At 33.6% G+C, this 279178-nt stretch overlaps 38 protein-coding genes, 3 long non-coding RNA genes and 2 pseudogenes across 96 annotated transcripts in view; 24 read left to right on the forward strand and 19 right to left on the reverse strand.

The window, feature by feature from the left end:
* Positions 1-988: 988 nt before the first annotated feature.
* LOC107906846 (two-component response regulator ARR12) lies at positions 989-5181 on the forward strand. Its single transcript, XM_041093233.1, has 6 exons — positions 989-1363; positions 1803-1955; positions 2203-2595; positions 2909-2985; positions 3061-4215; positions 4822-5181. The coding sequence occupies exons 1-6, from the start codon at positions 1234-1236 to the stop codon at positions 4891-4893; spliced, it is 1980 nt and encodes a 659-aa protein (XP_040949167.1). The 5' UTR covers positions 989-1233; the 3' UTR covers positions 4894-5181.
* A 167-nt stretch (positions 5182-5348) lies between these two features.
* Positions 5349-7489, reverse strand: LOC107903266 (brassinosteroid-related acyltransferase 1). Its single transcript, XM_016829297.2, has 3 exons — positions 6937-7489; positions 6269-6736; positions 5349-5967 (listed from the first exon to the last, which is right to left on the reverse strand). The coding sequence occupies exons 1-3, from the start codon at positions 7384-7386 to the stop codon at positions 5470-5472; spliced, it is 1416 nt and encodes a 471-aa protein (XP_016684786.1). The 5' UTR covers positions 7387-7489; the 3' UTR covers positions 5349-5469.
* Positions 7490-10531: 3042 nt separating this feature from the next.
* On the reverse strand, positions 10532-15399 carry LOC107906843 (probable CCR4-associated factor 1 homolog 7). The gene is made up of 5 exons (XM_016833970.2): positions 14353-15399; positions 13950-14279; positions 13673-13838; positions 11804-12086; positions 10532-11699 (listed from the first exon to the last, which is right to left on the reverse strand). The coding sequence occupies exon 5, from the start codon at positions 11590-11592 to the stop codon at positions 10768-10770; it is 825 nt and encodes a 274-aa protein (XP_016689459.1). The 5' UTR covers positions 11593-11699; positions 11804-12086; positions 13673-13838; positions 13950-14279; positions 14353-15399; the 3' UTR covers positions 10532-10767.
* Positions 13679-14571, reverse strand: LOC107902806 (uncharacterized protein At2g39795, mitochondrial). The gene is made up of 3 exons (XM_041092129.1): positions 14536-14571; positions 13950-14143; positions 13679-13838 (listed from the first exon to the last, which is right to left on the reverse strand). The coding sequence occupies exons 1-3, from the start codon at positions 14569-14571 to the stop codon at positions 13679-13681; spliced, it is 390 nt and encodes a 129-aa protein (XP_040948063.1).
* Positions 15400-17444: 2045 nt separating the features above from the next.
* LOC107906842 (U-box domain-containing protein 45) lies at positions 17445-19897 on the forward strand. The gene is made up of 2 exons (XM_016833969.2): positions 17445-18273; positions 18638-19897. The coding sequence occupies exons 1-2, from the start codon at positions 17654-17656 to the stop codon at positions 19563-19565; spliced, it is 1548 nt and encodes a 515-aa protein (XP_016689458.1). The 5' UTR covers positions 17445-17653; the 3' UTR covers positions 19566-19897.
* A 5385-nt stretch (positions 19898-25282) lies between these two features.
* Positions 25283-27680, reverse strand: LOC107906839 (stromal cell-derived factor 2-like protein). Its single transcript, XM_016833967.2, has 6 exons — positions 26984-27680; positions 26759-26899; positions 26179-26319; positions 26030-26079; positions 25811-25940; positions 25283-25576 (listed from the first exon to the last, which is right to left on the reverse strand). Exons 1-6 carry the CDS (start codon positions 27107-27109, stop codon positions 25493-25495), a joined length of 672 nt encoding a protein of 223 aa, XP_016689456.1. The 5' UTR covers positions 27110-27680; the 3' UTR covers positions 25283-25492.
* Positions 27681-27781: 101 nt separating this feature from the next.
* Positions 27782-30851, forward strand: LOC107906840 (NADP-dependent glyceraldehyde-3-phosphate dehydrogenase). Of its 2 annotated transcripts, none has more exons than XM_041093234.1 (9): positions 27782-28168; positions 28303-28496; positions 28578-28706; positions 28873-28992; positions 29135-29271; positions 29578-29733; positions 29840-30218; positions 30320-30436; positions 30560-30851. In XM_041093234.1, the coding sequence occupies exons 1-9, from the start codon at positions 28021-28023 to the stop codon at positions 30671-30673; spliced, it is 1494 nt and encodes a 497-aa protein (XP_040949168.1). In that variant the 5' UTR covers positions 27782-28020; the 3' UTR covers positions 30674-30851. The 2 variants fall into 2 exon arrangements, with proteins under 2 accessions (XP_040949168.1, XP_040949169.1); XM_041093235.1 differs by having other exon boundaries at positions 27892-28168; positions 28314-28496.
* LOC107902805 (uncharacterized) lies at positions 30774-32013 on the forward strand (annotated as a pseudogene).
* Positions 32014-41326: 9313 nt separating this feature from the next.
* Positions 41327-49921, forward strand: LOC107906838 (triadin). 2 transcript variants are annotated; one of them, XM_016833965.2, is made up of 14 exons: positions 41327-41866; positions 43654-43857; positions 43946-44127; positions 44739-44865; positions 44948-45142; positions 45493-45540; positions 45653-46552; positions 46688-46795; positions 47747-47820; positions 48167-48218; positions 48349-48435; positions 48506-48549; positions 48821-48898; positions 48976-49921. In XM_016833965.2, exons 1-14 carry the CDS (start codon positions 41765-41767, stop codon positions 49544-49546), a joined length of 2772 nt encoding a protein of 923 aa, XP_016689454.2. In that variant the 5' UTR covers positions 41327-41764; the 3' UTR covers positions 49547-49921. The 2 variants fall into 2 exon arrangements, with proteins under 2 accessions (XP_016689454.2, XP_016689455.2); XM_016833966.2 differs by having other exon boundaries at positions 46688-46780.
* Positions 49922-59064: 9143 nt separating this feature from the next.
* LOC107906837 (triadin) lies at positions 59065-67728 on the forward strand. 2 transcript variants are annotated; one of them, XM_016833963.2, is made up of 14 exons: positions 59065-59600; positions 61377-61580; positions 61671-61852; positions 62458-62584; positions 62667-62861; positions 63228-63275; positions 63436-64335; positions 64471-64578; positions 65555-65628; positions 65974-66067; positions 66149-66235; positions 66306-66349; positions 66627-66704; positions 66782-67728. In XM_016833963.2, the coding sequence occupies exons 1-14, from the start codon at positions 59499-59501 to the stop codon at positions 67350-67352; spliced, it is 2814 nt and encodes a 937-aa protein (XP_016689452.2). In that variant the 5' UTR covers positions 59065-59498; the 3' UTR covers positions 67353-67728. The 2 variants fall into 2 exon arrangements, with proteins under 2 accessions (XP_016689452.2, XP_016689453.2); XM_016833964.2 differs by having other exon boundaries at positions 65974-66025.
* A 13373-nt stretch (positions 67729-81101) lies between these two features.
* Positions 81102-86382, forward strand: LOC107906835 (uncharacterized). Of its 37 annotated transcripts, none has more exons than XR_005913716.1 (8): positions 81308-82694; positions 82788-82822; positions 83056-83143; positions 83295-83330; positions 83595-83700; positions 84453-84646; positions 85504-85625; positions 85974-86382. XR_005913716.1 is itself a non-coding variant. In XM_016833958.2 (5 exons), the coding sequence occupies exons 1-5, from the start codon at positions 82455-82457 to the stop codon at positions 86038-86040; spliced, it is 297 nt and encodes a 98-aa protein (XP_016689447.1). In that variant the 5' UTR covers positions 81308-82454; the 3' UTR covers positions 86041-86382. The 37 variants fall into 37 exon arrangements, 4 of the variants coding, with proteins under 4 accessions (XP_016689447.1, XP_016689450.1, XP_016689446.1 ...); XR_005913718.1 differs by having other exon boundaries at positions 81308-82507; XR_005913715.1 differs by having other exon boundaries at positions 81308-82822.
* A 1145-nt stretch (positions 86383-87527) lies between these two features.
* LOC107906834 (transcription initiation factor TFIID subunit 5-like) lies at positions 87528-92698 on the reverse strand (annotated as a pseudogene).
* A 1550-nt stretch (positions 92699-94248) lies between these two features.
* LOC107906832 (uncharacterized) lies at positions 94249-96867 on the forward strand. Its single transcript, XR_005913720.1, has 7 exons — positions 94249-94386; positions 94594-94670; positions 95335-95421; positions 95610-95699; positions 95842-96105; positions 96422-96478; positions 96639-96867. It is a non-coding gene; the product is annotated as an uncharacterized lncRNA (long non-coding RNA).
* A 10752-nt stretch (positions 96868-107619) lies between these two features.
* LOC107906831 (CBL-interacting serine/threonine-protein kinase 5) lies at positions 107620-109757 on the forward strand. Its single transcript, XM_016833953.2, has one exon. It carries the CDS (start codon positions 108232-108234, stop codon positions 109582-109584), a length of 1353 nt encoding a protein of 450 aa, XP_016689442.1. The 5' UTR covers positions 107620-108231; the 3' UTR covers positions 109585-109757.
* Positions 109758-112532: 2775 nt separating this feature from the next.
* LOC121216729 (uncharacterized) lies at positions 112533-116727 on the reverse strand. Its single transcript, XM_041092130.1, has 5 exons — positions 114526-116727; positions 114073-114289; positions 112828-113997; positions 112675-112762; positions 112533-112620 (listed from the first exon to the last, which is right to left on the reverse strand). The coding sequence occupies exons 1-5, from the start codon at positions 116725-116727 to the stop codon at positions 112533-112535; spliced, it is 3765 nt and encodes a 1254-aa protein (XP_040948064.1).
* Positions 116728-123023: 6296 nt separating this feature from the next.
* Positions 123024-124899, forward strand: LOC107906829 (probable WRKY transcription factor 40). 2 transcript variants are annotated; one of them, NM_001326983.1, is given in 5 exon segments: positions 123364-123480; positions 123568-123627; positions 123733-124056; positions 124154-124270; positions 124379-124833. In NM_001326983.1, coding segments are annotated over 5 exon segments (942 nt in total). In that variant the 5' UTR covers positions 123364-123408; the 3' UTR covers positions 124748-124833.
* A 1485-nt stretch (positions 124900-126384) lies between these two features.
* Positions 126385-128059, forward strand: LOC107906828 (WRKY transcription factor WRKY76). The gene is made up of 4 exons (XM_016833949.2): positions 126385-126602; positions 126692-126904; positions 127057-127173; positions 127445-128059. Exons 1-4 carry the CDS (start codon positions 126576-126578, stop codon positions 127844-127846), a joined length of 759 nt encoding a protein of 252 aa, XP_016689438.2. The 5' UTR covers positions 126385-126575; the 3' UTR covers positions 127847-128059.
* Positions 128060-128281: 222 nt separating this feature from the next.
* LOC107906827 (formin-like protein 6) lies at positions 128282-137279 on the reverse strand. Its single transcript, XM_016833947.2, is given in 18 exon segments — positions 128282-128940; positions 129540-129606; positions 129697-129765; positions 129989-130105; positions 130195-130266; positions 130676-130770; positions 131559-131640; positions 131740-131790; positions 131875-131955; positions 132064-132105; positions 132227-132325; positions 132589-132660; positions 132819-132948; positions 133035-133768; positions 133771-134877; positions 135012-135233; positions 135448-136148; positions 136704-137279. Coding segments are annotated over 18 exon segments (3972 nt in total). The 5' UTR covers positions 136777-137279; the 3' UTR covers positions 128282-128782.
* Positions 137280-139606: 2327 nt separating this feature from the next.
* On the forward strand, positions 139607-143814 carry LOC107906824 (protein POLAR LOCALIZATION DURING ASYMMETRIC DIVISION AND REDISTRIBUTION). Of its 2 annotated transcripts, XM_041093238.1 has the most exons (4): positions 139607-139877; positions 142275-142568; positions 142649-143058; positions 143254-143814. In XM_041093238.1, the coding sequence occupies exons 2-4, from the start codon at positions 142298-142300 to the stop codon at positions 143590-143592; spliced, it is 1020 nt and encodes a 339-aa protein (XP_040949172.1). In that variant the 5' UTR covers positions 139607-139877; positions 142275-142297; the 3' UTR covers positions 143593-143814. The 2 variants fall into 2 exon arrangements, with proteins under 2 accessions (XP_040949172.1, XP_016689434.1); XM_016833945.2 differs by lacking the exon at positions 139607-139877 and having other exon boundaries at positions 142164-142568; positions 142652-143058.
* Positions 143815-144286: 472 nt separating this feature from the next.
* LOC107906825 (chorismate mutase 2) lies at positions 144287-145955 on the forward strand. The gene is made up of 5 exons (XM_016833946.2): positions 144287-144627; positions 144955-145041; positions 145148-145291; positions 145375-145467; positions 145578-145955. The coding sequence occupies exons 1-5, from the start codon at positions 144343-144345 to the stop codon at positions 145812-145814; spliced, it is 846 nt and encodes a 281-aa protein (XP_016689435.2). The 5' UTR covers positions 144287-144342; the 3' UTR covers positions 145815-145955.
* Positions 145956-146003: 48 nt separating this feature from the next.
* Positions 146004-149583, reverse strand: LOC107906823 (3-hydroxyisobutyryl-CoA hydrolase-like protein 2, mitochondrial). 2 transcript variants are annotated; one of them, XM_041093237.1, is made up of 14 exons: positions 149252-149583; positions 149003-149083; positions 148799-148867; positions 148579-148642; positions 148195-148274; positions 148006-148089; positions 147646-147730; positions 147373-147458; positions 147171-147292; positions 146978-147038; positions 146779-146877; positions 146603-146704; positions 146483-146524; positions 146004-146330 (listed from the first exon to the last, which is right to left on the reverse strand). In XM_041093237.1, the coding sequence occupies exons 1-14, from the start codon at positions 149324-149326 to the stop codon at positions 146211-146213; spliced, it is 1170 nt and encodes a 389-aa protein (XP_040949171.1). In that variant the 5' UTR covers positions 149327-149583; the 3' UTR covers positions 146004-146210. The 2 variants fall into 2 exon arrangements, with proteins under 2 accessions (XP_040949171.1, XP_016689432.2); XM_016833943.2 differs by having other exon boundaries at positions 149298-149582.
* Positions 149584-149927: 344 nt separating this feature from the next.
* On the reverse strand, positions 149928-155003 carry LOC107906826 (BTB/POZ domain-containing protein NPY1). The gene is made up of 5 exons (XM_041093236.1): positions 154104-155003; positions 153673-153905; positions 152363-152432; positions 150918-152093; positions 149928-150687 (listed from the first exon to the last, which is right to left on the reverse strand). The coding sequence occupies exons 2-5, from the start codon at positions 153732-153734 to the stop codon at positions 150148-150150; spliced, it is 1848 nt and encodes a 615-aa protein (XP_040949170.1). The 5' UTR covers positions 153735-153905; positions 154104-155003; the 3' UTR covers positions 149928-150147.
* Positions 155004-168380: 13377 nt separating this feature from the next.
* Positions 168381-172127, forward strand: LOC107906820 (transmembrane 9 superfamily member 8). Its single transcript, XM_016833940.2, has 7 exons — positions 168381-168738; positions 169492-169656; positions 169739-169848; positions 169932-170040; positions 170130-170242; positions 170353-170503; positions 170681-172127. The coding sequence occupies exons 1-7, from the start codon at positions 168610-168612 to the stop codon at positions 171836-171838; spliced, it is 1935 nt and encodes a 644-aa protein (XP_016689429.1). The 5' UTR covers positions 168381-168609; the 3' UTR covers positions 171839-172127.
* Positions 172128-172169: 42 nt separating this feature from the next.
* Positions 172170-173922, reverse strand: LOC107906822 (uncharacterized). 2 transcript variants are annotated; one of them, XR_005913722.1, is made up of 3 exons: positions 172850-173922; positions 172536-172638; positions 172170-172450 (listed from the first exon to the last, which is right to left on the reverse strand). XR_005913722.1 is itself a non-coding variant. In XM_016833942.2 (2 exons), exon 1 carries the CDS (start codon positions 173159-173161, stop codon positions 172859-172861), a length of 303 nt encoding a protein of 100 aa, XP_016689431.1. In that variant the 5' UTR covers positions 173162-173922; the 3' UTR covers positions 172170-172638; positions 172850-172858. The 2 variants fall into 2 exon arrangements, 1 of the variants encoding a protein (XP_016689431.1); XM_016833942.2 differs by having other exon boundaries at positions 172170-172638.
* On the forward strand, positions 173742-174527 carry LOC107902804 (early nodulin-like protein 3; the record flags this gene model as incomplete). The annotated part of the gene is made up of 2 exons (XM_016828922.2): positions 173742-173928; positions 174049-174527. Coding segments are annotated over 2 exons (534 nt in total), but the record flags the coding sequence as incomplete, so codon positions are not given.
* Positions 174528-174721: 194 nt separating this feature from the next.
* On the reverse strand, positions 174722-176662 carry LOC107906821 (nuclear nucleic acid-binding protein C1D). Of its 2 annotated transcripts, none has more exons than XR_001686773.2 (6): positions 176291-176662; positions 176138-176193; positions 175786-175840; positions 175558-175638; positions 175097-175458; positions 174722-174883 (listed from the first exon to the last, which is right to left on the reverse strand). XR_001686773.2 is itself a non-coding variant. In XM_016833941.2 (6 exons), the coding sequence occupies exons 1-5, from the start codon at positions 176496-176498 to the stop codon at positions 175223-175225; spliced, it is 636 nt and encodes a 211-aa protein (XP_016689430.1). In that variant the 5' UTR covers positions 176499-176662; the 3' UTR covers positions 174722-174883; positions 175215-175222. The 2 variants fall into 2 exon arrangements, 1 of the variants encoding a protein (XP_016689430.1); XM_016833941.2 differs by having other exon boundaries at positions 175215-175458.
* Positions 176663-177855: 1193 nt separating this feature from the next.
* Positions 177856-180454, reverse strand: LOC107906819 (uncharacterized). 5 transcript variants are annotated; one of them, XR_001686770.2, is made up of 5 exons: positions 180147-180454; positions 179716-179869; positions 178600-178742; positions 178187-178381; positions 177856-178107 (listed from the first exon to the last, which is right to left on the reverse strand). It is a non-coding gene; the product is annotated as an uncharacterized lncRNA (long non-coding RNA). The 5 variants fall into 5 exon arrangements; XR_005913723.1 differs by having other exon boundaries at positions 178195-178381; positions 179716-179859; positions 180147-180446; XR_005913724.1 differs by having other exon boundaries at positions 178294-178377; positions 180147-180446.
* LOC121217593 (uncharacterized) lies at positions 178028-178824 on the forward strand. Its single transcript, XR_005913726.1, has 2 exons — positions 178028-178163; positions 178560-178824. It is a non-coding gene; the product is annotated as an uncharacterized lncRNA (long non-coding RNA).
* A 471-nt stretch (positions 180455-180925) lies between the features above and the next one.
* LOC107906817 (pentatricopeptide repeat-containing protein At4g31850, chloroplastic) lies at positions 180926-187442 on the forward strand. Of its 3 annotated transcripts, none has more exons than XM_041093239.1 (6): positions 180926-184647; positions 184750-186285; positions 186639-186709; positions 186824-187000; positions 187091-187284; positions 187394-187442. In XM_041093239.1, the coding sequence occupies exon 1, from the start codon at positions 181232-181234 to the stop codon at positions 184568-184570; it is 3339 nt and encodes a 1112-aa protein (XP_040949173.1). In that variant the 5' UTR covers positions 180926-181231; the 3' UTR covers positions 184571-184647; positions 184750-186285; positions 186639-186709; positions 186824-187000; positions 187091-187284; positions 187394-187442. The 3 variants fall into 3 exon arrangements, with proteins under 3 accessions (XP_040949173.1, XP_040949175.1, XP_040949174.1); XM_041093241.1 differs by having other exon boundaries at positions 184750-185659; positions 186144-186285; positions 187091-187442; XM_041093240.1 differs by having other exon boundaries at positions 180926-181114; positions 181222-184647; positions 187091-187442.
* Positions 187443-187700: 258 nt separating this feature from the next.
* On the reverse strand, positions 187701-192742 carry LOC107906816 (probable protein phosphatase 2C 60). 3 transcript variants are annotated; one of them, XM_016833936.2, is made up of 11 exons: positions 192411-192742; positions 191459-191581; positions 190858-190921; positions 190425-190533; positions 189691-189844; positions 189289-189414; positions 188952-189075; positions 188599-188675; positions 188450-188502; positions 188293-188347; positions 187701-188183 (listed from the first exon to the last, which is right to left on the reverse strand). In XM_016833936.2, the coding sequence occupies exons 2-11, from the start codon at positions 191573-191575 to the stop codon at positions 187938-187940; spliced, it is 1125 nt and encodes a 374-aa protein (XP_016689425.1). In that variant the 5' UTR covers positions 191576-191581; positions 192411-192742; the 3' UTR covers positions 187701-187937. The 3 variants fall into 3 exon arrangements, with proteins under 3 accessions (XP_016689425.1, XP_040949176.1, XP_016689426.1); XM_041093242.1 differs by having other exon boundaries at positions 191459-191661; XM_016833937.2 differs by lacking the exon at positions 192411-192742 and adding an exon at positions 192169-192387.
* A 3880-nt stretch (positions 192743-196622) lies between these two features.
* Positions 196623-199018, forward strand: LOC107906814 (probable folate-biopterin transporter 6). The gene is made up of 4 exons (XM_016833933.2): positions 196623-197523; positions 197612-197713; positions 198144-198314; positions 198392-199018. Exons 1-4 carry the CDS (start codon positions 196846-196848, stop codon positions 198998-199000), a joined length of 1560 nt encoding a protein of 519 aa, XP_016689422.1. The 5' UTR covers positions 196623-196845; the 3' UTR covers positions 199001-199018.
* Positions 199019-199039: 21 nt separating this feature from the next.
* On the reverse strand, positions 199040-204064 carry LOC107906813 (uncharacterized). Of its 3 annotated transcripts, none has more exons than XM_016833931.2 (9): positions 203887-204064; positions 203149-203493; positions 202917-203067; positions 202002-202342; positions 201773-201911; positions 201021-201352; positions 200792-200948; positions 200232-200572; positions 199040-200021 (listed from the first exon to the last, which is right to left on the reverse strand). In XM_016833931.2, the coding sequence occupies exons 2-9, from the start codon at positions 203479-203481 to the stop codon at positions 199506-199508; spliced, it is 2310 nt and encodes a 769-aa protein (XP_016689420.2). In that variant the 5' UTR covers positions 203482-203493; positions 203887-204064; the 3' UTR covers positions 199040-199505. The 3 variants fall into 3 exon arrangements, with proteins under 3 accessions (XP_016689420.2, XP_040949177.1, XP_016689421.2); XM_041093243.1 differs by lacking the exon at positions 203887-204064 and adding an exon at positions 203693-203839; XM_016833932.2 differs by lacking the exon at positions 203887-204064 and having other exon boundaries at positions 202917-203081; positions 203149-203287.
* A 238-nt stretch (positions 204065-204302) lies between these two features.
* LOC107906815 (probable folate-biopterin transporter 2) lies at positions 204303-207082 on the reverse strand. The gene is made up of 5 exons (XM_016833934.2): positions 206225-207082; positions 205739-205998; positions 205538-205633; positions 205295-205465; positions 204303-205109 (listed from the first exon to the last, which is right to left on the reverse strand). The coding sequence occupies exons 1-5, from the start codon at positions 206586-206588 to the stop codon at positions 204510-204512; spliced, it is 1491 nt and encodes a 496-aa protein (XP_016689423.2). The 5' UTR covers positions 206589-207082; the 3' UTR covers positions 204303-204509.
* A 305-nt stretch (positions 207083-207387) lies between these two features.
* Positions 207388-210131, reverse strand: LOC107903264 (probable folate-biopterin transporter 2). Its single transcript, XM_041093244.1, has 5 exons — positions 209500-210131; positions 208889-209148; positions 208672-208767; positions 208428-208598; positions 207388-208332 (listed from the first exon to the last, which is right to left on the reverse strand). Exons 1-5 carry the CDS (start codon positions 209864-209866, stop codon positions 207745-207747), a joined length of 1482 nt encoding a protein of 493 aa, XP_040949178.1. The 5' UTR covers positions 209867-210131; the 3' UTR covers positions 207388-207744.
* A 2725-nt stretch (positions 210132-212856) lies between these two features.
* Positions 212857-215114, forward strand: LOC107906810 (protein TIC 55, chloroplastic). 2 transcript variants are annotated; one of them, XM_016833928.2, is made up of 3 exons: positions 212857-213490; positions 213618-213720; positions 213804-215114. In XM_016833928.2, exons 1-3 carry the CDS (start codon positions 213084-213086, stop codon positions 214920-214922), a joined length of 1629 nt encoding a protein of 542 aa, XP_016689417.1. In that variant the 5' UTR covers positions 212857-213083; the 3' UTR covers positions 214923-215114. The 2 variants fall into 2 exon arrangements, with proteins under 2 accessions (XP_016689417.1, XP_040949180.1); XM_041093246.1 differs by having other exon boundaries at positions 212887-213490; positions 213623-213720.
* Positions 215115-215199: 85 nt separating this feature from the next.
* LOC107906809 (dynamin-related protein 3A) lies at positions 215200-223230 on the reverse strand. Its single transcript, XM_041093245.1, has 20 exons — positions 222746-223230; positions 222283-222565; positions 222180-222208; positions 221967-222068; positions 221548-221616; positions 221392-221451; positions 221008-221121; positions 220534-220582; positions 220241-220350; positions 220041-220133; positions 219865-219957; positions 219629-219766; positions 218832-218918; positions 218337-218432; positions 217658-217700; positions 216886-217028; positions 216613-216756; positions 216468-216520; positions 215942-216041; positions 215200-215782 (listed from the first exon to the last, which is right to left on the reverse strand). Exons 1-20 carry the CDS (start codon positions 223124-223126, stop codon positions 215567-215569), a joined length of 2403 nt encoding a protein of 800 aa, XP_040949179.1. The 5' UTR covers positions 223127-223230; the 3' UTR covers positions 215200-215566.
* Positions 223231-224236: 1006 nt separating this feature from the next.
* Positions 224237-227277, reverse strand: LOC107906808 (zinc finger CCCH domain-containing protein 22). The gene is made up of 4 exons (XM_016833926.2): positions 226951-227277; positions 226514-226831; positions 225894-225954; positions 224237-225324 (listed from the first exon to the last, which is right to left on the reverse strand). The coding sequence occupies exons 1-4, from the start codon at positions 227074-227076 to the stop codon at positions 224333-224335; spliced, it is 1497 nt and encodes a 498-aa protein (XP_016689415.2). The 5' UTR covers positions 227077-227277; the 3' UTR covers positions 224237-224332.
* Positions 227278-245722: 18445 nt separating this feature from the next.
* On the reverse strand, positions 245723-247524 carry LOC107906807 (uncharacterized). Its single transcript, XM_016833925.2, has 3 exons — positions 246973-247524; positions 246083-246232; positions 245723-245977 (listed from the first exon to the last, which is right to left on the reverse strand). Exons 1-3 carry the CDS (start codon positions 247210-247212, stop codon positions 245900-245902), a joined length of 468 nt encoding a protein of 155 aa, XP_016689414.2. The 5' UTR covers positions 247213-247524; the 3' UTR covers positions 245723-245899.
* A 1633-nt stretch (positions 247525-249157) lies between these two features.
* Positions 249158-250212, forward strand: LOC107906806 (VQ motif-containing protein 33). The gene has a single exon (XM_016833924.2). The coding sequence runs from the start codon at positions 249340-249342 to the stop codon at positions 249937-249939; it is 600 nt and encodes a 199-aa protein (XP_016689413.1). The 5' UTR covers positions 249158-249339; the 3' UTR covers positions 249940-250212.
* A 10666-nt stretch (positions 250213-260878) lies between these two features.
* On the forward strand, positions 260879-263946 carry LOC107906805 (thiamine-repressible mitochondrial transport protein THI74). The gene is made up of 8 exons (XM_016833922.2): positions 260879-261313; positions 261714-262091; positions 262244-262458; positions 262698-262768; positions 262880-262981; positions 263069-263186; positions 263383-263518; positions 263654-263946. The coding sequence occupies exons 1-8, from the start codon at positions 261233-261235 to the stop codon at positions 263714-263716; spliced, it is 1164 nt and encodes a 387-aa protein (XP_016689411.1). The 5' UTR covers positions 260879-261232; the 3' UTR covers positions 263717-263946.
* Positions 263947-265087: 1141 nt separating this feature from the next.
* Positions 265088-267755, forward strand: LOC107906804 (ER membrane protein complex subunit 4). The gene is made up of 6 exons (XM_016833921.2): positions 265088-265313; positions 265420-265476; positions 266117-266270; positions 266717-266814; positions 266946-267011; positions 267405-267755. The coding sequence occupies exons 1-6, from the start codon at positions 265185-265187 to the stop codon at positions 267438-267440; spliced, it is 540 nt and encodes a 179-aa protein (XP_016689410.1). The 5' UTR covers positions 265088-265184; the 3' UTR covers positions 267441-267755.
* A 585-nt stretch (positions 267756-268340) lies between these two features.
* On the forward strand, positions 268341-270287 carry LOC107906803 (peroxidase 46). The gene is made up of 4 exons (XM_016833920.2): positions 268341-269056; positions 269136-269315; positions 269434-269599; positions 269745-270287. The coding sequence occupies exons 1-4, from the start codon at positions 268820-268822 to the stop codon at positions 270158-270160; spliced, it is 999 nt and encodes a 332-aa protein (XP_016689409.1). The 5' UTR covers positions 268341-268819; the 3' UTR covers positions 270161-270287.
* Positions 270288-277238: 6951 nt separating this feature from the next.
* LOC121217597 (aspartyl protease family protein At5g10770) overlaps positions 277239-279178 on the forward strand; it is a 4007-nt gene continuing 2067 nt past the window's right edge. Inside the window, exon 1 of the mRNA XM_041093247.1 lies at positions 277239-277437. Within this exon, the coding sequence (XP_040949181.1) occupies positions 277251-277437 (187 nt within the window). The 5' untranslated portion in view covers positions 277239-277250. The remainder of the gene's footprint in view (positions 277438-279178) is intronic.

Here is a 279178-nt window from a genome sequence, read left to right on the forward strand (position 1 = left end):
ATTTCTTGTATTCTAATGTTCTTTTAGGAATTTTCTCTCTTATATTTACTGATGGTAGATTTAGAATAAGTAAACAACGCAAGAAAGCAAAATTCATTATTTAATGACTTATTAATGAAATATATATATATATATGAGAACTAAACGTTAAATTTTATAATCACTTATTATTTACAATTACTCTTATTTGCAATGGTGGAGTCGTGGGTTATTTTTTTAAAAAAATATTGGTATTAGATTCTGTACTTTACGTAAGTTGTGGGTTTAGTGTATGTATTTTTATTTGATCATTTTCAGTTTTTTTACTTTTAAAATTTGAAAATTTTAGTCCTAACTAAATGATAACTATTAAAATCATTAAGTTAAGTTCTGTTCTTAAAATTTGATGTGCCAAATATATTATCACATGTGTAATGTTATGCCTGTTTGTTAAGGACTATTGTTTGCATTAAGACTTAAATTTTGAAATTAAAAAAATATAGTCACTAAGAATGAATGATCCAATTGGTGAACGTAGACTAAACCTATAACTTTATGCATAATACAAGACTAATGATATAATTTAACCAAATGTATTTAATTGTTACCATTGGGTCAAGACAAAAAATTTAATATTCGAAAAGTGCAAGGCTTAAAATTGATCAAATTGAAGTACATATACTAAATCCACAAATTACATAAATACAGGGTTTAATAGCAGAATTTGACCATTGTTTTTTTTGTAAAGGAGAAGTTAGGTCGAATAGATTTTCATGTACTCAACACAAATTTTAAATGAATGTGGAGGGTTTCTTTATAAAAAAATCAATAATAATATTCTTATTCTAATTAAAAATTAGGAAGAGGATATGAAATTAAAACAAAATCAACAAAATTTCAAAAAAATAATTCATAGTAATTGAATTAATTTCAGAGAAAATTCAGCTTTCACAGTTAATTACCATAATTTAGTTTCCATATTATATTCTTTACTCTCACTTTCACAAATTTAGAAAGAACAGAGTTTGCCATTTGTTTTTCTAATATTAAAGGCATTTTCCACATCCTGAGCTTACTAATCACTTCCTATCCTTATCTCTCCTTCTAAATTAACCCGTTAATGACAATCTAAACTTGTTCCCTCACTTTCTCTGTGTCTCGAATTTCCGTGGCTGTTAGTTTCTGGGTTTTGTTCCAAAACCTCGAAACATTGTGTTAATTTTGTCAAATAGAAAGAAATACAAGCAGTAGAAAATGAGAGTAGAGCGAGTAATCAGTGACGAAAATGATTCGTTTCCAGTTGGTATGCGTGTTTTGGCAGTAGACGATGATCCAACTTGCCTTTTACTGCTCGAAACCTTGCTTACTAAGTGCAAGTATAATGGTTCGTTTTTGCTTCATTTAACACAAACCTCACTTTTGTTTGGGTTATTGGTTTTGTGTTTTTTTTTTTTTTCTGTTGAGTATTTACAGTTATTCTGTTTGTTGGCTTGGTTTCCGTTAAAGTGAAATCTTTGTGATTTAATTCATTGTAAAAATCAAAACAAAGATATCATTTTTCCGGTTCTCTTCGATTCTGTAGATAGGCATTAGACTCGGGGTTTTTTTTTTTTAAATGAGGTTCTATTCTTGATTTGGTGACTTCGTGTTATTTAATCTCCCATAACTCGTACATTTGGATAATGTTTCAATTTTGGATTCTGTTTCCACGAATCCTAATTCAATCTTTTTATTTTGCTATTTTTCATTTATTGATTCGGTTGACTGTATGTATGGGTTTTAAATCTTTGAAAATGTTAGTGTGAAAATTCTGTAATTTGCAGTTACCACCACAAGTCAGGCTATCACAGCATTAAAGATGTTGAGAGAAAACAAGAACAAGTTTGATTTGGTTATCAGCGATGTCCATATGCCCGACATGGATGGTTTTAAGTTGCTTGAGCTTGTGGGACTTGAGATGGACCTGCCTGTCATAAGTAAGCTAGTAATTATACTCTTTGGGCTTCTTTTACATTCTTTATGCATTTTTTTATCAAGTGTTTACTATTTGAAACTAAATGCTTATTCATAATTCCAAAATTTGAAGGTTTTGCATAACATATGATCAATTACCTTTTTTTAACCTTAGCTAATTAAAAGTCCATTATAGTGCTGACAATTCATGAAGTTGCTAATTAAAATTGGATCTTTGTTTTAACTAATAGTATGATAAAATGCCTTCAGTGTTGTCTGCAAATGGTGATACCAAGCTTGTGATGAAAGGGATTACTCATGGGGCTTGTGATTATTTGTTGAAACCTGTTCGAATTGAGGAGCTACAAAATATATGGCAACATGTAATCAGGAGAAAGAAATTTGATAGGAAAGACCAGGATGGTTCTGGCAGCCAAGACAAGCCTTATATTGACAGCAGTGAGGCTGCAGGGTTAGGAAATGTTGATCAGAATGGGAAGTTCAACAAGAAGAGGAAGGACCAGAATGAAGATGAAGATGAGGAGCGTGATGAGAATGGACATGATAATGAGGATTTGTCAACCCAAAAGAAACCTCGTGTTGTTTGGTCAGTGGAGTTGCATCGCAAATTTGTTGCAGCAGTTAATCAACTGGGCGTTGAGAGTATGTTCTTAACTATTACTATTGTTGTTTGTTGACTCCCATGTTGATCCATCATTTTAAATTTCTAGCAACCATTATTATTATTATTATTATTATGATTTGAGATGATATTCTTCATCTGCTTGAATCCCTGAATTCTCACATTCTACTCCTAACATTTATTATTCATGTTTCACCAATCAATGCCAATGCTTGGGTTAAAGATTCCTTTTGGGGAAGATTCAGTTCTAGGTCCTCTGGTTTATTGTTTCATCTCACCGGAATTTACTTATGCATGGAGCTTTTATCAACTTCTTATGTGATTGTAATGCAGAGGCTGTACCTAAAAAGATCCTAGAATTGATGAATGTTGAAAATCTTACCAGAGAAAATGTTGCCAGTCATCTCCAGGCACTATTTCTTAACTTAGTTACTGTGATCCAAAACATACCAGGAACCTAACTAGTTCCTTTTTTGGGGTTGCAGAAATTTAGGCTTTACCTGAAAAGAATCAGCTGTGTGGCAAACCAGCAAGCCAATATGGCGGCAGCCTTAGGCAGTGTAGATTCTACCCATTTGCGGATGGGGACTATGAATGGACTTGGGAATTTCCATACATTGGCTGGACCTGATCAGATTCACAATGCAGCCTTTAGATCTTTCCAACATAGTGGTGTGCTCAGAAGATTGAACACACCTGCTGGGGTAGGTATCAGTGGACTTCCTTCTTCAGGATTGGTTCAATTAAGTCCGGTTCAAAACTTGGGAAATACCAGTACCTATCAGAGAAAGTTGCAATCTTTTGTAATTCCTGGTAACCATAATGCTAACATTCTACAAGGGATGCCAATGTCATTAGAATTTGATCAACTGCAAAATAACAGGGCAGCTAGCCATGTTGGACAGTTTCCATCTGTCGATAATACAACTGTTTTGCCCGTTTCCTCCATTTCTGGCAGTTTAATAGATGCAGGCTGCTCCAATAGTCCTCTTCTTGGTGTTACTAGCAACTCCTTATTGTTAGAGGGAAGCTCTCAGCTGCCTACTTTGCATGCTAGTAATTTGAGAGACAGTGTTTCTGGCTTCCCCAACAGGAGCACCTTGTCCGACTTTACTTCCATAGCTCCTGCTTCCAATCAATTACATGGTTCAAAAGCAGATATACAAGACCAAGCATTCCCAATCAGCTGTAATGCGGGGAAAATAATCAGTAGTGCTCCTCAAGACTGGAATGCCCCAAAGAAAGATGCCCCTTACCAATCAAATGTTCCAAGTTGTTCAATAAACTCTTTACGGGCTGTTAATGGTGATATGGCTCAGTTGGGCCAATGCTTGGATCAAAATAACCCAATTTTCAACAGAAACGTGGGTTTTGATTTTGTTGATCCCTTATCCATCAAGTGTAGTGAAGGTGAAAACTTAGCTATGGAACCATCAGTTATTGAAAAGGAAGGGTATCTTATGGTCCAACCTAGCCGACAGGGAATTTACATTCCTGATAATGAAGGTGAAAACTTTGCTATGGAACCATCGGTCATTGAAAAGGAAGGGTATCTTATAGTCCAACCTAGGCGACAGGGAAGTTATATTCCTGGTAATCTTGGCTCATTGGAAGATCTGGCTAGTGCAATGACGAAACAGGTAAGCATAATCACATCTATTTCTTGTGGTAGTTTCTTCTTTAGCTGAAGCTTGAATTATATTTTCATAGTTTTGGCCATCAAAATTAGCCAGTACTAAAGATACTCAAGGCTATGAACCTTATGAACCTCTCCAATTTTACTGAGATGGTATTAGGACTTACTAGCATTCATGTATCGATGGACATTCATTTTACACTAACATTATACATTGGTGAATGAGTAGAAAAGATCTCTTCTAATGTAATGTTTCTTAAATCGAGAGTTGATCTTTTCCTTAAACTCATCATCAATCCTTCCTGTAATATCAGGATGTTTATTAACGTCTATACTATTAGCTTTATAGTTACTCCAAATGTCTGTCATGGTTTTAACAGTTTCATTTATTCCACCCTATCATTTTATTACATGGTTTCCTGATAAATTCTCTCATTTTTTAAATTTAGAAAGGAAGTTCTTGGTCTTCATCTTTTAGCAGTTTTAAGTAAATCTCTTGTTATTTTCTGTTGAATATTGGTCATCAATAACAATATCTGCGTCAAAGATGCATATACGATTTTGACCATTTAAGTATAAAATTGGGGTATTATCTTTGTTTATGATGCAGGACCATGATAAAGGGAAACCAACAGATGGTGATTTTGGATACAATGATTATTCTCTCAGAACGTGCATTTGAGATTAGAATGTAGACGCACTAACAGCGAAAGAAGTATCTGCATTGCATTGCCTTTCTCTTGATAGTTTTGCTTCATGTAACTGATGACTAATCTATCTGTTATCTTATTTCCTCCTTTTATCAGCCTTGTCGTTGTTCTTTTCTTCATTATTCCTTTCAACTTTTTGCAGTTTTTTTTTTTGTGTAATGTTATAGCCCAGTTTTTCTAGCTCAGACAAGTTCCAACTTCTGCAGCAAAGGTCTGTCCAATGTTGTTCAATGAATAAATATTAATTGCTTATTTCCCTATATATGCATATTATGGAAGATTTATAAGGTTTGCTTTGTATTAGTACAAGCTTTACTTCATCTTTTGCACTTGCAATGTTCATAATTAAAGATTAAAATCGGATTCTTCAATTAGGACCAAATTTGCTAGTTGAAGAAATGAGTGAAGTTTATTTCTTAGAAACAACAATAGCATTCGAAATATCATTCTCAGGACATAGTGAAGTAAGTAAATTATCACCCGTTATGCGCTTCCCCTTTTAAACAAAGAAAGATGGTATAAAATTATTGTGGGATAAAAGTCGGAAATTATTGCATATTGGTGAGGAAGTAGTGAGAGAAAGCATTGAGGGATTGAGGAAGTAACCCAATCCTCATATCGACGCCTCTGGAATCGATGGGATCCTGCATAAAATAAGCAACTTGTGGAATTGGAGAAAGCAATGGAGACACATAGGCTGCTTCTCCGTGAAAAAAATCAATCTTGTGGAATGGCATCCTAGTCCAATCAGAGACAAGGGTGAGCTCATTCAGTGGAAGGAGAGTGCCCTGAGGCCCATCTAACGCCTGGTTATATGCAATCACATAGTCGTTGCTGATCGAACGCTTGGCTTCTTTTATCTTGTCTACGATATCTTCATGGCTTCCTGCCTCCAGTTCTTCAGCTGTTAAGGCAGCAGAGGCTAATACATAAGCGTTGCCACTGAAGCCTTCTGGCAGTGGGGGCACCGTCTTCTTCCTTATGTCCACAGCAAATTGCAAGCATACCATTGATCCTTTCATCACTCCTAATGCCTTGGTTCTTGCCTGGAGTCCCAAAAACCAAAAAACACTAGTTCATTATGGTATAAGTGCACATTACCTGTGTAAATAGCATATGATCATCTGCATAAAATTGAACCATCAAATTATTGTGCGTACATGATTTAGTTTTTGTTATCAAAACATAAAATTCTTCCTGTGGGTGCGCTCATTCTAGTTTTGTCTCTATAGCCTCATGGAGGATTGAAAATTTTACACTCAATATTATGATGATTTATATAGCATTAAAAACTAGGAAAGACCGATCCTCTGAAAACTGAAATAGGTAGTTAAGAAATTAATTTACCTTCCATAAGTGAGCAGCAAGCAGCTCAAAGGATGAACATGAAAAGCTGCCACTCCTCTCACCAAAGACCTTGCTTTTTAAGCTTTCTATCATTGCACCACTGAGATGGAATGTCTTGAGAACAAGATTAGAGTTTCCCACATCAGGGAGTTTTCCGGATCCAAACTTCGTATCTGGACCACAAGTTTGACCACTCATAGCCTGTTTTATCAACTGGTATAGGTGATCTATGGCTACAGCCCTTGTGGCCGAGCTCCCACTTTCAGGCAACTTTGTAATCCCCGGATTTTTCACTAACAATGCCCCCCTCTCATGCACAGGTTTGTAAAGCTCGGTGCCTCTCTTTTGTTTCAAAATAGCAGAATTAGAAGCCCATGCATGGAGAAAATCATAGGTGGCTGGTCCATCAAACAAAGAGTGGCTCGAACCAATAGCGATTGAATAGCCTCCACACCCGAACCCGGTAACCTACATCATGTAACAAGTTGTCCAGTCTGCTAAGTCCTTCAATATAATGCTATATAGCTTGATGAATGGAACCTAACTTATCAATAGGGGGAGGAAATAATTAAAATCCGTCGAGGCAGGACATCAGGGAATTTCATCTCAAGATTTTTGTTATCAGTTAAAAAATGGGTCGAAACATGTATATATATATATAAACTCACCTGAGCAACAACTAATGGCATCTCCGAGAAGTTGCCATGAAAATCAGGCTTGTAAGCCAGATGCTCGAAGAATTCATTGTATTGAGAAAGATCTCCAAGTTCAATGATCTTAGCACTGGTAACTGCCTCCACTAGAACTGCACCATCATTGCTGCACCAAAGGTTAAGTTTACCATCACTCGGGTTCAAGCTCAACCTACCTGCAGCTGGATACCAAATCGAAAGAGTCTCTTCCAACCCAGATTTTAAGCAACTAAAAATTGAATCCAGAGGCAGGTTCTGGTATGCAGCAGAAGATTTGTAAAAGAAAACCACGTACATTAGCAGTGGACACTGCCTGTCCAAATTAGACAGATGGATCTTTTGTGTTGGATTCAAGGACTTTGGGAGTACGGAAACTGTCTTAGTAACCCGAACAGTTGGATAATTCTCATCATGTTGGGTGGCCATGGATATTTCTTTTGTTGTTGTGAGAAACAGAAGAGAATGACAATGTACATTTATAAAGAGAAGAGCTTAGATTCCTAGGAGCCAACCTATATCTCTTTATGGATTTATTTTATGTTGTTTTTTATGAGATGGGGAATGGTTTGTAGTGCTTGCCTTATATTAAACTAATGCTTTGCATGGTACTGTGTTTGTTCTTTTGTACATATAAACGCCGACTGTATTATCTGGCTCGCACTCCCAAGGGATTGATGCTGACCTACTATACCTATTATATATATATATATATACACTCCGAACTCTTGTAAAAACATCAAATGATGGGCCCTGAATGTCTATAAGATGAACCCTTCGGTACCTAGCTAGAATGTAATGAGTAAATTAGGGTTTCTTGGGTTATCATTTTCATTAAACACAAGTATTTAAAAAGACGAAGAAAAGAACAGGTAAGTTAATACATATATGTATGTTGTGTTTTGGAATTGTTAACTGTTATCACCATTAATGTGTAATGATAAGTGAATGATTGAGAGCAAATAACCGATTAACCATTTTACGCATGAAGAAGAGCGTGGAAAGCAAAATGCAGCAGGAAATCCCTACATTTCAATGAGCTTTTGTTCGGTAGCATAGTTAAATAATAACGAGATTCTATGCACACTTGGACAATAATATATATACTAGTAAAATCAAAGTTAAAAAGAAAAGTAGAGCAGTTGATTGGAGAGAAAGAAAGGTAGTAGATGGAAAAACAGGTTGGCATGTCATGAGAGGTGTGGGGGTGTTGCTGTTGTAAGAAATAAGAATAGCAAATATATATCAAATTAAGCATGCGTATATATGAACCCCTGACTTGTGTCTATTTGTCTCCACTTTCCCAGCACTTTGCCTCATTTCCAGCTTTCTTTATTTTCTCCCCCCATCCACCCTTTTCATGATTTCTTTCCGCTATAATCTCTGTCACTGTGGATTCAGTCTTAAAATGGAATTAAATATTTCTTGCTTCCAGCTTAAATAGATATGTTGTCTACAAATGACCAGTGCTTTACTGAAACTAGAATAAGAGTGAAAAATCGTGCTTGCTACTGTATTGGTTATGATGGACTTCCAATTTAAGTTAATACTGTACTCTTCTACTCTTATATGTATTAATTAATGTATCATTTGAACTCAACTTTAGGCCGCATACTATATATATTATGTTCATTAGTTTGCTTCAAAGATTAATTGGTGAACTAAAGATTTGTTGAAAGGCCAAACATGTAAAAAGGCAAAAATATTATTAACTTATTAGCACTGCTTTAAGCAACAGAAGCCTCACTTTTGTTTCCTTGGCACCTAATTTTTATTAGGTTAAACTAATCACTAAATTCTCATTTTTAGGATTTTAAAATTTCCCCGTTCGGATATCTTTGCAATATATATAATTAATCTTTAAAAAATAAATGAGTGACCAAAATAAAAAGCTTATTAAATTTGAGTGACTAAAATGAGCGTACAATAACATTGAATTAACATGTGACCAAAATGAAAGCTTAATAAAGTTGGGTAGCTAAAATGAAAACGGCTGTTAACTGTAATACCCAATTTACAATTTTTTTATGTTCGTACTGAAAGTTGAATGATCAAGTATGTTGTTTACCCTTTTTAGTAAAGTTAATTTGCTTCTTCTTCGAAGATATGCAGAAGTGGCCAACATGCGATCTTCTCAAGTATAGGATTTAGATTGATTGAAGTTAGACTTTTCAATCTTTAGAGGCAAAAATTAAAAAAGTACATACCAGAAAACGTGGGATTGTGTTTGATTGTGTTTTATTATATGAATCTTGTATTATAATCCTAACAGATTAATTAAGTGACAGATGAACAAACGAGGATGCTTCTGTTGTGTCTTGTTTGTATTTCAATTGTCGGATTCGTTTTAAATTTTTATTTTTATCCCCAAAAAAAATGAACATTTAGATTTGATTTAGAACTGATTAATGCCTGCAAAAAAAGTCCTTTGAATAGTACGCCATCTAACAGTTACTTCCGGTTTCACTGTGCTTTGCCGCAGTCTGTGGATTGCATGGCGATTTACTTCTCTGTTCTTTTTGTATCCAGGCCCGAATCTTAATCCACGATTTAGATGCTATCTTAAAGGAGGATCAGACCCTGTTAAATCCATGTCAATTTCTTATACAGTAGCAGCTTTCTGCGGCTCAGAAATACGAGGATAGGGCTCTGCGGGTGGATGAATCCAAGATGTGTCCCCACAAACTTACTTCCGTAAGTTCTTGGGAAAACCAAGAAATCTGTTAATTAAATACCCGACTCCTGATCTCTCTTGCTATAATTCTCCATTTCCACTTGATCTTATATGTCCAAGACCCTTCAAAGAGAATGATGTTACCTTATTGTAATGCAGAGACAACTATAATCGATCTGCATCATCGCTGCAAAATTTTCTTCTAATGCTGCATAATGATAATTTTAGTCATCCCTCATCAGCAAAAGCAAAATAGGGAAAGAGAAGTGACCACACAACCATTCACCACTACTCTTTAACCAACACCAATAAAGCACGTAAATTCGATTATGACGTGTGATAAATAATGAACAAGAAATAACCACCCTAAAATTTTATGCTGGAAGGAACTGCAGCTTACCGGTTATATCTAGTAGAAGGGATCCCTATAGACATTTCATTTAAACATATCTGCAACCTTGTCTCCCTTCTCTTGTTCTCATCCTAAGACCAAAATCAAGGATGAGAGCAAGTAGTTAAGTAGGGAACCATTTGCAAGCAGCATCTAATTTGAATGTTCATACAACAGCTAACAACCAGACATAGCATTGGACAATATGCTTGTTTTTCATAGATTTAATTTCGAAACAGGGAATTAATGCCACAAGAATACGATAGCATAGGAGTATGCAACTTTTATGTATTCTAGTTCTTAAAAATCAAGAGGTAAAATCCTTTTCAAGATTGCTCAAAGAACCCCGTCACTCATAGCTATAGAGAGATGATAAACAGGTTTGTTATGCCCACACTAAAACAGATAATATAGTTTTTCGAAAGGATCCCCAAAACAGAATTTCTCTTTTCCAAAGACTAAGCACAAATTAACACAAACGAGGAAATAGATGAAGAGGATATCTCAAGTGAGATGCCAATGGTTCAAATTATTATTGAAACACTAACTGCATAATTTATACATGACTTTCAACTAGAACTAGAATAGAAAACCAGTTAAGGTTTCAGTTATAATGCAAGCAAAGGAGATAAGCTCACAACTAAATTAACAATCATTTTTGCCAATGTATACAATGAAAATTATAAAGTCTCACACTCAAGTAGTCTACATTCATCAACCTTTTCCCAATTATTATTTCTTCTTTCTAATTAGTAGTCTGTCCACTTTCGACCCCTAGGCCATACAGTACACCTGCATATTTCTCAGTGGAGCCATTGAAAAAGTTATCTCTCAACTTCCTAAACGTGCACGATGTGAGCAAACTATCCGAGCCAGCTTGATGACACACACCAACTCTTTCCACTTCCAACAACTCAGCAAGCTTGTTCAAACCACCATGCAGGCTATTGCAAAACTTCATCATATGCTTGATATCGTACAACATGGGAAAATACATATTGATCAAATCAAAGAATCCCGCTTGATTATCGGGCAAACTCCTGCAAGTCAATAGCTTTAGCAAATACCCAAAGTCATATCCACTATGAAAAGTTACCCAATGCACAGCATCATTCAGCACAATCCCGGAAGACATCAGAAGCTCGCCGAACCGCTTCACGTCGATACCCTTCTCATTGTTCTTCTTAAAATCAATCCCGCACTGGCGCAACAACTCAATGGAATCACTAGCAAAGATATCTTCGCTTATATTGAACTCGCAGAAATTGAATTGCCAAATGCAAGAGCTGTCAGTTCCACAAGTGGGAAGGTTGCCATTCTCATCCGAGAAAGTGAGCCCTAATTGGATCAACTTCAACATATCCACGTTATCTTTCAAAGTTTGGTAGTTATAATCACTGATATTCTTGAAAGAACCAACAGGACGTAGAACTACACCCGGGAACTCAGTATCCATAGCTACATAATTATAGGTATCAACAATTTCACGGATCAAAGCAAACTCTTCTTCTAGATTATCGTTCCAAACTTCTCGAATATGAACTGAATCACCTTTGGGCAAAACCGACATTTCCAGTAGACCAAATAAAAGACAAGCACATCCAAATTCCAAACCTTAAAAATTGAAGCTCCGAGTTGAGTTCCGAAAACGGTCGCGTTTAGATGCTGGAAGCAGATCTGAATACAAGGAAAAAAGAAACAGATTTAGAACTTTAACCTATGGGTGTTGGTAACAAACCCTAGAACCCAAAAAGAAAGCGAGGAAGGAAACGAGATCTAACCTTGAAATTATGAAATCGGGCCTTGTAAGTAACAGATCTAGAGGTTGTGAACACGGTGAGTCGAGAAATTTCGGTCAACGAGTAAAGGGAAAAGAGGAAAACGCGGACGAGGCTTAGAGCCCTTTTACGACTGGGGTGTCATCTTAAAGGCAAGGAAGGAAGGAAGGAAGGACAGGGATGTACAAAGGGAAAGGGATGGACAATGTCAGAAACGACGGCGTTGTAACTTGAAACTCATTGATACGACATCGTTCTGAGGTTGCCTTTTCCAGTCTTAAAAAACCTGCTAAAATAGGAAATATTTTATTCCCGCATGATTGATGATGAGAGAGAACATTGTATTTGTAGTGATATTTAGATATTGGAGTTAGGACTGTACTAGAAAATAGCATATATCCTACCACGTCAGTGTCTAAACAATAACAAACCTGATGTTTTATTATTATTATTATTTTGTAGCAGATTGCTTTTATAATGAATTGACTCCCTAAATATTCCTTTTTATTTACAGTTCGTCTCTGTCAGTACTGTTAAAAAGAATATTTTTGTAAACAAATAAGTTTACATTTTTTTTATCTTAAAACCAATCAATATTGGTATTGTGAATAACGTGTGGTTTTAGAGATTGACAAGTAAAAAATGTGTTCCAAGTCCCTTTACAAGAGCTCACAATGTTAGTAAGCTGAGTGGACTGGACCAGATGTTTAGGTGATTGGTTAATGGTGGAATTAAGGTGACCTGTATGGGGCTCAATTATTTTATCAAATACTGGCTGAAATTCATTGCATGTTCACTCGCGTCTCTTTCTATTAAAGAGTTAAAAGGAGTTATGTATTATTGATGTGCATTATTAAAGCCATACAATACATGCAATTATTTATTCCATTTCTATTTCTATTTTTCTATTTCCTGGCCAATTAGCAAATCGTAAATTAGTTGGACAAAAAAATAACTATAGAAATCAAAAATTTGGTAGGAGTGAACATTCAATTGAGTCGAATCGAGTAAAAGAAATTCAAGTTAATCGAGATGATAAATTCTATTTTTTAACTAAACTCAATTTAATCGAATTGAGTCAAATTGAATATATTTATTCAAGAAGTTAAGACCGCATGCATTGTTGTTCAAAACAAAGGGGTCCAATAATCCGTATTTCAGACACGGTTTATTTGTAAAGGTAAGACGGATTGCTTTGTAACAGACAAAACAGAACCGTGTGAAACTTCGACTAATTCTCTTGTATGTTTCTATATATAGATTTAGGAACTAAAGACGCCATTTTAACTTAAGTTTAATTGCTGTCTTATTTGGTTGATAACAAATGCAAGGGCTCAAGAAATAATGTAGCTTCCTGCTAGCAGAAATTGATACATTTTGTTCTTTTTTTTCCTTCCCAAGGTGAAGGTTTGCGATAATTCAGTTAGTTTTATTTTGAAGTTACTGTATTTTCAGCAATTACCAACCCTTTCATATGCATACATTAGAATTGAGTCTTGCAGATATCATGCATTACTTGAGGAACACAATGAAGCAATGCAATTACAATTACTGGGCAAGGATTGCTAGAACACCAAAATAAAGGTTGTTCACTACTCTGAGACCCTAAAATATAGTTAACAACAAATCCAAGCTCTAAAAGAGAGAGTTGGCGGATGTATAGAATCCTCATAAACTTATTTTTACCTGCACCAGTAAGATTTCTTACCTTTACAACTCTGAATAACAGTCCAATGCCGAAATATGGTCAACCAATTTATATTTCATGTTTCATAGAGACTGCTACAAATCATAGAGGAACCTAAACAGAAATCTTATGAACCTCGTGCAGAAAAAAACTAGAAAGCAGAGATCAGATTTTTATAAGCAAACCTCATTCTATTTCTGCACAATGGATTTGACATTTCCCAACCACTGGATCAATTCAATCCTATCCTTATTCATCATATACTCGTGCAGGAAAACACAGAGTTCATTATTTACTCCCCTTTCTTCCAAGTAATCATCAAGTGTCCTCTGAAGCTTCCTATTCTTTTTCCTGAAACAACGACAAAACACCAAAACAAAATATCACTGTAGAGTTTGCCAATTAACATTAGGAAGTAGAAACTGTACTAAACAAGCTTGCAAGCTGTGCTTCATAACATACCTCCTCAAATCACGTCCCATGTAAGGGTTAATAATAGTCTTATCGCGATTTAGCAGGTAAACTTTCTGGATTTCTAATTGATCAGGCCAAGCTGAGCACAAAAATTCCATATCAGGATAACCTTGACCTTTGGAAATATCAACAAGCAAGCTAATGCGAAGAACCACATTCTCCCCAGTGCTATCTTCTCCAGGCTTAGGAACAAAAACAACCGTCAAACATGGTTACTTCAATTTTAATTTCTTCATATTCTCCGTATTTTCCCCTCATTGTCATCCACATCTCTCCCGGTCGGTCTCGGGCCGTAAAGGAATTGAAACTCGTAGCAGGCTACATAAATTGTGTAGAAAATAATTGAAATGAAATTTGGGAATAAATCGTTTTGATAGAAATAAATAGTTACCTGATGGGGAGGAGCGTAGTCCAGCTGGTTCTCGATCTCATTGCTTAGGATTCTGATGAATTTGGCTGTGAAAGGCGATTTGTGGGTTTGGGAGGTTGCGTAGGGATTAAATTGGAGTAGAGAAGATGCAGATGCGATTCGTTATTGGCTGCCATTAGTTAGGGTTTTCGAAGCAGCAGAGACAAATGCTCTTTGAGCTGTTCGAATGAAGCGAGCCATTTTTATTTTGACTGTTGGCGACTTCAGTTTCCCGAATCAATGTAATGGGGTTTTAGCTTTTAAGATTAGGGTTTAAAAGATTAAACGAATCAGGAAAAGCAAAGTTAAATTTTGGGGGAAAATAGTAGTAATAAAAGGAGAACAAAATTATAATATGTTGAATTTCTTTTTCGTTTTCTTTTTAATCTTTACCAAATTCCAAACCCTTAAAATTTTAAGCTCCGAGTTGAGCTCAGGGAACGGTCGCGTTTAGATGCTGGAAGCAGATCTGAAAACAAAGGAAAAAAAATCAGATTTTGAACTTTCAGCTATGGGTGTTGGTAACAAACCCTAGAACCCAAAAAGAAAGCGAGGAAGGAAACGAGAACTTTGAAATTATGAAATCGGGCATTGTAAGTAGCAGGTCTAGAGGTTGGGAACACAGTGAGTCAACAGATTTCTGTCAACGAGTTTAGGGAAAAGAGGGAGTGAAGGAAAACGCGGACGGGGTTTAACAGACCTAGCCTTGTAAGCATAAATTTTTAAGTTTCCTTTTGAGTGGCATATACGGCTGCTTGCTTGCTTATATGGGTGGGCGTCAACGTTGTGGTAATGAAAATTTTAAGTTATATTGACAATTGTCTCAAAAGATTGGAGGGGGAAATATTGCTCCATCCAGAAGCAATGGTAGAGAGTGGCGAGCTTGAGGATAGACATTGAACTAGTGTATTGTAGAGGTAACCCATGTGGTGAAGGTACAGTATGGATATATATATATTGAGGTATGCGTGAGCTACATGATGTGATGGTGTTGGGTTGTTGATGAAGCGGCAGCAAAGCTACAGATTTGAATGATAGGAGAAGAAGTAAGCAACTTAAGGGATACATTTTGGGCCCGGACGAACAACCTTTTATTTTCCATTGCAGATGCCCAAGAAAGGAATTCCTTCTTATAAATCTTGGGCCTTGAATATGGCAAGAAATAATTGGACTGTCGTACACACTAGTGGGCTTTTATTTCAAAAATAACAGGGAGTATTATAATTCTTGGGAAGTAGGAAAAGAGAATCAGGGTTGGCTGGGGGTTGCCTATGCCAACGCCACATGGGCTTTTTTGGGTCGATCCAATGTCAGAGAATAAATGCGGCTACTTTCCCAAAGTCCAATCCCCTGTTATATATATTTGTATACGTTTACAGCAGGGGGTGGAGTGAGAACTGAGCCCACAGTAAGCCTCTTTTGATGATATCAAAGGAACGGCACCAGATGAGATGACAGCAGCTCTCCCATTGCATCCTTTTACACACTATCAATACCCCTTTGCACGTTTTCCCATTTCTCTTTTATTATAAATCCGTAACAAAATTGCACTAAACAAAACATAGAAAAACAGATTAAATATAAACGCACGATGGCTTCCCTTATAAGCCTTCCCTTACCCACTTCACTTTTATCGTTTTCCTAATTTATTTTTTATTTAAAATAAATTACAATGCGTCGATTGAGTAATTTTTTTCAAAAATCCCCTGATTGTTACCATCTTTTTAATATGCATTAACAAAATGTAGGTAATATACCACTATTTTTAATAGATTTTTTTAACTTTATAAATTATGTTTTACGAGGTTTGATAATTTAATTTAATTTTTTAATACTTAAAAGATTAATTAACTTCATTTGAACTTGTCTTATAGCACATTCATTATACATAAGTGCAAAATTTTAAAAATATATAGAAACTTTTTAAATATTAATTACTTTTTAAGGTAAAATATATATATACATAGTTTTTAATAAAAAAAACTACATGAGGAAATGTAGGGAAGTTTTTTTTTTTTAAATGCTCTTTTTATTTTGAATTCCATTTTAACTAATTTGATTTTTATTGTTTTTTTTAGTGTTTTTTATGATTAGGTTGATATCACTTTTATTTATAATATCAAACTCATAAAGAATTATATGAGTATAAAATTTAACTTATTTGATATTTTTACTAATTTGAAAACCTTATTGAGTCCGTGTCATCTTCAAGCGGGTCACCAACTCAATTAAGAAGTTAAATGAGTGTCTTTCCGTAATTAAAATAAGTAAAATTATTTAAGAGTATTTTATTACGTTCACTTAAAAAGTCAATAAAAATATGTATATAATGGGATTTGAATCTACATCAATTACATTAGTTAAATATTTAATTTACCATTAAACTAAAACTTTATTTTGATATTTTTATACATTGCAATTTTATTATGTACACTTTATTGCCTCCATTAGTTGCATATTTGTACTTATCATTATTTAAAGTATTGACTGAGTTGATGTCACCAACTCGATTAGGAAGTTACGAGAATTTTTTCTATAATTTTATTATTTTAGAGTATTTTAGTCTTTTTACTTTAAAAATCCATAAAAACATACACATGATGTGATTTGAATCCACATAAATTTATTATCTTTACTAGTTGTGTATATGAATAATATATTTAATTAAATTGATGACAAAAAATTATCTCGATATGAACTCAAGATTGATGACATCATAATATTTAATTTTTTTATTCTAATATCATTTATATAATGTGTTACTATTAATTAATATTTTACACAAGATATTTATATTTTAAATTTGTGATTTTGTTATGAAAAAATTTCCAAATTTTAATAATATTTTTAGTATTTTAAGTCATGACAGCGAGGAAAAAGAAGTATACTAGTATAGATGTACTTAAAAAGTAAAACCGATCCAACATAAAAAGTAGACACTCAGACAGCCGTTAACGCTATCCAAAACACCCCGTTTGTTTTTACGGTGTTTTAATTATATTTTCACTGTAATAAATTTCTTTCTGACATATGCAGATGTAGTTATAAATAAACAAACCGAAAAAAGTAAATATATAAATTCTCTATTTTTGAGCTCTGAAAAAAAGTGAATAAATTATTAATAAAAACTAAAATAAATAAAACAGAGTGGAATGATTACGAAGAATTAGCCCTTCTTCTTCCTCTTGTTGAATTCCACTTCTCTCAAAGCCAAAGCTCTGTTCTCTTTTTCTTTTGCAAATGTGAAGCTTGTTTTTTTCTTTTGCAATAAAGAAAAAGAAAAATGGCCAAGTGTCACAGAAACGACATCGGATCCATAGCCCTCGATCGCCCTTCCACCGCCACCAGTAGTACCGGAAACAACTTCAGATTATGGACGGCCTTCACCGGCGCCACATTCCGAAGAAAAATCTTCGACGCAGTAAGCTGTGGAGCAAGCTCCCGCCACCGCCACCAGCTCATGCAAGAAATGCTCAACGACACTGGCTCTCAGTCTCAACCTCCGCCACCCACCACCACAATGAAGTCGGTGTTGAAAGAGTTCAATGATCCGAAAAAGGCGGACAAAGTAGTAAAGAAACCCAACAGCAATGGCAAGTCGGAGAAGCTAGCCGATCTCTTGAACTTGGTTGAAACTGAAACTGCTGCTGAGACTAAGAGGAAAGTGGAAGCTTTGGAGGAATTGAAGCGCGTGGTTAAGGAGTTGCAAGTGGAAGACAAAGAGAGAAACGTACAAGCTGCGTGTAGAGTCAGGTCTCTTACTAAAGAAGACTCAGAAGCCAGAATGACTTTGGCCATGCTCGGAACCATTCCGCCTTTGGTTGCAATGCTTGATTTTCAAGATTCTGATTCACAGATCGCTGCTCTCTATGCCTTGCTTAATCTAGGAATCGGAAATGACGCGTAAGTTTCCTAAATTTGCCAAAAGTTATTTTCTGAGTTTAATAACAAGCCCTTTTCTAATGTTTTTAATCTTAATCTAGAATTTTTGTTGGTGTTTTGATGGGTTTCTTGCCAATGTTGGGTTTTTTTTTTTATAAAGAGAGAAAATAAAAAAGGCTGAAATGATTGAAGGGAATTTGGTCGGACAAGTCATTTTCCATGTTTTTGCTTGCATGCCCTGTTATTTTCTTGAAACAGATCCGGATTTGTAGAATAATGCATTTAAATTGTCTTTAATCTGATTAATTTCCTTTTTCTGGGTACAGCTTTGCTTGTTTGATTTTGTTACTTAAAATATAATTCTTTTATAAAAACCCTGTTGCAGGAACAAAGCAGCCATTGTCAAAGCAGGGGCTGTGCATAAGATGCTAAAGCTACTTGAATCCCCAAACGAGCCAAACCAAGCAGTTTCAGATGCGGTAGTCGCAAATTTCCTTGGCTTGAGCGCCTTGGATTCAAATAAGCCTATCATTGGCTCTTCGGGGGCTATCCCTTTCCTGGTAAAATCCCTCAAGATTTTGGACACAAACAGCAGGTCTCAAGCCAGACATGATGCTCTTCGAGCTCTTTATAATCTATCCATCTCCCCATCAAACATATCCTTCATCTTGGAAGCTGATTTGATACCTTTTCTACTGAATGCCTTGGGGGACATGGAAGTCAGTGAAAGGATTCTTTCCATTTTGAGCAATGTAGTATCCACTCCAGAAGGTAGAAAAGGCATTAGTATTGCACCAGAAGCATTCCCGATTTTGGTGGACGTGTTGAATTGGACCGATTCGCCAGGGTGTCAAGAGAAGGCATCGTATATTCTTATGGTAATGGCACATAAAGCATATGGAGATAGACAGGCCATGATCGAAGCTGGCATTGTTTCATCATTGCTTGAGCTAACACTTTTGGGTAGTACATTGGCTCAGAAGAGAGCTTCTAGGATCTTGGAGGTCCTGAGAGTTGACAAAGGGAAGCGAGTTTCAGAAAACTTCGGTGGGAACATGAATGCAGCTGTCTCGGCTCCAATTTGCGGCTCTTCATCATCGTCTTCAACAAATCTGAACGGAAAGGAGTGCTTGGTGGAAGAAGCAGGCATGATGAGCGAGGAGAAGAAAGCTGTTAAACAGTTGGTCCAACAGAGTTTGCAAAACAATATGAGGAGAATTGTGAATAGGGCCAATTTGCCACAAGATTTTGTTCCATCAGAGCATTTCAAGTCACTCACAGCAAGCACGACTTCAAAGAGCTTACCCTTTTGACCCCAAAAAAATGAATTACCTACCACCTTCAGCAATTTGCAGTGAATGGAGAGTGAAGAATTAGAAGCCTGTAGCTTTAGTCTTGTTTCCACACACCCATTGTTCCTTTTTTTCTTTTTTTTTCCTTTTACTTTTAGTTTTTTTTGTAGCTTTTGTCAATGTATGATATCGCCGTTGTCAATATTCCATCATAACCTTTGTAGAAACCGTTTCTTTCTTTTGGGTTGAGTTTAAAAAAATAACTCGCAAATCCATGGTGTGTGGGAAATGTGATCGATCTGATGTGATGAGCTCTGCTAGCATTAAATTTAATAAAAACACACCTTTGGGGATCCGAATAGTGAAAGAAGCATGAAGTCATGAATGGTCTGAATGACGAAATATGATCCAAGTGATCCTTGGTTGTCAGTGGTATGGCATGCAAAAAAGGAGAAAATCTAAAGGTTGATTTAGTCAAGTTGGATTAATGGTGTAGCCAACTCAGTCCCTACCTCCCTATAATCAAGGTCAAATCGTCACTTTCAACCCCTTCAAAGGTACAGCTTTGTCCAAAGCCTTGGCCCTACGCCTTTAATCTCCCCATTTATTTATTTATTTCATCTCACGCACCACCTGTGCTGTTAAGCAAAGAGGTGTCGGTCATTTTCTCCTGTACGTAAAACAAGGACCATTCTTTGCAATTTCCATCTGGGAATCTGTTCACCTTTGTCAACATTTCTTTTTTTTTTAAATTAAATTCTAACTCTGACCATATTTCATCGGGAATCTCTAGATTTACAGAGTCGAATTCAAGCTATTTTTGCATCTGTGATGGGAAACATTTCTATAATTTATCTTCTGCATTGACATTGTTTACAGAGCCATATTATATTTTTTGACTTCTAATCTATTCTCAAGTTAAGATCAAGAGAAGGGTTAATAAATAAATGGGAACACAAGGAAGAAGAATCTGATTTGTTAGGCTGAAATAATAAATAAATAATTTGCATTTTCTAATTTCTACCCTCCAGATGTATTTTATTCCTTGGATGCTCATTATTGTTTACTAGTTACACCAGTCATCTTTATTTACCTATGGCGACTTAAGTCACTCTTGTTGTCTCATCTGTGGTGCTTGAAATTGAGTTTTGTTGTTTGGTTTGTATATTCTATATGGGAAATTATGATTTTTCACGAGGCTAATGAAAAATTCAGACCTGTCGTTTGTCCTTTCTCTTTCATTTCTTTATCTGCTCATTTTCCTTTTCTCTAAAATGGCCAAAATTCTTTGACATCATAATAACCATGTCCATTACCAATACCATAGATTATTGGCTAAGACAAGAAACTTCATTAAAAAGGTAAGTCATGTTTGGGGACTGGAAAAATAACTTAAAAAGGTACAAACTTTCACAATGCTTTTGGGTTCAGTCTACACTTAGCTGCATCTAAACATGTATAGTCTACGAAAGACAAACTTAGTCCAATTGATTCACACAATCACACTTAAGAAGTAACACCTCATAAATCTGACTCGGAGATGTGAATCTTAGCATCTTGGCTTTGGACCATTACCCTCTTCTTTAAAAAAAGTATGACATTCTACATCATGATTCATAGCTTTATAAATCACAGGCTTTTTAGTTCAATCACAATGGTAAAGTACCAGACTTTGGTGTAACTGCATTCTTATAGTTTGTCAATGACAACTATAGAAGACAGAGTTGCAGCTGTAAAGAAAGACAAAGTTAGAGAAATACTAAATACTTCATTAAGAATCTACCGTGTTCTGTTCACCAATTGCTTAGCAAAGACGGGAGATTGAATTGAAAACCAGCTTCAGAAGCTTAACATTCCAATTTTAACGTTAAAGACAAAAGATACGAACGAAACTTGAAATGCCTTCCGGGCTGATAGTAGTAGTAGTAGTAGTAGTAGTACTAATTTGAGGTCCATATCAGCCAGTAAATGAGCTACTGTGGGTAAGTAAAAGCATATGTATATAGTCGATAGATCCAAACACATAAATGATTATCTATGATCTTTTGTTTCTCGCTGCAATAACTGACACCTTTCTTTCCTTTCCCATAAACATACGACTGTAAGAAAAATAATAATGACTGAGCTCTCTGAGAGAGTGTAAAAAGGACATGAGCCGTGGGGCTGCCTTTTGTCAACCACTGTTGAATATATACTTTGCCGTGAATAAATCTTCGATAATCAACTCTTAAGATGAACCCCACCTACACAGGCTATACCATTATTATTACAGCCTTTACCTATCCATGCCACTAGATGTTCAATTATTCATTGACCTCCTTTCCCCCATTTAACAATTCTTTTAAAGGATTGTTGATTATATAAAAACAGAATCGCCTCTGGTTTCCTTTCTTGATCACTAGTGATTACAGCGTTATTGATAATATTAAAATTCGCAGTTTAACTAAAAAGGCTTATGCTTGGATTATGGTGATTAGTTTATTCATATTTATTTCCCAGCACTCGATGGGAGAAAATCTACTGTGCTAGACTTTAGACAGGCAAGTATGGGGTGTTAATAAAGTCATGGAGCTTTTCATTTAAATCATAGACACATGCATTGATCATCCCGATGAGATGTCGGTGCTAAATTTTGAGATGCAAATATGGACATTGGTCAAATTTTATTTTTGTGTATAAATTTGGTTGATGGAAACAGATTTGGTTCTGCTTCTGTTATGAGAATATCTAACAAAGTGGGTGGAAATGGTTTTTCATGTGTTAGTGGCAGATCTTGAATGAGGATCGAGCGAGGTACATTGTTTGGTCATACATGAAGATTGAATATAAGGGGGTGGAAATTGGCATTAAATAGGGGACAGTGGACACTATTTTTTTGTGCCTCACCTAAGTTTAGTTATTGCTTCATGTAATGTTGGGGCCATCTAAGATTTTAATGATTCATATGTAAAGGACCCATCCCATGGTAACCAAGTTTTCAGCCTAGATTTATGGGACTCTTAAAAAAATTCACAATATAAATCAGATTATTGATTGTAATTATTGAGATAATTAATTGAGTTAAACTCAATTATTGATTGTGGACCTTTTTTCCCCTCATGTCTTGGATTTTAGTCATTAGAAATGAAATATGATGTTTGGTTATAAGACCCGAGGGATAAAAAGGGTTAGGTAGGCAATGATATTAAATGCGGAATGGGTCTAGTTTTCATACAAAATAATAAAATTAAATTATAAAAATTGAATTTTAATTCAATTGATATAGACATTATTATCGACATAAGAAAACGCGAATTCGAATGTGTCACACTCATATTAAAGGAAATAAGTAAAAAAAAAACAATTATAAATCAACCATATAATGAACATAGAAATTTCAATGGAAATCCGTCCCTCCTTTGTGGGGCACATTATAAGCCCAAATATTCATTTCAACCGGGCTGACTTTCCACTTCTACCCCTCAACCTCTTTTCTTTATTTTGACTGTCCTACTCATTGTTTTTGACTTCAATTAGTTTTTGTAATTATTTAAAAGTGGTAAAAATATTTTTTAAAAAAGAGATAAAATTTATTATTTCAAATGAATCCTCTATACTTGTTTCTTTTATCTTTAAACTTCATGCTCTTTGTAAAAAAAAAGATAAAAGAAAAGTTTTCTTTGAACAATATACTATATATGATTCTCTTTCGCATTATATAAAAGAGGTTGAAGATAAAGAAGTAAAGATCGAAGGTACCCCAATTACAGGCCTTTCATAGTACCAAGTGGACCACTCTCAACTCCATTGTCAATAGCATACATGCATACATACATACATAGCAACATATAGCTTATATGTAGCCTGGAAATTGTTGTTTATGATTTATGAAACCAAAGAAAAGAAAAAAGAAAAAATGGGATAAAGGCTAATCATTAACAAAGCAACCATCTTTATACTAAAAGCTTTAATACGAAAATGGAGACTTTTTATACACATGGGAATGGGACTACTTTTATAATCTTAGGACCATTTTTGTCCCCTCCCGATAAAGTTAAAGATTTGGCCGCAATATTAGGATGCAAATACACGCGCGTGGCATTGACAAGAAACAACGAAATAATGTGGTGTTCTTCTCTCGGGAAAATGAAAAGCAGGGCAGTTCGGTTTAGAAAAGCTAGAGAGAGCTTTTGAAAGGTTAATCTCATACCCCTCTTATGCCAGTATTTCTGTAATGTAAATTACCCATTATATACTTTTATTGTCCTTGCTAGGTTTTTTTCTTCTTTTTTGGCTGATTACAGCAATCTTTCTTTCTCCAAAGCATAAAATCTTTCAATTTTATTTTTATATTTTTAGCTAACAAGACCCTAGCTTGGTTGATAAAAGGCAAAAATTTTGAATTTTGAGTTACCACGCATAATTAAAATGTGTGGACCTTCGAGTCTCATCGTGAGTTGTTAATGTATGAGTTTTATTTCAATTAGTTAATCTTAAGTCTGAATCGATCCAATTCTTAGTTTGATTCTTTATTTTAATTTTTAATTCGTTTGAACAGTAACAGTTTGATTATATATCAAGTGATTATTTAAACATATATTTATACTTTATTTTAATTATCGTGTAATTGTAAACTTAAAAAAAGAAAACTTTTAAAATATTTACATTATTAATTTGTTTTATATAAATATTGATATATTTATCGACACATGTTGATGCTATTTTTATAACATGTGTACTGTTCTAAATAACATGATAATTGAATTTAGATAATAATTTACATGTTCGTGTTGTAATTCTGTTGTGCCTATATTCACCTTACATTTTATATTTATAGTTTATATACATACATATTTGATATATTAGGCAAAGAAACTAAATTAGCTTAATCTAACGAGTAGCAACAATGTCGATTGAGTCTTAACTTGATTGGCATGAGTATTGTTGTCAATATAAAAGAACGTGAGTTTGAGTGCACTGAAATATATCATTCTTCTGTTTATAGATTGAGGAAGAACTATGAGTAGTTTTATTTTAAAAAGAGCAGATATGATCAGAAACTATCATGATATTATTCAAAAAAAAATCATAAAATGAGTTTGTTTTCTTTGTTTTCTTCATTTTCAAGATATTAAATAAAAAAAGTTAATTTAAGATTGCTTACTTCCTTCTCATTCAAAAAATATATGTTTTTCATGTATGATTGTGCTGGTGATATTTTCCTATTATAATAATATTTTAAGTACTATATAATTTTCATTGTTTATAAGTTGTTTTACGTGAATTTAGACGCGTTTGAATATTTGTGTCATATTAAAAAAAAAATTGTAACATCATGTTTAATTTATTTATTTTTCATGTTGTCCTTGTGTTTTACAGTTATGTTTAATATTATGTTTTCTAATTCTTTTAATATTATGTTTATGTCGTTTAATCATGTTATGTATAAAATTGTTGTCGGACAATAATTCTCAAAATTGTGTCATGCATATCGTGCTTCAATGAAGATGCAAAATTGGAGGGCACAAAATTTCATTTTTGCGGCTTCATGCATGTTGATAGGAATGGGAAAGCCATTGCTCATGAACTAGCCAATATTGAGCGGAAGGAAATGTCCATTCAAATATGGATAAAATTTAAGTATTTCTCATGTTCATTTTAGGATTCATAAATATTAATATTATTAAAATTTATAGATGCCCCTCTCAATAATGTTGTCTTGGGAAATAAAGTTGCTCTACTGAAAAAATTATATATAATTAATCATAAAAAGGGGTATATCTGATTAGTATCATCTCAAGGTACAAAACCATGCATGATAGGGTATTTAGCAGAGAGTTGTTCTGCAAAACATACTACTGATTTAGTAAAATGACTATAAGCTACTAAAGCAAACAGGCACCAGTCACCTACAAATCCAAAATCCATGCACCTGCTTTCACATTGTAGTAATCTCCTAAACATGTATACTACTTGCTTTCAGTAATGGGGAGGTACACACCCTCTGCAGCCAGCCATACATTATCAGCACGCTTTTCTCTAACGCCACAAACCTACACCATAACGTGAAATGGTTTAACATACTAACAAATAATAATGACCAGCTCATTTACCATTAGCCGAGACTCATGTCTAGCAAGCAATAAAAGTAGGCTTTTACACTCAATGATGAGTTAACTAGCAAGCATCAAATATTAGTATTGTAAAATATGATGGAAGATGAATATGTTCCTTAGAATGGAATTTAAAATCAAGAAAAACACTTATTGATATATTTCCATTCTCACCTCTTGCTGTCCACCAGCTATTCTGGCGTATTTCTTGTCGTGACTATGCAGGTAACCGCCAGTGTCAATATGTTGAAGCCGAATCCTTTGATCTTGCTTCCAAGTCTTTCCACTTCCCTCAATCAAGAGCCTGATAGGATCCTCCCAACGATGAAGCATTAGCAGGAAAAAAACAAAAACAGGGAAGTTAAATTAAGAAAAGAAAAATATATGCCTCACCTCCAATAATCGCCGGTATCTGATTCTGATTCTCCTCCAAAGCAACTGACCTACAACCAACACCAAAAGGGTAAAACACTATCTGTAAGTCTGAATGATGATAAGAGACCTAGAAGTTATGATTGGCTGTTGAAACATGTGAAAAATACCTCGAGGTTTCCGGATATTGGGGATGCATGCAAGTGGCTATGCAGCCATTTTCGGGTCCTCATGTGTTGCAACCTAATAATTGCCCCATCGGGGATGGTGTCTCCTTGTTTAGCAGATGTATCGGGTGGAGGCCTAACTATCTGCAAAGCATAGTCCCAAATGTAATCGGATGATGAAACACTCATCGCATCATTAAACCAGAAATTGACTGAAAAATAAAAGCAATTAAAAATTACCAAACCTGAATTCAACTTTCAAAACGATTTCAAACTTTAACAAGAAAGAATTGTAGAAATGAAACAAAGGCACTAGCCAATTGGAATACCGTTTAGAAAACTTTTCATGTTCTTCAACCATACACGATAATATAATTGCATGGTTAACTAGGGATTGAAACAATTTACAAACAAGCATGTTTACTATAAGCTTGGAAAAGTTCATTGATCCACTATATTAACCATCAACAGAAAATCTGATTGCAGCATGTAGATAAACAACAACACAAACATTAGCAGAACAAAAATTCAACTTTCAGAAACTACTGCGGAAGATCAAGCAGGCAAGATAAAGAGGGAGTACCCAGTAGCTGTTGGAGTCATCTACATTAGGAAAGCCGGTGACAGATTGCTGTCCACTTCCAGAACCATACGGCACCTCGTGTGAATGAAGCCTAAATTTTGTTTTCTCGTGCATCAGCTTTAAAACCGTCCCATAAGTAACCTGTTTCATTCATTCAATTTAACTAATTTATGAAACAAGGAACAAGGAAAATTTTTTAAATAAGTTAAAAAGGATTTTTGAAACCTGGACGTTTTGGGAGGAGGAGGAGGAGGCGGCGGAGGCGGAGGCGGAGGTGGAGGAAGGAGAACCTTGATCGAAATCGAAAGTGAGGAAGAGGAAGAGAGCAAGACCAAAGAACCCCATCGCCATCAAGAACAGCAATCCGATGAACCAATTATGTTGCCAAAATGGATAATCGACCTTCAGATCCTTCCTCAAATGTTCTCTTTGCTCAGCTTTGCTCGGACCACTACTTGTTGCAGACGACGAAGACGGTTTCCTACGAGAGACGGCTTGCGACCCCGACGACGCCACGGTGGAGGAAATTTGTGTCAGGTTCAACGGAAAATTAACTTCTTTGTCTTGTAAAATGGCATTTTAAAGGATCTGGCTGGGAAAGATGGGATCATATGCTCTTGGAGGAAGGGGGAAGAACACTATGGAGTTGGAAATTTTCTTTAACGGGTGACACGTTTGAGTGACATGATTTTCTCCAATAGGAACGTGACATTTGGAACAGTGATGACGTGGAGGGTTATGGGTGGGTGGAATTGGTTGTTAAGTGAACCCCTTTTCGGGTCGAAATCGGGTCCTCTAGGAAACCTCCAAGAGAAAACGATTTCTTTTTATATTTATTTCTCTACTTCAGTGAACCTTAGCTTCGGGCTCTATTTGGGTTTGGGCTTTGCTTTTCAACAATAAAATTGTGAAACTCCAAATCGACGAATCTTTGTCCCAAACTCAATTTTACAAACATATAACGTTAAGAGCAAGCCAAGTCAGAAGAATATAACGTTAGAATCCAATCTACTAAAGGGTACATTCTGTTAAAATGGCAAGTTATTCAATTTTTCTGACGCATATTGTGTTGAAGTGTCGAGATACAACCAAATGGGACATATTTTAAGTCACCTACCCACACAGCCTCACTTCAACTCCCAAGTGTATGGCCCCAAATTGAAAGCGATCAAAGTTTACACCACAAACAAAGTCGTCTCCCTATAAAGCTTTTCTTGTTTTTCTGCGATTTTTACTGAAGAGGTTAATTGAGAGCAAGAACAATGGCAGGAACAGGGGTGTTTGCTGAGCTAGTTGATGGAGATGGTGTGTTCAAGTATTACTCATCTGGGGAGTGGAAAAAGTCATCTTCAGGGAAGTCGGTGCCAATCATCAATCCATCCACTAGACAGCCTCACTTCAAAGTCCAAGGTGATATAACGATTGTGTTTCACTTTTTCCTCACTTCTTACTTCATTGATGATCGCTTCAAAGTCGACGCTATGGCATGAACATGATCGTTACATATCTTCAATTTTTTTTTCTTTCTACTTGATTTGGAACAGCGTGTACGCAGGAAGAAGTAAACAAGTTGATTGAGGAAGCTAAAACAGCTCAAAAGTCATGGGCTAAAACTCCACTTTGGAAAAGAGCGGAGTTGCTTCACAAAGCAGCAGCTCTCTTGAAAGAGCACAAGGTTCCCATTGCAGAGTGCCTTGTCAAAGAGATTGCAAAACCAGCAAAGGATGCAGCGACTGAAGTGAGTTCAAATCACCTTTGAATTGTTGGTTTCTTTAGCATGCTGTAACTATTTTGGTGGTATACCTTTTGATTTAAATAGGCGGTAAGGTCTGGAGATTTGGTGTCATACTGTGCTGAAGAAGGGGTCAGGGTACTTGGTGAAGGGAAATTTATGGTATCTGATAGTTTTCCGGGAAATGAGAGGACCAAATACTGCCTCACTGCAAAGGTAATTTGTTTCAGATCATGTATACGCCCACCGTTTTCAGGTTCCACATTTTGACCAAGTGTTGCTTTCATGATAATGAAACTGTCATGATTTCCTTTTTCTTGCTGGCCTATTTTGGTTGAGGACTGAATGCTTCAATTCCATATTTCTTATTTGGGACATGCAGATACCTCTAGGGGTCATTTTAGCTATTCCGCCCTTCAACTATCCCGTCAATCTTGCTGTTTCAAAAATTGCTCCTGCGCTCATTGCTGGAAATTCTATTGTGCTCAAGCCTCCAACCCAGGTTGGATATAACCCTTGCTGATTCATATAAATCTTCTTTTCATTGCAAAATTAATAGTCAAGTACGCATTTCGTATACCATAAACCATGCCTCTCAGTTATAACTGAATAATGGGACAAGTTTTTCTGGAAACTACTTCCAGGGTGCTGTAGCTGCACTTCACATGGTACACTGCTTTCATTTAGCTGGTTTCCCCAAAGGTCTGATTAGTTGTGTTACTGGAAGAGGTTCGGAGATTGGTGACTTCCTTACAATGCACCCCATGGTCAACTGTATTAGGTATTATCTTAATTACCTTGAGATGATGTCCTCCCTAGATATCATTTATTGCCTTTCATCTTGATTGAATATTATAATTTGCCAACAACAGCATTCTGGAACTGCATATGCTCGTGATAGGAAACAAAGTAATGATCTTGTGGAACTGTATCTGCATTGTCCTGATGTTCTGATTTGTGGATTAAATATATTCTGTTGTTGGTAGTTGAGCACCCTTTCTAGTCGCAAACTAATATAGATACAGATCCAAGTTCCTTTTATTCGCATGTTAATTTTGTCTACCATCATGCATGCATGCCTACTCAGCTTCACTGGTGGAGACACTGGAATTGCAATTTCAAAGAAAGCAGGCATGATACCTCTTCAGATGGAACTGGGTGGAAAGGATGCTTGTATCATACTCGATGATGCAGATTTAGATTTAGCAGCGGCTAACATTGTGAAAGGAGGCTTTTCTTACAGGTGAGAGAAATCATTATATTAGTCCTTCCATTTTGACTTTAGGTCGAGTATGGTTGCAATTAGCATGATGTGTTGATATTGAACAATTTCCTTTGTCATTTATCAGTGGTCAAAGGTGCACAGCCGTGAAGGTCGTGTTGGTCATGGAATCTGTGGCTAATGCTCTTGTAGAGAAAGTTAAAGCTAAAGTTGCAAAATTGACTGTGGGGCTACCAGAAGATGATTCTGACATCACTCCGGTTGTTACGGAATCCTCTGCTAACTTCATTGAAGGATTAGTCGTGGATGCCAAACAGAAAGGAGCTACATTTTGCCAAGAGTACAGGAGGGAGGGCAACCTTATATGGCCATTATTATTAGATAATGTTCGTCCTGATATGAGAATAGCATGGGAGGAGCCATTTGGTCCCGTTTTGCCTGTCATAAGGATTACTTCAGTTGAAGAAGGAATTCATCATTGTAATGCTAGCAACTTTGGCCTGCAGGTATAATTCTTAAACCATATTTTAAATGCATACACTTTCACTTAAAGTTGTTTAAGACTTGAGAAGTCAAATACATACTTGGGGGTTGATTGGAATTGCAGGGTTGTGTCTTTACAAGAGATATAAGCAAAGCAATTCTGATCAGCGACGCAATGGAGACTGGTACAGTTCAGATCAATTCTGCTCCGGCACGTGGACCCGATCATTTTCCTTTCCAGGTGATTTTATTTTATGATCATTTGTTCCTCTCTGATGCATTTGCTTTCCCAACTCTAAAAGTTTATTTCTATGGCATCTTAACCACCTAGCGATTAACAACTTAATCGTTGAGTTTGTGGCAGGGTCTCAAGGATAGTGGCATTGGATCTCAAGGAATCACCAACAGTATCAATATGATGACAAAGATCAAGACCACCGTAATTAACTTACCAACACCTTCCTACACAATGGGTTGATATGAAAAATTTTCATAAATTCGACCAATGAAATAATGCACTAGCTTGTAAAGTCAACCAACATTATGAGCTCATGTGCTTGTTGTCTGTAGGAAATGAAATGCGTAGTAAGACTATAACTTGCATCAGTTGAAATCTTCCAACTTCCAACTTTGTTAATCCACCTCCTTTTTCTCTATTATTTTCTTTCGATTTGCAGTTCTGCATAATTTATTATTTTTCCCTATTTGTTTCTGGTAATCAGAATTATACTTGCAAAATCTATAATTCAAACATAGAAAAACCAAACCTTTTTTCATTGCCTCTTCTTTGTATTTTTTTTTACCATGGAACCTATCACAAGGAAGTTGAGCCTTTTTGAGAAGTATTTTGGAACGTGCTCCTCTCTTTGGTGTATTCGTCATTGTAATCCGATTCACTTACATTGTTACTATCAGCGGTGAATCCTGCAATCTCAGTGACTTCTGCTTTGTCTCGTTGCCACATAATCTCAACCCCATCATCCTTAACACCAAAGCTTCCGCTATCGTTGGAAATGACACTGCTCCCTGATTTAATCCGCATCTCCATCTCTATACCACAGAAGATTGGATTAAGATTGTCCATTTCTATTCTTCAATCTTCAAAGATTTGATATTTGAAGGTTATCTCCTCGCCTCTCTCTGCATAGAGACTACTCTTGGACAGGAAGTTTTCAAAAAGGTTGGAGTGGAGGACTTAATTGTAATTTTCAATAAAGCGACCAAACCTTTGGTTATTAAAGGAGAAGGTCACAAATACTAATTGACTTCATATTCTCTGGCGGAGCCGGCCTCGACATATCAGCTTAACCATTTGATTTTGCATCAGAAATTGCTCGAACCTTGAAATCTGAAGGGTTTGCAGTGCTCCACACCAAGGTTAATGATACATATAGTTTTAATTCTTTTCTTGATTTATTCAATTCTTGTAAATTAGTTAAAGTGTTTGAGATTGGTGGCTTCAATCCATCAATGCCTTATATTAGAGAAATTGTATTGAAAAAAGAGAATGAAATTCTTAACCATGGGTATAGGAAGATGCTCGACGGTGATTCTGATAATAAGTGCTTTATTTAAAGGTCATAACAGCAAAGTCGTTGATTGAGGAAGAACCCTTGAAGCCATGGATTACCTTAAAAAGAAATATTAAGAACGCAAAGTATTCGCCATCAATGGTAGATATAAGTTTCATATGTTGATGTTGGGAATAGGAGTTATAGTTCTAGTATTGGAAGTTGGTTTATGAAACAATATCCCAAACAAAATAAAACCTTTCAGGTCTGTGAGGCTGATAAAGTTTTTCATAAACAATATGAATGAATAAGATGTTACATTGTTCGTCATTTGTGGCATAGGTTAGGAGTAGACCTGATTATGGGTTAAATCGGGCCAATGCAAAATTTAAGACTTGTTTTCAAGGTCTTGGGTTTGGCTTAGCTCGAAAAATGACCTAAAATTCTACCTCAAACCCAACTCAGATTAAAAATATTAAGCTCGAGCTCGATCTAGCTTGTTCATATTAAACTTTTTTAATTTGTTTTTTTATATAAAAACAATTTAAAAAATATAATACATCAAATACGCTAAAAAATTAATATAAATGTTTCCCAACAAATTGAAAATACATTAAACAAAGTTCCTTAAATAACACTAAAATAATTACAACTTAGCAAGCAAATCCCTTTAAATAAAACAAGGCTTATACAATATCCAAACAATACCAACAAAAATATTAGCAATATAATAGCGAAATGACAACAAAATAGCAACAAAATAGTTGATTTGGGTTGGCCAAGTTTGCCAATAAACTCTTACCCAAGGCTTGGTCCATTTAAAAAATGAGTCTTATTTTTGTCTAAACTCTTTTTCGGGCCTATATTTTCGTCCAAACCCTCTCACATCTTGAGTGAGCCTTCAAGTTTGGACGGGTAACTCAACCCATGATCAGGACTAGTTAGGAATAAGACATTGTCGTTTGAGATTACTTGCAATCCTAAACAAGAAAAGGTGAATGAATTAAAACGCGACCGCATAACTTGGAGAAATCATCGTGATATTGTGACTTTCCATGCATGCTTTGTAACGACCTGATAGTCATGGTTGTCGAAAAGTGCATTTTCGGGGTTTTGTTTTCGTAAAATGGACTCGTAAATATTTTGTGTAGTTAATTAGGTTTTGGTTAGGTGAATTTGCATGAATTAAGAGTAATTAGGTAAAATGACTAAATTGCATAAATGGTGAAAGTTGAATTATAGATTAAAGAAAAAACTAAAAGGACTAAAGAAGTAATTATGACGTTTTCTTTAGATGAGGCGGCATAAGAATGAAATATCCTAAATTTTAAGTTAATATATATATTTACCTTAATAATTATATTATATTATATTATATTAAAACAAATAAATAGATAAAAGAAATAGAAAAAGAAACAGAGATGGAAACGAAAGCAGAAAGGGAAAGAAAGAAAAAGAAAAAGAAAAAGAGAAAGAAAGAAAGAAAGGAGAAATTAGGGTTTTAAAGTTCAAAGCTCAATTGGTGAGTCAATTTAGTCTTTTTTCTTGTAATTTTTATGTTTTTAGAATTCCGATATTAAATACTACCCGGCCCATGTCAAAATTTTAGAAATTATTGAGTTTTTTAAGTGTTGTTTATATTGAATAATTTTAGTATTAGGATTAAATTGATAGATTTTTAAGTTCGAAATAAAAAAAGGATTGAATTGTAGAATAAATTATAACTTTTGTGTAATAGGGACTAAATTGTGAAAAAAATCAAATTTTAGGAATTTAAGTGAAATTAGGGAGTTAAATTTAGTTTAAAGTAGAATTTGAATGAAGATATATAATTAAATGTAAAAAAAATAGTCTTGATTTAGGGACTAAATTGAAATTTAGACAAATATGGAATAAAAATTGAATTATTAATTATGAAATTGAATTGTGTTGTATTGATGATTTTTTTAATTGTTTTAATTCCGTAGCTAACGCCGTACTAGAACCCTCGACTGAAAAGGGAAAAGATAAAGTTGACGAGGAATAGCTCGGGATTTCTAATTTGTATTTCTATAATCCGAATTTAGTTGTTAATTGTTATAATTTAATTTAATGTATATGGTAAGTGTTGAGGTGAGAATTATTGTGTTTTGCAATTGAAATGGATTGATTTAGTATGTGATGAATTTATTGAATTTATATTGATTGAATTGGTATATATATTGAATATATTGATTATTTGTATTGAAATGAATATTGGTTGTATTTGAAAAGTGAATTGGAACCCTATTAACTGTATCGGGCTGAGTCTGATATAGATGGCATGCCATAAGATTGGAAGAGTTCAGGGATTTCTTCGACTTTGAGTCGATGAGACACTGGGTGTCAATTTACTACTTTGGATTAATTCGATGAGGCACTGGGTGCCAATTTACTTCGGTTTAGCCGATGAGACACTGGGTTTCATATTATTATTATCCGATGAGGCAGTGAGTGCCAAACTGGTGTGTTTGGTTAGATTCATGTATCCGTCCGAGTCCAAGTCGTGTAAATAGGGGTAATTAATTGAAATGACACTATGATTGATATTAGATGATATTGTATGCGAAATGAAAATGGGGCAGTGAATTGAAATATGGATTGAAACATATGATTTGCGTATTCATGAATTGGATATGGAATGAACAATATTGATGTTTAAATGATATGTGTATCATATTGTGAAAAACTATTTTATAGCAAATTATGAGAATTGAGTATGGTATGAATGATGTATTTATGAATTGAATATTGAATGACTATTGTCATTGTATGAATAAATGTGGTTTTTAATATTCATGTAACACCTCAAACCCGGTCTAAATGTTATGACCGAATCTGGCGATGTCACATTGTAACACCTCTTACCCGTATTCGACGCCAAAATAGGGTACGAGGCATTACTAGAAAACATACATTTGCATACGTATTAAACCGAGTTACAAAATTTCATCCGAATTAAAACTTTTAAATTATTAACGTGCTTTTATAATTCTTTACAACATATGCTCGAAATATTATATTCATAACAAATAGGCCTACGAGACCCGATATTTACTCATATAATTCAAAGTTTCATTTCCATTTCATTCAGTTCACAATTTCTCATGTTCACAATTCAAATCAATTTCTCAATCCAATATATATATTTCAATCATCCAATAATATAATTCAAGTTACACGAACTTACTAGGCTAAATTGCAGAAATACCAAAATTTAGGGACATTTTAGTAATTTTTTATTTTCCTCGAATTTCCACCCAATCTTGATATAAATTAATATTTCATTCAATTTATTAATTTAAATAACAAAACAATTTATTTAATGCATTTTGATCACTTTTTGACATTTTTACCAATTTACCCTTAAAATATTACTTTTATTCAATTTAGCCATTGAACCTAAAACATGCAAATTGGTCATTTTTAATGAGAACTCATGCTAGTTGAATAATCATTTATTTTCTTCCTTCCCCTCTCCATTCCACATCCTTGATGTATAATATGCTTATATGTAACATTATCTATAATTCCACCATTTATTTATATATTAATTCAAAGCTGTCCACTTAAGTTATAGTCACTAAATTATTTATATCTTGAGCTACAGAACTTCAAATTAAGATCCGGTAAATTCATATGAAACTTGACTCACATATCTTTTTACCATAAGATTTTTAGAATTTTTTGTTTAGCCAATAAGTACAATTTATTCTTTAAAGTTTCTCATGTTTCACTGTTTGACAGTTCCGATCCCTCTTCATTAAAAATTAATTATTTATTTGTACAGAATTTGGATAATGTTTCTATTTGTTTCTATTGAAAATAGACTCATTCATAATTTTAAACATATAAATTTAAGCCTCTAATTATTTTTATTCATTTTTTTATGATTTTCCAAAGTCAGAACAGGGGAACCCAAATTCATTTTGACCTTGTCTCACAAAATTTATTATATATCATGATTTACAATTCCATTACTCACACCGTTTCTTCTATGAGAAACTAGACTTAATAATATTTAATTCCATATTTTTTTCATCCTCTAATTCGATTTCCACAATTTATGGTGATTTTTCAAAGTTAACCTACTGCTGCTGTCCAAAACTGTTTTAGTGCAAGATGATGATTACTAAGTTTATAACTCTCTAATTCCCTTTCTCTATAATATTTCCCATCATTTTCACTTATTTCCCTTCACTAATATATCAAGAAATAAGACTTTATTTAAGAAAACTCTACTATAACGTCATTTCCTTGCTTTTTCAACAATAACAAACTTAAAAATATATTGAAATCTTGATGTTCTTACCTTGTGCTATTGAAATCAATCTTTAACTTGATTTTCTCTCTCCTCCAGCTTCTATTTATTGAATCTAACTTGGCATTCTAGCTCCCCACTATCTCCTTATTAATATTCTCTCTTGGAAGCTATGGAAATTCTTTTGATTTCTGGGTGAAAATAGTGAATTTTTGGTGAAAGGACCAAATTGTAAAGAAAGTAAAACTTTCTTTCTTCTCTTCTCTTATAACGTTGGCTGCATGGAAAGATGATAAAATTTTTCATCATCTTTCCTCCCTTTTATATTAATCATTTAATAATAAAATAATACTAAAAATCTTAATAAAATATTAATTAAATAGCATTTATCTAATTAATTAATTAAAAATATCACAAACATCATCATTACCTTCTAGAATTCTCTCTCTCTATTATTTGACCATTTGCACTTTATAATCTTTTGAAATTCCATCCTTGAGTCATCACTTAATTTGGTAAAATTACAATTTAGTCCCTCTAAAATTTTTACCTTTTCAATTTGGTCCTAATTCATCCATTTTCCTTAGTTTCTAGATTATTCCACCATTAAAATATTTACACTATTGGTCCTTCAACTTTTTCGTTTTCACACTTAGGCAACAAAACTTTTTTCACTTTTGCAATTTAATCATTTATTGAATTAATATGTCATAATATATTTTCCAATGTTGACATAACTCAATATTACCCTTTTTATCACTTTATTTCCTTATTTTACTATATCAAGGATATTATATTACTTTCTTACTGTAGTAATTTTCAGGGTATTACAATTCAATTGTGCTTATAATTAAAATGTGCATATTATATTATTTTGTCTTCAAATATTCAGATTATAGAAATACCACTGAGTTTTACTCAGTGTACGGTTTGTTTTTCGTGCGCAGGTTAGGTACTTAATTTTGATCGCTAAAGCAGCATCGAACAACGATCTCGATCTCAAATGCAGTGATGTTTATCCTTTTGAAATGTGTTGGCATGTACCTAGGGTGTCTAATTAATAGTTATTTTGTGGATTGAATGTAAATAATGTTAATATTGATTTGGTATATATATACATGCGTTTGTGTTTGAAGTTTTATTTTGGCATGCTAATTTGGTGTTTAAGTGCTCATAAGCTAAGCAAAATGAATTAAATTAGATATGTTTATAATTTGGACTTGAATGATATTTTGATGATATAATTTGATGATATAATCATGGTACCAATGAGGGTACATTGGTTAGGCACCTAGGATGATTGTTTTGACATGTTTTGGATGTGTTTGATTGTGTTTTAAATTGGTAAAATGAATTATTTTTGAGTTGCTTATTGTCCAAACTTGCAGGGAATGGTAAACTTGTTGTTTAAGGTACATTTTGAGTCCACACAGCTAGACACATGGGCGTGTGACTGGACTGTGTGAGACATACGGCTAGTACACGGTTGTGTGAACACTGCAGCTTTGAAATTTTTTATTATTTTTCGAAAAATTCTCTAAGTTTTCGAATTAGTCCCGACTTGTTTCTAACACGTAATTTGGGCCTTGAGAACTCGAATAAGGGACAATATGTATGAGTTTGATTGGTTTTGACCTGAATATTATATGATATGAAATGCATTAAAATTATGTATGTTTGATCGGTAATGCTTCAAAATCCTATTTTGGTTACGGATGTGGGTTAGGGATGTTAAAATGCTCGTCATGTCATCGTCGTCACATTCGCTTGAGGTTTCGTCGCTTGTCTTCACGTCGCGACGTCGCCTCTGTTTTACCTCTTATTCGGTAAATCGTCTGATGGGTGTCGAATCCACCAATATAAACCTACGCCTTAGTTCGCAAATTATGCAGTATAGGGAGTAGGGTCGATCCCTCAGAGACTAGTTTACTGCAAATTGTTCCTCTCTTGACCAGATTTTTGTCGGGGCAGCTGTCGTGCCCAAGACGTTCGGGGGGATAAAAATCTGAAAACCTGAAATTAACAGAAAAATAATGTCAAAAGTAAAAGTTGAAAACAGAATAATAAAAACCGTGAAATAAATATTAAGAAAAATTAATTAGAATGAGCTCAGCTTTAGACACGAATTTTCCTCGTCTTTGAACCGATCCTCGAAATTGGATGAACTCATCTTTTCCAATAAGCTAGTTATAGCTACCAAGGACGCTTCGGACACCAACTCTTCCTTGTGTAAATTAGTTATGGAACGTCCAATAACTAACTCTTACCGATCGAACAACCACGAAACGTTCGTGATTTAGAACTCCGGCAGCTTTGCGTTCTAGAAGAGCCTAGCTCGAACCAGTGCCCTCAACCGCGTGGGGCATTCAAATCCGGTTACTACTTCCCTTGACGGAACCAAACAGCTATCTCCACTTGGCACGCCAATGTGTTCACAGAAAACCGATTAGAAACATTCCTTTCGGAATTCCAACTGTACGTCTAATCACACTAAATCAAACGACGTCTTTTTTGACTTAGTGTTGATCTGACTTTATGAGCTGACAAAATCATACTCTTAATCCGGAGAAGTAATAAGTACTGGAATTTTAGGAGTTAAATGGGCTCGGGTTAGTAACTCACGGGTTTTGACGAGGTTAATTTCGGCCTAAAGCTGAAAATGGGTTTAGTTGGCTAAGGTTTGGGACATGTTGGTATTTGATAAATTAATTAAGGTAAATGGGTGAAAAGGTGGGTGATGTGATTGAGTATGAGAGTTGGAATATATTAAAGTAGGGTGGTTGAAAAAAGGAATTTGAAAAAGGTGTTGTAATTGGAAAGTAGTAAAAGCTGGAAGTTTTTAGGAATTAAAAGTTAAAGAAACTAAAGACAATAAATAAATTTGTGAAAAGTTGAAAATAAAGGTGAAATGGATGGTAGGCTACTAGAACTAATGAAAATTGAAGGAAAGCAAGCTAAGAAATAACAAAGGCTACGTGAGAAAGGAGATAATTGAAAGATAAAAGCTAAATATTTTTTGATTGATGAAATGATGAACAATACAAGCACTATTTATACTAGAGGATTTACTAAATTAGGAACCAACTAGTCATAGGAAATTAAGGAAAAAAAATATTCCATGACAAAAATATCCCAAAATAATCTCCCCCACTAAATCAACAAAATTTTCAGCTAATTAAAATAGGAAAATTTCTACTTTGGCCCTCCTTCTTTGCTTCTTTCTTTAATTTGGCCCTCCTTCTTTGCTTCTTTCTTTAATTTGGCCCAATTGTTCTATTTTTCTTCTATTTAGCCCCCAAATTGCATTTTTGCACAAAATTCAATAAATATGGCAAAGTTAGTGGTGCATTCTCATAAATTAACCAATTTAATTACATAAAATATGTAACTTTAGCATTTAATCATCGTCGAACGTCTTCCTAAATACCTACAAAACGTCTAATAAATGCAAGACACACCCCTACATGTAAATTTACTTTTGAGAGTGTTTAAGTGGATTAAGAAAATATCATGTATTTTTAATTGATATTTAAATTTTTTAAAATTAAATGAATAAAAAACATGATATTTTAATAATAAATAATGTTTTTAACTATTTTTATTGTAAATTTTTCTACCATAAGTTTATTAAATAATGTTTTTTTTGAAGAAAAAAGTTTGTTAATTAATAATAATACATGCATACTATGTATATGTATAAAATTGCAAGGCATCGGGGTTGATTGATAATTGTTTGATTGCCTTTTCAAGGAGGGTGAGCGTAATATTGATTTTCAAAAATGTCTTAAAAATGTTTTCTAGAGCTGTGATTTAAGGTTTTAAGTGTTTAATATTTTTATTAAAAAAGTGATTTTTGGTTGAAAAATAAAATATCGATTTTAAATATGTATGTTCTTAATAAAATTTAAAAGAATAGGTATATAATTAGATTCGAATTTAGGTCAATTAAAATAATAAAATATTAAATTTACCAATTAGGAGTAAACAATTATTAAATAACTAAGGCCCCGCAATCATCTTTTTCATGCCAATTATGTGAAATGTCTTCTATAACGAAAGGATAGTTCATTCAATTACGTTAAATTTGATCGCTCTCTTCCCGAGGAACATACCTATAAGGCACAAGTCATAATTGATCTCAGTCGCTTGGACATCATTGGGACCCAACGTCGTGCTAAAAGCCGTTGGAAATCTAGCTCCGTGATAGCAGGCCAAAGCAAACACAACCGAGAAAAATAAAGCTAGATGAACCAAAGAATTGACTGCGCAAGAGCGAGCATGCACCATCGGTATAAAAAACTTGTACTTACAAAAGGCGTAAATAGTCGGCAAAGGCAAGACCTATAGTATTATTATTAATTCTTTAATTACTGCAAATTCAGTTCTTCTCAAAATTGATATTGGACAAATTAATTTTCCTAAAAATTAGGTAATTTGATTCCTACCAATTTTGAAAGTAAATAATTAAAGACAATTAATCATAACATTAATATTTCTTATATGTTCAGCTTAATTTTATTTGATATAATAATAAATTAAGCCATCAATGTTTAAATATTCTATCAATTTAGTCTTAATTCTAAAATTATTATATGAAAAAAAATTGTATATCTCAAAAACTTAGAAAAGTTCTAAAAGAATATAAAAAACTTTAGCCTAAAAAATACATATAAAAACAAATAAAATGTGCAAATTTTTTATGGCTAATTTTATTATTATAAAATGACAAAAATATTAATACTGTGATTAATTATCTTTAGATATTCACTGTCAAAATTGTTTGGGATTATATTATTCTGAATTTTTTTTTTAAAATAGAACAATTTATTTAATATTGAAATCAAAGTTTTTAAAATTAGACTGTTGATCAAATCTTTAGACTATTGATTCGTTGATCCAACCAATTCGATTAAATAAATTATTAAAAATTTATAAAAAACAAAAATATTAAACATTTAGTTCAACTAATTTTTTATCTAACTCTGTCGATTTCTGAATCAATCGAATCAATACCCCTCTCTAAATGATCTATTCCGGATCACCAATGGATCCAATTTATTTTAAACTAGCTTAATTGAGATGGAGGGAAATTCATTTAGCCTATAAATATAATCTAATATAATTTTTTTGGACCATAATTTAATAATATAAAATAACTTAGTTGTATATTTGTATCGTCGTAAGTTGCATTTTTGGCAAAAAAAAATGTGATCAACAAAAGCCGGAAAGCAAACAAAGGCAACAATAAAATCAAGCGGTCTAAAGAACTCCACGAGGTCCCCACGTCCACAGAATGAAAAGGTGGATTTAAAGCGTGTAATTTAACTCCAATTCATAAGCACGGCGGAATCCGAGCACAGCCTCGCTGGATTCTCCTTAAAGCGCACAAAAATACACACAACAAAATCGATCAAAGAGAGTAAGGAGGAAAATGAAAAAGCTAAAATATTTAAAATTATAAAATTTATCTTTTACTATGTTCAATTTTTTTTACAGTATTCCCTCTGCAATTTTTTGATTAACCAAAAAAAAAAAACCCTCACCCCATCAACTTCCACTTTCTCGTTCCGGGAAAAGAACCCGAAAACCCTAACTTTCTCTCGAGTAAAATCTCCTTTTCCCTCTCTCGCTGAATCCACCTTTCGTTTTACGTTTTATGGCTTTTCGCGTGAATTTGTAGGTTTTCAATGGTGTGAATCGAGGCCTTAGATTAAGATTTGAAGGATCTGTTTCTGTATATTTAGGTACATAGAATTTTTTTTTCGTAGAGAAAAAAGCTATGACGGCATCTGAGAAAGAGCTGGAGCTACAGTTAATGGAGGCTGGAAACAGGCTCGCCGAACCCCCTTCGTCAGTCGCTGAGCTCATCCCTCTCCTTGACGTAATCCCTAATCCATCCTTTTACTATTTTTCTAAACTTCGTTTTGCTCTTCGTTATTTTTTTCTTATTATTTGATTTGTCTGATTTTATTATGTATGCGTTTTCGAAATTTTTCGTGTGGTTCTTTCTATGCTATTAATTTAGTTGGATTTACCCCATACTGATCTACTTTTACCTTCTTCTTTTTTTCTAAGATTTCTTTTTTTCTAAGATTTTCTTCTTTTGCATGGTTTTCACGTGCTTATTTCTGCTCTTGTTCTCACTGATGTAAGATTGAATCAGTTTAAAAGTGTTTTCTGCTAATGGATATTGTTTAGCATTCTTCAGTCTAAACTATTGTATTTTATATTTATTGTGGATATATTGTCATGTCTATGTTTTCGAATTTGATGAATTACTGATATGAACGACGTGTTTGCTTTACTAGACTTTAACCGCTAGAATTTCTTTGTTTTTGGATGCAAATGCTATGCAGTAGCTAATATTTGGATGAAATGATACGCAGTTTTGAGATTTCTTTTGAATTCAAAATTGCGCAAGCAGCATTTAGGTGATTGTGTATGCGAAAGTGTGCATTTTTCGTGTCCTTATGTCGCATGTCAGGCTTTAAGTTTATGAAACCTGAGGATTAGTATATAATAGATATATCATTATTTTTTGTTTAGATAATAATCTCCAGCTATGATTAGCAATTAATTTCTGACAGGCCAGTTAAATTTTTAATAACCAACTTGTGATGACATTGAACGCGTTGAAAATTAACATGGAAAGGATGTGTAGATATTGTGTGAAAGGATTCCTTGTAAGCAAGGATTTTGTTGGACATATGAGATTACAATTTTATTGCATAAAACATTTATGTTAATTATATATATTTGTAAATATCTAATCTATTTCCTTAGAGGGATGATGCATGGAAATCTGTTATTTTTAATGAATTTCACCTCATCTTCTCTATACCTCTGGGAAGATCTGTCCTGCCAAAATTTTGTGTCCCAACTAAAGAGCTATTAAAATCCACTATGGATGCTTGTAGGATAGAAGTTTAACTCCATACTTGATGAAGTCCTTTATTTTTATGGTCTTTGCAACCTTTTGGTTTTCTTCTGCCCCGGAACTCCATTTACAAATGATAACAATGTCAAAGAAGATTCTGGAATTGTGATATTCCATGCAACTCTCTTGCTATTCCATGTTTAGACAAAATCATGTGTACTCATGATGTCAAGCAAGAAAACTTTAAAGAGGATGAGCAAAAACAGTGATACTAGGGCAACTATTCGTTTTCCTTTGGTAGATTGTTTTGTCTGGAATCAATGTCTCCTTTAAATCATCGCTTTAGGTTTAGTGTTTTACTACTTGTTCTTGAGTAGGTGGCTGCTGTAAAACCGTGCATGAATTCTGTTTTAGAATGCCCTAGGAATTTAGTAATGATTGCAGTGTGATTCCAGTGATGAGTGCGTGCTGAAGTGTTTGGTTTGTAGTCAATTTGAAGTACAAAATTTTAAGTATTTTGGTTTTGCTCTCCTTATTTCACTAGGGGATACTTTGTGTTGCTTTTTTTTTACTGCCAGCTTTACCCTTCCAGTAGGCTTTATTTATGTTCTTGTGGAGCATTATAGGTATATAGGTATTTTTTGCACTTCCTAATGATATGTGGGATGATTAATTGTTTGAATTTTTAGGTGCTTTAGCATTCCCGTGTTTTGCCTTACACCAGTGCTTTTTATAAATACTTTTCATATTGATGATTATTGTTTATTCTTTTCCATCCCTCGTGAATATAGCAAGTTGAGAGTTGTCTTTCAAGGGTGGAACAATCACCAAGCCAATCAATGCAAAATGCACTGTCTCCATCACTCAAAGCATTGGTAGCAGAGCACTTGTTCAGACATCCTGATGATGATGTAAAAGTTGCAGTTGCTGCTTGCATCAGTGAGATAACAAGGATAACTGCGCCCGATGCTCCTTATGATGATGACCAAATGAGGGTACGTTGACTTCATTGTTTCAGGATGCTTTGCAGATCATGACCATTTTAAAATCATTCTGTATTTATTGCTATTAATATGTACGCAGGAGGTTTTTCAACTGATTGTGTCATCCTTTGAGAATTTATCTGACAAGTCCAGCCATTCATTCATTACGAGGACCTCGATTCTTGAAACTGTTGCCAAAGTCAGATCGTGTGTGGTGATGTTGGATCTTGAATGTGATGCTCTTATTATTGAGATGTTCCAGAATTTCCTCAAGGCAATAAGGTAAAAGTGAACTTCTTGAATGGAGAGTTCATTCTCTTGTTGTGTTTCATCATTGTTACCCTTCAGCTATTGTCTCCCAGTTACTGTCTGGTTTGATAGTTTTATTTTTTTAAGTTTATTGCTTTAGAAAATTTGCTTGTCAGTTTTTTCTCTTGGTCTCTAGTGGATGAACCCTGTGCTTTTGCAGAAGCTGCTCTTCTAATGTCAAGTGATGATCATGGCCACTATGAATTTTTAACTATGGGTTTAAAATGATAGACTGCTATATAGGTTTCTGGAGAATGGAGATTATGCTCCCTCTAGATTGTCTGGGTTTAAACCTGTCATTAAGTAGTTGCCTATGTTAGGTAACAGATCTTCAGTTCCTTCTAATCTGAACAAAGTTTAAGTGCTTTTTTAAGAATTCTAAGTTTCTTCATGGAGCTTTGTCTTGGTCTAGTTTTTAATAGAGTTTGTTTTCATATCAAAATTTTGTCGTCATCCAAATGTACCACTACTTAACTAGAATATATTACTAGTATGGAAAAGAATAAAAATTGTTTAGTATTCTATGTAGAATGCGTATTCTGATCCTTTATTTTCCTTATGGTTCTCTTTGTTTATTTTTTCAGGGATTATCATGCAGAGGCTGTCTTTACATCGATGGTGACTATTATGACCCTTGTACTGGAAGAAAGTGAAGATATCCCTACAGAGCTGCTCTCCCCAATCTTATCTAGTGTAAAGAAGGATAATGAGGTCTGTTGTCATACGAGTAAGTTACTGCCTTTCACTTCTGCTATCTTTGCTTAATTCACCTAGGGTTTCTATTTCCTCTCAGGAAGTTCTTCCTGTTGCTCGGAAGTTGGCAGAGAAAGTGCTTGAAAACTGTGCATCAAAGCTTCAACCATACCTAACCCAAGCTGTAGAGAACTTGGGAATTTCTTTTGATGATTATAGTAGTATAGTTGCTTCTATATGTGGGGCGACAGCTGGTGCTGTAGAGCGGCATGATGCTGCTGTTGGAAAACTTGTGGTAATTACCTCATTTGTATCTTAATGTAACTGCTTAATTTCAAGGTCTTCTGTTTGTGGCAATTATTTACTTATTTTGTGCTGTGATTTTGTATGAATTTCGACTCAGCATTATTTGCTACTTAATTATACAAAATTTAAAGCTTTTTATTTGTATATTTTGTGTGTCAACGTTTTGTTCATGGGCTTTCTGTGGCTTATCTTTTAATTTTTTCTTTTGTTCAAACTATTCTTCAAATCAACATGTTTTTGGCTCATGCTTACACCTTACTGATGTCTTCTATTTTTTTATTAACATAACTTAGTCTCCTACTCTCCTTATGTTTCTCTTTTTGGTTTGATTTGCTGTAGGATGATGAGAGCATACCAGCAGATGCACCTTTGGAGAAGGCAGCCCAGGTTTGCGTGTGGATTCAAGTCCTTTCTCTTTTCTTTTAATGTATTCTGTATTTTTTTTTTGGGAATTTAATTCCTGAATTTGTCATTTATAAATCTTCAAATTTCCTATCAGGGGGACAAAAAGATTCCTAAAGAAGTAGTTCCAATTGAACAAGTGGCCCTTGTAAATGAAAAGTCTCCTGTGCCAGTTGCATGCAATGGCATTATGCAAACTGCTGATTCAATCTCTGTAAAGAAGCAAGAGGATGATCACATTGCTGATAAGTCCGAGAATGAAACATCAACTGCAGCTGAACCTGATTTATTGGAAGCTGAGAAAGTGGTCGATCCAGACGTTAAGTTAGAGCAAAGTACCCAGGAAAAGGAGAGGAAATCTGATTCAAAATTAATTGAACCTTCCGACAGCTCTCATGTTGATGAGAAGGAAGTTGAGACTATACCAGATCGTAAACATGACAGCAAGGATGACGCTGGTTCTCCATGTCGAGATGTGTCTGTTGATGGGGATGTATCCTCTGGAAATAGAAGAGAGACAGATTTTCAGCATTCCTCTCCAAAAGCAATTGAGGATAAATTGACTGATGTTGCTTCCCAAACACCAAGTGGTACTGTAGTTGGTGATGGTCATTCCAAAAGGGTATCAAGGCCAAAAAAGAAAGACAGCGTAAGCAAGGAGACGTCGTCTTCTGTTGATGATGTCTCTAAGAAGGCGTATGAAGGGGCAAGTGATTCAGAAGCAAAATCAAATAGGCGACCAGGAAAAAAGGGTGCTACTGTTTTTTCCAACAAGGATAATGCTCCAGTTAGTTTAGATAAAACTAAGAAAGAAAGTGACACTGCAAGTGATTCGGAGGCAAAATCACTAAAGAAGACATCAAAGAAGGTAGATTCTAGTGGTAACAACTTAGATAAATCCTCTGTAAAGCAACTGGAGGATAAGAAAAGGCGAACTCAGGGGAAAGTTGCTCCTGAGAAGGATGGAACAAAAAACTCAACCAAGAATGATGATGAGGTAATTTCTTTTTGGCTTATAACTTGTAATTTAGCTATTGTAGTAATGTTGATTATTTAAAGCTTTGTGATTTATTTGTTTAGCTGTACTAGATCCTTCAATCAAGGGAATCATTCTTGCTTACTATTGATTTAGGAAGTGATTGGATCTCCAAAGTCAGTGAAGCCAAACAAACAAGATTCTCACGTGGAGGGGACCCCTAAGACAAGTTCCAAGAGAAAGCATATGGCAAGTAAAGAAAAAGTAATGTCTTTTTGCATCTTTAAGGATGAAATTTTAGTAGTGGTGTATTGTAGTTTAGGTAGGTTGCATTTAAATAAAGGTGGCATCTATGTTGCTACTATTTTTCATGTTTATTGATGTACTGTGTTTGTTACTTATGTCCGATGCATATCTAGACATAGATATGGGCCTACGTACTTGCAAGGGGCCTCTAAATACATGGAAAATTTGAAAAAATTAAACGTACCTGTGTCCAGCAGTAGCATCTGAGTCTGAGAAAGACAGGCCAGCATTGTAGGTGGCCTTTGATGATGTTTGTGGGTTTGAACTCCTAATGATTTCTCCATTCTTGCATCCTTGATGATCATTTTGCTGTTCACAGGCCATTTATCTTTCTTGCTTTCTTCTTAATTCTCGTATTGGCTTTCTTCTGAATATTCCTGTGATTGTCTAGATTTTTACCTTTAGCTTTTATTGAAGCGTTTAATTTTAGCCTTTAAAAAAGTTGTCTGTCTTTCTTGTTGGTTCCTCATTTTTTTCCTTTGTTTCTTAAGGATTTTTCTTCTTTCACAAGTATACCTGTCTAGCAACATGCTGCATTTAACCATCTTTGAGGAAATTTATCTTTCAAGAGCCATTTAACATTAGTTTGATATTTTCACAAGGTTCCAGTTTGTGTGTTTCTTTGGAAACAGTATGCCTGCAATGCTGTCCTTATTCCTGCCTAGAAAACCCACCAATCGAATGCTCTGCTGCACAACTATTGCATTTGTGTGAGTGCTAACTTTTGTATTTTCGTTTGTTGTTTCTTGAGATCATAGCTAATTGTGTTTTGTCTGCAATATTGAAATTTAGAGTAATCCTTTTATTCAACTCTCTTCATGCATGCTGCAGTCTGAACATGGTTGAAGCACTGATATTACATATCATTCTTCTGGAGACAAATGATTTTTTTTATTAATTATTTTCCAGGCTTCTGATTCTATGGAGTATGGTGAGAATCTTGTCGGCTTGAAGGTGAAGGTTTGGTGGCCCAAAGACCGTGAGTAAGTATAAATATTTTCAATTGTTGCAGAAGTGATCCTCTGAAGTAGAAGCCATGAATTTTATTTGTTTATATCTTCTTTTTTATGCATATGCACATGCGGGCATTTATCTAATGTGTGATTGTGCTTATATATGTTGGAGCCCCCCTCCAAATTTTAATGTCAACGAATTAAAGTTGCTTAGTCTTGAAGCTTATTATCATTATATAAGCTCTTTTTCCCTTGTTTTCTCACACTTGAATCTTTTATTTGCTGCAAGAAAAAAAATTGATAAATGTAAAGTGTTCTCTTTCAAACGTGGAATGTCTGCTAATTTCTTTCTCCCCTTATGGATTTTGTTTTGCAGGTTCTATGAAGGTTTTATTCATTCATTTGATTCCGCTAAAAAGAAGCACAAGGTGACACGTCTAATGAGTAGAAATTCATTTTAATGTTTTCTTTTTCTTAGTATGTTGCTGGAAGTTTTTCCTCTGACCATTCATGCTACAATGTATTAAATTATTTTCTTCAATTTTTATTTGTTTATAGGTGCACTATAATGACGGTGATGAAGAAATTTTAAATCTTAAGAGAGAAAAGTGGGCTGTGATTGAAGACGAGTCAGGGTCAGATGAGGTGGGCAGTTCATAAGCAATTGATTTTTTATTTGTTCATGTACTTTGTTGCTAATGTTTCATTGAAACAGGAAGGCGCAGCTAATCCTCCAAGTCCTGATGGTTCATCTGACATGTAGGTGATTCCTATTTGTGATTCTTGAATGTTAAATTTGATTGCACGACCATTTTGGCCTCAGATGGTTCTGTGTATTTTGGTCTTTCGTGATGAACTTTTGCGTAGTTGGCTTCTATAGTTTAAGTTGATTCTTTTGCATTCTTTAGCATCGTTAATTTTTTCTGAAAGGTGGAGTTTATTTCACGTGTTATATCTGGTATTAGTTTGCATTTCTGTTTCACAATCCTTGTTTGCACTTATCTTCTTTTCCCTTGTGATCATTTTTTAGTGGCAGGCTTCAAAAGAAGAAGGCAAAAACAGCTGATCCCTCGAGCAAGAAAGCTAAGATGGATGCTTCACCAAAAAGGTTATTAGATTCTTTCAAATGGAACCCTTGATATGTTATTTATTTGATTTCTGAAAATCCCAATATTGGATGGTCAGGGGTGGAGGAACTTCGTCGGGGAAATCCAAGGGTAGTGCCACAAAGTCTGGTCGCAAAACAAAGGAAGATGCTAAAGTGGATGGGAAATCCAAAGATGGTTCCAAGAGTGTCGGTAAATCTGGCAATGACAGTGTTGCTAAGTCCAAGGATCCTAGCACCCCCAAAACTGGCAGTAAACTAGTTGACAATGCTTCAAAAGCAGACAAGAAGTCCAAGAATGAGGAGAGTGGTGAAACACCGAAGTCTACGAAATCCAAGGATGATGGAAGTGCCACACCAAAAGCTTCCTCAAAGTTAAAACAAGACGTTCCAAAGACGGGCAATTCCAAGCAGGAAACCCCCAAAATTTCGTCCCAATCTAAGGGTAAGCCTCTTAAGAGTGGGGGCAAATCCAATTCTAATGGCACTGGTAAGTCAAAGTCTGGTTCGTCAAAGGTGAAAGAAAGAGAAAGCATGAAAGAGAGCTCAACTGATTCAGGAAAAGTTGTGGGAAGTTTGAAGCGGAAAGCACCAAGTTTGTTGAAGGCGCAGGGAAGTGATTCGAAGTCTGGAAAAAAGAGGCAAAGATGAGTTGAAAGTCGCACCTACTGCATTGTCGTTTGCCAAGGGTTGGTTCTTCTCCAATGTGGAACTTGGGTGAATTGTAGTATTTATTGTAGCATTTGGGTATTTGACGTAGATCTTAGGTTTGTGGCTAGCAAATATTCGTAGTTAATGCAGTTTATAGTGGTTGTACTTTGTAGGGTTAAGATACCTTTTTATATAGATATAGTTTTTTTCCTTTTCCTTTATTATTGATGCAGGCGTTAGGATCACATTGGGTTTAGAGTTTTTGCCTTTGTACCAAAGAGTTGCTTCTATAGATTAACGTAATAGATTGGATTCGAGAAACTGTGGAAGCAGTGGTGGCGTATCCTTTTCTATCGAATGCCTTCCCCTTTTTAACGATTTGCTTTTTTTTTTGTTTGGTCCGATTACATTTTCTTAAAAGTAAATATAGAACTTAACTGATAGAACACGAGTTGCGGTATTATCTATTTCTATATTTATAAAGTTTTTCTTATTCTTTTAAATTACAATTACAAATTGAAGTGGTGTCAACATTGCTGTTTGGCTACTGTACTGTACGTAGAAGTAAACGAAATCGAAGAGGTTTTGGATTTTCATCTTCGTTTGATATTAAGAAGTGCTCGTCTTGGTGAAGACTGTAGATGAATGGGTGGAATTAATTTTTACACATCGAATGGTGATAAAGCAAATGGGAAAGGGATGAGGTTCAATGGCTTCACAAATGGATGATCACCAGCATATACTTGTTTCATTTGTTTGAATTTTGGGTCAAATTCTGGATTTATTTCTTAATTTTGATTCAGTCTAACTTCAATTTTTATATTTTTTGAATTGGTCAATTTCTATAGTAGCTTGAATTGTAGTAATTAAATTTCACTATTAATCTAGTATTATGTGAAAAGTTATAAATTTAATTTCTATTCTTTGGATTATAATTGTTTTTTTTAAGTAAATCTAGAACTTAACTGATAGTAGAGGAGTAAGGTATTATATATTTCTATATTTGTAAAGTTTTTCCCATTCTTTTTCATTACAATTACAAATTGAAGAGTTGTCAACATTGCTGTTTGGCTTTTGTATCGCTTCGTAGAAGTAAACGAAATCGAAGAGGTTTTGGATTATAGCTAGAGCGACTGTTTGTTAAAGCAAGCAAGCTTCAATTTAGATATTAGGGAAGATTGTGGTTGTTTCCATCACTCTATCGTATCCAGGATGTAATCGATTTAAACGATTATAGATCTGCGAAATGTAATAAGTTGAGGAGGATCTATTTGAGGTGGACTTTAACTGTGAAATTAGATAATCATTATTATTAGAAAATTGAAAAGTAAGCAATCAATATTGATACGACTATTTTTAAACGTGCATAAATAAATTATTCTATGAAAGCGTTGAAAGTTGTATGGAGATGACTACTGTCTACTGATATAATATGTATTTATTTTTTTACAATAGACAATTGAAACTAAATTAAAAGCGAAATGAAAATATAATCCTTTTCCAATTGCGATGCCGGAGCTACGACCAACGAAATGGATGAAATTGACATGATTTTGATAACGATGTTCATACAAGTTAATACATCGATTGACCAAAGGTATGTTGGATAAACCTTATTCAATTGTTTAATATTGGTTAAATGACAAATGTATAGGATGGATAAAGTTATTGTTGATTTTACAAATCAATCCGGTTAAAGGCATGACATTTGTTGCTTAATGCCTAAAAAATTGGAAACATTCATGGTAACATCGTTAATTAAAAATTAATTAAATACAAAAATAGGGTGCGAAACAAATTAATTACAAAAATTAGGTGTTTGTTATAGTATTTTTGTCAACATACCTTTATTGGAAGAAAATTGTTTGAGACATATTTAAGTTGTCGGAAATTACAAATTGCAAAGTAATTATTCGTGAGCACTATTCAATTTAAAAGCGATGATTTATCATCCAATAGATACATTTCCATGGGACATGTTTCTCTCAGAAAGTATGTCTAATATGAAGGGTTGTGTAATACCCCTACCCGTATTCGTCGCCGAAATAGGATATGAGGCATTACCAGATTTTACCGAATAAATTTTTTGTTATTACGAGTTAAATACTATTCATTTATCGAAACATGTCATGACGTCCCTTGGATGGGCCTCCGAAGCCCAAAACATACATCGGGACCAAACCGAGATTAAATCGAAACCATAAGAAATTTTTTGCAAAATCCCAAAGTTTTTTTTTTTTTTGAACTCAATATAACCCCTTTATAAATATCTAATCTTCCCCGCAATTTTAAACCGAGACCAATCCAACACAACCAATCCATTTCAACATATTTTCAAGATAGATTTAACATATTCATAAGATAACCTGATCACATACTAAAACCAAAATTTGTTAGTCATACCAATGGCTAACCATACATTCATTTCACATTAACATTTACTTTACTAGCTTATACATGCCATTGATTTCCAAAATAAAGTTCCTTTATATACCGGGATCTTGAGGTTGATAGTATGATGCGTCTCCGACCAAATCCAACCTCCGAGCTCTTAACACTACAACATAGGGGAAAATGAAACAGGGTAAGCACTTTGTGCTTAGTAAGCTCATGTAACAAGAATTATACTTACCTAATATTTTCAATACAATGCAATAAACATTCATACATCCATTCAATGCATTTTTCCCTTACCATGCACAAACTCAACATTCAAGTTAGTTCAATAATTTCCATGTATCAATAATATATATACCATGATTGATGAGCTCATCAATATCATGATTTCTATTTCCTTGTTATTTTTCCATATCTATCCCATTGAATTTCTTGGAATTTTGATTGATTTTCAGGGATACACTTTAGTGTACAAATCCGGGTCCGTCAATTCATATTCATGTGCACACATTTCCATTTCAGAGAGCACACTCCCACGAATTTCATCTTTACAGCGGGATTACCAATCCAGGCTAAATCCTCTGTAATATAAACTTATAAAGTATTGTCGGGATTACTTGTTTAGGTTAAATCCCCTACAATGACAATTGCTCTAATGAGCTTGGATCTGAATTACCAGTCCAGGCTAAATTCAGACCCTAATTCGGATTACCCATCCGGGCTAAATCCATTTTCCACATATTCTTCGGGAGGGCTATATCAGGATAGGATCACCCGTCCGGGCTAGATCTTTTTTACCGTCAATTTCTTTTCAGAGATCCATCGAATTTTCCTTCCATTCAACCGGGATTTCTTCCCCTTTTTTATCAAATATATCAATGTTTCATCAATTTTCATACAATGAACATTCAAATCATATTCACATCAATAACATACATTTCAAGCATTTAAGAATATAATTCAAGTTACACGAACTTACCTCGATACTTGTTAATAAACAAAAATCAACTAATCTCGAACTTTTTTTTCCTCAATCTAGCTTCGCATTTGAATTTTCTGGATCTAAATAAATAAATTTAATCATTAATCTAATACATTTCATGTTCATATGTAACATTCTCTATAATTCCATTATATTTATATATAGTTCATTCAAAGTTGTCTCCTTGAGTCATAGTCACTAAATTATTTATATCTTGAGCTACAGAACTCCAAATTAAGATCCGTTAATTTTTCTCGAAACTAGACTCACATATCTCCTTACCATAAAATTTTTAGAATTTTTGGTTTAGCCAATAAGTACATTTTATTATTTAAAGTCACCCTTATTCTGCTGTTTGGTAGTTTCGACCCTTCTTCACTAAAAATTAATTATCTTCTCATACAAGATTCGAATGATGCTCTCATTTGTTTATTTTGAAAATAGACTCATTAATGGTTTTAAAAATATAAATTTAAGTCCCTACTTATTTTTATCCAATTTTTTATGATTTTCTAAAGTCAGAACAGAGGAACCCGAAATCATTCTGACATTGTCTCACAAAACCTATTATATCTCATGATTTACAATTTCATTGCTTACACCGTTTCATCTATGAGAAACTAGAATCAAAAATTTTTAATTTCATATTTTATTAATACTATAATTAAATTTCCACAATTTATGGTGATTTTTCAAATTTAACCTACTGCTGCTGTCCAAAACTGTTTTAGTGCATGATGTTAATTACCATTTTTCCTCTAAGCTTTCAATAAATGATAATTTCATTCTTGCTCAATTAACCTCTCAATTGAGCTGATTTTTCTCAATTAACACTTTATTCCATCACTTTAAACTACTTTATAACCTCTGGAAGTCAGAATTTCAGCACTAGACTTTAATTCCAAACTTTTTCACAATTAGGTCCAACAAATCAATTTCCATTGAAATTACCTAATAAAACCATATCATAAACAAATTAAAGCTTCAATTTCATGCTAAATCATCATATACTTCCAGCACATATTCATAGAAACTTTCAATTTCCTTCATAAAATCTAAAACTAATGAATTCAACAAGTGGACCTAGTTGTAAAAGTCACAAAAACACAAAAATTTCAAGAACTAATCAAGGATTGAACTTACTTGTAGTAAAAATATGAAAAACCAGCTTAAGGAAACCTTCTATGGTGTTCTTTTTGCTGATGAGAATACAGAAAAATAAAGAGAAATCTAGATAATTCCACTTTAGTCCTAACTTTCAAAGTAAATTTTGCAATATTTCAATTTTACCCTTAATTCTCCAATTCTCCTGATTTTTCTCAGCTTATGCCGCCCCAAATATCTCCTTTTGGGCCTATTTACAATTTATGTCCCTCCTCATTCAACAATTGAGCTATTTAATCCTTTTAGTAGCTTTTACATCCTTTTCAATTTAGTCCTTTTCACTTAATTAACTACCCAAACGTAAAAATTTTCTAACGAAAATTTAATACCATATTACTAACACTTCATAAATACTTTTAAAAATATTTTTGACTTGGTTTTACGAGATCGAGGTCTAGATACCTTGTTTTTACCCAATTTCTTCAATAATTTTTTTTCTAATCTAACCACTAAATCGGTAATTATTTTATCGATATTTTCATACGATTTTCCTATCATATCAAATTAATGCAAAAATATTAAAATAAATTTCTCTTTAAATCAGATTTGTGGTTACGAAACCACTGTTCCGATAACCTTGAATTTTGGCCATTACAGGTTGTGGCTCTTCAAAATTGTATTCATTGAGTGCATATTAAATAGAGGCATTATGGTGCTCACAGATGATATAATTACAATCAATCCTATTTTCAGAAACTAGAGTAAGAGTTAGGGAATTCATCGATTTTGCTAATCAAAGGAAATTTAAAACTTCGTTGTATCCCGGGAGGATCTTTGTCTTAACCTTATAGCAACAAGTCTCTAAATTTATCGTCTCCATTTAAATATCCAACATAACTGGCCAATTTTATCACCTAAAAACGTTCCAAAACAGAATATACATTTATAATTATTTTTAAATATCCAACAAGCCGTTTTTTTTATAAAAAATAATATCTAAAAATTTAATTAATTATAAAAATAAGGTGTTTGTTATAGTATTTTTCAGTGTCACTAAATACATTTGTAGCACCACCTTCACTTTTTGTCCAATCATTCAGCAATCATTGACATTTTAAAAAATAAAAAATATGTATATCGCTGACACACCAGCGGCATCGCTATCAATTTACAAAAAATAGTAACGGAAAAAATAAAGGAAAAAAAATGCCTGACACACCACTAGATTCTATTTTGTTTCACTGTTGGTGGAATTAAATTAAAAGAGAAATTTCAAAAAGTGAAGCTAACACACACACCAACTATCGTTTTGTTTCATTGTTGGGGAAGAGAAACTACATGTAGTCTGCAATACAGGGAACTATAGCTTTAGTAGACAAACGATTTCGGGTTGGGAGAATTAAATTTAAAAATTTAAATCCGTGAAAATATATGTATTTTTAAAAATACATTTCGATGTTGCCTAACACAGCGATGGCACAAAAATATTATTTTTAAAATATCATGATTGCTGCATAATTGGACAAAAAGTGGGTGGTGTCGCCTAACACAACGACGACACTGAGTAACACTGTAACAAACATTTCATTTTCGTAATTAATCTGTCCTCCACCCATAATTGTAATTAATTAATTTTTTAATATTATTTTTATAAAAAAATGCCCTAAAAGATGTTGTTAAGGCATGGGGATCAATGAGTTTATACATCTGTTTTTCCAGAAACGTCAATTTATACGTGTAAGTACTTCTATTTTTTTGGTTTTTGTTATATGATATGAAAATCACTGACACGGATGATATACCAAGAGATTAAGACTTAATTTAACTAAATTTTTTAACTTTAAAAAAAAATACCTTTTGACCAATTTTTTACTTAGAAAATTTACTTTTTCTTTCAAACAATGGTTTATTTAGAAATATTGTTGTTCCAAAAATATTATAGAGATTTCTGACACATGTTAGAGACCACCAAAATTTTCTGCCAAATGTAATAAGGTTCATGGAATTAAAATTGTCATGAAAAATAAATTGAGGTCGTAATTAGGAGAATATCTAGAAAGGTTATTATAGGAGGGGAACATGACATGTGGTAGGGATCTACTATGAATTAAATGAGTTTATTTGAAGGAAAAATTGTATATTTACTATTTAGATTTGTGCCACAACCACTGTTTAATGTATTCGATTTAGACATATTCATGGGTCAGGTCGTTTGAAAAGTTGGAGGATTTAAGTAAAAATATAGATCTGAAAATATGTTTGGGCAAAAAAATAAGACCCATTTAAAAAACGGGTCAAGCCTCGGGTAAGGCTTTTTGGCCCGGGCCTAAACCGGCCCGAATATGTAAAAAAATTTGTTGCTTTTCCTTGCTTTTTTTACTCTTTTTTGTTATTTTTTCATTATTTTCTACCATTTCACTATTATGTTGGAACTATTTTGTAGTTACTGTTTGGATATTGTATAACTCTTATTTTATTGTTAATTTTGTTACTATTTTAGAAGCATTTGCTTGTTAAATTGCATCTTTCTTAGTGTTATTTCAGTATACATATATATTTATTTTTAATTTGTTGGGAAACATTTATTTTAATATTTTTGATATATTATATATTTTTAAAATTTATATAATAAATAATATAAAAATTAAAATAGGCGGGCCAGACAAGTTTTAGCATTCTTATCCGAGCCGGGCTTAAGCAAAATATTATGCTCATTTTTGGGCCGGGTCAATTTCGGGCCCAAAAAATAGGCATAAAATTTTTGTTGGCCCCGACCCGGCTCATGGGCACCTCTAATTCGATTGTGACAAATAAAACTATCATGTATCAATTCTTAAATTGGATAACGGTTAATGAACATCTATCAATAGTTGTTTAAAATTATCTAGAGTTTAGAGTTTGGTTGTGGAACTTGATGCAATATAAGATATTATATACAACCAGCGAGAAAAGACATTACATTGCGTAAAGGCAGATTAGTCTTAAGCCAATATATTATCGGTTGAATAAATTTACAAAGCTTATATGTCTGCCATTGATAACTTATATGTAAAAACATTTGTTGAGACAATTTATTTAAACATAACTAACTTACCAAACGCAATAATTTACATTAAAATTTTGATAGAATTTAGTACATTCAATGTTTAAAAATTCAAGCAATAAAAATGCATTACCTCATAAAGTCAACCAGTAATATCAACGCTATTGTAGTCTTGAAAATCACTGCGTAATTCGTAATTTGCAAAACAATGTTTTATTTGATTTAGTATGTTTATTAGCCATTTTTTATAATCGCATTAAAGAAAACCAATATACATAAAAACGTAAATCAACAAATAAATTGCACTAAAATAAAACTTATTAATAAAATCATTAATTTTCTTTTTCTTTTTCTCTTTTCCATTTAAATATAATTTTAAAATAAAATAATCTCATACGTTGAAGTGAAATCACATCCTATCGTTCACGAGTAGGGGTGTGCATAATTCGGGTAAAACTGAAAAAATTCGGTTAATCGGTCAGTTAACTAAATTTTTTCGGTTGGGGGTCGGTTAATTTTTTTATGATTTTTCGGTTAACGGTTAATTCGGTTCGAAACCGGTCGGCTAACCGAATTTTTTTGGTTTAACCGAAAAAATTAATAAATAAAATTATCCAACCCAACCTAATTACCAACCCAATAAAACTAAAACTAAAGTCTATCCAATTACCAACCTAATAAAAATAAAACTAAAGTCTAACTCTAAGTCTCTGCTCAATTACACATGTTTTTTTTAAGTTTAATGCAAATGGGGATTTTTTGGAGATAAGAAATGGATATTAATGGAGAATGTTAAAGACTTACATTTCAATTATGTGTTAATTTCAAGACTTATGTAATGTTTTTAATTATGTAGTTCAAAGACTTATGTAATGTTTTTAATTATGTAGTGATTCAATTCGGGTAATTCGGTTAACTAAAAATAAAAACCATACTATTTTTGGTTAATTCGGTTAACCGACCTAATAAACCGAAAAATTCGGTTCCGTTAACGGTTAAAAATTTTAGAAGTTCGGTTAATTCGGTTATAGCTATTTCGGATAGATTAACCAGTAGGTTAACTGAATGCACACCCCTATTTACTAGTCTCGCGAATTTTTTATACATCCACTCAACCAAGAAATAGAAATAGAAGTGTTAGAAATGGACTACTCTCTCAAATTATTTATGTCATCCATTTTTAGTTTAATATAATATAAGAATAATTAATCACGATAATTAATATTTTTATTTATTTATGGCACATAATTATGTTTAATATAATATCAAATTAAATTTTTTATGTTTATATATTTTATTAATTTAGTCTTAAAAATACTTATAAAAATGAATAAAATGTGCACATTTTGAGGACTAAATTTATTATTATACAAAAAAAATATTGCGACTAATTATCCTTAAATGCTCATTGTTAAAATTGATAAGGATTATACTATTTTGATTATTTTTTAAAATAACAATTTGTTTAATATTGAAATAAAAATTTCAAAATTGGACCGCTTATCGGATCTGTCATACCACTGATTCATCACTCAAGTTAGTTCCATTAAATAGGTAATTAAAAATTTATAAAAACAAAAAATATGAAACGTCTAGTTCAATCGATTTTTGTCAAGCTTAATTAATCTATATCAAATTTTGAATCAATCAATTCTGATCCAACTCATTTGACCAAACGATCTAGTACCATTCAAACAAACTTAATTGAGATAGAGGGGAATTCATTTTACCTATAAATATAATTTACTATAATATTTTTGGACGGTAATTTAATATAATTTAAAATAAGTTAGTTGTATATTTGTATAGCCGTAAGTTGCTTTTTTGGCAGAAAATGTCATTTCAGGCATAATAAAAGCCGGAAAGCAAACAAGGCAACAATAAAATCAAGCGGTCTAAAGAACTCCACGAGGTCCCCGCGTCCACAGAATGAAAAGGTGGATTTAAAGCGTGTAATTTAACTCCAATTCATAAGCACGGCGGAATCCGAGCACAGCCTCGCTGGATTCTCCTTAAAGCGCACAAAAATACACACAACAAAATCGATCAAAGAGACTAAGGACTAAGGAGGAAAATGAAAAAGCTAAAATATTTAAAATTATAAAATTTATCTTTTACTATGTTCAATTTTCTTTTTTTACAGTATTCCCTCTGCAATTTTTTAATTAACCAAAAAAAACCCTCACCCCATCAACTTCCGCTTTCTCGTTCCGGGAAAAAACTCCGAAAACCCTAACTTTCTCTCGAGTAAAATCTCCTCCTCCCTCTCTCGCTGAATCCACCTTTCGTTTTACGTTTTATGGCCTTTCGCGTGAGTCTGTAGGTTTTCAATGGTGTGAAATCGAGGCCTTAGACTAAGATTTGAAGGATCTGTTTCTGTATATTTAGGTACATAGAATATATATTTTTTCATAGAGAAAAAAGCTATGACGGCATCTGAGAAAGAGCTGGAGCTACAGTTAATGGAGGCTGGAAACAGGCTCGTCGAACCCCCGTCGTCAGTCGCTGAGCTCATCCCTCTCCTTGACGTAATCCCTAATCCATCCTTTTACTATTTTTCCTTAACTTCATTTTGCTCTTCGTTAATTTTTTTCCTTATTATTTGATTTGTCTGATTTTATTATGCATGCGTTTTCGAAATTTTCCGTGTGGTTCTTTCTATGCAATTAATTTAGTTAGATTTCCCCCCATACTGATCTACTTTTACCCTTTTTTTTCCCAAGATTTTCTTCTTTTGCATTGTTTTCACGTGCTTATTTCTGCTCTTGTTCTCACTGATGTAAGATTGAATCAGTTTAAAAGTGTTTTCTGCTAATGAGTATTGTTTAGCACTCTTCAGTCTAAACTATTGTAATTTATATTTATTGTGGATATATTGCCATGTCTATGTTTTCGAATTTGATGAATTACTGATATGCACGACGTGTTTGCTTTACTAGAGTTTAAATGGTGGAATTTTTTTGTTTTTGGATGCAAATGCTATGCAGTAGCTAATATTTGGATGAAATGATACACAGTTTTGAGATTTCTTTTGAATTCAAAATTGCCCAAGCTGCATTTAAGTGATTGCATATGTGAAAGTGTGCGTTTTTCTTGTCCATATGTCACATGTCAGGCTTTAAGTTTATGAAACCTGAGGATTAGTATATGATAGATACATCATTATTTTTTGTTTAGATAATTAAGCACCACCTATGTTTAGCAATTAATTTCTGACAGGCTAGTTAAATTTTTAATAACCAACTTGTGATGACATTGAAAGCATTGAAAATTAAGTTGGAAAGGATGTGTAGATATTGTGTGAAAGGATTCCTTGTAAGCAAGGATTTTGTTTGGCATGTGAGATTACGATGTTATTGCATTAAACATTTATGTTAATTATAGATATATTTGCAAATATTTAATCTATTTCCTTAGAGGGATGATGCATCGGAATCTGTTATTTTTAATGAATTTCACCTCATCTTTTTTATACCTCTAGGAAGATCTGTCCTGCCAAAATTTTGTGTCCCAAGTAAGGAGCTGTTAAAATCCACTATGGATGCTTGATAGGATAGAATTTCGACTCCATACTTGATGATGTCCTTTATTTTTATGGTCTTTGCAACCTTTTGGTTTTCTTCTGCCCCAGAACTCCATTTACAAATGATAGCAATGTCAAAGAAGATTCTGGAATTGTGATATACCGCACAACTCAGGTGCTATTCCCTGTTTAGACAAAATTATGTGTACTCATGATGTCAAGCAAGAAAACTTTGAAGAGGATGTGCAAAAAAAGTGATACTAGTGCAACTATTCGTTTTCCTTTGGTAGATTGTTTTGTCTGGAATCAATGTCTCCTTTAAATCATCGCTCTAGGTTTAGCGTCTCTTAGGGTTTCACTACTTGTTCTTGAGCAGGTGGCTGCTGTAAAACCATGCATGAATTCTGTTTTAGAATGCCCTAGGAATTTAGTAATGATTGCAGTGTGATTCCAGTGATGAGTGCGTGCTGAAGTGTTTGGTTTGTAGTCAATTTGAAGTACAAAATTTTAAGTATTTTGGTTTTGCTCTCCTTATTTTACAAGGGGATAATTCGTGTTGCTTTATTTTACTGCCAGCTTTACCATTCTATTTCTGTTCTTGTGGAGCATTATAGCTGTATAGGTAATTTTTTCACTTCCTAATGATATGTGGGCTCATTGATTGTTTGAATTTTTAGGTGCTTTAGCATTTCCGTGTTTTGCCTTATGCCAGTGCTTTTTATATTTACTTTTCACATTGATGATTATTGTTTATTCTTTTTTCTATCCCTCATGAATATAGCAAGTTGAGAGTTGTCTATCAAGGGTGGAACAATCACCAAGCCAATCAATGCAAAATGCACTGTCTCCATCACTCAAAGCATTGGTAGCAGAGCACCTGTTCAGACATCCTGATGATGATGTAAAAGTTGCAGTTGCTGCTTGCATCAGCGAGATAACAAGGATAACTGCACCTGATGCTCCTTATGATGATGACCAGATGAGGGTACGTTGAATTCATTGCTTCAGGATGCTTTGCAGATCATGACCATTTTAAAATCATTTTCTGTATTTATTGCCTTTAATATGTATGCAGGAGGTTTTTCAACTGATTGTGTCATCCTTTGAGAATTTATCTGACAAGTCCAGCTGTTCATTCATTAAGAGGACCTCGATTCTTGAAACTGTTGCCAAAGTCAGGTCGTGTGTGGTGATGTTGGATCTTGAATGTGATGCCCTTATTGTTGAGATGTTCCAGCATTTCCTCAAGGCAATAAGGTAAAAGTGAACTTCTTGAATCGAGAGTTCATTCTCTTGTTGTGTTTCATCATTGTTATTCTTCAGCTATTGTCTCCTAGTTATTGTCTGATTTGTAAGCTTTTATCTGTTAAGTTTATTGCTTTTGAAAACTTTCTTTTCAGTTCTTTGTCTTGGTCTCCTGTGGATGAACCTGTGCTTTTGCAGAAGCTGTTCTCTTAATGTCAAGTGATGATCATGGCTGCTGTGAAATTTTAACTACGTGTTTAAAATGATAGACTGCTATATAGGTTTCTGAATAATGGAGATTATGCTCCCTCTAGAGTGTCTGGATTTAAACCTTTCATTAAGTAGTTGCCTATGTTAGGTAACAGATCTTCAGTTCCTTCTAATCTGAACAAAGTTTAAGTGCTTTTTTAAGAATTCTAAGTTCCTTTAGGGAGCTTTGTCTTGGTCAAGTTTTTAATAGAGTTTGTTTCCATATTAAAATTTTGTCGTCATCCAAATGTACCACTACTTAACTAGAGTACTAGTATGAAAAATAATAAAAATGGTTTAGTATTCTATGTCGAACATGTATTCTGATCCTTTATTTTCCTTATGATTCTTTTTGTTTATTTTTTCAGGGATTATCATGCAGAGGCAGTCTTTACGTCGATGGTGACTATTATGACCCTTGTGCTGGAAGAAAGTGAAGATATCCCTACAGAGCTGCTCTCCCCAATCTTATCTAGTGTAAAGAAGGATAATGAGGTCTGTTTTCATACGAGTAAGTTACTGCCTTTCACTTCTGCTATCTTTGCTTAGTTCACCTAGGGTTTCAATTTCCTCTCAGGAAGTTCTTCCTGTTGCTCGGAAGTTGGCAGAGAAAGTGCTTGAAAACTGTGCATCAAAGCTTCAACCATACCTAACCCAAGCTGTAGAGAACTTGGGAATTTCTTTTGATGATTATAGTAGTATAGTTGCTTCTATATGTGGGGCGACAGCTGGTGCTGTAGAGCGGGATGATGCTGCTGTTGGAAAACTTGCGGTAATTACGTCATTTGTATCTTAATGTAACTGCTTAATTTCAAAGTCTGTGGTTTGAGGGCAATTATTTTTTTATTTTGTGCTGTGATTTTGTATGAATTTCGACTCAGCATTATTTGCTGATAGATTATTTGCTACTTAATTATACAAAATTTAATGCTTTTTATTTATATATTGTGTGTGTCAACACTTTGTTCTTGGCCTTTTTGTGGATTATCTTTTAATTTTTTCTTTTGGTCAAACTATTCTTCAAACCAACAAGTTTTTGGCTCATGCTTACACCTTACTGATGTCTTCTATTTTTTTATTAACATAACTTAGTCTCCTACTCTCCTTATGTTTCTCTTTTTGGGTTGATTTGCTGTAGGATGATGAGAAAATACCAGCAGAGGCACCTTTGGAGAACGCAGCCCAGGTATGTTTTATTTCGTATATTTATTGTCAATTGTGTTATTCTTCTCTTTGCGTGCGGATTCTAGTCCTTTCTCTTTCCTTTTAATGTATTGAGTATTTTTTTTTTTTTGAGAATTTAATTCCTGAATTTGTCATTTATAAATATTCAAAATTCCTATCAGGGGGATAAAAAGATTCCTAAAGAAGCAGTTTCAATTGAACAAGTGGCCCTTGTAAATGAAAAGACTCCCGTGCCAGTTGCTTGCAATGGCATTATGCGAACTGCTGATTCAATCTCTGTAAAGAAGCAAGAGGATGATCACATTGCTGATAAGTCCGAGAATGAAACATCAACTGTGGCTGAACCTGATTTATTGGAAGCTGAGAAAGTGGTCGATACAGGCCCTAAGTTAGAGCGAAGTACCCAGGAAAAGGAGAGGAAATCTGATTCAAAATTAACTGAACTTTCTGGCAGCTCTCAGGTTGATGAGAAGGAAGTTGAGACTATACCGGATCGTAAACATGACTGCAAGGATGGTGATGGTTCTCCATGTCGAGATGTGTCTGTTGATGGGGATGTATCCTCTGAAAATAGAAGAGAGACAGATTTTCAGCATTCCTCTCCAAAAGCAATTGAGGATAAATCGACTGATGTTGCTTCCCCAACACCAAGTGGGACTGTAATTGTTGATGGTCATTCCAAAAGGGTATCAAGGCCAAAAAAGAAAGACAGCGTAAGCAAGGAGACAACATGTTCTGTTGATGATGTCTCTAAGAAGTCGCATGAAGGGACAAGTGATTCAGAAGCAAAATCAAATAGACAATCAGGAAAAAAGGGTTCTACTGTAGTTTCCAACGAGGATAATGCTCCAGTTAGTGTAGATGAAACTAAGAAAGAAAGTGACATTGCAAGTGATTTGGAGGCAAAATCACTGAAGAAGTCATCAAAGAAGGTAGATTCTAGTGGTAACAACTTAGATAAATCCTCTTCAAAGAAACTGGAGGATAAGAATAGGCTAGCTCGGGGTAAAGTTGCTCCTGTGAAGGATGGAACAAAAAACTCAACCAAGAATGATGATGAGGTAATTTCTTTTTGGCTTATAACGTGTAATTTAGCTATTGTAGTAATGTTTATTATTCAAAGCTTTGTGATTTATTTGTTTAGCTGTACTTGATCCTTCAATCAAGGGAATCATTCTTGCTTACTATTGATTTAGGAAGTGATTGGATCTCCAAAGTCAGTGAAGCCAAACAAACAAGATTCTCACAAGGAGGGGACCCCTAAGACAAATTCCAAGAGAAAGCATATGCCAAGTAAAGAAAAAGTAATGTCTTTTTGCATCTTTAAGGATGAAATTTTAGTAGTGGTGTATTGTAGTTTTGGTAGGTTGCATTTAAATAAAGGTGGCATCTACGCTGCTATGATTTTTCATGTTTATTGATGTACTGTGTTTGTTTCTAATGTTCGAAGCATATCTAGACATAGATATGGGCTTACGTACTTGCAAGGGGCCACTCAATACATGGAAAATTTGAAAAAAATTAAACATACCTGTGTCCATCACTAACATCTCAGTCTGAGAAACACAGGCCAGAATTGTAGGTGGCCTTTGATGATGTTTGTGGGTTTGAACTCTTAATGATTTCTCCATTCTTGCATCCTTGATGATCATTTTGCTATTCACAGGCCATTTAACTTTTCTTGCTTTCTTCTTAATTCTCATATTGGCTTTTTTCTGATTATTCCTGTGATTGTCTAGATTTTTACCTTTAGATTTTCTTGAAGCGTTTAATTTTAGCTTTTAAAAAGTTGTCTTTCATGTTGTTTCCTCATTTTTTTTCCTTTGTTTCTTAAAGATTTTTCTTCTTTCAAAATTATGCCTGTCTAGCGACATGCTGTATTTAACCATCTTTGAGGTAATTTATCTTTCAAGAGCCATTTGACATTAGTTTGATATTTTCACAAGGTTCCAGTTTGTGTGTTTCTTTGGAAACTGTAAGCCTGCAATGCTGTCCTTATTCCTTTCTATAAAACCCACCAAACAAATGCTCTGCTGCACAACTATTGCATTCTTGTGAGTGCTAACTTATGTATTTTTCGTTTGTTGTTTCTTGAGATCGTAGCTAATTGTGTTTTGTCTGCAATATTGAAATTTGGAGTAAATAGGCTCAAATAATTCTATGGTAAACCTTTTATTCGACTCTGTTCATGCATGCTGCGGTCTGAAGATGGTTGAAGCAATGATATTACATATCATTCTTCCGGAGACAAATGATTTTTTTTTTATTAATTCTTTTCAGTCTTCTGATTCTATGGAGTATGGTGAGAATCTTGTCGGCTTGAAGGTGAAGGTCTGGTGGCCCAAAGACCGTGAGTAAGTATATATATATTTTCAATTGTTGCAGAAGTGATCCTCTGAATTAGAAACCATGAATTTTATTTGTTTATATATTCTTTTTTATGAGGATGCACATGCGGGCATTTTTCTCAAATTGTGCTTATATATGTGGGAGCCCCCATCCCTCAAATTATAATGTGAATGAATTAAAGTTGGTTAGCCTTGAAGCTTATTATCATTATATAAGCTCCTTTTCCCTTGTTCTCTCACACTTGAATCTTTTATTTGCTGCAAGAAAAAAAATGATAAATGTAAAGTGTTCTCTTTCAAACATGGCATGTCTGCTAATTTCTTTCTCGTCTTATGGATATTGTTTTGCAGGTTCTATGAAGGTTTTATTCATTCATTTGATTCCGCTAAAAAGAAGCACAAGGTGGCACGTCTAATAAGTGGAATTAATGTTTTATTTTCCTTAGTATGTTACTGGAAGTTTTTCCTCTGACCATTCATGCTAGAATGTATTAAATTATTTTCTTCACTTTTCATTTGTTTATAGGTGCACTATAATGACGGTGATGAAGAAATTTTAAATCTTAAAAGAGAAAAGTGGGCTGTGATTGAAGATGAGTCAGGGTCAGATGAGGTGGGCACCTTATAAGCAATTGTTTTTTTATTTGTTCATGTACTATGTTGCTTATGTTTCATTGAAACAGGAAGGTGCAGCAAATCTACCAAGTCCTGATGGTTCATCTGACATGTAGGTGATTCCTATTTGTGATTCTTGAATGTTAAATTTGATTGCACGACCATTTTGGTTCCAGATGGTTCTGTGCATTTTGGTCTTGTATGATGAACTTTTGCGTAGTTGGCATCTATAGTTTAAGTTGATTCTTTTCCATTCTTTAGCATTGTTAATTTTATCTGAAATGTGGAGTTTATTTCAGGTTTAGGTGTTATATCTGGTATAAGTTTGCATTTCTGTTTCGCAATCCTTGTTTGCGCTGATCTTCTTTTCCCTTGTGATCATTTTTTAGTGGCAGGCTTCAAAAGAAGAAGGCAAAAACAGCTGATCCCTCGAGCAAGAAAGCTAAGATGGATGCTTCACCAAAAAGGTTATTAGATTCTTTCAAATGGAACCCTTGATATGTTATTTATTTGATTTCTGAAAATCCCAATATTGGATGGTCAGGGGTGGAGGAACTTCGTCGGGGAAATCCAAGGGTAGTGCCACAAAGTCTGGTCGCAAAACAAAGGAAGATGCTAAAGTGGATGGGAAATCCAAAGATGGTTCCAAGAGTGTCGGTAAATCTGGCAATGACAGTGTTGCTAAGTCCAAGGATCCTAGCACCCCCAAAACTGGCAGTAAACCAGTTGACAATGCTTCAAAAGCAGACAAGAAGTCCAAGAATGAGGAGAGTGGTGAAACACCGAAGTCTACGAAATCCAAGGATGATGGAAGTGCCACACCAAAAGCTTCCTCAAAGTTAAAACAAGACGTTCCAAAGACAGGCAATTCCAAGCAGGAAACCCCCAAAATTTCGTCCCAATCTAAGGGTAAGCCTCTTAAGAGTGGGGGCAAATCCAATTCTAATGGCATTGGTAAGTCAAAGTCTGGTTCGTCAAAGGTGAAAGAAAGAGAAAGCATGAAAGAGAGCTCAACTGATTCAGGAAAAGTTGTGGGAAGTGTGAAGCGGAAAGCACCAAGTTTGTTGAAGGCGCAGGGAAGTGATTCGAAGTCTGGAAAAAAGAGGCAAAGATGAGTTGAAAGTCGCACCTACTGCATTGTCATTTGCCAAGGGTTGGTTCTTCTCCAATGTGGAACTTGGGTGAATTGTAGTATTTATTGTAGCATTTGGGTATTTGACGTAGATCTTAGGTTTGTGGGTAGCAAATATTCGTAGTTAATGCAGTTTATAGTGGTTGTACTTTGTAGGGTTAAGATACCTTTTTTATATAGATATAGTTTTTTTCCTTTTCCTTTATTATTGATGCAGGCGTTAGGATCACATTGGGTTTAGAGTTTTTGCCTTTGTACCAAAGAGTTGCTTCTATAGATTAACGTAATAGATTGGATTCGAGAAACTGTGGAAGCAGTGGTGGCGTATCCTTTTCTATCGAATGCCTTCCCCTTTTTAACGATTTGCTTTTTTTTTTTGTTTGGTCCGATTACATTTTCTTAAAAGTAAATATAGAACTTAACTGATAGAACACGAGTTGCGGTATTATCTATTTCTATATTTATAAAGTTTTTCTTATTCTTTTAAATTACAATTACAAATTGAAGTGGTGTCAACATTGCTGTTTGGCTACTGTACTGTACGTAGAAGTAAACGAAATCGAAGAGGTTTTGGATTTTCATCTTCGTTTGATATTAAGAAGTGCTCGTCTTGGTGAAGACTGTAGATGAATGGGTGGAATTAATTTTTACACATCGAATGGTGATAAAGCAAATGGGAAAGGGATGAGGTTCAATGGCTTCACAAATGGATGATCACCAGCATATACTTGTTTCATTTGTTTGAATTTTGGGTCAAATTCTGGATTTATTTCTTAATTTTGATTCAGTCTAACTTCAATTTTTATATTTTTTGAATTGGTCAATTTCTTTCTTAACTTAGACGCTAGCAATTAAATGTGTTTATTTAAATTTCAGTATTAATTTTATACTATGTGTAAAGTTATAAATTTAATTTAGGATCTTTGGATTATTTTGTTTTTCTATTTTTTGAATTTCAAGATTTCAATTTTGGTGAAAATGATAATCAATTAATTCATTTACCTATTATTTTTCTGTGATCAATATAAAGAAACAATACACTAAGATGTATTGTATGTGTATACTATGTTTGTTACATTGAATTTTAGGAATAATATCTAATAGATTTAACAACTATCATTTGTTTATGATAGAAATTTTAAAATTTAACAGCTATGTTTGTACTCCAAGTTATTTTTTTTAAAAAACAAGAAAGTTATTTAAAAAAAACCTAAAAATTAAAAATGACAAAATAAAAGTATAGGTATAAGAATGAAAATCCATAATATACATACAATATAGAGAAATTTAACTTAATATTATATATTAAATGCTTGTGAAGTTGCAAGTATGGCGATATTCACATTGACCGGAGTTTTTTTTTTTTTCTTTTTTCCCTTTTAAAGAACATGTAAATTGAAATAACCAAAGGCCTAGACATTCAGTACAGATATTATATTCGAATAACAAAAAAAAAATGTAGAACATCATATTACATCATATCAGCCCAAGTCCTGGACACTCGGTGTAGTGTTGCACCTGAATTGTAGTACAACTCAGCTAATTATACCATTCCCTTTCCCTTCTTTTTTGGCATGTTTTATTGTTGTCGAAGCTATGAAATAATTAAGATGCAGTAACAGGAAAAATTGTGTTATTTCCCTTTGAGGGCCAAAGTAATTGCTTGAATTTTTCAAGATGGGGTTGCAGCTCATTGTATACATGTTATGGTGGTAGTGATTTGTGGCTACTTTTTTCCACTTGGAATTCTGGCATAGCAACTACATCATCGCCATGATTACATTCAATGAACATGTAGACTCACACCTTCATCATCATCATAATATGCTTATCCAATTTGGCAGCTTTCCAAGAATAAAAGCAATTTCCCCAGCCTGTTGACTTACAAGGTGACCAAATATTCTTTGCAGCTCACTGTACTTAGTGGTCGTGCGACCCCCCATCTATCTAAGAAAAGAAAAAAAAGAAAATTAAGATTACAATCGACGTCATTGACTTGCTTTAATAGTAGTTTATCTTCATTAATAGTTGTTTCCATCATTTATTATTTATTTGATAATAGTTCCACTTTGCAATTTGTTTGCATATGGATGCCTTGTTTTCAAATCGCTTCTCTTTCTATGCAGTTGGCTATTTTGGCTTTATTCTTCTTGGATGTTATCTAGATTCATTTCTCATCTAGATGTAGTGAATTTAATGAAAGTCTTGGTGATAAATTCCAAGTCTCTCATGTGCTTCTGATTTCTTTTAGAATATGAGATGCAAAATCTTCAATCTCCATTTCGGCTATCTTTTTTAATAGTCGCAAAGATTTTTCATCTCTATCAGAAATGCTTCCAGTTTAATATGCCAATATTCTTCTTCCATCTGTCCAAAGTTTATAAATTTCTTGATGAAGTAAATATTGAGCTTTTTACATCAAATCTATCCCTATTTGGGTTTGATAATATTTGGGATCTTTGTAACACTTGTCAATATTTTTTGTCAAGTGTTCTTTGCTTTCTTTGACTGCTGATAATCGGAGGCTTCCAAACATCCTTTGAATGATCCATATTTGATATGGCTGATAAAGTTTTTTCTTTTTCTGCTATACCAATAAGACTACTAATTTTAATATGAAAATAATAGTAAAAATCATCATTATTAATTATATTTAATAATATAGATTTAACGGACGCAGGAAAGCCTTTTAAAAGATGAAAAGAAAATTTTGAACTATTATTTCTTTAGTAAAACCCCATTCAATACTGGTTATATCAAATGGTTCATGGTCCAATCTAAATTTTATACTAGAAAATTTTTCCTCTATATCATTAGTAAAAATATAAGCTTGTAGAAACTATTCTGAAAAAGTTTTTTGAAATTGAGCTTGTTGTTCGCAAATAGCTCCATTTATTTTTGTAAAAATTTCTATTGGTAATATTTGTCTAGCTTTATTATATAAACATAGTCTAAACATTTTATTCATAATATGACTATTTTTTCCTTTATTAATAAAATACTGAAATATATTAAGAAGATTGTTTATCTCCTTAATATCTTTATATTCTAACTCAAACTCATCCCAATATCTATATAAAATAGATTTTAATAATAAATCATCAGCTTCATTATCTTTAGTTGTTTTTTCAACTAAAAATTGTGAAAATTTTGTAATAGTTGAAATTAGCTCTTTGTTCAAAAATATGAGTTTTCCATATTTCATTAATAAAATTATATAATTCTAATGATAAACCTGGATTGTAAAAATTTTTTATTTCTTGAATTTATTATTGTTTCAACAAATTCTCTGCTCCCTTTATCATTACAGCATAACTGGCTTGAAATGTTAAATTTGGATCTTGGGACCAAGGTTATTGGCTTACAGTATTTGATGATAAAACTGGTTGTCTTACTATTGGATATGACACATAATATCCTTGATTGGGGTAAAATAGTGCTTGAACAGTTATATTCACAAATCTTTGTTTAGAATTTATTGTTTTCCCTTTGTTGGGTTTTTTATGGACAGTTGTCACTTTTTCTAGTGGTTTTTTTACCTCTATCCAAAGGTCAACTAAGATAATCAACAATTATATTATTAGTACATTATATATATAAGTTCAAAATTAAAAATACATAATTCATTGTACCATCCAATTCTTCTAAGTACAGTTTCTAAACACTTGTTAGTAAGGAATTGTTTAACTGCTTGATTATCAGTTTTTATTATAAATTTTTCAGATGCTAAATATATAAGAAAATTTTGTATTCCCTCTTTTATTGCTAATAATTCTTTTTCATATATAACATAATTAATTTCATTTGGTTTAAATTTTCCTGAACTATATCCACATATTAGTTCTTCATTATTTTTTGTTTTAGCTTTTAAAATACATCCCCAATAATTTTGTGAGGCATCTGTTTCTAAAATTAATTTATCACATTGTTTAGCTAAATAAACTTTTGGACTATGATTTATTTCAGTTTTTAGTTTTTGTATAATCTCTGAATCTTTTTTAGTCCAGATAAAAGGTTTATCCTTTTTTAATTTTTCATATAACTTATCTATTTTTTCAGATAAGTTAGCAAGAAGTTTCTTCCATAATTAATTATTCCTAAAAAATTTTGAAGTTGTTTTTTATCTTCAATATTTTCAGGAAATTCATTTATTTTTACTATAATATGATCTTGTAATTTAAGACCATTTGCAGATAATTTTAATCCTAAAAATTCTATTTTTATTTTTTCTAGTTCTATTTTCTTAGAGCTTAATATGATTCCATGTTTTATGAACTCTTGAGAAATAATATTTAAATGTTTTTTATGTTTTTCTAATGTGTCTAAAAATATCAAAATATCATATATATAGACTATACAGAATTTTTTATATTTATTAAATATAGAATTTATCCATCTTTAGAAGATTTGAGGTGCATTACATAATCCAAATGGCATTACTTTCCATTGATAATGTCCATTAGGAGCACTAAAAGCTGTTAAAGGTTTAGATTCTTCGGTTAGCATGATTTGCCAAAATCTCGATTTACAATCAAATTTATTAAAATATATTGCTTGTTTAGCTTGATTAATTAAAACATCCTTTCTTGGAATAAAATATCCATCAAAAATAATATTTTAATTTAATCTTTTATAATTAATAACCATTCTAGCTTTTTCTCTTTTTATTTCAGCATGGTTTCTGACTATAAAAACATGACTAGAATGTAGACTATTAGTTTTTTCTATTAATCCTTTTTCTATTAATTCCTTAATTTATATATCAAATTCTTCTATATCTTATTTAGTATAGATCATTGATTTGACTCTAATAATTTTATTGAGATTTTCTAATTTCATATCACAATACCTAGGGTTATTTTGCCATAATTTTAATGGTTCTTCACTAAAATTATTTTTTAAAATTTTAAACAATCAATAATTTGTTTCTAGTTGTTTAATCTTTTCTTTTCTTTGTGGTGTAAAATTTTTATCATACACAAATTTATGATTTTTTACTAATGATATTTCTATAGAAGATTTTTCTACAGATAACATAATTAAATTTTTATCAATAGAAAATGGTAAATGTTGGTATATGAAATTATTCCTAATAATATATCTCCATGCATTGTAAGAAAACATAATATTTTTGGTATCACAAATCTTACATTATTTATGTATATAGGTATATTTCTAACCTTTTCAATATATGTAGAATATTTCCTAGATTAGAAATTTGAAAATGTAATTACATCATTTGTTCCAACTTTCATTTGTTGAATGATTGTTGAAGTTTGTATTTCTTCCATTCTAGTGTTAAAAATAGGTATATGAACTGTTTTCATTCTTATTGGTGTAGAACTTGAACTTACATTATCCTCTTCTTTCTCTATTTGAGTATTCGAGGGTACAATTAAATTCTCATTTGTATTTATTATAGCAATATTTTTAAAATATAATTTATTGTCTGACGACATATATTCTATTGTACTTACATGTTTAAAAGTACTTGCACTACTTATTTTCTCTATCATCCAGTCTTTTGGTATTGATAGATCTCTTAGATGTAATAATTGTAGTTGTGTTTCTGTAGTAAATTTATTAGGTTCAAAGAACTCAATAATTTTATTATTAATCTCTTTTATTTCTACTTCTGCAGTATTTGTATATTCTTTAATAGAAGTCCAACTTATTGCTAGATCTTCTGCTAAATCATTGATTTTAGAATTTTTTGTTTGAATTCTTAAACATAAACACTCTTCTATTAGAGGGTTTGTAATGGATATAAAGTAATTTGGTTTTACTTTAAATCCTATTACACCAGTATGTAAATTTGATTGAATTCCTCCAATAAGTGCTTTTATTGGATTTTCAAATCTTTTATCTAATAGAACTGCTATTATAAATATATCATAACTTTTTCTAAATAAAGCTCTAATAGTTATCATTATTATTCCTAAATGTATATATCTAACTTGAGGGTATTTCTTTTTAATCCTCTTAATTTTATCTTTAGTAAATAATGGGATTTCTGTTAATCCTCCTCTAGTATCCTTTGCTACCGTATTTCCACTTATTTTTCTCTATATGTCTTTGACTCCATATTTTGAATTTAGATATTTTATACATTTCTTATTTAGAAATATGATTTTTATTTATTTATTCTATCATCTCATCAGAAAAGTAATTTTCTTCTCCAATTAAATTTCCTAATTTTATATCTTGTTGTACGTTACTAAGAAATTATTCTAATTGATTATTAAAACTACTTCTTATATTAAACATAAATATATATTCTTCATCTGATACCTATTTCTAATATTAATTCATATAAAATCTCTTCAGGATTTATTTCCTCTTCATAACATATATCTAATTCTTGTTCTTCAAGTGTTTTTATCATTTTCTTTACACTTTTTCCTTTATTAGGACAATTTGGTGCTACGTGACTTTCTTCATCACATATAAAACATTTACAAATTTGTTTTTTAGATTTTTATAAAGTTTTTCTTCTAACAAATCTTTTCTTTTTTATTAATATATCTTTTATTTCCTGGTTTCCATTTAACTAGTTTATACCTTCTATTTTTCTTTTTATATTTTTTATAAGGCTTAGGACGTATTTGTTTACATCCAAATTTTCATTCGTTTTCTAGGAATTTTTTACAATATTTAGTACTTAAATTATGCTTAACTTGTTTAGTAGCTTTACCTTGCAAACAATGTAGAGTTATTCTCTCTTTTGCAAAATTTATCCTATTTCCTATAGAGTCTATAATTTCTGGTGGTACTCCAGCTATTTTACTATGTTTATCTAGATAAGAGACATATTTTTTTTATACATATCTCATCCCATGGTGATGGTAATTTATGAAAATATTAGTTTTTCCAAAATTTTATATTTTCATTTTTTAGTTTTTGATATCCATGAAGAAATTTTTTAGAAAATTCTTCTAGATATCTAATATCTTCCTCTATTTGAGTACTTAAGGGTAAAATTAAATTCTCATTTGTATTTATTATAGCATTATTTTTAAAATATAATTTATTGCCAGACGATATGTATTCTATTGTACTTACGGGTTTAGAAGTACTTGTACTACTTATTTTCTCTATCATCTAGTTTTTTGATATTGATAGATCTCTTAGATATAATTAGTATCATGTTGTCGACACTCTGATACTAATTACGCATTATATGGCTGGTTGAATAGTCGTCAATTTTTATTACTATTAACTTCTTTCTCTCTTTTGTTGTAGTGAATTATATGCTAACTCTTAAAACTTTTGTGGGTATGGCTGCAATCCCCATTTGCTTCCCCCCCCCCCCACTTGGGCTCACCATTGTCATTCAAGTTGTAGATTTTGAAGCTCAAAATTCAAAACAGCATAATATTTTATGTGGATGGGACGGTGCAATTGGGTATCGAGCTCCTTTTTCATTGGGTTTTTTGTCGTTATTGTAGTTGCCTGTCTTGTTTTTGGTCGTTTGGTTTGGTTTACTTTATTTGGTCAATTCTTTCTGCTCTGCGAAATGTCATATAAACTCATAACATATCTTTAAAGAGGATGACAGAAAGAAAGACATGAAGATACGTTTCACGAAGCGACGGTGACCATTAACTTGATCTAAAGCTATTGCTGCTGCTGATGCAAATGCAAACGCAAATGGGTGCTGCTGACCCAACAAAGAACAGAATACGTGTTAAAACTCTAGTGGATGGGGTAATATAAAATAGAAAGTTGTTTTTAATTTCAACGGATGAGAAGCAAAAATGAGGAGAGATAATTCATTGTTCACAGACAAAGATTAACTAACACATATGTTTGACTTATATATAATCGTGGGACATTAGCAGCAGCCATTATGGCCTGTTTAGGAAAAGGTGATGATTAGATAATATATTTATGGGTGGAGTTAGATTTAAATAATTTTGTTCAACTTTGAGTCAAACTCAATTTCATACTAGTATTTTCAAACTTGGATGGACCCTAATGTTTCTGGGGGGGTGCATGATTGGGGACATATGCCTTTGTAAATGATATTAAAATGCAAATCCTTTGATTTTGAGGCACTAGTGCTCCTAGGAAAATGCAATTTGTAGCGCATGATCATCAAAGTACTAATATGATGCCGAGATAGTGGTGCTTATTTTACGGCTATTATTATCCACACCAGATGACAGAATTATTCCAAAGACCATAAATTAAAATTTTAAGTGTTAAGGAATTTAATGTTATAAAATATATTTAATATATTTTTTAAAAAATAATATACTTTTAAAAGTAAAATATTTAAAGGATATTAAAATAAATAAATAAAAATTTGCTCTTTTATTATGGAAGATAAAAAATGTTTTAAATTTTAAATCATTTAAAATATTATTTTTCAGTTGAATTATTTTTTTCAATGATTATCAATTGATTTATGCAACTATATCATACGGGCGTGAATTTTCAACATTTGAAACCTATTCTTCTATTTTTAGATTATTATTACTATATTTTGTAAATAAAATGTGATCTCATTTGGAAAAATGGCAATAGTTTGAAGAATTTTCAGGGTGCAATTTGACTTATACAAGTATATTTTTTTTTAAAACTACTATTTGTAATAAAAAAACCATTTTAAGAAAAAGGAAAAGTAAAAAAAAAATCACGAATTTTAAAAGATTTAATTTTGAAAGTATAAAACACACACACACATTTTTGAGACAAACCATATAATTGGGTTGAGGTGGGGTTTGAAATCCAATTCCAAAGATTCTTACCCAAACTCTTGCATTTACATGGAAATTCGAGACCATTATATTTGCATGTATAACAAGATATGCTATTTTATTTCATTGTAACCTTTTAGAATTGGAATAACATAGTGATTAGTCACATATTCCAAAGAGAGATGGGACAATTTCTTTTCTTACTCAAAACAACTCTATTGCTTGGATCAACTTGTAATTTGGATGGAGGAAAATTTTATGTATTAAATTTAAATTATAATCTTTGTTTTTTATATTTCATATAAAATATGATTAGATTGTTTAATAAATATGATTTTTGCGATTTTATTAGCAAAGATAGAGATTAATAGTTAAATGTGGGTTTTCGTGACTTGAGTGCTTGTTGACACTCGAACTTGTAATACTTTCAAAAAAAAAAAGTGATTTTTAAAATTTTATACATATAAATATTTAAAGATAAAGTTAAAAAGTAAAAAAAAAATGAAAGTTTTTCTATATTAAGTGATAAGTAACTCCTTATATGTTTATCATTTTCACATTGTACTCCTTAAAATGAACTACGAAACGTACTTAAAAAATTGAATTACTAAAAATACTGATTTCAATTTAATTTATTTTTTTAACTTAAGCCTTGTATGATAAAGTGTTGAAAAAATTCAATCAACTGAAAATTAATAACCTCAACAATTTAATTTTCTAAACATGTTTGATAATCTAAAATGAAATTTACTAAATAAAACTTTTTCAAAAAATAATCAATAAATATTACTTAATAGAGAATAAATTTAATTATTAATTTTTATTTTATTCTAATAATCTAATTATATTTCGTATTTAATTTTATCTAATACACAAACTAATTTTATAACTTAAATTTAATATTTAAATTTTTAACATTTATTTTTTCTCTTCAATATCTAGAAAAAGGAAACAAGTTGGAAGGCAGAGAAGATAATTAATTAGGAGTATTGGTGGCAATCAAGGGTTGGGCAGTGGAATAATGGGTGGTCCATCATCTATTCATAAAGTTGTAATGCTTTGAAGTAATTTAAATGAGAAATATAAGTGTGTGGGACTTAAAAGGGCGTGGTCTCCGCTTCCCATAAAATATCACAGGGTAAGTTTGGATGGATAATTAAATATAATATAATTTATTTTTTATTTTTTATTTTACGATATAATATTATTATAATATTTAATTTCACTGTTATAATTATTTTTATATTAATAATAAGTAAACGTACTACTCTTTTAAACTTACCCTAACTTTCTGCTAATACAGTGGTAGCTTTGAACTGATTATTACCATCCAAAACTATGACGTGAAGTCACCATTTGTACGATAAAGACAGTTATAACCTCGTCAGGCACACAATCTGATTGTTCTCTAGTGGCGGTTGTACAGTACTAATCTCAGCTCCACGGTGATGATGAAGATGAACCACTACATACAGTAGAGGCATACAATGTTTACGTGTATGCTATGTATTGATGATAAATAATTATAGTAATATATGTTTATATACTGGTAGAGATAATGTATTAAATATTAAAAAAAAAAAAAAACCTCTCGTGTTTCCATCAACGGACGGTAAGGAAATCAGCCCATGTTTAAATATAAACATAAATTTATTAAACTTTATTTTCATTATATATTAATTAGGTGTTTAAGTCGTTTTTATTTTCATTTTCATTATATATTAATTAGATATTTAGGTCGTTTTTAATTTTATTTAGGAAAATAAGATGTTTTTTGAAAAGAAAGTATGAAAGTGTGTTTAGCTGAGCGCGCTTTTAAGTTACAATTTTTAATTTTTTAATATAATTAATTTCTTTGGTCAAATGGTTAAATGATGATAGTTTTATTCTTGAGTCCCAGATTTGATTGCTCTCCCTCTCCCATTTACATTTATATTTTTTATTTCATGCTGTTTTAAGTTTTTTTTAATGAATGCTTTTAACGTATTAGCTTCATTAGTTAAATGGTTAAATAACAATAATTTCATCCTTGAGACCTAAGTTTAATTCATTTTTTCTGAAAACATTTGTAATTTTTATTTAATATTGTTTCAAGTTTTTTTAATTAATAAATATATTATTTTTATTTTTTCATATTTTAATTCATCTTTTTAATTAATAACTCTTTTATTCATAAAATCAAATAATAAATTTGTAATTATATAATAAATATATATTTTACACATATCATTATGTTAAAAATATTTGAAATTAATAACTCTTTATATATAAAATAAACATCAACTAATTTTTTTAATATATTTTTCTTTATATATAATATTTATATGTCAAATATTTATTTTCTCTATGTATATTGTGGGTATGGTGATTTCTAATATTATAAAATAAAATAATTATTTTGAATATAATTATTATTTTTATACGTAAAATATTTCAAATATAATTATTTTTCATATACATTGTGAGTATGATATTTCAAATATTATTATATGTGAAATATTTCAATTAATTATTTAAAATATCATTATGTTTACATGTGAAATATTTTAAATACACATACAAAAATATTTACTGCACTCATGATATAGATTGAAAATTAAATATTACACATATAAAATTTATATTTACTAAAAATAATCATATTTGTAATAATTATTTGATTTTATGAATAAAATATTTATTAATTAAAAAGACGAATTAAAATAAAAAATTGAAAACAATATATTTATTAATTAAAAATAAAAAACTTGAAACAATATGAAATAAAAATTACAAATGTGTTTAGAAAAGGGGAATTGAACCTAGGTCTCAATAATTAAATTATTATTTAACCATTCAACTAAGGAAGCTAATATATTAAAAATAATCATTAAAAAAGAAGAAGCTTAAAATAACATGAAATAAAAAATATAAATGTGAGTGAGAAAGAAATCAAACCTAGACTTAAGGATACAAAACCACCACATTTAACCATTCAACTAAAGAAATTAATTATATTAAATAAGTTAAAAATTGCAACTTAAAAGAAAAACGTATCTATTTGGACGAGCTTTCCTACCACCTATGTTTTGTTTCTCTCCTAAAAACGGTCTATTTCTTTAAATAAAATAGAAAAGGACTTAAAAGGCCTAATTAATTTTTTTTTACTTATTTAGCCATTAATCTCAACCACTATAGTCAGTTTCCAACACACAACTCAACTCTCTGTCTCTCTCTTCACTTTCTCTATAAACTGAAAGCTTCTAGTAGCTGTACTCTATGATTTGTCTTCAATCTATTCAGAAATAATATAATAATGAAGTCAATAATTTATGAAGTATATAGAAGTATGGTTAAAAAATGATAAATGTTTTATTTAATTTTTATTATATTTTATGGGATAAATATTAAATTTGTCATGTATATAATAAATATAATTACATGTTATTATTTACTATCATAAAAAAATAGTCTAAATTAAAAGTGATCTAATTTAGATAAGGTTTATTAGATTGTAGCTATTAAATAAAGCATGAGTCAAATATGGCACATACTCTAGTAACTAATTTCTAATTGATGATGAGCTAATTAGAAATTAGGGTTAATATACAAATATTATAAATATTAGGGTTATGATCCATAAATTACATATATATAACTTCTCTAATATCCCATATTTAAAAAAGAAAAAAGAAAATCATTGTTTCTGAATTACTTGTATGCTAATTTGGAATATTAAAATCACAAGAACTAGAGAATTCAAATATATTTTGACAAGATAAATCCCGATTTATTATGAAATTGTAGGGTTGTATAACGAAATTTTGAAAACAATCCTAAACTCTAAAAAAGGATTATAATAAAGAGAGGAGAATTCATATTTAATTTTGGAAGTGTAAAAGTACAGGTGTGACCGCCACCAGTACTTTTGTTAATTATGATAAACCCAGGTAAAGAAAATTGGCTTTTGTTTTGAGGAGTGAAAAGTTTTGTTAATTATTACAAGGTTATGATAACCCAGGTACATCAAGAATAACTGAGGCTTTCGTTTTCAGGTTTAGTTGAAATTATATAAGGTGGAAAGAAAGTACTCTCACAATATATTTACTATTTTATCTTTTCAAAAAATATATTATTATTTTATAAAATGATCGAGTATTCTGAGTTGGAATTTAGCTGATGTGTAAATATCGACTCAAACAACCATTTAATATAGAGCATAAATTGAAAATAAATATATGGTAAAATCTCAATCCGTTTGTGGAGTTAAAAATTTCCCGGCACTTGTGTACCAAATAATTACCCATAAGTAATTATATCTTAAGGGTTAGCATTTGGTATATTGATAATGTACTTTTTTTTAATATTTTATTATATCCTTATAAGACACTTATTAATTCCTAATTTTACTTGTAAAATTTAAAATCTCCATTAATAATATACCAAATATTATTCCTATTTCTTGAACACTAAAATAATATTTTCTGTTACATATCTAGTATCTTTTTATAATGTTTGACCATATTGTTGTTTTTAGTTGACAATATTATATTTAAAGATATATTTATACATGAAAATTTGAACAATATCTTTAATACACTTTTTTTTTTAGAAAAAAAATATTTAGTGATTATTAACCATTAAATATTAACTTAATTAATATTGTTACTATTATATCAATTTAAAAGTGTAATTTCAAGCCTACAATTAAATCTATACTTTTTTAGAATTTAATGGTTTATGAATTTTTTTAAAAATATTATGTGTTTAAATATATTCGAATATATAAAATTAAGACAATAATAAAGCAAAGTTTGTAGTTGAGAAATTAAATTTTAAAATTTTTAAAATAAATTTACACAACTTCAAAGAATCAAATTTAATTTGAATCTATCACATGAATCATAAAGTAAATAACCTTAAACATTAAATTTCAAATATCACAATTTTTATGAAGACATTTTAATTATTATATAGCTAATAAGTTGATTATTTAATGACTATGGTATAATTTAAAGGAGAAACCACGTATATCCATTCTATATAATAGCCCTCTCACGATGAAATCATAAAAAGACAAGATAAAAGGGTTTCTTCTTTTCATTCTTCTGTCCTTCCTTCCGTTCCTTGGGGGGGGGGGTTCTTTAATTTTGGTTTTTACTTTGGCATGAACAACAAAAAAAACCCTAGTATTGTGTGAAGTTCTCCTGGTCACTCATTACCGAAAACGTCATGGATCTTGGATTTTAAGGTCTTTTCCTTAAACGGGTTTAGTTTGTTTTCAGATCTGTCTCATTCCTTTTTAATATTTTTCTATGTATTGTGGAACAGTTTGTTTCTTCGTTTCGGTAAATTGTGTGTTGCCTGCTTTGTTTCCTTATATGGGAAATGCTTTACCCTTTCTTCCTTTCATCTAATACCTTCTTCTTTGGGACATAGAAATTGACAGAAGAGAGTGAGCACACAGAGGCACTTGTATAAGGCTATACTTTTGCTTTTGCGTGCTCACTTCTCTTTCTGTCAGTTTCCAGTGCCGGAATTTGATCTTAATTTCCTTTTGGTCACTTCTCGGCCTGTTTTGTTCCATACTCTCTACTCTTGTCTTGTCTCGCTTATCCCCCATTCCCCTCTCTCTCTCTCTATAATTATTGATTAATCACATGTGATCTTCCCTCTCCTCTGGGACTGGGACTAGTTAATTTAGAAGCCAGCAAAAATACTCTACTCTGGGAATATGGTCTACGTCTGACTGTGTCTCTTTTTTTTGTTGTTGTTGTGTCTATTCAAAATGTTTTAATTTATGTTTTAAATTCAATAAATAGCATCAAAGCGTGACTTTCGATGTTATTGACTATGCCTGATCACTGTGCGGATTTAACGGCAAGACTATGAATAGTATGGGACCATTCATGTTATTAATTGCCTATTAGTAGCTATAGCTAGTATGGTCCTCCAACTAACCCTCTTTCTTTTCTTTTTCTGGTTTGTTTCTTGTTATTGTTTCTACTATCTTCTTCGGTTTTTCTTTCTTTTTTTAATTCCTGCGCATGCGATCATAGTCAGTACCCAGAAATTCGTCCTGCTTGGAGCTTGCTTTCACCTGAATCTAGCAGAATCTGGTTGCTTTCACTGATCACAATTGCAAATGGAGGTTTCTATTTGTAAATTCAACTATAAACCCACACTTGAACAATTGACGTGTTGCTTGTTTAGTGTCTGTGATTAATGGGTGTTGATCTGCAGCTAGTTCTTGCCTCAATTTAGGGGAATCAAGGTTTTACCCATTTTGCGGTGTATTTACCTGCTCTTCTTTGCTTCCATGGTGTGATTTGATGATGTACCGTGAGTGCTGAAAAGAAGAAGGGCCCTGGGGGGGGTAGGGGAACTAGGTTTTAGGTTTCGTGATGAGTTTCCATCAACAGTTTGTCTGGTTTTTCATGTTCCTGTTGCAGAACAGGTTTAATTTTTTAAATCATCTTAAAAACCCATTTAATCTTCGTTCATTTGAAGTACATGCATCCGTCTGTTTTATGAATTGTTTCTTGCGTCAATATTTTTCAAGTTTATCGCACTACAACTTCAAACTGTGTCCAGGTCTTTATTATTTCTTGTATATCCTAAAACATCAGTTGGATTGTATCAAGGTAAAGAGTTGCATGCAATCAACAATTCTCAAGCACTCTTTTATTTTTATTTTTTATTTTTGTATAACTATAAGTGTTCTCATGGTTTTTCAGGAATCTAATCTTGTTCTGGCCGGGTTGGTATGCAGGTAAAGCTTCCCAAAGTTTAAGATAACTTTTTTTTTTTACCTTTGTGATTACCCGCAAATAAAGATAAGAGTTTCTATGCATGTGTTATTTGAATGGTTTGATGATAAGTAATTGGGCGTATCAATGTTTTATTGTATGCACCTAAACCGATCTTGATAATGTCAAAGCTGGAAGATAAACGCTCTACAAATATGTGATACTGAAGGCTAATTACATACTGTTTATCTTGCAGTGCATGTATTGAATCGAAGAAAGGAAATATGTTTTGGTCCATGTTTAGTATCATATCTAGGCATCTGCTGCTGTTTAACTTAATCTGTGTAAGCAAAACGAGACTAGTCTTTAATAAGAAATTTTGAAAAGAAAAATTAAATAAATAAAAGAGCAAAGAGTAAAAGATTGAGTTAAACGGATTGCAGTGTCTGCTTACTTGATTCTTGAACCAATTTAACAATATGTTATTGCTTTCAGCAGGGTTTATTTTCCATTGGCAAAGCCTTGCTCCATGTAATTTGCCTCCTTTAGCTTATTGTCTTTGCTTTGTCCCTTTCTTTTTATATCTATTCACCAGTAAATTATGAATTAATTTAGTCTTCCATACATTCAAGCTCTTGTGATTGATAGAAAACGGAAGCCTTAAATCATTTCCCAGCTATATATGTCTGCATTACTAAGTACCCAATGGTTAAAAGTTTTTTTGATCTTATTTCGATTTACTTAATTGCTTTTGCTGAAACCATCAATTAATATGCCGTGCAATGTTCTTCTCAGCGGACGACTGTGAATGGATGGGGTTCTCTCATTTGGTTTTATGGGGATATCACTATCATACACCAAACCTGAAATGCTCAAATCTGATTTCAAGGCTTCAAAACAAGTAAGAAAACATTGAATAGCTAATATTTGTATAACAAGTAGTATTTGTCTTGTTGCGGGGATGCGGGCCTCCTCTCCAACTATGCTAGGTTCTTGCTGGATTTAAGGGGGTTAAACTTTTTTTTTCTTTCTAAAATAATAAAATAATAAACAAAGATACCATAATCGACTCGTTTCCCCATTATATTAGTAAACAAGCTTAAGTGGGCTTGCTGCTTTATGTGAGTGGTTTTTGCCTTTACTGCTTTTATGCTTTGTGCAATGAAGATTTTTATTTTATGTTTTTCCCAATTAGAAAAACCACAAATGACTGGATAGAATTTGTAGGGATGATCAAATTGTGGGATCATCAATGTCGGATTGTCTGCATATCCAGCTAGCTAGACTAGCTTTTATGGTTCTTAAAAATGAAGCAACTTTTTTGTCATCAACCTTTGCTGGGAATCTATCTTGGAGCAATATGGCAGAGAGTGACTGCTTCTTTTTGATGTAGTGAAACGATTTCTATTGGTCTACATTATTTTATTTATGGGGGAATATCAATGATAGTCGCTACTTGCTATACTTTTTTTGTTTTGTTCATGGAAAGCATTAATATAAACTGCTTCCTCTTTAGTGTTTTAGGAGCTCTTTCAAAAAAGCATCAAGTTAAATGTTGTTGCATGATTGATATACACAGGAGTAAAATAGAAGTCCAAATGTGAATAAAACTAACCTGTTATAAAACTTCAGACATTTGTACTTGTCATATAGTTTCAGGTATGTGGGTGTGATAGTTTCTATTAGGCGCAAAACACTGATCTTTGTGATGGATTCTCTTCTGCGACTTGCTTGAGATCTATCAATTTGTACAATGAAGAATGGCGCCGTGGTGCTTTGAAGATGAAAGAACTTGTCAGGAGCTGTTCCTGTTGTTCTAGTTTCAGACCATCTTTTTGACTTAATAGGTCACTTAAATTTGCCCTTAATTATTATAACCAGTCTTGTTTTCTTTTTGTTTTAATCGTATAATGGACGTGATTATAATCGGTCCCTATTTGTAAATCCCCTATGATAAACTCAAACACCCTTCACTGAGTATTACAGTAGTGTTTCAAAGAGATTGATCATATGCAAGCTCTGGAAAGCCTTAACCTTTGTACTGCGTTTAAAATCTATGAGAAAGGTATCAAAACATGATGGTGCTTCCATCCATGTTTTAAGCCTTAAAATATGGTTTGTTTCTTTCAAATGTTTTGATTCTTTAGAACCAATTATGTAAATATGGAAAGCACAGAACTACATTAGGTAAGATCAAGCTGTGGGTTTGAGATTAGAGCTTTTTTACTATTAGCCTGTGGGGGGTTCTGAATTTAATCAAGAAAACAAAATGGTTTTGCCTGAATTCTTGCAAGTGCAATGCTTACTTTGCATCATTTTTTTTCTTAATTTTGGTGGAGTAAATTAGAGATGGGTATAATAGATACATATAGGGTTGATGAAGTAGTTTCTAAATCTTTAAGATGGCCAAAGCATATATCAGTCTAAATTTTGTGTAGAATTTAGGGTATTTGTCATATTGTAGGGAGTTGACCATCATTGGGTTTAATTATTTAATTTAGGGTAACTTTAGCCTCAAACAAATATGTCCTTATCCTTGAATTTCAGGCCAGAGCTGATTAGAAATCTTTGTATTCATGAAACAAAATAATAGACTGCACCTATGACCTGCCTACGGCGTGTCGTTTGTTTCAAAGCAATTGTAATGGCTGGAACTTAAAAGCATCAAATAAATATATGTAATTCTGGTATTTTGTAGCAACAGATGTTTTAGAAATGCCTGGACAAATGCATGTGCTTCATGTTAGCTGTATGTACTTGGTTGAGTGTGCTATTATGAAGAAGAAGAAGAAGAAACTGCAATTTTTCTGTCTGGCTGCGTTCATGGTAAGTGTGGGTGAAAATTAAGGCTTCCTTGAGTATTATGAAATTGTGTGCAACTGTTGTGTTTTTTGTTTTACATGCAGTGGATCATATTAGAGAAAATTGACTGTGATACATACTCATCAAGTGAAAGTCGTATTAGAGAGAACGAGTTAGATGAAATTTCAGTTTTTAAACTCTCTTTGAAACTTGTATAATCCCAACTTTCAAGATTTGCACTCATGGTAAGGATGGGGATGTGAAGGCTAATAGGCGATGATTTGAAACATTGAAGTTCATGCATGTGTATATATATCTTACTGTTGAATCTGGATGTTTTTTACTTGTGTTGTAATGGTGACCTTATTACAGTACTGTCGCAGGAGTGTCCAAGAATGTTGTTGAATACCATGGAAGAGGTTATACGCAAAGAATATGAGGATAGTGGGAGCCATAGCATATGATTTGTACGACCCGTGGGACTCTAGCACAAGAGACGTCAAGTCCATTATTGCTTTCTCCAATTCGATCTTATCTTCTTGGCCTTCTAGTATAATTATTTTTATATTTACAGCCAAAGCAACCGTTATTATTCTACTCTTTTATTTTATGCATATAACTTGCTAGACAGTTAAGTTGCCAGCTTTTTCTGCTTTAACCCGTTTTCTTTAAAAAAAAAAAATTTGGTGTAATAGAGACGGTTGATCAGGGAGAAGGGTTATCTCTATGAATCATTTGTAAAATGTTCCATTTAATTTAGCATTAATTGAGGGTTTTTTTACCTAATAATCCAAAATGATAATTAAATATTAAAATGGGTCACCCTACAAATTAATAATATCCATATGGGTCATTTGTTACAGTATTTTTTGATATATCACCTAATTAGTTGGTGACATCACATGGGGTTTTAAAGAAAACGATTTTTTATTGGTGCTGTCAGGCACATTGACGGCATCGAATTAAAATATAATTAATGATTATATTTCGAAATAGTTATTGTAGCTTAGGTAGTAGAATGTGATTTTTAATTATGTAATTGTGAGTTCAATTTTCATTGAGAGTATTTTTACTTCTTTTCTCCAAAAGTAAGTTTTACTTTATCATTTTTTAAAAATTTACTATTTTTTTAACAAAATAACGTTATTTGTATAAACATGATCACATGGTTAAAAATCACACAATTTATCAGCTGAACTAAAACAACTATTTTATAACATGATAAATATAATAATTAATTATATTATAGTCTGGTGTCGTAGCAAGCGACCTATTTCAATGATTTAATTTGTAGGATGGTCTATTTTGATAAAGTTTATATACATGCAAGTGAAATAATGGGCAATGTTTTAACTGTGGGCGTGCGTTTTGGAGATATGATTAGATACCTTCCCTCCATCGAGAATCGATCTGGTGAACTAACTAAAAGTACAGCTGATGTTTCGAATGACTGATAGACACACCGATTTCTTAACTACGCTTAGGTTGATTTGGACGAAGACACTTCATGCAACAACATTACCATCTTTGCTGGTACGGGAAAAAACTACATTTTTTGAAAAAAAAATATTTTAACAAGATAATAGAGGGCGTTTTGCTTTTATATAATCGTCTAATGTTTTGAAAGATTAAACCAAACACCAAAATATATAAAACAAAAATAATGGGCTAGTAGAGAAAATAATTTTACTTTAAAAATTTGTTTTGACAAAATCAATCAACACTTTTAGCTTGGCCTTTTTACGGCTCCAATAATGTTTTTATTACGCTTTTACGGGAAGTGTCGTCTAATCCCTTGAGATTTGACAACAAATAGTCAGCTGTCAATTCCACTCGTCCTTTCAACTTTTATTTGCGAGGGATAGTGCCACGTCCACAATCCAACTTTTTGTCATCCAAACATTTTGAAACCAAATTGCAATTTTGTGACGGAACACAAGATTTCTGTTTGATAAATATTTTCTAAATTTCGTGTCATTACAATAATGATAAAAGAACGAGAAATATATTTAAGACACAGAAGGAGAAGGTTTATGTCAATACATCAAAAAAAGCTAGTTAGCATCTTGTTTCTTCTGTGCAAGTATACGGTACCTAACAGCACCCAAACATCAAAATGGTGGTCATGGGAGAGGTTTTACTGATTACATGTTCTTAGAGAGCACCCCGGCTGCAAATAGCAGATTCCTTCTAGAAAACTGATCCAAACATAAAGTTGAACAAATATATACACATAAATGATCAGACAGACAACACAGACCAACCTCAGAAGTTGCATAAAAAGTGGAAATATACACGCATCTGATTCCGAAAAAAAGAATTACCTGTAAACTATACACAGAAGTAGACTTGGTTGCAAGGGTTTTCAATGATCTCAGCCTGTTTGGATTCGCCCCACTCCTGTTGATTCACCCATTTTACCATATTAATAAAAATTACCAGATGATACCATACCATATGAGACATTATATATTATATCATACAACCAAATTGCTTCACTTGTGAAACCTACTTTTCTTCATTCCTTGGGACCTTTGTGCTTCTTGTTACATCCCACAATTTTATGGTGCAATCCGCAGATCCAGATGCCAGAAGTGAGCCTTCACAACTGGATGTCCAGCAACAGGAAAAAAATGTCAAGAAACTCAGGCGTACCATCATCTCAAACTTGCTTTATGTATGAATTTTCAAGACGTAATTAGGATTATCTACACTAGGAGCTAGGTTTTCCACCTGAAACCAAGTGTCCACACACAAGAGGTGTGACCCATCAAAGGTGTAATGCACCGTCCGCTTGAAAGGTCCCACGTCCTTATCATCCCATCTTCATCACCAGATGCCATATATCGACCATCAGGGGATATTGCTAATGACAATATCATACTTCTATGACCAATGAAAATCCGAACACATTCTCCACTTTGTACATCCCACAACCTAACTGTTTTATCACTAGAGCCAGTGGCAATATAGTTGCAGTTGGCATGCCATTGCACACACTGAGAAAAGAAGATTGAACAATTTGTGATTGGTTGAAATATAATACAAGATCAAACAAGAGCAAGAACTTTGCTTTTATAAGTAATAACTAGAAAACTCTGAAATCCACTTTTATTCAACATCAAACCGTGCAACTTTTTTTATGGGCTCACATCTAACAGAAAAGATTGGCCACACAGGTTAGAATAACATTTAGAACAACACATCAGAGAATAAAAAGATAAGACGCCTTACATCAACATCAGACAAGTGCCCTGCCATTATTCTCAGAGGTTGTATTCTGTCCATCGACCAAATCCTTGCTGCTCAATCATGAGAAGCGCTGGCAAAATAGTGACTTACAGGACTAAACTGCAGTAGGAGATAAGGACGTCAAAATGTATTAGAGGCAGAAACCAAAAAATGAAAACAAGATTCTCGTTCTAAAGAAAGAATGGAGGAGAGGAACTTTAAAAGTGGTATATATTACAAACATCCATGGAAGAAAAGTTATACCTGAACATCCTATACAGGATAATTATGACCCTTGTAGCAAACAAGATTTGCATTTAGTTTTGTGCTCCATAAGCGAACTGCAAGAAATTTGTATATAGGATGAAGAGTAAAGTATTAAAAGAGAAGGGAGGGAGGGAGGTGCGAAGAGGTGAACAAACTGAGATGCGAGTGAAGAAAATCCAAATGAGCATGCTATATAGTTTAACGTACTTGTTGTATCTACTGAAGAAGAAAGAATAAAATCACCAAGAGGACTAAAGGTGGTTGAATAAACTGGTGCTGAGTGACCCTGAAACAATGTATAGGACCTTTTCCCACCATTTGGCCCCAGAACCTGTTCACTTGAAGAAGAATCATTTTCAACCTGCAGATTAGCTGACACCATACTTCGCTGTCAAACAGAGATATAAATAGGCATTTTATAATTGCAGGCATATCGAAAGAGGTATCCAACTATTTTTGGATAAAATTTCTACAGATACTGTGCAGCGTCATGGGCGGATAAACAAAAACAGTCTTTTTAACTTACAACTTCCACCTTGTTGGCCCAGCTTTGCCATATCCCAAACCTGGGGTGCAGAAATCAAATTAGCAACCAATATGTTTCCTAGAAAAATGAAAAAGAAAGCAATAAAGCAGAATCATATATCAGCCAAGCTATGATTTAAGATACGACCTTCAGTGACAAGTCTGAGAACCCCCCAGCAACCAAAGATCCATCATGGGATATTGATGAACAATTCAAACTGATGCAGGTTAAATAAAACACAATAAGTACCTCAAAGCATTAGAAAATCAAGATGACCATTAAATAACCCAATTCACGGACATTACCCATTATACGTGTTGAGGAAAGTATAAAAGCTGACAGATGGTAGTGCAACACTACTCAATTGTACACGGTTTCTTAAATCCTCAAGAATAGACTGCTCTACCTCAGTTGACCTGAAGCAATTGTCAGAAAAATAATTTAAGGAAACATCATAAACCACTGCATAGCATAGCATAGCATAGCATAGCAAGCATTATAGCTTTCGCCATAGATTTTACATGCCGAGAAGTCCCCTTCTTCATGATAGTCTAAAACCAAAACACTATGATGGTTTACATTCAGTGGAAATTTAGCGCACTACATTAAGAATCAATTTTACATCTGATAAAAATAAAGAGGGAGTTACTGAAAGTACATTAAGGGCAAAGGGAGCTTTGGTTTCACTCAAGGTGCAGCTGAGGTTGTGCTAGCCTCTAGATGAGCATTTTTTGTTGTTGCATTAAGAGCTTTCTCCTTTTTCGACTTTTTTGTTGAAGAACCTTGCTTTCCACCTTCAATTGATCTTTTCTGAACAAGAAACAGATAAGACAAGTCAAAGAACAAAGATCGGATTTGTGCATTAATCAAAAAGTAACTTCATGATCCTATAGTAAACTTGAAAATCATGAATAAACTAACAAAAGCAAAATATATACAGTGAAATGCTGAAGGGAAAATAATGAATTGTAAGAGGCACTTTTACAGCAGAACGTACCTTAGTCTCATCTACATCCCCCTCTTCGTTCTCTTCTTCTGTCTTTTCAGAATCAGAAAGCAAACCTCCAGCCTTCTCCAAGCGTTCTTCTAAGGAGTCTTCGAGCAACTATGAGAAGTATATAAAATCAAAGTCAATTAAAAAAATGTGAAGAAGTATACACATGTATATTCAGTGGAGTAAAATAATAAAAGTAGGAATCAACAGAGCTGATGGCAGCAGGAACCTTTCTTCTTTTACTAATGGAAGGGGAATTATGTGTGCTAAATTCCATGGAAAATTCATTTAGAAAGATAATTATAAGAGCAGTTCAGCGACTCACTCCCCAGTGTATTTCTTTCTGGTTTAACTGATTAGCTGCATCCTAGCAGCTCCCAATAAGTGTTACAACATCTGCATCATCAGAAATGGAACTGGGCTGTCCAGAAAAAACTGCAGGGAAACAAAGAAAACCATAATCTGATGCAGCATAACCTCTACTGTCCTGTGCAATGCAGAATATGAACAATGAAAATGGCATCACCTTGAAAGTTGATGTGCTCGTTGATGACCCCAAGCATTGCAGTGGACTGTGTTTTGTGCAAATATTGCAACAGAAGGTCATAGGAATACTGCCAAAATGATTGACAACCATTTCAGCAGTTAAATAGGAAATGAATAGATCCCTCTCTAATCTTATTAGCAGCCACCAAAGCAAGAATTTACATGTTTTACCTGACATATCTTGATGTTGACTTTACTCTGCCTAAGAGAACGAGCAAATTCATTTCCTGATTAAGGAAACAACAACTGATGATGAGAACAAAAAATTGGCAGCAACTCTCATAAGTGGTATGTAAGCAAAAGTACAAAAATAATAGGATGTTCCACCTCTAAATGAGATTGAGAAAGAACCCCTTCCAACTTTTGAAGATCGCATGAGTGCATCAGTTCATGGTCTTCACGAAAGGCCTTAAAGAAAGTTCTAGATGCAATTAAAAAATCAAAGTTATTTGAGACCAACTTATCAAAGTTGCTCTCGGAATAGCCCACTACAGGAGATCGTTAACAGAATGAGATACGAGAGAAAAATAAAGTCTAGTAAGTTCTGATATATATATACCCTCTTGTAGGTGTCCTTTTGCCACCATATCCATGAACGAATGTATAAAGACAGGATAAAGCACGTGAAGCAATTCATGCTGCATGCATGCAAAGACTAAGTTATGTCACTGATTTAAAAACTCGTACACTAAATATCAAAACTGATTACCTTATATAAATCAAGCGAACCATAAGCCCATGACCTCAGCTTGCGATACCCATCCTGGTACCGTGCCACATCATCCTCCGATCTGAAAACAAGCACAATGATGAGGAAAAAGGAAAAGAAATCACAATAAACAGTGAAATGCAACCAAAAAAAAGTAAGCATTCATCTTCTACGCAGAAATAATCTCTCTATTTAGCATTCTTTACTGCACCATCGAAATAGTCGTTCATGTTCACAAAACATTTGACTAGTTTTTATCCAACATGCAACTTACTTAGGTTATTACAGTGAAATTCCTTAGAAGAGTCAGAGTTTGCAATTTTGAAATATTAACTAACTCAACTTCTTCAAAATTTACGCCATTCCCCATATTTTAAACAAAATTCCAATCTAGAACGGTTTCTATAGCGGAAATTAAAGTAAAACCGAACATGAACATCAAAAACTGATTCTACAAGTAGAAAAAGGTTATGCTGACCAAATAAGTTAACCAAAAACAATGCAAAATGGAAATTTGCTGGAGTCTGAGAGTTAGGATTTGCATAGAACTTACTGGGAGAAGCGATGAATGAACTTAGCTAGTTCAGGGTCGTTGTGGAAATCGACGGGAGCGGAGTCCTTTGTTTTGAAGATCCTCTAACAATTGCTCCGCTTCTTTAAATCCTTTCTTCTTCAAATAAGCTGCTACGAAGCTATTCACTGCTTGCATATTTTCCATTTTTGCTTTTCTCCTCCACAACCTCAAAACTAAAGAAATAAAAATTAAACCAAACCAAAAACAAGCATACACCTCTTGGCAAATTTTCTTCTCTTTCTTTTCTTCGCTGGTTTACCTGAGCCACGGCGAATTAGGTTATTTATATATGGGTTTAGATTTCGCTCGGCCCATTACTAATTGGAACCATATTACCCGGTAAGCCTTTTAATGGGCTTAATCTAATCGAATCGATTTTCCCCCTCAGCCTAAAAACATCTCATTTTTCTCACAAACATTTAATTCACACAAATAAGAATAAAAATAAAAATAAAAATTTGATATATTTATGATAGAATTTATTAATTGAGTTAATAAATCATCATTTTTATTTAATTGATATTAAAAATAAATAAGACACATGTACCAAATAATAATCTAATAAAAAAATAAAATTTTATTTTGATTTATAAAATATTGTACAAATTTTATATCAAACCCTCAATTTTGCCCTCGAGTTTTTTAAATATATTAAAGTGACTTATACTATTATCTGAATTATTTTTAAATTTAGTCATTATAAAATATCAAATTATAAATTTGTTAACATTTTTTTTTGTCTACATCGCATTCATTAATATTAATTTAATTCTCTCTATTTTATTTTTTAACCAATCAATTAGTAGCCAGGTGAAAATTAAATAATTTTATTAATAATTTAATTATGTTAAATTAATTTAATTCTTGTTAAACTTACATTTTTAATGGTTTTCTATTCGAGTTAGTTAACAAATTTTAACCGCATCTTAATCGATCACGAAATTAATTTAATTCAAGTTAATGAAATCTAAAAGTTTGGATACATGTGTTTATAAACTTTTATTTATTTCTCAGCCATTGCTTATCGTATTAGATCATACACTGCACTATGTTTTGAAGTTGAGCTACAATTAATATTGAGGTATCTGGGACATTGAGTAATATTTACAAATTTAAACACCAATTGAAAACACACAGAATGATAAATAAATAAGATTCTTGTTTGTCGCCGGTTGCGTCTTACTTCATTGGTATGGATATTGTTGTCAATGTAAGATGACGTGGCTTCGAGTGCGCTGAAGCGTATTATCCTCTTACTTATGAGTTGGGATGGAATTATGAGTAATTTTAAACACATTGTGCCAAAAAAAATAGATATGATCAAAACCAATAATAAGATTGTTAAAAAAAATTGATTTCTGAAAGCCCCTTAGGCCTCAACAAATAAAGGAATGATGTGATATTTAGTGCGTCAACCTTAGTTTTGAAATAACTATTATTGGAATTAATTTAGGGGCGAATCCAAAAAATATAATTTCAACATTTTAATAGCTTAGATCTTTATAATTTTTAAATGATTAAATCAATTTTTATCATTTTTACGGGGATTAAAGTGTAATTTTATCTTTACTAATTTAAGATTTTAAAAATTTTAAGGGCTCTAAATAAAAAAAATTATATTTTAAGGAGGCCGGGTCCCTACCAGTAATCGTTATATATATTTAATTAAATGATTAATATAATTCAAATTAATTCATTAATTTATATTAATAAAACGTCCACTTAAATGTTTAAAAAATTAATTAGTTCAATCGATGTCTCGTTAAAACCACTAAACTAAGGGCTCCTTTGGTTTGCCATTGCATACCAGTGAGGTGCGGTTAGGGGGGAAATGGCAGCAACCGCACTGGTAAGCCCTTTGGTTCAACATGCCAGTCCGGTGAAAAGCAGCCTCCACCACGCTGGTCAGCCCCAAATCAACTGGAGATTGTTGGTCCGGTACAAATTTAGCAACTCCAATTGCTTTTTCTTTTCCTCTTTTACCCATATTATTTCTTTTGTTTCTTTTCCTCTTTTGTTTCTTCTAATGTTTGGTTACCCTTCTTCTTCCCTTTCCCTTTCCCCTTCCCTTTGGTTTGCAAATCAGTTTGGTCAAGGTGATGGTGGTGACTGTTTACGGGTTAACATGCATTTCTCCTTTTGCAGATTTCAACTATTGCTGGTGAATTGAGATACACCGATGCCATGAAACTACTGTATACCTAAGAGGACGCAACCAAAGGGTCTGTTTTTGCTAAAATTTTCATTTTATTTTAATGACCCTTCTGTTATTTGGTTAAATTTCAAAAATAGTCCTACAGATAAATTCAAATCATTGTTTTGCATTCAGTAATCTTTCCAGAAAAAAAGGCTTCTTATGATGAATGTGCTAATGAGGTTTTAGGCAGTTGAAACTAGCAACTGATGCAATTTCTTTCTTTGAGCATCTAATACATTAATAAGTAGTGTCGTGAAATTCTTATGAAAAACTTCTAGTTTTTGTAAAAGACAATGTTAATGAAACCCCTTCCGAGGAAATGAATGGAAATCTTTTCTAAAATGTAAATAATGGGAAAGAAATGAGGTGAAGCACATAAATCTCTTCAAGTAGCAAATATATTGTGCAGTTGTTTTGTTGACGAAGATGTGGATTTACTGTTGTATCAATTGACTGAATTCATAGTTGGTAGCAACTTAATATTATGTTCAGTAATGATTTTCCAGTGTATCCATCGCCTAGTGAGCAGTCAGCAGCTGACGGTGCTCAAAAGCAAAAGCTGGATGATGCTGACAAAAAAATTGTTGTTTTCTACTTCCATAATTCTATTCCTTTTAGTGCTGCTAAATCCATGTATTTGCATGTTGAATTTTATATAAGCAAATTAAGTGATCAGTTTACTAATGCAGGGAAGAAGCAGATGAGTTCTGCCGAACGCGGGAGGAGAAAGAGGACAGTTAATGTACTGCCTCAGAAATGTTCTTTGAGCTATTGATGTATAAACACTTTCCTTCTTTGAGCTAAATACTATTTGTTGTTTACTTATAAGTGATCTTTGAGCTGTTACCAGTAGTAATTTAGACTCTTGGTCTCCAAAATGTTGGTGTATAAACAATCATGAGAAGGAAAATGTTCGTTTTGCAGCCAAAAGAAATTTCATGGTTTTTATGTTTATTGATTGTAGGCTGTCAGAAAATATAATAAACAACGGTTTAGCCTTCTTGAGGAAAATGGGGAGCTTCTGATACGTGCAAACCAAGGCCATACCGTCATGGTGATGAATCTTTCTTAAAAATTTATTAATTTCTTCATGCTTTATCTGAATTGTCACCTTAGATTATTTTTAGCTGTTGTTTTGAGCATATTTATTTATGTCTATGCACTTCTAAGGAAGATATTGTATGTCACGTTGGCAGACAGTTGAGTCCGAAAGATTATTAAAACAAATAATTTCAGTTGATGAAGTGCAATGTAAGAACACCATGTCTCTTAGATTTATGGACTTTCTTTATGCCTTTTATTTTGCATAATCCTCTTGATTTTCCCTGAGATGATAGTTTGCGTACATGGAACCTATAAGAGGAATTTGGAATCAATTTTAGAGTCGGGTTTGAAGCGCATGAAAAGATTGCATGTTCACTTCTCAAGTGGCTTGCCGACTGACGGTGAAGTGATAAGTGGTGAGATATCATGAAATTTCTCTTTACTGTTCCTCTGAACTTTGACATACGAACTCCTTCATTTTACTCTCTATTTTTAATATGCCAGCACTGTATACGTGACAAACTGCTTAGGGGTGTTGTTATGCTTGTTATCTGCATTTCACCATAGGATTCATGCTAAAGATTATGAAAGGGGATTACTAAGGTGCCGATATAAAATGTGAATTTTAAGCGATAATGGGAAATGACAAGCACTAATCGGCATAAATTGAGTTTTAGTGAATCTAAATGCTGTAGAGGGCTTATGATAATTTGTATCTTTTACCCTCTTTAGGTATGAGACGAGATGTTAACGTTTTGTTCTATCTTGATGTTAGAAAAGCTTTGGAAGGTAAGCATGCTTGCAGTTATTGCTTCGGTTCATAGAATCATGAAAGAAGCAAGTCATCTTTCTCACTTTTCTTTAGAGTCGTGGCCAAACATATATTTGATTTGTTCTTGCCAAACTACGGTTCTTAAGTTGTCTTCGCTTGTTTTCTTGATGACTGCAGAAGGCATGAAGCTTTACATTTCAGACAACAAAGTGATATTGACTTAAGGTTTTGATGGGGTGGTACCTGTCAAGTGCTTTGAGAAAATAGAATCATGGCCAGACAGAAAACCTATACCTTTCTTAAATGTTTAAAATTGAATGATGAAATGATCAGCTTTTTTTTTTTTAACTTTCTTTTAAACCTGTGTGATGACAAATTTGTATTTATAAAAGATGACCACCATTCATATTTGTCCAAGTCGATTACAATAAGAGTACATTTTATCTGTATAAATTGTCAATCCAAGTCTGTTCAATCTTTAGACAAAATGAACCTTGCTAAACAAGTTATGCGTGCAATTTAGTTGGAGAGTTTTTTTGTTAGGTCATGTAAGATTTTTGTTAGTTAAACTATTAGAAATTCGAGAGCAAATTGGGTCATCTAATATAAAAATGAGCAATTTAGTCCTTATATGCTTCGTTTTGAAGCAAACAAGTAACTTTTGAATAGTTTTAATATTTTTCTTATCTAAATGCTCGTGGAAAAAATTGAAAATAAACATGTCTAAAAGTTTAATCATAAAAAATCCATCAGAAAATATAACAAAAAGAAGAAGTTAAAATGAAAGAAGAAAACAACATTGAAGACCAAAATTGCTGCAATTCAAATCTAGAAACAAAATTGAAATTGAGAAAATAAAATTTACGTTCTAAATTTTAGAATTCGAAATTGTTGATTGACAAACAATAGAATCCTAATTTGTCAATGGACAGAAAATCACTGATGAGATGAGTTGAAAGGTGCTTTACGGTCGGAAATGGAATACATAATTGGGAATATAAAGAAAAACCCTAATTCATTATGTTGTTAAGTAAATTGAACTTGGGTTGCTAATGGTAAAGTAACAATCATAAAATCAATATTCAAAGTCAAGTCCAAATATTTTAATATTTGATAGAAGAAATTGATGAAGTTTGTTGATACAATCATAAGAATATTTAATACTACGAATTTTATTAATTTATATATTTTTGTTAAATTATATTTAATAATAATTATTTTAAATTATATTTTATAGTATTATATATTATGTTTTTAGTAAATTCATATAAGAATATTTAATACTAAGAATTTTATTAAATTATATATTTTTGTTAAATTATATTTAATAATTATTATTTTAAATTATATTTTATAATATTATATATTATAATTTTAGTAAATTCATATATTTTATTAAATTATATATTTTTATTAAATTATATTTAATAATAATTTTTAATCATTTAATATTTTTGTAATTGTTAAATAATTTTAAAAACTTCTATTATATATCATTTTTAATCTAATGTCCTTAAAAGTCATTTTTTATTTTCACCTCACCGCTACAGCTGCGTTTGAATCCAAACACACACTCCACCGTTGTTTCTAATCTCACTGCTACAGTAACCAATCTCACCGCTACAGTACTAAGGCTTCCTTTGGATGCCAACGCAGCCATGGTGAGATGGGATTTTGAGGGAATATTCTTTTTCCCTGCACTGTGATGACGTTTGGAGAAACAACGGTGAGGTGCAGCTGAAGAATTCAATCTCACTGGCAGCCTCATTTCCAACTGGAGGTAAAACCTCCAGCTTAAACACAGCCAGCAGAATAGATTTCTTGCAGACAAAAATGTATCCAGCTTAAACACAGCCAGCAGAATAGATTTCTTGCAGACAAAAATGCCCATATTTTCATTTATTATTTTACAATTTTATCCAGTTTTCTTGCAGACAGTTTTCTTGCAGACAAAACACAGCCAACAGCTGGAGTTGTTCAATTATCTATTGTATTGATTGGGCTCTTGTGATTTGCTGAGTTCTACTTGATTTTATTTCGTCGTTTTTAGCTTGAAAGCTAGGATCTTTGGCTGAATAAGACTTGAATTTGAGCATTGAGCTTGGTTTTTAGATATGAAACAAGATTGGGTTGCTTAGACAGGTTCTGTGAACTCTCAATCTCATCATTATCCATAGAACTAAACTTACCTTTTGACAGTAAGGGCTTTGTTTCCCATGCTGCTAGGCTGTGGCAACTCATTTTCTGCCAAAGAACAAAAAAAAACATCACTAATAAAGCAGTGAGAAAAATGGGGGAAATTGAGAGAGAAAGATGGAGAGTTAACCTATCTACTTAAAACCAACAAAGAGAAATAAATTAGAGATGAAAGAAAAAAATTGCATGACAAGGTTGAAAGAAAAAAATCCCTTTCTCCTACCCTCATATGCATCATCTGATGCATTGTTGTTAACAGCAACTGAGCTTTGGATTCCTAAAAACCAAAATAGGATCCAAAATAGGAGCTTTGTTAATAGCATCCAAAGTTTTGACTTGAGGTTTCAACTTAAAACATTTGCACTTTTACGCACATGCAATTGTCTTAATATCTTCAAACTAAAAGTCTCCAATAACAAGTATTAAAAAAATTAAAAATAATTATCATTTTATCTAATAAATAATTTAATTTAATTATATAATTTATTAAAATATTGGAAGATACATTTTAATTTTTTATTAAATGAATTTATAAATTCACATATTTTAATAATTTTTAAAATAGTAAAATAATTTAAAAAACTTCTTTTTATATCAATTCTAATCTCATGTCCTTAATAGTCATTTTTTATTCTCACCTCATTGCTACAGCTGCGTTTGAATCCAAACACACACTCCACCGCTGTTTCTAATCTCACCGCTACAGTATCCAATCTCACTGCTACAGTAACAAATCTCACCGCCACCGCTGTTTTTAACCTCACCGGAGGTAAACACACCGCCCATCCAAACTAGCCCTTAATCTCACTGCCACCGCTGTTTTTAACCTCACTGGAGCTAAACACACCGCCCATCCAAACTAAGCCTAAATCGATAGAGGAAGGGTCACTCACATAATGAAACATGGTTTCTGCAGCTGGTTGCAACAGTAAAATTTTAATGGTTTTGAAAGGTGGGAATGGGGATGACGCAATATCTCACTGATTTATTGAAGTTTTGCTTGATTAACGCTGGATGTATTCATTTCTCCACCAACTTATTCCTTTTATTCATATTTTATTTTTTCTACGAATAAGAAATTAATGGTTCGAAGGTTCTAATACTTGCATCACGTCTTTAACATATTTTATTTCATAATGAATGGCAATGTTACAGTGAAGAATCACTTTGCGCATGCGCTACCAAGGTCTTTTGCTGGTTTTTTTTTTTCTTTTATGTTTTTATATATTATCATTTTGGTGATGTCCCTTAGGTTTGTTTAATAATTATCCTTTCTATTTTATTCAAATATATATATCCCTTATATTGATTAAGTTTCAGTTTGATTGATATGGATATTATTATTAATGCAGAAATACATGAATTTAAATGCATTAAAATACATCGTACTCCTATTTATGTATTTGAAAGAGATTATAAATAATTTTAAATATTATATAGAAAACATGAGAACTTTTTTTTTTAATTCAACAACAAACAATAAAAAGTGAGAATACCTCCAAAGATGAATGACATATACAAAGGTTTATTAGTGTCTTGAAATCGATGATTGTACTTAATTATATTGATGATAAGTAAGAGAGAGAGAGAAATAAAAACATTTATAGAAGATATCTTTTAAGAAGAAGATTTAGGGAAGAAGGAGAAAGTGAGAAGGGATTGATGGAAGAAGAGAGAGAATTTATGAAGTGTTAGTACAAAACTCCGGTAAGGAAAAAACTCGAACACACGATCGGAACTCGAAAAGAAAAAGAAGAAATAGGACAGGCTCCAAGGCGTGTATCAAGCCACTATCTTTAAGGTTATATTCGCCCCCACTTATCTTCAGTGTGCAAACGAGTTCCAAGCAAATTAACCTCGAGGATACAATGAAGCCAATGACTATTTGCGTTTTGCACTGACGAGAATAGTCCACTATGCACTGAGTAATGTATAACAAAAACTCAATTTCTACAAAGGATTTCTGCAGCAATACTTTATAGAATAATCTAATAATATTAGAAAATGAAGGAAGAGAAGAAATAATATTAGAATTTGTTGATATGATTTCCAAATGAAATCCCATTCCTATTTATAGGAATTTTCATGTCTCTTCATAGAGACATCTTTCAATAGGTGTCTTTATGAATAAATAAATAATAATAATTATTCATTTAATTTTGTAACTATTCAAATAATATTTTTGAATAGTTATAATTCTTTTTAAAAAAATCAAATGATATAACTTTTGACCAATGACCAAAAGTTTTATCTTTTGATTAATTACACCCATTCATTTATAGTTATTGGGATACTATAAATATTTGAAAATATTCCAACAATCTCCCCCCATTTTCAAAATATTTAGATTTTGATATTCTTGGAAATCAATTTGCATAAATAAAGGTGTCTTACGATTGAACCTTCACTTAGTGAAAACATGTTAAAGTTAATCGAAATTGTATGGTAGACTAAGCTTTGAACCAACTATTCCATTTGATTAACTGAACACATCTCACACAATGATTTCAACATCAGTCAATGCATAGTATCTAGGGACACTATTATAGCCATGTGTCTATGTCCTCTTTTCATGAGTGCTGTCAGAGCCAAGCCCTTAAGCTCCTAGAAGCGGCCACACTTCCACTCACATAGGTAGATCCCATCAAAAGTGTTCCCGTAATTATAACACTCTAACATATTTATGTTATGGGTCCATTAAGAGTACATTACTCATCCTTCCCTTATCATTACGGGTACCTAGCACTTTAATCTTAGGATGGATTTATTTATAGTGCTAACAGTCACATACTAATGATGTACTTTGTCTCATTGAACTCAAGACTTGACGTTATACCAAGCGTTGAGTCGAGTTTCCATCATGGGTGACTCTAATTAATAGGTTTGAGTCCCATCCCTTTTGAGATCCTTTTTACTGCATCTCTAGCAAGACTTTTTGTCAAAGGATCTGCCAAATTTTCACTTGACCTCACATAATTAATAGTGATCACTCCATCAGAGATTAATTGTCGGACATAACTATGTCTTAATCCAATGTGTCTAGACTTTCCATTATATACTTGGCTATATGCCTTTGCTAGAGTAGCCTCACTATCACAACGGATAGAAATAGGTGAAATTGGCTTAAGCCATAAAGGTACATCATAAAGCAAATTTCTTAACCATTCTGCTTCTTTAGATGCAGCGGCTAATGCAATAAATTCTGCTGCCATGGTGGAATCAGTAATACATGTTTGTTTCTTGGAACCCCAAGAAATGACTCCTCCACCAAGAATGAAGATCCACCCACTAGTAGATGCATGATCTTCCAAATAAACCCTAAACCCTAAAACCCTAAACCCTAAACCCTAAACCCTAAACCCTAAACCCTAAAACCCTAAACCCTTTCTAAAACTGGAGGATATCCATTATAACACAATCCATAGTTAATAGTTTTCTTTAAGTACCTAAGTACTCTATTTAAAGCTTGCCAATGCAAACTACTTGGATTACTTGTGTATCTACTCAATTTTCCAATAGCATATGCAATATTTGGTCTTGTACAAGTCATTATGTACATAAGACAACCAATTAGACTTGCATATTTCAATTGATCAATTTTCCTACCAGCATTAGATACTAATTTTAATTGAGGATCCATGGGTGTAGATGCTGGTATACAGTTGAAAAGATCAAACTTTTTAAGCACATTTTCAATGTAATGTGATTGTGATAAAGCTATAGTGCTTTCATCTCGGGTTATTTTAATCCCAAGAATAACATCTGCTACACCCATATCCTTCATAGTAAAGTTGTTTGACAAGAATTTCTTTGTGTTTTCTATTTGTTCCAAATCCGTGCCAAAAATAAGCATGTCATCTACATATAAGCAAATTATAACACCCTTTCCATTATCAAATTTACTATATATGCACTTATCGGATTCATTTATTTTATAGCCATTAGCTAAAACAACCTTGTCAAACTTTTGGTGCCATTGTTTTGGTGCTTGTTTAAGCCCATATAAAGATTTAACAAGCTTACATACCTTATGCTCTTGTCCTAGAACAACAAATCCTTCCGGTTGCTCCATGTACACTTCCTCTTCCAATTCACCATTTAAAAATGCAGTTTTAACATCCATTTGGTGAACAACCAAATTATATATAGAGGTAAGTGATATTAATAGTCTAATTGTAGCAATTCTTGCTACTGGAGCATAGGTATCAAAGTAATCAATACCTTGTCTTTGTGTAAAACCTTTTGCTACCAACCTTGCTTTAAATTTATCAATGGTTCCATCGACCTTCATTTTCTTTTTGAAGATCCATTTACAACCTATTGGTTTGGAACCTGGTGGAAGATCAACTAAGATCCAAGTTTGATTTCCCATTATTGAATCCATTTCATCATTTATTGCTTCTTTCCAAAAAGCAGAGTCTTGAGATTTCACTGCTTCTTCAAATGTAATAGGATCAGATTCGGTATTATAACAATAAGGTATCTTATTGCATATACTTTCACCTTTTCCTTCTACAAGAAACATAATGAAATCTGGTCCAAAATCTTTGACCTTTTTAATCCTCTTACTTCTTCTTAATTCTTGACAAGATTCATCATTATTATCAATTTGTTTCAATGGAATCTCATTCTCATTTGAATAATGAATCAATTGTTGTGGTTGTAATTGTCTTGATATAGAATTAAATCTATTTTCATCAAAATAGCATCTCTTGATTCAATAACCGTATTAATTGAAATTGAATCATTTGGTTCAATTACTATGAACCTATATGCCTTGCTATTATGTGCATAACCTATAAATATGCATTCAATTCCTCTTTCACCTAACTTTTTACGTTTAGGTGTTGGAACTTTTACAATAGCTCTACAACCCCAAACCTTTAAATAATTAAGGTTTGGTTTCCTTTTCTTCCATTGTTCATAGGGGGTTATTTTAGTTTCCTTATTAGGAGCTCTATTCAATATATGACAAGCTGTTAGAACAGCTTCTCCCCAAAAACCCTTTCCTGAATATGATAACATTGAATTTACCATTTCAATCAAGACTATATTTTTCCTTTTAGCTACACCATTTTGTTGTGGTGTGTAAGGGGCTGAAACTTGATGGACAATTCCAGTGAGTTCAAAATAACTTGGATTATAGTATTCTCCACCTCTATCCGATCTTAAGCACTTGATAAATGATTCACACTGAAGTTCAACTTCAGATTTATAAACTTTAAATTTATCAAGCGCTTCATCTTTTGAATGCAATAAATATACATAACAATATCTAGAACAATCATCAATAAAAGTAACAAAATATTTCTTTCCACCTAATGTAGGAGTATTATGCAAGTCACATAAATCATTATGTATCAAATCAAGCAATTTTATTTTCCTTTTAACCTTAGGGAAATGATTTCTTGTAATTTTAGTCAACATACAGGTATTGCATTTTTCAATATTATTATTAAAAATAGGAATTAAATCTAATTTATACATGTCATTCAATTTTCTATAATTCAAATGACCTAATCCATAATGCCACAAACAAAATGATTCAACCATATAAGCAGAAATAGTATTTTTATTCTTATTAATAATATTAAGTTTGAACATGCTTTCATACATATACCCTTTTCCCACAAAAATTCCTCCCTTAGACAAAATAAACTTATCTGCCTCAAAAACAAGTTTGAAACCAAACTTATTCAACAGACTTCCAGACACTAAATTTTTTCCTAACTTCTGGTACATAATATACATCATTTAAGGTTAAAACCTTTCCAGAAGTGAATTGTAGTTCAACAGACCCTTTGCCTTTAATTGTTGCGGTGGAAGAATTTCCCATGTACAAGACATTGCCATTTTCACATTGTGTGAACTTTGTGAACATGCTTTTGTCTTTGCACACATGTTTGGTTGCTCCGGTATCAATCCACCATGTATTATCATCTTGTGCCATATTAATTTCAGATATCATTGCAACGAACTTTTCGTTATTATCAGCCTTAGAAGATGATTTCTTCTTTAAAAATCGACATTCATTCTTGAAATATCCCGGCTTTCCACAATGATAGCATGAGCCCTTTTGTTTCTTTTTGAACTTAGGTGCTCTATCAGTCTGATTAAACTTTCTCTTGAATGGTTTAATAGTCTGTACTTCCTCCATAACATGTACTTTGGCATTTTCAGAATTTAGGTTCTGATCTTGTTTTCGATACTCTTCTTCAATACGAAGATGATTTGCCAAAGCCTCAAGAGATATTTCCTCTTTCTTATGTTTTAGACTTCTTTTAAAGTCTTTCCAAGATGGAGGAAGTTTGTCTATTATGGAGGATACCACAATCATTTCATCCATTTTCATATCATATTGCTTAAATTGATTCAGCATCTTTTCAATATCACGAAATTGTTCCATAACAGAACGACCATCAACCATTTGATAATTATTGAAACGACTGACAAGAAATTTCTTACTTGTAACATCTTCGGTCATGTATCTTGCCTCCAATTTGTCCCATAATTCTTTAGCGGTGACGTCGTTTTGGTAGGTGTCGAACAAACCATCAGATAAACCATTCAATATGTGGCCCATGCACATGTAATCAGCATTGTCTCATTTTTGTCTTTCTCGGGTTGCAGCAACAGATTCATTTTCATTCTCTTCAGGTCTTGGAGTATCCAAAACATAAGCAATCTTTCAAAGTTGATAACAAAAAGTGCATCTTTTTCTGCCATCGTCGAAAATTGCCACCATCAAAACGATCAAGTTTAACAAAGTTGGAAGCCAACTCCCTTAGTGTTCCACTTTCATGTGTTGTGGTAGTCATCATGAAATATAACCTTAAAATTGTTAGTACAAAACTCCGGTAAGGAAAAAACTCGAACACATGATCGGAACTCGAAAAGAAAAAGAAGAAATAGGACAGGCTCCAAGGCGTGTATCAAGCCACTATCTTTAAGGTTATATTCGCCCCCACTTATCTTCAGTGTGCAAACGAGTTCCAAGCAAATTAACCTCGAGGATACAATGAAGCCAATGACTATTTGCGTTTTGCACTGACGAGAATAGTCCACTATGCACTGAGTAATGTATAACAAAAACTCAATTTCTACAAAGGATTTCTGCAGCAATACTTTATAGAATAATCTAATAATATTAGAAAATGAAGGAAGAGAAGAAATAATATTAGAATTTGTTGATATGATTTCCAAATGAAATCCCATTCCTATTTATAGGAATTTTCATGTCTCTTCATAGAGACATCTTTCAATAGGTGTCTTTATGAATAAATAAATAATAATAATTATTCATTTAATTTTGTAACTATTCAAATAATATTTTTTGAATAGTTATAATTCTTTTTAAAAAAATCAAATGATATAACTTTTGACCAATGACCAAAAGTTTTATCTTTTGATTAATTACACCCATTCATTTATAGTTATTGGGATACTATAAATATTTGAAAATATTCCAACATGAAGGAGAAGAGAGATCGTGGGTTGGGGGAAATTAAAAATAAAAAATAAAAAATATTTCATTAATTAAAATTTGATTTTAATATAGATTTATTTTCATGTATACAATGATCAGTTTATATATTAACATTAAGAGTTGAAACGATAAATAAAATTATACTTGAAGTATTAAAGTCAAGATTTAAATAATAAGTGGGGAAATTAAAGTGTTAAATATGGGATAAAACGTTTTGATTATTACGTCATAATACATAAATTACTTATATCTACTTGAAATTTAATTAGTGTATATAACTATTTTAAGATAAAAGCAAACAAATTATAATTAATTATTTCAACGCATATGCTTTATTTGCTTTTAAATTACAATCTCCCAAATTGGTTATTTATTCAGGCCATAGCATGAGAATTGAGAATAAATGTTTTTAAGCGACAATAATGGAACCCTAAAAACAATTAAAAAATGGAACCACATAAGTCATGCGAAGCAGTCAAGGAAAGAAAACAAAAATATTTGGTTAGCTAGAATAAAATAGATAAATAAACATATATAATAATATAACATTATTTGATAGGAGAAAACAATTTAAGGAATCAATAAGGAATAGACTGGAAATGACCATTTTACATTTTCACTTTTAACTAAAAATATTTTATTTATATAAATTATTTAATAAAAAATAAAATTATCATCGTCAAGGTTCTTCTTCTTCTTTGCAATGGATAGCTTAGAGGTTGTTTTGAATATGTAGTTTTGATTATTGATATTCCCTATAAAAAGGTGGGGTGTTTTCTTTGAAGGAACTATAGAAAGGTGGTTTGGTCCTACCTTTTTTTCAAAGTTGATTAATTTAATCCCCGACTTAAGGGACCCAAACTTGAAAAGGTCCCATCCCAGGAGGGGGAGATGGGTGATTTAGGTGAATCTAAAAATTGATAGGTATATATGTCTGTCACATTTTGAACCTTTGGATCAAAATTTGTTGGCAATCAACTAATGAGTTGTTTGAAGGAATTTACAAATATATTTTAATTTTACTTTTTGAGTTTTACTTATAACCAATGGGATGGGAAAAAATTAAAATAATTTTAATAATTTAATTATTAAAATTTAAGTTTTATGTAAACAATTAAATATATTGATGTATAGATAATATAATAAAGACATTGAAGCAAAACGAAACTTTATATTTATATAAAGTATAATCATATTGATAAATTCAATATTTTAAAATTAAAATATTAATTATAAAAAAATTGAAAAGAGTGTCACTCTAATTTATTCACAAACCAATATCCTAACTCTACATTAATTTTAGGAAATTGAAGATTTTGTAAGCTATGACTAATTTGGTTATTTTTCAATTATTAATCTTGATTAACAACATTTCATAGCTGTGTTCTTCCTCCTACATTTCAAAGGGCAAGGTGGAGTTGGAAGAAGCTTTGGTCGGGAAAGAAAATTGTAGTTGACAGATGGTTTCTTTAAAATACTCATTGTCCTATAGCTTAGAAATATATACTGAAAACAGTCCAAATAAAACCGAAAATGGGATTGGGAAGGTAAAAAATATAAAATCAGAGAAGAATCTTTGACCAAATATGCACGCTTCTAGACAAATTTGTTACCGGGTACATTCGAATTTCGAGTGCATACGAATGGACAAGTCCATTATCGAAACAGAGAAGAAAGCCTTTTAAAAACAAAGAGTTTTACTTGTGAAGGAAAAGGTGAACTTGATTTGTGTTATTAAGGGTTAGTTGTAACTCCCCCACCATTAACGCGTCTTCCTATATATAGTAGTTTACATTATGGAAGCACTTTCGTGAGATTTCATTCTGTGTGCTGTTGGGGGCGGCAGCTCCATGTCTCTCAAAACGCAATACCAGGTGCTCCGTTGTCTTCTTAATCGACCCCCTTTAGCTCCATACAATGATGCCGTCAACTGGGTTGTTTTCATCTGATGGAATCATTTAAAAATCAACACACTTGGATTCTCTTTCATTTCACATATTTGCTAAACCACCAACCACCCTCCAATCCTCCGGATCTCAACACACAGTTCCATAATTGTTGTGTGTGGGAAAACGAAAAAGGGAATTCATGGAAGAGAGGCATATTCTGTTTGGGAAATATGAGATGGGGAGATTGCTTGGGAAAGGCACTTTCGCCAAAGTCTACTACGCGAAGGAATTAAAATCGGGTGAAAGCGTGGCGATAAAGGTCATCAACAAAGCTGAGGTAAAGAAAGAAGGCATGATGGAGCAGATCAAGAGGGAAATCTCTGTGACGCGTCTTGTTCGTCATCCAAACGTAGTGGAACTCAAAGAAGTCATGGCGACCAAAACTAAGATCTTCTTTGTTATGGAGTATGTCCGTGGCGGTGAACTATTCGCCAAAGTTTTCAAAGGCAAACTCAAAGAAGAGGCTGCTCGTAAGTACTTCCAACAACTGATAAGCGCAGTCGATTTCTGCCATAGCAGAGGTGTTTCGCACCGGGATTTGAAGCCCGAGAACCTTCTATTGGACGAGAATGAAGATCTGAAGATCTCTGATTTCGGGTTGTCGGCCTTGCCCGAGCAGCTTCGCAATGATGGGCTCCTCCATACTCAGTGTGGGACTCCGGCATATGTTGCCCCTGAGGTTTTGAGGAAAAAAGGCTACGATGGATCCAAAGCTGATATCTGGTCTTGTGGGGTTATCTTGTATGTGCTTCTCGCAGGTTTCTTACCGTTTCAAGATGAGAATATTATGAAGATGTACAGGAAAGTTTTCAAAGCTGAATTTGAGTTCCCACTCTGGTTTTCAACGGAATCAAAGCGTTTGATCTCTAAACTACTCGTGGCTGACCCTGAAAGGAGGATCGCAATTCCAGCAATAATGCGTGTTCCTTGGTTTCGGAAAGGACTTAGACGTCCCCTTGCGTTTTCAATTGAGGAACCCATATCAGATAATACAGAAGATGATGATTCTGTCTCCAAGACTACCAAACCATCGTCTCCGAAATTCTTCAACGCTTTTGAGTTCATTTCCTCTATGTCGTCAGGGTTTGATTTGTCGAGTTTGTTCGAAAACAAGAGGAAACCGAGGACGATGTTCACGTCGAGATGTTCACCTACAACAATCATGGCGAAAATTGAAGTTGTGGTGAAGGGGTTGAACTTCAGAGTAGGAAAAGTCAAGGACTTCAAGATGAAACTACAAGGGTCATCAGAAGGACGGAAAGGGAAGCTCTTGGTGACGGCGGAGGTGTCTGAAGTGGCACCGGAGGTAGCAATTGTGGAATTCTCCAAGTCTTCCGGTGACACCTTGGAATATGCTCAGTTCTGCGAGGAAAGTGTGAGGCCTGCATTAAAAGACATTGTTTGGACATGGCAAGGTGACAGTTTCAACTACTCTAGTAACGTTAAAATCGAGGGAGAAGAATGTGAAAAGTGTCAGCCACATACAGCCTAACTCCCTACGTACAGATTAGGGAAACTTGGTTTTGTTTTTCCTTCTATTTTGGAAAGATAGGTTTCAAAATTTGTAAATCCTACTATTACTCTGTAATTACTACAGTAATGTTTGGCTTGCAAGTTTGAAGTTTGGTTACAGATAATAGATACAGCCCATGGATTGTCGGATAAGAAACTCTTTTAACCTCAAAGTTATTTTGGCTTTTCCCGGAAGCGCAAACAAAGATGTTTTTGTCAGTCTTATGCAGGTATCGTCCATTTTATTCTCTAACATTAATTCTGTGAAGGTAAAATTCTCCTAGTTATGACAACTTAAGATTCAACCTACTTCTAACCATCTATTGGCATGAATTTTTGTTGCTTTCTTGATGAGAATACAGATGAGAAAGACAAAATTGTTAGACTTTGATGATGGAGGCCGCTGCTTGGATTTGCCCATTGTTTAATTGTTTCAATACCATTTCAATTTTGAGGTTTGGGAGGGGGGTGGGGCGGAGAAGATAGAATTGACCCCTATTTCGTGGGTCAGAAAAAGCTTTCGGACTCCATACAAATTATATATTATTTTTAAGATCTATATTTGAATTAAAGCAGCTATCGTGCACTCAAATTACTGGTAGAACCCAAGAGATGATTGTTTTTGGTACGGCTCTTAATGATTCAGGTAGATCATCCTGGCATGTATCTAGTGATAACAACGGAGAGCAAAGCACCGTTAGTGAAGTGATGTTAACCATGGATAAATCAGTTTCTGACACATTATAAAAATCGGTGAAAGGCCCACAGGTGTAGCTTTCAGATGAGCTGAGGGGTAATTTGCGTGGAATGTTTGTAATTATGACTGGATTCTCATTTACCTCTTTCTCTGGTGGCGGAAGTCAGGACAGGTGTTGACCCCACTGATTGTTGCAGGCTTTGAGATAAATGAGAAGGTCACCAGCAAGTAGTTAAAAATGTATGGTCATGGAAAACCAAGAACGTTACTTGCACGGATAAGGATCTACTGAAAGCGGCAGTTGTGTCAAGCAAATCTGCAATGGCAAAGAGGCTTCTCTATCTATGATCTTGAAAATCCCGAGAACAAGTGATAGTCTTCAAAGTCTAAGCTCTCATCATTAAAAGAGAAGTAACAAAAATTAGTCCTAAAAGCACAGGTAATTGGATGACATGGAGTTGGAAATTGAGAAACCTTCTGGTTTCATCTGTGCTATAGTTTTTGACTTTGAGCTAACCTCACCTGCGAGGGTTACAGCACGACCATGTGACCCTTATTGAACAAACAAAAAAATAAAAAGACCATGTGACCCTTAGACTAAGGGAAGGCGCTATGAAATGGGCTCTAGTTTTCGTCTTTGAAGCTTTATGTTTAAGATAAAGCCTGCCCACTGGGACTGGGAAGGTTAACAAATTAATCCCAATTAAGACCCAAAAATCAGAGGCCCAAATGTGAAAACGGAACTTACCAATGGACCCTTATCTTTTACAAGCTGGGTTGGGTAGGCTTTACAATTTTTGTCCAAAGAGCAGTCAAGAAATTGGTAAATAGCCAACCAAATCCCCCCCATTCTACTTCAGGCCTTGTGAAGCTGACAAAATGCACAGTGGAGCATTGAAAACTATTGGACTGCGGCCTGTACCAAAGATGCACCGAAATTGACTTGGAAAATAAGTGCTCGGTTCAAACTTTAATAAATAGTAGGGATTTTGCTTATAATCATGCGTTTTAAGACTTCTATTAGTTCTTTTTTAAAATAAACTATTTCCTTTTTTTGTGCTTTTATTTGGGTCCTAATACTATTTTCATCCTTTTTATTTGATGATACTGATAAGAACAAAAACTAGTATTTAATTCAAACAACTGATTGTTCATCCCCTCAAATTCCAACCTCTATATATGACCAACTTTCTCTTGCTTTTTTGAAGGATTCCCACCAATCTCAAAGACAAAGTTGTAACTTTCAAGTTAGATGCTTTATGATCAGATTCTCCAAACAAGAACAAAACAACAATTAAAGGTAAAGATAATAACCAATTTGCTTTTGCCTTTATCATGGCCAGCACTTAAAATCATTTTCCTGTTAACAAGTTTGGTGCACCCCACCACTCAGTTTACCAACAAAAAGAAACATAAAAAGATGTGGTATTGGGAAGTTGTAAATCACATCATCATGATCAAATGAGACAATAATATCTCATAAAAACAAAGGGAACCCAAATTAAAAGAAGATTCCCACTATCATGTTGTAAATTAAATTGATTTGGTTTTGTGTTTTTTTATGTAAGATTTTAGGCGTCAAACAAAGCACGTCATGTTGCTGATTTCATGAAGGGTTTTAGGGAAAGTGAAACCAATAACAAAGTAATATATGCGATGACTTAAAAAGACCTAAAACTTAAAGTTTGTGTATGCATTTGAGAAAACAAATATTATTGCTCGACTTGTTAGTAAAGTTTATATGCAAGTAGGCATCACGTGTAAACCAAGTACGGAAGGGGATTTTTTATAACAACTTAAAACTACGAATTATTCTTTACAAATAATTCTTTGGAACTTACGACGGGAAAAAATGAAACAAATAAGTATATTATCGGTAAAAGAATTCTTAGAGGAAGAATGTTTCATATAATCTGATTTAAATAATCGTAATATCAATTTTGGATATTGGATTTATTCTTTTTTCCCCTACTATAATATAGGAAAAAGTTAACATGCAAATGATGTTTTTGATTCAGTTGACAAAGATGTTGAGTATCTAAATTGGAGACTCATCATACGCAGTTGTATGTGTGGGTTCAATTAATTTAGTTTATTGATTTTAGTTTGAATTGTATTAATTATACAGTAATATATATTTATATCTTAATTGTACTTGTAACATTTTTAAATAAAAAATTTATCACTAAAATATTAGAAAAAAAACTATCGTTAAAGTTAAATATTTTTTTTTAAATAAAACTGATATTAGATAACAGCTCAAGGTGAACAGTAACAGAAACGTCAGCAACCAGAAAGAAGAACCGACAAGCCAAACAGCTGTAAACCAGCAAACGAAAAGACATAACAAATTAAAACAAAAAAGCAAGAAACCTTGAGCCAACCAGCAGAATTCCAGCCCCAATATCAGCCACACTCTCCTTGCCTTTCGAATCCGAGCCAAGTATAATGAGAGAAGAACCTTTGGATGAACCAAATTCATTTCCAAAGTAAAAGAAGCTCAGCTCCTCTGAAACCAAGCCGAACAGTCCTTCAAAGCCGCCAGACGCACCGACGCCGGCACTCCCTGGACCCAACTCCCACAAACCTTTTGCTTCTTGCCCTCTAGTGCCAGTGTGTGGGCCGCCTCATTAGCTTCACGGAGAACAGCAAGGTAAGAAACTATTTCAAAGCTCAGACCCAGATTGTAAATGTGATGAGTAATCGAGCTGATCACTGAGTTATCATTCCCTTTCTTCTGAATATTTTTAATTACTGTCAAGGAATCGCCTTCCACAATCAATCGTCGACTACACATACTTCTTGCAAAAATCAATACCCTTTCACAAGCCCTTGCTTCAGCCACGAACGCATCAACGATGTCAGCAAACAGATAAGTTTCTGCTCCTACAATTTCATCTGTATCATTTCTGGCAAGCACAGCTGTTGTAGCAGTCCTCTCATTTTTTACAAAAGCTGCATCAAAATTAAATTTAAGAACTCCTATATCTGGGGGTCTCCAGATCCCTTTAACCTTAGTTCTAAGAGTAGGACAGAGTAGCAACCGACTGCAATGAATTTCTTGTTCGTAACCCCGAATAAACCCTAACACCGCCTGCATCGAAAAATTAATGCCCTCATGAACAGACTTATTTCTATGAAACCAAAGGCTCCACATGGCAATTACAATGATTCGTTTCTGTTGGTCATCTGCTGCAGAAAACGTATTAACAAATTGGAGCTTGTGGCTCAACGACTCATCAAACGATGAGACTTTAATGGAAAGCGACGCCCATACCTGTTGCAGAATATCGCAAGACCACACCAGATGATTAGTGTCTTCCAGTTTGTACTTACACAGCGGGCAATATGTGTCCACACACAACATTCTCCTCGCCAGATTACCGAAATGCGGCACCAGATTATTAACAAGCCTCCAAATGTGAATTTTGATTTTATCGGGAATATTTAATGACCACAAATCTTTGTAAAAATCTATGTAAACCTCCTCAATAATAGGCATGTAAGCAGTACTCTGTAGATGAGCTGTAAATAGTACCCGATACCCACTCTTGACTGTATACTCCCCAGAGCCTTCATGTTTCCAGACTACCCTATCCTCTGGTCTACTTACAGATATGGGAATAGCAAGAATTCGGTCCGTTGTATTCTCATCAACGATCTTTAGAAGCAGCGTTCTATCCCAGGTACACGAATCTACATCGATTAGCTGATTAGCCGTAGACCATGATTGCTAAATTTCCTGTGCTTGAATATGGTTGTTCTCTCTACCAGGAAGCCAAGGATCGTTCCAGATGTTAATGCGATCCCCCTTGCCAACCCGCCACAGGACCTCATCTCCAATCACTTCATGCGCAATACAAATACTTCTCCAGGTAAAAGATGGGTAAGCTCCAATCTTTGCTGATAAGACATCAGACTTAGGAAAATACCGGGCTTTAAAAACTCTGGCAAGCAAACAATGGGGTTGGTCTAAAATACGCCAAACCTGTTTCGCAAGTAAGGCTTTATTAAAAAGGAACATAGCTTTAAAACCCAACCCTCCAAGACACTTAGGCTTGCATAACTTTCCCACTTACTCCAGTGAATGCCCTTCAGTGACTTATTATTAGCCCACCAAAATCTGTTCATAATACTCTCAAGCTTCCGGCATAATGATTTCGGCATAAGAAAACATTGCATTGCATAAATCGGTGTCGCTTGTAAAACTGATTTGATAAAAACCTCCTTCCCCCCCATAGATAGGTAGCGCAAACTCCAACCTTTGATACGTTTCTTAAAACGATCCACAATGTTAGCAAACGCCCATGTTTTCCTCCGACCTATCATCATAGGCAGCCCTAAATACTTCTCTGGGTTCAAAGCCTTCCGAACACCTAACAAATTAACAATATCAACCTTAAAATCTGAGTCTACATTCGCCCCAAAATAAATCAGAGACTTATCAAAATTCACCCGTTGGCCTGATACAGTCTCATATTCCCGAATGACATCCCGAACTACTCTTGCTCCATTACTCATCGCATCTCCAAAAAGGATACAGTCATCTGCAAAGAACAAATGATTAATGGTCAACCTCTCTCTACCAATAGCTGCTCCCACCATCTGCCCATTTTGCTTTGCTTCCTGAATAAGTGTAGAAAAACCCTCTGCACAAATTAAAAACAAATAAGGGCTGAGGGGGTCTCCTTGTCGTAACCCTTTTGATGGAGAAAACCAATCACCAACAGCTCCATTAAGACTGACGGAATAGGAGACAGAATAGACACATCTCATAATACGCACAATCCAGTCAATATGAAACCCAAGATGCGTCATCATTCCTGCCAAGAAGTCACACTCAACTCGATCATAAGCCTTGCTCATATCAAGCTTCAAAGCAAAATTACCCTTTTTACATTTTTTCTTCATTTTGAGAGAATGGAGTACCTCGTAAGCAATCAAAACATTGTCAGAAATAAGTCTTCCAGGAATAAAAGCTCCTTGGGCTTCATTGATGCAAACACCCAGTGTATCACTCATACGGTTGACCAAGACTTTTGCCACAATTTTGTAAATGGCGTTGCATAGACTTATAGGTCTAAAATGGCCCATATTCCTTGGTTTGTCCACTTTAGGAATCAAAATGATTCGCGTTTTATTAATGTTCCCCATTTCAGCTTGGCCATTCAAAATTGATAAACAATAACTGGAAACATCTGACTCAATAATATGCCAGTACTTCTGGAAGAAAAGTGCTGGAAACCCATCAACCCTTAAAGCTTTTAAAGGGGCCATCGACTGAACTCCATTAAAGATATCCTCCTCGGTAAAATGGTGTAAAAGTTTTTCGTTCATGCTATCCGTAATTCGTCTTTCAACTAGCCCGAACAGATGTTCATCTGATCCCACATCTGATGCTGTGAAAAGCTTTTTAAAATAAACTGATGCTACTTTTAAACACTCAGAAGTCGAGGTAGTACGCCTTCCAGTCTCATCTTCTAACTCAACAATCCTATTTCGTAAATGACGTTGCACCGCAATCTTATGGAAATAGCTAGTATTTCGATCTCCATTTTTCAACCAATTCACACGTGCTCTTTGCTCCCACAACACTTCTTCTTTATCAGCTTCCATGTTAATTCCTAATTGGGCTTCCACAATATCTGCTAATATTTCATCAGAAGGATCCTGAGAATAAAGATAATTTAACCTATTTTCAAGGTCCACCCGAGTCCGTTTCTCCTCTTTAAACTTGGCTTGACTCCACTGTTGCATTTGAAATCCCAATCTATCAAGCTTACTCAAAACACCACCAGGGATGTCTTTCCACCATTTTCTAACCATCTCCTCAAAAGAATTCTCCAAACACCACTTAGCCTCAAACCGAAAGGTCTTAATCTGTTTATTCCGATCATACGTACCTGGCCCCTTGGTATCAAGAAGAATAAGACAATGGTCAGAAAAAGAATGACTCAAGTGTTCGAGTTGATATCCTGGAAAAAGATTCATCCAATTTAGCGTAGCAACTCCCCGATCTAGTCTTTCTCGAATGTTAGTAGCAAGAAACCGACCTCTTTCCCATGTGAACCATCGACCAATGTAACCCAAATCATTGAGACTGCAATCCTCTAAAGCCATACAAAATTCTTTCATCTGTCTTTCTGATCGGAGTCGACCTCCCTTTTTCTCAAAAGACTTGGTAATTTCATTGAAATCTCCCAGGACTACCCACGGAATGGATGGATCATAGTTTAAATGCCTGAGTATATTCCATGACTCATATCTACACTTTTCATCCAGGTTCCCATAAAACCCTGTTAACCGCCAACATCCACCATCTTCATTATCGTGAACCACAACATCAATATGAAAAGAAGAGAAACTCTTTAGCGTGATCAGAGAATTCCCATTCCAACCCAAAGATAAACCCCCTCTAGTGCCCATCGCCCCAATGTCAATTCCATTCGCAAAACAACACTTCATCCTGACCCATTCCATCTTCTTCGAACTTAATTTTGTTTCCATGAGAAACAAAATACGGGGATTAATGGCCTTCAATTTATTTTTGAGCTTACTCACTGTTTGTGATCTCCCCAAACCACGAATATTCCAACTAAGTATTTTCATTGAGCCCGGCTGCTCTGTTCCCCAGAGCTAGCCGAAATATCCATAGATCCTGGTCCACCTTTCGGGCCCAAATAATCAAACGACCCCTCTACCACTCTCTGCCTTTTCTTACCCTTCATTATAGCTATGAGATCATTTTCCTCCTCTAATGCAAAGTCCATGGGTCCCTTTCCTACTCCAGCAGATACTATGCCATCTTCCTCCCAACTGCGCCAATTCTTATTCCCACCCGCAACATTCTGTAATAAATCAGTAGAACATTGAGAACCATCTGCCGTTCGTAACCATTTACTCGATTCTGTAGCCCTACTCCTCACCATCGCTCTCATTGACAGATCCCAACCAAAGACAATTTTCATCGGCTCAATTCTTAATCTGAAAGGACAGTAGCTCTCCCCATGCCATAATTTTCCACAAATAAAGCAAAATAAGCTTAATTTCTCATATTTAAAACGAGCATAAGTAGTCATAGCCTTTCCAAATTGGATCTTCTTCTTCCGTTTCAATGGTGCATTTACATCCAGACAGACCCTAATGCGCATATATGATTTTTGCCCCAAAAGTGGGTTATTAGAATCATACTTAATAAACTTTCCACAGAAGTTACCTAACTGCACAGCCATCGATTCAGATATCAGTCCTGGAGGTAAATCATGGACCTGAACCCAAAATTCAGTGGAGTTTAACTCCATTACTGCCGGGTTATCTCCATACGATATTCTCTTCAATAAAAGCAGATGGTTATTAAAAAACCAAGGAGTTCCCACAAGCACCCGTACAATGTCAACTTCATGAAAAAATTGGAATAAATACCTTTTTCCCCCGATATCAGTAATACAGATCCCTCCAATAGGGTGCCAAAGATCTGCCATAGTATTCCTTAACGAAGGGAAATGAACCACACTATCTGTTAAACAACGCCCCATAAGACACAATTGCGAAAAGTTTTCCACAGCCGTACCATTCTCATAGATTGCTTCTTCCTCATCATCAACTAGCCTCAGATTGGCCAACACATCTTCCATTATAAAACACGACACCCGACAAACTGATCAGCAAAAGGAATCAAGACCCCACACTGTACCCTGTCAACGCAAAATAAAGCACTATACCCCGACAACACAAAAGAAAAACAAGAAAAAAAACGTGCCAGGCGGCAGACTAAGAACATCGTGCCAAGCGGCAGACTTTAGGGTTTTTTAACAAACAAATTAAAGTTAAATATTTTATATGGTGAGCTTTTCAACTTTAATGTAGTTGCCTCAAATGAAAATATTGTCAAAAGACATTGAAGTTTCGCAATCTTTTGTCCTAGATGTAACAAACAATCTAAAACTTTGGAGTACGACTATCTTTTTCCATCCCACATCCAAGCTACTTGACGAGATTATCCTTTTCACTATGATCCAAATCCTATAAGTTTCCTTTCCTTGGTTCAATGGTGGATTTCAAATCAAAAGATGTTCGCCTCCTCGGTCTCATCTCTTGGACTATACCTCATAGCTTATATTTGTTGGGAGATTTAGAACGCTTGCGGCACCACCATTTTTGAAGGAAATGCGAAGGATTTGGCATAGGATTGGAAAGAAGCTTTCGACAGATATTCGAACTTCCTCGCAACTACCCCTCCTCTTCAAGTCAAGCCTCTCTAAGGCACTTTAAAGATTAATTGTAATGCAATCTTTTCTTTTTCGCCTTCAAGAGATAGTACCGATACCCTTACCTGAAACAACTAAAGATGTGTAGTTATTAAAGCCAAAGCGTTAATTCACTCCTCTAAATTAACAGTTGAAGCCTTTGTTTTAAGACTTGGCTCGAGACTACTACTCTCTTACAAATGGCAGTATACCATATTTGAATTTGATAACAAATTTCGTATTGACTCTTTAAGTTGGTATTCTAACCATCGCTAAATTTTTTTAACAATTTTGGTCGATATACTTTTTTTTAATTTTACTTTTAACTTATAATTAGATTGCTAAAACTTTAAATGAGATTGATGTGGAATTCATTAAAGTTGAAGCTTTCAATAACTTACACTCTCATAATGAATACTAGCATGTTTTAAAAAAATATTCGTACGTTAAGCTAAACAGCTAGTAGTATGGACAGCAAAGATAAATGTCCCATGCGCGATTGAATAAGAGGGAGAGCTTGTTGTTTTGTTTTGTTCCTAATTTCCATTATTGACACGTGCAATTCAAAGCATGGCTTGGTGTTTAACATTAAACTCACGGCCATAGACATACACATAGTCCAAGAAAAGACACGTAGATGTGGATGGGAGAGGGTGCGTGGCCACAAAAAGAAAAGAACTTTTAATCACCACTCAGGTTAATGTCATCTATTGATTGCTAAGCAGTAGTAAATGTAATTGAGCAGTTGCACAACTGATGAGCTGATACAGGGAAGACAACAAGAAAACTTCACATGCTATTTAAGTCTAAATAGAACCCAGATTAATTTAGACATTTTATTTTCCTACCAATCTTTACGAAACCAATAGAAAAATATAATCCGTGACTGACAACAGCACGGAGCAATTATATTCTTACACGCAACTTTGTTTAATTGTATCGATGAGGATATTTGGGGAGTTAGACTGATTCTAGCTTTCAATTTCCAGCCGCCTAATCCACCGACTTGTTCACATTGCTGTTTCTCCTCCTTTAAAATTTGTGTGAAATTGATGTTTGCATTGCCGACATCTCCATTCACGCATCTGTCTCGTGCCTGGTTTTCCCTGTTTTTGAATTTTAGGGTTACTTCCCATTCCAGGTTAACACTGTGGATTGACAATAAACCTTGGAATTTACTATTTTGAAAAATGAGTTTCTACAATTGTTTCGTATAATCATAAATAGAATAAATCAATGTAACACACATTATGAAACTTTAAAATAACAATCAAACTAGACAAAGAATCATCACATGATTTATGTAGGATAAAACTCCAACTCAAATTTAATATCAAATGGATCACATTAGCAGCAGTAAAAGAAACACTTCATAGTGCAAAAACATCCAACTTTGGGGGTTTGATATATGAAAGCCAATCTCATCAGTTGTGAACATAAATATTGTCTTGTGGAGATACTATAAATAAAGCTGTTGAAATATAAACAACTCCCTGTCTGAACAGTATGCAGTAAAGCTTGAATCCTTTCTTTTTCACAATTCTTGACTGCAGACAATTTCTTGATAGCTTTGATTAGTTATTGAAAATATTCAATTAACTTATTTTTTTTATATGTATTTAATGATTCATGATTTACCAAGAAAACAATTCATAATAAAAATTATTTGATAGAATAATTTCATGAAAAATGTGGTGAAAATTATATTTATCTCTTTTTTTTAACATTTTATTGTATTTTAATACATTAGCTTACTCCACATCTACTCCTTAAATTTCTTCTTTGTATTTTCAAAATGATAAATGATCAAAATTTTAATATTAAATTAACAGAGCAAATAGCCAACTCACTATCATTGTTTAAATTAATCTTCTTTTAAAGAGAATCAACTCATATTTTATTTTATTCTCAATATAATATTGTTATAGTGTTCTTCATTATTCGTTTCTGGACCGACCCATTACCCGGCCAAAATCGGCCCATCTCTTCTTACTTGAATAAGTATATAGTTCGCTATTATGGTTCACCTATGCACTTCGCCACCATGCAGGCAACCTTATATTAGGAGGACACGTACCAATCTTAGGAGAGAGTACGTGTTAACATGCATGGGGCCTATCTGATCCTAGTACGCCATATCAAATGACTGTACCTTATAAATACGGAAATGGACTCTCAAGAAAAGAGAGAGAGAAAAACAAACACTCAACAAATATTTATTTTTAATATCTATAATATGTAAATTTGATAATATAATTTATTGTAAATATTTCATGAATGTTTAAAAAATAGATAAATGTAAAATGTAAAACTTTTATAAATCGAATTTTACATTGATAAAAAAAGTAATTATATTTTTTAATTTAGAAACGTGTTAATCTCTAGATTCGCTATAAAAATAATACGATTTAAATTCATATCAGTATTTAAAAAAAATTTATCTACCATTTTTATATGTATTCAAACTAATTATATTGAGTTAGAAATAAATCCAGTCCTACCCAACCGTGGGAAAGGTTCTGGTGATGGACAAAATAGCGAAAGAAATTGTAGGATGTTGGAAATATCCATTTTCTTTTTTAATTAAAGGAGGAGGAAAGAGAGTAGCGTAACGTTTTCAAACCGTGTGGGCGATTAGTTATGGCTTCAGCATTTTCCCTTTTTCAAAAGTCAATACGACTATGACCATGAAATTGAAATATATATTTATTTATATATGATTAAAATTAAAAATAATAAAATTCACACATAATTTATATGCGATAGATTTTGAATTACATCTTAATTTTGATATCATTATATAATTATATTGTCGTAAATGTCCTTTTGCATGTTTAAATTACTTATAATTAAAATTAAACCCAATAAAATACAACCGAAATAATATCTAGAATATATTTAAAGTCACACTAAAATAATTTTAGAAAGAGTTCACGCATTATAAGAAAATTGAAATAAATTTATACATTATTTGCTTACAATAAGGGTTAAATATAAGATATCAAAATATTAAGATATTTCCCTTTATACATAGAGCGAATTAGAGATGCTCATAACTCAAGATTTAAACATGATATTAACATACTTTATATTTATTCAACCCAACTCGACTTGAAAAAATATTATGCTCAGAAAAGTATAGAGGGAATGTTGCTTGCTAATATATGGATACAAATGTGGCAATGGGGTGTAGTAAAGTGTTGGAAGAGGGATAAAAAGTTAATTACATCTACTTGTAATGATTAACAATTTGATAGAGATTATTTTACACTTGTTTTAGTTAAGATAGGAAACGTGCTTATTTTTATATAAATATTTTCTTGGAGATTGTTTCACACTTAATTTTGTTAAAGATAGGAAACGTGTAGATATAATTTGAAATGGAAAAAAGAGACTGACTGACCAACTAAGGCCGTTATCTTGCTTAATAGCTATCGTCTTTCTAATAAAGCAAGTGCCTTTTCTTTATCCGTTAAAAAAAATGAAAGGCTTAGATCCGTAGGATGACATGGCGTTAATGGTCCAAAATATACATATGAGCCTAGCCTTCAAAAGAGGTTTCGTGTCATTGCAAAATAAAATATCCTTATTAAACAACAATAAAGTTTATAGAAGTGATGATCACCGCATTTAAGGAGTCGCAAAAATGCATATCATCCCGCCTGTCCCACGCCCCTTCTAATTCTTCTTAGTAATAAGGAAAACATTAAGCACAAATCAGACTACAAAATATAAGAAATCAAGTCATTAAATTATTAATAAATTTATATTTTGATCATTTAACTTTAAAATATTACAAAATAATTATTAAATTATTTAAAAATTTTTATTTAAATAATTAGACTATTCACAGAAAAAAATTGTTTGGATTTTGATTCACAAATTGTTCAAAGTTATTTTATGAAAAAAATAAATTGTAGAAAAGAAACAAAAGAGCTTTCGATTGGTGCAGACGATGCAAATAAAGAATGTTATACAACAATAATTTTAATAGTCTAATAACTTAAGTGAGAAATTTTAAATAATTCAATAATTATTTTATAATTTTTGAAGTTGATTTATCTAAAAATAACATAAAAATATTTTGATTTAAAAAATATTCATTATAATTTAAAATATTTAAACTAAAAGAACACGTTGGGCACGTGGCAGAACGTGTCATATCAGTGTTATTATTATTTTGTTTCATATCAGTATTATTGTTAGCGGTAGTAAAAAATGAAAGAGCCTGGAAAGAACGGGGGCATGGTAGGTGAGCTGGCTGAAAGTAGGAAAGTCGACTAGATAATCTTAAGGTCAACAAGACGAATCTTCTCTTAGTCTTTGTGGGTTCAATAAAAATGTACGTATTAAACCATAAATCTACTGTCATTGGTGGTGGTGGGGGCTTCACTTTTGACTCTTGACCTTGAAATCCCCTTTAGAATTTCAATATCTATATACCAAAAAAAAAAGAGGAGAGAGAGAAATTATAATCCCAATATGTCCAAAACCAAAAATAATTAAAATTCCAGAAAGCAAAAAAATGTTTAACAAATTGATATTTGTTTGTATGAATGTAGACAGGTTCCCAAGGTGAAAGAGCGAGTTTTTATTCCAAGTGGGATGTCATCTGTAGGTGAGAGAAAGGCTCTTTCAGCCTCATCTTCCTCTAACTTTCCTGGATAAACCAAATCCTTTTGAAACATCATCTGAATTTAGCCTCTATATATTTCCAGATTCCTCGCTCTGGGTATTATTACTCTCTCATTCCCTTCTCAAAAACCTTCCACTCTCTCTTCCTCATCGTATCTTCACAGTTTCAGCTCCATCGCCTGCCTCTTTGCTTCTTCTTTTCTTGTTCTATAGTGTAATTTCAGTGATGGAATCGACTTGGGTGGATACGACTCTCGACCTCAACATCAATTCTTCCCATAATACCATCCAAGTTCTGGTGAGGTTATCAGTCATGTTATGAATATATTCTTGCTTTAGATGTCGGCTTATGAAACTTTCAACTTTTTTTTATTTTTTGAAACAGAAGAGAGAATCCAGTGGAAAACTGGCTGATTCTGATGTGAAAGTACCAGTTAAACAAGAGGTCAGTTTCTGGATAAGTTTATTAATCGGCTTTAAAAAACTTAAAATTGTATATCCTAGAAACTTGGATTGCTACTTCATAGCTGATTTATATTTCTAATTACAGACCGGAGCTTTGGTGGAGGAATTGAACCGGATTATCGCTGAGAACAAGAAGCTAACTGAGATGCTAACAGTTTTATGCGAGCGCTACAGCTCTTTGCAGAACCAATACATGGAATTGGTGAGCAGGAACTCGGGAAGTGATGCAACAGCTGCAACATCAAAAAAGAGAAAAGCCGAGTGTGAGGATTATGTCCCTATGATTGGATTCAGTGGAAAAGCTGAGAGCAGCTTTAGTGATGAAGACTCGTGCAAAAAGCCTAAGGACTGCATCAAAGCAAAAATTTCAAGGGCTTACGTCCGCACAAATCCTTCTGATAACAGCCTGGTAAGTCCCTCCCTAGAGTTTTAGTATATGCTAAGTATTTAATAAACCTCCAAGTATTTGGGGTTCTGAATTTTTCTTGTGTTCATCTGTGTTACAGATTGTGAGAGATGGATATCAATGGAGAAAATATGGTCAAAAGGTTACAAGAGATAACCCCTCTCCGAGGGCATACTTCAAGTGCTCCTTCGCCCCAAGTTGTCCCGTCAAGAAAAAGGTGAATCCATGCTTCTCTCCCACATTATTTATGATCATATACAACTTGAATTTTTAATTAGTTTCTGATTGTTTGTTTATTGTTCTTTTTGTTTGATCCTTCTTTTAGGTGCAAAGAAGTGCTGAAGATCCATCAATCCTGGTTGCTACTTATGAAGGAGAGCACAACCATGCACAACACTCTACACCAGCATTATCATCATTAAGCCCCAACAGTGGTACCAGTAACCCTCGTTCAGCTCCTGTTTCTTCTTCTTCTTCTGCCCCCACCAAATCTTCACCTCCCACTGTAACTCTGGAGCTGATGAAACCAACTGGGTTGGGTAATGATACCAAAAACCCAACCCAACAAGTTGATGAACCAGCTATCCAACAGATTTTAGTTCAACAAATGGCAGCTTCTTTGACTAGAGACCCGACTTTTACAGCAGCTCTAGCTGCAGCCATATCTGGAAAAGTTCTAGATCACAAGTGGTAAAATTCAACATACTTAGGGAGAAATCCATAGTTATGTAATTCTTTTTCCTTTTTGTTTAGATTGGTAGAGAGTGTTTCAGTATCAACTGATGTAAATAGAATCTTGAATCTAATATCCGAAAAGAAAATGAAGGTAATTCTTTTCCTAAGTAATTCAGCTGCAGTGATCGTTAATGCTATATTCCAATTCAGAAGGGAATTCTTAAATACTTGGATATTCCCATGTTACAACAAAGAAATTCATTTACAGTTAACTATAGCACAATGACCGACATCCAAATGGTTTTTTTCTTCAAAGTACATACAAGGGTCAGAAAATTTACACAGTGAAATCCCTATTTGAGTGTTGTTAATTGTAAGCTTATAGTGGCAACAAATTCATCTGCAGATGAATAATAAGGCATGTGTATCTCTGTTCATTGTTTTTTATCGTAAAGAAACCAACAGGCATTTTTCAAATAAATTACCGTAGATATTTACTATCGTTTTTCTCTCAGCATTGATGACAATGACTAATTAAGAGATATTTGGTATTAAATTATTGTCAAAATAACAGATGTCGTCTATGAACTGGATGCTGTGGTATAACCAAATTTAAATGCTTGACTTGATGGAGCTACCATTGACTAATAATTTAGAGATTATATAATTTGAACATAGACTTTTCTGTAATTGTTCTTTTCATAATATGCAAAATAGTCAATTATGTTAAAAGAAAATATTTATCCACAACGTCTTTCATTATTTGCACAATGTAAAGTTATACAAATCAAAGATTCCCAATACAACTGACCTAATACTCAATCATGCTACACGCTTTCTGCCTTTATACCGTTTTGGGTCAGTTTCAACGATAAATCACCCTTCACCCGCCCATGGTTTCATACATAGGGATGTGAAATAAGTGGGGAGGTGCGGAGAAATCCCCGTCAAGAATTTTTATCTCTATTTTCACTCTGGAACCTGCAAGACTAAAGCCATTCTCATCTCACCGGGTACAAGATTATGCTCATGTTGGCTCCACCACCAACGGCGGGTTTAATTTTTGTCTCCATTTCTACTCTACCACTCGTAAAACATGTATTCTTCCTCGCCTAATTTGGTGCGAAGTGGAACAAGATCCCGCGAAATCTGCCCCACTGACGTCTCTATTCATACACCTAAAATTTATCTTATTAATTTAAATCTTAAACCTATTTGAATCTAATTCCATTATAAATTAATAATTTAAAATTTAAGTTAATTCGAATCAAAATCTTGTTTTATGTTAATATGAATGTAGATTAGGTACATGGTCTTATACCTAATATGTTAAAATGTTTTTTAGTTTAGAAATATATATAAAATAAATATGATGATTACATGGAAAACTAAGTTAATTATATTCTATTAGAATTGAATCTTACGTATCACGTAAGCAATAAAATTCTACATGTAAATTTATATGATTGATCATAAATTTTTATTTTTCTTTCTCTTGTAAATTTTCTGGGAAAGATAGGACAGAAAGAAATAGAGAAATCAAACAAGGGGAAAGACTAAAGAAATGAAGTCCACGCATTTTGTCTGCACCCGCAAACACGTCGGACCCATTTCTCACAAACAAAAGTAATTGGAAAAAGGAGAAGTGCTTACTTCATTTTGGATGATGTCACACCTATTACGATTTCCATAGTCGTGAATCTCGATCCTAAATTCCACTCAAATATAAAATACCTAGTTGATGATTCTACGGAATTCGTGGAGTTTCCTGACTGAGAAAAACCAAACCCAAATATAAACTCTTCTGGTTTGATAATTTCTAGTTTTTTTGGAGAAAGAGATTAGCCATGTCTCCAGATTACGATAAAGAAAAGGTTAATATACATATATATATATAGCTTCTTGATGATATGATTCCTTTTCGTTTTCGATAAGGAGATTGATTTAAGAAGAAAATTTTCAGGTGGAAGCTCTGGAAGCAGAGCTGGACTGTTTGCAGAAAGAGAATGAAGCTCTCGGATTAATGTTTGAAACGATGAGCAGAAAGTACATCATGCTTCATCAAGCTTATCTCCACCAGAAATCAAATAAGAGGCAAAGACTTGAAGTTCCGGCTGCTGCTGGATCCAAGGCGTCACAGGTTTTCGTGAAAACGGACCCCAGAGACCAAAGCCTTGTAAGTGAGATCAACATATATCAGAACTTTACCCTAGCTAGCTAGGTTTCTTAATTTGCATGTTTAATTATTATTATTAAATCCTTTCTTTCTTTCAGCATGTTCGTGATGATATATATGTTACCTAATGTTACTAAGATTTGTTTACGTAGATAGTGAAAGATGGATTTCAATGGAGAAAATATGGCCAGAAAGTTACTAAAGATAATCCCTCGCCTCGAGCTTATTTTAAGTGCTTTATGGCTCCGGGATGCCCTGTCAAAAAGAAGGTATATTATATACAATTATATTTTTTATGCTCCAACTAAGGATCTTTGATTTTTGTTTTAATGAAAGAGATTTTTTATCAACTTATGACTCTAACTTTGAGATTCAAGATAAGCTAGAAATGACTAATTTGGACTAATAAAAAAAAAGTAATTTTTTTTAGAGAAGAACACTAATAGTGTATAATTCTATTATTTCTAATGATCTGTGTATCAAAATTAATTCCTTCATTTATAATTTTGCATTGAAAGTTATGGGGTAAAAAATGTGTAGGTTCAGCGATGCGTGGAGGACAAATCTATTGTTGTGGCAACATACGAAGGACAACACAACCATGATGTTGATTCCACAGCTGCCGGAAAATCATTGTTAGCATCATGCAGCTCGGCGATATTTTCCGGGACGAGAAGCATTCCTTTTCCACCTCTGGATAATCCTTTTCGACCAACCATCACCCTTGATCTCACTCTTTCAGGCTCCGACTTACAAAACCACAGAAACCTTCCAAGCTTTATGCATGATTATAGCACCAGTAACGACGACGGAAATAATAAGAAGAAGAAGATCGAAGACTATGTTGCATCCTTTACAAAAGATCCTAACTTCACTCTAGCTTTAGCTGCAGCGGTTGCTCGCTCCATCAAAACTGAACACCCTAAACCATCACCTCCGTGAACTTCAAAAACAAACTATAACACTATGGTATATATATATATATATTTTTTTTTTTGGTGACAAAGAGAGAAGATAGATAATGGAGTGAATATCAAACACTTTTGTAGTTTGTATCTGCTTTGGTGCAAATATGAATGGCGGCACGCTGCTTAGCTACTATATGTTCCATAAACTATTTATCTATAGATATATAAAATAAGTGTCTTTAAATGAGGTTAAGTTCTTGTGAACATTCAAGTTACTTTTCCTTACATAGCAGGATTTTAAAGGGATTCTTTTTTTTTTCTTTTTATAATAATAATCCGAGCCAACAACCAAGGATGATCGGTGTTTGATCTTTTTCAGAGACCAACATGTGTGTGTGTACACATCCAATGGACCCAAAGAGATCATGAGAATAATAGAAACAAGTGCAGTACAATTCAGGATGAGAAATTTTGATCACTGGCTAATCATCTCGTGATATTAAGCTCATAACACATTGACATTTAGATTCCTATAACTAAAATTTTTACACAAAATATTGAAAAGAGCACAAGCTATCATGTATTGTATGTATTCCTATATTTTACAACAAAAAAATTTACGCATCCTACAAGAGGCTCTGGAGGACCTAATGAATTCCATCCATCAGCTCTACTTGTGGACGGAAACTGCAGCTGAATGCATCTACAATAGCTTACCATTTGAATTTAGTAGTTGGACCCGCCTGCGTTTTAATCAATACAACCCCTTATTCTTGCTGTCTTATTACACATGATACATTCTTCTCCACGACATGAAAGGCTGTAATTCGTGCTATGAGCTTCCAAGAGTTTATTCTCCATGGAGCAAAATTGTCTTATTTCATATGGGAGCAGTAGAATGTAATGTAAATCGACAGGAATATGGATCCTATAAGCACCGATCATCAAATATTGGCACTTTCATTGGACATCATTTCAAGTGTTCAGACTTCTTTGTCGGAGTACTAACTTTCAGCTTCTCATTATCTGCCTCTTTCTGTGCTTTCTTCTTTTCCAATTCAAGCTGCTTGCAGTTTTCCTCGTGTGCTCGGACAAACATCCTCACAAAATTGAGCAGAGTGGACACAACTATAGGAAAAGTTGAGAGTAAATTAGCAACACTCAAAACGTAAAGCAGATCTGTGGCTGAGATTTACATGGGTGCATGTTGGCTAATAGTAGTGCAAAGCATTCAAAGTCGAGCTATACATGCACATAAACAGATGTGCAAATGTCATCAAATCACTTAGAACTAATATATTAGCATAAATGCTAGCTATAATATGAAATTCAAAGCAACTTTCAATGACGTGTTCACCGCAGTGAATTGAAAAACAATAGCATTCTCAATTCCATTCTGATGCAAAAGCTTCCACCATATACTAGATCAGGGTCACTTTCACCATATGGGACAGCATCCCTCATACTATTGCTATTGAGGGTCAACAGAAATTTTTTTACAATAAAGAAAATGAACAAGGCACAGATGACTTCAGACTAATTAGACCATAAAATTTTCATTATGCCAGGCTTCAAGAACCCAACCCTCAGTCTTACCCCAACTTCACTAAATCAAAAAGAACTGCAACAAAATGTTAATGAATCAGTTCTTTTAAACTTTATGGTCCTAGATTGTTACAGCGTAATCAGTAAGCATTAAACAAACATGTTAAGACCAACAACTATACCTTGCTCAAATGGGCACCGTGCCGGATCTTCTCCAAAATAAAGAGCCAAGGCATCTGCATTTCTACCCTGAAACATCCAATTTAGAAATGCTAATGAGATAGCTATGTAGCCTGTACACTTAAGAAGTCAGAATAAAAAACTCAATATAATACATACCACACTAGAATAAAGCAAAGCCAAAGACCTGACTTCACTTTCAGCAAAACCAAGGAACTCCTTTAAAGTCTGAATATATAAATAAATAAATAAAAGCATTATTGTTAGTCAAACAATATGGAATAAGAAAAACAAGTAGAAAGGATGGGGTTTAGAGTTTATAGCTTAGGGTTTATGGTTTATGGTGTCCCCTAACGGAGATGCATCCATTACCAGCAGAAACCAAAGCAACACATAAATGTGCAGAAACCCCATTAATGTGCAAAATAACTAGTTGATATATAAGAATTACCCAACAAAATGTTTCAGACACTGGACCATCATTTTCTGAGGCAGTCAGTTCTTGTACAACTTTCTCCAATCCTTTACTAATGGCTTGCATTTCCTCTGCTAAACATTTCAATTGTATCTGCGTGGCAATCAATAATTTTACCTACCAGCTTATGACAAACACTAAGCAAATTAAGTATGACCTCAAAAGGCCATAAAAAATTTTACCTTCGTTGAAGCTTCCAAAGTTACAAGGTCTTTTGGAAATTCTAGTAATTCTGGCGACTTTTCATTCAGGACCTAAACAGTAATGAAGTAATGGGAGGCTTATGAAATGGTAGAGGCCATTAGCAGCAAGTATAAATAATATTTTCATACATAATATGTTATTGGTTGAAATGGTAATAAATGCAATATAAGCAGTTAAATTAAACAGGTCCTTAACCCAAATTCTTTGTTTTTAGGAAAAAGAAATGAACATAATAAAATCTCTAGTACATTTGAAACATGCATGCAAAACTAATGACAATGAAACTATGATGAACTGATGTCTGCATATTCCTTACAAAGTGTAGAGTGGTCTTAAAAACAAATACAGAAGTGTTCCCCCTAGAAACATAAGTGTAGAAATGCAAGAATATGTTATTCAGGCAAGTTTAACAACAAACATCAGTATCAGGGAAAGTAAGAAGGGCAAATGATCTTTTACCTTGCAAAGATAATGCATGAGAGTCATCTTGTTGTTCCGAGCTCGTGTCTCAGAGAGTTTCAGGAGACTATCCAATCGAAAACCAACAGCAGAACCTGAGGGAAGAAAGAAACCATCAAGTACTGAAATCCTCAGAGTAAATTGATGCTTAAGATTGTAAAGAACTGCCATCTTAGGAGAAGAAGTTACAGTACTGATAATAGCACTCGAAGATACGGTTAACAGAACAAAGTTATCAAATTAGAGTCACCAGAAACTGATTTAGATCCAGGGCATTTGGTATGATAGAAAGTGAGAATTTTCCATGAAAGTAAAAATAAATTATTAGACAAAATTATCATTCTTTTATTTTGATTTAGGGTATTATTTTGTTCATGGTATTAACTTTTTTTTCCTTTTTTTTTTCTATTCTCAAATAATTTTGTTTTTATCTAATTATTATATTGTGATTTTTTTAATAATTATTAACTAATGCATTTTTTTTCTTAAACATATTTTACTTATGTTTCCTCTCGTGTATACACAATTTTATTTTCAATTAAAATTACAATTTTAAAAATTACCAATTAACATATCATTAAATATGTAATGCAAGAATATTTTCATAAATCTACATTCCATTGGAATCATAAGTTGAAAAATCACAGGATTATTGGATAGACATGATACATAGCAGTAATCAGCTACAGGATTGTGTTAAACATTTAGCGTCAATTAACAATAATGAAATGGTGACAGAGACAATTAATTCAAGTAGAACAACAGAAGGCAAGGAGATTGACCTTTGTTTCCCATTGACAAATATATCTCACCATAATGAAACAGAAAAAGAAGACTGCAATAAGATAGTAATAGAAACTACCACATCAACAAAATCACTCACCCCTTGCAGTGCCCTTGTTCAATGCATTTCCCAGATAAAGAATAGTTTGCATGATCCTTTTCAATTTGACCGAATTCCTCACCTGATGAATGTGTTGGTGAAATGGTACCAATGACAAATTGTTCAGTAAAAAAAATCTTTTGAAAAAGCTAATTTATGTAAAAAAGAGAAATTAACTTGCCTCTTCAGCTGTAGAGTTTATGATATTCAAACCATTTCTAAGGTCAGAAACCTGGAAAGATGCAAAATTTACCAATTAGGTGACAACAACAGAAAGCATCTGATACCAATTTGATAACACAGTTTCTCCTCATACCTGGGAAGAAAATTGTATCTTGAATAAGAAAACTCTTAGCTTTGACTCTACTCGTGGCACTTTTATCAATTCTAGGAAAAACTGTCACCAAATACAAGGCAGGTAATCAAATATAATGCTTGTTTTCTTCTTAGAAGGATATAATGTTTGTTAAAAACACGTGTATAACACAAAAGTTACTACACTGACTTGTTCACATTTTCCCAACTTCTCCTTATCTCCATTATAACCCTGAAAATAAGAACATGATCATCACTTAAAACATGATTTTTTGCGTAACATGCCAAATGATGTCATCAACTCAAATGGTTATGAACAGTAACAGCACAGAATAAGCATATTTTTTCAACACCTTGAGTAATTCAGTCTCTTCTTTAGTAGGACAAAACTTAATAAGGTTCTCAAGCTGATCGGAATCTAGTGCTGTATCATCCATGGTAAGTACCGAACTCTGCAAGATAGTGGCAGCAAAATAAAAATGTAAAAGATCAATTTAAGAATACTTCAGGGGCAACAATTTGTAAATTGACATATGGAATGTAACATTAAGTACAATTAGGGTAGTCATGTGGCAAGGAAATGAAGTAACTTAAAAAAAAAAAAATCAAAGCCCAACATGTAACAGTGTATGAATACATGATATTTGTCGCTTGTAAATAGAACTATAACTGAGAATCTAAACTACTAAGAGAAATACCATATAGTTTATCTTACCGTCAAATCAGGCAAAGGAATTTTGACTTTTGTGAGCATGATTTCACAATTATATGCCCGCCTAAGCTCAATCTGCAAATGAATGAATTTCATGTGTGATAGCAAATACAGATTAGATGCTCCAAGTGTGGAACTGTAGACAGGTTTAAATACATGAAAAAACTCCAGGTTTGTACATAACCGATGAGGGATTCCAACATGTTGAGAAAGAAAATTAGCATGCTAATTACCAGCTGGACTTTCTCAGGTTTACGGCCTGAAGCACCTCGATTTGATTTCCCATCCCTGCTACCATTATCTGAATTAGGTGCGGCTGCAGAGAAAAGACTCTCAAGTTCTGACATGTCAATTTCCGGAGCCCTAGCACAGATTTTTAAAAAAAAATGAACCATAATACATCTCCATAGAATTATATGAACTAAAATGGTTCAGTGACAAATATGTACTTGGAAGCTTCTTCAGGTTTTTGTGCCTCAGCCCATAAGCTTCCTTGCATCGCCCTCGTCAACTTCAACCAATGATATGGCTTCAAGTTGTTTTTTCTAGGTTGAGCCAGACTTTTAGGACCTATGCGTGATATGCCCCGTCCCTTCAAATTCAAAGGAGCAGCAGAAGGTGGTCCTGGAATTGAAGGTATATTGCCATTGCTTACTGAATGTAACTGTGGAGAGGTGTCACCTGCTTTAGATAATCCTTTGGCACAAGGAGCTGGAGGAGGTGGCACAGGTGGAACATGAGCAGAGTTATTCGGTGAAGGACCCTTCGCAGCAAGACTAGGAGGAGGAGGAGGTGGTGGCCGTGGCACTGAGGATTTACTAGTAGGATCTGAGATAGATCCAGACTGTGGGGGAGGTGCATGTGGTGGAGGAGGTCCAGATGTCCGAATCTGTGGTGAACATGAATTGGGGCAGGTGGTTGAGGAAGCCACGTTAGGGAGTGGGGGAGGAGGAGGGGGAGCTGAAGATGAATTCTTTACGGTAAAAGATGGAGATATAGCTGAGAATGGAGGGAGTGGGGGAGGGGGAGGGGGAGGGGGAGGGGGAGCTGAAAACGAATTCTTTACAGAAGAAGATGGAGATGTAGCTGAGGATGGAGGGAGTGGTGGTGGGGGAGGGGGAGACCGGAACAAGTTCTCGACTTTGGGAGCTAAAGATGCACTCGAGGAGGGAGGAAGAGATTGAAGTGAATTCTTAACCAAGGGAGATGGAGATGCCCTAGAAAAGGAATGTAGAGGAGGGGGAGGATGGGGGGAGACTGGAATGAACTCTTCACTGAAGGAGGAGATACCTCCAGAGAAGGAGGGGGTTGATAAGCAGGAGATGCTCCTGAAAAAGAGGGCAATGGAGGAGGAGGAGGAGGAACAAATGATGACTGACCAGGTGAAGCAATTGCACGAGTAAGTTGCAGATGCTTAGGTGTATGTGATAAAGGACTTGAAACTGATGAGGAAGATAAAGATGATGCCACAGGATGACTATGATCTTCACTTTCAGATGCATCATGATCATGCAATAGAGCTGTAATGCCAAGAGCTGAAGGTGGACTACGGTATCTTGATATTGGAGCAGGTGAACCTGGCAAGGAATTGCAATATGAAACTGGAGAAGAGATTGAAGACTGAGGTCCTCGCTGGGATATAATCATAGGTTGTGCAGGCCTTTGCACGGCAACCTGAAGTTCTTGGGGTTCAGTTTTCTTTCTGATTGAATTTACATCCAGGACAGGAGTGAAAGTCGATGTAGATTGTGCAGGTTGTTGTGAAGAAACTTGAATTTCTTGAATTTCAACATTCCTTCTACTTGAATTGGTAAGTTCTGCTTCTTGAAGAGCAACTTGAAGTTCTTGTGATTCGGTTTTCCCTTCAGTTGAGCTTGAATCTGAAGAAGGCACAGCAGAGGGTGTATGCTGTGTAGCCATTTGAGGAACAACCTGGATTTCTTCTGGTTCAAACTTCGTTCTAGTTGAATTTGCATCTGATGATTGAAAAGACCATATAGATTGTTTCTCCAAAGCATCGGAAGTTGGACTTGTAGTAACGTGTTCTGGTGCCTCCGAGTTAGATTTCTCCTCGACTTTAGCATCGTGCAAGACACTGGCTATTTCCTTACTCTTGGGACAACCTGTCTCCAAATTTTCTTGTAGCATATTTGCTACATCTGTATAATCAACTCTGCTGAAAATTTCTTGAACTTTAGCAAAATCATCAATGGAAAGGCCATTTTTCTCCTCAATACCCGGAAAATCAATTGAAATGGCAGAAGGTGCAACATCTATATCTGAGAAAATGACCTTCACCCATGCATAAAAGAATAACTATTCAGAATCACAATAAAACAACACACAACAGATTTGGCCCAAAAGAAATAAAAAAACACAAGACAGAAAAGTAAGGAAAAAAGAAGATATTATATATAATTACGTACCTCTGCACTGAAGTCCTTTGGAAATTGGTCCTTAGTATTCCATAAGATGTCAATTTCATCACGGTTAAGCATCAAAATGTTTGATCTTATAAAGGCTGTATTGAACATGATCCTGAACACCATTAATTCCCGCTCCAGATTGCTATCCAGACTAATACATTCAAGCACAACATCACCCACAACATGGCAACGGATGTTGATTTTAACTAGTTCACAGTCCGCCTGCAAGAATAAGTGAAGAATATATATTAAATAATTATGACTTAGATAAGAGTGAATTCATTTTTGAAGTAAAAAGCAAAATAAGTCACATTGTTAATGGTGATTTCGAAACAAAAGAAATCAAGAATAAGCTTCCATTCAGGATAAAAAAAAACTAAAACAGAGAATGAGATAAAAAAAGAAGTTACTACAGAGATAAATGAACTGGACTCACTTGCTTGTAATACCGAACAAATTTACTATTCTTCGGCGTAGAGAACAGAACTTTGGGGGTCCTATCAGCAGCCATAAAAGGATCCTGTCCATATATCCTAAATATCAGACGGCAGCCCCCCTCACCATCCATATTAGGAATACATCTTAGAATAATACAGTCCAATGTAAGTGCCTTATCTGATGGAGGCCATTCTGAGCCCACATTTCTCCGAGAGACATACTGGAGGTACCTTAGTTGGGAGGGTAGTGGATTCAGGGGAGATGTCAAATGCAAAAGCTCACGAGGTGCTTGCTTATAGATCATTTCTAATGTTTTCTGCTCCCCGGAATACTGCTTTCGATATAGTAAAAGAGCAGTAAGCATAAACGCCAAAACTGGCAACCCACCTCGTTCACTATGCATTAAGATTATATTTTGTTGCCCGAGTGAGAACCAGTTTTCACTTGATTTCAGGAAATGATGGATCAGCTCCGTCGTGAGTAATGGGCAACCTTCATATTGACGAGGATAGTCCATTACGGTCATATCGTACTCGGACAATATGCTAGCAATTTGACTTTGGTACTCTCCTTCTCGGAAGTTGAACACCATGAATGAAGCATCAGTAAAATGATCACGGAGTTTACACACTATGTTTTCGATGTAGACTCTATATTCCTTTTCTTCCCGTATGTCCGTGGAAAAGCAGCAATCAAAAACTACAAATGCATACAACAGCACATTGGTTATTAACAATACAATAATACTTTCCAGAGATAGACAGAGAGCGAGTGGTATAAACATTTCAAAACCTTTAAAGAGGGCAAAGAGTTAAAAATTATGACTAAATGCATACATCAAATCGAAACTAGGACCATAAATAACAGCAAATAAACGAGTAATAAGGAATGTCGACCCTAAGCCATTAGCTTATTTTTGCATATATGCTACTGGCTCAAAGGATGAATTCTTACAACTAATGCCCGCAGCAGAAATTAGATCAAGGCTCCAACTGCTAAAACACTTTCCCTTTTTGTTTTGTTATTTCTTTTTAGCACACAAGCAATGGGAAGTATTGACGAGCTGTTCTGTACATTAAAAATACACTAATATGGCGATTTAAGCCAGAAAATACTTGGAACTAAAAATGTCCAAATTAGTAAATAGGTTTTTTTAAAAGCAAATAGATTTTTTTTTTCTAAAAATGTCCAAATTAGTAACATTCATGGAAGCAAATAGATTTTTTTTTAAAAGCAAAAACAAAAAAAGCGTACGGTAAACCCTTTCAGAGATCTCCAAAAGTCCATCAGGCGGCTTTCTAAAAAAGAGCTTCCTAAACAACCCCATTGTGGTTTCAAGATCTGTCAACAATCAGCTTAGCCCAGAAGGACAGATACGCACATTTTGAGCTAATATAGAGAGAAGAAGAAGGAGAAGCTGAAGGGTCCAAATGATTGTATTGGCACTGCGTAGAGCAATGGGGAGATTGCCGGGTTTTGAAGCAACGAGTTTTTAGGGAAGTGTCCCAGAAACTTAGCTTTCAATCAAGATTCAAGAGACGTTATGAGACAATGACTTTAGGTTTAGGACAGAATATTCCGACAATGTTTTGTCAAGGCAGACAAAGATTTGGTCTTTGGAGAGTCCTTTTTTTTTATTTTTTTTTCTAGTACTATGAATGAAGCAAAAAAATAAAAGAAAAAAAAAAAGAACACCAAAAGAAAGAAACAAAAAGATCTCAGCTTTGTCTCTATTTTTCCATCATTTTTCTGTTTGTTTGTTTGGTAATTGTTAATGAATAGCAACAAAAAGAAAAAGAAAAAAACCATTAACCATCGGACCCAGTTTCATTTATCTTCCCATTAGTTTCCATGTTCACGGTTTCTTTTGTTTTTGTAATTTCCTTCTATGATATACCATTTAATAATACTCACCAGCACGTCCGTTTCACCCATTGTACGTTTTTCTGGTCCGAAATACTTTATCCAATTTATGGATTAAAAAAAACAAATTTAAAGTAATTTAAATCAATTAGTTTTAAAAACAAAATTATTGTAATTAAAATCATAGGACTCATGGAACCTTCACCTTCAGTTATCAGTTCTGTTTTTTTTTTCTTCGTAATTTGATAATACCAAACAAAAAAAAATTCTTTTAAGAAAAACAACTACTATTTTAATTATTGGGGTAATCTCTAAAGACGCACTTTATTCATGTACTTAACGACTCAAAAGATGTCTTTTAGTGGGCCTAACATGGCTCTCAAAATCAAATCAGTGTGAGTTTTTATGGTATTTAATAAAAGGAAAGGTCCTTTGATGGGAAATTTAAAGGAAAAAGGATTCATGGCCCACTAAATCTTAGGTTAATATTTGGATTATGAATAGAGTTTTTTTTTTATTTTATAATTAGTATTAAAAAATAATATATTTTATTATATCTCTATAGTTAATTTTTTAATTTTATTTATAAAATCTAAAAACTTCATTAATAATATACTAAATATTTTTCCATAAATCTCACCTATAACAATGGATGGATGACAAATTAGTTTATCATAACAATACAATGGGTCAGTGTTACTTTCATGAGTTGGCTAGTAATAATAATTTGTTTTTTAAAGATAATTGCATTATTATTAACAATAAAGTTTATACTAAATATAATAATTAATGGTTATTTTCTGTGAATTCGATCGAAAATATTAATTTGTCTAATATAATAATTTTAAAGAGTGATTTTAAGTCATTTATTAGGAAAATCCTTCTAATTTATTATATCATTGTATCAATGATCACCAGCCATTTTAGAAGAATAATACATCATGCGAGAAATTGTATCACGTAATATTAAAGGATAAATTTTATGTTAAAAACATCAAAAAAATTTTGAGAAAGGGGAAAATGTTCATAATTCGAATTTTAGTAGATTTTTTTTATTAAAAATATATATTACAATTTAAGAATAAAGTAAAAATTATAAAGATTAAAATTCAAAATATAAAGCACAAGGAAAAAAAATGTGGCTCCATTTGTCATTACCCATTGGGATATCCATTTGTCATTACCGATAGCGATAATAAGGGAATGGGGTGAGAGCAGATAATGCTAAATCTGTTGTTGCACTTTGTTCCACTATTATCACCTTTATAGATGTAGAATGCATTCATTCCCGGCCCACGTCACTACAATTCAATTAAATTTTTGCTAATAATCTTAATTCTTTTAATATTTTTAAAATCAAGTAAGCATTTAAACATATTCCTTTAAAAATATATATTTAAACATAAAATATATTATTTTTTTTGTATTACATTTTTACACTTTTAATAATTTATATATACAAAGACAAAATGATAATTTTGTTATCCCTAATTCTCCATCCTACTTTTGTTTTATTTATTTTTTAACTTGTATATTGCTTTTCATAATTAAATTAAACTTCTTTTTGTTTCTCACATTATATTTTTCGAGAAGTGCATAAAATTACAAATTAATAATTAATATTTAATGTCATGATAGTGTAGAATTTTATATTTTTTCAGCAAATCAAATGATGTTACATAATTTAATTTAATTTTAATTTTTTTAAATGATGAAAAAAACTCTAAATGAATGATCAATTTAACTTCTAATTATTGTTTTCCATAGGATATTGTTTTTATCCATTTATTGTATGATGATTTTTTTATCATTAAGTTTTTTGATAGTATATAACATTATAGACAGTGTGATGCATAAAATATAAATTCAAATTATAAAAATAAAATAATGATGAAAAATTTTACGAATTTTAATTAGTATTTTTTTATGTTAATTTTAAAGTTCATATTTGGAGTTCATGACTGTTTCTTCCAATGACATATTTTTAAGGTTGGAATCCTATTATTCTCTTTAAAGTGTAATATACTCTGCGTCAACTTGTTAGTAAATTTAAATATATTTTATATACCTTACTTCCAATTTATAATTTTATAACTCAAATGGAACTACAAAGCTGGCAGTGGGCAGTGCCTACCAAAAAGCAGCAAAATTAGATTGGCATTGCATTGCAAGGAAACTCCACGTGGTTTCAAATTCAAGCTTGGATTCCAAGCATTCTCCTTTCACTGATGTGTGTTACAATTTTACAAACTACCTTTGAGCATTTCTCACGCGTCAGTCTCCAACCACAACCACTGCTAACTCAATTTAAACCATGCCATAGGGAAGCAGCAGGTTTAGCTGTTGTGGCCCCTGATAACGAGGGACGTCGGATGGTTGCGGGCTGCTCTAATAGTTCCTACCCCCGGTACTTTAGCGGCAGAGGCCCATGCCATCTGATTGGCAGGAGAGCTCGAATGGTTAACAATGAGTGATCCGTGAGTTTGATTGCCTGAATTTGATCACGGCTTTGCAAGAATCAGTCGCAATACCTTGGGAGGTTGAGGCCATTATCCACTCAAATCGGTAAGACCTTTCCTTTTGTATTATTATATCTTTTGTGCATTCCGGCGTCACTGTAAGCAGATTGGGTGGCAAAAGCCCTACTGCCCTTGAATCGGGTGGAATGTGCTCCCGAAGTCTTGCTAGTCAAAAAAAAAAAAAAAGATTTAACTTTAGAATGGAATATATCCCGTCTTTAAAAGATCAACTTTATAAGGCTTTCCTTCTTCGACACCTGTCTAAGGATTTTTTTCATTATAAAATAAATGATTAAATTTCAATTATGGTCCCTTTATTTTATTTGATTACATAAAACTTATTAAATTTCAATTTTGATTCCTATACTACACTCAAATTTAAGATTTAATCTTCATCCTTTATATATTTACATAATTGGGTACCTCAATTCTGTCATCACACGTCCTTTTCTTTTTTTTTCCTATAAGATACCGGTAAAATTTTAGTATTGATCACTCTACTTTTTAAAATTTTAAGATTTAGTCTATATTTTAATTTGACATAATTTGGTCATCTACTTTATCAATGACATTAGTTGGTTTAAATAATTAGCATCCTTAACTATTACTGTTAAAATGTTGTTGTACATATTTCTTAAAAACACACCTTTTTAACACATGCAAAAAAACATTTATTTCAGTATGATAAGTACACCTATCTAACACACACAAAAATCTATTTCGATATGATAAGTTTGGAATAAGTTTTTTTTTTAGGAGAAACTTTGTCCTAAACATCTTGATCGAAATAAACTATTTAAGCTAACTAAAAGTAGAAAAATCAAATTATGTCAAAATATAATATAAATATTAAATCATAATTTTAAACACAATAAAGGGACCATAATCATAATTTGACTTACTACAATAATTTATGATTTGATTTAATAAAAAGAATTTGACTTTTATAAAAATATTTTTAATTAACATAAAGATGATTACAATCATAGATAAATATATATTACAATTTTAATAAGCATTTAATAAATAATTATGATATAATTATAATTAAAAAATTGAACTAAACATTCTAGTTTTGATTAATAACCATACGGTGATGGAATTTAAATCTGAATTAAATAGCATTACTAATAAAATTATACCAGTCTAGAACTAATGCCTCAAACTTAAGACAATCAGTAACCTAAAAATTTCAAATATCTCAATCACACGTATGGCATGAGATTGACTTGATAAAATGTTGTTATCAAACTCTAATATAGTAGGGTGTTTAAACGGTCGGTTCGATTAATATTTGAACTGAATTATTATTAATTGAATTATTCAAAATGTAAAAATCTTTATCCGTTAATCAAATCGAAATATTTTGATTAATTTAGTCGGTTAATTAAATTAACCGAAATTTATATATTTTTGTCTTTCGGTATAAAACATATAAAAATATATTGCTAATGTTCATTTTCTTTTATTTAATAGTTCAAACAACTTTAAATGGAGATTAAAACAATAAACAAGACATTGGAAACACTACTTAAGTTTTAAAAACAACAAATATTTTAGTTAATTGGTTAATTCGGTTAATTACTCGGTTTCGAATTGAATTAATCGGTAATTGAAATTCTAAAAAATCATTAACCCACCTCTGATCGAACTAAATTCAGCCACCGATCAATTAACTGAATTAAATCGATTCGATCGATTAATTCGATTAAAACTAAACTATGAGCACGCCTACAACATACAATTCTTAAAATACAGATATATATACTAATTTTTTAAAATTTTAAAAAAATAATTGTAGGTCAACTATCAATAAATTTGAAAAAATATACATGGAACCGCATTGAATAAATTTGCAAATATCTCAAACAAAAAAGACATGAAATTAAAATATTTTAAATCCAACTATTCAAATTATTTTTTTATAATTGAGCCACATTTAATTATTATTTTTGAATAATTTATTTTAGGCATATTCTCAACATTAAAAACAAACATAAATGTTTGTGTTTGATTATGGCCCCAGTAGCTGCATGATTGGATGCTTGTGTTGTTAGTATTTAAGATTAGTAGTATAAGACAGAAATTTATGAACTAATAAGAACCGAAATAAGGCCCAACTAAAGCCACAGCTTCCTCCATTTCCTAATTTTATATTCTTATTATTCATAATCGAGCAATCGCCACTGCCCATTATCCGCTCCTTTATTCTCGTCACTAATAAATTATTTCATCAATAATTTTTTAATTTTTATAAATACATATTTTTCAAAAGTGAAACATATTATGTTATTTTAATTTAAAGCGATTTTAAATTTATTATAATTTTTATAAGAAAAGCCCAAAATCAAAAACTGTCCATTCCCTCCAAATCAGTCACCGTTCACTCTCTTTTACTTTGATTTTTATTTCCGCTGTCTCATTTCATTTTCTCCTTCTTCAGCCCAGAAAATTGATCTCAAGCCAATGCGAATGGTGTTTAAGTTAAAGCCCCTGCTTTTGTCTCCTTTCTCTAAATCCAAACCTTCGCCTCCTTTACGCATCGCCGACGTGCTTTTACTTCAAGACCACGAAGAAGACAGCCTCCTTCTCATGGACGGTTCGCGCCGTATCGCTGCTCGCTTGCTCTCTGCTCTTAAGCGTGGGAAGGTGGCGAAGCGGGTTATTGGTGACGAAAGTAAGGAAGATGACGTTGCGCCGCCTGATCACGAAACCGATGCTCCTGATTTCTCATCCGGTAACAATAAAAGTTTCCTGTTGTTTATATTTTGGCTTTTGAAATTTCAAATTCTAATGTTTTTTATTTATTTAAAAAAGCAGAAATATGTGGGAAGGAATCAAACTTTAACGTAGGAGTAGGGTGTTGTTTGCTCCATCTTATTGCTGAGAGTAAAAATGAACTTCAAAAGATGAAGGAATTGAAGATCCAAATGGAGCATGTTCTTCAAAATGTTAAAGAGGGACTGCTAAATACAGACATACTAGTTTGTAAGAATCTTGAATCAAACGATGGGGATGGGGTCGACGAAAGTTTGGGTTTTAACAGCAACCTTACATCAAATAAAGTATTGTTTGATCAGTCGTCGAAGTGTGATGATGCACCAAAAGACGCTTGTTTAGAAGGAATGGATAGACTTGAAGCAGAACTTGAAGTTGAGTTAGAACGTTTACTTCTCCATTTGGATTCAGGAAAATCCTCCACAATCCCACCTGAGAAAACCATCGAGGTACGGAGAAAACGTGGAAAGTCTTAATTTTGATTCAGACTTAAACATTTTGTTGTTTCTATTCAAAGAAAGATAAAGAAATACGTTTAGATAATAAGTCGTGTTAGTAGTTTATATAGAACATTTAGGTTAGAATTTGAAATCTTTACAAATTCCCCAGATATGTTAAATGATGTTGTGTGCAACCATACACAGGAGAACACTGTTAACACCACTTCAGTGAGAAGCTACAGTATTAGTAATGCTGAAGTAATCGACCCTACAATTGAGGCAGAGGAAGAAGACCGTCCGGACTCACATGGCGGGGTTCCTCCATGTGAACTGGAGAGGAAATTGCATGAATTGCTGGAAACAAGGCAGGAACAACAGATAAGAGAGCTAGAAGCTGCTTTGGAAACCGCAAGGCTAGAGCTCCGTGAAAAGGAACGAGAGATTTCTTGGTGGAAAGAAACCGCACATCTTATGTTAAAGCATGTTAAACAACCTTCAGGACTTAATTTCCAGTACGTTCGACATGCTCACCAACAGAAGTGAGAAAAAAAGAATTGTAATGCAGCTGATCCCCATCATGTATTACGTGTAATTGGTGGGTTTTAAATATGAGTTGCTTCTCAATATTTAGATGATTGGTTTGAAAATGTAATAACAAGTGAGAAATGAATACACGGATTCAAGGGAAATATATATAGCTCGTCAATGGATCGCTTATCATATAAAACTGGTTGGTTCTATATTTACATGTAATATTACAGAGTCCTCCTTCCTTTGCTTTAGATTACAGAATTTGTTATAGCTATCTAAGGGAGGGGATGTTTCGTTGCAACTTATCCAAGGCCGAAACATCTTTATTAGTGGAGTATCAAATTATAAATCCCAATTGTTGATAAGATTTTATGCAGTGATGGCAACTACACAAGGTTACTAACCATATCGCTGTCCGTTGCCTTTTCTGATTGGAAGAAGATATGACAGATATGAACACCGTATCTTGCAACCATGCTAAGCCCGAGACCCATCAGCCTATAACTTGCACGTCTTTCTTAAAGGTGATTACATATGAATGTAGATGTGCGTATCAAACTTTTGGGCTGTCGTTGACTTGTCGTGGCTTCAATTACTCCTGGTCATGGGAGAAATAGTTGGTTGGTATTGATGAGTGAGAGCTATTAATTTCAGAAAAATCTTCGGATAATTAAGAGGAAAAAAGGGAGAGAAAAAACAATTATTTGCCAACGTATTACCATCTATTAATGTTTGGGTTCTTCCTTCTTCTTTTGACCAAACATGGATGTGTCAGTGGTAATTGTGTTAATTCTCGTGCGTTGGACATGTTCGATTAGTGAAGTCGAAATGGTAAAAGCAGAGTCCGATGTTAGAGATAGATTGACACTGGAGTCGGTGAGGGATTCGTTGATAAGGCAAGAGGATAGCATTGTTTTCAGTCTGATAGAGAGAGCCAAGTTTCCTTTAAATGCTCCAACCTACGACCCTTCCTACTTTTTAATGCCCGGCTCTTACGGTTCTTTGGTTGAGTTGGTTGTTAAACAAACAGAGGCCGTCCAAGCTAAGGTATATTCTTTTCATCTTTCAATTATCCCAATAATGTTTGCAGAGGCCAAGTGGAGGGGCAGGCCGGCCAGTCTTCTCGAAAGATTTTAGAGCTCTATATTTCTAAATAAACCATGTTTACAGTAGGCCTCCTATTTATTTTAAAATACCTTATTAAAATATCAATTTAATTATTTATTCTACTTTTTAATCAATCAAATAATCAAGTCAAGGTCCAGCTCGTGTACGTACTGCTAATTTGGTAGAAACCACGGCAATAGAATTATGGATAATGGAACTTGTTTAGACATTGAGTAGAAATCCAACCTATATATGAACGTGTTATAGGCCGGTAGATATGAAAATTCCGAGGAACATCCATTCTTCCCAGATGATTTACCACCGTCGCAGGTTCCACCTCACAAGTATCCTCGGGTAATAATTTATTCTTTCAAGCCTAGTACCTGCGTGTCCTTTTTCCGGATTTCTTTAATACCGGAAGCAAATTCAATTAAAATTAAACCTGATCCCAAGACCACAGGTTTTGAATCCCGCGGCAGTGTTCGTTAACGTAAATAAGAAGATATGGGATGTATATTTCAACAAGCTGCTTCCATTGTTTGTCGCTCCCGGTGATGACGGAATCTATGCATCAACAGCTGCTCGTGATCTTGAGTGCTTACAGGTAAGAATCTCCCGTAATTGTTCTCTTTCTTATCTGTGTGATACGAAGGCAGTGACACTAAAATATGTTGTTATTCCCTTTAGGTCCTATCTAGAAGAATACATTACGGAAAACTTGTGGCTGAAGTCAAATTCAGAGATGAATGGAAGCACTATGAACCTGCAATTCGTGCTCGGGTACTTTCATTTCATAGCTATTATGCCACCAATGATGCATATATGAAATCAGTAGTATACTTTTTTTGGTGAAGATGATCACTTTTGAATTCTCTTGCATGGAATTTTAGGATAAAAAAACTCTGATGGATTTATTGACGGCTCCGGCTGTGGAAAAAGCAGTAAAGAAGAGGGTGACGAAGAAGGCAAGTATATTTGGGCAGGAAGTGAAGGTAGGTGATGATAGTGATGAGAATAAAGGGAAGTACAAGGTGGATCCAGCTGTTGTTTCCAGATTCTATGGAGACTGGGTCATTCCCCTAACAAAGGATGTTGAAGTCCAGTACCTCCTCCATCGCCTTGACTGAAACCTTGGTCATGTATCAGTTTCAGTCAAGGGTTCACAATTATAATTCAGAATAAAATGTATTCTGTCAAATTCTGCTTTGATTATTATGTCTAGATCTACTCCAATGTAATATGCACGCATCTTTTCACAACACCCTCAAGCCGTTTTGAATCAGTTCTCCATAAAAACATACGGAACAAGATCCATAAAACCATACGGAATAAGATCTGGTCTTACTTGAAAAATCACAAACAAAACAACTCTTTCTAATCTCTGCGTTCCTACTAAAGTTCTATGTATAACTGATAACAACATAAAAATATGGGATGTTATTTCAATAAATGAAAAGAACATGATCAACCAAAAATTGTCTGCTACCAAAAACTGATAGCTTCCCCTACAAAGAGATCTTTCCTTAGATGTAAGGTTCTCTTAGTGAAGTTGGCAGCACCAGTTCAGGCTCTAATTCCCCGAGTGGCGTAAAGTAGTACTCAACCATGTCTTTACTAACCTCTTCCAGGCTTGCGGGGTACCACTGTGAATTTGTTAGATACAAAAATCATAGGAGTAAGATTATATGAATGGATGGTGGGATTAAAATCCCGTCACTTTAACGTAGGCCTTTCGATTATGTACTAGTATAAAAGTACATGAACACAGACAATGGAGTCAAAAAAAAGAGAATACCTTGGGAGCAAAATCGTTGTCCACTAACCTAGCCCGAACACCCTGTAGAGACAGTCTGATTACATTGACAAGAACAATGATTCAGGAAGTGCTCTCTATGTGAACAAGAGCCGCCCATACCTCAGTGAAATCATTAGAGACCGATTTGGAGATCCAGGCAAGGGAAATCCGATATTCACGTGCCAGACACTGATCAAGTGATTGAAATCTACCTTCTCGTATCTAGCAAAAAGCAACTGACATAAGCCATTGATAGTGAACATGGTATTTAAAGCACATGGACATTGTTAACCTACGGATCTTAGAGTAACTTTCAAGCTCAACGGTGAGGCTTCTTTCATTTTTCTCAGCACTGTCTTGCACCAATCATCATAAGCTCCAGCTGCTTCATTTTCCTGAGATATCAAAGTCTTTAACTGACTGCCCAGGAACTTGGAAAATGTAGGCGAGGGCCTACATGCACATGCACACACATCTGCATATAATTATGCTTACCAGAGAATCAATAATTTCCTCAACAGTGTCATGGCTGAAACATTTATCAATTGTGTCAATCCTGAAACAAAAACACAAGATAAGAGAAGACAAAATCTATCAGGAAAAACAATGATTCTTACAAATAAAATTAAGCAGTCGAGATATAAAATCTGTTTCTAAGTTCTACAATAACCACAAAAAAAGAGGTTACCTGCGAAGAATGCTGCTCCTATCGGGATAAACAAGGTCACCATATTGTGCAAGAGAAGAATCTATGGCAGCTGGATCATCATTCATCAAGTTGCCGAGACGTTCTTCAATCCAAGCAAGTCTCTATAGGGCAGTTTGTTCAAATAAGTTGAGAAAAGAGGAAAGGAGGAAAAGCACAATAAGAAGCAGAAGAAAAAACAAACAGCATTTAAGCAATAGTGGGTAGCAAGGCCACAGGCAATCATTTCAACACCATTAAGCTTGTCTCCTGTTAGAGCTAAGTATTCCCCTGCAGGAAAAAATAAACATGTATTGTTAAAATAAACTGGAATATGTGGCCAAGATATGCAAGCAAGTAATCTGGAGAAATGAAAAAATTCTTATATTTTAATAACTAGAAAAGTATACAAATAAGTCACGCATATTGATGAAGTCAGTTATGCATTGAAAAAATCGATAAAATGGCAGGTCAATACCTAAGTAACCAGGTAGGCGAGAAAGATAAAATGAAGCCCCTGCATCAGGATGGAACCCCAGTTGAGTCTCTGGATGAGAAAAAACCTGAAAATGTTAAGCAAAGGTAAGGAAAGGCAATTTAAGTCCATACACTAGAAAGGTTAAAAAGGAGGGCAAGGGGAGAGAACTGTTTGCCTCATTATCAATCCTCATTCTACAAGGAAAGGAAAAAACATTCTTATTGCACGGGCATAGAAGTTCAATCCCCACATATCATGTGCATGCCACTCATAAGAAGCAAGATGGATACATTAACGATAATTTGGACAATGCACAAATTCTAACATAAGATTTCTTTATAATGTTGTGGGACGACATACAGTTTTATCAGTCACTAATCTAAACATCCCTGGCAAAGAAATTCCACCTCCACACCCCATTGTTATACCATCCAAGATTGCCACCTGTATATATGGTCAGTGATTATAGTCAGAAGCCTCATTTGCGGTTACCAAAGAAACTCAGAAGCAGTTCACAAAGACATCAATCACTTAAGGTTGAATTCTCACATGCGGCTTCAAATATGTTCCTTGTAGGTATACAAACTTATATAGCGTCTCAAAAAACCTTTTACATTCATAAACTTTCCCTGCACAAAGTTTAATCAGGTGAAACATGAATCACCTACTCTAGTTATGCAAGCTATAAAGTAACTTAATAAAAAAGAAATTGCATTGCATGTGATAATAATGTGTCAAGTGACAGCAAAACATGGCTAGGAACATGCGATAATCATGTTTGTAAAATCCTTGGCCAAAAAAGTTCTGATTTCAAAATTCAAATTGGTCATGATGGATATCATAGTTAAGATGTCATTATTGAATTGCTTTCTCAAACTGGAAAGCTCTAAATTGACTAATCAAATAACTAAACGACATTGATAGCTGACTAACCTTCATTAAGTAAGCGATGGAGAGCAACAGTATCAACCCCAGAACAGAAAGCCCTGCCATTGCCCTTTAGTAAATTCAAGACAACAACTCAGACGCCAATGAAAATAAAAACTGAAATGTCAGGGCATGAAGAAATACCATTGACAGGAATATCTGAAAAAGCAAACGACATGTTTGTTCATGTAAATGAGTGTTGTAACCTAACTATGCAATATGATACCTTCATTAAGACAAAACCAATATCAGGGTTTTCTTCCCATGATTCATACAATCTCTTCAGCCGAGCTGCCTATAAAATTTAAAATAAAAAAAAAAGGTCTTAAATCTATTAGCTACTTCAGCATAAGGGTCAAGAGGAGAAGTTGAAGTTATCAATTTTAAAATTAGAAGTTTAGAACCAAAAGGAGAGAGAGCAAAATTAAACCATCGAGGCGGTAAGTGCATTGAGAGCAGAAGGTCTGTTGAGAATTGCTGCTCTTGATTTAGCTCTTCCTTCCACTAAAACCTGAAACATTTCACGCACAAATAAGCAATCTTTTTATTTAATTAAAAGAAAAGCATTTTGGTTTTTCATTTTTAGCTGAAAAACAACAAATTTAAGCACAAAGACATACTTGACACACGAATCACGGGAAGATCACCCAAAAAAATTGACTAAAAAGTTATGACATACAGAAGAAAAATAAAAACCCAGAAAGTAGACAATTATCTTCAAAGACCTGGTCCTCGAAATCATCATATAGAGCATAGTTGGGCTGAGCAGAGAGACATCTTTGATGAGAGAGGATCCCAAGTCTTTGAAATGAATGCCTAGCTTTTAATACAGCCTTCACTCTCTGCATCTTTGCTTTGCCCTCTCTATCTCGCTTGCTTTCACTTTTAACGTTTCTTTAGGAGAACGAAGCTTTTCCGCCTTAGCTAGCTCGCCTCGCCTCGCCTCCCACACAGTGTTTCCCTTAAACGATGTCCAGCGTCACTGTGGGTTTTTGCATCAAGAATTCATCCTAGCCGTTCGGTTTGGCTATCGACTACTTTTAGTCAAACTGTCAGGGCTTTTCTGGCCCAAAGTGAGCTCCGTACATTTTAAAGCCCACATAGTAACGGGCATGAATTCCAAATTATTTAACAGGATTGTATATAAGAAAGAAAAAAAACCTAGTTCCAAAAGCTTACGAAAATAATTGTGCCATTTACCAATTGCTCGGGCCATGGCCTATTCATTCCCATCCCATTATTGGGTCTCGAGTATTACACACAAACAAATAACCCAAGAGCGCGGTGCCAAACAATGGGACAAAATTATAAACAGAAAATTGTCTCACTGGACAAATTGGTAAAAGGCTATTAAGTTTCACTAAAAATGTAGTCCGCTTGATACCATAATGGATGATCATACAATTAGATAGAAGATTTTCGTAAGAGAAGGACCCAAAAAACTGATATTACATTATTATTTTCCCCCCAGCTGACCACCATTTTAGAATACTTCAAACATCACAACCACCCCCATCGGCCATCATAAACTACAACCTTTTTTTACACTAGTAATAGTTTCTGAATCGTCCTTGTCTACGAAATAGAATGCCTCCTGTGTTTGGCAGATGAAGCCGCGGACTTGGTATCCCCTGGAACCATCGAGGTCGGGCTTTGTGAACTTCCAGAGGTCTCGGAACTTTTGTTCTCCCCATGCCCTTTTCCCACAACCCACAACTTGTCAAATATTCTTCTTGATCGAGATGGCAGCAGCTGCATCCCACTTTTACTGTTTCTGCTATCCTTCTTAAAAAATTTACCATTTTTGGGGAATTCACCCTCTTTTATCTTGGTCTGATTCATCTGTTTCTTGATGGAGTTGCAATCTTCAGCTGCAGTTTTTTCCCATTCTTCCTCAGTGTTCGTAGCGGAACGGGAAGCATCGCGGGGATTGTTATTAAGTGATTGAACTCCTGCTGAAGCTCTAACCTGTTCAAGGAAGAGAACTTGAACTACAACCCGAAGTGGAAGTCTATCGTTCTGTGCAGCATGCATTGACGCATCCATTGTCAACTTCTTCACATCCATCAGACTACACAGTTCCTTTCTTTCAGCCTTCGTCAAGCTCAGATGCTCCTGCAGATGTAATAACCAGGAATATTACAAATAACCAAATCACATACATTACCATGTACTAAGGACACTTCTAAATAAACACAATTTCAATGGAATAGTTCACCCTTGGCACACACGTCATACCATGTACTGCCAAAGCAGCAACAGATTTGAGCTTATGAAATGGGATAATATATAATCCTAAAGTCTGGAAGATCAATGGAACTGGCATCCATAATTCAAAAGCCTACCTTGAGGTACATGTCAATGGCTTTATAGAGTCCATCATGAACCGGTCTGGCAAACTCAGGGATAGACCGTGCCAAGTCAATGAAACTGGCAAGGGAAAGATTCGGGTCGCGTGCAATTTCTTCAAGATACCCATCAATCACTTTACCAACACTCAACAATGATCCATGCCCTAGAACAAAATCAGTACATCCCACATCATTCTTTCCAAGATCCAAATCTTGACTGCACTTCTCATTGATCATACACTGATTCACAATAGAATGCACCATCCCAACATCATAAATGGTTGTTTGGGGAGACCGTGCTGGGATTAATAAATCCTTGACAGAAGCTTCATCCAACTTTAAACTTATCCTATTCATTAAATCTTCCCTCGCTGAATCATCCACCCCAACCAAAATGGCAACTTTCAACAGCTTCAGCAAGAAACTACATGAACAACTCACACCCTTATCCGAAGGCAATAAGCATACAATTGTTTCCACCAATAATTTGTTTCTCCAGGAATGTACATCAGAAATCAAGGCATCAACAGAATCTGGCAACCATCTGACAGCGTAAGTTTTGAGTGCCTCACCGATGATTGCACCATCCATTCTTCCCTTTGATTTTACAGCAGTCATGACTCGTTTGTACAGAAAAATCTCTAGCTCACATATGTCTTCAACCCACCAATCCTTTGGAACAGATTCAATCTTCTCTTGGTATTTCATACCACCCTTGACTATTATTTCAGGGGCTGATAACTTCCGGTTATACGTGTAGGACCAAGTGACGTTTGCAGGATCCACAGAGGTTTTAGATGCAATGGAATCAATGCACCTTCCAACAATCTTCAGGTTTTCAGACCATGGTAGAAGAGACTTGGTGGTCTGTAGAACAATGATGGAATCTTTCCAGCTACGTAATATGCTAGAGTTGATGAATACTTCAATTTTGAAAATCAGGTTACCTCGATCAACATCCTCGGTCATCTCTAAGTATTCAGCCGCACAACGAGCAGCCACAACATTGTAAGCATTTAAAGTAACGGTCATTCCATAGCAGAATTTCGCACAAATTTCAAAAGCTTTCGGTCCTCCAGGAAAATCAACCATATCAATTTCATCAGAGTTCTCTTCACTAGCCTTCAGAACTAGCTTTTGCAATCGATTGCTCTTAGACATTAGAGGAAACTGCAAAGAGACATTAAGACCTCAACCATAATTAACAATTAAGAGAAAAATAGGTGCTCTCCACAGGCAGAGCATACCTTTTTCAGGAAGAAATAAAAGCCACTTGAATAGCTGATTGAAGAAATACATATAAAATTTCTTAAGTTCTAATAGAATGAATATAAAAAAAAACCAATATGGCCCAAAGCACCAAAGTTAGGATAGAGATTCATAATTTACACATACATGCACATAAAGAAGCATTAAAAATTAGAAGAGATTGAGCATACCTTGTGAAGGTGAAATTTCACTTCACCAATAATGATGGTGACATCTGTTGCCAAATCAGATATGACATACCTGCATCAACAAATATTCTCTGTTTAATCCCAAATATAACAAAACTTCAAGCTAAATAACTGAAAGAACAACAAAAAACATACAAAAGAAACTACATCCAATGCTGGATTGAAAGTTTCAAAATTTAGATGCCAAATGACCATATAATTAAGGATTAAATGAGGTTTTATGATTTCTGTAATTTTCTATTTAACTATTGCACAAACTGATTACTTATGACCACTGTACTCCAGCCATACCAGAAGCCTGAACATAATTGTTATTTGTTTCACAACCGCTAATCCATAGAAAGATCTTGGGGGTAACCACTAACCATAATGGAAGAAACCATTTACTGGGATCTTATTAAATCCGCTATTCAAAGAATGTATCCAGAGCACTCAAGACTATATCACTCCTACTGGATATGCCCTTAGCAACACAATGATTCCGTGATTCGTTTATGACAAGTTGCTTTCAGGGGAAGAGACTTTTGGAAATGTTATGATGAAAAGTACAAGCTCGTTCCTTGTTGGGAGATCTGGGAAATGCCCGAATGTTAGGTGAAATATGCTATTGTTTACAACAAGAGATTTCATACAACACGATGACTGAAGGCCTGCACCACCCAATATGCCTTTCCCACATTTGGACCACCAACTCATGGGGTTCAACAGTTGGACCACTCCCAGATACTCATCTCCTTTTTCACTCTTCAGTCCCCTTCCCCCCACTAAAACCAAACAATGAAAAGGATAAATAATTGTAATGAAAACCACCCATGTGGTTAATCTGTCACCAAGACAAAGCAAAATCAAGAGGAAAAGAAAGTTTACATGCTAAAGTTATGACTTTTCCCCGATGGTATGATTAACCGCAAAAAGTTATCTTTTTCTAAAGCTATATTTTTTAAAAAGAACAATCATAACATAATTTACAGTAAGAGCACACAGAAGACTAATAAAACAAAGTATAATAAGGTATACATATTCAGTAAAAAAATCCATAGAAACTAGAGTTGATGAACTTGCAGCTCATAAACCGTACGGACTATTATGCAAAACATAAGCAACAGAGAGAATACACCAACTCCGATAGTTAAAACATGTCAGGAGCAGACAGCATAACGGGAAAACAAAAATGGGAAGCGAAACTAAATCAAACCCTGATAGAAGAATGTTAAGAAACAGCTCAAAAACATCAAAAAGATTATATTGGAATTTTGCAAAGAAAAGAATGCTGGTAGTGAAACCTTTCTTACCGGATGCATTTGCCATCAGCTTGGAAGGTGTCAGGTTTCGAGCCAAGCTTCATAAACTTCATTTTGTTCTTTTTTTCTCGAAAATAAACCTTAGAGAGGAGAAGAAACGACAGGTGAACACTCTCCAAACAAACTCAAGAAGCGACGCCTAAGTTCCTTGTGGTTGTAAGATGCCCATACATGAATGATACCATGTACCAACGGCAAAGTTTCTTTCTTTCTTTCTCTCTCAGCTGAACAAGAGTAAAATCCAAACCAGACCAGAAACCGAGGTTCAAAGAGAAATTTTAGACTTTCAAAGAAAAAGGAAAGAAAATATATATATCTATCTTTTTCACTACACTAGAATTCTAAAGAAGAAAACATGCAAACGAGACAGCAAGAAGCCAAGGAGAGAGCATTAATAAACATTTGACTAAGACGAGGAATACCAACAGCCCTTCCTTCGTTATCCTCTTCAACCTTTACTCGAACACGTACGCTGTTCTCAGCCCATTTTCCCAGTTTCCCCCACTTTATGATAAAATTGATGACGCTTATACAAAATTCACTAACCAAACCAAATGGTCCAAAATCCCAAGCCAAAGACAAATAAAGGTAAAGAAGAAGCAAAACACAAGTGTGGCGTAAGAGAGAGAGAGAGAAGAGACAATACTATGAAGCTTATAAATAGAAGAAGAAAGTAAGAAACAAAGCTAACAAGTTAGAAGAAAGATGAGAGAGTAAAAGAGACGAGCTAAAAAGCTTTGGAGTAAGGAGTCATGTGTATGAATGATGGGGCTGTTTATATCAGCTACATCATATCAATAAATTCTCGCCGCCTTTGCCTTTAAAATCAGAATTCTTTTTTGGGGTCTAAATTGCTATTAAAATCAACATGATCCGCTGAATAAAATCAAAAGATCTTTTCTCTCTCCTTTTGCACTGGCGCAAATCTCGATGAATCTCTCTCTCTTTTATACCATGGTAAAGAGAAGACTAATATATTATTTGTAGCTGTGTGCGTGATCAATGGTGGTCAGCTTCCAGTCTGACGAGCTTGTCTCTCCAATCCAATCCTTTTAATCCTTCCTCTTCCTTCCAATATTTTCTTTGCCCTTTCTTCGCTTCATTTGCAAATAAGGGAAAATTTTATAGAAGAAATAGGGAGTAGGGAGACTGTCATACAGGGTGGCACTTTTTATCGAGCTTCCCTTTTTTTCTTAATGCCGTTAAAGCACGCCATCTTTGGTTTTACTGTTTTACCCTCGGTTTCCTCGTTTTATTTACTTTCTCTTGCCACTGTCTTGTTGTTGCCTTGTCTTTTGACCTTTTTCTCGAGCCAGCGCTTTTTGTTTTCGTTTTTCATTTCGGATCGGATATGTTCCTATGGCATAAGTTTCAGAGTGTCGTTTGGTGTAGCTCACTGGAAATTCAACACGTGTCGTGAAGAGGTTTCTATAGTATTTGTGCTCATTTGTAATAGTTAATTATAAAGATTTTTAAACGAATTTATAGTTGAATTGTTCGTAATTAATTCATTCGATTAATTGACTTATATCAATTTGTGAATTAACTATTTTTTATTGCTTCCAATATTAGTATCAAATCAATCCAATATAATTTTAAAAACATTAATTTTTCTTTTTTCGATAGTATGTGTGGCCATTTCTTGGAAATTACTTGCTATTTTGCTAATTAATTAACCAAAGAATGGTAGTTAAGAATGGCAAGAAGCATGACTTTTTCTTCCAAACTCATTTAAAGTGTGAAATGAAAAATGAGATAAATCTCAAAATTATATATAAATTATGGTTTAATGTGTAATTCTATACATAAATTTTGATTTTATCTAATTTTTGTAAATTATTAACATAATTGTTGATATAACATTATTTCATGTTTATATATTGCATACATAAATAATTATATTTATCCAATATAAAAATAAGTTGATGTATTTATTTCTTTAGATGTACATGATTAAATCAAAAGTAAAGTTTCAAATATATATTTAAACTACAATTAGAGTTTCGTATAATTACAACTACACATTAAATCAAATTAAATATATAATTTTAAGATTTATCCTAAAAAAATTTAATCAAATCCTTTGACATTCAATTAAAACAAATGTATTATTTCAGCTACTGGTTTCACTCGTGAATATTACAAAATTAAAAGGCGGATAAAAGCAATAGTTTATTTAACGTTAACTATCATTTGTAAAATGATGCATAGTTCAAACTATGACATTAATGATGGTAATCGATGATTATGTTTGTTATTCTTAATTTTTAATTTGTCATGATGTATATTTCTTAAACCACTAACTTAAACAAATAGCATTATGCTATTTAAAATGATTGTGTATATGCATTAAAAATGATGATTTAATTTATGACAATTACATGTAAAATATGATTAATAATTTAACTTTAAAAAAAGCCCTAAAAAAACACAGGTTAGCATAAGTCATAGATTAATACAATAACAAATAGTTTAATAAAATACAAAACAAAGTTACGTAGAAAATATAAAATGAAGATAAAAGTGAAATTTTATCACCGATTCCATATTAAAAATTTACTTCAATTTATCAGTTAAATCTTAATTTAATTAACATTAAAATTGTAGTTAATACCTGAGAACATAAGTTTAAATATACTAAATTACGTTATTTTTCTATTTATGAATTGAATGAACTATTTTACAAAAAAAATAATTATAATCAAAATCTAATAAAATTTATGAATGGTATTAAGCAATCACTAATAATTACATCATATCCTCACCGCAATCAAACTATGCTAACAGTAAATTTCGATCATGAGAGTGGCTTTTAAAAACCCCTTTCGCATAGATGATACACGAAATGAATTCCCGACCTTCTTCCCCATCATTGCAAAAATAAATGCACTAAAACTAAATAAAAAGTTAAAAAAGAAACTAAAACTAAACACACCATCACAACTTTCATAGAAAACATGATAGACTACTAACATCATAGTAGATTTAAACATTTTCAAATTTTGGTTTTAGTTGTGTATTTAATACTTGTATTTTAATTTAATTAAATTTAGTTTTTGTGTTTTTTTTAATTTTAAAATTTTAGTCCTAATTAAATGGTAGTACTTAAATATATTTAGTTAAATATGCCATTAGTTTTATATTATGTGTAAAGTTATAGATTTAGTTAATGTTCTCTAACTAGATCTTTCATAGTCACTCTATTTTTTGAGTTTCGAAATTTCAATCTTCATGCAAATTAACGATAACTGATTTTTTTTGTGAGTAATATGTGGAAATAATAAGTTAACATGGCATTACACATGCGATAATATGTTTGACGCATCAAATTGTGAAAATAACAAAAACTTAATAAATTTAATAGTTACCATTTAGATAGGACTAAAATTTTCCAATTCTAGAAGTTAAGAATTGAAAATAACCAAATTAAAGTGTAGATATTAAATCCACAACTTACACAAAGCGCGGGGTCTAATAGCATAATTTAACATTTAAAAAAACAAAGCAAGCTTTTATTTATGTATATGCATACTTTCACTCGATATTATCCGACGAATCTCTTTTGCTATAAAAGTTATTGTAATATCGAACTGAGCAATTGGACAAATCATGTTCTTACAAGATCAACAAGAAAGTTTAGAAAGTTGTGTGGCAATTCAAGATTCTTAACAAGTTAAAACTTATTCTTTGGAAGTGTTCCACTAATGCAAATCCTAATAGATATGGCTTATGGAAAAGAAATTGTGCTCCTAATCCTCTATGTGAATTGTGTAATCAAGTTGAGGAAACTATGTAACACATTGTCCTTGGTTGTCACCGGATAAGAGTCATTTGATTCGAAGCTTGCTACGGTTTGAGGCTACAATGGGAGAACATTAATACTTTTGACCAGTGATTGTTACAAACGGTGGAGAATCTATCAAATAACACAACAGGGGAGCAAGTAATGCTTAAGGTTGTTTATACATTACGGTACATTTGGAAAGCTAGATGTGAGAAAGTTATACAAGGAAAGGTGATAACACTCTAGAATAACATATTTTTATGTATTAATTATGTATTTATTCTGAGTATTATCCCGCTAATTTGAGCTATTTATGATCTTTTATCTCATAGGGACTAAATTTGAGGCAAAAGTGAAATTAATGGCCAAAAGCGTGAATTTAGAGATAAAATGGGCCAATGTGCGACACAAGGAAAAGTTGGTGTCAAAAGTGCAAGCATGGAGGACACAAGGGTTGAAATGCAAAAAGAAGAGATTTTATTCTATTAAACTCTATTTTAATTATATTAGGATAATTAATATTGAGATAATTATTAATGATTATTTTTAGGATTTTATTTTATCTTTATTTATCTTCAATTAAATGTATTTATCTATAAGAATTTAAGTAGGATTAGAATATCTCCCCTAGCACTATAAATAGGGGGTGAAGTGACTCAAAAGGGGATATCATCTTTCTTTTTCTGTAAACACTCTCTCCCCAAAAGTCTAGACTTTTGTTCTTTTCATATTTCCTTTCAATAAAATATTTATTTTTATTTTATTTATTTTATTTTCTACCACAACCATGAGCCACTAAACTCATCTAGCCGAAAGTTGTCAAAAATCCCCAAAAGGGTTCATGAGGCTTAGAATCCGTACTTAGCCTCCTTGCTGAGTATTCATCGTTTCTCCGTACTACGGGGTTGACGCTTCCGTCCAAGTTCCTTAAGAAGTAAGTTTTTCAACGTATGCAAAGACGGCCGCTTTGTATGTTTTGGGAAGGTTGCACAGTCGGTTTGTTAGCTTACTGCGTTAGAGGTTGGCGAGCTCAAGAGACAAAATGGCGTGGGATTCGCTATTGAGAAGCGTTGATCTAGCATAAGACGATCACACAGAAGCGATTGTTGGCTAGAGTCAGGTTCCACTAAATTGTAAGTCTAAATCCTTGGAGCTGGTGGTAGTAGGCGTCCTCTTCCACTATAACTGGCTTATTCGGTTTGGGAAGGATCATCTAAAAGCCGAGGATTGAACCCAATGCGGAACGAGACAACTAGAGGCTGGAATCTCCCATAAGAATTTTCTTTCTCTTAACTCTATTTTTAATTTATCTAATTTTCAATTCAATATTCTTAATTCTGTTTTTATTTTATTTTTTCGTTTTTAGATCCAACAATTTAATGTTGCTATTGTTTTTGTTTTTTTCAGAAACGCAAGTTGTCTTGGGCAAGACTCTGCTTGGGATTTCACGGAACAAGATATTTTGCAAGTCCAATCCCTGAGGATTTACTTCCTTTTTACTATTCTTTTTCATTATTTATTAGGGATAGGATATTTTTGGTGCTTTCAACGACCGCATCAAAAGGAAATTGATGTGTGGAGTACTACTAGAAAGATTCATTTTGCTATCAAGGAATGGTCTGATGCGAATGCTCAATATAAGCTCGGTCATTCTCGAGACATGCTAGATTTGGAAATTAGAGGCTGGGAGAAACTAGAAGAGTCTTGGTTAAAAATAAATTGTGATTCAGCTTTTGATGTTGATACTGAAGACACTGGTATATGAGTTGTTTGAAATAGTGAGGGGCTACCAGTGGATGGAACTGGAAAGCATGTGCAAGCTGATAGTCCAAAGGTTGCGGAAGCACTAGCACTTAAAATGAGCGCAGACTTAGCAAAAACAAAAAGGTTTTCAAGAGATAATCTTTGAAACAAATCTGAAAATTACGATGGATGAGATCAAAATAAATAATTTAAACAAAAAACGGAAATTAGATCCAATTTTAAGAAGATTTAAGGAATGATCGACACTATACTTGATGTAAAGTTCAAATTGGTGAAAAAAGTTGCCAATAATGCAGCAAATTGAGTGGTCAAACACTTCAAAAAGGAGATGAGTTTGACACGATGGATTGTTTGTCCTCCATCTTCTCTGGTTTACATGTTGGACAAGGATGGGCTCTCTACTTCTCTTAAATAACTTTTATTGCCCAATTACTTATCTCTCTACTATTGTCTAGGTGTTCTTTACGTATTTAGTTAATGGTTGTGTTGTCTAAGTTTTGGTGTTATTATGAGTTGTAAAACCTTAAATCTTTTTAGAAAAAAAATTGTAAAACAATTGAAGACAAAAGATGAAAACAAAATCAAAATCAAAAAAAAAAAGATTTAAGAGATGTCACAAAATATTCACGAAAGCAACCGATACATTAACAAAATTGAATATATAAAGAGAAGTTTTTATAGATAAATTTTATTTTATTTTATTTTATTCCAAATATACAAATTAATTTCAATATTTTCATGGTAAAGTGTAAATCTTACTACTTTAAATTTGGAAAAAAATATTAATTCCCTTCTAAGAATTAAATGCAGTAGGTATAAAATATTTAATAGTAGTTAGTAGTATTTATTGAAAGATATAAATGGGAACTCAGCATTGGGAAATTAAAGGATTGAATTTTAAGTTGATGTGTTTGGTCAGAAATTTAAGTTGATATGTTGGTTTGTCGAGGTGCAATCCAGAAGAGTTGATGAAAAATAAAATCGAATTATTTTATTAATAAAAAAAAAAGAAGAAAAGAAGAAGAAATCATTATTTCATGTAAAGATTTATACATAGATGAAAATTCACGTGAATACAAATTAAGATCAGACGTGATAAAATGTTAACAAATTACTTAAATCAAATAATAAAATAAAATTTATTATTATCATTTGGTACTATTATTATTGTTACTTGAAAATATTCAGAGAAGTATAATTCTCACTGCGCTTAAATCCCAAGGAAACTGATGATAGCAACCTATGTTGGGTTGCATTATTAAAAAGTAGAAATGGCGAATCATGGCCGGTTGTACTAATAATAATCGAAATGTTTGTTCATGCAAACACTATTGGACTGCAATTCTACATCGAAATGGAATTTTAATTAATGGTCACCGACCAGTTTCCACTCTAACTTTATCCTATGATTATTTTACTATTTTAATAGTTTTAGAATCTAGTTAAACTAGTAGTACTCTTAGCCTTTACCAACTCCATCTCCTGCTAGTAAATGCCTTTAAAAATTAGAAAACATATATTTTTATACAATAAAAATTATTTAAATTTTATCATAAATATTTTTAAATGATTAATCCTTCAAAGTGTGATTTTGAAACATTTTTAAAATACTTATAAAATGTTTCAATAATTATAATTGAAAAGTTATGAGTGACCCAAAAGTTATATCCCTCAATTATTAATCAATAGTTGCTACTAGTCACTATGTATAATAATGAGTTATATCTCTCGTTACCAAGAATTATATCATTTAATTATTAACAAATAATAATAATCATTCAAATGGACATCTATTATTATTAAAAGATCTGACTATTCATTGGATAATTATGTCTCTACGAAGAGACATAAGAACTCTTATAAAGAGGAGTCGAATTTTATTTATTTGATATGCCAAAAACACATCAAAATTTTTTTTTTAATTTTTTTCCATCTTCTAAAATTCCTAGATTGTTCTTTATAAAAATTGATACTCTTGCTATGCTCCGTTCAATACTTAGTGGATTGTTTTCGTCAGTATAAAATAAAATGGTGACAGTCATTGAACTTCATTTGTCAGTAACTCTTTTACACACCAAAATATAAATTAAAACGAATAAAATCTTTACTTTCATACATACCATAAAACCTTCACTAATTTTTCATAATTTTATTCATTCTCACCCAACAAAAATAAACACTTGTTTTTTTCGTCTATGTATTGCTCAAAGGAACGTTTTTCCTAATTTTCATTTTCTTTATATAAATTACAGATGAAAGCGAATAATATCATCAATCATAATAAGTGCCGACCCACAATCATATAGCGAAAAGCAAACGGTAATGAAATTTAAAAAAAAACGAAACAAAACTGAGATTCAAATAAAAATTTCTCATAATTTTAATTATACAATTAATGATTTATTTGAATGATTGCCGTAAAGTGTAGACCCTTCAACCGTATTATTTTATCACATATCATCATTGATTTTCTTTTTCAAATAAATTATAAAATGCGATATTTATTGTCAACTAAATTGACTGCTGTATATTACTATTAACTGAAGATTGATTTATTGAAAATTGGTTTCAGTCAAAGGTCGTTTGCATTATAAACAAAGCATTTTTCATTTATTTATTAAAGTTAGAGAGATAAGTTTGGTAAATCCAAAGGCGCAGTTGACTCATATCTTTCTTATCCTACTTGTGTCCACAAATTGTCATCACTCAATCTAACATTAGAAGATAGGCGATTATTTCTGTTTGCTAAACTATAAATAAATGGTTTGAGCTTAATTTTCAAAGCCTAAACTCTTATAAATTTAAAAATATATATTTAAATTTATTTTTAATTAAACTCGTTATTTTTTTAATAAAAGTAATTTTGATTTTAAAGTTTGTTATTAGAATAAATTACTCAAACCGACATGTCATTTATACCAAGTAGGGAAGGGGAGGGGACCTGGCTTTTCTTATTGTTTTACAAGTGCAATCACTCCTCTTCTATTAATTGGGTGATTAATTACATTACATGGACCAAAGCCCCTTTCAGTCTTTCTTCATCCTTTCTAGAGACAGCTGCCCCATCATTATTACGCTGTACCATTCAACTTCATCTGTACTGATTGAACCTTTACATCACACATTTAATTACTTGGACATCAACCAAAATACTCATACCAGCCTCCTCTTTAGTTGCTTCCCCATTTGCATGCTTAATTAATTTCAGCTAATCAAACATTGTTCTCCATTTTATGTTGATTATTATAGAAAAATTGTAATCTCTTTTGTATTTTGTAATAGTAATAATTGTATGCAAAATTTAGTGGATATAGGATTTATTTGGGTAACAAATTATAATCAGACTGATTTGAAATTGGTTATTTTGAATCTTTTAGTTATAAGGTCTCATTGATTGTCACCGGAGAGAGAATAGATGAAACTTAACATAAATGCGGCTGTGTCGAGGAATGGCATGTCTACGTTGATAAGAGGAGTGATTAGAGACGGTGATGTTATTTGGGTATGTGGTTTTTCTATGGTGGTGGGTAAGGAAATGCCTTTTAAAATTGAAGCTAGATCTGTTTTAGAAGGTCACCGCTTAACATGGGAAAAAAGATTAAAACAGGTTGAGTTGGAATGCGACAATGCTCTTCTAGCTTCAAGTTTTGTTGGCAGGTGGAGCTGTTAATAGTTCGATGGTTGAGTTATGTTTATTACATTGTCTCTTAGACAGTAATTGGAAGGTACGTGTTCGTCATGTTCCAATAGCGCATAATGAAGTTACAGATCATATGGCTAAGTGTATAAATTCTGATTTTATGAGTTTAACTGTGTTTCATGAACCACCATTATCTATTCAGGACTTGTTGTTAGCTGATTGTAACAGCTCTTCACGGGCATAAGTACTGTTTTGATGTAATCACAATTTACTGTTATTTCTAAAAAAAATAACAATTTCAGCCGAGTACTGCTTCATAATAATTTGTAATGAAAAATATCTCCACTGTTTGACGTCTTGTTGTTTTCTCTTTCTGTCTTAATTTAGGGTCATTTGATTTGTAGTTAGCACAATGTTTACAGTCAGTTTAGAAAAAAGCCACAGGTTAGTCAAATGATCAAAGCATATCACCTAACTCCAGGCGGGGGAAAAAATAGTATAAAAGATAAAATGGAAGGCGTGAGCATAAGCCATCATAAATAAATGATGATAGCGAAGCTGAGGGTCCCTATAGCATTAACGGGTGTGGTTTGGACTGTGGATGGCCTTTTCCTTAGAAAATGACTCTGGATCACCCTTTATGCCCAATCTCTATATTCAATAACTTTCAACATTATTTGTACATAATACAATATTAAGATATGATATGAAATAAATACAAATATGAGTATATAAAAAAGATAAAATATAAATACGAAATAAATACAAGACTTTACATATATATGCCAACCTAAGATTAGAATAAGTTCACCATTTAAGTGATTGGTAGTGCTTGTGTTAAACAACTTAGTAGATTCCCTCCAGGTTTTATGCTCTTTAAAGCTCGACATAATTGTACTTGACTGCTTAGAATACATTAAACTTTGCCTGCATCCTCAGATCTCTGTCTTTCTTTCCATACAAAGACTACAAAACGTGGAATACACTAAAATGGGAGATTATCAAGTGGGGAAGCACATGGATGGGAAATTTTGGAGTGAAATAGATTCGGTTCCACTGTATTCGGTAGGGTTTACATGTTAACTAACATTTTTTATATGATAATAGTTGGACCGCGATAGTTTCTAGGATAACCCAAAATCATTATATGCATTGATGGATTCAGGGGGCGGGTTTCCATTACTGAAATTTTTAGATTTTTAAGTTTTATATATAAATTATCAAATATTTTAGATTTAGTGTCGACATTTGATAATATTCGCCCTCATATCAAATAATAATAATCAAATATTAATATATGATGGGCCTTGAAAGATTAAATTTAGAAGCTTAATATGGACTTTAAAACCAAATTCCAGAACTAATTGATTTGGCCCATACCCTTATATAACTACAAAGCTTTTCAGGTGGAAAATATTTATAAGCTTATAAATGATTTTTATCCGGACGATTTTATGGAGCAAGAAAAGCTACACATGAAAATTTAATTGGAGTATTTTCAACTTAATGTTTATCAAAGCACGAAGTTGTAGAAAGTTTCTACAATTGTCGAGTTGTGTCAAGTGATGAGTAAGAGAAATAAGTCAAGTATTTATCATTTTATTGATAGAATTATTCGTCTTGTGCTAACTCCTCTCGTGTCTACTATAACAACCGAACGAACATTTTCAGCCATGAAAATTGTGAAGATAAAGCTTCGCAACAGAATGGAGTATGACTTTCTTTCAACTTACTTGGTGACATATATAAAAAAAGAGATAACTTGAGAAATTTTAACAAATTCTATCATTGATGAATTTGATTTTATGAAAAAAATGGATGGTGCAATTGAAGATGCCTAGTATTGAGAAATAGGGCTAAGGCTAAGTTTTTTTAATTCAAAATTTGAAATTATAATGATGTTTATGAAATTTTTACTATAGTAGTAGGTATTCTTTTTGGCATAATGAAAAGAAATATTTAATTTTATATAGTGTGATTTTTTTCTTTTAATCATTTTTACAGTTAAACCGTTCATGCTTTTTAAAAATATTAAATCAATTTGTTTGATAAAAAAATATTCAAGAAGAATTATCACTTTTTTACGTTAAAAAAAGTCGTTCGGATTTAAAAATTTCGCCCCTTTTAGAATAAAATCTTGGATCAATCCCTAATTATATGGATGGATTTGGTTCTAAATGGTAACCATACCCAAATAATTGGACCATGCATGTATCAAGCGTGAAAATGAAATGTTAAATCACTAAACGATTAGTTTCTGTTTAATTGATTTGGCAGGGTGTTGGGGAAGGTAGTAGGTATGCTTTTATTAGGGTGTTGATGAAGAGGCACGGGATCTAAAATGTGGACAAGTCGTGGGGTTAGTCTTCATTCCACTTATGTATTTTGAAAAGGAATCTAAAGGGTGTTAAGTCCCTCCAATGAAAAAGGCAAAGGGTTATATCTTGTGCCGGCATTGTATTGTCAATTATTGAAAGTGTATGGTGCGGTCATTGGTCAATCATATTATGGAAAGTGAAAACCCTTACAAAAATATACGAACTGAGCTGCTGCTGAATGCCAAATGGTGATGACTCCATTTCTTTTTAGTTTTTGACCGTGTAATCTCTATCATGACAGCAACAAAACCTGCTCGACTTATCCAACTAGCTTCTCAACTCATATCCATATATCCATATATTAAATCAGGTAATTCATGGTCTTATTTTCTCTTTTTTTTTTCTTCCTATATTGGTTTTTGTACTCCATTGTTTATTGATACATGCAATTATCTGAATGTATAATATATATAAAAGTATAAGTTTATTTATTTTTTAATCTATGGGAATACTTTTTTTTCTATGACATTATTAAATTAACATCTAAATATAAATATAATTTAATTTAAAATAATTAGTTAATATTTAAATATTTGGCAGAAAATTTTTATTAATAATAACCATGCAATTTATATATTTTTATTAATAATAATCATGTTAATGTAATTTAAATAATAATTTAGTAGAAACTGAATTTGAGTGTATTTCAGTTATTGGAGGCATAATCACGTAATTCATATTTTTTCTTGATAATATTATTTATTATATTTAAAAAATTACAAATATATATATTTTTTATTAATTTATAATTAATAAAAGTAAATTTACCAAAACACATTGTTAATGGATTAACTTGAGAATAGATAAAAGTTAAAATTTTATGAATTTTTTTATCTTAAAGTTTTAAAATTTTCATTAATCTTAAGAAAGTAATAAATAAGAAATATAGATTTATCAAAACACTTTATTAATTAATTAATTTGATGATCGATGACAATCAAAATTTTATGAAATTCATTTATTTAAAAAAAACAATAATATATTTTTCATCTTATACAAATCTAAGAATTTATGTAATATAAATAAAATAAAATTTGAATTTTTCATAATATATATTATATTGATTTTAAAACCCTTTGGAGGATTTTAAGTTAAATACAAACACCTTATATATTTATCATTTGAAATTACATTACTATAAATTAGGACTAAAATTAATCTAAATTAAGCCACCGATTGAAAAATTCGAATTAATCAAAAGAAAACAGGGATTGTGTGGTGGGAAATAACAGAGCACAATATTGTATATATTGGAGATTAGTTTTAGCTCCAAATGTTTTATTTATCCTCTACTATGGTGTCTTCAAGGTAGATTTTATAAGGATTAAATTCATCATAGGCCTAGCTGTCTATCTTTTCATGTTTTACTTTGAATGAGGTTGTTTATTTTCAATTTAGTAGTTGTATGGGCTTAACTGTAGTTATTTGCAATTGTAACTAAACATCAGATTGATGAGAAAGCAAAACAAGCACGTAAAATTAAAAATATAAAGATCCAATGGAAAGCTTAATATTGTGCGAATTAGAAAGAGATTCATTGTGACTAATGAGTAGTAGATATAATTTTATAAATGGTTACATTTTAATATCTCAATTTTCATATTTGTTTAAGTAGTAGATATAATGTTTATTATTGCTTTACACTTTTTTATTGTAATAAAAATATATTACTTTAAAATTAATTAAATAATGCATAAAATCACATGTAATGCATGTAAATTAAAAAACTGGTTTAAAGAAACAAACAAATTAAAATATTTTTAATGATTTTAGTTAGGAATTTGCAACTGGCATACATTTGACAGCATAAATAAATTGAATTTCAACACCTTGAAAAACGGCGAATAATTGATACATAAATTTGATTCATGAACATAAGAAGATGTTCGTGAGTTCATGTAACCGCTTAAAAATGATGTAAATTATGTTTTATTTAGGGAAGTATACTCAAAGTGAAGGAATGTTGGTATTGATGAAATGTTACGATTGAATCAGTTATGATAAATTATCCTTATGAATTTTCGCTATCAACAAAGCTATGCATGTTTCGATTAAAACCAAATTAGTTTAGTTAGTTGTTTGATTATTGAAATTAATTCAACTAGAATAGATTAAAAGTTTAATTACTGGTTAAAATAATTAATTAATTAAATAATCAAAATTAGAAATATATGTTACATGATTATATATTTATAAGCCCAGGAAAGAGCTATAACTATTGATGTAATGGGCCTATTATGAAAAGTAAAATTAAGAATATACAAAATACAGAAAGTCAAAACCCTATACACTATTTTTCATTTTTCTAAGCCTTCAACCTTTTTTTTTTTCCCTTTTTCGTTTCATTTCATTTCAAAATATCAGTATAAATCAGTTTCCTTATTTTTGTTTTGCTGACAACATTGTGATTGATGTTGCGAATTGTTAACTTTGTTGCTGTTGTCTTTGTGCTATCATGAATTCTACCTATATTTTTAATTTATTGTTGTAATTGTTGTTTTATTTTAAACTTGTTTCAATTTAAAAGAGAAAAATATGTCATAAAATTTTGATTAATTATGTTATTTGATTGAATTAATTGAAATTAATTTAATTTAGTTAACGATTTTCATGGAAAAATGATTTAATTAACAGTTAATAATTTTAAAAATTTGATTAATCCAAATAATGGTAATTTAATTAAAATATAAACTGAACTAACCATTTGAATACATTAACTACGAGGGCTCACCTCACAATTTTATGCAAAGTTATTTGAATTGGATCGAACTGGCTAGTCGAACTGGTTGGGTTAGGAATTAGCTATGGTACCAGTTCAAAGAGGTATTAAATCAATTGATTTGAAATTCGGTATGAATTGATTGAATTAGACGGTCAAACTAAATTTTTAATATTTTATTTAATTAAAACGAATGAATTGATTCAACCGATTAAAGGATGAACCAACAAATTAATATACTCATCAGTTTGATCGCTGAGAAAAACGGATATATCTCAATGAGGAATTGGGCCTAATGGACCAGTCCAGTCCAAAAAATTAAAAAAGGCTAGGAGATCCGTGACCGACACTCGAAAAGACCTGCCACCTGTTGAATATAAAAAACGGAAAAAACAAAACACACGTGGCAAAAGAAGAATAAGTAACCAAAACGTAGCGTAGCAGGAGAAACCAACCAGGGGTCCTGATCTAGTGGCTAGTGCACACCTCTCAACCCAATCCCAGCTTCGCTTCTCTTTCTCTCCCTCTCTCCTGTCGGTTGTATTCTCCTTATTACACTCCCCCATCACATTTCTTTCATTTTCCAGATCTGACTCCCTCTCCCTTTTCCAAAAAGAGAGAGTTCCCCTCTCCATCTAAAAAAATGGAATATCGATCGAGATCTATCCACAAATCCACCTCCATCATGATCTCCGCCATCCTCTTCCTCTTTCTGATCCACACCTCTCATTGCTTCTACCTTCCTGGTGTCGCCCCCGAGGACTTCCAAAAGGTCGCCTTCTCCGTTTCTCTTTTGTTTTCTCTTTCTCTTTCGCTTTCTTGCTTAATATTTTTTTACACATTTGATCTGTTTTTAATTTCGCATCTTCGCTTTGACGTCTTTGTTAATACGATCGTATAGGACCATTATGAGAAGGGAATTAATGAAAATTTTGTGCGCGAAAATGACGGCTTTATAGTTCTTGTTTCTGATTCAGATGCTTCTTTGAAATTTGAATAGATTTTGTTAACAAAAGCTTCATTTCACTTGATGATTTCTTTAACCTTCGTTTGTTCTTTTATTCAAAACCGCATAGCATGCGTTCTTTTAGTTGATTTCTAATTTTATGCCATGTTTTTTGAATTTCTCCGCGGCATCTGCCACCGTACTTTATGTGGATCGAGTTGTCTGATGCAATTTAGAATAATTATTAATTTAGGAACTGTGTTCCCTAAAGATGTTTAATTTGCACGTTACATGTGGATGTGGTTGATAATGACGCATTAAACCGCTTTAGGTTCTCACTACACAGCTGTGATTATCAATCACCACTAAGCTCAAGTATACACAGATGTTTAATTTAGGAACTGTGTTCCTGAAAGATGTTTAATCTGCCAACGTAGTGCTTATCATGTGGACGTGATTGATAATGACGTATTAAACCGCTTTAGGTTCTCACTACGCACATCTGTGATATTTGGGAATGTTTATTGAGAAATTATTGTGGTATTGTTAAATTATTGATTATTTTCTTGGGGTTTGCAGGGAGATCCTTTGAAAGTGAAAGTGAACAAATTGACCTCTATAAAGACACAACTTCCTTATTCATATTATTCCCTCCCTTTCTGTCCACCAAAAAAGATAGTTGACAGTGCAGAAAATCTCGGGGAAGTGCTTCGTGGTGACCGTATTGAAAACTCTCCTTATGTGGTCAGTTTTAGTATTTCTGATGATTAGCGGTTTGTTTATTTTATGGCCGTTAACTTGTTTTCTTCTACTTGGATTAATGCAGTTTAAAATGCGTGAGCCACAAATGTGTTCTGTTCTTTGCCGGATTACACTTGATGCCAAGGCTGCAAAGCAGTTTCAGGAGAAGATTGATGATGAATATCGAGTCAATATGTATAATATTTGTTTCTTCTGACACGGAATTCATCTTTCGGACCTGTATTAATTGTTCTCAAGGTTCTTTATTCTTTTGACAGGATCCTGGATAACCTGCCCCTTGTTGTTCCCATTAGAAGATTAGATCAGGGTTCTCCTACTGTTTATCAGCTTGGTTACCATGTTGGGCTCAAAGGCCAATACACTGGGGTAAACATTATATCTATGTGGCAAAGTTCCTCCTTTGTTTGAGGATGTATTAGCTACCTTTTATGCTTACTTTGTCTGATTATGTGCAGAGCAAGGAAGAGAGATTTTTCATTCACAACCATTTGGCATTTACTGTCAAGTACCATAGGGATCCGCAAACTGACTCGGCTAGGATTGTGGGATTTGAAGTTAAACCGTACAGGTTAGTTCATCTGAGCATTAGCTTTATGGTACTGTTATTTCTGGGCGTCTGTTGGCTGAGATTATAGTATCATCTTCTTTCGCATTTTCTTTTTGTTCAAAACAATGCAGCATTAAACATGAATATGAGGGGAAATGGAGTGAGAACACTCGTTTAACAACATGCGACCCCCACACTAAACACACAGTTGTTAATTCTAACACTCCGCAAGAAGTTGAAGCAAACAAGGAGATTATATTCACCTATGATGTTGAATACCAGGTGACCTCTTCAATTACAAACTTTTAAGGTTAACAATTGTAAAATTCTCTGTTCAGTGTCAATCATGAGCTGAAGAAGTTATCTACTGGATTTAGATCATTGTTTTTGAAATAAGGTTTTGACTTCAGTCACCTATGAGGTGCTAATATTCTTGTATTTTCTTGTTCTGATTTTCAGGAGAGTGATGTGAAGTGGGCATCCAGATGGGATGCATATCTTTTAATGAGTGATGACCAAATACACTGGTTTTCAATTGTCAATTCTCTGATGATTGTTCTCTTCCTTTCCGGCATGGTAGCAATGATTATGTTAAGGACACTTTACCGTGATATTTCTAAGTACAATGAACTTGAGACCCAGGAAGAAGCCCAAGAAGAGACAGGATGGAAGCTTGTACATGGGGACGTTTTCAGGCCTCCATCTAATTCTGACCTGCTCTGTGTCTATGTTGGCACCGGTATTCAATTTTTGGGCATGGTACTAGTTACCATGATCTTTGCTGTTTTTGGATTTCTTTCCCCCTCCAACCGAGGTGGTCTGATGACAGCTATGCTCCTGCTTTGGGTCTTCATGGGCATTTTTGCTGGCTATGCCTCTTCACGTCTATACAAAATGTTTAAAGGAACAGAGTGGAAGAAAATATCTCTAAAGACTGCATGCTTGTTCCCGGGCATTGTCTTTGCCATCTTCTTTGTCTTAAATGCTCTCATATGGGGCCAGAAGTCATCTGGGGCTGTGCCATTTGGGACAATGTTTGCTTTGGTCGTCATGTGGTTTGGAATTTCAGTTCCACTTGTTTTTGTGGGTGGTTACATTGGGTTCAAGAAGCCAGCAATTGAGGATCCGGTGAAGACAAATAAAATTCCCAGGCAAATCCCTGAGCAGGCTTGGTATATGAACCCAATTTTCTCCATTCTGATTGGAGGAATACTCCCATTTGGAGCCGTTTTCATCGAGCTTTTCTTCATTCTTACCTCAATCTGGCTGAACCAGTTCTACTACATCTTTGGTTTCCTCTTCTTGGTCTTCATTATCCTCCTTATCACTTGTGCTGAAATAACCATTGTGCTTTGCTACTTCCAGTTGTGCAGTGAAGATTACCTGTGGTGGTGGAGGTCATATCTCACATCAGGTTCCTCGGCGTTATATCTCTTCCTCTACGCTACATTCTACTTCTTCACGAAGCTTGAGATCACTAAGCTGGTTTCTGGGATGCTGTATTTTGGATACATGCTAATCGCTTCATATGCATTTTTCGTGCTAACGGGCACCATTGGGTTTTATGCATGTTTTTGGTTCACAAGGCTTATCTACTCATCTGTCAAGATCGATTAACGTGTAAAACCGGAGATGCTTTTATCATATATAATCATGATTCTTAGATTCGATCATGTTTTCAGATGAGATAATCGCTATTGTTGTCTTAGGTTACGGTTCAAGGTTAAGATCTAATCATGCTTTCAGATATAAACTTTTAATGCTCATTTTGGGGCTGAGCTTTTATTTTTTATTATTTTTTTCTTTTTTAACGTTGATTTGGGGAATACCTCTGTTTTCCTATGTATGTTGAAAGAAACTTCTCATGTGATTCTTTTATCGAAAATGCCCTTCTGTATTACTTTCAGTAGAATTGCTGTGAAAGTTTGAGGTGGCTGAACTGATATTCTTATTATCTGATGGTGGCGAATTCAATTTTATTATTTTTGCCCGATATAGTTGAACATAAAAACAAAGAGTTAAATTCAACAGAAGAAGAGAATTTTGTTTGATTGCAGTCCGGGCTTCTTGTTGCCAAGATGTAGCTGAACGCAGAACTCGTAATACTCATGTAGACTGTTCAATTTCAACAGGGAGTTCCCAAAAGAGGCTTTAATCGAGTTGGATTCATGGAAGTACAACCTACTAAAGTTCCGGTTGTTCACATCCTAACTTCATTTCCTTGACTTGCTTTGTTTTGAAAGAAATGGAATTGGAGAAAATGAGAAAGATAATGTAATAAGATTCCTAAGGACTGATGGTAGACTTCGGATACCTGCTTCTTAATTGCTAATCGCTTCAATTTTTTAGGTGCCAACTGGGCTGGAACTATCGGATTTTACGCTTGCTTTTGGGTCAAGCGACCCCTCCCCTCAAACCTGTCAAAATTGATAAACAGATTTTTTGCTTTGTTTCTCCTGTTCAGAAGGTGTTTTTTTTTTGGGATATGAATAACCGTGAAATTCTTACCACTACAATTTGGAATCACTTGAGAAGTACATGTACTATTTCGATATGATTAATTATCGTGGAAGAAAAACACTAGTAGAAATTATTATTATTATTGTAGAAATTAGTTATTATACATACATACTACGACTACTTCCTGGGGCGAGTGTCACTGGGGTCAGCAATACCCGTGGTCACCTTGGCAACATCTAGGGCACTAGCTTCACGCTTTTTCCTGGTGTACAACACCGAATATCCTATGGCCGCGGTGATGAGAAGGCCGCCGATGGTCATAGTAGTCATGGAAACCGGAAGCTTGCTCCTTTGGTGCAACACTCCTCCAGGGTGGTGGCCTGGTGGCTTCTTCGATCCTTCCAAGCCCGCTGCTCTTACCTCTTCTGGGCTCATCTTGTGGGTATCTGCGTTCTTTCTCCAGTCTTCAACTTTTGACATTTTCTCTATCAACTTCAAATTTGAAATTCCATAAACTTCAATGCTTCCTTTTATTTATCTGTCAAGGGCTTAGGACAATTGAAGAGCCAACTTTGCCAGCATTTCTTGGAGAACAACACGTAGCAATTAGCGGTGGCAAGTAATCGCGTCATGCCAAGTGTTCACCCCTAGCAGATGGCAACGCAACTCACTCGTAGAACGAAAACAGCAAGTACCACAGCCTAACTTTGTTAAGAGAGCTCAAAATCCTGGGCTTGAACTGATGGGCTTTCTTTAGACCAGTCGTTAAGATCTACTTTCCCGTTCTTCGTTCAATTTAACCGTTACAATGATTAAAGGGACAACCGGCCAGAGACAGAGACAGAGGCTCAGAGCCCAAGGGGCCAACATTAGCAGTTTAGTAGTGGCAGTGCACCATCACTGTAACGGCTAGTTTCTAATTATCTCCCCCACCTAGATTCTCACTTTCTATATAAACACAGTGATCCCCTGGACTTGCTATTCCAATCCCCAACTCGCTTTTCTCTTTCTCTTTGTCATAGCCATATCCTTCACTTGCCTTCTCTTCTCCAGACTTTGATTTCCCGTGGATATTTTCTCAAGAAGGCTAACTTCTTCCTTTCTGTTCTTTCTATTTCTAAGCTTTACAGAAGCTAAAGAAATCTTGGTTGGTGGGAAGACAGACGCCTGGAAGATTCCATCATCTGAATCAGATTCTCTCAACAGATGGGCTGAAAAATCCCGTTTCCGCATCGGCGACTCTCTCGGTAATAAAATAAGCCTACTTTCTTGCCATCCTTAAATACAATGCTACACTTCACTTTATAGTGCTTTCCTTTTTCTTCACATTTTTTTCCTAAATCCTTTTTGGTGTTTATATGTTGCAGTGTGGAAATATGATGGTGGCAAAGACTCAGTGCTGCAAGTGACTAAGGAGGCTTATGCAAGCTGCAATACCTCAAACTCAATTGCAGAGTACAAGGATGGGAACACCAAGGTTAAGCTTGATAGGTCAGGGCCATTTTACTTCATCAGTGGAGCAAAGGGTCACTGCGAGCAAGGCCAAAAGTTGCACGTTGTTGTATTGTCTCAAAAGCATAGGTACACTGGAATCTCCCCAGCACCTTCTCCGGCAGAAATTGAGGGTCCTGCCATTGCTCCTACCAGCAGTGCTGCTGGGTTGAAGGCTGGTTTCTTGGTCACACTGGGGGTTGTGGTCTTGGGGTTGTTCTGAGATGTGAGGGTAGTTTTGGTTTTGGGAGAGAGTTTGGATTTTTCAAATCCACGAGAGATTATTTCATTTTGTTTTTAATGTTGTTGAATGTCCCACCAAATTGGTGACAATTTGGAGTCATTTATCGATTCATCCAAGAGTCTATAAGACCCAACATGATTCTAAAAAATACGGCTTCAGAAGAATTTATAAGATTTACTCCATTAAAATTATTTCATTTTGTTTTTAATGTTGTTGAATGTCCCACCAAATTGGTGACAATTTGGAGTCATTTATCGATTCATCAAAGAGTCTATAAGACCCAACATGATTCTAAAAAATACGGCTTCAGAAGAATTTATAAGATTTACTCCATTAAAAATAAATATATTCAGACAGTACAATGCTTGAAAGAAATAAATTAATAATACACATCAAGTTCAACTGTAACTGAAAGATCTAAATGTTCACTTGCTGCCTATAACCTGTCCCATGCAACCGAACCGAATCTGTGAGACGAAAAAGAGAAACAACATACAATTTAGCTTCTTGTGAATAAATCAGGCAGGCTACAAAGCATTTACGCATACAAATCAAAGTTGTGGTTGGCTTATTTAGGATGCGAGGAAAATGGAAATAGATACAAATCAAGCAGGCTGCGCATTTAGGGTTGGCTATAGAATGTGAGGAAATAGAATGCATATGGTTAAACTCCCACCCACCTTATGTGTATTTTTATAGCATAGCACGTCCAATAAAGATACAACGCATTCGGGAATATGCTACTAGGAAGTAAAAGAACACTAAGAGGTAATATGACCATGTAATTGTAAGGAACACCTGGAGTATCAGGACAGAGGCAAGTCATCATCTGAAGCATCATGAACCTGTAGAGGCCCCCTAAAACCATCTTTTTTATCACCAAAAAGCTCACGAGCTGCCTTCTCAAGGAATTCTTTAGCAGCATCTTCAACAGATTGTTTTTCAGAGGATTGATATTTTCTCTTCTTTTTAACATTACTACCAGAATATTTTATCGTTGGCCCCTCCCCTTTACTGATTTGCCTCATACTTTGCCTCTGCTCTGCACACACACACACACACACACACAAAAAAAGCTCTTAGAAAACAAGACAAAACCAAGCACTCAGAGCAACCACAAAAGAAGTGAACCATCAATTACCAGGGGTCAGGTCTGGTAACGAATGCTCAATGAAACGGGTTGCGGCCTGAGAGTTCAAGGTGGTTGAAGGTCGCAACGGTGCTTCAAGAACAGATACTTATGTTAGAATGTGATACAAATAGTTAATTCCAAAATTAAAGCAAATGTGGAATAATGGAATCTTATACTTCTGAATCGACGCATCGGCTACTTAACATATATGGAAAGGAATGAGAGAAAACAATGTACCTTTACTTAACTCTATGAACCGCTCTAGCTTCTCTTGATACAAGCTTAATCTCTCCTAGATATGGAAACCAAAACAGGATAGAAAAGTTAAGCCACAATGCCAATTGAACTTTACAACAGACAAATGAGACAATCAACTAATGATATCCTAACGTTTTTCGAAAATAAATAGATAATGATATCCCAATGTTAAAACAAACACTAGAGATGCTCTTAATTCCCAATAAATGAAGCAATATCATCTAAAACAAACTTAACATCAAATCAAAAGATGCCACCCAACAAGGAGACCCATACATATAAACAAACCCAGAATGTAGAAGTACGAATTCAAGTTTTAAACGAGACGTACAAGCTCTGATTTAATAGGATGTTCATCTGGGTGCACTCCACTGCATCTCAACTTCACTGCAGAAAAAAAGATCAATAAAAAGCTTAGCATTTAAAACACACATAGAAATAATTAACACGAAAATCAAATCCCGAACAAGTAAATAGAAATTACAAGCGAAAAGAGTAGTGGTGGCTTTGGCAAGGGTGAAGAAAGCCTGAGCGCGTTGAAGAGGGGGCATTTGAGCAAGGACATCGGGGTCAGAGAGGGACAAGAATTCGAGCAAATGGGTCCTTAGGTTTTCAACGTTTACTAGCGTTGTCTTCACTGAATTCATCACAGATTCAGGGATGGCTGAGCTCCCTCTTTCACCTCCTTCCATATTTGGTGGGTGTTCAAGATTCAGACGTCACCCTTTCTCTTTGGTGGGTGCTGACAACTTCTAAGATATGCAAATTGCTAGGGCTGAAGGGATTATTAGAGCAAAAGCCAGGGAGGTTTATGGCCGCAGTTAGGTTTACTATGGATTTGTTGTGATTGTTATAAACACAGATTAAAAATTATTAATTATTTTAAAAACTATTTTAAATAAAATTCTTAAGTTGCGTAAGCTTAGATAAAAATAATTATTTTTTAATTTATATTATTATTAAAAGTTTTATACAATTGCAAATACAAGTGTAGAAATTAATACAATCTAAACTAAAATCAATAAAGAATTAATTAGACTAAAAGACTCAGAAACTTAAACACTAAGAGCACGTTTGGTTCGCTGTATTGGATTAGAGGCGTAATGGAATAGAGGTGTAATGGATTAGAGGTGTAATAGCAAATCAACTGTTTGGTTGAATGTAATGGAATAGAGGCGTAATAGTAATCTTGTGTTTGGTTGAATGGAATAGAGGTGTAATAGCATAATGGAAAAAACTAAAATGACTAGAATACCCTTAGCATAAATTTGTTTTGGTAAATGATTATTGTTATTGTTATTTAAATTTTAATAAGATTATTATTATCAATAATAAATAATTTAATCATATTTAAACATAATTATAATTAAATATATTATAATTTAATAAAATTCTTATATGAATTTACTAAAATTATAATATATAATAGTATAAAATATAATTTAAAATAATAATTATTAAATATAATTTAATAAAAAAATATAATTTAATAAAATTCTTAATATTAAAATATTCTTATATGAATTTACTAAAATCATAATATATAATACTATAAAATATAATCTAAAATAATTATTATTAAATATAATTTAATATAAATATATAATTTAATAAAATTCTTAGTATTAAATATTCTTATACGAATTTACTAAAATCATAATATATAATACTATAAAATATAATCTAAAATAATTGATTTTGTGGATTTGATTAATTGATGACTTAATAATTATTATTAAAAAAACCCATTTGAATAATATAGTGTGTTAAATATCTTTCTTTTTTTTTTAAAAAGAAACATGATTTGTTTGTAGCATTTTACTTTTTTTTGTTTCGTTTGTTGAGATAATTTTTGTAGTGTTAATTATAATTGAACATAATTAAAAAATTAAAAAAGAATTAAAAAATAAACTCCATCAAACCTGTGAGCCATTCAAACTCCATCAAATTCTATTAGTACAAGACTCTTGTAATTCTACAATAACAAACACAATGATACTATTTATTTTGTTACAAGAAAATTGATCAGAAAAGATCTCTGCTTGGAAATGAAAATAATTTAGATGTAGATATTCAAACTCCAAATCTACTTGATAACACATAGTACATACTGAAAAAAAAATCAAGGACTAACTGATATTTAGGAAGAAGCTCTAGGTAAAGCACATTCTACATTTTTGGATATGTTCCCACAGCAATATCGGTATATTGATCTTTAGAAAGAAGCTCTAGGTAAAGCAAACAGTTCTAGTGCATTCAAGATGAACATGAAGGCAACATATTTGTAGAATGCAGGTCTTGCTGCAGAAGGACAAAGAAGCAACAGTAAGTCTATGATTAATCAACTTGCAAAAAATGTAAGTAACTTAGATGAACATACCAGGTTACCTTTCTCTCCACTTGGAATTATGCATTTAGTGGATTACATTTGTCCTTGTATGGTTCTTGAACACAACATGATTCCAACAAATTTTAGGCGCTACTTACCGCATGAATCACAAGTTACAAATGCATAAAACTGTAGATCCTTCGTGCATCCTTTAGCAGCTTCAGAAAAAGAGAGCAAGATCTCTATCTACAAGTTTCCAAACAGAACATATTTTAACTTGAAATGTAAGGCATGAACGATTATTTTTATATTTATTTAACACCATTAGCATGAAATCACATATTTTTCACAGCAGGAGATGCATGCTTCAATATAAATTTATAATCTGCATCAATGGCAAACTACTTACTGATTTAAAATGCAGAGTCCAATACTATATACCAGCGGAAAGAAGAAAATAATACCTGATGGCCATGGCATGGCACAATCCCAACTTGAATTGTCTGATAGTTAATGTTTTGGTCTCGGGATATCTTGTATCTTCATCATATTCACCTCTGGTAATATGCAAGTCAGGACAAAGTGTCTTCAAGTAATCTTGAACTTCCTGAAATTTTAGTCCGAATTAGCTGGGCCAGTGGTAATTTTAATAAGAAAAACAAAAACCGTAAAAGTTCAATTGGTAGAAATACTATGGCATAATTTCCATAAAGCTAAAGCTAACAAATCAGGTTCATTTGATTTGTTGTTGGCTATGCAAATAAGAGAAAAATAGCTTTTCAAAAGTGCTTTTAGAGCCATAAGCAATACTAAACAGATAGTAAACTCTTAAATTTTAGACCAAGCTTTTCAAAAGCATTTTTCATAAGCATTTTTTTGCAGCACTTTTCAAAAGCAATGAGAAACTAGCCTTTAGTGACTAACTTCCTACATGTTTCTAAGTTCAACCAAATATGTACTTCAATCCTACTTAATGCTATGCTACACGGACTCTTCTCGTTTTCTCAAAAGTGGCACATATGCCCTACACATATTCAAAGGATTGAGATAAAATCCTTCAAACATACGGAAAAGCTTCGGAAATTTTGAACATACTCATGTCAGAGTTGGGCACAAACTAGTATCTGACACGTGATTATACGCATTTCAGATCAAACATGACAGGAATCATTCTTTGCATGTATAAATGCAAGGTAGCAGCAATGGCTATTCGGATCAAAATTACAATTATCAAATAAAACAATTGCTGGCGATCATTTAAAATACTGATAATTCAGGTATGGTAGCTTCTGCTGCTTTTCCCAAATTCAAACTAGCAAATAATATCTCTTCGCATATTACAACTCAAAGAGAAAATAATTGGGCAAAAACATGAAATCCAGATTAAATTAGGCATAAATTTAGCATAACTACTACAAAGGAATGAACAATCCATAGTTCCAAAAAAGGAAGAGAAAATTAATATATTCAATTGCTTGCTGAGAAACATAAAACCCAAAGTGCTAAAGAACTGGAACCAAATTCAACTATGATTTCAGCTACAAAAAAAAAATCCAGAAAGGAAAAGAAAGATGGGATACCTTGATGCAAAGATTACCAGTGCAAAAGACGTGTTGGATCATTCCAGGAACTAGCATGAACTTGAATTTGGGAGGGAGATCAGCCGCCCGATGGGTATATGCAAATCCCCCAAAGCCAAAACCAGCACTATCTTCTTCTAATATCTACCAATAACTACAGCAATTTGATTCAGAAATTTTGAAAGAAACCCAAACAAGGAAACATGAGCATGAAAAGAAATTGTATAAAAATGATTGATTACCGGTGAAAGATTTGGCTTTCAATTTTGGGAATGAAACCCAAAAATGCACATAAAACACTATAAATCGGGTGAAATATCAAGTAGTTCCAGAAAAGAATAACTTCAAAATCATTTCTTCCTAAGCACCCAAGCACCGAAATATAAAATCAAACAATAAATCGTGAAATGGATGTGAGAAAAAGGGGTGACCTTGGAAGGATCGACTTTGGGGAAGCTTTTGACAACGTCGAGGACTCCGTCGATTACTTTGGGGAAGCTTTTGACAGCGTTGAGGACGAGGGCAGAAAACGAAAGAGAAAAAAGGGAAAGACGCGGAATGGGTAATCGGCGCTGAGGGGCCGTAATGCCTATTACGCGCAATCAATGTAATGGGGGAGTAACCGATTCGGCGGGGAATGGGAAAACAGCGAACCAAACAACCGTTTCCTGGTGGGCCTGCTGCATAGGGGGGGAATACGCATGCAGAGGGGGGGAAAACAGCGAACCAAACACGCTGTAATATATAAATCTACATAGCAGGGCTGTCCTAAAACCTCCCCATTTACTAATTGAGCTAAAAAATCATTTCTTATTAATTTTTAGTCAAAATTTACTATTAATCCCTGTACTTTTATAAAATTTAGATTTAATTCTTACACTTTCAAAGTTAAAAGTTTAATATCATCTTTTTCAATTAAAAATTCTAATCCGATTGTTATTGTTGTTAGTCATTTTTGTCAAAAATTTTCATTTTTGCAAGCTTATTTTCTGTGATCATATACCAATAACTTAATCAAAATTTAAATTGAATAAATTTTAATAAAAAGAATTTTGATTTTAGTGATTATACGTTTTAAATAAAAAACAAAGGAATTTAATTTATAAAATTTTAAATATACAAAACAAATCACAAGTTTTATCCTAATAGTTTTTACATAAACTTTTTACAATTGAGAGAAATAATTTAATCTTACAGAGGAAAAAGAAAACAAGAAATAGGAGAAAGGACAGTAAAAATGGAAGAGATAATGCCAAAGAAGAGAAGAAAAATCTGAAGGGCCTAAATTCTGCGGTCAGAGAAACCAATGCCCAATCTCTCTACTTGAAAATATCCGAACTTCACTTTGTCCAAATTCGCTAACTCTCCTTCTCTCTCTCTCTCGAAGCAGATATTTTAGGTAAGCAGATGCCTTCTTCTCTATCTTTACGTTTTCATGCTCTTTCAAAGAAAATGCGAAGTGACCAATCTCTGATTACTCTCTATTGATTCTCGGTTTGTTGGCAGTTACCCTCTAATGACTGTTTTAATACTTTGCTCGATGTCTGCTTGCTGTAATAGTCTCAATTATAGTTGTGTTTTAGTTGATAGTAAAGTCTCCGCTTTTAGCCATAAAAATGTTTCCTTTGGAGGTAGAAAGATTGGGAAGTTTAAGGTTTTTCCAGATGGATATATGGTGTCTTGGAAGAAACGGAGAAAACAGCAATTGAGATTCTACGTGATGAAAAATTCATGTGAAATGGTGTTGGCAAATGGGAAGTGCAGAAATAGCTTGTCTTCCAATGAAGTTTCAAGGGTTCTCAAGTCGATTTCGGACCCAAAATCTGCTTTTTCTTACTTTGAGTCAGTTGCAGAGTTGCCCAATGTTGTTCACACCACAGAAACTTGTAATCATATGCTTGAAGTCTTGAGAGTTCATAGAATGGTGGGAGAAATGCGTTTTGTATTTGAATTTATGCAAAAGCAAATCATCAGGAGGGATTTGAATACATACGTGACTGTTTTTAAGGGTCTTGATATCAGAGGTGGGCTTCGGCAAGCACCATTTGGACTTGAAAGAATGAGGGATGCAGGGATTGTTCTGAACGCATATTCATATAATGGATTGATCCATTTGCTACTTCAATCTGGGTTAGTAAGGGAGGCTCTACAGATTTATAGAAGAATGGTCTCCGAAGGTCTAAAGCCTAGTCTTAAAACTTACTCAGCTCTCATGGTAGCTTCTGGGAAGAGAAGAGATATTGGAACGGTTATGGATTTGCTAGAAGAGATGGAATCTCTGGGATTGAAGCCAAACGTTTACACTTTTACAATATGCATTAGAGTGCTTGGTAGGGCTGGGAAAATTGATGAGGCATTTGGGATTTTGAAGAGAATGGATGAGCTGGGGTGTGGACCTGATGTTGTTACTTATACTGTTCTCATTGATGCTCTTTGTAATACTGGGAGACTTGGTCAAGCCAAGGAAATATTCCTAAAGATGAAAGCTAGCAGCCATAAACCTGACAGAGTAACCTACATTACTTTGTTGGACAAGTTTAGTGACTCTGGGGATGTGGACTTGGTGAAAGAATTTTGGAATGAAATGAAAGCTGATGGTTATGCTCCTGATGTGGTTACTTGCACCATACTTATCGATGCTTTCTGCAAAGTTGGAAATTTAGATGAAGCTTTTGATATGTTGGAGGTCATGAGAGAGCAAGGGGTCTCCCCCAATCTTCATACTTACAACACATTAATCTGTGGACTATTGAGGCTAAATAGGGTTGGTGAGGCTTTGGAACTTTTTACTAATCTGGAATCTCTAGGCATTAAACCTACTGCTTTTACTTACATACTTTTCATTAACTATTATGGAAAGTCTGGTGACCATGGTGAAGCTCTCAAGACCTTCAAGAAGATGAAGGCTAGAGGAATTGTTCCTAATGTTATTGCTTGCAATGCATCTTTGTATAGTCTTGCTCAAGCAGGGAGGCTTAGTGAAGCAAAAGCTATTTTCAATGAGCTTAAAAGTAGTGGGCTTGCTCCAGATTCAGTTACCTACAACATGATGGTGAAGTGCTACAGTAAAGTTGGGCAAGTAGATGATGCCATCAAGTTACTCTCTGAAATGTTGGAAAATCAGTGTGAGCCTGATGTAATGATCATTAATTCCTTGATTGACATGCTTTTCAAGGCCGGACGAGTGGATGAGGCATGGGTAATGTTTCATAAAATGAAGGAAATGGCGCTTGTCCCTTCTGTTGTGACCTACAACACATTAATATCTGGATTAGGGAAAGAAGGTCAAGTCAAAAAGGCAATTGAATTGTTCGAGAGTATGACCAGACATGGGTGTCGCCCTAACACAATAACTTTCAACATCCTGTTGGATTGCCTTTGCAAGAACGATGAGGTTGATTTGGCTTTGAAAATGCTGTACAAAATGACACCAGGGAACTGTGCTCCTGATGTTCTGACTTATAACACTATCATTTATGGCTTTATTAAAGCAAACAGAGTTAAGGATGCAATTTGGGTCTTTCATCAGATGAAGAAGTTGCTTTACCCTGACTATGTGACTTTGTGCACCCTTCTTCCTGGTGTTGTTAAGGATGGGCAGCTTATGGATGCCTTCAAGATTGCTCAGGACTTTATTTATCAAGATGGGATTGATACAAACGGGTCATTTTGGGAAGATTTAATGAGTGGGATCTTGACGGAAGCTGGAATGGATAAAGCTGTACGATTTGCTGAGACATTGGCATGCAATAAGATCTGTAAGGATGAGTCTATTTTGTTGCCTCTAATTAGAAATCTGTGTAGGCATAAAAAAGCTGTTTTTGCCAGAGAATTGTTTGCAAATTTCACAAAAAATATGGGGGTTATCGCAACACCAGCAGCATATAATTTGTTAATCGATGGACTACTTGACGTCCATATCACTGAAATGGCTTGGGAACTTTTTGAAGAGATGAAGAGCATTGGTTGTTCTCCGGATATTTCCACCTATAACTTGTTGATTGATGCTTGTGGGAAGTCTGGTCAAACTGATAAACTCTTTGAAGTGTATGAAGAGATGACTTTTCGTGGATGTAAGCCTAATACTATAACTCACAATATAGTCCTCTCTGGTCTTGCAAAATCGAACAACATAGAGAAGGCTATGAATATGTATTATGATCTCATAAGTGGTGATTTCCGTCCAACTCCCTGTACATATGGGCCTCTTATAGATGGACTTCTTAAATTGGGAAGACTGGAGGATGCAAAGCAATTGTTTGAGGAGATGGAAGAATATGGATGCAAAGCTAATTGCGCTATTTATAATATTCTTATAAATGGATATGGAAAAGCTGGTGATGTAGATACCGCTTGTGACTTATTTAAAAGGATGGCTAAAGAGGGGATAAGACCAGACTTGAAGTCCTACACCATTCTTGTGGATTGCCTCTGTTTGGTCGGAAGAGTTGATGATGCATTGCACTATTTTGAGGAAATGAAGTTAACTGGCCTTGATCCAGACTTGGTATCTTATAACCTTATGCTTAATGGGCTTGGGAAGTCAGGTAGGATAGAGGAAGCTCTCTCTCTTTTTGATGAAATGCGGAATAGGGGTATAACTCCTGATCTTTACACTTACAATTCCTTAATACTCAATCTTGGGACTGTTGGAATGGTGGAGCAGGCAGGAAAGTTTTATGAAGAACTACAACTTATGGGTCTTGAACCCAATGTGTTCACCTATAATGCTCTTATTCGAGGGTACAGTGTGTCTGGAAATTCAGACCATGCCTATGCAGTCTACAAACAGATGATGGTTGGGGGCTGCAGCCCAAACAGGGGAACAATTGCTCAGCTTCCTAATCAGTCTTGAATGTTGAAATATATAGATGCTTATATATGCTACTCATTAAACCTGGCTGGTGATCTCCAGTTTACAAGGTGCAGCAGGTACTTCCCTTCTTCAACGCTTTTTGTGCAAATTCAGAAAATTATTGTACAATTTGATGTCAAACACAATGACTAAGTTTAAGTTCCTTTCGTGTACTTCAGGCTTGGTCAGTCTTGCTGATGCTTGAACCAGTTCAGAGAGTGGAATCTATCTTAGCTGTGGCAGTTGATGTTTCCTATTCAAGTTTCAACGAGACTGAATACTTCATGTACATCATTTACGTGAGATATTATGATGTAATACTACGGTTTTAGTACGTGTAGATGCCATACAGAATCTTTCATGTCCTTTGCCTTTGGCTTGCATTGTGCCATCCTTCTTCATGTAAAAAGAAAAAGAAAATTTTATATCATGCTGTATTATTTGTGCAATATGTATATGAAAAATATCAGTAGTTTCCTCATGCCCAATCAATGTTGGTAACTTTGTTGCCATGCTAATTAATATTTAATAACCATTGAGATACAATGGAATATCAAGAAAGGAGTTGAGGTGTAGTTTTGCATTTAAAATATGTTGGTAACAACATATCCTCTCTGTCAGATGAACAGGCACTTTTTTTTTCATTTTGTAAAAAAAGAAAAAAGGAAAAACATTCTTCTGATTTGATGATGTCAAGATGTCCCTTCCGGCCACAGGTTTTAACAAAAGTCAAAATCAAGGGCAAAAAGCGAGGAGAATATAATTGTAATTTAGGGGGGATGCGGTGGCAGAGTAGCTGTTACCTACACAATCGAAACACCATTTTAGGGCATGTGTGAAGGTTTCCCTGTCTTTGGAAATAACTGCAACCCCATCAAGTAAACAGCAGCCCTTTATCCATCTCCTGCTTTTATAAAACATACTAAAAAATTCCTCATAACTAAAAATCTTTGTCTAAAGCCCAAATGGACCAAAATTTTACACACAGCAGCACAACAGAAAAACAAAACCAAATACAAAACGAAAAGAAAAGAAAAGTAAAAAAAGGCAACAGGGATGGAAAACTAAGACAGATGGAAAGATGGATAGGTGGGGATAGTTATGTCTTCTATTATCCTCCAAAAAAGAAAAAATAAAACTTATCATTTTTCCCACATTTACCCTTCTCTGTATCTCATGATCTTCTATCATTCTAATTCTACTCAGGCTCTTCTTCCCCCTTTCTTCATGGGCCTTTTTGGGTTCTCACATTCTCCTTCCAGTTTCAGAGATAGAGAATACCATTTCCACCACATCTTCCTTATTATTAGTGTTTTTACTGTTTTAAACTTTTCTCCTCTTCTTCGTTTCTCTGCCCCTCCCCTTTTTCTTTTTTTCTTTATTCACAATTTTAATTTTATATCCCTTACTGACTCAATTCTGGATTTTCTGGTTTTATTTTTTTTTGTTGTGAAAAAGGTAATAAAAACAAGGGCTTATTTTTTTGGGTTCTTGAAATGTTTTCTTTTTTGCTAAGATAGAAGGGTTGGGGGCTTCTGCAAAATTTCTGATACAGTTTCTGCTAAACTTCTAGTAAAGAAAATGTCAATTTTGAAGTATAGAAGATGAAAAGGGCTTCTCGGAATCGGCAATATAACAATAACTCTGTTGATGAGGAAGCCAGGGCTAGACTAAAGCATCAAAGCCTACTCCAGGAGTTCTTGGAATTGCAAAAGGTTAGTCTTTTGTCTCAATTACTCTTTTTAGTTGTGTTTTGTGATTATCTAGGTTGCATTCTTTGATTATCAAATCAGATTCTAGTTTCTTGTTTTGCTGCTATAGCCTGTGTTTCTGCCTAAAATTTTTACGAGTTTCTTTAGTCCAACTGGTGAAAAAAGATAGAATTTTGCTAATTGTTGGAAGGTTTGTGTCCGCAATCAAGAAAGGTAGTTCTTCAAGGAATGTATAGAAACTTTTTCTCACAAACTATATAGAATGAATGTTCACTGGTTTACACGTCCAGTTCCAATGATTATAACTGTCGTACTCGAGTTAGCAATTTAATTCTTTCGTGTCAATCATTTACTAGGAATTTGTTTCAAAGAAGAATAAATTGGAGACGGTTAACCAGATGCGAGGAAGCCTTTTGAATGAAGTTCGGTATGATATCTATTTCCTGAATTTGTATGTATTTTTGCATTGTTTTAAATAATGATGAAGAAGAAGGGTTCGTTCAATAACATAGCTTATATTTCCTATTCTCCTGATTTGTAGATTCTTAAGACAGAGGTACAGCTATTTATCAATGGTCAAGTCTCGAGAATATGGACTACAAAAGATTCTGTTCAATCACAAAATTCCTACCTGCAAACCAAGATGGTCAAGAATTTTGGTATCAATGTATCTGTTGAGAGGAGACTGAATTCTCTTCCTGATTTAGATCCAAATGTGGTAATCTACATGAAATATATATATAATATTATAACTTGTGCTATTATATGTTGACTTGTCAAAATTGATCAAGTATTTCCCGGATTGCAGGTTCATGAGGAAGGGAGTGGGAGAAGTCAAGTAGATGTTCAGGCAGTGTCTAGAAAGGGGAAGAAGTCGCAAAACCGTTTGATGAATGGAAAAAGAGTGGGGAAGAAGAAAATCTCATGGCAAGTTCAGGTGGCATTTAAGATCTAATGAGTAATGAGTATTCTTTTCACTCATTGTTTTAGCAGTTAACTGAGGTAGGCACAAGAATTAACCGTCTCCCTGTAATAACTTCTGATTGGCATTGCTACAGATTTTTAATATCATTGTCTTACACTTATTTCTTCCATTTTAACTGTGAATCAGGACAAATTTTCTCAGTTTGGTATTAAATGAATATATCTGTGGAGTATCAGTGTCTGATTTTCAGAAGTCTAGCTTATGGGAAGTTTTTTTTTTTCTTGATGATGGTTGGACAAGGTTTTCAGCCTTGGGAAAAGATTCTTTTATCATATCAATAGAATGAATCCGTGGCTGTTTGATTGCTAGTTTTGGATTTGAATTCTCTGCCATGCAATACTTCTTGTGCTAACAGGAAATATCAAGGGCAAAATCATTGATTGAAACATGGTGAACCCTTGAACAATTTGGCAATATGGGACAAGTTCCAAGGTACAAAATTCAATCCATTAACCCAATAACATTTCAATAATAATAAACTGTACATGTTATTACTGGCATTGTTGTGTCTCAACACCCCAATTAAATCATTGGTTCTTTTTTAAGAAAGGAAACGAAAAGCATATATATATATTACTTTCTTAATATGTCATCAAATCGTTCCTGCTCTAAGCCATCCCACATATTCATATTCCAAAATTTGAGAAAATGCAGGGTCCTCCAATCTTCTTCAAATAGAGGATTTAGTAGCTCCACCAACAGCTGCAACTGCTTTTTCTTGACCTCCCTCTGGCGTTGATTCAGTGCCAACTGATTTAGAATGGGAGGATTGCAGCTCTTCAGGTGAGGCAGATTTGATTGATTTTTTGAACTGCACCAAAATCATGGTCATATTGTCGCAACCCTCACCAGTGGCTGTTGATGGTGCTAAGCATCTGTCAAGTACTCTCTCACAAATAACAGAAAGCTTGGTCTCCTGCATTGCATGCAAGAGTTCAGATTGAGCATACATAAAAAAGAAGACACGGAATGACTGAGCAAATTCGCCTAAAAAAGGGCAAAGTTAAATAGGCTTTTGCACGTACTGAACGTAGTTGTTCATGAATAAAGTCTACTAGCATCTGACTTGACATGCAATCCCTGACGAAATTAAAGATTGAGAAGGCATCAGATGCTAAAATATGCTAGTCTTAATTCTATTATAATCTAAAAGAAAAAGGCATTAAATATAAATAAATATACCAGATTCCATCACATGCCAGCACAAGAAAGTCATCATCATCACAGAGCTCAACCTAACAGAAAATGAGTAAGATGTATAAGTTAAATACCCAATGCTCCAAAGTATAGGGATCTGATCTGCGCAGACTGCTGACTGAGAATACACTTACTGTGTTTATATCTGGATTTGCAGATACAGTTTGCTTTTCAGCAGGCAAAAGTTTATTCTGCTTGAATTCCATGTCGCCTGCAGGAAAACGAGACAATGTATTAAAACTACATCTCTCTCCCTCTCTGTTTCTATCCCATAAATGCATAGCATAAAAAATTTAGATATGCATGGAAGCATACATTTGAATTGGGAACTATGGACGTATAGAAATGCTATTAGAAAGTTCATATAAAGTAATACTAGCACTTTGTTCCCAATGGCATATGCCTCTCTTTAGGAGATCCAAGTGCTAATTAGTAAGTTCAATCACTACCCTTTTTGTTTCTAAGTATCAACAGAGCTGTAAATTACCTATAGCTCTTGAAAGATTCAAACTGCCATTGACACGTCCTGCATGTATAAAACCACCGGCCTTTAAAATCCTTTCTTTCTCTGCCTCTAGATCAGGTTTGTGATCTCTAGAGAGATTGTATGCCTTCAAAAAAGAAGCCACGAGAAGAAGTCAAATAGATTATTTATCCGGAAAGAAAAGAATGTTCTCTACAACTGACACTTATGTTTAGTGCCCATAGTTCAAAGCACAATAGCCAGTACATCCACATATAATTGAAATCGATAAAAATATTATCTATATTAGTATCCATTTGAAATGAAACAAGCTAATTACACCCTATTAACAGAATGTTACCTGACCCTTTCTAGATATCACACAACGAGAATCGCCAGCATTTGCAACAACGAGTTGGTTGTTTCTTAGAATTGCAACACAGGCTGTGCTCCCAGAAGTTGGTCCAGAAAAGTCAGAGTGAGGGCCCTGAATACAAATTTTTAAAACAAATATAAATGGTACATACAAATTGTTGTAATAAAATAAATTTCTTAATTGTACAAACAAATCAATGCACATTTATGGTACGTAGGGAAATCAGGGGTGCAGAGATGCACCAAATTAGCTAAGAGTTAAAATGTAGCAATACAAGTTCTATTCTTCTTCAACATTGATTTCCATCATAGTTACTGGCAAGCACCGAATTTCCATTCAGCATTAAGGACAGTAAGATGTATATATTCTTTATGTTTTCATAAGTACCTCTTCAATGGCCCAATCATCATCTTGGTCAATACCCTCACCACCCTTAGGAGACCATATCAATCCTTCTATCATGCCGGTAAACTTGTCTATTTTATCACCCAAAATAGCTAATTCTCTCCATCCTCTTTGTCCACGCATCATTTCATCCATTCTGCACTAAAATGCAACTCGAGTTGGAAACACATGAAATGAACAAAGGGCATTCAAACCACAAACAAAAAATGGGTAGTGGCAGGCATGGAGGGAGCAAAATGGGTAATGGAAGCACTATAATTTGTGATACATTTCTCCTTTCATGATCTTCTCAGAGGCTTAAACCTAATTAGATAAAATTAGAGAATAAGAGGTAATTTAGAGATCTATAACGAGATATAAGGGTTGAAGTACAATGCTTAACAAAAAAAATAACATTGTTAAGATTATATCAGAAAAGCAACAAGAAATCAGTGACACCGGTTTTAATTTACTTTTCAAGCTACTTAGACTGTAATAATAGCATAGAGATAGTAATTCAACCTTGCGGAATTTATAACAAGAAGTGTGGAAAAATTGGAAAAGTTTCTCTCAAACTTCATGCGCAGAAGAATTTATCAATAGACATTATTACTAGCAGGTATTAAGCACGAGAAATCCTCCAAATCATTCCAGCATCAGAATTGAATTGTTGACTCCCACAACAATGGAAAATAGCGAAGAATAAGCATAAAACTTGAGTAATCAAATTAAGCAACCTGAAAAATGCCCTATGAACTGATGCCCCTATGTCGCCAGTTGCATATGCTTCATGCTTGAGAACCTGCTGGTGAAGATACTTGGCACAGAATTTTGCGACAACTTTGCCTGAAAGTTAGCGATTTGGGTAAGTTGAAGAAACCTGAATGGTGGTCATTAGTAAAACACTTAATCATATTTGCATCATAGTTCAGTAGAGTTGCAAAAAGCAATTATCAGAATTCACTGACACCAAAATATCATAAACGTCTCAACAGAATCAATTGAAAAGGAAAAAAAGCTGCAAGATGCTTCAGTTGGTTCAAGTTCTAGTTCAAGTAGGTACATTAATGGAAAACAACAAAAACCTCAATTCAGATAGTGTACAAACAAAAGAAAATGTGTATATGGAACTGAAAACAATCATAAGTACCTGAACCATCCAAATCTTACCTCCATGACCATCATAAACACCAAAGAACGAAGTAGATTCATCGAGATCAGGATACGCAGCATGCTAACAAAACAAATAAAAAAAGTAACTAGAACATTTCAATAATATGACAAGAACAGGAAATTTGCAAGAAAGTAAGATAATGTAAGCTACAGCATGTACAACATAAGGAAGACAGAAAGCAAAATATGTATATTACAAATTGAAATGAAGAAAAAAAGAACTTAGTAAGGACAGAAAAAGGGAGGAAAGACTTGTATAAAAATGGAGTTACATTCCATTCTGCTTGCGGATCTAAGAAGAGATGAACACAAATAGGAAGGACTCAGATGCCAGTGGCCAAGAAGTTGATTGTAGAATAATACATAGTAAACTGTAAATGGTAAATAAAATTAACAGGGATTAACATGATTGTCTTATATTTAGGAGATCGGATTGGGGATTGAGAACGACACCAAAAAAACATATGGAAGGGGTTATATAAAGGACTAAATCCATTTACCAAAACTCATTGCTGGAACTTATCTAGTAGAATGCAATAATATAAGGTCCAAATGCTTAGAAAATTAGAAAAAATTACAGGTTCCATTTGTTACTCACAGCATCTTCCATGGCTGCACGCCATCCTTGCATGGATGATAGACCATATCTAACCCTATCATTCTCGCCGTCTTCTGAGAATTTCTCAGTTTTGGGGGTGCTGAGATATATACCCATCTAGGTCTGGAAATGAATGAATCAAGTTAAGTTGGTTTTTTAAATCCAATAATGTGTGGCTTATTTGATCTCCCCAAGTCTTGCATCTAAAAAAGTTTTAAAACCAGTAAGGCAATAACTTAATTTGTCGCTTAAACGTCATTTGGTAACTGATCTATTAATTCAGACATTATCAAATTCAAGGACATGCAACAGCAATCAAACAAGATAGTCTCTTATCAGAGAAATTCACAACTCCTATGCTAATTCAAATGGGAATCTTGAGAAGGGAAAAAATATGTTGAAAAAAAAGAAGAAGATCCAGATCCTAGGTTGAATGCTAAGTTAAAGAAAAAAGAAACCCATTGAATTTACTCCTGAACAACTGGGAAATAAATTAAAGCCTGCTGCTCTGCTAAGATCAAATTAAGGCATGCAAAACATGCCTATCAAAAGAGAAGTTAAAAGGCAAAAAATCTAAAATACTCTTAACAGAATAAAACAAGTGAAACTCGTATCCGATTTGATGCATACTGATTAAATAAATAAGATTCAACAGAGAAACAAAGTTTAAAAAAAAAGTGTTTATTATGGTGTTTTTGAAGTGTCCTTACATGCTGCTGAGCTAAAATTCTGTAAAAAGAAACAAAAACAGGGGCGAGTGGTTTCCAAAAATTAACAAAAACCCAAGAGAATTTTCTCGGAATCTGAATGGGAAAACAGGAAAAATTATGGGGGACAGAAGCAGAAACATTCAGGAAAAGAAAGAGAATAAATTAAGAGACTTTAGATTAAAGATAAATTCTTTCTAAAACAAGGGCATTTTCAAGTTTCCATTACTCAACTTTTACTTTACCTCGATTTGGCAACGAAGGAAAGAAAAGATTTTTCAACTCCGAACAATGAGTTGAACGTTGCTGTCTATGAATCAATAAGTAGTTGGAGTTCTGATCTATTCTTTACAACACTTGGAACATGAAACACAATGTGTTTTGTTTGCCACGCTATCCCAAGGATTTGTTCAAATCTCCACGTCCATGAGTAAATTATTTGTTTGCTAATGCAATCATGATTTTTGAGATATTCATTCGCCCATTGAATCCATCACCGTCTTCACTATTCACCTCATTTTCTGTATGATTTTGATTGGATGGGCGATAATACATGTCTGTATATAGAATATAATATGGGAGTTGTCATTTGCAATCATGTTATTTATTGATTTCACCTGATGAGAAATGTTGTCTTTCCAAATATTAAAACAAACAACACTTGTCACCTAAAGGTGGGTTTCCCTTTTGGTGTTTTGAGATTGTTAAACTAAACTGGTTGATACATAGCCATTCATGGAACTTACAAATTTACTTTATTTTTTAAATTTAGTTTTATTTTAAATTTGAGTTTTATTTTTTTATATAAATGAATGATACTTCATGAATAAATTAGTATGCTTTAAATTTCAATATATTTTGAAAATATAAAAAAAACATAAATTTATGTGTGTTAATTTAATTAATATACACATTATTATTAGTGTAAGAAAGATATGTGATTAAATTAAAGTTGTCCATGGATTGAGTTGGGCCACACAAAGTAAAAAAGTTAGGCTTTTTTTTAGGTATGATTTGAAAAATGGGCTTAAAATTTTGTTCAAGCCCGGTCAAAGTAAAAATGCTAAAATTCGAGCTCAACCTGTATTAAATTTTTTACATAAAAAATTTTAAAAAAATATAATACATCAAATACACTGCAAATATTAAAATAAATGTTTCACAACAAATGATTTTTTTAAATATACTTAAATAACACTAAGATAAATATAACTTAGCAAGTAAATACCTCTAAAATAATAGGAAAATTATTAATAAAATAAGAGTTATACAATATTCAAACAATAACAATAAAATGTTAGCAAAACGATAAAAAATAGTAAAAAAAAACAGAAGCAAATTTTAATTTTTTTGCAAATTCGGGCGGAGCTTAGGTCGGGCCAAAAAAGCTTACATGCGGCCTAACCCATTTACTTGTTTTTTTTGTCAAAACCTATTTTTCAGACTTATATTTTTACCCAAACCCTTCCACTTTCCGAGTAAGTTCTCAGGCTGAGTCAAATGATTCGACACGTGGACAAGTTTAGATTAAATGCATGGATTAAAATTTATAATTATTTTAAATTCACTACATGCATCCAACAAATTCATGAAATTAAAAAACACATTATAAATGTTAAATTAGTAGATGTTTGAAAATGTTGGTTAGCAGAGACATAATACATGAGTGTATGTTGTTTAAACTGGAAAGTTATTTCCTTAATCTAACTCAAAAGTATATTGTTCCATTTGTTGATTTTTTTATTATTTTTTATTTTATGGGTTAAAACAGTTTCTTATTTTTGAATCATTGATGGATGAGAGAAGGGATATGATAAAATCTAATACTATTGACCCTGAAATCTGCTCAACCAGATTACCCATATCTTTCAAGCCTTATGTCACCTTAAAGATAAGATTTAGTTTGATCTGAATTCATGGCTGATTGCTTAAGCAAAACTCACCCCTTCTTCACTCAAAATCACACCAAATATTTTATACATAATCCACATTGAATCTAATTTTTTAATACAATTTAAATAATTACATGTATATATTTATCGCGGGTTAATATACACTAATTTAATTTTACTTGAAAGATTTTCGAATTAATCAAGTTAAGTTATTTGAAATGTTCGATTTTTTAATAAATTCGAATTTAGTTAAAATTTATATTTCGAATAATTTGAATAATTCCAATAATAGAATAATGTAAATACTAGTGAGTTGTTGTCAACTTAGAAAAATAAGCAAATTTTCAAAAATAATTTATAAAATTAAAAAAAAAGTGTCTAATATTAACCATTTTAAAATAAAAATTAATTAATTTAACAATTTATGTAATAATTTACCTATAAAAATATTTAAAATATTATTTAACTTATAATAAAGTACTATTAATATTCAAACCATTATGAATTTTTGTATTATTTTAATATTAAATATTTTAAAGATTAAATAAATTATAAATTAGTTATTTATTTTAATTACATTACTTTTTTAACTCATTAACAAATTTTTTTGAGGAAATTCATTAATGATGTTAAACAAAAATTAATAAATGAATATAGATCTGTACATCACACAAAATACAAATTAGTAGATACAGAATCCCCTTCTTCCTTTTTCCTCTTCTTTTGACTTTATTTCCTATCTTTTCTTGTTTTTTAAGTTTTTGGCACATGCACAGTTCTCAATAAAATAAAGAAAGAATCTCTCGTAATATATTAAAAATTATAATGAAGGAATTTGTACGTTATATTATTTAACATGTGAATAATGTATGTTTGATATCTCCCAACGCTTTGAATACCCATAAATGTATTAATTTAAGCGATGAAGGAGATGACGTTGGTTACAAGGGGTTGCAAATAATGGATTAAGATTATAGTTTGTTAAAAATATATATTTTTTTAGAGTTAAAAAATCAATATTTATTAATAAATTAAATTCATATTTAAAAAAAATACTTTTAGAGTTTAAAAAAATCAATACATATATATAAATAATCCTCATTAATATAAAATATTGATAGAAGTAGGCGGTGGAAGATAGTAATGCTAGGCCCATCGGTTCACTTTTGTTTGTATTGTTAATGTATTTGGAATTGTAATTTTGAGGCCCATCATATTCATTTCCCCAACCACCCCAATATTGCATTTGCTTAGGGTGGGTTTGGATGGACGATTAGGTGCGGTGCGTTTATCTTACTTTTTATCTCATGCTACAATATCGCTACAGTATCTAATCTCACCGCCACCACTGTTTTTACACTAACCGCAGGTAAACGCACTGCCCATCCAAACTCACCCTTAATATGTACGTACAACTCTACATGGCCCGAGCTAGGCCTTTTTAATAAGTTTGGATTCGGTCCGATAAATGAGTTTAAATTTTTGCTCAAGTCTAATTCGGATTATAGATGTTAAATTTGGATTCAGCCCGACTTGGCCCATATTAACTTTTTATTTTATTTTTTATATAAAAAATTTTAAAAAATATAATGCATCAAAACCACTAAAAATATTAAAACAAATGTTTCCCTACAAATTGAAAATAAATTTAAAAAAAGTCTTTGTACTTGAATAACATTAAGATAGGGGTAACTTAATAAGCAAAAGCCTCTAAAATAGTAGTAAAATTAACAATAAAACAAGAGATATAATATCAACAATAATAACAAAATAATAGTAACATAATAGTGAAATTGTAGCAAAATAGTGAAAAAGTAGTAGCAAAACAACCTCTTTTTTTACAAATTCGGGCCTAGCCGAGACAGTAAAATCTTATCTGAGACTCGGTCTGTTTTCTAAATGGGTCTTAATTTTTTTGTTCAAACCCATTTTTCTAATTTATATATTTATTCAAACTCTCTCACTTTTCGGACAAGTCTTCAGGCCTAGTTGATACAAAATATTGGTTAAAATAATAAAATTAGATATTTGAAATTATAATACATTATATTTTCTGTCTAAAACATCTTTTAAATAAGGTAAAGATTATTTAAAAAGAGAGAAGAGTTTTTGAATATATAAAAATAATCCTTATGTAAATCAAAATTAGGGTGAGAGTGGACAGGACAAGCCTTGCCTTTATTTATTTATTTCTATTTCCCATTTTCTATACTTAGGAGAAGACAGAAACGTAATTAAATTAAATCAAGTTGAGGATTTTAATAATTGGGTTAGATGAAATTGCAGCAGTTTGGTCTGAGCCAACTCTATAAACCATAATTACGATTGGTTATTTTTTATTTGTATTTTCTGATTAAATATAATACTGTTACACTTGTAGATTGGACTTTGGAACATAATTAAAACAAATTCCCAGCACGATATAATTTATTTTGTGCTGTACGATAGAATTCTGAAGGAAACAACAATTCATGATGGTAATTAAGTTTTAACCAAAACTGACAAATGTTCTTTAAACAATAAATACGACATCGTTAACCATTTTCCTAAAGCAATTTAAAAACTTTGCCTTGCAGCCAACTACTCCACGACCTTAGCGTGTTGAAAGGAACGAGATGCGATATATTTTAGTCAACTATAGCGAATTCCTCCGCAATACAATATAATTTTCATATGAAAAACTGGGGAAGGCTGTAAATGTATGAGAAGACCCTGTAGTCAACGTTTCGCCCTTCTTTAATCTACAGAGCCGTTTGCAGATCTCTGTGTTTCTTTACACATCAAGACAATGGCTTCCTTAGAAAAAGAGGGACTTGTTGAAGAATCTCGGTCGAGTATATCCCAAGAATCCGCCTGCATTTCAAACCTAGGCAACCTTGATTCAGCTGAGGCTAGCAAGAGTAGCAATATTTTCTCGGTTTTCCTCGAGCCAATTCAATGGATACAGATGCTATCTTCTCAGCTAAATCCAACTTTCATCATTGGGATAGTTATAGTTTATGGACTCAACTTAGGCTTCTCCGGTTCTTTCTTCAAAGTAGTCACGGATTACTATTGGAAAGATGTTCAAAAAGTGCAGCCCTCCGTGGTTCAATTATACATAGGTCTATACTATATCCCGTGGATTATGAAACCTGTTTGGGGTTTACTCACTGATGTTTTCCCAATAAGGGGATATAGAAGAAGACCTTACTTTGTGCTTGCTGGTGTTCTTGGGGGTGTCTCTGCATTGATGGTTGCTCTCATTGGTAATTTGCCTGCTGCTTTAGCATTGAGTTGCTTTATAGGGATTGCAGCAGGCATGGCTATAGCAGATGTGACAATTGATGCATGCATTGCTACAAACAGTATCGAGGTTCGATCCTTGGCTCCGGATATGCAGAGCCTTTGTGGATTTTGCTCCTCTGCTGGGGCTTTAATTGGTTATTCCACCAGTGGATTTTTTGTTCACCATCTCGGAGCTCAGGTTAGCTTAAAATTGACCTTTGATTATTTTTTTAATGAAACAAAGTTATAACAACTGAAACATTCTTCTGTATAAATGATTATTACAGGGAGCTTTAATTCTAATGGCAATCCCCCCAGTTTTTATCACAGTGTTGGGCTTTGTGATTTATGAAATGAGATCTCCCTGTCTTCACCCCGAGAAGCAGAAGGTTAGATTCTCTATTTTCCTGTTAAGTTCTCTCCTTCATAACGCTATGTTGTTGCAATATAGTAAACCATTAGAGCCATTTCTTTCAAATTACGCCATGAGACTGCCTGCACAGGCTCCACCTTCGTTTGGATCCTATGAATTAGTGAAGATAGCAAATTTTGGCTTACCAAATAGCACATCAATCAATCCAACCAATCTGAACCATAGCAAATGGTTATTTTTGTTCTACATAGTTTCATCCCTGAAAAGATGTGCTTGCCTTCTCATTATCATTTTCATGAAACAGAGGCGAATGGCTTATAACTCTGTCAAACAAGTTTAGCTGAACATCCCATTCCGTATTTCATCAGATTGAGAAAACAATGGATACTTGCAGTAGTTCGGAAATATTCGTATACTAATATTTACGTGTGTGGATGCGTATGCAGAAAATGGGAACCTTAGGGGTGGCCGTAAAGGGCATGTATCAGACAATCAAGTTCCCTCAGGTGTGGAAGCCATCGCTCTACATGTACCTATCTTTGGCTCTCAGTATCAGTACTCATGAAGGGCAATTTTATTGGTACACTGACCCCAAAGCTGGTCCTGGGTTCTCTCAGGTTTTTTCTCAATTACACCAGATGAAAATAGTAGAATGCTCCACTGTATTATCCTTTTCACGGTTTCTGACGTGCAGGAATCTGTTGGGGCCATATATGCAATTGGTGCAATGGCTTCAATGGTGGGGGTCCTGATCTATCACAAGACACTCAAAGACATCCCATTCAGAAACCTACTCTTTTTCGCTCAGCTCCTTTACGGCGCATCTGGAATGCTCGATCTAATCTTCATTCTTCGATGGAATTTAGTGCTTGGGATTCCAGATTACTTCTTTGTTATCACTGAAGAATGCATATCACGAATTATAAGTAGAATAAGGTGGATTCCCATGATTGTATTAAGCACTAGGCTTTGCCCTTTAGGCATTGAAGGCACATTTTTTGCATTGTTAATGTGCATAGATAGCCTTGGTTCCTTGACCTCCAAATGGGGAGGAGGAATGGTTCTTCACGTTTTTCATGTGACTAGGACAGATTTCACAAACCTATGGTTGGTTATTCTCATTAGAAACATACTGAGAATTGCTACTCTGGGTTTGATTTTTCTTGTCCCAAAGGCTGATCCGTCAGATGCTTTGATTCCTCAAGATATTTTGATGACGCATTCGACTGTAACATCAGATGACGAGGGGTTAGAACTTGTCCCAAAGAATGATAGAAGTCCAGAGCTTCTTTTAAATCTTTAACCTTTTCGCCTTGGATAATGCAATTTTGTACAGTAAAAATTGAGTTATTATCATTTTTATTTTATTTAAAGAAATAATACGAACACAATTTTTGATACTTCTCCGCTACTCCCTGAAACTCAAGTATATAACAAAATGCAATTTTTCAAGTAATTACTATTAATTCCTAATTACGGTAATAGGGTTCGGTTTAGACGTCTCGGAGAGGAGAGACAGGCAGGACGATGTGCATGACTCTTCGTCTTCCTTCAGTACATTACAAGCCTTGCAAAGCATCGTTCAACTCCCTTCCAACATCATTAACAAAAGAACCTCCAGAAACATTAAAATGTTGGAAGTTAGACAACATTACCAGCTCATATGCTACAAAATTTTAGAACCAGGTTCCGTAAACCTTGCCTCCTTGCATATTGGACGGGACTTGGAATATAAATGCTATGCTCGTTGTGGAAAGGAAAAGAAAATGTCAAATATTCCCAGAATTTAACACAGCAAAAGGCTACTTCTATGACCTAAGTTTTCTGAGCAACCACTTCTTTCGTAATGTAATGTCCAAAGCCAAAAATGTTTTTGCTTTTCTCTCATCTTCCAGTAGATCACAAGCATCCAACAGGAGCTCATCATCCATGTCCGGAAGGGCTTGAAGTGCATCAACTGCACTTTCTATTGTTGAATAGTTCTTATTTCCATTCTTACTTGCCAATCTTGTGACTGCACCGGCCATCTTGGATAGCATCTTCTGCATCTCCTGCTCGGTTTTCTGTGCCTTGCTTGCTCGTTCCAACTGTGGTGTTGCAATTGATCGTTTCATCTGTTGATCAGACAAATTAATATCCCCACTAGGAGTTTGTAAGTTTCCACATGCTCTATCCAAAACAACTTCAGAGGCAAAACAATCAGTTCCCACTCCTAGAACCTGACCACATGGTATTCCTTCTAATACTTCATCCCTGAAAATCTTGCACAAATCACCATAACTGCCCAAGACTTTATCCCTGTACGACACTGCATCTGGGTGTTCCTGTAAAAATTTGCATGTAAAAAACATACTATTGACGATACTAAGAATGATATATGAATATTAACAGCTATCTCTTTTAATAGAATATGCAGAGAAAAGAGGATAATACCACATGGGTATATCTTACCGGCACATGATGCTATGCTAGGACTGGATTATCAACAGGAGAGTTATGGCTTAAATGATAAACTAAAAGAGTAATGAACGTACCTTCACATAAACTTCCCAGACATCATTGTTTGCCACAACCATTTTCTTATCATTATCCCAAAGAAACCCACTATGATTGAGAAGATCACAAATATCATTGTATTGTTTCAGCAAGCAGATGTAGTGACTTTCCAATATGTTCTTGTCCAATTGAAGCCGAAACTTTTCATTGAATGATTCAACCATATGAACCCATGCCTGTTCATTGAATGCCTGAGCTATCTTATTCTGTTCCCGAACCTGTTCTAGCAGAAGGCCCATAAAAAATTGTTCCATTGGGGTTGTCCACTCAAGTTCAAGATGATGAATACCACCAGGTAAATGGTCATTTTTCTCATTACCTGCTTGTTAAGCATGAATATATAAAACATGCATCAGTGCACAAGTAAAAAAGGAAAACAAAAGTAAAACAATTCTTATGGCATCCAATCCCTTATCATTTTTCAGACCGCATTGGGCTATCTACCTGTGCTAGATATATGCTAATCCTAATTTAGAAAAGAAAGAGAAAAAACTAACCAACAAATAAAAAATGAAACAAGATAATAGATTATATGTACCATTAGAGGTCATCAAGACAGTTGAATCATCATCAGTGCCTACTTTTTGAGTCAATCTGTTGTATCTTACTTCACAATTTTCTTGTCCAAATATTACACGCAATTTGTGATAGCTTGGCACAGTTTTAACTCTGTATGATCGAGCATCTGGATGTGACTGCATGTACTTCATGTAAGAAACAGAACAAATACTCCATCAGCAACAAGAAAATAAAATAAAAGAAATCACCTTGATATAAGCATTCCAGACACTATCTTCAGCTATCACCATGTCCCTTGTTTCATCCCATGAGAATCCACTTTGCTCAAGAAGAATCTTTATGTCATTGTACAGTCTCCTTAGATGTTTGTATCGATTCTTGAGAACATCTTTATCATAGTGAGAACCAAATTTGACATTGAACGACGTAACCATGTCAACCCAAGCCTGTGTTAAGAATGTCTGTCCAAGTTTATTCCCTCTATGGACCTGGTCTAGCAACAAGTCAATGAGATATCGGTCCATTGGTGGAGTCCAAAATGTTCTTGTACGATCACAATTCATGCTTCCCTTCCTATCAGCTGCAAATTAAAAGACCTAGTTAGGAGAAAATACTGACCGGAAGATGAAGACGGAGAAAAAGTTTATTCTTCGAATAACCTTGAGATTTCATGTAAGAAGTATATTGTAACCTGCCTCTAATGCACAGTACCATTAGTTTTATAACTTCAGTTTCTTATCTGGTAGGCCAGAAAAGGAAAGATAAGAAAACTGATCCATGCTCAAGATGACAAGCTGTGCAACTCAGGTTTTTCATAGATGATATCCCTGAACTTAAAACTTAATTGAAAACAATGCTACTAATATGTTGATGAGCTTCTCTTGTAACCAGTTGATACATTATCACTCCCCTAGTAGACTCTAGCTGCAATTCTGTATAATACATAGCGAGAATCAGAATCATTGTGAATCTGATTTACTGTTAGAAATTTGGATCTCACCAGCTGTTGCTCTGGAGATGTCACATTCCTGGGTCAAATTATTAAGACTTCCTTCATCAATTGCTTCACCATATATTAGGCCCAAATCGTTGAAGTTTGGAAGGGTTTTCATTCTATATGTTCGAGCATGAGGATGTGCCTACATTAAGTATAAATTATCATTAATATATCATATGCATGCAGGTCATGTGCTAATGAGATTGATGAAAACATCTTCACAAACTCATACCTTTATATAAGCATCCCAAACAGCATTATCAGCTGTGATCACTAGCTGCGATTCATCCCATGTGAAGCCATTCTGGTTTAGAATAACTTTCACATCACTGTAGTACTTCCACAGTTTCTTATATCTATGTCTCAAAACCCTCTTCCCATGTTGAGGACCAAACTTTGCATTAAATAAAGCAAGCATGTCTGTCCATGCTTGTTTGTTGAATGTATTATCAACCTTATTGCCTTTTCCTGCTTGGTCAAGCATAAGCTCAATAAAATATTGGTCCATTTCTGCATTCCATTCAGTTCTTGGGCGCTCATTATTGGTTGAGGGTAAACTGCCCATTGCATCACCTAAAAAGTTGGGGAACATGCAAGTGAAAGCATATATCCGACATTAGAATATAAATCCATCCCTATCTTACGTTAGCATATAAAACCATTAATATAAAAAGTTAATAAAAATGATGATAGCAGTAAAACTAAAGGTTCTGATTTTACTTTTTCCCCTCAACTAAAACACTTCTGTACCCAAGGAGATCAAGTTACATCAAAGTATTAATGACTTTTGAAGGAAAAAAAAATTGGCAAACAAACTACAAGTACAGTAGAAGTTTGGCTTAGTTTATGAGAAATTGCAACTTAGAAACCTAGTTTGGGTTTGTACAATGAAACTCGAATGGTAAAATGGAGAACTTTGGGACAAAAATGACTTGGGACCATTTCCCACTACACAAATGGTCTAGGAACTGCAGAATGAAGTAACTCGCTACTATTTTCTTACTTTTCTTTTCTAATTCTTCTCTCATATTACCAGAAAAGAAGCATTGGCAGCACAAAAGTGGCCTATAATATGGATCACATACTTCTCAGTCAAAATCATAGCTACTATCACAATTGAGGTTTATTATATAAAACTGATACACACCCATATTTAACCCTTGGACTTCATCATCAAAGTCCAAATCATGACTAGATCGACTGTATCTTCCATCTGCAGTTGTATACCCATATATCAAGCACAAATCATTGAAATTCAGCACTGCTTTCGTCTTGTAGGATCGTGCATCAGGGTAAGCCTGCATGTATCTCACTATATTTTACTATAGAGAATTCGGACAATTATCAGGTACAAGTAAATGGCAAAGGGGTTGCAGCACCTTGATGTAGGCATTCCAGACATAATCATCAGCTACCACCATTTGTCGAGATTCATCCCAAGAAAACCCATTCTGGCCAAGAAGATTCTTGACATCATTGAATTGCTTCCACAAGTTTGTATAACGACTTTTTAAGACATCTTTGTCATACTGAGATCCAAAGTTTGCATTGAAGACGGCAAGCATGCCAGTCCAGGCTTGTTTAGTGAATGTATGGCCAATCCTATTCCCTCTATGCATCTGCTCCAGCATAAGATCAATGAAATATCGCTCCATTGTAGGTGTCCAGTATGTCCTCGTACGATCAATAGATGCAGGCGTTTGGCTACCCATCGCTATATATTCCTGTGGCACGTTTTTCAATCAACAAAAAGGGACATTTATGAAAACAAAACTGAGAAAACATTCAGTTTCAATGAATCAATGTCCTCAACCAGAGACAGATTCCAACGTTATAAGTCTTTCAACTTAAAAGTTTCAGACTTTACGAAAAATCCAAAGCGGAAAATAGACAAAAATAAAGAAAAACAAAGAAAAGACTTACTCCGACTGAAATTCAGTATAAAAACATAATTTGAACAAAAGAGTCGAAAATTAAGTAATCGAAACAGTTAAAATTTCAATCCTTTGAAACACAAAACAGAGTATATTTCCAAATACTCGAAAAGAATTCTCTTTCAACAAGAACATTGACGAAATTGGAATCCAAGAACATAAAAAATAAAGAAAAAAGTGTACCCTGAGGCTGAGAGAGGAGAAAAGCGATGTTTGGCGCCTAAAGAAACCAGAACGGTGATAGTGGGGGTGGTGAAAAGTTAACCCGAATCCGGAATGAGGTCAAATCTCCATTCCCTAATTTCCTGTTTGGTTACACATCCAACAAACGCCAAAAGGCTCAACTTGACCTATTCTTCTCTATGTTCTTATTGCTTCGGCCCTTATTTATTGCGTTTGTTAATGGATGCCAAAGCCCATTAGCCCCGTCCGTTTTTTTTTATATTTTAATTAATTATATAAAAGAAAACAATTATATTAGATTGATTCGGCGGTCAAATGTACATGGCAGTTTTAAGGGTTTAATATGAAATAATTATATGAAGCTGAGAGTTCAATTCAATTCATTCATGTACTCAACATATCTAATGTTTCATCACTTCGGTAAAAACAAAACTTTATTTCAGGCTTTGATCTAAACTTGATTTCACAAGCCATTCATGCAGGGAAAACAGACGTGTAAGAAATTTATGATAGGAAACCATCTCGTGGAAATCTTCATGGCGCCCCGCTGACTAGAATTATTGATTTCCACAAAGTTTCAAATAAATGCGTGCTTGTGTGGAACTGTATGATTGTTTTATAGATTATCTACCATCGACGCTGTTAACAAGTGAGACCAATTCAATGTTATTGGATTCTTCAGCTACCGTCTCATCTTCGCTGCCCAACATTTCAGTTGGAAGAATGGAAGAGTTGGGGTCACCTCTGGGAATCAAAAACAAAACACCAAGAGGAGAAAGTCTGAATATGTTTCGAATCAATATCGCCAGCCAAAGACTTCCGAATTTGGTTCGAGTAACATTCAACGTGTGAAGCAGCAAGCCTCCTCCCCATGAGGACGATAGAAGTCCAAAGTTATCGATCGACATGAGCAAGGCAAAGAATGTGCCTTCGATACCTGAAGGACAAAGCTTTGCACTCAGTACAAGAAGGGGCATCCATTTGAGTCGTCCAATCATTTGAGTTACAGCTTCGCCGATCACAACAAAGACAGAATCCGGTATTCCAAACTTCAAGTTTATTCGCAGCACCAATATCAGATCTAACATCCCTGCCAAACCATAGAATAACTGAATCCAGAAAAGCAAGTCTCGAAAAGGATGATCCTTCAATATATTTTGGTAGAGTATTGCCCCCAAGAGTGCACCAACTGCACCAAATGAGAAAATGTAACCAATAGTCTCCTGCATAAGAAAGGGGAACAGCAGGTTCAATACTCTTCAAAATTAAAATCTGCACTTGCATAGTCGCTTTGTATTTCTTTAAGACCTTGTGATATGATCTATTTCTCAAGTTAAAAGGACAAGAACATCGATATACACGCATGGTTGCATTGAGTGTCGAAGGACTTTAGTGCAGAATCATATACCTGAGAGAATAAGGGACCCTCCTTCGAGTCTGTGTACCAATAGAACAATCCTTCATTTATATTCAAGCTCAGTGCGAAGGATAGATACATATATAAACAGGGCCTCCAGACCTCGGGACATTTCAATGTTCTCCACATAGCCTTGCCAGCATCGAGGAACTTCTTGCTTACCTGAGTCAAGAAGAGAATTTAGAATATGAATGCAAGATCAACAAAGATTCAATAATAAGAGCCAAAGAATACCTCTTTGTAGGCAAAGTTGGCGTCATGGGGCTCGAAAAGGACGATCCCAACTGAGAAAACAAGGGCAGCTGGGATAGTCAGCAATCCAAACACCCCCTGCCAAGGAGAAAGCAGAAGCCAATTAACATATATAGGAAACAAAAGAATCAAAATATAAATTAAAATTGCAGAAACTGATAATGGTGGTAAATGACAGCCAACCTTAGGGCCAATTAGGTGAACAAAAACACCACTGATAGAGAATCCTATGAGAGCTCCAATGGCAGACATCAAACTACACAAGCTTTGCATGTCAGCTGCAAGGGAAGGAATCTTACTGCTGTTCTGTGCTACACATGCATCAACAGTCACATCTGCTATAGCAACCCCAGCACTTCCTGCTGTCAATGCCATCAGGGCAAATACCAGATGCAGCTTGCCGTGCAATGATATTATAAGCATGGATACCAAACCAAGCAAACCTGAAATTAACTTTAAAAGTTAAAAAAAAAAAACAATGTTGTACATGCCATCTTTTAATAAACATTCTCTATTGCTTGATACAAAATGGAAGCTCCGATTCTACAAGCAAAGATCTAGGTTACCTAAAATTTACAAGACCAGGCAGAATGGGGAACATATGAATGAGAATTTCATATATGGCAACTATGATAAAATGTAAAGAGAAAGTTAGAATGCGTAATTTACCAGATAGAATGAAATAGGGTCGTCTTCTATAACCCCTAATGGGGATAACATCTGTGAGAAGGCCCCAAATAGGCTTGACAATCCAAGGAATTGAAGTAATCCCCGTGTAAACCTGAGACTCAGAAGGCTGTACCTTTTGAACATCCTTCATATAATACTCGGTGCCGACACGAGCAAGAGCCCCGCCCAATCCCTGGCTTATTCCATAAGTGGATACAACGGCAAATACAAAACTCCAATGCGTTTCCATGGCAAGCATCCTAAACCAATATATTGGACCCCAGAAACAGTAATACAATCCTTTCGGTCCATTATCTTCCTCCACAGCCTTGTTAGAGGCTTCAATATTCCCTTCCTCCACCATAACTCTTAACTAAAATAAATCACGATCCAGGTCAACTCTGTTTCTAGGACATGAATATTCCATCAACTAAACACCAGGATGAGATTCCAAGAACAATGATGAATCTGCTAAAAAAATTCATATGCGGTGAAAAAGATAACCAGGTAATAAACCAGAGTTCCCTAGATGGGTTTCTTAAGTTTTTGGAAACTAACAACAAGAACTTGTAATTTTGTTTACAAGGGTTGCAGTTTTTTCAGTTGAAGAAATTTTCTTACACCCTTATAACTATGCAATCTCGAGACGGACAAGACAAATATTGTGTCGAAGAAAGATGTATTATCTAACCGTGTAAACCAGATCAGAGAGACAATGGTTCTAAGGTAGAAGAAGGCTTCTCTTTAGTACAGATTTGTTTTGACCGGCTAGACAGTAAAACCCTCTCTTGCATTTCTGATCCGTTCCATAAGAAAACAAATTAAATTCGCCCCGGGGGACATTTTTTCCTTGTGATCAAACAAAACTAAAATGTTTACGTCATTTAAACTAAGACGTGGCAGAATCCAATTGGACCCTTGGATTTGGCACGCACTAGTTGTATGGAGTTGGTTACCACTTTCTTACAAAATACATATGTCTAAATAATCACAATATAAATGAGTACATCACAAAATATAATCAATATTATGACAGTAAAATTGAACTAATAAATTAAATTAATTGAACTAATAATTGATACAAAATACAATATAAACATATGTCTTGGAATGTTTTAATACAAGAATAGCAGAACTAATGATGAAATATTGACACAATAATATAATTTGATTAAATTAATGCCTTTTGGTTTTAGTAGAAAAAGATCTTGGGTATTTTGGAATTTATCAAAATAAATAATATCAACAACTTGATCCAAAAGATTCTCTTTTGGTTTGTTTGATAATGATCATATTTATGATGATGAGCTTTGTTGTGAACTGGAATTCAGATGTTCGGGAAGCATATTATACATAGCAGAATGCGCCATCTTAATTATCATATTCTCTAAGCCATTGTAGAGGCATGAAGTAACGTTGAATTTGCCACCATGTCATGAGCATATGTATGCCATTGGGAAAGCAATGCTGGCTATCATTCTCCGCTACACAGGCTTGAAAGTTAATTTGAATGATTCTTGTTAAAACTTATCATCAACGCTGTGAATCAGAGATGCCAACTCAATGTTGTCGGGCTCTGAGGTTTCAGCCTCGTCCTTGGTACTCAACATGAAAGCGTTGGGGTCACCTTTGGGTACCAAAAACAATAGACATAGTGGCGAAACTCTCAGTATGTTTCGGATCAATATGGCGAGCCAGAGATCCTCGAATTTTATCCTTGTAACATTCAACACATGAAGCAGCAAGCCACCACCCCACGAAGATGAAAGATCTCCTAAGTTACCGATTGACATGAGCAAAGCAAAAAAAGTGCCCTCAATACCTGAAGGGCAAAGCTTGGAACAAAGCACAAGGAGGGGCATCCATTTGAGGCGATAAATCATTTGAGAAACAGCTTCACCGATCACAATGAAAAGATAATCCGGTATGCCGAATCTCAAATTCATTCGTTGCACCAACATCAGGTCTAGCATTCCTGCTAAACCAAACAGCAATTGTGTCCAGAACAGCATGTCTCGCAAGGACCGATTCTTCAGCACATTTTGGTACAGTAATGCCCCCAAGAAGGAACCGATAGCACCCATTGAGAAAATGTAACCAACAGCCTCCTGCAAAAACCAGAGAAATTGATGATAGAGTATATAAACATACACACGGTTGTCGTCAGGATTAGACTAGACTACCCCAATGCAGAATCGTTTACCTTAGAGAAAGATGGGCCCTCCTTCGAGTCTGTGTACCAATAAAACAACCCTTCATTTATATTCAAGCTCACCGTTGTGGATATATACATATATAAACATGGCCTCCAAACATCAGGACCTTTCAAGGTTGTCCACATAGATTTGGCAGCATCATGGAATTTCTGGTTTACCTGAATGAGGAAGAGAATATTAAGGTATGAAAACTAGAGCAACCAAGGGTCAATTGTAAAAGCCGAACAACACCTCATTGTAGGCAAAGTTGGACACTTGGGGCTCGGAAAGCAGAATCCCAACTAAAGATATAAGTGCAGCGGGAAGAGTCAGCAATCCGAACACCCCCTGCCAAGGAACAAGATAAATCCTTAGCCTGTATGTACATTAGCAGCAGAGAAAAAGAAAATCCCTTGAAAAACGAAGAAATATAGCAGAAATCGACCAGAAAAATCAAACAGAAGCCAACCTTTGGACCAATTAGGTGTATAAAAACACCACTAATAGAGAATCCCAGTAATCCACCAAAAGAGTAGCTCAAAGTACACAAGCTTTGCATGTCAGCTGCACGAGAAGGGTGACTAATGCTGTTCTGTGCAACACAAGCATCAACAGTCACATCAGCTACAGCTCCCGCTAAATTTCCTGCTGTTAATGCCAGGATGGCAAAAACCAGTTGCAGCTTGCTGTGCAGTGATATGAAAAGCATTGAAACTACACCAAGCATACCTGAGATTAACATTTACAAGTTAACAAATGGAGAATCAGAAGACTGCGTCAAATAATAATCATTATAACCAATCGTTTTATTCCATTTCCATTTCCTAATTAGTTTCCCACCATAATTAAAAAAAACCAATTTCCATCTCAGGACAATGAGATCTAGTTTATTCGAATATCGTTATACTCAGACCACACATGGACCTTTAGAGAACCACACCCCCAGCTTCTTAAGTCCATTGGAATATACAGGAAGAAATGGACAAGATTTGATCAATAATAGGCATCAGATCTGGCAGTAACTATGGTAATATCAGATTGGCAATGAAAGAAGAGGTAGAAATAGAATGTGTGGCTTACCTGATAAAATGAAGTAAGGCCGTCTTCGATAACCCATTATTGGAACAACATCAGTGAGAAGCCCCCAAATAGGCTTGATAATCCAAGGGATGGAAGTAATCCCTGAATAAACCTGAGCCTCGGAAGGCTGCACCCTCTGAACATCCTTCATGTAATACTCTGTGCCGATGCGAGAAAGAGCCCCCCCTAACCCCTGATTTATCCCATAAATCGATACAACTCCAAATACGAAGCTCCAATGCATTTCCACTGCAAGCATCTTAAACCAATATATGGGACCCCAAAAACAGTAACATACTCCTTTGGGTCCATCATCTTCCTCCACAGCCTTCCTACAGGCTTCTTCTATATTCTCTTCTTCCACCATATATATGTTATAGCTCACTCCAAATCAACAATGACCTTGGTCAAGCTCAGGTTGGTCATGTATATCCGATCAACAGCAGCGATTCCTAGAACAATGTTGAGCCTTCTAAATTTTTATATGAAGAAAAAGATTGGAAAACGAGTTGACAAATAAAAGAAGTTCCCAAAATGGATTACATGAACTTTCTTACACCTTATATATATCATCGAATGTAATAAAAAAAATAACTCTTTCGTCTAAATATAGGTCTCAAGTAGATGAAGAGGAGATAGTTTTCTAGATGAAAGAAGGTCCTCTAAAAACCAGATTTGACCAAACCCCATTTTTTTTGGTACAAAAAACCTGATTTCTTCATAAAAGATGAAAAGAATTTTCTTTTAAAAATATATAGTTTATTGAGAATTTTTAAGTTCAATTTTTTTCCTTTAATTAACATTGTTTAAATTATATTACTAATGATATTTGGTAAGGTCATGAGTTTTGTCGTTTGTTTTTCCCTGTGATGAGCCCCATAAAAGATGCTCATGTGGCCAATTAGAAAATATTACTGTGCAAGTTGCAACTTGGGTTAGTTTTTGTGGGTGGAGTTTTAAAATCAGTAAATATTTTTCGTATCCACCTCTTATTTAAGAAATATATTATATGATTAATTGGCTAAAATGATAAAAGGTTTTTATTCTTCAGACATGGCAGCATCCATTGTCCCATGCGAACTTGGGACATTGGCATAGATCATAACACTTTATTTCCTTCTTTCTTCATGCTCATGTCCTAAAAAAGGTACCAATGTCCCATGTTTCTGGATGTCGGAAAACAACAAAGTAAGAAAGATTCAAAATAATATTATTATAATGCTATAGTACGTGTCACCCAAATTGCAAAATAGAGACCTTATTAATTATATTTATTTATTGATTCGAATGGTTAGTCCTTGATTAAATAGAATAATAACACTTATGATCCCTCTAGTTTTCCGTTATTCAATTTAAACTTTTTTAAAAATATATTTAACTCTAACTTTAAAAAAATTGTATTTTTTTTATTATTTTAGCATATACTCCATATATATAAAGTATTTGGCTCCTAGGATTTGATGTCAAGAGTCTTGGAACTTTATGTTGTAATACTAGTACCTAGTACCTATGATGGCTTTAGCAGCATGGTCTTAATATCTGTTAGTTGGATTGGTTCACAACTTTAAATAAGTTACCGTAACTCTTATTAAATGACTTCAATATTTAAAAAAAAAAACCCAAATTGTACGAAGACAAAACTGGCACAGATTGAATCATCCAAGTTGTGATAAAAATAATGCTGGAGCATTTACTTGATATTTTTAAATGTGGAGAAAAGGCCCAGCCGATGCCAGAAAGGATGAGGTAACCAAAACATGTTTTTTTTAGTTCTGGAAAAGTTTCGTTCAGATTGACAGTGAAGCAGTGAAAGATAACACTAGCCTAAAATAAAATTTATTAAGGCCAATATTCCCCACCCCCCAACCATCAATACCTGGATGAAGAACAGTTTATGGGGAAAAATAATGACCCTTCAGAAATGATAGCAGTCAAGTTCGTATAGTGTTGTGAAGTAACTAGTCATTGTGCACAATAAAGAAATGTATATAAGGACGGTCAGTTTTGGGAATCCCAACATGAAAAAAGCCCCATTAATGTACTTTTCAGACCAATATCTGTAGTAATAATATCCACCCAAAATGTATTGTATTTCTACTTATCTAAAATGCATGAATCAATGTAGTAAATCAACTTGCAATGATGATATAAATGAATGTCTTTTCCGCAAGCACGAACCAGTTGCGGCAAATACAAATTATTGGTGTCTATGCAACTTAAATCCTCATTAGCATTGTTGTAATTTGTTTTGTGCCAATGGTACTTCAGGCGCAAATAGGTCACATAATGGCCTGATTCCGGGATTTCCTGAATCACAGCAAATTTAGTATTCTGCACAACTATCACATTTGTCATATCCTGCATGTTTTTAATAATAGAGGATAATCCATATCTATGAGAAAGAGAACGGCTAATATTGATTTTTCTTTCCCACTAACGTAGAGGAGTCATAATGATTTTTTTTTTGCTCATTATATTTATAATATTAGATAATGCATGTTTGCAGTTTACGTATTAAAACTTTTGTTAAGTTAATTATTGTATTTAATATAAAATATCGTCTAACTAATAATTTAATTATTAAAAGCGTAAAGATACTAATTAGTTTAAGTAACTTTGTCATATCGGGGTGGAATCTAAGTTTTGAATAAAATCTTAATTTGTAAATTATATTAAATTATGGGTTAATTTTTATTTTAGTTATTTAATTAAAAAAAGTTACACTTTGAGAATTAAATTATTTAAAAGGGTTTTTTATTTAAGTTGTTGGCCTGAGTTTTTCTTTTAAAAAAATATTTCGTGAGCAAGTTTTATGTGACGATTCGACGATCAATGCGGTAGATCAGTATCCATCAATGAGTAAAAAAATAGATCATAGATCCAACTCGATATAACGGTCAATGCTAGAGATCAAAGAAAAAAGTTACTTGAGTTTTGATTTGTAGATTCATGACGTTCAAAGTTGTTCGTGAAAAGAAAAATAGAACTGTAAAAGAGAAAGGAAAAGATAGCTTCTAATTAGTGTAGACCGTGCGAACAAACAAACCCATACAATATCGATTTTAACAATCTAATAATTTAAATGAAAACTTTTGAATAAACTAGTGATCAAATTATTACTCTCTTTGACTAAATGATCAAAATAAAAATTTATTCATAATTTAATAACTAATTGTGTAATTTAGCCGTAAATTAAAAACTCAGATCTACCGTATGAAATGAGTAGTTTCGGACCCTTTGACACCCATCTGGTCGCAGTGCAAATGTAGCAGCGTAAATGTGTTTTTTTTTTAGGAAAGCCACGAGTGGGTCCTGCGCTGCTAAATAACAAAAAATATTAGATGAAGCAAATGTCTAAAAGTCCAAATGTAAAGCAACAGATGTGAAGATGTGGAACCAAGGCTGTGCCTTGTTTGGTGGACTTTCTTTCCTTTTCTCTGAGAAAATGTGTGGTTACGAGTAGAGCAACCTTCCCGCAAGCAACCCCCACCCTCCCAATTTCATAGCACGATTTCTCTCTTTTCTAAGCATTTCCCCCCTCTTCTTCTTCCTTCTGGATACCAGAATTTACTCTACCCAATATCATGGCTCTATCTTTGAGTCCATGTCTCCCTCACACTACTTATCTGTCTAAGCCACTTTCCACCTCAAAACTAACAACCACAAGCGTAAGTTTCAACAACCCATTACTTGGTTTTAAACCAGTGAACTTGAGAAACAACCAGGTGAGATGCCATGCAGTGACTGATTTGAAGAGTGCATCTTCCCTGGATCAGAGCAAAGGAGAAGGTGATGATCGTAGTGAGGAGGAAAGCAAAGGGGATAGGATCGTGGCGGATTATAATTGGACTGAGGAGTGGTACCCACTTTACCTCACCAAGGATGTACCTGATGATGCACCTCTTGGTCTCACTGTGTTTGACCAGCAGCTCGTCTTGTATAAAGATGGCAACGGGGTGCTACACTGTTATCAAGATCGATGCCCCCACAGGTAATCCCTTGCCACTTTCATCTCTAACCTACCATGTGTAAGCATGCAATTATTCATGGGACCTGTTTGAGTTGAAAACTTGAGCTTCATATTAAATGATTTTGACCTTAGCTCTTCTTGATTTAAGATTAGCCAAGCTATCTGAAGGTCAATTGATCGATGGTAGACTTGAATGCCTGTACCATGGTTGGCAATTTGAAGGCAATGGAAAATGTGTCAAGATACCTCAGGTCTGCATGTACTTAAAATTTTTTATTTACTTCATTAGAGTGCATTAAGCTACCATATGTTGATAAGACTTTTCTCACAACAGATTCCAGCTGATGCCAAAATTCCTCGTTCAGTTTGCGTTAAGACATATGATGTGAAAGAGTCCCAAGGAGTTGTATGGGTATGGATGTCACAGACGACTCCACCGAACCCTGAAAAACTACCATGGTTCGAGAACTTCGCCAGACCAGGGTTTCAAGACACTTCAACTATCCATGAACTTCCATACGACCACTCGATTCTCCTTGAGAACCTCATGGATCCTGCACATATCCCTATCTCTCATGATAGAACTGATTGGACTGCCAAAAGGGAAGATGCTCAGGCGCTTCTGTTTGAGGTAACAGAACGTACGCATAGAGGATTCGCTGGCTGGTGGGGTAAAGAAAAAGATGGATCCATGCCCAACTTCTTACGCTTTGATGCACCATGTGTTCTTCAGAATAACAGAGAACTGGTTGATAAAGATGGAGAAAAACACTACTTTACAGGTCTCTTCCTTTGCAGACCAACTGGACAAGGGAAATCTATGCTTATTGTTAGGTTTGGAGGAACCAAAAGATCTCCATTGGCGAAGCTATTCCCTAAATGGTATTTCCATCAGAATGCAAGCAAGGTCTTCGAGCAAGATATGGGATTTTTGTCATCCCAGAATGAGGTACTCATGAAAGAAAAGGTTCCCACAAAAGAGTTGTACATTAATTTAAAGTCCTCGGATACATGGGTTGCTGAATACAGGAAGTGGATGGATAAAGTTGGGCATGGAATGCCTTACTATTTTGGTCACAGCACCTTATCTCCACCTAAACTACCTGCAGTGGTAGAACATGCACCGGCAGGACTCATTGCTGGAGTTTCGGCATCTTCACCAGCTAAAGGTGGGATTGGAACAATGCATGCTCCCAATTTGGCTAACCGATATTTCCGCCATGTGATACATTGCAAGGGTTGCAGTAGTGTAGTCAAAGCTTTTACAGCTTGGAAAAACGGGCTTAGTGCAGCAGCTCTAGTGCTTACTGCATTAGCAATTCTAGCATCCAGCAGACAGTGGAAGACCTTTCTTCTTCTATCGGCAACATTGTGCTTGGGTGGAGCCTATGCATGCTCCACTGCAGTCGCAATGAACACAACAAACTTCATTAGAGTACATAGGAGATTGTAGTTTTGGAACCAGCGAATACCATTTCATATGAATCATTTCCCTCTTATTTTCATAGACAAAATTGCAATCGTCTATATACCTTAAGATGTAGGTGTTGTTGGCAGTCCATGTTAATTTCTTCTGATTGCATCCAAATCCTATGGTTGTTTCCCTTTTCTTTTCAAAGAACAGGAGTAAATTTAAGACTGTTTACAGCAGGTGTGATCTAGTGTAATCGTTCAACTAAATTATAGATTACACGAGCAAAAGAAATGTAACATGACCCAAATTTAGAATGTACCCAATTTTCTTTTTCTTTTATTAAAAAACTCATACTTCACACTCATGTTCGAATATTAATCAAATACAAATTATTCAACATGGATGCCTAAAGAAAAATGAAATGAAAAATAGGCAAAAATGAATATTCTCTTCTCGCATGTAAACACAAAACTCAACTAGTGTCGTGCAAAATTGAAATACTCTCATTAAAAGCAATATTGACATGGCAAATCCAGTTAACCAAACTTCGCTGCTAGAACGTATGAAGATCTGTAAACTGTAATCTAGGAACAAGCCTATCACTTATGAGATGCATTAATCCCCTGGCTAGGCACCAAATGCAATCAGTGGGATCTGGGAACTGAGACGTGCATTCTAACCAACTAGTAGCGTAGTCCAACATTGAAGCTGAAAGACAATGGTGGCTCTTCTGGATAGAGTAGTTTCCGAGCTCTGGGCTTGCTGGATGACAACATACTAGATGAACTTCTCTTACCGTTGGTGATCTCGGGAGAATTTGGTAATCTGGGACTAGCATCAGTACCCAAGTTTGTAGTCCTGTGTTGGAACTCCACATCTGATTCAACTTCATTTAGCGTCTAAAATAGGCAGAAAAATAGTTTCAGTCAAAAGAGACAAACGTCATAATATGAAAGCTCAATAGTACAAGAACGACTAGTAAAAGATGAAATATGGATGGATGTCATAAGAGTTAAACAAACTTCCCTCAACATTAACAAATTAAAGTAACTACAAACCTTAACAGCTTGCCTCAAAACACGCAACACTTCTTTTGCGTGCTTTCGTCTTGCAACAACCTCGTCCTGCTCCTGCAACAGCTCTTCGAAAAGGATCTCTCTGTGTATCCAAAGGTTCAGACTTCAGTAACAACATGCATACAGACATCTCCACAACAGTAACAATGAAAAGGGGGAAGAAAGAGAGAACAACATTCATATAAGTGCAAGAATTTTGCATTAATTATTACTGCAAAAGCACATCTTTCACTCGTACATTCCTAAAAATTGAATTAAATGTCAGATGATAGAAGTGTTCCATTATTACCCTTTTCTGTTTGTATACATTGATTTGCAATCAAATTTTTGGGCAATTAAAACACCAATATCTCCATGACCAACATTATTTCAAGCGTTCATATAAGAAAATAAGTCAACCACAACTACTGAGAGGCAAATGAACTTTTTTTTTTTCATTTACCTATTCTGCAAGTTGAAAACTAAAACATGAGATACTTTAAAACACCATCAACCAAAAGGGACATACCGGTACAATATTTGTATAAAAGTGTTATGAAGGTTTCTTTTTGTATGATTGACCTGAATTGATAAAAAGGGGGAAAATATTTTAGATTCGTCAGAATAATAAGTTTAAACTTGACCAATAGGAGAGGAAAACGAAACGGTATTACCAGAAAGTGCATTATAGCCTTCGGCACTAAGTCTTGAATGTTCTTCCGGACTATATCAAAGTAGGATTTCACAAGTATTCTGGTGATAATTATTTCTGTAGCTTCATTCTCTGACATTTCAAGTGGTCTTAAAATTGACGGAGGCTGAGATCACCAAGGTAAAACATGAAGGAAGTGAATTTAGGACAGGCAAGAGATATGTTGCTATAAAGAAAAACAAAGTCATGAACACTTTCCCACACACAAGTGCAAGGCTTTAAAATGTATAGATACCTCTCTCAGTTGGATTGTTGATGACATATTCTCTGCATCATGAAGAGTTTCTTCAGGAGATTCAATAGCTGCAGTCCCTCTAGATGATGCCTTGCTCCCAAATATTGAAGAAATGCCCCAACTCCTTGTAGATAAACTGCCACCTAAATAAAAGTTACCTAAGTTGATGCTTATTAATGAACAGCCCTAAAAAACTGTCCATGCGAAGGCCTATCGGTATCATCTATATGAACATCACAAACTCACTTAGAAGATTCAGAAATAATGGTAAAACTATTTGTGGAAATATAAAATTATTTGAATTTTCTATAGTGTTAAATTTGGATCCTTCCTTCCATTGTTCTTGGCAATGTAAATACTATATTAATGCGTTTTTTCCTTGAAGCATATAACACAGAATAGTGCAGCAGTCTCTGCAAGGGACATTAACCATAAGAATAAGATGTTTCAACAGAATGTATCACAATATACACCCATCTCATACTATATCTTCAGCCAAGTGGAATGTTATCATACATACACAGATCTTGAAATTGCAGTGCGCTGTTGATACACTGAAACATTCCAACCCGGATCAATGATAAACACACAGCCGGAATTTCATGTTTTCTTTTCAAGATGTAAAAGAAAAAGCATCATATTTTCAGCCACTGCAATTCTCTTATCATAAAAAGATAAGTCAATCAGTCATACTAGAATCATGTGAGAAAGAAAACAAAAATAAATGAGAAACAAACAAACTTGGACTAGTCTTCAGTAAAGAGTAAATTACCAGTTAATACGGGTCGCCCATTATTTGACTGAGGATGATTTCCCTGCCAAAATGCCATCATAGATTAAGTGCTTAAAAAGTAAATGATAAGCATGGTTTATATTTCCAGATGTTTACAGTTCTACCACCAAGATGTTACCTCCGTCTGAACCATGATGGAATAATTACCCTTAGCTTACAATTGGTCCTCACAAAAATATTAAAGGATTCCTATGTGATAAAGCATAATGGTATTCTCCTACTATGTTAGAAGGGTTTCACTTGCATATATGAACGAAGGTCGGTGTGATGCATTGAAGACCAGTACACTAAGGGTCAATTGTTCTCACTCAAAGTAATTGCATGCATCTAATGCTAAAAAGTATATGAACTAGATAAATAAGGGTAAGTGCTTCAAATAATCAAGGGCTGAGAATAAGACTCAGTTTTAGTACTTCAAGGAGATACATCTAGGGGCATGAATGGAGCTTGTTTGTTAGGGTGCTCAAAAAGAATATTCATTTATTACCAACTAAGATATCTTCACACAGACAGATAAGAAACCTAATATATCATAAGACAAAGCCTGAAGCTTGGAGAGCTTTATGTTCATTTCTAGCAATTTCCTTTTAGCCTACTTCCTCCCCAAATGAATTCTTACAAAAAGAAAAAAGTAAAATAAAAATGTAAAAACAGACACCTGTTTAGAAACACCATTCAAAACCGATCTAGGAGCAGCAGTTTGGGAGAACTGGCCCTTGTCAGATATAGGTACCTTTTCAGCATCCGCTCTCTCCTGAATGATAAAAAGATCAAGTAAATGCGTCTATATCATGTATAAAGTTAACAATATATACCCATTATTGTTGCAGAACAACAAATCAACCAATGAAAAGAACTTGAGAAGTCATGATAGAATCATGCAGTTGTCAATTCAGAGTGGTAAATTATTACATGTGAATCAACCTAAGATTTCAAAACAATTACTTTCTATTCATTTCTGTAATAATAGAATAGATGTTATAAAATGTACTTTTAATACAATTTCACATCCCTCCAGAAAATTCAGATTCAACTGTCAGTCAGTCTCACAAGGGAGGATGAATGTTGAACTGAAGTGAGCAATATAAAACTATAACTCCATACTAAAAGGCTAACTTCCCACACATTGATTCAACTGAAATAACATCTATACCTTTGATGATCTCATCTGCTGCACAGCAAGCTCAACAGCTTTGTTCCCACCAATAAAACTTGGATGTGAAGAATTTATATAATCCATCTGATATTAAAGAAAATGAAAACAAAAAATTTGTAATCACGCATTATAGAATATTTCAAAAATATGATTTTAATAGAAGGCAGCTTATATCTTGGTGGGTGAATCACAGAATGGTCTGTAAAAATTAGATCTGAAACCTATACTAGTCAAATCAACTGAGGTATAGTTGCTTTCTGTGAGAGATGAAAAAAAAAGGATCATATCAAATAAATTGAATCATGAAAGCAGAAAAAATCATACCTACTAGGAACAGATAAAAGCTGATAGTTGGTGCTAAATTTTTTGTACTAAAGAGGGTGCTAACCAAATCCCATCTAAACAAAAGAGCATGAATAATTGGAAACTGATTATATAAAAACATCAGTGAAGTAAAGTAGAAAAAGAGCATTGCTTGCAAAGGTTCACACACGAATGATGACTGAAATGAAATTACAGAATCACTAAACAGGACTCGAAATTTTCATCAAGCATTTTCGAAGTTTTTTTTTTTTTTTTTTTCTTACTAAGCTTCTTCTAGGTCCAATATATTTCCATAAGGGATCCACATGTCATACATGCAACCACATGCATATCCACGAGTAGACCCTAGGTTTCTAGAAACTCCTTACAATGTCAATTTTTTGGGAACCCAATAGATATTGCTGCATACACACTAACTCCTACATTATTCTAGATATCATATAAAGAAAGGAAAACAAGAAATAAATAACCTCCATCTCAATGAGATTTCGTATCATTGTCTCAGCAGGCTTAGCAGCAGCATCTAAAAACTTTCTTACAACGTCATTTATGTGTCTTCTTAACGATGGGAACCTCTTCAATCCAGTTGATTCACAAGCCAGGCAAATCTGTTGCACAAAATTCTCTCTATTCACCATATCCACATATTAAACTCATAATTTAATTAGGTAAAAGATCCCAGTACTATATGAAGTACTATTCTCACCTTTATCAGTTCATCATAGACAATCCATAGACACTGATGACAAGGGTCTGACAACTGAGCAATTTGTCTTCTAACCAAAACCTCAAATGGAACCTAAACCCAGCGAAATACATGATTTATAAGATCCACTGGTTTCAACAATTGGTTAAGTTTCAACCAATCACTGTCATACTCACCTCTGGGACAAATAGAACATTTCTTAGACCAGAGGAATTTCTAAGGGCATACACAATATCCTCATCAGTCAACTTTTCACAAGGGTCCACTTCCTGTAAAAAAGAAGCTAACTCCGAGTTCTCAAGCAGGGAAAATTCCAGACAACACAAAAAGATAGAGCATCAATTACATAAGAGCTTTAGAAAGACAGACTCATAACCTCTAAGAGCTTCACAAACATTGACTGAAATAGGTAGTGGATCCTCGCTCCTCCAAACAATTCTTTAGTTGACATGTCCGGACTTTTTCCATCAACCATAGCAGAAAAATCTTTCCAACAATGAGAAAAATAAAAACAAAATTGAAAACTTAGCAACAGCAGAAAATTTAGTGAGCAACATTCCACTGTCCCACTTGAAATTAGAAGGCAGCATGTACAAATATACAAGATAATAAGTGTAATATATATTTTTTGAAACGCTAAAAATGGAAATAGGAAAATAAAAACCTCACCATCACAGTATCTTCTAAGAATGTGCAATAAGGCTGCTCCTTGCTCTGCCTGGATGTGGACATGAGTAATAATCAGAGATAACTAATTTAACAAAAAAGAAAATTCAGTTCTCTAAGAAATATGCTCGGCTTTATTGAGGCAAAGTCATGAACATGAAGGTGTAAGGGTAAGTATACTAAAAAACTAAGCAGCCATCACCAAATAGCAAGAACTAATTACATAGACCTCAACCTCAACTGTAATAGAACATTTGTTCCCTTTCATACAAGGAGAACAGGAAACTCGATGATGCTTAACTCCCAGATAACAACTTAGGCATCATGCAACATTCTTGAATATGTTTTACAGCTTGTTAAGCATACAGCTTAAAATTTAATGGTAATACATGGAGTAGTGATTAAAAGTCACTACAAACCTAACCTCAGAAAATGTAGGCTAGTACCACTGACATTTCCCAAACTGTGACAACTTACCTTTGATTCCACAACATCTCCATAAGTCTGCAGCTCTTTCATAGCTGCATGCATACGAGAGTTTAGCACAGCCTTCAAGTGTGGGAGATCCTTTCTAATATGCTGCTCTAGAATCTGGAAAGCGATAAATCAATCACAAAAATCGAGAAGTATAACAAGTGGAATAAGGAATAAGATATATATAATTGTTAAAAGACTTAGGGTGAGTTTGGATGGGCGGTGCGTTTAGCTGCGGTTAGTGTAAAAACAGCGGTGGCGGTGAGATTAGATACTGTAGCGATACTGTAGCGTGAGACAAAAAGTAAGTTAAACGCACCGCACCGCAGTCAATCGCCCATCCAAACGAAGCCTTAGGAGCTCAATGAAAAACTGTCATAAACCAACCTGATTCAGCTTCTTCGCCAATTGAGGAATGCCACAATGATTAGAAACACTATTATACACCTTCAATACATATGTTTCAAGAAAAAGCAACATGTTCAGATTTTATGGGAATTAGGTGACTTGAAGGCAAAATTCTATTTGAGAGAAGAAAAGTACAGGATGATCATGAAAGAACTGCTCCTCATAAGCAAGTGCTTCTTGAATGCTACGGTTTTTATTAATATCCTGTAGCACACAACAAAACAGTTGTCACCTTCACCTATTCAATGAATCTGAGAAGTTCAAAAGAAAAAAAGGCTGATTATTTAAAAATAATAAGAAGAAAAAAAGTTGTCTCCCCTTGGATGGCCATATCACAGCATCCTTAATAGGCTCTTACTCATTTTATAATCATATTGTTCAATAAGGCCTAATTGCTACAAAGTTTACTCTAAAGCATCTATAAAGGAAAGAATCTACCGAAAATGCTACGAAACAGAAACAAACACATAGGCACCATAATTGTCCCAATACAATGGAGGAATTGCATATAAACTACACCGGAGCTGCCAACTGCAGCCTTTAGTAACTTATACCTCCTGGCAGCGATTCACAACACCGACATAACCAAGTTTAAGTGGAACCACCTTTCCAAGCAAGAAGTTACAGGCATTAGTTCCCCTGTCCATAATATCAAGCTGCACAGAAAGATTGTGTAATTTAGCGAGGATGAAAAAAATAGCAAGGGACGAGACAGATCAAATCAATTATTAAATTTCTCTTCTTTCCAAAAAAGAGACAATACAAACCTTGGTGATTACACCAACTGTCCGAGAACCTGAAAAAATATATGTCAGTCTATTGGAATAGAACTTATACATTCAGACATGAACTAAAAGTGTTCTGATTTACCAGTTGGATCAGCTAATTTAGCTATCTGTAGTGCATCAGATGTAGCTAAATCAGAATTCGCCGGGCTGACAGCTAATATGATACAATTTTCATTGTTGATATGTGCCATAATCATTCTCCTAATTCTTGCTTCGATATCACTAGGTTGATCCCCCACAGGGACCTTGGTAATGCCAGGTAAGTCGATAAGAGTCATGTTGAGAACATTGGGAGAGGAAATTTTTAATCGAATCTGATTTTCTGAAACCCCTTTGTTACAACCTGCTTCTCTTTCAGTCTCAGCCTACACAAGTTTAATGATAAAAATAGCAGAAATGTTCACAAAGAGAGTAACAATTTTCAAATTTGCAAATGCAATGAAATTTAAATATTATAATCTAAACATCAATTTGATAATCCAACCAGCTTAAAAGTTGCCAAATATTAAAAATATATATTGAAAGTTAAAAACAGATAACTGGACCTCAATTTCTCGACGAATTTGCGAGAAATCATAAAAGCGGCGGCCGGGTAAGTGGCGAAACTCGCCCCACTCGATTCTATCATCATCTGAATTCGGAGAACGGTTTTCTAACATTAAAACAAGCGGTCTTCGAGTACAAATATCGCATCCTCGAGGCAGAAAATCGCGGCCAACAAGGGCCTCCAGCACACTCGATTTACCGCTGCTCTGGCTCCCAACCACCGCCACTTGCGGTACCGAAATATCGGACAACTCGGTACCAGAAGAAGCAAGTATGTCATGAAGTTTATTGATCACCGGAATCAACGACGAACCGATAGTTGCCACAGTTTTTGTAAGAGTCGACATTTTGTTGTTGGGGTTCACTGCTTCGTCCATCATCAGAACTTAAAGAACAAAATAAAAAGAAGAAACCACCCAAAAGAATCAGAAAATAAGAAACAAACGGAAAGAAGCTTTTGAAAGAGTGAAAAGAAAGATTAAGTTTCTCGGAGAAAAAATTTTAAATAGTGGACTAAGTGATAGTAATTAAAAGTTAGGTTTAATTTAAAAATTACCCCTTAAGTTATACCCGTTTTTCCAAATAGGTATTTAAACTTTTTTTTTGTCAATTTGGGTACTTTGCCGTTACCCATTTAACCTCAGACCTTAACGCCGTTGGTCCAAAAAACTTTTAGTCCAATGAGAAGCTGCCACATCACCATCCACCTATATTTTTTAAAATTTTACATGAAAATAAAAAATGGGGAAAAAGTAAAAAATTATTTTTAATTAAATTTATTATAGTAATTAATAAATTTTTACCTCTTGCTCGTTTCTGCACTTCCAAATTTCCAATCTGTGTTCATCTACCAATTCCATCTCTTTTCTCCAACGATTCAATTAGGGTTTAGTTGTTTTCAAAATGGCATCATATTTCTTTCCCCTTCTAAACCCTCTAAATTTTGATTACTGAAAGCAAACAAATGGGAAAGGTTACAGGAAAGAAGATGGATTTGAGGAAGAATTAATAGTTTTTTTAATTATTATCGTAATAAATTTAATTAAAAATATTTTTTTTCCAGTTTTTTAAAGTTTTATGTAAAAATTTTAAAAAACTTACAGGTAGATGATGATGGCATGGCAGCTTCTGATTGGGAAATTTTTTTGGACTAGCGGGGTTAAGGTCTAGGGCTAAATGGGTTGTTGGGTACAACTGAAGGAGTGACGCAGTGATTGAGTGAACCTCTCAAAGGATAAAAATGTTAGCCAAGTAATTTAGTGAAATTAAATTCCATGCATTTTTCTTTTTTGCGGCGCTGATGCCTTAATGTAACCGTTACAGGATATTGACATGATTTTTATGGTATACTCTGCATGAATTTATTTATGTATCTTCTCACAATAATTAAAAATTCTAATTTATATGTATATGGCAGACAAAGACAGCAGGAGCATCAATTTTCAAATGAAAAAAATGACCCAACAGAAAAGGAGAGAAGAAGCCAAATCTAATTTAAGTTCATTTCTTTCCCTTTTTTATGGGGTAAAATCTATTACCAAACAATGCATAATTTGTAACTAGTCCGACATAAATATTCCATAATATCAAAACTTTAGCCACTTTTTCTCTTTTTCTTTGCTAACGACTGCATTTGATGCTGACGCATGAACTGCTTCAGCCTCCGCCAAAGCCTTGCGAGTCTCGATTAATTTCCTCATGGCAGCCTCGTAAACAGCTTTTTCATTTCTGTTTCTGCTTACCATTTCCTCGAGCTTTACAACTCGTAACTTTAGTTCCTTCACTTCATCATCATAAGCAACCAATGCCTTTCTATCAACTTTCTTCTCCTCTCCTGAGCCCTTCTTTTGTTGTTTCTTTGTTGATCCACCATTTACAGCCTCACTATGCATTGCAAGTTGGTTATTGATGAGGCTAAAAACATCTGGTCTTGATTCCTCTTCTTCTTTAGCAGCCCGAGCGGCTTCAGCAAATTTCTTCTCACGCTTTCTCTTGCCACCTCTGCTTCGTTTCTTCCCTTTTTTCTCTTTATCCTCATCATTCTCATGAGACTCCAGAGCATGATCAAGTGATAGCTTAGGAGGAAGGACTTTAACTGAGATTGGATTTAACATTCCCTGGCCAGATGCACCTAAACCCATCCCTTCACGGTAACCCATATTGGCCATCATCTTAGAAGCTACACCCCTGGTATGATTTTCCCACTTAGCAAAGATGGTAGTTTCTGTCTGGATACCTTTCTGTAGAGCAGTGCTTTCAAGAAAACCTAAACCCTTTGGGCTCTCCTCTTCGCAATCACTAGAATCAGATTCTTCAGAGCTTAGTTCACTTTCTTCATCATCACTTATTTGTGCATATTCAGATAATGTCAAAGCTTCTACCCCAAGCTCTGCAGAGCTTCCATCATCCCGGAAAACAACCTTCCCCGTTCTGAGTTCATCATTCCATGATTCAAGCTCAGCTTCCCTCCAGATGCCAACTTTACCATCAGGGACTGCCCAAATACTGGACCCAACCATCGATGGCTCCCACATGGTTGGAGCATACTTCTTCAGCGAAGATAATGGGACATCCACTCCTGTGGAGATATTAATGTTAAACTCTGATCTATTGAAAGCAACTGTTATAAAAGGAAAAAGTGAAAAATGATGCTCCAGATGCTGTAATAAGAAAGGAGAGGAAAGATACCGTACAAATGGTTAGGGCCTACAGATGGCTCCATATCCATACCAAAATCAACTTCATGCATGAAATGTTTTGTATATGCTGTATTGCTAAAGACGGCCTTTTAGAGCACACAGCAAGGCTACATATATAATTTAATTCTTATCCCCCAAATAAGTGCCTGACACAACTAGCCATAAATCCTACATGTCCTTCATATCGAGCAGATTTCTTAGCTCACCATCTACAAATAACAGGGTTTATGAAAAACAACAATTCTTTTATCTTTTGTTTTTCTTATTTTTGCTCAGCAACAATTCTTTTGTCTTATGATGCTTTACATAACATAAGGTGGATGTTTCCTCAAATTCAACTCATATCATGCACTGCCTTGAGCGAAAGAACATGCAGCAAAAAATAAATAAATAATAAGAGGAACTTTGGGCTCACAGCCTACTAGTCCTTAAAAAGACTGCAACATACCGTGCGATAAGCGGCAATTAGCACCAAATCGACATCTTTGTTGCAGAAAGAACTTGCATATCTGCACTCGGGTGGTCTAGCATTAGTAACTGGAAATAGTAAATGTTGCTTAATTAGCAATAGAGAATAATTCCTCATTCCTTCACAAAATTACATCAAATTCTTATACAACTCCAACAAACAAGCAACATGAAAGAGAGCAGAAAAAGTCACATAACAATCAATCACAAGACGGTCATCACAGGCTACCTTACTCAAACAACACAGTTATGCAGTTCCTGTACCCCAGCTAGAAATGGACATCCTATTCCCGTATTTGCAAGTTCTCAGATGTCAAATAAACCAAACTCTGTCCCTTTTGCTTTTCATGGTAGCATGAAATATTTTGTTCTATGCTAAATTACTAGAGTCGCATTATGCAATAATAAAAAAATAAAAGTTGTCTAACCCCTATAATTTCTCTTCAGAACTTGTCTCACATTTTTGCTTCTTTTTCTTTCAGAAAATTCCATAAATTCCAAAGTCTAAAACTACATTATAAAGAAAGATTTCAACTTCAAAGCATAACTTTAATACAAAACCAAAAGAGGTATAATCTAGGAAATCAAGCGAGAGCTTACCAACATATTTTCTGAAGTAGGAGTGAGGAAAGATATCTTCGCAGAACCAGAACCGTTCAATGTGACAACCTGACCATCATACCACCGGCCGTCACTGTAACGGAATCGACATTTCGACCCGACCTGGTAACTCCGATGTTCCTTCAATGGTTCAACTTCTACATCATCTGGGTCAAGAGCCTCCGCTTTAACCTCCTCAACCGCTGCTTGATTCGAAACATTTAACGCTGAATCAGGTTCTCGAAGTAAACGCGCGCGCTTAAGATTAAGAAGCCCCTCCTCTGTCTCTTTGATTACCTCAACAAGCTCCTCGTGAACCTAAAAACCAATCAAATGAGAAATAAATTTTAAAGAAAAAACAATTGAGATTATTTATCGCAAGAAAAATAAAGATTTTATGAGAAGAAAAAGAATAGGGGTAGGGAAGAAATGAGTACCGCGAGGATCTGGGGATTGAAAGGATCAGAAGCGAGAGCATCGCCTAAGGCAGAGAGGGATTCTCTTTGCTCTTTCAATTGAAGCTCCAGCTGGTTCTCTAGAACTCTCTCTTCTTCGTCTGCCATTGTTGTTTTTGCTGCTTCTTTTTTTCCAGCGTTGGAGGAGTTCGATAAATCAATTAAATAGGAAAAATAAGAAAAGCCTTTGATGTCATTTCCGCAAATATGTTAAAATAGGTGGTGATTATGGTGAACTGAAATCAGGGAAAAGAAAAGCTTACTTATTCCACGCTCTTGTCAGGTGCGTGTGTTAAAAAATAAAGTTATTAGGCGGCAAAATTCATAATTCTGAAACAATAAAAACCCTAATTGAAGAAAAACCACAAGGCAAACTATAATACGGGGTAAAGGACAAAAATATCACTAAACTATTTAGTTTTTTTATTATTAATTTTTTTATTTAATCACTAAATTTTTCAAAATTATTTTTTTGGTAACTCTCCTTATTCTTACTATTAGATAAGTGATAGTAAGCTGACGTTGTTTTTTTATTTGATCTAATAATAAATTTAACCATTAATATTTATAAAATTTGTCATTTTAATTCAAATTTTAAAAAGTTCAACAAATTTAACCTTTAATGAAAAAATTGAAATATGAGCTATAACTTTATAAATGTTAGAACTAAAATCATTGGCCATTTCCAAATTGAGGAGTTTTGAAATGAGAATGAAATTGATCTTGTTCAACCTATAAATAAAAAAAATCTTGAACCAAAAAGCAAACCTTTAGTTTGATAGTCTCCAATATCAATGATAGAATAAACTAGTGTTATACTCCTCCCCAACCTATACATGTAACACCCCTAACCCCAAACCGTCACCGGAACAGGGTTACGAGACATTACCAGACATATTAAAAAATTTACAAATAAACAAATCATAAATAACCAACATATTAAAAAAATATATAATTCATAAATTCATATAAACATTACTAATTGACTTCATTCGATTTTTTTTTTGAAAAATTTCGGCAACATTTCTGCTTATTTTTACATTAAACCTCCTGCAAATAAAACCATAACTTTTCCAAACATAACCAATTCAACCAATTCATTTCACATTCACATTTTCTATTCTAAATACATTCTAATCAAACTCAATTAATTCAATATCAATTTAAATTTATCAATGTACTAATTAAATTGGAATGGATAAATTTCTTTCATTAAAATTCTTAGATTTATAATACTAACATTTTTAACTATTTACATTCAAAACATAATAACGTTTATACACATCCTATGTACATGCCACATTACTAAAAGGAAATATACATCACCAAAATTTGTTGAAGTCGGGTCTGGTTTTGGATGCTGATTCAGTACTTGACTTCTACAACCTGCGCACGGAAACAACCGTACGCTGAGTATTTCATACTCAGTGGTATTACTATAAATTAAACTATTTAATAATAAAATTTCAAATATTGACCATAATCTTATAAATCACTTTAAATTAAATATACATATTCATATATCATTCCATAGATCTTAAATATATATATATTTACATACTAATTAAATTTATAATTTAACTCATACATTCTTTCTCGTATTTTTCTATAGTGTCAAATCAACCAATTTCATTTTCAAATTTTCATTTCAATTATTTACCCTATTAACAAGGCTCGGACTCTGACAGATACGAGGATTCCACCCAAACACACCAGAATATCCAACCTAAACACACCCGAAATTATTTAAATCCTCCAGAATAACCAATAAGGCATTAAATGCCTCTTCGGATAAACCGAAGCATATAATAATATAATCATCTTCTCGGCCGAACTACAAATCTCATCACCACATCACAAATCCAATGGCATGCCATTTGTATCCAATCTAATCCGATAAGTTAATAGGGTATTATTTTACTTTTCCAATTTCGAATTCATTTCCACAACAATCTCAAATACTCAAACAATTCAAAACAACTATTATTTCAATTCACATATATTTCAATATAGCATTTAGTAAATAGTTTAAGTTATAGTAATACAAACCCGGAATACACGTTTACTCCTCAACAATCTTTTCATTTCCTTTGGATGACGATGCCTCGTTTTCCTTGTTAGCTGCGAAAATAATAATTATTTTCACTATTAATTACAGCATTAATAATAATAATAATAATATTAATTAAATTTTATTCAATTCCTACTTATTCCCAATTTAATTCTAACTAAGCTTACTTATTTTTCTAACTTAATTCATACTTCTTTTCTACTTAGTGTCTTATCATATTTAACTCTACTTTTCAATATTCATAATTAAACCCTAATTTAAGACTTTTTATAACTTAATTCCAACTATGTAAAATTTATAACTTAGTTTACAAATCAATCTTTTTATCTATTCTAACAGAAATTCTATCAACTAAACCCCTAATTTAACAACTTGTTCAAAATGAATCATGTTCAAAAACCTATGAACTTCCATAACCTCCACTTGATTTCAACAAAACTTTGTTTTAAAACTTCTAAATCATCAAAATTAAGAGAAAAGGGCTAAATTTAACTTACCAATTAAGCTTGAAGCTTTAAAATCCAATTTTCCCCTTTTCTTTCCCCTTTTTCTTCCCCTGTTTTCGTCTCTTTCTCTGTTTCTATTCTGTTCTTCTTTTGTATCTTTTTCTTTTTGTTTTACTTCCTTTCTATATTTCTTTTATTTTAACTAATAACATTAATAATATATTATTATAAAAAAATCTTTTACTTATTAATTAAGCACATATTTATTTTTTATTACAAGTGTACCTATGTAATTATTACTATTACACATGTCTTCAATTTTTACCATACATTTGTCATCTATTTACTTTATTTAATATATATAATAATATAATGTAATATAATTAATATAATATAATATATTATATTATATAATAAAATAATATACATAACATAAAAATCTCATATTTTTATCACTTATACGCCTATTTTTTTGTTAATGGCTTAATTGTCATTTTAATCCTTTTTATTTTCTATTAATCTATAATTCAACTTTTACCTCTAATTCAATTTAATCCTTTTTCCTAATTTCTCTTAATTAAACTAAATTCACCCAATTAATACCTAATTAAGAACTCAACTAAACTCATAATTATTTCAAGTAAAATTTTATTTTTTTATGACTCAGTTTACTAAGACAGAGGCCCGATAATGTACTTTTCCGATGCTTGTAAATTTTGGGTCATTACAATACACGTGTCAGCAGAGCATATGGCTTTGACCTTTCTTTTGACTTTATCTAGAGTTACAACCTACTCAGCCATCCGCCCTGGCTAAAGGAGTATAGACCTTTCGTTTTCATAACCATCTGCCTAGAAAGCCCTCATAGCCTACCCCTCTGCTTCTAGGAATGGGGCTAGCATCTACTTTTTAAATGCGAACACTCCTAAGTGTAAACACATCTTCAAGACCACTTAGACCACCTAGGCATAACAATCTCACACTGAATGACAAAATGAACCCCACTAATGCATGTCCTTCGCATATTGCATAATGGTAGCATCCCTGATAACAACCTACCGCGTCACGCTAACGGACAAGGGACTGCAACACCCCTAACCTGATTCGATAACAAATCCAAATAAGAGATGTTACATTTAATACTAAAGTCATCACTTAAACTTATTATTATTTCATTATAACCAAATTAACTTATAATACAAAACATTATCCTTCATACATAATTCTCATTATTACTAATAAGCCTAAGTACATGTCAAACTAAGTCCAAATTTATATCCTAGGGGGCTTAATTTTGAAGCTTGAGGAGTGGTGTGATCCAAATTGAAGTAGAAATCCTTGAACCTTTACTGCTTTTGTCTTTCACCTATGTGTTTAAAACAAACGTGTTAAGCTACGTAGCTTAATAAGTAACTAATTTAATTTAGTAGCTTACCGATTCATTTATTTCAACATATTTTAAATCATTTAAATTAAAGCAATTAATAAACTACTTATACTACGAAGTAACATAATCTTACTTGTTTCATACAACCCACTATTAAACTTACAAAGTATTTAGCTAGTTTCATTATTTATTTCTATTATTTGGTCATACAATTTCCTACATAATCATTTACATGTTATATATCATTTTTGTCGTTTATAGATCATGACCATTATCGTACATAATTCATATATTTCACTTTTCAATTTTTAGAGATCATTAGACTAAATTTATTATTATTTTCTTTCATATAATCACATAATTTCTTACATTTTCACCTACTTTATGGCATATCATTTCATATAACTTTTCATTTGCGTATCACATGTTACTTATGTGTTTTTACAGATCATGATCATAATTAGAATATCAATAACAAAACTCTCAGAGTCCTAGGCTAAAACAAAACTCTTGACCTTTAACGAAACTCTGATAATAGAACTCCAATATCCAACTTGTACACCATGTTTCGAAGAACATATCGTAAACAGGACTCCAGTATCCCTTTCACCCATCGTGACTCCCATTTCACTAATCCTATTCCCAACCGAACCCCTAGCCCCTCATCACACCATAATCATATCATGCATCATTTCATTTATTCATTTTAGTTCCTTGACATTTATCTTCGCATATAATCATATATTAACTTTTCAATTTCTTGTGAATGCATGTATAAGTAAGCATTTCTTTTTAATTTCACATGTACTTTCTTTTCTCTCTTACATTACTAACTTAATTCTATTTACATATTCATCATTAAATTCATTATACATATTTAAATACCAAAATATGTCTTATACTCACTCATAAATTTTGACATGATTATTACAATAATGTAACTTAATCAGATAACTTCTAAACTTCATTCATCATAGTATACTTTAAATTTATATTTTACTTAGTTATTTTATACTAAAATTAAATACTCAAACATCTAAATTAAGGTAAGCAAACATAAATTCAATTAAGAATTTATCTATTCTCTTCGCTTGAACTTAACATTTCTCTTTACAATTCAAAGCTTTCTTTTTCCCTTTGCCAACTTCTTTCTCTTCATACATAAATACATGAAACATAATATCCTGTTTTCAATAAATCTCTACATGATTCACTTTCAAATAACATAAGAATATTGAGAAAATCATAAAATCATACTTTTCTCCTTTATTTTCTCGTTACTTTCTTAAGTTTTTCCTTCACTTTCTTCTTTAACTAAGTAGTTTTCATAATTGAAAATATTCTTATAGCACTCTAAGATATGAAATTAATCTATGATTTAAAAAAAAAAAACTCAATAAAAATGCATGAGAAATTTTCCTTTTTTTGTTGTTGTTGTATTTGTCTTTTTCCTTTCCTTTCTATTTTACTCCTTTCTTTCTTTCCCTTTTATTTTGCCGCCCCAAGCTGCTGCCATTCAGCCTTCGAGTTGTATAAAAAATTTTACTCTTTTCTTTTTCTTTCAGTTTCATCCTTATCTTATCAACCAATCACATTTCAACACATTTCATGCTTAATTTGTAACACCCCTTACCCGAGACCATGGTCGGAGTCGAGCATGAGGCGTTACTTGACTTAACTTAAAAGTTCGGGGCATAAAAATTTACTTTCAAATTTAATTTCATCATTCATAATAAAGCTGTCCTCCTGTACAGCAGTCACTAAAATAATTATAATTCAAGCTACAAAACTCGAAATTTAGATCCGTAAATTTTCCATAAAACTAGACTCATATATCTATTCATCATAAATTTTTCAGAATTTTTTCTTTAGCCAATTAGTACAGTTTATTAGTTGAAGTCTCCCCTGTTTCACTAATCGACTATCCTAACCACTCATCACTAAAATTTAATTATCTCTTATTAAAGGCTTCATATGGTGATTAAACTTATTTCTACTGAAAATAGACTCATTAAGGAGTCTATACATATAAATTATAACTCAAAATTCCTTCTGTAAAATTTTTAATGAATTTCTAAAGTCAGAACAGGGGACTTCATAAACATTCTTGCCCTGTTTCACTAAAATTCAAATATCTAAAAGTATATAATTCTTTTGCTTACTCCACTTCTTTTATATGAAAGTAGACTCTTTCAGCTTTAATTTCATATCTCACTCAACTTCTAATTATATTTCCACTATTTTTGGTGATTTTTAAAAGTTACATCAATGCTGCTGTCCAAGAACTGCTCCATTGCAATTTTTAAAAAAAATTCAATATAACCCCTTTATAATTGTCTAACCTTTCCTGCAAATTTCAAATCACAACCAATTCCAGTATTTCATCTACTTCATTTAAATACTAATGAAGTTCAACCAATCAACCATTTCAAACTAAAAACATGTATATATTTCGATATCTAACGCAACCATAACATTCAAATTTACTTTTCACTTCAATTCCCTATACATGCCATATAAATCCAAAAAGTTGCTTAACATAAACTACCGGAGCATATCTGGATAGTGTGATTCTTGATGTAGATCCGATCCTCCGAATGTATAAATATGTTAATCTACAAAAACAATAAACACACACATGTAAGCTTATAGAAAAGCTTAGTAAGTTCATAGGCATAAAACATAAATCTTACCAAACACTTGTACACTTATACAATATACACCATTACTAAATTTACCTGTCAACCACAATCTTTGGTGAGTTCCTTGGTATAAACTCACTACTACTTATTCTTTTACCATAATTCCTTTGGGCCCATTTGTCACTTACCATCCTTGATCAAAATTAAGGAACGGTTACGGAAAATTGAGTACTTCACTTTCACTTTGACATATGACCTCTTATCACTTGTCCTTGATCAGATAAGTGTAGCTAGGCTACCACTTATCACTTTGCCACTTGATCAGATAAGTGTAGCTGAAGCTACCACTTATCACTTTATCACTTGATCAGATAAGTGTAGCCACTTATCACTTTGTCTCTTGATCAGATAAGTGTAACCACTTATCACTTTGTTTCTTGATCAGATAAGTGTAGCCACTTATCACTTTGTTTCTTGATCAGAAGTACTCAAATCCGGTGTTCCACTTAATTTGATCATTTATTCTATTTTCACATTTTTATTTTATTCTCATTTCAACAATAAATACATTTCATCATACATTGTATAATTCATGAAATTAACATTTAATCATTAAATTTCAGCCATATGAACTTACCTGGATCGATTTGCAGAATTTGTAAAAGTTCAGGGACTAATCGGCTACTTTTTCTTTTCCTCGACTTGTTTCAGGTTCTCGATCTAAAATGCAAATTTATTCATTCATCAGCATTTAATTCAATTCTAATTCATTTCACAATTTATGCCCTTTAATTTTCGAAGTTACACTTTTACCCCAAACTTTACAGTTTTTACAATTTGATCCCTACTCAATTAACCCCTCAATTGATCTAATTTTTCTCAATTAACACCTTTTTCCAACTATTTTAGACTACTAAATAGCCTTTCATACTCAAAACCGCAACACCAAACCTTAATTCCCAACTTTTTCACAATTAGGTCCCTAAAATCAATTTCTATCAAAATTACTTAATAAAATCATCATATAACAAAATTAAAGCTTCAATTTCATGTTTATTCATCATAAAAATCCAACACTAATCAATGGTAACTTTCAAAATCAGCCATGGAATCAAAAACTAATGAAATAATTAGTTGGACCTAATTGTAAAAGTATCAAAATCACAAAAATTAGAAGAAATAATCAAGAATTAAACTTACATGATTCAAAAATATGAAAAACCAGCTTATTCCAGACCTCCTATGGCGTTTTTGCTGATAAATTGTGAAGAGATCTCTAGATTTTTCACTTTTGTCTTTGTTTTAAATGTTTAATTTGTTAAGTTTCCAATTTTGCCCCTGTTTCTCCTTACATTCTGCTGATTTTTCTTACCCAACCGTCCAGCCCATATAATTTGGGTCTAATAGCCTTTTAAATCCCTCCACTTTAGTCACTTAAGCTATTTAATCACAATTTAACAAATTTTACACTATTCCCAATTTAGTCCTTTTTAGTTAATTAACTATCCAAACGTTAAAATTTTCTAACGAAACTTTAATACCAACTCAATGACACTCTATAAATATTTCTAAAAATATTTATGGCTCGGTTTAAAATCTTCGAGGTCTCGATACCTCGTTTTTTTTATTTTAATTATTTTAATATTTATTCCTAGTACACTATTCACTATTTCAAAAATTTTCCTAACTTCACATTTAACTTATACTTACTAAATTTATAATATTTTCTGCTCGTTTGTCAGATTTAGTGATCTCGAATCACCATTCCGACACCACTAAAAATTCAGGCTATTATAACTCTCCCCCCCATTTTAGGAAATTTCGTCCCCGAAATTTCGTACCTGGAAATAAATTCGGATACTGAAATCTCATCAATTCCTCCGTTTCCCAGGTTGCCTCCTCAGATCCATGTCGATTCCATAACACCTTAACTAGTGGTACACGTTTATTCCTCAACTCTTTAACCTCCCGAGCTAAAATTTTCACCGGTTCCTCTGAATAAGTCATGTCAGGTTGGAGCTCTATTTCCGTATGAGGAATTACATGTGATGGATCTGATCTATACCGTCTCAACATAGACACATGAAACACATTATGAATATTTTCAAGTTCCCGGGGCAAAGCCAATCTATAAGCTACCGGACCGATTCTTTCAATGATTTCATACGGCCCGATAAATCGTGGGCTGAGTTTTCCCTTTCTGCCGAACCGCAAAACTTTCTTCCACGGTGACACTTTCAAAAATACACGATCACCCACACTAAACTCTATATCCCTTCTCTTCAAATCTGCATATGATTTTTGCCGATCGGAGGCAGCTTTTAAACAATCTCGAATAATACGAACTTTTTCTTCAGTTTCCCGAATCAAGTCCACTCCCACCAGTTTCGATTCACTTAATTCAGTCCAATATAATGGAGTTCTACACTTTCTTCCATACAGAGCTTCAAACGGTGCCATTTTAATACTAGTTTGATAACTATTATTATAAGCAAATTCGGCTAAAGGTAAATACCTTTCCCAGCTGCCGCCGAACTCAAGTATACAACACCTTAACATATCTTCTAAAATCTGAATCACTCGCTCTGACTGCCCATCTGTCTGGGGATGAAAAGCTGTGCTGAAATTTAATTTGGTGCCCAGAGCCTCCTGTAATTTACTCCAAAATCTCGAGGTAAATCTCGGATCTCGATCCGAAATAATAGATATCGGTACCCCATGTAACCTCACTATCTCAGACACATATAACTCCGCTAACTTTTCAAGCTGATAATCTGTTCTGACTGGAATAAAATGTGCCGACTTAGTTAACCGATCAACAATCACCCATATCGAATCTTTCTTCTTCGGAGTTACTGGTAATCCAGATACAAAATCCATCGTGACATGTTCCCATTTCCACTTTGGAATCATAATGGGCTGTAACAACCCTGTCGGCACTTGATGCTCAGCTTTCACCTGTTGACAAATCAAACATCTTGCTACATATTCACAGATTTCTCGTTTCATTCCAGGCCACCAATACATTTTCTTCAAATCACAATACATTTTTGTACTCCCCGGGTGAATAGAACACATACTACTGTGAGCCTCTGATAAAATATCATTTTTCAAGTCTAAATTATTTGGAACACATATTCTATTACGATAATATAACATACCATTTTCATCAATGGAGTATTCTAAGCTTAACTCATTTTGAACCATCTGTCGTTTTAGCATCAATTTTGGGTCTTCATCTTGTAATTCCCGAATCCGTTGAAAGAACACAGGTTTAGCTTTTAATTCCGCTAGTACAGAACCATCCTCATTAATAGATAAATGAGCACTCAATGCCCGTAATGCAAATAATGATGATTTCGACTAAGTGCATCTGCTACGACATTTGCTTTCCCTGGGTGATAGTCAATGACAAGATCATAATCTTTCAGCAACTCTAACCATCGTCTCTGTCTCAAATTTAACTCTTTCTGAGTCATTAAATACTTCAAGCTTTTATGATCAGTATACACATAACATTTCTCACCATATAAGTAGTGTCTCCATATCTTCAAAGCAAACACGATCGCTGCCAATTCCAAATCATGTGTAGGATAATTCTTCTCGTGCGGTTTCAGTTGTCGGGAAGCATATGCCACCACTTTTCCTGACTGCATAAGTACACAACCCAAACCACTCAGAGACGCATCACTATATACTACAAACGGTACGCCCGATTCTGGTTGAGTCAACACTGGAGCCTCTGTCAACATCTTTTTCAACTGATCGAAACTCTGCTGACATTCGTCTGACCATATAAATTCAACATTCTTTTGTAGTAATCGAGTCAACGGTAAGGTAATCATTGAGAAATCTTTGACAAATCGGCGATAATAACCTGCCAATCCTAGAAAGCTCCGTACTTCAGTAACATTCTTTGGAACTTTCCAATTTACCACTGCCGCTATCTTACTTGGATCCACTCTTATTCCATCAGCTGATACAATATGACCCAAAAACGCAACTTCCTGAAGCCAAAATTCACATTTGCTGAATTTCGCATATAACTGTTTCTCCCGCAAAGTCTGTAATACAATCCTTAGATGTTGTGCATGTTCGGACTCTGTCTTTGAATAAATCAATATATCGTCAATGAACACAACCACAAATCTATCCAAATATGACTGAAAAATTCTATTCATCAAATCCATAAAAGCAGCAGGAGCATTGGTTAAACCAAATGGCATCACCAAAAATTCATAATGACCATATCGAGTTCGGAAGGCAGTTTTCGGCACATCACACTCTTTAACTTTCAACTGATAATACCCAGATCGAAGGTCTATCTTGGAAAATACTGCAGCACCTTTCAACTGATCAAACAGATCATCAATACGAGGCAAAGGATATTTATTCTTTACCGTTACCTTATTCAACTGCCTGTAATCTATACACAGTCTTAAAGAACCGTCCTTCTTTTCACAAACAAGACAGGTGCACCCCAGGGCGACATACTCGGTCTGATGAACCCTTTATCTAATAACTCTTGCAACTGCGCCTTCAACTCTTTTAATTCCGCTGGAGCCATTCTGTACGGTGTCATTGATATAGGAGTTGTTCCGGGGATCACATCAATTACAAATTCAACTTCTCTATCAGGTGGTAGACCGGGTAACTCTTCAGGGAACACATCAGGAAATTCATTCACCACTGGCACTTGTTCGAGCTTTAAATCAGAACCCCGAGTATCAAGGATATAAGCCAAGAATGCTTCATTGCCTTTGCGTAATAATCTCTGAGCAGAGAGAGCTGAAATAATTCTGACTGTATCGCCCATGTTTTCTGACCCAACTGAGATTACATCTCCTGTTTGACATTTCAAACTGATTTGCTTATCACGACAATTCACCACCGCATCATGTCTCATTAACCAGTCCATCCCCAGAATAATGTCAAATTCCCGAAAGGGTAACAACATCAAATCAGCGGGGAATTCATAGCCTTTCACTTTCAGTGGACAATTACGACATATCAAATTAACCATCACACTATGACCTAATGGATTTGTAACTTGTATATCAAATTCAGTGGACTCAACAAATAAATTCTTTTCAGATGCTAACATAGTGCAAATATATGAATGAGTAGATCCAGGGTCTATCAATGCATAAACAATAACATCATAAAGATAGAAAGTACCAGCAATTACATCAGGAGCCGTAGCTTCTTCCCTTGCTCGAATGGCGTAGGTACGTGCTGGTGCTCTATTCTCTGATCGACCAACTGATTCCCTCGTACCCGAACGGGTAGTCCCTGTAGCACTGCTCTGGCCCGAACGTCTACTTCTTTGAGGAATGGTTCTCTGTATCTCTTTCTGTTCCACTTCATCTTTTTGCAGCCGGGGACAATCTCGAATAAGATGATCAGTAGCCCCACATTTATAACAAGCCCCCATCTTAGTCCTGCATTCTCCGAAATGATATCTTCCACAATATTGACACTTAGGTCGTGAAGCATTCTGAACACTGCTCACACTTGCTACAGGTCTATCGAATACCCTGAAATCAGATTGTCTTGGTCTATCTCTGCCCGATCTCCCCGACACTGATGTAGTTCGATTAATTTCTTCTCTAGATTTCTTCACTGGAAAATCTGAAAATGACTTAGAAGCACCTCTTTTGAATGGCTCTTTACTTTTTCGATCCCGCTGCATTTTTCTATTGTATACTTCTCCAAGCTTTTGAGCACGGTCTGACAGAACAACGAACTCTCGTATTTCATTACCCCCAATCATCATTCTAATTTCATCATTTAACCCTTCTTCAAACCGGATACACATTTCTTCTTCAGTAGATACAATGTCTCGGGCATATTTGCTGAGGTAGACAAATTCTCTTTCATATTCAACTACTGATTTATTTCCCTGTCGTAGGTCGAGGAATTCCCTTTTCTTTTTATCCAAATATCGTCTGCCCACATATTTCTTCTTAAATTCATTTTGGAAAAATTCCCAATAAATTTTCTCTGCCGGAACCACAGCCTCGATCGTCTCCCACCAACTATAAGCTTCTTCTTTCAACAGAGACACAGCACATCTCAAATAGTCATCTGGTGAGCAAGCCATTTCTTTAAAAATTCTTATCAAACTCTGTAACCAATATTCAGCTTTGACGGGATCATCATCAGTCCTTCCCCGAAATTCTTCGGCTCCAAGTTTTCTAAGCCTTTCCAATGGAGAACGCTTACTAGATTCAGTCGTTGTAAAAGGTGGAGGAGCAACCGGGGGTACCATCGATGGAGCAGTAGGGGGAGGAGGTGGTTCAGCCTGATTTCTTTCTTGCCTCATTTCAGTATACCACTAATTCATAATCCCATAAATCATATTCTTTAATTCATGCTCTCGCATTTGGGAAATCGGAACATCACTGCTTGCTCTTTGTTCAGAATTCTGTGCTCTACTGTTAACTTCTTCTTGATCAGTACGTTCAGGTAAATTTGACATCTTTATAATCGGAGAGTATCTATAAAAATAACAAAGATTAGATCGGATCATACACATCACACTATCACAGATTTATATGGCATGTATTTCTAAACACTTTACACTTCACACATATTCCGAGGACCGGCTAAACCGGGCTCTGATACCACTAAAATGTAACACCCCTTACCCGAGACCATGGTCGGAGTCGAGCATGAGGCGTTACTTGACTTAACTTAAAAGTTCGGGGCATAAAAATTTACTTTCAAATTTAATTTCATCATTCATAATAAAGCTGTCCTCCTGTACAGCAGTCACTAAAATAATTATAATTCAAGCTACAAAACTCGAAATTTAGATCCGTAAATTTTCCATAAAACTAGACTCATATATCTATTCATCATAAATTTTTCAGAATTTTTTCTTTAGCCAATTAGTACAGTTTATTAGTTGAAGTCTCCCCTGTTTCACTAATCGACTATCCTAACCACTCATCACTAAAATTTAATTATCTCTTATTAAAGGCTTCATATGGTGATTAAACTTATTTCTACTGAAAATAGACTCATTAAGGAGTCTATACATATAAATTATAACTCAAAATTCCTTCTGTACAATTTTTAATGAATTTCTAAAGTCAGAACAGGGGACTTCAAAAACATTCTTGCCCTGTTTCACTAAAATTCAGATATCTAAAAGTATATAATTCTTTTGCTTACTCCACTTCTTTTATATGAAAGTAGACTCTTTCAGCTTTAATTTCATATCTCACTCAACTTCTAATTATATTTCCACTATTTTTGGTGATTTTTAAAAGTTACATCAATGCTGCTGTCCAAGAACTGCTCCATTGCAATTTTTAAAAAAAATTCAATATAACCCCTTTATAATTGTCTAACCTTTCCTGCAAATTTCAAATCACAACCAATTCCAGTATTTCATCTACTTCATTTAAATACTAATGAAGTTCAACCAATCAACCATTTCAAACTAAAAACATGTATATATTTCGATATCTAACGCAACCATAACATTCAAATTTACTTTTCACTTCAATTCCCTATACATGCCATATAAATCCAAAAAGTTGCTTAACATAAACTACCGGAGCATATCTGGATAGTGTGATTCTTGATGTAGATCCGATCCTCCGAATGTATAAATATGTTAATCTACAAAAACAATAAACACACACATGTAAGCTTATAGAAAAGCTTAGTAAGTTCATAGGCATAAAACATAAATCTTACCAAACACTTGTACACTTATACAATATACACCATTACTAAATTTACCTGTCAACCACAATCTTTGGTGAGTTCCTTGGTATAAACTCACTACTACTTATTCTTTTACCATAATTCCTTTGGGCCCATTTGTCACTTACCATCCTTGATCAAAATTAAGGAACGGTTACGGAAAATTGAGTACTTCACTTTCACTTTGACATATGACCTCTTATCACTTGTCCTTGATCAGATAAGTGTAGCTAGGCTACCACTTATCACTTTGCCACTTGATCAGATAAGTGTAGCTGAAGCTACCACTTATCACTTTATCACTTGATCAGATAAGTGTAGCCACTTATCACTTTGTCTCTTGATCAGATAAGTGTAACCACTTATCACTTTGTTTCTTGATCAGATAAGTGTAGCCACTTATCACTTTGTTTCTTGATCAGAAGTACTCAAATCCGGTGTTCCACTTAATTTGATCATTTATTCTATTTTCACATTTTTATTTTATTCTCATTTCAACAATAAATACATTTCATCATACATTGTATAATTCATGAAATTAACATTTAATCATTAAATTTCAGCCATATGAACTTACCTGGATCGATTTGCAGAATTTGTAAAAGTTCAGGGACTAATCGGCTACTTTTTCTTTTCCTCGACTTGTTTCAGGTTCTCGATCTAAAATGCAAATTTATTCATTCATCAGCATTTAATTCAATTCTAATTCATTTCACAATTTATGCCCTTTAATTTTCGAAGTTACACTTTTACCCCAAACTTTACAGTTTTTACAATTTGATCCCTACTCAATTAACCCCTCAATTGATCTAATTTTTCTCAATTAACACCTTTTTCCAACTATTTTAGACTACTACATAGCCTTTCATACTCAAAACCGCAACACCAAACCTTAATTCCCAACTTTTTCACAATTAGGTCCCTAAAATCAATTTCTATCAAAATTACTTAATAAAATCATCATATAACAAAATTAAAGCTTCAATTTCATGTTTATTCATCATAAAAATCCAACACTAATCAATGGTAACTTTCAAAATCAGCCATGGAATCAAAAACTAATGAAATAATTAGTTGGACCTAATTGTAAAAGTATCAAAATCACAAAAATTAGAAGAAATAATCAAGAATTAAACTTACATGATTCAAAAATATGAAAAACCAGCTTATTCCAGACCTCCTATGGCGTTTTTGCTGATAAATTGTGAAGAGATCTCTAGATTTTTCACTTTTGTCTTTGTTTTAAATGTTTAATTTGTTAAGTTTCCAATTTTGCCCCTGTTTCTCCTTACATTCTGCTGATTTTTCTTACCCAACCGTCCAGCCCATATAATTTGGGTCTAATAGCCTTTTAAATCCCTCCACTTTAGTCACTTAAGCTATTTAATCACAATTTAACAAATTTTACACTATTCCCAATTTAGTCCTTTTTAGTTAATTAACTATCCAAACGTTAAAATTTTCTAACGAAACTTTAATACCAACTCAATGACACTCTATAAATATTTCTAAAAATATTTATGGCTCGGTTTAAAATCTTCGAGGTCTCGATACCTCGTTTTTTTTATTTTAATTATTTTAATATTTATTCCTAGTACACTATTCACTATTTCAAAAATTTTCCTAACTTCACATTTAACTTATACTTACTAAATTTATAATATTTTTTGCTCGTTTGTCAGATTTAGTGATCTCGAATCACCATTCCGACACCACTAAAAATTCAGGCTATTACATAATTACCATTAATTAATCTTGTCTCCAAAAATCTATTAATAATGGTAAAATTGCATATAGCCACCATCTCACAAAATAGGAAAATTGCACTTAGTCCTTGCACTTTTCCACTTTATTCAATTTAGTTCATATTTTGATTTTCCAACTTCATGTATTCAATATGTATTCATAATTAAATTTTCACCCCTTTTCTTAATAAATTTGCACTTTTAGTCTTCCAACTTTCAAAAATCCTCAATTTAATCCTTACTAAATTTTATAATTCGTATTTCCTCTCCAAATACTTATTTCACATTCAATATTTTTTATCCAAAAACCAAAAATTTGGGCTATTATATGACCTCTCTTATAAATAACTTCCAAATAATGAAGAAGGGATTGACCTTTTAAGCTTTGAGTATACTCTGAGCAATCACTCTTTCTTCCGGTAATAAATAAACTCTTATAAATAACCTGTCCTCTTGTCCATTTATGGCTCTCCGTCTCTTTAGGTGAACTGAACTCCTCAATACCACCATATACTCATCTTTATCTCTTCCCTTGTTGTATATTGTACCAGCACCCAGGACATCAATCTGATCTTGAAGCATCGAGAGCTTCTAAATGAAAAACGACAGCTTTTATTTCCTCATCCGTGACCTCGACTTCAAGAGTCATTCATATCTTGGGTGACCACCAATTCAATGGGATTTAACATAGCCTCCATATTAGAGCTTGGAACTTCATCAAAAAAATTGTTGCAGAGATCCGAAAAGTCCTTTTGAATACCAATCTCATCTTCAACCCATGTTCCTTCTTTATTCTCTGATAGCATGGCTTCTTTTATGATTCCCAGCAATCGCATGAAAAAACCTCGTGTTTTTATCCCGGTGATTGAGCCATTTAACTCGTGATCTTTGATGCCAATAGTATTCATTCATTAACCAAACGGTGCCGAGTTTCTTTTTTAGTATAACAATTTCAGCTGTCGAATATGTTGCAATGGGATTGGCTTGCAAGAGAGTGATACAATTGGTGATTCTAGAAATTTCCTAATGCGAATTACCAAACTTTCTTTTATTCCATTCAATTAGTTTATTCCTAGTACGGTGATCTTATGCAAGAAACTATTGTTGCTACCCTGTTCATCTTGGCACCAAGAATTTGTTACTATTTCATCCAGAGTCAACTTTTTTTCGAACTTGAAACACTTCCTAACCCCTCTTCTTTTATGAAGCTGAACAATAATCGAGAGTGATCTGATTCAATGGCGGCTTTAGCAATCCTATTGGCGTTCAGGAAAGAAATACTCCACGGGTTGTTGAGAAAAACTCTGTCGAGTTTCTCTTGAATACATTCCGAATCAACTCTATTGTTCAACCAAGCGAAACCCCCACCACTAACGTTTAATTCCATTAATTCACAAACATCAATCCATTCTTCAAACTCTCTACACGCAGAATGATCGACTGGTCTTCCTCCTCTTTTTTCAGTCTGGGATTTGATGGAATTGAAGTCCCCCAAAGTCAACCAAGGCTTCTTTTTGTCATTATTCAAAACCACAATATTGTTGAGCACCCTCTTCTATTTTATCTGCGGGCAACCTTAAATAAAAGTACATTTCCAAGCAATGTCACTAATCCAATGCATACTTGTATGGATGAAGTTCTTACAGGAATTACTAATAACCATCCCAACATCAACGGTCCACAAAGAGCGAGGCCTCCAGACTAGCCTTCTGGCTCAACATAAAAACCTTCAAAGAAACCCAACCTATTCCTTATTCTTTCAAGTTTAGCACTCTTTTGTTTAGTTTCCATAGGGATGATGTTTGAGGATTTGTGCTTAAAAGTAACCCTTTCTAAAGCCCGAATGGTAGGGGCTTTGCCTAAACCTTGACAGTTCCATGAGAGAATACTCTTGGTCCCTAATAACAGAAACGTCAGGTCTCAAGAGGAACCCGAAAACAAAAGAGTGGTCAGAAAACGGAAAAGCACCTTGAGGAAAAGCCAAAGCACCTGGAAAAGAGAACAGCCAAAACAACACTGAGGCCAACCAAACTGATTCTTTGAGGCAATAAAACAAATACCTAGTCAACAACCATAGAAACCTGGAAATAAACATAGGAGTTGTAGACAGGGAACCAAAAACCAGATCGAGCAAAAAGAGCAGAGGAGCAGTACAAGAAGACCCAAAACCAGATAGAATAGATATATCAGTAGCAGCACATCAAAACAGAAGCGATGCCAAACAACTGAAGGTTGAGAAAGGGCCAAAATGTACCTCAACACCGATGAGATCAGAAAACCGAGCTAAAATTCTGACCAAGAAGCAGAAAGCTGAAGAGACCCAGCAGAATGATGAAAAAGGATGTTCTACTCGAAGGAGAGAATAGAGAAAAGCAGAGCCAAAGCCTGCTGGAGAAAATCCCGTCCCTGTTCCTTACAGGCTCGAGAAGTGGCTTCAATAGATTTATCCTGATCATTTAAGCCCAAATTCTACATTTCCTCTTTCACACATTTTCCTTTCGGAGAAGGAACAAATTTCAACTTAATTGAGCTATTCCATTCCAAGGGGTAGTTTAAAAAAGCATTATAAGCATTAATTAGCCTTCTTCAGAAAGACTATATTTTGCTGCATTTCATACTACATTATGGTACAATTTGATAATGATATCATCATACTAACGCATAGAAATAAGATTTTTTTAAATAACTCTTCACTGTCTATATAAACAACTAATTATTGTACGTGTTAACAATTTCAATCAATAAGTAACAATTGTTGTTTCTTCTCTCATTTATAAGGAGATAAGATTGTACGAATACATGGTGTGATTACAATTTGGAGACAAAGAAGGTACGCTATTCAACGGGCAAAACAAATAAATTTTATGGTGGTTTTACAACCTACAACATTTGGCAACAGACAATAACAGAGAAATTATATACTATTTGGAAAGAGGAGGTTCACCCAACCACTTAGCCCGAAATCCAGTTCCTTTGCAGTCAGAGAAGCACGTTGATCCCTATAATATAACCAATGAAAAGAAAATGTATTTTAGTTGGGCAGTTGGCCATACAGGAGGTCTATTGCATGCAAATATGTCAATGTCGTATAGAGATGACTATACCTTCCCAGCACAAATCACGCAAGTGGTATTCCTAGAAGGAACTTGGCAGAGCATATTATCCCCAAGGATAAAGAAGCCTGTACCTCTACACCACTGGCATTCAACGTGCCCCTTGGAGTTGCATGAAGAACAAACAACTGGCCTCGGTTGCTAGAACAAATCATCAAGAGAAATGAAAATGTTAGGACCCAAAAGAGGAAGTAAATTTGTTTTTAGCCTTGAACAGGTTTCCAAAGCATCCCTACATGGATGTCTTCAATCCCTTATTTTCCCCTGTAAATTCAGTCTCAGATGCATTTTTATAGTATTAATACTATATATCTTAGAAATTCTTTCCTACAGTACTTCTCTATCTCATGGCAAATGGAATGGACCAATTGGAAATTTAACACTTTATGTATCATATGTATCAGCAGTGATCATGGAGTTCACCAAATACAAAGGAGTAGGTACCAAGGAACATGGAATACAACCACGTACTTGAATATGTATAGAATTAATGAAGAAAAATGGTGAACGATTCAATCCCATCCCGCTCAACATCTTCAATCAGATAAAGCCATTGATACCGGAGCTTCCAGAATTTAAATATCAATATCTAAGATGCATCCAATATCAATCACCCATTATCACTTATCACAAAATTTCAGAAAATAAAATCATTCCACATAAACCCAATCAGATGCAATCCAAATTACTTTAAACCCAATCGCTTATCAATCACCCATTATGCACAGATTTGCAACAAACAAGAAAATCTATCATCATGGGAATTGAATCATTGATATAATGTTGATTGTGTACCAATTCGAAACCCCCATTGAACCTAATAAGATTTGAATTACAGGCCACAGATGGTAAGGTTTAAAAAAAAAGAGAAAAGATTGTACCTGAGAGATGAGCCAAGCTTTTTCCATACGCTCAACAAAATCGGAAGAGCTCCCATAGGAATCAACAGCAGAAGCTCTGACAGCCAAAACCTTTGAACCCTTGGACCTTGCGGTTGTTGTAGCTTGAGATAAAATCCCAGCACCGAACGCCACTCTATTTGTCGATACAAAGCTCATGTCTTTCTGGTCGATGGATTTGGCCACAATCACTGGGCGGTAAAAACACGCACAACTCTTCATGTCCCGTATTACTATCTTCCTTTTGCAAAGATATTGGCTTGTGTTTTTCTACAGGAAAAAAACTATATTAGAGAAAGAAAGGTGAGAATTTGGCTTTGGGCCTGGGGGCGTAATCCCTCGTTTTCAATGGGAAAACTGCAGAGACAGCAAACTATGAGCTTCCACGACACATGTCGTGTTTGGGTTGGAGATTCTTTTGCTATTGTTAGAACGGATGGTCAAAAGCTGGAAACGTAAATATATCATATCAAGCTAATAATACTAGTAGTAATTGTTTCTGATTTTTCTTTCTTCCTTTCTTTTGATTTTTTTTTATGGATCTGCGGTAATCGGGCAGAGCCTAAATATGCATCTCGGGTAGATTGGGCCCATCTTGCCTTATATTGTTCCATCATCTAAATTGGGTGGCTTGCGAGGGAAATTTTCTAACGAGTCTTCTTGACCTTTTTTTTTTTTTTAAATTTCCTATTCGAGTTTTAATATTTTTTATTACTTGCTGTTAAAATATTACATGTATGAAATTTTATAGAAAATATTTTGAGAATACAGGAAAATAAATATATATTTCATATAAAAAAAAGTTTACATACAACTTTAAAATATTACCAATTGAGTTTTAGTTCGATTGGTATAGGTATTGTTGCCATTATAGGAGGACGTGAATTCGAGTGTGCTAAAGCGTATTATCCTCCTATTTATAGATTATGGAGGGGCTATAAATAATTTTAGACATTATGTTAAAGAAACAGATATAAGTAAAATCTATAATAAAACTGTGAGCGATTTTAATCCTTTAAATTTGATGGCTTTGCATAATAATATGTTTTTATGTTTAGAGTGATTATAGAAGATAGAAGATATACATGTATAACAAGTTTTATATTAAAAATAAATATTTTATTGTGTTGCATGTGGTTCTAACCAAAATCATTGATGAAAGTGGAAAAGCTATTGTTGGGTTCAACATCTTAATTTGCTAGGTAAGATGCAGTTTATGGGGTCTAATATTGATCCTTTCAACTTCTTTAAATGCTCCTCTTTCATCTGTTACAGAATCATCCCCCACCATTTTCATAGTTAACTTGTTCCTGATAAGATAGGATATCCATACATCATTTACTGTATATTTCCTTAATGATTATCAACGTCATCCGGACCTAACCACTATCATATTTTTTTTTTAATTTTCTAATTATTTTTAATTATATTTTAAGTTAAACCATCAGTTTAAAATTTATTTATTTATTATGAAAATTACTTATTAATTGTGTTATCCTATTTAAGGTCATTAATAACATGGATAATAAAACAAATAACTACGGAAATAAGTCATTTTATAAAATTCACACATAACAATTACACATGTTGAGGCTTAAACTTGTGTACTTAAAGACTTATAATTTCTACCTCTACGAAGAATGCTTTTATATATATATAGATTTGAAGTATTCTTCGTATCAATTTGATGGTCTATAAAGATAATAAGTATAATACGAATACAAAATAAAATCAAATTGATATAAAAGCATAAACATCAAACATTTAAAATAATCAAACAAAACTCACAATTACATGTAGTGGGGTTTGAACTTAAGTACTTAAATACCCATAATCTCAACCTCTAGAAAGAATGTTTTATTTTATATAGATTTAAGGTATTCTTTATATCAATTTAATGTTTTATAAAGATTAAATATTTGAAGTTCATGTTTATTTTTTTTTAATAATATAATATATTTTACTAATATATCCAACTTTTGTGGGGAGGTGATTCGTAATATTTTAAAATTCCAAACAATTAATTTTCAATTTAAACGATGGAAAAAGTTAGTCCGGTAAGGGATTTACATCGACGGCAAGTGGCACATGCCATTCCATGCGCCCATGTCATACAGTACCCTTTCAAATTCAAAGCAACTGTTTTATTTACTACTGTCGCTGACAACACATATATACAGGCATCCCTTCAAACATTCTCTTTCGTTTCTCTATAAAACCATCAAAAAAAATTACTTTAATCGTTTAATTTTAGCCCAATTTTTCGTTCCTCTAAAGCTGATTATTGATCCCTCTTTTTTCCTTTTTCTCAAAATATTTCTAGCTAGCTAGCTAGCTCCTCTACTTGCAATGGGAAAGCACCTGAGCAGCATAGATTCACCTTCACCTTCACCATCACCATCGCCATCACCTGCAACGCCATCTCCAACAACTTTCGTTCAGGCTGATGCAAACACCTTCAGGGACCTGGTCCAGAAGCTTACAGGATTTGCCTGCGACACAGAGAAACTCCCTCTTACTTTCCGGTTATCTTCCAAAACCTCCCTTCCGAGTGACCCAACAGCACCACGCCGTCCACCTTTCAAGCTCCAAGAACGTAGGCAACGACAGTCTATGAGAAAGCTGGAGATCAAGCTCGGTCACGCCACTATACGCAACTCACCTACTCACTACGTCTCTCCTCCCAGCCAAGCTCCTCTCCGGCTTGACTCGCCCATTCGCAGTCCAGTGACTCCACTAGGATCTGAATCACTCTTTTACTCGAGTTCTTCTGGCACCCTATCGCCATCATCACCTGCTCGTATGGTTTTGGAGGAGGAAAAGGTGATCGCTGAGAAGGGATTTTACTTGCACCCATCATCACCATTAAATACGCCTAGAGGAACCCAACCACCGGAGCTCTTAACACTTTTTCCAATTACTTCACCAGGTCAGGAGAAACGAGATTAGGTTATTCTATTAATATGCTAAAAAAAATGATAGTAAAACTTTTTACAACTTTTTCCCCTTGGATTATTTGTGGGTTAAAAGGTGTTATTATTACTATTGGTGTATGAGTATCCTTGTCTGTAGGGGTTGATATCATGGTTTCTTGTAGTTTTACAGGGTAGAAATTATGTTAATAACTACATGTTACAGAAATTATGATGATTAATTATCTTTATTATTCTCATCTGCAATCCTCTTATTTTCTCTAAAATAAAGTAGAAATTGTGTATGAAATAATATTCAACGTCTCAGAGATTATCCATGGAATGGCAACCTTGCCGACCCAATAATGTCTGGCTTTCTTATTTTTAAATTACTTTGATTTAACAGACCTTCCACCTGTTTCTGACTTACGGATGATAAAACATGTTTAAACAATAATAATTACAGTTACAGGTCATAAAGTTTACGACAATTGGCTATAATTTACCTATCAAGGATTTTTGGTGAGGTTAGCAACTAGGAAGCTGTGTATCCGTCTCTTTTATTAGCAAGTGGGATGAGAGAAATTTATTAGTAAATTTCATTCCTTCTTATTTGCAACGTCGAACCTTTGATCTGACTGTAGTACTACCATTTCGGACTTTAAAAGTAGTCGTTGTTTTAGGCTTTTGACCTTTTTCCTCAGAGCAATAGTGTGATTAACATGGTTAGCATTTCTCAGTTTAATTTATATTTTTCTTCCTTTTTTATGATTAAAAGATTATCTAATGGGGGTAAAGAGTGGGTAGCAAGGTTTAAATATGTATTAAACAGGTGTTTTATAAAAAAATTAATCATTACTTTACACGAGTCAAGACAAAAGATTATATAATATTATACACTAATGTAAAAAAATATTTGTAACAAATCTGTGAAATAAAAAATTCATAAGAATTTCTGTGACCGTGGTAATATTTGTTAGATTCTTAATTATTATGGATATAAGAAAGAAAAAAAAACATTTAGGGATTATAAGTTGTTTAAAACTACTATTATCTAAGTCTCTAGTTGAGTTATGTAATAAATCAATTGAGCACCAACTTAATTAAATAAATTATAAATATATTTTTTTACAATTAGTCTGAGTTATATTATCTAAGGGTATGTTACTCTTTTTATTGTAACAAAGACCAGTAAAGTTAAGTATATAATGATATTTGAACCCGCGTTAATTAGATTAATAAAACATTAAATTTACCATAAACGAAAGCTTCTTTTTAATAGTATTTATTGTTTTTATTTTAATATGCTCAAGTTATTACCTTTATCTATTGTATATATTAATAATGTTGTTGATTGAGACGGTATTACAAGTTAACTCAATACCAACTCAAGATTGATAAAAACACCGTTGTAACAGCTGTAGACATTTAGTATTCTTAACTTGATGTATTTATGCGTTTCTCACAATTTAATTTAATTTTTATCTATTTAATAGTATACAAATTTAATATATAATTATTATTAATTAATTTCAAAATGGTTTCCATTTTGACGCGGTTTCCAATTGTCTGTACCGTTGAATTTCATAAGACTAATCAAAGTCGTGGTCTAATCTAATCAATTGCTTTACACGGTTTTGTTTGGTTTCGTCGTTTCTACATTTTCGTCTGATGATAATGATTGGATATCCCCTGTTTCCTGCTTTAGTTTGACTTGAGTTTCAATTGGCATTACCTGCACAAATACTTTAATTATTATTAAAATATATAATTTCGTGGTAATAATTAAAACTAAATTATAATACACAATGAAAAAAATATAAAAAGAAATCAAATAAAATTCCTCAAGTAAAAGACTGAACAGTAAAAATATCTAACATACGCAGTTAATGATTTGAGATACATATATGTGTGTGTAATTTTAATGTTTGGGGAACAACATTTTTCACAGTGAAAACACTCTCAACACATTCATACCAATTTAGTTAGCATCAGAAAAGTAAAACGTGTGGGCCTTTTGTAGACAGTGGCGTAATCGAGTTGTTTTAGCTAATTATTATATGCTTCGTCAATCTATTTTCTACTAATTCACATTTGGCCAAATGACAAATATACATTAATTACACCAAAACATTAGATATCTGAGCCTATTTGTGTTGTTTTCAAAACTAGTCAATTAAGCAACAAAATAAGTATATTTCACATTGAAGGATAATTTACGGGGGCAATCTTGATGGAGACTTGCATTATCGTCTTCCCTTGATTAACTAGAAACCCTTATGTGCTGCAGTATTAGAACTTGTGCGTGTCGTATGCGGGTACTTCAATAACGTGGATTAGTTGCTAAGTTGTTTGCTTTAACAATAAAACTGGATTTTCCCTTTGCTTTAATCAGGATCTACTCTTCTTTAACAACTAATGCAGTGCGCGCTATAAAACTGAATAGTTCAGATATAAAGCAACCTAGCTAAAAAAGCATCAGAAAAAATGCTCCGAAATTTCCTTGGACAATAAGCATGTAGCAGGATAAGATGTTCTTTTTTCCCGTTTAGACGCATTAAAAAGAGGTCAAGCAATACATTAAAATCTGGCCAAATAACGAGAAACATCCATGATTGTTAACTCAACATCAAAGGGTTGGGAATGGGAATGTGCAATTTGAAATTGTCACTTGGACAAGACATTTCCATCATTTCTTCTTCATGATCAGCCTTTGAAATTTGTCAATGATAGTGAATTTGAGAGCATTCTACACTCCACTTTTCTTTTTTATCAAACAAAGAAATTCTATAGATTCTAAAGGCAAGGAAAAAAAGAGAGTTAAAACACATATATTGGATTATATCACTCTCATGATGGGATAAAATAAGTTTATGTTAAGAAATGGCTTAAAATTGGTAGTGGATTGTTGTTGTTGGTAGTGGGTTGTTGGTGGTAGTGGATTAGTGGATGGTTGTTGGTGTCCATTTTCAACCACAAATCTTTGCCAAAGTTTTGGACAATTATGTCCTTGAACTCTCTTATAAATAGAGAGGTTCATTAGCCATATTGATCATCCCAAACCAAGAGAGAGCAAAGCTTGTTCTTTGAAAGCTAGGATTTTAGCTTTCGGGTTTTCTATAGGGGTTGAGAGTTGTGAGGTTCTCGGGTTGTGTCTTGAGTGTAAAACACTTGTAATCTTCATCTTGTTATAGTGAAATTTCTTTTCGCCTCTGCCCGTGGACGTAGGCATTAAAGCCGAACCACGTAAATCCTTGTGTTCACTTTATTTTTCGTTCCGGTCAATTTACTTGTAGTCATATCGGAGTTCTCGAATCGATCCTTTCCGCAACAAATTGGTATCAGAGCGTAGTTGAAGGAGTGATAATATTTTCTGAATTGCCCTGTGACTGCAGCTTTGTCTGATCTTTCACATCAGGAAGAAAATATTATCATTCATTCAAAGGTTCCAAATTATGGCTACAAGTGTTTCATCGACTAAGTATGATGTCGAGAAATTTACCGGGAAAAATAGTTTCAGTTTATGGCGCATCAAGATGCGGGCAGTGCTGGTTCAACAAGGATTGCTAAAAGCATTGTCTGGTAAAGATAAATTACCAAGCACGCTTTCGGAAGAGCAAAAGGATGACATGCTAGAAAGAGCACATAGTGCTATTCTGCTATGTCTAGGAGATGAAGTGCTACGAGAAGTAGCGGATGAGAAAACCGCGTCCGGTTTGTGGCTCCGGTTAGAGAGCAAGTACATGATGAAGTCATTGACGAACCGGCTCTACCTCAAGCAAAGACTCTATGCCCTGAAGATGGAGGAAGGTACACCTGTTTCCCAGCACCTGGATAAATTCAATTCCATTATCATGGATTTGAATAATATCGATAACAAAATCGATGATGAGGACCAAGCAATAATTGTTTTGTGTTCTTTGCCTCCCTCGTATGAGAATTTTGTTGATACAATGATGTACGGTCGTGATGACCTGACTCTAGAGGAGGTGAAAAATGCCTTAAGTTCCAGTGAGTTGAGGAAGAAAATCACTGGTAAGGTGGTCGAAAACAATGAAGGCGAAGGCTTGGTTGCTCGAGGAAGATCCAAGGCAAAGGGTGGAAGTTCAAGTAAAAGCCATCCTAGATCGCAGTCCAAGAAGAGAATACAGTGCTACTACTGTAAGAAGTACGGGCACATGAAGGTAGATTGTCCGAAAAGGAAGGAGAAATCAGAATCACAGGAGCAACAAAATGATCGTGCGAATGTAGCTGATGCAGATTCTTCAAGTGATGCCGAGATCGTTCTTGCAGTATCCGACTCTTACGCTGGTGGGAGATGGATTCTTGATACGGGAGCTACATTTCATATAAGTACTTCGAAAGATGCATTCTCAACATACGAGAAGCATTCTGGTTCAGTACTAATGGGAAATGACCACGCATGTCAAGTCATGGGGATTGGCACAGTTCGTATAAAGATGTTTGACGGTATTGTTAGAACTCTAACTGATGTTCGGCACATTCCAGAAATGAAGAAAAATTTGATCTCTTTGAGTACGTTGGACAAGAAAGGCTTTCGGTACTCTGCTGAAGGTGGAGTTCTCAAGGTATTCTCGGGTGCTTTGACTGTGATACGTGGTAATTTGGAGCGGGGCCTTTACTTCCTCGATGGTTCCTCGGTTACAGGTGTTGCGGGAGTGTCATCATCAGATGATCTAGATTCTGACACCACGAAGTTATGGCATATGCGGCTCGGGCATATGAGCGAGAGAGGCTTATCGGTGCTAAGCAAACGAGGATTATTGTCTGGGCAGTGTACAGGAAAGTTGAATTTCTGTGAGCACTGCGTCTTCGGTAAGCAGACTCGGGTAAAGTTCAGCACTGGGATTCACAAGACAAAAGGCACAGTGGATTACTTCCATTCTGACCTTTGGGGGCCTTCTCCGACAATTTCTAAAGGTGGTTACAGATATCTGCTTACCTTTATCGATGATTACTCGAGAAAGGTTTGGGTGTATTTTCTGAAGAGCAAGTATGAGGTTCTCATCAACTTCAAGCAATTTAAAGCTTTGATCGAAAATCAAACAGGAAAGAAGATCAAGCGATTCCGGACGGATAATGGCTTGGAGTTTTGCTCAGGTGAATTCAATGAGTTCTGCAAAAATGAAGGAATAGTGAGACACCGCACTGTTCGTCGAACACCACAACAAAATGGAGTTGCAGAACGCATGAATAGAACTCTCTTGGAGCGAGCTCGTTGCATGCGATCAAATGCTGGGCTCGGTGAAGAATTTTGGGCTGAAGCTGTTAATACTGCTTGTTATTTGGTTAACAGATCTCCGTCAACAGCTATTGAGCTGAAGACTCCTGAGGAAGTATGGTCTGGTTCTCCTGCTGATTACACTGGTTTAAGAGTGTTTGGCTGCCCTGCGTATGCTCATGTAAATGAGGGAAAACTCAAACCGAGGGCGAAGAAATGCATATTTCTTGGATACGGCCAAGGGGTGAAAGGATACAGGTTGTGGTGTCCTGATCCGGTTTCGTCCAAGTTCATCATCAGCAGAGATGTGACTTTTGATGAGTCATCCATGCTTCGATCCACCACAAATTCCCGGGAAAAGGAGGAGTCAGATAGAATGGGAGATCACGGTGTTGAGAAGCAGGTGGAGTGTCAGGTGGACGCTCCAATTCCTACGGAAGGTACTTCAGTCCAGGATGATCAAGTTGAGGTGCAAGATTCCGATGAAGATGAGTCACCTCAAGAAAAACCATATAGCATTGCCACTGGAAGAACGAAGAGACAAATCAAACCAAATCCGCGTTACGCTAATCTGGTGTCTTTCGCGCTCAGTGTGGCGGAGTCCATTGGTATAGAACCTTCCAGTTATAATGAGGCTGTCACGTGTGATGAGTCGGCACAGTGGGCAATTGCTATGAGTGAGGAGATAGAATCTCTTCACAAGAACCATACTTGGGAGTTGGTTAAGCCGCCAAGTAACCAGAAGATAGTTGGTTGCAAATGGGTCTTCAAGAAAAAGGAAGGCATCCTAGGGGTTGAAGCAACTAGATTCAAGGCACGATTGGTTGCTAAAGGCTTCACTCAGAAAGAGGGGATTGACTACAATGAAGTTTTCTCCCCAGTCGTAAAGCATTCTTCCATTCGTGTATTACTTGCCATGGTGGCCAAGTCTGATCTAGAACTTGAGCAGCTTGACGTAAAAACGGCGTTCTTGCATGGTGAGCTCGAGGAAACAATCTACATGCGTCAACCAGAGGGTTTTACAGTTCCTGGTAAAGAAGACCATGTCTGTCTATTAAAGAAGTCTTTATATGGATTGAAACAATCCCCAAGGCAGTGGTACATGCGGTTTGATAGCTTCATGATTCAGCATGGTTACACAAGATGTGACTATGATGCTTGTGTCTATCATCGGAAGCTCTCAGATGGTTCGCACATTTATTTGTTGCTGTATGTTGATGACATGTTAATTGCTTCCAAAAACATGTCGGAAATCAACAAGTTAAAGTCGCAGTTGAGTGGTGAGTTCGAGATGAAGGATCTGGGTGCTGCCAAGAAAATTTTGGGCATGGATATTCACAGAGATCGCAAGGCGGGCAAGCTTCGTGTGTCGCAGAAGAACTACATTGAAAAGGTTCTTCAACGCTTCGGCATGGATAAAGCGAAAACTGTGAGTACTCCGTTGGCACCACATTTCAAACTCTCTGCAGAGTTGTCACCACAATCTGATGAAGAAAAGCAGCAAATGTCTCACATTCCATACTCGAGTGCAGTTGGAAGCGTGATGTATGCAATGGTTTGCACTCGTCCAGACATTTCACATGCAGTTAGTGTGGTCAGCAGATACATGAGTTGTCCTGGCAAGGAACACTGGCAGGCCGTGAAATGGATTCTCAGGTACTTGAGAGGTTCTGCAGATTTATGCTTGGTATATGATCAGAGTGACTGCACTAGCAGTGTCACGGGCTATGTGGACTCTGATTATGCTGGAGATCTGGACAAAAGAAGATCTCTGACGGGTTATGTTTTCACTTATTCTGGAGGAGCCATTAGTTGGAAAGCTGTGTTACAGTCTACCGTAGCCTTATCTACGACTGAGGCGGAATATATGGCGTTAGCAGAAGCAGTGAAAGAAGCATTGTGGATGAAAGGTCTAGTAAGCAGTTTGGGTTTACAACAGGATTTCACTGTTGTATTTTGCGATAGCCAGAGTGCCATACATCTGACTAAAAATCAGATGTTTCATGAACGGACCAAACACATTGATGTCAGATATCATTTTGTTCGGGAACATGTTACGCAAGGTGACATTGTTATCAGCAAGGTTGCTACCGAGAAGAATCCTGCAGATATGTTAACTAAGGTGATCCCTGCATATAAGTTCAAGCATTGCTTGGACTTGATAGGTATTCGGGATTGATTAGCGCCAGAGAGGCGTTTGGAAGAGGTGATCCAGTTCGAGGAATTCACTATGATGTTCAGCTTGGTAAATTTCAAGCCAAGGTGGAGATTTGTTAAGAAATGGCTTAAAATTGGTAGTGGATTGTTGTTGTTGGTAGTGGGTTGTTGGTGGTAGTGGATTAGTGGATGGTTGTTGGTGTCCATTTTCAACCACAAATCTTTGCCAAAGTTTTGGACAATTATGTCCTTGAACTCTCTTATAAATAGAGAGGTTCATTAGCCATATTGATCATCCCAAACCAAGAGAGAGCAAAGCTTGTTCTTTGAAAGCTAGGATTTTAGCTTTCGGGTTTTCTATAGGGGTTGAGAGTTGTGAGGTTCTCGGGTTGTGTCTTGAGTGTAAAACACTTGTAATCTTCATCTTGTTATAGTGAAATTTCTTTTCGCCTCTGCCCGTGGACGTAGGCATTAAAGCCGAACCACGTAAATCCTTGTGTTCACTTTATTTTTCGTTCCGGTCAATTTACTTGTAGTCATATCGGAGTTCTCGAATCGATCCTTTCCGCAACAGTTTATATGTAAATAATATATTTATAGAAAATTTAGTCATTTGATCAATCATGAGTCTTGATGAAAGATTTGAATACAAGTCTTCGTCAATTTCAAATTCAATATTTGATTATTTAATTTATTTAAATGATACTTTTTAATTATTTATTAAAGAGATTTTATAATTCTCTCATTTACATTGATATTTGATTGACTCGATTAAGAATTTTATAATAATATAAATAGAAATGTATTCCATCATATAATTGGACCACTCAAAAGGCTGACTTATCAATATTAAATTTTACCTATTTTCTTCAACTCATGTTATACGTCCTTCCTTTTATAAGATGTCTAGACCCGGCTCGGTCCCTTTATTATTAGATTCTTGCCACAATTGGGGATTGGATTGGATATCCTTTCCTTTCTTTTCTTTTCTCAATAAATATCAATCAACTCTTATTACTATTTTTTAACTTTAAAACTATTCTATTTTTTATATAGATTTTAAAACCCTAGATTCAAACCCCAAATCCTAATCTAATATTTTTCCTAAAATTATAAATCTTAAAATTCTAAGTTTTAGGTCACCATACCATAAATCATAAATCTAGTTGAACACAATTAAACTACTACTTAAGATTAAGATATTATTAAGAAGAATCAATCTAGTATTAGAAAGTGTATTGTATTAATTAGAAATTCTTTTAAAAATATTAAATGACACATTTTTATTAGACACTTAAAAAATTATTTTTTAAAATAATCCTAATATAATCATTTATTTTATGGTTTTTTTATCTCTTATAGGATAAACAAAGAAAACGTTGATGAATGTTAGCAAGTAAATACTTTCAAGCCAAAAGACGATGGCTGAAGTCAAATAACTCAATGCATACACCTTTAAGCATGATCGGGAAGATCTTACTTAATTATGCATCTACATCTTTTACATGTAATTAATGAACAAATTTACACTTAAAAAACCAACAAGAAAAAGAACATTTCAAAAATTGTTGTCTTCTTTTAATTAATTAAACATCGTATATTAGCTTAGGTTTTAGGGGTATTTCTTTATAAGAATTTACCTTCGCTTTGTTTTCTCGTCATTATCATATAAAATATCAAATTCATTAATTAAAACCATATATAGAACCATTTAACTATGGATAAAAAGTGAAAAAAAGAAGAAAGGAAGACTTTCTGTTGGGATTCATAATACCTTGTTTTGAATTTTGCATGAGAGTTTGACTTGTATATGAAAGTTAAATTATCATCTATCATTTGAAAAAATAAAAGAAAAGAGTGTTGACTATGAAAAACCCACTTACAACAGGAGATTTGTCATTGGATTTGGATCTTATTTTGATTTTATCATGTAACTTCACCATGGGCGAAGCTAAGAAATTTTTTTAGGGGTCAAAATAAAATTTTAATTTTTAATAGTATATATCTTTCTAATTTTTAGAGGATTAAATCAATTTTTTATAATTTTAGGGGGTCGAAGTATAATTTTACCTTTACTAATTTAAATTTTTAAAATTTTCTAAAAGGCCTAAATAGTAATTTTTTATTTTAAGGGGATCGAGACCCCTGCTAGCCCTCTAGATTCGTCTCTGGACTACATCTTTTTTTTTCCTAAACTAGTGCATTTTTTTATAATTTATTCTTTTATAATTGTGCTTTAAGGTATATATCACATATTTTTTTAAAACATTATACATATTGTATTTGTATTAATTTTTCAGAATATATAGTACCCATGATGTAGGTGAAGTTTACATGTAAATTTTTATCAATCTCAATTGTTTACCCTTTTTTTTGAAAGTGAACATTTAATTTTATATTTAATAATTGAGTATGAGTAGAGTGATGATAAAATAAATTTAAAGTATATTTTTATTTTAAAAATGTGGTGTTTTTTTAATGATCACGTCAATTTTGTTGTTAATTTCTAATGATCGATAAAAAAATTTATTAATCAAAATTATCAGTTCAAAAGTTAATTAATTAAAAATAATAAGCCTTATCAAATTACGGTGTGCACGTCCGTATGATGCCTTCAATTTTATTTAATTTTTTATGCACAAAAGTACAATCACAAACGACGTAATAATGGCTTCACCGGCAAATTGGTTGGAGCCCAACTATAAAGATTATAAAGATGGCAAATTTCTCGACACGAGACTTTCAAAACCTCTCCCCAAACCCATTAAGTACTTTCACATTTTTGGGCTACCAAAAGCCTGTATTTCTTTCTAACCAAATATCTTTTAAGTCAGCCCGAAAAATAAAAAGATTTGAATAAAAATATATATTTGAAAAATAAGTTTAAACAAAAAACGAGATTTACTCAAAAAGCAGGTTGGACATTGGGTAAAAATTTTTTAACTCAAGTTCGACCTAAATTTATAAAAAAATATTATTTTATTATCATTTCACTATTATGTTACTATTATTTTGTTGTTATTGTTTGAATATTATTAATATTGTTACTATTTTAAATACATTTACTTGTTAAATTACACATATCTTAATATTTTTTAAGTATACATATATATTTATTTTCAATTTAATGCCAACTCTAATTCGACCCATAGATAACTTTAACGCCAACTCTCGTCTCGTCTAATAATGGCATCTCCACTATTAGATATCCTGGATCCTTTTGGGATTAGCCAGATATTAATATACCCCAAGAATCAATTACTCCATTTTCCTTCAGCTTTCTCGTTTCATTGTCTTAATTCCGCCTTTTGAGCAAATGCAAGAAAGCTTGAGTTGGGTAAGAAAACGGTCATTTAAGGCATAATCAATTAATTGCTGAAAGTTTACAGAGCTTTCTAGTGTGTATTGCCTTGCCTTGCCACGTTGAATGACTCACGTGCCAATGGTTGACCGGTAAATGGACTGGGCCCCACAAATTCTATGACCGCATGCATCTCCCCCGTTTTATCAAAAGTTTAGAAAAAAAAAGGCTCCTCCGAAGTTTAAAACGCCACTTCAGCGGGGTTCGTCGCAGATATTAACGATCTTTCCTTGACATTTAACCACTTGTCACTCTCGCAGTCTTGTCCTCAAACTAACGGCAATATTAAAAAAGAGAAAATTCTCAAATCAAAGACTTAATACCTTTCGTCATTAACGCACATATTGGTTCCACCGATTGTTTGTGAATCGGTTTAAAAACATCCCCCCTGCTTCAGCTAAATATGGTTGCGTGATTGCACACAAATAAGATCAGAGAAGATCCCCACACAGCTTTTACCATGGAACTCAAAGTTTTATAGCAATTTCAAAGCCAATTCTTGTTTCTTCTTTCTTTTTGTAAAAAGTCAAAGTTTCAGCGTCTACCATACTGTTTGGTGTTTTGGGGGTGATGGGTTTGAAGTATAATGCTGGGTTAGGGTTGATTGCTACTGTTGTGTTTATATGGGTCGTATCTGCAGAGGTAACACAGGTGCGTGTGTCTATTTGTTATACCCTGTTTCCTTTTATTGTTTGGTTGCCAATAAATGGCTGGAAAAGGAAAGAAAAAATGAATTGATTTGTGATCTGAAACGCTTACAGGAACCAAGTTATTGCTTTGTTTTCTGTGCCTTTCGTCTTTTCTGATTTGACTATTTTATGAGGGATACTTTTCATTGATTCTCATTTCTCAGTCCTATAACATTTTATAAGAATTCCGAAACTATGGTTCTTGTTAGATAATTTGAGATTTTTATGGATTTCTTTTGGTTAATATTTATTGAAGATCAGATATTTCATTCGACTCGCATCCGCATAGGCGGAGTTAAAGAATCTGTTCAAATCTTGATGATCAATTTTCGGCTAATCCTTATTATATGTTGTTGTTGCAGAGGATTTTCTCAGAATACAAACAGCCATTTGCACTCACTTATCTTGGAGTGTCCCTTATGGTTGTTTATTTACCCATAGCGCTTTTAAAGGATTGGATCTGCAACTTATTTAATGCGAATTTATATAGAAACCTCTACGATGGCAGCTCGGTTATCGATACCTCAATTGGACTCAATGAGTTGCCCCAAAGTGCTGAAGCTGACCTTAAAAGATGCCTGATAACTGACAAGGATCTTAGTGAAAGAGAAGAGGGGCAGCCTCTCAACTCAAGTACTGAGAAAGATGGACCTGACTTGCCTGACCATGGCGGTGGAACGAGTTCATGGGAAACTGCCAAGTGCAGTTTATACCTGACTCCAATTTGGTTTACAACTGAGGTAACATAATTTTGTCCATATTTCTTTGTCAGAATCATTAGCTAATTACACTTTTTATTAGGGGGCTGATATAAGTTAACACCAATAAGATTTCAAGCATGTGTGCATTTGTGGTGATGCATGATTAACACAGTTGCTTTGATATCTTGCAGTATTTATCAAATTCTGCACTGGCAAATACCAGTGTTGCGAGTACTACCGTCCTAACATCTACTTCAGGGCTCTTTACACTTTTCTTCGGAGCTCTCCTCAGCCAGGACAGTGTAAATGTTGCGAAAGTGGTTGCTGTATTTATTAGCATGACTGGTGTTGCTATGACCACAATTGGAAAGACATGGGCATCGGATGAAATGCTTAGTGTCTCTGAGTGCGTTGGGTCTTTCTTTGCTAGTTATTTCAATAATTTATTAACATTTCCTTATTCCTAAAGAATACGTTGAATCTACCGTGGAAGGTTTATAAATTCATGTTGTAGACTGTTTAGGCTGCTCGAGTAGTAATATGCATAAGATGCTCTTCGTATAATCCCTGCAATGGAAATGGTTTTTGCATTTTTGTTTCATGATTTTCTTTTTTATGGAACCATGTGTTGTTCTTGTTGTCTAGAGCTAGAAGACACTCCATCATGGGGAATATATTTGGTCTTCTGTCTGCAATTTCATATGGTTTATTTACAGGTAGGCTTTTTTCTATGCATCTAAATTGAATACTGACTTAATCTATTTAATTTGGCGAGACTGCTTCTCTGCTCTTCTGCTTTATTCAGAGTCACTGGTCAATTTATGCAGTTCTGCTCAAGAAATCTGCTGGATCAGAAGGAGAGAAAGTCGATATGCAGAAGTTCTTTGGATATGTCGGTCTCTTTACTCTTCTTGGCCTTTGGTGGCTTGGTAAACAATCTGTTAAACCTCCTAGTAACTTGGTGCATGCTTGTTCTATCTTTTCTCTTAAAATGTAAATGCTCATCTTATTTGCAGTGTGGCCGCTTAATGTTGTTGGGATAGAACCTCCATTTGCATTCCCCCATTCAGCATCTGTTGGAGAGGCAGTGCTTTTAAACGGCTTTGTAGGAAGCGTTCTCTCAGACTACTTCTGGTATGTATATAAACCTCCTTTCACTTTTGAACTAGTTGAATGCTACTAGGACCCGAAACGAGCGAACCATTTTCATTGCGTTAATCTATAGCTCAGTATTATGGACCTGGCTTATTGCTCGGTTAGCACAAAGAACCAATCCAATACGGGGTGATGGTTTTGTTAGAGATTTTAGTCGTTGAAAAAAATGATGCAGGGCTCTTTCCGTGGTTTGGACAACTCCATTAGTTGCAACATTGGGAATGTCATTGACAATACCCCTAGCAATGGTAGCTGACATGATTATACATGGCCGACACTTCTCCGCAGTATACATCTTTGGGTGCATTCAGGTAGCTTAACCAGTATTCTCTTCCGTTTTTACTTTCTCCTTGGGTGCTGATTGAAGCCTTGGCTTTCTCGAGCTTCTTACCAGTACTTTAAAAAACAGTTGTGTGTAACTTGTTTCACCACATTCGTGGATACAGGTGTTTGCAGGTTTTGTTATAGCTAACGTGTCCGACAAGTTTTCGAGAAAACCGCAGTTGTAGCAAGTCGTTTTGCAAGTTTCAGAGGAGCGTAAAACGTTTTTAATCTTTTAAATGTAAAACAATGAAACAATTGTAGGGGTGTGGGAGATTAGATGCCTTAACTCGAGTAATGTTGCCTGGGGTTATTTGACAATTAGAGCAAAACATGAACAATAAGGGTCAATTCATATTAGCTTTGCTTTCTATATGTTAAATCAAATATTACATGAACAATGGTTTGTCGCTTGAAACGGGGATGTTGAATCTGGGGCTTTTGTCCACTTACAAAAGAATTTGTTGAAAGAAAAAACATATCATATCGCAAAGATTTTTACTTCTATAACGAGATATCACATTCACATGTTCTAATAATTTTTGTAAAATTAAATATAAATTTTACTTTAAAAATGCCTTTAAAGTAAATGAACATATTGATTACTTGGATATAGAATTAGTAGAAATTTGGAGAATATAGTCCATTTTTATTTTCTTGAAAAATGAAAAAATATTAAAGAAAATGCTGAAAATAGGTAAATCTAGAAATTAAACAAAGAATACTTTCATTGCTTTTACTAAATATGTGCTGCAAAACTGGAAAAGTTTATTTTATAATGAAACTAGTTTTTTTAACCCTTGGGATAATATGATTCCAAGTATTGTTTCTGTTATATATTACATATAATCATGTAATTAATAAATTTTAATATATAAATATCAATATTTTATTCTTTAAATTAGTATTGAAATAGATAAATAACTAAATTCTTTTAAAAATTGCATATGACTTATTTAATTTAATTTTTAAAAATATTATATAATTAACAAGAAAACACAATTTCATAGGAGAATTCTCATCCATAAATAAAAATGTGTTTTTTTTTAAATTGAAAATATTTATCCTTTATTTAAAAAAAACTTTTGAAGTTTTAGATTGGGTCAGAGTTAAAGAGTAAAAGTTGTTGAAAAAAGATTTGCTTATTAAAATATAATCCAAATTGGAATCCAATTGAAATTTAAGGATTAAACTGAAAATATTTTATTAAATTTTAGGATTAATGTGAACTTATAAAGGTTAAAGGATCAAGTTTTAAAAGTTTCCAAATTCAGTGATTAAAGTTAAAAGAAAAAAGAAAAAAAAGTTAATGGATTAGTGTATTATTTAGTTTGGGTTTGATTTTTTATTTTTTCTTAATTTGATATTTGAATTTAGTTTTCAATAATCTAATAAATATTCGACAAAAAAGGTATAGATACTTAGTCAAGAGAAAAACAAAATCTTAAATACTAATTAAACTCAAATATTTAGTTACGATAAAAAATAATATCAAATTAAAAAAAAAAACTCAAATCTCAATTTCAATATTAAAATAATATTGAAACTAAACCCGATACAATATTAACCCAGCAGTAAAAGCGGCCGTCAAAATCGAAGAAGGTGCCGTAGTCCCAAGTACGAAACCCGGAAAGGTAGAGAGAAAAGAAAAGAAAGATGGAGAAAGGCAAAGGAATAATGGGGTCCGGCGGAAGATGGGCCGTTGATTTCTCCGATAATTCCACTGCTCCTCCTTCTCGTGACATCCCCGATCCTCCCGGCTTCACTCGTGCCTCTGTGGATCAGGTTTCCCTTTTTTTTCTTTTCTAGAATTGTTTTCTTTAATAAATGCTTTCACTTTCAATTTTTATTAGGTTTCACTTTGGGGGCTTCACCTTTTTTATTTTGACAGGACGATTCGACTGTAAGTCGTCAAAAGAAGGATGCTGAATCCAATTGGAAAGCTCAGGTTTCTCTTTTTTAACCTTGTGTTTTAATTTGATTTCCTTTTGGATCTTAAACACTTGAATTTTTCAATTTTGTTGTGATTTAATTATGGACGTAGATGGAAAAACTATGCATCTAACTGGAAAATATCTATTGCAAGTCATGAATAAGTGTACTGGATGTTTAGGCTAATAAATTCATGGAACAGATTGAATTCATCTAGGGCTTTTCTAGTTATACATAGGGCATTTGTTACAACAGAATTGTTTCTGTATTGCTGGTCCCTTGTTCACCACATTTTTAACCAATGCATGTCCGGAAAGCATAAGGTCTGTGGCATAGCAACAAGTTACTACCTATGTTGTGATGCATGGATCATCAATGTTGTTTCTTTATTAGATGTCTGACACTAGGTCGCATTTCAGTTCAGTATGTATGGAAGAGTTTAAAGTAAAGATAAAGGGGAAAGCATTGATGTCTTGCTTCATGCATGATTGAGATTTGAGGGTTGGTATGTGGTTTAGTTCTAGTTATTGTTTGATGCTCATGGGAAATAGTATTTGATAGCAAGATTGAGTATATCACATTTAGCCGTTTATGCGTTCCTTTAGAACCAATCAAAATCTGTTACTTAAGATGATATTTCTTTTACTTTTGAACAGAAAGCTTGGGAGGTGGCACAAGCACCTTTCAAGAATTTGCTAATGATGGGCTTCATGATGTGGATGGCTGGAAATACTGTGCATCTCTTTAGCATTGGTATAACTTTTTCTGCACTTTGGCAGCCTATCAGTGCTCTTCAAGGGGTTGGGAAGGGTAAGTGTCCTCTTACTACTAAATTTTCTCTTATCCTGTATTATTACCTTATTTTTGTTTCTTCCTATATTTCTCCATGATTTGTTTTATTTATTTTGAGTGGCTAAATTTTCAAAAAAGGAAAGAATAAGGTCGGTAAGATACCCTAACCAAGAATGAAATAATTAACCCTTTATGACTACAAGGTACTAATGAGGCATTTCATTGTTGAGAAGAAACCTATCTAATTTGCTTGTGTAGTCTCCATTTATGCTCGGCACTTCATTGTTAACAAGCTTAATTGTTATAGTCTCCATTTATGCTTGGCATCTCTCTCCATTTCTATCCAGGTACAATAGCCTATTTCCCCCTTGTAAAGTGTATAGGATGTGTAAGAATGACAATCTGCAAATGTTTTTGAGCAATTTCTTTTCTAAAGTTGATTCTATTTCACTTTGATTATGCAGTTTTTGAGCCTTATAAAGACAATAAAGTAGATCTTCTTGGGCCTAAGTTGCTTTTCATTGCCCTTAATTTGGGTGGCTTAGCACTTGGTGTTTGGAAGGTGAGTTGCAATTTCCTTTTGTCAGTTCCTAATGATTTTCCCCATGAAGACTATTAGACAGAAGGAAATGGGACAACACCTGAGTTATCTAATATCGTGCATCTGTTTACTTGGTTTATTTGGTTCTACAGCTTAACACGTTGGGGCTTCTTCCTACACATGCATCAGACTGGGTGTCATCCTTACCCCCTGCTCAGGTTGATCCCTTTTTCCTTTGCGCAAAGTTTATGTTCAGTTAGTGTTCCTATGGAATCCAGCACAATCCAACAATAAGGTTTAAAGTGAAAATTAAGGGGGCAGGGGAAGGGACTGGATTAATGAAATATTTCATCTGATTAAGTAACATCTAATGCTAAGTGCTAGTGGGTGACTATAGATATATGAAGATTCCATTATATGTTATAATTGGCTCTGACCATCTTAAGCAATTCATCATTTAAATCCATGTCTACTGACTTGACAAAACTGTTCATACTTTTTTTAACATATGTGGCTACCATTGTCACAAATGGTGAGAGTATTTGATGCTATGACTGGTGTTATGTGGAGCCTATTTACTAACTCTCGCTTTAAATTGATCAAATTTTCAGGAGGTAGAGTATTCGGGTGGAGGTATTCCTCTATAATAACGTGTTTGTTAGTCTTTGGTTATCTGATCAATTTCTGGAGGTGTGAGTTGACTTATGGAAGGCCGGTCGAAATTTCTTGTGAAGATGGAGAACAACACCACCTTAGATTTTTATGTTAAATTTTATGAAACATGTAGTTGTAGTATGGGACGACATGATTAAGAACATAGGAATTGTTTATTTTGTTGACTTACGAATGGGTCGACATCCAAAACCTAAATTATGTTCATTATTTGGGAAAATTCGATTTCGTTACCATAGCAATGTAGTTTTTTGATTTCATAAATGAGATTAAAAAATTATTCATTGTTATCTAAATGATTTATTTCTTAAATCTAAAATAAAATTAGAAGTGTGATTCTCTTCATTTGTAAAATCCAAAAGCTGCTTTGAAGTGAATTTGGAGAGCGCATATCAAAATTTTGAACTTAAGCGTTAAAATTTTTGGTATTCGCATAACATTAAAAATTTTGTTATGCTTTTTTCTTTTTTCGAGCGCATAGCCAGACTCCCTAAGAATTTGGTCAATTCAACGGCAATGACCCCTCAAAGCCCGACTAATGGAAGACAAAAATCGAGCCATCCCTGGGAATTCATCGAAATCCGGCGGGGGTATCTTTTATAAGTTTCTTCATGGTATAAGTGCCGGTAGGTAAATCCATGATGCAGACAGAATACAAGAGTAGCTTTGCCTTGAGCAATCAGGGTCGATCTCCTTTGTCCTTCGAATTAATGGCTACTGCAGACAAAATTAATGTGGTCTACAGGAAGCTTCCAATGGTTGCCAAATCAGGGTTGACAAAATTGGTTGCACTGCATATTGTCATCGGTACACAATCTGTAATTTCTGTTCCTTTACGACGTTAACAGTCTAACACTGCGATGTAGCATTTCGAGGAAGGAATCGTTAGAGGTTAAGCTTTTGCCAACTCTAACCTGTTCTTTACAGTTTACTTTTCCAAACCTCTATAACTTTGCCTGGATTCCTACAAACTATTCATGTTCTACTTTTTATTAATGAAATAATCTCTTTACAAGTTATTCTACTTTTGAGGAGTAATCTGTAGTAATATTAAAACTAGTTAGTACCATGACTTAATGAAGACACCAGTTCAGTTTAGAAGTGGATGTGATCTTAAATGTTTCATGTGAAGGAGCTCGGCCAGGTGCAACTAAATGCATGACTACCCATCTACCTCTCTGACAGAAGAAGCTTAAGCCATAAATGCAGCTTTAACTAGAGGAAATTCATGGGGGCATGGCGACCTTTGGCCATTTGAAAGCCTCTTACTTTAATTGGATCATTCTCGGTATAAATATTTTAAAACTGACGGCCACTACTAGTTTTGCACTTATGCTTGACAATCAGGGCTTCCATGGAGTCCAAAATTTCCATCTTTCTCCCAACATCTAATCTCTGCAATCTTCTCGTTCTTGTTTTCTTCTGTTTTGCTGCTTGTCCTTCACTTGGTCGCCTCTCTTTCAACTTCTATGCAACATCATGTCCCGCTGCAGAGTTGATGGTGAGCAACACTGTAAGGGCAGCTTCCTCCAATGATCCAACCATCCCCGGGAAACTACTTCGCCTGTTGTTCCATGACTGTTTCGTGGAGGTCAGTCCAATGGTGATTAGACACCTTATCACCTTGAAACTTGCATGATGTATTTTTCTAAATTAAGTGTCATGTTCAGGGTTGTGATGCATCAGTACTATTACAAGGAAATGGGACAGAGCGAAGTGATCCAGCTAATACCTCTCTCGGAGGATTTTCAGTTATCGATTCAGCCAAAAGGGTGCTCGAAATCTTCTGCCCTGGAACCGTTTCTTGTGCTGATATTATTGCTTTGGCTGCAAGAGATGCAGTTGCAATTGTAAAATTTCCCATCCTCATCTTCATTATACGTCTTTAAGTTACTGTTCCCTTCACTTTTTTTTCATCACCATATCTGCACTTCGGTTGTGGGATTAACCATAGTAACCATGGAGCAGGCGGGCGGACCTGCATTTCAAATTCCATCAGGGAGAAAAGATGGGAGGATATCAAACTCTGCTAATGTCAGGCCCAATATAGTCGATACTAGCTTTACCATGGATGAAATGATAAAGCTCTTCAATTCTAAAGGCTTGTCTCTAGATGATCTTGTTACATTATCAGGTATTTAAATACATAAAAGCAAATCATACATCCTTTATTAAAATCATAAATGCAGAATAAAGTAATAGTAATAGTATACATGTAGTTTATATAGTTGGTTTCAGCTTGATTCAGGCTTTGATGGCTTCATAATTTGGCCTTACAGGTGCTCATACAATAGGCCTAGCTCATTGTAGTGCTTTCAGTGATCGGTTCCAACAGGACTCCAAGGGAAAGCTCAGGCTGGTTGACACATCCCTAGACATTACCTACGCAAAAGAGCTCATCAGAAAGTGTCCAGCAGGTGGAAGTAGCACATCCAACACCGTCAGCAACGATCCCGAGACATCCTTTGCATTCGACAATCAGTATTATGGGAACCTATTAGCCCACAAAGGGTTGTTTCAGTCAGATTCTATTCTACTAGAGGATGGAAGAACAAGGAAACAAGTAGAGGAGTTTGCAAATAATGAAGAAAGGTTTTTCCGGAGTTGGGGAGAGTCATTCTTGAAGCTCACTACCATTGAAGTGAAGACAGATAATGAAGGGGAAATCCGACAGTCTTGCTCCTTTACTAATTAATGGCTTCTTTGTCTTACAGTTCAATCTCAAATAATGGCCCTTAATATGTTAATAAATGCCTGTAATAATATCTGTATTCATGTGTTAGTGTTCATGTAGCGTCACCTTAACTTAGTTATTTTCATCATGTTGTTAGTGTTCATGGTATTTAAACTTGTATATTTTGATCTCTAGGCCCAAGAGGCCAAGGTAAAGCCTAAAGCCCATAACTATTTGTTTTTTTTTTGTTATCTTATTCATAACTATAAACTTGGAACTTTTTCAACTTAATCCTTATACTTTTTTTTTTCCATGTTAGTCTCAAATTTGGCTAGTGTTTTTAGTTTTGGTTCACTTGATCATGGGCTGGCAAAAAAGTGGGAGGATTTGAGTAAAAAATATAGACTCAAAAAATAGGTTTGGGCAAAAAAGTAAGACCTATTTTCTAAACGGGCTGAGCCTTAAGTAAATTTTTTAGCTAGGCTTGGCCCGAATTTAAAAAAAAACTTACTACTGTTTTCACTGTTTTGGTGGTGTTTTATTGTTAATTTTGCCATCATTTTAGAGGCATTTGCTTGCTAAGTTGCACTTATCTTAGTGTCATTTAAGCATAAATATTAAATGCTTTTTGTTTAATTTTTGAACAATTTCATTATAGGTTCTGGTCATATTTGCTCTTTTTGATACAATATCTAGAACTACCCATAGCCCCTCCCCAGCCCAGAAATAAGAGGATAATACGCTTCAGGCGTATTTGAACTCATGTCTTCCTGCATTGGCAATAATACTCATGCTAATTGAGTTAAGACTCAATCAATGAAATATTAATTTTAAATATATTTAAGTAATTAATATAAATTATTTTTAAATTTTAATTTTAATATATATAAATTATATTTTTATATTAAAATCACACGTAACTATAACTCTTATAAATAACAAATAAACATGATTGATTTAAATGTATCATGATGTTGTGTTATTATTTTGGTCCTTAACAAATATTAAACTAAAGTTGTAAAAAAGAAAATGGTAACACATTGCTAATATTTTAATATATAAAATGTAAATTTTAAATATTTTTAAATGATTAATATAATTGTTTATAAAATTTAATTTAAGTATATGATTATATGTTTTTAATTTATAATTAATATATCTGAAGGACTAATTTATAATTTAGCAATCAAACTAACTTTTGAAAAGTTAAGAAACTAGACTTTTCAACTACCATTACTTTGCTGATAAAAAAAACCTATTTTTGTCTAATAAACTGATTTGAGAAGCAATAAGTAAACAAGGCTGACCGTGTTGACTGAACCCGAAGATTCCACCAATATTAATTGGCATGACTTATAGAGTAAATTCTATTAAATGTCCCTAAATTATGATTCACATTTTAAATTGGTCCTTAAATTTTAAAATATCTTAATTACATCCTAAATTCTCAAGATTATTATAATCAAGTTTTTCTGTTATTCAAACAGTTATTTCATCATTAAGTGACACGTCATATTATGGCATAATTTACAATTAAAATTTAAGGATAACCTTAATTTTTTTTTTAAAAGTTGAAAGCAGAAACAGAAACAAATTGGCAAAATTTTGCCGAATAAACTCAAAAAAAAAAAAATCAAAATCAAAGTAAAACTATAAATTATAAAAAAAATAGTCAAATCTCATTTTGGTTTTGATTTTTACTTTCTAAGTTTAGTTTATGTGGCAAAGTTTTGAGGTTTCATTTATTTTGATTTTTCACAACTTCTTTTTAAAAATTTTAAGATTTTTTTTTAAATTTTTTAATTTTAAATCATGCTGTATAAAATATGGTGTGTCATTTAAAAGTAAAATTGACAATTTTAATAATAAAAAGACCTGATTAATATAATATTGATAATTTAGAAATATAATTAAAACATTTGAAAAATTGAAAATCGATTTAAAATCTAAGTCATAATTTAAACAAGTTTTGTACAATTTACTCTAACTTATACAATAGGCCTAAAAGTGTTCATGAGCTGGTCCGAGCCGTGAGACCTAGATCAAAAAATATTTAACATATTTAATGTAAAAAAAATAATTAAAATGAATGACATTTTATAAGTAACAGTACAATATTAAAAATATTTAGAATCATAATTTTACTTTCAATCCTCATTGTTTAGCTCATTAGAAAACCGATATAAATAAATTAGTTATATCATAGATGCACAAAATAATAAAATTTTTTCAATTATAAAATAAATGTTGTATATGTATTTTTTTATTTTTATTTTTGTAATAACACTTCCTTGTAGATCACATTTTTGTGTATGTTTCTTTTTACTTGCTTTTCTCGTTTGACTTGACTAAAATTTTGTATGAAGACATTGAAACACCTTTAGATAGTGCAACATATAGTTGTCCATTAGAGAAAACATTTTGTGGTAAATACACTCTTATTGTTGGTATTTTTGTTCTTGTGTTTGGTAATATTCTCGTCAATTACTATATGAAATTATGATTATATTTAAGTGTTAATTTAGCAATATGATAAAAAATGATATTTTCGTCCATTCAAAAAATTTTCTAAACTCATATTTTTATATATATTATAGATATAGATAATTACAAAATCAACTTTAATTTAAAAGGAACAAAATTGCTTGATACCTAATAATTTATTAATGGAAATAATTAAATCGGTCATTAATTTTATTTTTAACTCACTTTTTAATTTTTAATATATAGGAACTAAATTACTCCATAAAAGAAAGTAATTTGCTATCGTCCTTGTAATATAATTACTCTTAGGTGCTTATTTTAATTAGAGTTAATTGCATCAAATATTTTAAATTATAATATTTTTATTCTAAATCATTTTATAAACTTTAAAATGTTTTAATTATATCTTTAATCTATCGATGTTATATCAATTAGGTCCTTCAATGATTGGAAATTACAAATAAACTCTTATGCAACATAATTTAAAACAAAAATTTTAAAGAAAAATAAAATGTTTCGAAAAGAGGGTGTGTTCTGTAAAAGTTTTGAAAATCTCAAAATCAAGATTTATACATCATCTATTTTTACAATATCCATTTTTCTTTAAAATTTTTATTTAAAGTTATGTTATATAAAATCACACATATTAATTAAAAATTAAATTAATAGTTTTAGTAACAAAAAAAGATGTTATTAATATAAAATTAATAAATTGAGAATAAAGACGAATTTAAAATAATGATCATGATGCAATTAACTCATGCTATTATTTTAAACCTTTGGAGACCTAGCGTAGACTCGATCAAGTCAATTATTTAATAGGTGCGAATGTTACGCACTGAATTTCCATTGACAATTGGCATGCGTGTATGTCAAAAATTTCCACTAATAATACTGGATTATTAACAAATCGACGGAGGACCCTCACCCAACGGTCCAATTCAAGATTTTACTCTTATTTTTGCAAATATTAAAGATTTTATTAGAAATTCGATGATAATTATCAATTTTTTGTCAAATTTATCAATTGTTGAAATTAACATTATGAAATAAAATTCAAAATTTTAATTATAACATTTTCTAATAATTATCAAGAAAAGTTAAATCATTACTAGGTTTTTTTACACCAAAAAAATATATATACAAAAATGCCCCCCAAAAGTTGATACATTTAATAAATGATTAACTTTAATATTAATTTTTTTATAGTTTTTATTGAAAATAAATTTTAATTTTGTTTAGATTTTAGACCTTTTTTAATTTTTAAACTTCAACCAAGGATGACTGTATTTATAGCAACTAAATTGCTTTTAAATTTAACAATTTTTTAATAAAAATTAAAGTAATTATCAATTGTCTTTTTACTCACATTTAAAACTAAAAAAAGAAAACCTAAATTACTCTATTTATTTCGAGACAACTATATAATCTAAATATTTATTTTAAGTATTTAACGAAATGTTAATATTGTTTAAACTTGATTGAATTGGTCGATTGGATCAGAATTAGTTGGGGTATTAGTCTGATTAGATGGATTAAATCAATTATTTGAGGAATCGGTTAAAGCAGCGATTGAATTAATTGAACTTATTTTTTTTATTTTTAATATATATTTTTAAATCGGACATTGAATTAACTGTAGACTCCAAAAATCAATTATTTGTTAGGTGCGCATGTTGCGGCCATTGGCATTCGGCATACGTCAATGACTTCATGTCAAAATTTGCAGTAATACTAAGTTCTACCCCCTATTTATTTTCCAAATGATAATGGATGACAACCAACGTAGATAATGTCATGTTAAGTAGGACCCAACGTGGAAACTCTCAAAGAAGAGAAATTGCTTAAAATTGTGTTTTTTTTTTCCAATGTCATGCTTCCCTTCCACTCTTGTGATTTTAGCCTTAATTTGGTGATCGCTATTGTTATATAGCTTCACTTTTTCCATAGTATTTGGCTAAATCAACCACTTTGGATGATTTAATCAAGTCAACCCTTGTACAAAGACTATATCTCGTCTTATATGACTATCAACAATTGTCTCCGTACACCCTCCCAATTATATTAAAACTCTATATAATTCTTAAATGTATATGTTGAATGCGATTCATCAAATCTCTTACTCAACGGGACAATTAGCTTTACATCAACAACATATAAATACCCTTTCATTAGCTTAAAAAATGCAAAATAAGTAATTAAATAAAGAAAATAAATGCTCCGTAAAAATGAGAAAGTGTTATTAAAATCGCGAGAAAGCCGAATTAATAAATTTGGTATCAAAATTAGTACATATTTATTACCAGGTGTTGATAAGATATATTATACTCGTTGGGGGAGAATTCAAGTTTGAAATTTGAAGATCACCGTGTTACGGGAAGCAATCACAATCCTAAAAGAATTAGATTTTTTAGTCAAAAAATATATTTAAAGGATCAGAAAACGGATTAAAAAGTACCTTGATTTTAAAAAGAAATATATATATTTTTGAAAGAAACAAATATAAAATTTTTAAATTAATTTCTTAAACAATATTTTGTATTAAATAACGTGTACTTTAGTCTATTTGATACTAAATAATATTAAATTATTTATTTTAAATAAAAATAAAAATAAAAATACAATTTCAATTTCATAATACTTAAATCAATTTAAAAGTAAACACTTTTATGATTTTGTAGTTAGGAATGTAATTGTATTTATAAATAAGCAATACATTAATTAGAAAGTTACTTTTCAACATTTATTCAAATGAAGTACATTATAATATTTGAGGATCAGTAATTTCAGATGGAAATTTGATATTTCTTAATATATTCTCATAAATTAAAATTTGAAAAATTATATAATAGTGAAATTTAAAATTTGTGATTTTAGGATATAATAAAAATTAAATATTTAATAATAAAACACTTGAGAAATTTAAAAAAAAAATGAACTGTCAAATATAAACCTTAAAATTGTTAGAAAGTGACTACTTTCGGTTCACATCTTTGTTCGGTGGAAATTACGGGCGGGTTGCATCCACTATTAGTATATGAACTGACTATTGACTTTTGGTTTTAGTCACTTTACCTCTCCAATAACGTTTTTGTTCAATATTTAAGAGGCTCTGTCTTATAATCGAAATTTAGAAATGCTTGATTGATTGTGGTGTTATAAATTAATTAATGAGTTGATGTTATAATTTAATTAAAAAATATTAAAAATTATAAATTTTATTAAACTGTTATCGTGATAATCTCAAACAACTTTTACTCTCAATTATATATATATATATTTTACATTAAGACAATACCAAAAAGCGACATTTTAGTTATCCAATAAAAAATATTCCATTTCATTTTTTTAAAAGAACTTCTAATAAATACCATGTATTTTCTAACATTAGATCAATTCTCCTTAATAATATCCTAGCCTTAATTAATTAAATAAAAAATAAAATATTTGATATACTGTCAGTGAAATTTTTAAATTTCACAAATAGAGTAATGTCTTATAGGGGTGTAGTAAAATACTAAAATAATAAATATTTTTTTTAAAGTTTATTGTGGAATAAAAAAAATACATTGTCAGTGGTATTAAATACTGCCCTAAATAAAATTAATTTAAAAAATTAAATAAAAATAGCAAACAATTAATAGTAATGCAAGGTTTATGGTTTTTTTGTTAAACTATATTTATGATTTATGGTGTAGTGGATTAGAATTTAAGATTTAAGATTTTAAAGAAAAGATCATTATTTTAACGTTTAAAGTTTTAGAATTTTATAAAAAAAATATTTCAATTTTGTTAATTTTAGAGTTAAAAATAGTAATAATAATTAATTTGATGTTTTTGGATGTATTATATTATTCATCAACTCTAAAAAATATGATGTGGCATGACATAATTGGATGTTTAAAAGAATCATTCCAATCTATGTTAAACTCTGTTTTCATAAAGTAAGTCATATTATTATAATAAACGTTTTTGTCTTATTTTTAAAGATAGATCATAGAACATGAACTTCACACATTGTAGTTTTTAAATGTTAAAGCTTATCATTATAACCAAACCTTTTATTATATAAAATTTAAATAAATATATATTTTATATTTTTTCATTGACGTGTATAATAATTTAAAGTAATTGAATTTCTTTTGCGAATAATTAAAAATATGTTCATGAATAGTAAATAAACGTATTATATAAAATAATAATAAATAAATATTGATAATTATATTATTAATAAATTAATAAATACATAAAAAATAATGTTATTTTTATGAATATTATTAATTATATGTTAATCAAACTATAACTAGTTATAAATTATTTATTAAACGAAGTTTAAGGAAATAAAAAAAAACTTGTCGATGAAAATAAATAAATAAATTCTTTTTGTTTAATTCATCTATTAAACAAACCTCAAAAATTTAACCTTTTATTAATTTACAACCTAAAAATTACAAACTAAAATTACATTATGATGGCCCAAAAAGGGATTTTATAAGCTAACTATATTGCTTTTAGGTTGCAACTGCATCAAATTGTAGAGAAATATTAGGAAAGAAATTTCACATGTTATCTATGTGTGTATATATATAATGGAGTGTGGTTGGAAGATGAGAAATTAAGCTGGACCATGGGTACCACTATCATTTCCCCGACTTTCCTCTCTGCTTATCTTCTTTTATGCCTTGTCTGCTGTTTGAAGGAGGGGTATGGCTTGGAACGGAGAGCAACTGCAGAGAGCCACCACCTTGAGCACAGCCATACGATCCAAGTCACTTCTCTTCTGCCCTCCTCTATTTGCAGCCCCGCAACCAAAGGTTAATTACCTCAACTACTCTCTCCCACACTAACCGACCACTCAATTACTTTAGGTTTTCACAGCAAAATCACTCGCTAACATTATGCTATTGTTGAGTCCCCTGTGCTGGTTGGCTAGCATCATGTCAGCGGGATTGTCTTTCTTGATTGTACTCGTACATGGAAGCACTCCATGCAAAGCGAAAGAACTGCGGCCCATTAAACTCCACATTTACCTTCTACCCACTCCTCTAACACCCTCTTTTGCCAATCCCTAAGAAACTTTAGCATAATTGTCTGCGTTTTGAGACAATATTATTACTTACTTTTTATTTTTGATGATGAATGTTCCCTTTATCATTGAAATACTTTTATTTCCTGCTAAAAGAAAAAAAATAAAGGAAAGTTAATTATCCTCAAAAGTACGTAGTACGTACGTAGTTCTGAACTTGAAATCGTAGCCCTTGGAGGCAGTGGGTAGGTTATGATTTTAATTGATTTTTTTTATTGAGGTAGTCTTTCATATTTCAAAATTTTAGTTTTTAAATTAATGATTTATGAATTACTTATTTTTATTTTTTTAGAATTAAGATATTTTAAATTCAAGATTTTGAATTAATTTAAATCTAGATCTAGATTTCATAATTTTTTTTTAAATTTAATTGTTTAGGATTTGAATATTGTTGTTTGAATTGGACTGGACCGGCCAGGATAAAGGCATTGGACTGATTGATTTGAGAATCGATACGGACTGATTGATTGGGCTATTGAACCGGCTGGACCAATTTTTTATGATTTATTTAATAAAATAGGATGAATTGGCAAAGTCGTTCGTATCAGTCAAATCGACCAAACCGGTTGAATTGACAAAATCGATTGGACTAATAAACTGGTGGCCTAATTATGAATATTATAAATTGAAAGTCAAGGATTTATAAGTTAAAATGGCGAGAATTATGGTATAATTTTTTTGAATATTTATATTGTATTTAGTTAAATGCATGAAGCTTCGTTACTGTTTTTAGAATCGAACTGGTCGATCAGACTGATTGGGTTGGGAATCGATCGGGGTACTAGTCTGGAATAAGGGGTTAGATTGGTGGGCTCATGAACCAGTTGAACCAATCGAACCGACCGAACTAATAGTCGAACCAGTTTTATCAATTTATTTGTTTTTTATTTTTAATAATTTGCTCAATTGAACTGATTGGATCGATCGAACTAATTGAATCAAGAACTGATAGTTTGACTGGTTCACCTATCAGTCCAATTTTAAAAATCTTGAACTTTGTTGATGATATATTATAAGTAAAATTAATTAATTATTGTTTCGGTTTTGAAGTGCAAAAGAAAAGAGAAAAAAATAGTACTCATGTTTTTTAAATCAATTTTTAATTTTGAAAATTCCAAGTTTTAAATGGATTTTAAAATCCAAATTTTAACTGTTATGAAATTAGACTTGGATTTAATCCAAATCAATTTTTTTATTCAAATAATGGTTTCCAAACAAAATAAATCTAAAAATATTAATTTTTGAAAAATATAATTTTTCTTTGAAAATTACTTTCCTTAGCATATGAAAATTTAATTACTTTGAATAATATTGGGAAAGTAATTTCTCAAATAATTAAAAAGTTAAAATTTACAAAAAAAAAATTTAATTACGAAATCATCGAAATGTTCAAATTCCATCAAATTTAATTTTGATTTAAATGTTAATTAATTTCTAATTATACAAAGTAATTAATAAAAAGAGAAATA

The sequence above is a fragment of the Gossypium hirsutum genome, chromosome D05 (assembly GCF_007990345.1).
Source record: "Gossypium hirsutum isolate 1008001.06 chromosome D05, Gossypium_hirsutum_v2.1, whole genome shotgun sequence".
Taxonomy (NCBI): Eukaryota; Viridiplantae; Streptophyta; class Magnoliopsida; order Malvales; family Malvaceae; genus Gossypium; species Gossypium hirsutum.

What these genes read in the sequence shown, in the direction of transcription:
- LOC107906846 (XM_041093233.1), top strand. Translation starts at nt 1,234, where the DNA reads ATGAGAGTAGAGCGAGTAATCAGTGACGAAAATGATTCGTTTCCAGTT. An exon ending in TAATCAACTGGGCGTTGAGA is followed by an intron (nt 2,596 to 2,908) that starts GTATGTTCTTAA and finishes ATTGTAATGCAG; the next exon opens with AGGCTGTACCTAAAAAGATC. An exon ending in ATGTTGCCAGTCATCTCCAG is followed by an intron (nt 2,986 to 3,060) that starts GCACTATTTCTT and finishes TTGGGGTTGCAG; the next exon opens with AAATTTAGGCTTTACCTGAA.
- LOC107903266 (XM_016829297.2), bottom strand. Translation starts at nt 7,386, where the DNA reads ATGGCCACCCAACATGATGAGAATTATCCAACTGTTCGGGTTACTAAG. An exon ending in TGCCATTAGTTGTTGCTCAG is followed by an intron (nt 6,737 to 6,936) that starts GTGAGTTTATAT and finishes TACATGATGTAG; the next exon opens with GTTACCGGGTTCGGGTGTGG. An exon ending in TTGCTGCTCACTTATGGAAG is followed by an intron (nt 5,968 to 6,268) that starts GTAAATTAATTT and finishes TTGGGACTCCAG; the next exon opens with GCAAGAACCAAGGCATTAGG.
- LOC107906843 (XM_016833970.2), bottom strand. Translation starts at nt 11,592, where the DNA reads ATGTCGGTTTTGCCCAAAGGTGATTCAGTTCATATTCGAGAAGTTTGG.
- LOC107902806 (XM_041092129.1), bottom strand. Translation starts at nt 14,571, where the DNA reads ATGGCTCGCTTCATTCGAACAGCTCAAAGAGCATTT. An exon ending in GAACAGCTCAAAGAGCATTT is followed by an intron (nt 14,144 to 14,535) that starts GTCTCTGCTGCT and finishes TTTGTTCCTAAG; the next exon opens with CCTGGAGAAGATAGCACTGG. An exon ending in ATGGGACGTGATTTGAGGAG is followed by an intron (nt 13,839 to 13,949) that starts GTATGTTATGAA and finishes TCGTTGTTTCAG; the next exon opens with GAAAAAGAATAGGAAGCTTC.
- LOC107906842 (XM_016833969.2), top strand. Translation starts at nt 17,654, where the DNA reads ATGGCCAAGTGTCACAGAAACGACATCGGATCCATAGCCCTCGATCGC. An exon ending in CTAGGAATCGGAAATGACGC is followed by an intron (nt 18,274 to 18,637) that starts GTAAGTTTCCTA and finishes ACCCTGTTGCAG; the next exon opens with GAACAAAGCAGCCATTGTCA.
- LOC107906839 (XM_016833967.2), bottom strand. Translation starts at nt 27,109, where the DNA reads ATGGCGATGGGGTTCTTTGGTCTTGCTCTCTTCCTCTTCCTCACTTTC. An exon ending in GATACCGGCGATTATTGGAG is followed by an intron (nt 25,941 to 26,029) that starts GTGAGGCATATA and finishes GGATCCTATCAG; the next exon opens with GCTCTTGATTGAGGGAAGTG. An exon ending in TAGCTGGTGGACAGCAAGAG is followed by an intron (nt 25,577 to 25,810) that starts GTGAGAATGGAA and finishes GTTATGGTGTAG; the next exon opens with GTTTGTGGCGTTAGAGAAAA.
- LOC107906840 (XM_041093234.1), top strand. Translation starts at nt 28,021, where the DNA reads ATGGCAGGAACAGGGGTGTTTGCTGAGCTAGTTGATGGAGATGGTGTG. An exon ending in GCCTCACTTCAAAGTCCAAG is followed by an intron (nt 28,169 to 28,302) that starts GTGATATAACGA and finishes GATTTGGAACAG; the next exon opens with CGTGTACGCAGGAAGAAGTA. An exon ending in AATACTGCCTCACTGCAAAG is followed by an intron (nt 28,707 to 28,872) that starts GTAATTTGTTTC and finishes TGGGACATGCAG; the next exon opens with ATACCTCTAGGGGTCATTTT.
- LOC107906838 (XM_016833965.2), top strand. Translation starts at nt 41,765, where the DNA reads ATGACGGCATCTGAGAAAGAGCTGGAGCTACAGTTAATGGAGGCTGGA. An exon ending in AATTTCCTCAAGGCAATAAG is followed by an intron (nt 44,128 to 44,738) that starts GTAAAAGTGAAC and finishes TTATTTTTTCAG; the next exon opens with GGATTATCATGCAGAGGCTG. An exon ending in TGGTGGCCCAAAGACCGTGA is followed by an intron (nt 47,821 to 48,166) that starts GTAAGTATAAAT and finishes TTTGTTTTGCAG; the next exon opens with GTTCTATGAAGGTTTTATTC.
- LOC107906837 (XM_016833963.2), top strand. Translation starts at nt 59,499, where the DNA reads ATGACGGCATCTGAGAAAGAGCTGGAGCTACAGTTAATGGAGGCTGGA. An exon ending in CTGCTGTTGGAAAACTTGCG is followed by an intron (nt 62,862 to 63,227) that starts GTAATTACGTCA and finishes GATTTGCTGTAG; the next exon opens with GATGATGAGAAAATACCAGC. An exon ending in CTTTGGAGAACGCAGCCCAG is followed by an intron (nt 63,276 to 63,435) that starts GTATGTTTTATT and finishes AATTCCTATCAG; the next exon opens with GGGGATAAAAAGATTCCTAA.
- LOC107906835 (XM_016833957.2), top strand. Translation starts at nt 82,455, where the DNA reads ATGAGTTTCCATCAACAGTTTGTCTGGTTTTTCATGTTCCTGTTGCAG. An exon ending in ATGTTCCTGTTGCAGAACAG is followed by an intron (nt 82,508 to 82,787) that starts GTTTAATTTTTT and finishes ATGGTTTTTCAG; the next exon opens with GAATCTAATCTTGTTCTGGC. An exon ending in ATTTCAAGGCTTCAAAACAA is followed by an intron (nt 83,701 to 84,452) that starts GTAAGAAAACAT and finishes CTTGTCATATAG; the next exon opens with TTTCAGGTATGTGGGTGTGA.
- LOC107906831 (XM_016833953.2), top strand. Translation starts at nt 108,232, where the DNA reads ATGGAAGAGAGGCATATTCTGTTTGGGAAATATGAGATGGGGAGATTG.
- LOC121216729 (XM_041092130.1), bottom strand. Translation starts at nt 116,727, where the DNA reads ATGGGCACTAGAGGGGGTTTATCTTTGGGTTGGAATGGGAATTCTCTG. An exon ending in GAACGATCCTTGGCTTCCTG is followed by an intron (nt 113,998 to 114,072) that starts GTAGAGAGAACA and finishes TAATCGATGTAG; the next exon opens with ATTCGTGTACCTGGGATAGA. An exon ending in ATTCTGCTGGTTGGCTCAAG is followed by an intron (nt 112,621 to 112,674) that starts GTTTCTTGCTTT and finishes GCTGGTTTACAG; the next exon opens with CTGTTTGGCTTGTCGGTTCT.
- LOC107906829 (XM_016833951.2), top strand. Translation starts at nt 123,409, where the DNA reads ATGGAATCGACTTGGGTGGATACGACTCTCGACCTCAACATCAATTCT. An exon ending in ATCCTTCTGATAACAGCCTG is followed by an intron (nt 124,057 to 124,153) that starts GTAAGTCCCTCC and finishes TCTGTGTTACAG; the next exon opens with ATTGTGAGAGATGGATATCA. An exon ending in GTTGTCCCGTCAAGAAAAAG is followed by an intron (nt 124,271 to 124,378) that starts GTGAATCCATGC and finishes TCCTTCTTTTAG; the next exon opens with GTGCAAAGAAGTGCTGAAGA.
- LOC107906828 (XM_016833949.2), top strand. Translation starts at nt 126,576, where the DNA reads ATGTCTCCAGATTACGATAAAGAAAAG. An exon ending in ACCCCAGAGACCAAAGCCTT is followed by an intron (nt 126,905 to 127,056) that starts GTAAGTGAGATC and finishes TTGTTTACGTAG; the next exon opens with ATAGTGAAAGATGGATTTCA. An exon ending in GATGCCCTGTCAAAAAGAAG is followed by an intron (nt 127,174 to 127,444) that starts GTATATTATATA and finishes AAAAATGTGTAG; the next exon opens with GTTCAGCGATGCGTGGAGGA.
- LOC107906824 (XM_041093238.1), top strand. Translation starts at nt 142,298, where the DNA reads ATGCGAATGGTGTTTAAGTTAAAGCCCCTGCTTTTGTCTCCTTTCTCT. An exon ending in TGCTCCTGATTTCTCATCCG is followed by an intron (nt 142,569 to 142,648) that starts GTAACAATAAAA and finishes TATTTAAAAAAG; the next exon opens with CAGAAATATGTGGGAAGGAA. An exon ending in CACCTGAGAAAACCATCGAG is followed by an intron (nt 143,059 to 143,253) that starts GTACGGAGAAAA and finishes AACCATACACAG; the next exon opens with GAGAACACTGTTAACACCAC.
- LOC107906825 (XM_016833946.2), top strand. Translation starts at nt 144,343, where the DNA reads ATGGATGTGTCAGTGGTAATTGTGTTAATTCTCGTGCGTTGGACATGT. An exon ending in CACCTCACAAGTATCCTCGG is followed by an intron (nt 145,042 to 145,147) that starts GTAATAATTTAT and finishes CCAAGACCACAG; the next exon opens with GTTTTGAATCCCGCGGCAGT. An exon ending in GTGATCTTGAGTGCTTACAG is followed by an intron (nt 145,292 to 145,374) that starts GTAAGAATCTCC and finishes TATTCCCTTTAG; the next exon opens with GTCCTATCTAGAAGAATACA.
- LOC107906823 (XM_016833943.2), bottom strand. Translation starts at nt 149,420, where the DNA reads ATGCAGAGAGTGAAGGCTGTATTAAAAGCTAGGCATTCATTTCAAAGA. An exon ending in AGGAAATTATTGATTCTCTG is followed by an intron (nt 146,878 to 146,977) that starts GTAAGCATAATT and finishes TTGATATCTCAG; the next exon opens with GAAAATGAAGCAGCTGGAGC. An exon ending in ACAACGATTTTGCTCCCAAG is followed by an intron (nt 146,331 to 146,482) that starts GTATTCTCTTTT and finishes ACAAATTCACAG; the next exon opens with TGGTACCCCGCAAGCCTGGA.
- LOC107906826 (XM_041093236.1), bottom strand. Translation starts at nt 153,734, where the DNA reads ATGAAGTTTATGAAGCTTGGCTCGAAACCTGACACCTTCCAAGCTGAT. An exon ending in TGAAATTTCACCTTCACAAG is followed by an intron (nt 152,094 to 152,362) that starts GTATGCTCAATC and finishes GTCTCTTTGCAG; the next exon opens with TTTCCTCTAATGTCTAAGAG. An exon ending in CCATTGACATGTACCTCAAG is followed by an intron (nt 150,688 to 150,917) that starts GTAGGCTTTTGA and finishes TTACATCTGCAG; the next exon opens with GAGCATCTGAGCTTGACGAA.
- LOC107906820 (XM_016833940.2), top strand. Translation starts at nt 168,610, where the DNA reads ATGGAATATCGATCGAGATCTATCCACAAATCCACCTCCATCATGATC. An exon ending in TTGAAAACTCTCCTTATGTG is followed by an intron (nt 169,657 to 169,738) that starts GTCAGTTTTAGT and finishes GGATTAATGCAG; the next exon opens with TTTAAAATGCGTGAGCCACA. An exon ending in TTTGAAGTTAAACCGTACAG is followed by an intron (nt 170,243 to 170,352) that starts GTTAGTTCATCT and finishes AAAACAATGCAG; the next exon opens with CATTAAACATGAATATGAGG.
- LOC107906822 (XM_016833942.2), bottom strand. Translation starts at nt 173,161, where the DNA reads ATGTCAAAAGTTGAAGACTGGAGAAAGAACGCAGATACCCACAAGATG.
- LOC107906821 (XM_016833941.2), bottom strand. Translation starts at nt 176,498, where the DNA reads ATGGAAGGAGGTGAAAGAGGGAGCTCAGCCATCCCTGAATCTGTGATG. An exon ending in ATCCTATTAAATCAGAGCTT is followed by an intron (nt 175,841 to 176,137) that starts GTACGTCTCGTT and finishes TTCCATATCTAG; the next exon opens with GAGAGATTAAGCTTGTATCA. An exon ending in GTTCATAGAGTTAAGTAAAG is followed by an intron (nt 175,639 to 175,785) that starts GTACATTGTTTT and finishes CTGTTCTTGAAG; the next exon opens with CACCGTTGCGACCTTCAACC.
- LOC107906817 (XM_041093239.1), top strand. Translation starts at nt 181,232, where the DNA reads ATGACTGTTTTAATACTTTGCTCGATGTCTGCTTGCTGTAATAGTCTC.
- LOC107906816 (XM_016833936.2), bottom strand. Translation starts at nt 191,575, where the DNA reads ATGGGTATATATCTCAGCACCCCCAAAACTGAGAAATTCTCAGAAGAC. An exon ending in GTTCATAGGGCATTTTTCAG is followed by an intron (nt 189,845 to 190,424) that starts GTTGCTTAATTT and finishes ATTTTAGTGCAG; the next exon opens with AATGGATGAAATGATGCGTG. An exon ending in CAAATCCAGATATAAACACA is followed by an intron (nt 188,503 to 188,598) that starts GTAAGTGTATTC and finishes ATTTTCTGTTAG; the next exon opens with GTTGAGCTCTGTGATGATGA.
- LOC107906814 (XM_016833933.2), top strand. Translation starts at nt 196,846, where the DNA reads ATGGCTTCCTTAGAAAAAGAGGGACTTGTTGAAGAATCTCGGTCGAGT. An exon ending in TTCACCATCTCGGAGCTCAG is followed by an intron (nt 197,524 to 197,611) that starts GTTAGCTTAAAA and finishes TGATTATTACAG; the next exon opens with GGAGCTTTAATTCTAATGGC. An exon ending in TTCACCCCGAGAAGCAGAAG is followed by an intron (nt 197,714 to 198,143) that starts GTTAGATTCTCT and finishes ATGCGTATGCAG; the next exon opens with AAAATGGGAACCTTAGGGGT.
- LOC107906813 (XM_016833931.2), bottom strand. Translation starts at nt 203,481, where the DNA reads ATGGGTAGCCAAACGCCTGCATCTATTGATCGTACGAGGACATACTGG. An exon ending in TCTGGAATGCTTATATCAAG is followed by an intron (nt 200,949 to 201,020) that starts GTGATTTCTTTT and finishes AAGTACATGCAG; the next exon opens with TCACATCCAGATGCTCGATC. An exon ending in TCTGGGAAGTTTATGTGAAG is followed by an intron (nt 200,022 to 200,231) that starts GTACGTTCATTA and finishes AAATTTTTACAG; the next exon opens with GAACACCCAGATGCAGTGTC.
- LOC107906815 (XM_016833934.2), bottom strand. Translation starts at nt 206,588, where the DNA reads ATGGTGGAGGAAGGGAATATTGAAGCCTCTAACAAGGCTGTGGAGGAA. An exon ending in TTCACCTAATTGGCCCTAAG is followed by an intron (nt 205,634 to 205,738) that starts GTTGGCTGTCAT and finishes TCTCCTTGGCAG; the next exon opens with GGGGTGTTTGGATTGCTGAC. An exon ending in AGGGTCCCTTATTCTCTCAG is followed by an intron (nt 205,110 to 205,294) that starts GTATATGATTCT and finishes TTTCTTATGCAG; the next exon opens with GAGACTATTGGTTACATTTT.
- LOC107903264 (XM_041093244.1), bottom strand. Translation starts at nt 209,866, where the DNA reads ATGGTGGAAGAAGAGAATATAGAAGAAGCCTGTAGGAAGGCTGTGGAG. An exon ending in GCCTTACTTCATTTTATCAG is followed by an intron (nt 209,149 to 209,499) that starts GTAAGCCACACA and finishes TGTTAATCTCAG; the next exon opens with GTATGCTTGGTGTAGTTTCA. An exon ending in TACACCTAATTGGTCCAAAG is followed by an intron (nt 208,768 to 208,888) that starts GTTGGCTTCTGT and finishes GTTCCTTGGCAG; the next exon opens with GGGGTGTTCGGATTGCTGAC.
- LOC107906810 (XM_016833928.2), top strand. Translation starts at nt 213,084, where the DNA reads ATGGCTCTATCTTTGAGTCCATGTCTCCCTCACACTACTTATCTGTCT. An exon ending in CAAGATCGATGCCCCCACAG is followed by an intron (nt 213,491 to 213,617) that starts GTAATCCCTTGC and finishes TCTTGATTTAAG; the next exon opens with ATTAGCCAAGCTATCTGAAG. An exon ending in AATGTGTCAAGATACCTCAG is followed by an intron (nt 213,721 to 213,803) that starts GTCTGCATGTAC and finishes TTCTCACAACAG; the next exon opens with ATTCCAGCTGATGCCAAAAT.
- LOC107906809 (XM_041093245.1), bottom strand. Translation starts at nt 223,126, where the DNA reads ATGATGGACGAAGCAGTGAACCCCAACAACAAAATGTCGACTCTTACA. An exon ending in CAACAATCCAACTGAGAGAG is followed by an intron (nt 216,757 to 216,885) that starts GTATCTATACAT and finishes TGGTGATCTCAG; the next exon opens with CCTCCGTCAATTTTAAGACC. An exon ending in AGGCTATAATGCACTTTCTG is followed by an intron (nt 216,521 to 216,612) that starts GTAATACCGTTT and finishes TTATCAATTCAG; the next exon opens with GTCAATCATACAAAAAGAAA.
- LOC107906808 (XM_016833926.2), bottom strand. Translation starts at nt 227,076, where the DNA reads ATGGCAGACGAAGAAGAGAGAGTTCTAGAGAACCAGCTGGAGCTTCAA. An exon ending in TCAATCCCCAGATCCTCGCG is followed by an intron (nt 226,832 to 226,950) that starts GTACTCATTTCT and finishes ATTGGTTTTTAG; the next exon opens with GTTCACGAGGAGCTTGTTGA. An exon ending in TAATTGCCGCTTATCGCACG is followed by an intron (nt 225,325 to 225,893) that starts GTATGTTGCAGT and finishes ATATCTCCACAG; the next exon opens with GAGTGGATGTCCCATTATCT.
- LOC107906807 (XM_016833925.2), bottom strand. Translation starts at nt 247,212, where the DNA reads ATGAAGAGTTGTGCGTGTTTTTACCGCCCAGTGATTGTGGCCAAATCC. An exon ending in AAGCTTGGCTCATCTCTCAG is followed by an intron (nt 246,233 to 246,972) that starts GTACAATCTTTT and finishes GATTTGTTCTAG; the next exon opens with CAACCGAGGCCAGTTGTTTG. An exon ending in GCGTGATTTGTGCTGGGAAG is followed by an intron (nt 245,978 to 246,082) that starts GTATAGTCATCT and finishes GTTATATTATAG; the next exon opens with GGATCAACGTGCTTCTCTGA.
- LOC107906806 (XM_016833924.2), top strand. Translation starts at nt 249,340, where the DNA reads ATGGGAAAGCACCTGAGCAGCATAGATTCACCTTCACCTTCACCATCA.
- LOC107906805 (XM_016833922.2), top strand. Translation starts at nt 261,233, where the DNA reads ATGGGTTTGAAGTATAATGCTGGGTTAGGGTTGATTGCTACTGTTGTG. An exon ending in TATCTGCAGAGGTAACACAG is followed by an intron (nt 261,314 to 261,713) that starts GTGCGTGTGTCT and finishes TTGTTGTTGCAG; the next exon opens with AGGATTTTCTCAGAATACAA. An exon ending in ACATCTTTGGGTGCATTCAG is followed by an intron (nt 263,519 to 263,653) that starts GTAGCTTAACCA and finishes TCGTGGATACAG; the next exon opens with GTGTTTGCAGGTTTTGTTAT.
- LOC107906804 (XM_016833921.2), top strand. Translation starts at nt 265,185, where the DNA reads ATGGAGAAAGGCAAAGGAATAATGGGGTCCGGCGGAAGATGGGCCGTT. An exon ending in CTCGTGCCTCTGTGGATCAG is followed by an intron (nt 265,314 to 265,419) that starts GTTTCCCTTTTT and finishes TTATTTTGACAG; the next exon opens with GACGATTCGACTGTAAGTCG. An exon ending in AATCCAATTGGAAAGCTCAG is followed by an intron (nt 265,477 to 266,116) that starts GTTTCTCTTTTT and finishes ACTTTTGAACAG; the next exon opens with AAAGCTTGGGAGGTGGCACA.
- LOC107906803 (XM_016833920.2), top strand. Translation starts at nt 268,820, where the DNA reads ATGGAGTCCAAAATTTCCATCTTTCTCCCAACATCTAATCTCTGCAAT. An exon ending in CAAGAGATGCAGTTGCAATT is followed by an intron (nt 269,316 to 269,433) that starts GTAAAATTTCCC and finishes ACCATGGAGCAG; the next exon opens with GCGGGCGGACCTGCATTTCA. An exon ending in TGATCTTGTTACATTATCAG is followed by an intron (nt 269,600 to 269,744) that starts GTATTTAAATAC and finishes TTGGCCTTACAG; the next exon opens with GTGCTCATACAATAGGCCTA.